General features: G+C 37.6%; 22 protein-coding genes across 32 annotated transcripts; 14 read left to right on the top strand and 8 right to left on the bottom strand.

The window, feature by feature from the left end:
- Nucleotides 1-30,495: 30,495 nt before the first annotated feature.
- LOC117564478 (NADH dehydrogenase [ubiquinone] iron-sulfur protein 6, mitochondrial) lies at nt 30,496-31,141 on the top strand. The gene is made up of 3 exons (XM_034243278.2): nt 30,496-30,693; nt 30,764-30,940; nt 31,000-31,141. Exons 1-3 carry the CDS (start codon nt 30,559-30,561, stop codon nt 31,066-31,068), a joined length of 381 nt encoding a protein of 126 aa, XP_034099169.1. The 5' UTR covers nt 30,496-30,558; the 3' UTR covers nt 31,069-31,141.
- An 857-nt stretch (nt 31,142-31,998) lies between these two features.
- On the bottom strand, nt 31,999-35,958 carry LOC117564477 (uncharacterized). The gene is made up of 5 exons (XM_034243277.2): nt 35,846-35,958; nt 35,278-35,660; nt 33,934-34,121; nt 33,752-33,869; nt 31,999-33,691 (listed from the first exon to the last, which is right to left on the bottom strand). The coding sequence occupies exons 2-5, from the start codon at nt 35,334-35,336 to the stop codon at nt 33,115-33,117; spliced, it is 942 nt and encodes a 313-aa protein (XP_034099168.2). The 5' UTR covers nt 35,337-35,660; nt 35,846-35,958; the 3' UTR covers nt 31,999-33,114.
- Nucleotides 35,959-36,197: 239 nt separating this feature from the next.
- LOC117565333 (protein insensitive) lies at nt 36,198-38,301 on the bottom strand. The gene is made up of 3 exons (XM_034244382.2): nt 37,983-38,301; nt 37,756-37,841; nt 36,198-37,684 (listed from the first exon to the last, which is right to left on the bottom strand). Exons 1-3 carry the CDS (start codon nt 37,984-37,986, stop codon nt 36,569-36,571), a joined length of 1,206 nt encoding a protein of 401 aa, XP_034100273.1. The 5' UTR covers nt 37,987-38,301; the 3' UTR covers nt 36,198-36,568.
- A 1,930-nt stretch (nt 38,302-40,231) lies between these two features.
- LOC117565019 (early boundary activity protein 2) lies at nt 40,232-41,743 on the top strand. The gene has a single exon (XM_052001935.1). It carries the CDS (start codon nt 40,452-40,454, stop codon nt 41,601-41,603), a length of 1,152 nt encoding a protein of 383 aa, XP_051857895.1. The 5' UTR covers nt 40,232-40,451; the 3' UTR covers nt 41,604-41,743.
- LOC117563652 (probable NADH dehydrogenase [ubiquinone] 1 alpha subcomplex subunit 12) lies at nt 41,731-42,926 on the bottom strand. The gene is made up of 5 exons (XM_034242062.2): nt 42,806-42,926; nt 42,649-42,744; nt 42,396-42,573; nt 41,966-42,050; nt 41,731-41,905 (listed from the first exon to the last, which is right to left on the bottom strand). The coding sequence occupies exons 2-5, from the start codon at nt 42,741-42,743 to the stop codon at nt 41,841-41,843; spliced, it is 423 nt and encodes a 140-aa protein (XP_034097953.1). The 5' UTR covers nt 42,744; nt 42,806-42,926; the 3' UTR covers nt 41,731-41,840.
- A 41-nt stretch (nt 42,927-42,967) lies between these two features.
- On the top strand, nt 42,968-43,860 carry LOC117563651 (actin-related protein 2/3 complex subunit 5-A). Its single transcript, XM_034242061.2, has 2 exons — nt 42,968-43,308; nt 43,377-43,860. The coding sequence occupies exons 1-2, from the start codon at nt 43,096-43,098 to the stop codon at nt 43,617-43,619; spliced, it is 456 nt and encodes a 151-aa protein (XP_034097952.1). The 5' UTR covers nt 42,968-43,095; the 3' UTR covers nt 43,620-43,860.
- A 439-nt stretch (nt 43,861-44,299) lies between these two features.
- LOC117563650 (dynamin-1-like protein) lies at nt 44,300-64,837 on the bottom strand. 2 transcript variants are annotated; one of them, XM_052001934.1, is made up of 9 exons: nt 64,769-64,837; nt 54,373-54,447; nt 48,454-48,598; nt 47,720-48,384; nt 47,209-47,660; nt 46,800-47,148; nt 45,280-45,502; nt 45,009-45,220; nt 44,300-44,949 (listed from the first exon to the last, which is right to left on the bottom strand). In XM_052001934.1, the coding sequence occupies exons 1-9, from the start codon at nt 64,799-64,801 to the stop codon at nt 44,893-44,895; spliced, it is 2,211 nt and encodes a 736-aa protein (XP_051857894.1). In that variant the 5' UTR covers nt 64,802-64,837; the 3' UTR covers nt 44,300-44,892. The 2 variants fall into 2 exon arrangements, with proteins under 2 accessions (XP_051857894.1, XP_034097951.1); XM_034242060.2 differs by lacking the exons at nt 54,373-54,447; nt 64,769-64,837 and adding an exon at nt 49,809-50,088 and having other exon boundaries at nt 44,403-44,949.
- Nucleotides 62,916-63,640, top strand: LOC117564407 (uncharacterized). 2 transcript variants are annotated; one of them, XM_034243138.2, is made up of 2 exons: nt 62,916-63,031; nt 63,147-63,635. In XM_034243138.2, exons 1-2 carry the CDS (start codon nt 62,965-62,967, stop codon nt 63,590-63,592), a joined length of 513 nt encoding a protein of 170 aa, XP_034099029.1. In that variant the 5' UTR covers nt 62,916-62,964; the 3' UTR covers nt 63,593-63,635. The 2 variants fall into 2 exon arrangements, with proteins under 2 accessions (XP_034099029.1, XP_034099028.1); XM_034243137.2 differs by having other exon boundaries at nt 62,917-63,031; nt 63,099-63,640.
- Nucleotides 64,838-99,294: 34,457 nt separating the features above from the next.
- On the top strand, nt 99,295-100,386 carry LOC117565221 (trichohyalin). Its single transcript, XM_034244229.2, has one exon. The coding sequence runs from the start codon at nt 99,338-99,340 to the stop codon at nt 100,256-100,258; it is 921 nt and encodes a 306-aa protein (XP_034100120.1). The 5' UTR covers nt 99,295-99,337; the 3' UTR covers nt 100,259-100,386.
- Nucleotides 100,387-100,477: 91 nt separating this feature from the next.
- LOC117565222 (microfibril-associated glycoprotein 4-like) lies at nt 100,478-106,014 on the top strand. 3 transcript variants are annotated; one of them, XM_034244230.2, is made up of 4 exons: nt 100,478-100,857; nt 104,932-105,001; nt 105,053-105,751; nt 105,812-106,014. In XM_034244230.2, exons 1-4 carry the CDS (start codon nt 100,797-100,799, stop codon nt 105,927-105,929), a joined length of 948 nt encoding a protein of 315 aa, XP_034100121.2. In that variant the 5' UTR covers nt 100,478-100,796; the 3' UTR covers nt 105,930-106,014. The 3 variants fall into 3 exon arrangements, with proteins under 3 accessions (XP_034100121.2, XP_051859291.1, XP_034100119.1); XM_052003331.1 differs by lacking the exons at nt 104,932-105,001; nt 105,053-105,751 and adding an exon at nt 101,123-101,706 and having other exon boundaries at nt 100,733-101,069; nt 105,812-105,944; XM_034244228.2 differs by lacking the exons at nt 104,932-105,001; nt 105,053-105,751; nt 105,812-106,014 and adding exons at nt 101,123-101,706; nt 101,767-102,043 and having other exon boundaries at nt 100,739-101,069.
- A 12,314-nt stretch (nt 106,015-118,328) lies between these two features.
- LOC117565017 (uncharacterized) lies at nt 118,329-119,018 on the bottom strand. Its single transcript, XM_034243962.1, has one exon. It carries the CDS (start codon nt 119,016-119,018, stop codon nt 118,329-118,331), a length of 690 nt encoding a protein of 229 aa, XP_034099853.1.
- Nucleotides 119,019-133,422: 14,404 nt separating this feature from the next.
- LOC117564360 (ficolin-1-like) lies at nt 133,423-134,158 on the top strand. The gene is made up of 2 exons (XM_034243075.2): nt 133,423-133,924; nt 133,982-134,158. The coding sequence occupies exons 1-2, from the start codon at nt 133,668-133,670 to the stop codon at nt 134,100-134,102; spliced, it is 378 nt and encodes a 125-aa protein (XP_034098966.2). The 5' UTR covers nt 133,423-133,667; the 3' UTR covers nt 134,103-134,158.
- An 11,657-nt stretch (nt 134,159-145,815) lies between these two features.
- On the top strand, nt 145,816-146,787 carry LOC117564559 (angiopoietin-related protein 2-like). Its single transcript, XM_034243392.2, has 3 exons — nt 145,816-145,917; nt 145,971-146,522; nt 146,580-146,787. Exons 1-3 carry the CDS (start codon nt 145,826-145,828, stop codon nt 146,695-146,697), a joined length of 762 nt encoding a protein of 253 aa, XP_034099283.1. The 5' UTR covers nt 145,816-145,825; the 3' UTR covers nt 146,698-146,787.
- Nucleotides 146,788-154,854: 8,067 nt separating this feature from the next.
- On the top strand, nt 154,855-156,260 carry LOC117564780 (uncharacterized). 2 transcript variants are annotated; one of them, XM_052003333.1, is made up of 3 exons: nt 154,855-154,981; nt 155,578-155,707; nt 155,767-156,258. In XM_052003333.1, exons 2-3 carry the CDS (start codon nt 155,605-155,607, stop codon nt 156,186-156,188), a joined length of 525 nt encoding a protein of 174 aa, XP_051859293.1. In that variant the 5' UTR covers nt 154,855-154,981; nt 155,578-155,604; the 3' UTR covers nt 156,189-156,258. The 2 variants fall into 2 exon arrangements, with proteins under 2 accessions (XP_051859293.1, XP_034099574.1); XM_034243683.2 differs by lacking the exon at nt 154,855-154,981 and having other exon boundaries at nt 155,767-156,260.
- Nucleotides 156,261-161,645: 5,385 nt separating this feature from the next.
- On the bottom strand, nt 161,646-162,943 carry LOC117565160 (casein kinase I). The gene has a single exon (XM_034244144.2). The coding sequence runs from the start codon at nt 162,941-162,943 to the stop codon at nt 161,972-161,974; it is 972 nt and encodes a 323-aa protein (XP_034100035.1). The 3' UTR covers nt 161,646-161,971.
- An 86-nt stretch (nt 162,944-163,029) lies between these two features.
- On the bottom strand, nt 163,030-166,034 carry LOC117565159 (uncharacterized). Of its 2 annotated transcripts, XM_034244143.2 has the most exons (3): nt 165,779-166,034; nt 164,305-165,716; nt 164,109-164,248 (listed from the first exon to the last, which is right to left on the bottom strand). In XM_034244143.2, exons 1-3 carry the CDS (start codon nt 165,942-165,944, stop codon nt 164,219-164,221), a joined length of 1,608 nt encoding a protein of 535 aa, XP_034100034.1. In that variant the 5' UTR covers nt 165,945-166,034; the 3' UTR covers nt 164,109-164,218. The 2 variants fall into 2 exon arrangements, with proteins under 2 accessions (XP_034100033.1, XP_034100034.1); XM_034244142.2 differs by having other exon boundaries at nt 163,030-165,716.
- Nucleotides 166,035-166,359: 325 nt separating this feature from the next.
- On the top strand, nt 166,360-170,016 carry LOC117564908 (probable proteasome subunit beta type-2). Of its 2 annotated transcripts, XM_034243862.2 has the most exons (4): nt 166,360-166,934; nt 167,009-168,430; nt 168,482-169,388; nt 169,443-169,587. In XM_034243862.2, the coding sequence occupies exons 2-3, from the start codon at nt 167,685-167,687 to the stop codon at nt 168,903-168,905; spliced, it is 1,170 nt and encodes a 389-aa protein (XP_034099753.1). In that variant the 5' UTR covers nt 166,360-166,934; nt 167,009-167,684; the 3' UTR covers nt 168,906-169,388; nt 169,443-169,587. The 2 variants fall into 2 exon arrangements, with proteins under 2 accessions (XP_034099753.1, XP_034099755.1); XM_034243864.2 differs by lacking the exons at nt 166,360-166,934; nt 167,009-168,430 and having other exon boundaries at nt 169,208-169,388; nt 169,438-170,016.
- Nucleotides 170,017-179,596: 9,580 nt separating this feature from the next.
- On the top strand, nt 179,597-180,966 carry LOC117564907 (TATA-box-binding protein). 2 transcript variants are annotated; one of them, XM_034243861.2, is made up of 2 exons: nt 179,597-179,686; nt 179,752-180,966. In XM_034243861.2, exons 1-2 carry the CDS (start codon nt 179,667-179,669, stop codon nt 180,947-180,949), a joined length of 1,218 nt encoding a protein of 405 aa, XP_034099752.1. In that variant the 5' UTR covers nt 179,597-179,666; the 3' UTR covers nt 180,950-180,966. The 2 variants fall into 2 exon arrangements, with proteins under 2 accessions (XP_034099752.1, XP_034099751.1); XM_034243860.2 differs by having other exon boundaries at nt 179,597-179,695.
- A 5,246-nt stretch (nt 180,967-186,212) lies between these two features.
- Nucleotides 186,213-188,587, top strand: LOC117564911 (gustatory receptor 23a). Of its 2 annotated transcripts, none has more exons than XM_052003330.1 (3): nt 186,213-187,116; nt 188,115-188,187; nt 188,336-188,587. In XM_052003330.1, exons 1-3 carry the CDS (start codon nt 186,244-186,246, stop codon nt 188,530-188,532), a joined length of 1,143 nt encoding a protein of 380 aa, XP_051859290.1. In that variant the 5' UTR covers nt 186,213-186,243; the 3' UTR covers nt 188,533-188,587. The 2 variants fall into 2 exon arrangements, with proteins under 2 accessions (XP_051859290.1, XP_034099757.1); XM_034243866.2 differs by having other exon boundaries at nt 188,115-188,273; nt 188,336-188,542.
- A 772-nt stretch (nt 188,588-189,359) lies between these two features.
- Nucleotides 189,360-190,392, top strand: LOC117564910 (uncharacterized). Its single transcript, XM_034243865.2, has 2 exons — nt 189,360-189,474; nt 189,977-190,392. The coding sequence occupies exons 1-2, from the start codon at nt 189,439-189,441 to the stop codon at nt 190,361-190,363; spliced, it is 423 nt and encodes a 140-aa protein (XP_034099756.1). The 5' UTR covers nt 189,360-189,438; the 3' UTR covers nt 190,364-190,392.
- A 5-nt stretch (nt 190,393-190,397) lies between these two features.
- On the bottom strand, nt 190,398-191,003 carry LOC117565016 (uncharacterized). The gene is made up of 2 exons (XM_034243961.2): nt 190,792-191,003; nt 190,398-190,732 (listed from the first exon to the last, which is right to left on the bottom strand). Exons 1-2 carry the CDS (start codon nt 190,925-190,927, stop codon nt 190,398-190,400), a joined length of 471 nt encoding a protein of 156 aa, XP_034099852.1. The 5' UTR covers nt 190,928-191,003.
- Nucleotides 191,004-195,918: 4,915 nt separating this feature from the next.
- Nucleotides 195,919-258,228, top strand: LOC117564896 (protein O-mannosyl-transferase TMTC1). Of its 2 annotated transcripts, XM_034243845.2 has the most exons (9): nt 195,919-196,433; nt 203,234-203,572; nt 234,171-234,278; nt 244,136-244,706; nt 245,778-246,597; nt 247,311-247,425; nt 255,756-256,227; nt 257,573-257,657; nt 257,722-258,228. In XM_034243845.2, the coding sequence occupies exons 2-9, from the start codon at nt 203,472-203,474 to the stop codon at nt 258,060-258,062; spliced, it is 2,613 nt and encodes an 870-aa protein (XP_034099736.1). In that variant the 5' UTR covers nt 195,919-196,433; nt 203,234-203,471; the 3' UTR covers nt 258,063-258,228. The 2 variants fall into 2 exon arrangements, with proteins under 2 accessions (XP_034099736.1, XP_034099737.1); XM_034243846.2 differs by lacking the exon at nt 203,234-203,572.
- Nucleotides 258,229-267,420: the final 9,192 nt, after the last annotated feature.

The raw sequence follows: 267,420 nt of genomic DNA, 5'->3' as shown, positions 1-267,420 counted from the left end.
AGCGGACCGAGATATTAAGATGAGCGGACCAAATGAATGGGCTTGTTTAGGCAGCAGAGCTTCACAAAGATTTCCCTACTTGCATTCATACATGTTTGTGCGTATGTGTGTTCTTCTAGTCAACTGCTACTCAACAGTTAAGCAGAACTAGAAGGAGTCCCTTAGTACTAATTGTAGGCAAAAAAATGGTATGCCAAAAATTTGAGTGTATGCGTGCCAAATGCATTTGTATGTGTTTGACTAGGCGGCGGACCGAGATAATAGTGAAGTCGAAGGTGCTAAGTGGGCGTGGTCAGTCAGAAGAGCTACACATAGATTGAACAGCTTGCTAAAGTGCAATTTCAATCAACTGTTGATGAACTGTTACTTAACAGTTTACCAGAAATCCAGAACAGTGCAGAGCATTAACAGAATATTAACAGAGCAAGCTGCTTGTAGTTGATTTAGGTCAGTCACGAAAAAAGTCAATGCCAAAAATTTTAGTTGATTTGAGAAATTTGTATGTGTGTGTGTTTGATTAGACGGCGGACCGAGAAATTAAGATGGGCGAAGTTGCTAAATGGGCGTGGTCAGCCATGCGAGCTTCACAAAGATTGCCCAGCTAATCTAATCAACTGCTACTCAACAGTTCAACTTTGACTTAACATTTAAACAACAGTTCTGCTTAATTTGAGAGACCTTTGTAGCCAAAAATTGACTTGCCAAAAATTTTAATCTATGTCTGCCATATTGTGTGTGTGTGGTTGGCTAGGCGGCGGACCAAGATATTAGTGTAAATGGAGGGGCTAAGTGGGCGTGGTCAAGGTGAAAAGGTCCACAAGGATTTGCTTGCATAAGATATAGTACATATAGCTATGAACTTTGAAATAGCAGTGCTTAGGAAATTGGAAAGTAATATTATAAACGCAACTTTAAGACAACATTTAGGTTTAACAGCTTAATGTATTTATTTTGAAATAATTTAAAAGTGTTTAATATTAATATTATTAAATTTTCATGTCTATAATATAATTCTATAATTCTTCCTTACTATTAATATTATTAAATTCTATAATTCTACAATTCTTCCTTACTTTTTCAACAATCCCGTGGAGAATTAATTCAATTGACTTCAATTGGATCACTTTCGTAAGATCTCCTAAGTTCTCGTACTTTGAAATATTAAAAATGTTAATTTATTTCCTTTTTAACTTGGTTACTTTGAACTAAATTCTAGGGATTAATGTAAAATTAGCATCTCTCAGACCTTTACCTAACATTAGTTTCATATTTAGGTTAACTATTTGAAAACTTTCATTACTATTCAAGCACTTTTTAAGGTATCTGCTAGTCTTATAACGTTAACTACTATCAGGGGTGTGTTTTTTTGTTGCACAGCCAGCAACTGTTGTCATTAGGCGTGAATAGATTCATAAAAAATGAATATATGAGTAGCATATGCATTCAAAATGAAAAAAATATGAAACTTATTTTCATTTTGCATAAAAAATGCATTTGTGAAGAGGCAGCCCGAGGCAAGAGAGGTTGTTGAGGGGTCAGTGAGGCGTAAGGGAGGCGTCGCCACCCTAGGACAACGTCAACAATGCCAAACAAATTTAATAGAACAGAACACAAAATCGAATCACATATTTTTTATGACTGAAGCTGATATAAATTTCTAGGCTTTTTTTACTCAATTTTTTATGATATTTTGTGACAGGAAAATTTTATGCATTTTCCGACTAATTTAGTGCGCTGTAAGCGAAGCGAGGCGAGTGTCCTTAATGATTTGGAAACCAGGACAGCAGGAGCAGCTGTTGAGCAAGTTCAACTAATTGCGTTTAATTAGAGCAAGTTGTAAAACTGCCAAAGACACACGCATAAAATCGCATTCATTCGTTTTGTTTGTGTCACAACAAGCAAAAGGAGTGAAGAGGAATTCATGTGACTCGGCTTCTTTTTTTTCGTTTTTGGGTCGCTCGGTCAATGATTTTTATGGTACGCATTTTACGAGCAATTATGCAACACAGGCACGGAAAAGAGGCCTCTTCCTGGCCGGATTGTGGCAGCTGCCACAGTTGCAACTGGAGGCGTATCCCTGACACGCTTCGACAACGGCAACATTGAAGCAAAGCAAAGCAAAGCGTGGCGAATGCCGCTGATGGATTACAACGCCTCTCTCTCTTTCTCTCTGTGTCTCTTCTTGTCTCTCTGAGGACACCCCTTTTGTGCCTTAGTTTTGATTTGTGACAAATCATTGTCGCTGACATGCGTGGCAACTCTGCTGTGACGCGGCAACTCTTCGTTGCACGTTGCACTTGAAAGTGTCGCTGCTGCTGGCACAACAACACATTCGTCATTCCACTAAAATGAGCAACAACAACAACACCAACAACATTAACGATAGAGAGAGACAATTTTCGAGGCGTGTGCCGCGATATGTCAAACGTCATTAGAGCTATCTCAGTGTGTAGCGAGTCTTGACAGGCGGACATGCATCACAAACACGACAGATCTAACGCTTCCCCTTCCCCTTCGCTCTTCTACCTCATCTCTGTCATTGCGACCTTCTCGATCGATTCAAAAACCTAACCCAAATGCATAGCTTAAGGCAAGTTGTGGGGGAAAGCAGCAAGCAATTGCCTCGCCCTCGCTGAAAACATCATTGAAACATCTTAGTTATTGGAGGTAGAGCCCATCACATAGCTTTAGCTATAGCTATAGCTATATTAGAAGTCGCTAGACAATGCGCCATAAACGCTCAATGCTCAAATGTGATAAAGCACTTGGCATGCCCATAAAACAAACTTGGGGAATCCACAAACACACACACACACACACAGATCTCTTAAGTGGACATCACAATCATATATTCATAATTCACATTCGTTTGCGTATTCATCATTCATTGGCAACTCAATCATCGTTGACTGCTACCTGGCTGCAAGTTGGTCAAAGTTGTGAATCGCGTCTCGCGACTCGTTAATCATAATTCCCCCTAAGACAAAACTAATTTCCTTACAAAAGACTTTTAATGGGTTTCTTTGCCATAAACGAAACTCCAATTCGAATATATATGCCATTTATAATCAATTGATATTTTAATAATCATATTTGACATTGAATTCGAGCCAAAAAACAAACACTAAAACACTGATAACAAAAGATGACCATACTGATATTGATCTTGGCAAGCGAGTCATTGGCATTTCTTTGACGCAAAAGGAATATTTTTATGAATATATTATACACATGCATAGATGGTAAGTTTATATAGAAAATGTTAGATTCGATCAAGTTGAATTTCATTTAGATTTACCAAAAATTTCATAGTTAAAATCTTTCATCTTTCATGGTAAGTTAAATATTATATATTCGGTCAAGTTCAATTTCATTTACATTTACCAAAAAGTATATTTTGAAGTCTCTTTCATCTTTTATGGTAAGTATATTAAGTATGATATATTCGACCAAAGATTTTATGGTTCAACAGTCTTTCATCTTTCATGGTAAGTAGGTCAATAAGTAAGTTAAATATTTTACATATTTGCGATCAAGTTCAATTTCATATAAATTTGCAAAAATATTTATGTTTTTAATCTTTCATGGTTAATATGTTAAGTGTGATGTGTGGATTCGATCAAGTTAAATTTCATTTAGGTTAACAACGATTTTAATGGTCAATTCTCTTTTATCATGATATACAATAATATATATTGAATCAAGTTCAATTTCATTTACATTAACTTTTTAAGTATATTTCGTGGTAAGTAAATCGAATATGTTGTATTTGATCATGTTATATTTCATAAAAATAAACCAAACATTTTACTGTTTCATCTTTTATGGTTAATATTGCTAAATATCAAGTTCAATTTCATGAAAGTAAATGTTGCTTTGTTCATATTTCTTTCATCTTTAGACTCGTTACAAGTACTATCTTTGACTCAACAAAAAAGCAAAACACGCACGCTGTCAATTATCTCTTAGCTGCTTTGCTCCCTCCCTTCCCTTTGCGTGCGGCGTTGTGTAAACGCCCAAAAGTAAAACAAATATCATTTCGCAAAATAAATATGAAATTATGATTGCCCATCATCCCAGACCTTCCCTTCCCTCTCTCATCCCTGCTGAAAAACTGAAACATTTTCAATAAGGCAAATAAATCAATCAGAGAAAATTAACCATGGCTTTCTTTTCACAGTTTCACAAATACTATCCCATCGATAACCCTTTTTTTGGCATCATAAAAACGTCAGCAACCAACACACCAAAAAAAAAAGGTAGCGAAAAAAGGGGTAAAAACTGATAAAATATATGAAACCCTGCACGATTTTGGTAATTTTTTTCTGGTATCGAAAAATTAATTAAAGACGCACTGCAAAAGAGTAAAAATAACAACAGAAAAGAGGAGAAAAAAAGTGAAAGTTCAATGGGATGCAGCGCAAATGAAGCAATTCCAATGAGTGTCAAATGGCTGAAGCGTGGAAAACTCACAACAAAAACAGAGTGTGGAAAATCCACGCAGCATTCGCTTCATTTGAGGCTTGCCTCCAGACAGACAGACAGCTGCCTGATATTTGCCACAAATTGTTGCGGTAGCAAACTAAAGCGATTACGATTACAATGAACCGCCGACGTCGATGCCGATGACGATTACATTCGATTGTGGCCTGCGTGGGTTTTCCGCTAATGCGAAATGAAACAATTTTGCATGACCAGAGAACAGAGCATTGAAATCCTCTTCTCTTCTCTCCTGTCCGCCTCGCCACACGCCCCGAACTCACTCACACAAAAGGGGCGTGCAATTAGAGAGGGCGAGGGTGAAGGCGAGGGTGAGTCGAGAGCTGAGAGGGCGAGGGAGGTCCACTAATTGTAGGCCCATTGTCCGTGTGTGGCTTCTCATTTTAATCCTGGGCATTGTTCTGCTCTGATTTGGTTGTTTGTACTCTGCAATCTATGCACTCATTTATTCATTTGAGTGCATTTATGAATCAATGTCCAAACGCTGCAATTGCAACCGCCTTCTGAGCTGTCAAATCGCCCCGAATTCGCCTTCGCAATGAAGTTGTCAGCACCGAATGCGATCGCAGGCGTTTTCATTGCATTTAAATATTTCACCGCCACCGCCATCGCCACCGCCAATCGCTGGCCAAGTGCCAAGTGCCGAGTGCGTAATTTAAGCCCAAATTGACCCAAAAACCAAAAAAAGATTGCTCCAAAAAAAGTGTGTTCGACCTAGAGACACCATAGAGTAGACTTGTAACAAAGGTGGAGACTAATCGATAGACACCTTACTATCGGTTGGACTTCATAAGTCCCCAAACACCTTATTATCGGTTTGCATTAATAATTCGATAGAAACCTTATATTCGGTTGGCAATAAGAAATCGATAGACACCTTACTATCGGTTGGCATTAACAAGTCGATATACACTTGACTATCGATTGGCATTAATAAGTCGATAGATGGCTTACTATCGGTTAGTGTTAATACGTCGATATTCAACTCACTATCGCTTGGTATTAATAAGTCGATAGACGCCTTACTATCGGTTAGCGCTAATAAGTCGATAGGAACTTTACTATCGACTGCCATTAAAGTGTCGATAGGTACCTTACTATCGGGTGACATTAAAGGGTCGATAGATACTTTACTATCGGGTGACATAAAAGGGTCGATAGATACCTTACTATCGGGTGACATTAATACATCTATAGTCACTAAGTCATCAGTCTTCAGAAGTAGTTTAGTAGCAGTAGCACCAGTCATTAGTAGTCAAAGTCAATCGTTAGTAGAAGGCAGCATTTAATAAGTTTAACCAAACCGAATGGTGTCCTATGATATATATTATCAATTGATTCCATATATTACATACTCAAAGGTAATCTCTAATGCCAACATTGCAGAAATTGAACAAATCTAGAGACACAATTGCTTTCAAAGTTAATTTTTCAAAGACAGATAGTTATTTGCATAAATTTGTACAGTTTTACTACAAATTCCTCCACTTAGCTTCGTACACTCATTAGCTAGCTACTACAGGGTATCACAAGTAAACCATGTGAACAGAATAGCTGCGTAGCCAAGAAAGCCCGGCCCAAGCCCAAGACAAACCATAATCGAAACCAAAGCCAACAACCGAAAGCAACTAAGTAAGCCAAAGCAATCCATTTCAAGACTCAGACTCAGACTCGGACTCAGACAGAGATTGAGACAAGCCGCAAAGTCGTAAGCTGTGCACTTTATCTATGGAAGTTTGCTTGGCAAGTTGCATAAATAATCCGTGCAGCACTTCAAATTGATAAAGACAATTTACAATTTAGCATGCACAATGCATGAGAAGCTGACTGCCTAAGCCTAAGACCGACACCAGCAGCAACAACAACAGCAAGCATCAATAAAAGAGAATTCGATTGCTTTCAGTGGAGGAACAAGAGAGGGAGGGAAGCAGAGGGAGGGGGCAACTTCCCCCAGCTCCCCTGGCAACGCGACAAGCCAAACAAATCAAATTGGAGTCATTTACCCGTCGACACTCGCATCAGATTCACATTCAACACACCAGATTGTGGGGCATGGAGCATGGGGCATGGGGCATGGGGCACGCGAGGGCAAGGCGCCTCATGTGGCACAATGACAGCGTGGCATCTGCTGCCGCCAAGCAATAAGATGTGCGCAATTCGCTACGCTGAATATTAAATACTCTAAATAGCAATAAATACGATATTCCCATGACAACAATTCAATTGCCGCAATAATAAGTGTCAAACACCCTTTGAAATCATTTAAAGCACATCGGATGAGCTTCTTTGCTATAGTAACTCTTCAATTCCCTTTACAGGTGTCGATTCTCTGAGTTTATTTTAACTATAATCTTCATTAGGAATTTCTATACTATCTTTCGAACTCTAATTTAAGTCTAAAGTTATTCATAAATCTAAAAACTATAAATTATTAATATTTCAATTCCTATTCCTTCTAATTTTATATTATGGAGTTAATATAATATAATCTCTTAACTTACTTTTCCGTTTTCTATTCTTGAATTTTGTTTTAAAATATAAAGAGGTTCATATTATCTCGATATTCTGCTACAATTTTTTGTTTCTGAATAGCAATAAATACTTCGCTCTAATGATATTAATTCAATTGCGGTAGTAATAAGTATCAAACCTTTTAAAAAGTTTTTAAAACACTTCGGATCAGCTTCGTTTATATACTAACCCTTAAATTCCCTTTACAGGTATCGCTTCTTAGCATTCATTTCAACTTTAAACTTTCATCTAGTGTGATTGTGGTTTCAAATCTTAACTTCCGAATCCCAATTACAGCTGACTACTCTACACTTTTCCAAACTTTTTCCAAATCTATTCTATCTATTCATTCCTTTCATTCTTTCCTCCAGCCTTTATACATTTTTCTGACTTCTGAGTCTGAAGTTGATAGTTTTCTAATCTGCAATTATAGGTATTCCAATCTTCATTTCATAATCTAATCAGAATTTATAGACTAACATATTTCATCTGACTTTTGCGCTTTGTAATCTTTTCTTTTGTAAACGAACTCAACTAATTTCCAGTCTCCATACTCCCTTCTTACTTTTCAGTCTGCATTTGGTGACAATTACTCTAGCTATGCATTAACTACAGAGTTGTATCTAAGATACAAATATTAGATAATATCTAGTATCACAAATATGTATTCCTAGTGCTTATACCCCAAGCTACTCTAACCGACAAGCATAAGAACTTTCAGTTTGATTATGCTGCATGCAAATTGTTTGAGCTGCTCAAATTTACACTCTGCGAATGTGATTCGCATTCGACCCACATATGAAGTCGATGATATGGTAGGAAGGGGTAAAAGGAAGGTGATATCGGGAGGCAACAACTGTGGAACTGTGGAGCTGCTCAAGTGGAAATTACTTGATATCAGACGCGACGGTCGCTGACTTCGGCGTTGAATCGACTTGGCAATCAATCAATTCAAGTGCCAGGCCTCCATTTCGAAAATTATGAAATTCTGTGAGGCGGACATCCTGGCGTTCAGTTCACTTTACTTGCAAGGCATCCATCTAAAGCTATAGCCAATTATGTCATGCAGGCAAGAGAGAGAGAAAGAGAAGAGTAGAGACAGAGAGAGAGAGTCGTGTTTGTAATCAAAACTGGTTACCTTGACATTGCCCCTACATCGAATGAGCGAACGAACGAAGCGAGCAAGTGACTTGAATCGACTCACTGACTGACTGACTGAATGACTGACTGACTGACTGAGTGACTGACTGATTGACTGACTGCCTCAGCGAGTGGTTTGCAAGCAGGCAAGAGTTGAGCGTTGGCCAGATAGCTTGTCTTGTAGCTTCAATTGGGTCAGTGGGACTGGCCCCATCGTCTAATGGTCATATATAAATTGGATTAACACATTGCTGAATGCACTGGGACGCCACCTAGCGGCCACCAGCCAAAACAACTAGCAATTTGCTGTAATTAAATCGTAGACTGAAACTGGCGAACTGGAACTGTAACTGGGACTGAGAGTCGTGCCTTGCACTTAAATGGCACTTTTAATGGTGTAATATCATTTGGCGCACTGCGCTTTTAATTTCTATTTATGTCTCTTTGGCAATTTCTCTCTTTTAATTTTAATTGCAACACGATCCAACTATGCAACAACACGAGTGTTGAACTCAATTGCAGACAACAGAAATAAAAACCAAAAAAAAACAAACCAAAGCAAATGTCGAGTGACAACTGTTTGATAAAGTGCATTCAAGTCGCCCCCAGTTGACGCCTTTATCAATTTTGTGTTGCCCACCAAAAGTGTCAAACGGTCTCATGATTAATGCGTTTAGAATTCTGATTTTCAAGCCGCAGACTACGCACCATAGAATTATTATTATTTCGAGTTCGAGAAGTTAACATATTCAATTTTCTACTTAATCAAAATGCATTCAAAACAACAACAACAACAACAACAGAAATATGAAAGGGAGCAGAGCATATCTGTCTATCCATCGAGCTAGCTGTCTCTCAGTTTGTTTGTCGGCTCGACGCTGTTTAAGTTTATTTTAAGTTCAAATAAACTAATTTATCATGTGTGTGAGTGTGTGCGTTAGCCTTGAAGTCACTCTCCAGCCATATATAAATAAATAATTGGCCAAAAGGGCCTTGACTTATGGCCACTTTAGAATTGATTACAGACTACAGACAGCAGAACTTTCAATCTAATTAAACACTCAAAGATTGATTTGAAAGTTTTGGTATGGAAAATGCATCAGATTAATAAGTGAGAGCTTTAATGGAATTTGGAAATTATTTGGATTGCAATTAAATGTAGAAATGAGTTCGCTTTCCAGGTGCTCTTATGCAACTGTTAGCTTGAAGTCACTCAAGCTCAGCTCTTGTTTTGAATGGTAAAAGCTGAGCTAATTGGATTGCTGTCAAACAGCGAGAAAGAAGAAAGAAGACAACACATAAAAATAAACAACATCATCGAGGCTATAAACAAAATGAAATGAAATTTCCCACTCAACTCAACTGAACACTTGACATTTTGGCATTAGCATTTACATAAATCATATTGGCTGTGGCAATTTAAGAGGCAGCGCTAAGACTAAAACCAAACACGACAACGCTCAGATGATCAGATGGAGATGTGGCAAAGGCAAAAGCAAAGGCGAAGGCGATGATGATGATGACCAAGATGATGCTGTTGCTTTTGATGATGATAATGACGGCATTTCCATCTGCTGCTGCTGCTGCAAAGTTATTCACAATACCCGCTCTCAGATTACTTGGCAAATTTGTTGTTGTTACTCCCCTGCCAAAAGGTCAGTTGCAGAAAAAGCAAGCGCAAAAAAAAAAAGGAAACATGCCACAAAGGAGGTGAAGTCTCGGTCTCAGAGCCAACTCAGAGCATCAGCAACAACAATAAACATAATAATAATAAGCACAACCTTAGAGACGAGGGAGACTGAAAAGGAAACCGGTTGCAGCTCCTTGCGAGGTGACTTCCTGGCGTTCGTTATTGACTTTAGAGTCGCCGTCGCCTCGTCTCTGGCTCTCTGCTCTCGGCTCATGTTTCGAATTTTTGTATTTCAATTCAATTCATGACATTTGAAAGGCAACCAACAACCGACAACCAACAACTGGCAACAGGCAAAAAGGCAGCGAAGGCAACAAGCTGCTGTCTGCCCCTTGGGCAGCAAGCGTCTCTCTTCTCGAAAATCAAAGTCAACACAATACGGCAAATTATGGCGCTTCCTCCTTGACCTTTCAACTGCCTTCTCCCTACTCTATTCCCTCCCTCTCTTCCTCTCCTTAGTCGCCTTTGTAGGAGCACAAGTTATGCAATTACGCGCCGCATTCACATTCTCAATCGTTGCGAATTTGTAGGCAATTAGGCGACGCGTTGCCGCAGCAGCTGAAGGAGACGCAACAAATAGAGGAGGCAACTCCTAGACTAGAGTTGGACACGTGACTAGCACGAGAAATTTATTCCAAGTCTGGTATACTGATTAAAAGTGATTTCAAATCTATTTTGATTATGTTTGTAGCTTAACAAAATTTCATTTTTAAGTTGAGTGGACGAAGAAGATTAATTATTCAAAAAATAGTTCAAATCGAAGACAACAATTCGACTAATAATTCGAAATCTAATCCATGGTCTACCTCAATAATAGATCATACAACAAAATGCAGTTCAATTCTATCTACAGCTAAACAAAGTTCCTTTTACCAGTCTGTACAAAAAATATTTTCAATGGACATTAGTAGTTGGAGTCAGTCCAATCCAATTTGAGATCAATGACAAGATCTACCTCAATAATTAATCAGGGGAACTTCATGCCAATGAAAGTATAGTAGAATTATATAATAATCGATAATGACTTACATTTATTGCCAGCTAAATTGATAATCCTTTCAAGTCAAACTGAAGAAATCTGCAAAGAGAAGAAAATACATTTATAATTATGTTCGATTTGTAGCGAAATCAATTGGATAATAATTAAACAAGCGATTTGCACTCCAAAATTATATAATCAAATAATTATAAAATATTCATATTTCACTTCAAATAATGAAATATGGACAAAAACACAAAAAGATTGACTTAGTATTTATTATTCGTTTTTACATATCGAGCTTAAGCTCAAAAGCACAACTATTCCCACAGGAACAAGAAGTATTAAGACATTGTGCCCAGGTAGGAATTTTTGTGATGTTGATTTCTGGTCACCGATTATTAACAATGATACATCGCTGACACTAGAGATATGTGTATCGTATCATGAAAATATCTCAGCTATCTTATAAAAAAAATACTGTAATTTGAAAAACAATATAATCAACAAGGAGAATACCCGCCAATGGGTTATGACAAGGGTTTTTCGGATGACATCGTGTCACGCTACAGAAACTAGAGACGAAGGCGACACGACACGTGTTCAACTCTTGTGCTGAGTCAGCGAATGGGCCGATAAGTTGCCTTCGAGAAGGCGTCGCACTCATAAGTGCGTGATAAGCATTTTGATTTATGCTAACGGGGAAGTCACACACACACACACACTTACAAACTCACGCACTGGGCAAGATAAATAGATAGAGAGACATGTGTGTGTGTGTTTGGTACAAGCAAATCCTTAATTGAACGTTGCAAGCAAACTAATTTTATGGCATATTAGCAGACCATTAATTATCATGGCGTTATAAATTTTAATGCCGATTAATTGCTGCCAAAACACAGCCAACAGGCAACTAGCAACTGGCAACATCGACAACGTCGTAACATGAAAGTCGTGTCTGTGCTGTGCTGTGCTTTGCTGCAGTTGCTCCACAGTCTCTCAAACACTGAATGACTTCGATCCGGGACAGAAACCAACGAACCACAGCAGCAACCACAGCAGAGCCAGAGCTGAGAGCTGAGCAGACGCGTGACGACGCTGCCAATGGCCAAAAAGGCTTCCTGTTGTGCGTGGGTCGAGACTTCATCATCCATGTCGCTGTTGAAGCTGCTGCTGATGTTGCTGCTGATGCTGTTGTCGATGTTGAAGCCGTTGGCTGTCGACAAACTGGCAACAGGCACAGCCACAGCAACATCAACGGCAACAGCAGCGTCATCAAATTGGTCGCACGCGTCATAAAAACCGAAACCAAAACCGAAACCGAAAATGAAAACGAAATCAAAGCAAAGCAGAAGTAAAGCGAAAAGCGATTTGAGGCCAGCCTGAAGCTCGGATTACCTATAAAACAATCAAATTGAATAAAGTGTTAAGCACTTGGCAACAAAATCCTCAAATGCGCATTAGACAACGCTCAAAGCTGTCTAATCTGCATAGATAAAACGCTTTTCTTTTATTACATCGCGTTTCCTGCTTGCTGTGAAGTTTTTCGCTAAAATCTGCGATATTAGCTAATATTTTGTTTAGTTGACTTTAATAATAATTAGAGAAATGAAACATAAGAGAAAGAACTGCAACTTTAAAAGAAGAATCAATTCATAATGCGGTACCTAATTATTATTCTGAAAAAAGACTGAAATATACCAAAATCTATACTCGGTATAACGAAATACTACTACTTTTAAAATTTTACCAAAAATACTGAAATATACCAATGTATACATTTGGTATACCGAAATACTATTACATTTAAAAATGTGTTATTATTCTTAAAATATACCGAATTAATATGCTAAAAAAAATACTGAAATATTCCAAAGTCTATATTTGGAAATATTATCACATTTAAAACTGTGGTATTATTCTTAAAATATTAATATGCTAAAAAATACTGAAATATACCAAAGTATATATTTGGAATACCGAAATACTATTACGTTTAAAAATGTGGTATTCGTAAATTATAACAAATTAATATGCTGACAAAAATATTGAAATATACCAAAGTATATATTTGGAATATCAAAATACTATTACATTTCAAATTATACCATTTAGTAAAATTAAATTAAATTTATTTTAGTTTCCTCCCAAAGCTTTGTGCCTCTTACAACGCATAAGATCAACTCAAAGCTTCCGAATTTGTCACATATTTTATCTACACAACAAAGCCATCGAAACTAGAGTATTTTATTTGTTGATTTGCTTAACAATTGTCAAACACAATGTCCCTAAAAGGCTTTACATTAATAAAGCGCTCGCATTCATTAGCTTACTCTTAAGTTAATTGATACAATAAATCATTTTGAAAATGGTAACAGACATCGAATGTTTTGCTACCAATTAACTGTTGAAAGCCAAAAGCCGCATTGAGACTCTTAAAGTAGTGAACATTGCTGAACAGCTTCTTTCTTTGATAAATCGAATGATTTATGAATGAAACAAGTTCAGCACCTAATTATGAGTTGTCGTCAAATTGACTATCGATGGCCATAGGCCGGATCATCGATGGTGGCAGGTAGCGTATTCTTAATTCCAAATTATAAACGCATAACTCTTTTACTTCACTTCTTCTTCACGCAGCTGCCACGCAGCTGAAGAGTTATTTATGGTATTTTGATTGCACTTAGTGAGTGTATTAATTTGATTATAATGGTTATATATGCGGCATAAATAAACATTTTCAGTTGGCTATTCGCTTTTGCATTTCGCTTTGAATATTTATGTGGGACGCAAAAGACAGTTAGAGAAAAGACTTGGGAGCAACCTGCGACATTTGTGGCCCATAAATGTCGCGTAAAAGTGTCTCCAATTTATTAAGCCCCCGGGTTAGGCCCCAGTTTAGGCAGCAGCAGGTAACTTCCGCCAACAACCCACACTCATCATCATTACCATCAAGAGAGCGTCATCATCATCATCAACATCAACAGAGCTTTGATGTGCAGCGAAATTAGTCGATAAACAAAACTAAACTAAAGTTGATGTGGGGAATCAAACTGGAACTGAGATGAGCTCTTAAAGCTGATTCGGTTTATGTAACGCGAAGAGCTGTAACAAATATTTAAGCGCCGTCTTTAGTTGGTTAATGAAGTGTTTTAAATTTGTTATTAGTCGCTTTTGCGGTCATCTGAAGCGCCGAAGATCCATTAAAATAAAGTGTGCCGAGAAATCAAAGAAGACAATGTCTATGTAACCCCATGACTCAAACACCTTGACAGCTGCATTTTAATATCAAGTCTAACTCTCTCTTTTCGTTATATACATCACTATACAATATATATAGATCCTTGCGGAGCTTGTCTAATTAGGCAACAGCTGCTCATTTACCCCCTGTCGAGGTCAGAGACACGCCCCATACTAAAATGCTGAAATTATGATTGCGAAAATTATGACAGCTCGCAGAAAAAGCATTTATTAGCTGTTCCAGCAACCAGCAAGAGCACAAACAACAAAACAAATCTATAATTTCGATTCAAGGAAAATCACCAGTCAGAACTCCGAGGAGGAAGGGAGGCGAGAAAATTTATAGAGCCTGCATTGTGTCATGCAAATTTATGACAAAACATTCAAAGCCGTGCAGAAAGGTAAACAATGGACATGTTCTAGAGCAACTGCAACTCGCTCCCTTCCCTTGAAAAAGGGGAACAGAGCGTGTGGAACGTGGCCTAATATAATTTAATTATAATTTCGAATGCGTGCAAAATTGTGAAAATTGCGAAAAGTGCAGACAAAACGGCAAAAGGGTTTTCCTACTCTCCATTCGAATACGCAAATTTCCCGCATGTAAAACGAAGAAGAGAACCCTCAAACCCAAGTTAGGGGTAGCAACCCCTCCACTCTCTAGGAACGTCTGTTAACCACGCTTGTGTGGAAATTAAAGGATCAGAGCTGTCTGTCGACCAACTGTCTCAATATACTCGTAACAACTGTCCGATCCATATCGCACCCACGCGATAATGTCAATCAAAAAACTGTTCAGCTCCGAATTATTCAATTAACATGGGCAACAATTACACGCAGATAGCCCCGAGAAGATCGGTAGATAAGGCAGTTTCAGACAGTCCCGCAACGGGATAGAAATATCACACTCTCGAGACGAAACGAACCGGTTCCCATTTTCAATGAGTGACGTGTGACCAGCGGTCAGCCTAAAAAGAACCCCCGCCGGGGAGAGAAAAGGGGCAACTGACCAGAGGAAATTGAATTAAAACAAAAGGTTACCTTTTCCTTTACCCGAAAATGGAAATTGTGAAGTGGCCAGTGACCAGTGACTGACTGAATGATGGACAGCGAACAGTTGCGTGTTTTAATAGGATTTACGTGCTAAGCGTAATTAGAGAACTAGTTCTGCGACTAGTCCGATATCGAGTACAGTTGCCCCGAACATGTTATCGTTATCGCTAGCTATCGAAATTCGAATGTTTACACATTCAAGTGGTTTTTGCATAATTTACATACTTAATGAGCAACGCACACATTAGTCTATTCCCACTTTTGTAATCAACTATGAAAACAAATAAAAATTAAGTGAAAAAATCTATAGAAAATTGTATCGTTTCCATAGCGAAACAAAAAAAAAAACGTGATAAGAGTAGGAGAAGCAAAGAGTGCTGTATTGATATTACAAAACGCAGGCAACAACCCTTCAATGGGACAGGGGAGGGATAAAAAAAAGGGGCGAAAGAGTTACAGCCAACAGCTGGACTCATCCATCATTTGCATATGCAGAGCTGAAGCTGAAGCTGCGAGGGGATAAGGATGAAGAGGAGAACTGGCAATTCAATTGCACACACAAGAGCACATAAATCAAATGCTTTGCCCAGTTACAGAAACAGTTACATTTATGGAGTGTGTTAGACGTTGTGAAGTAGGATTTGGGCTTGTAACATTCTCGCATCCCGATCCCGCATCTGTCATTCAAAACAAAATCCCAGACACCAAGGCGAAGCTTTTGATAATGGATAAGCCAGACAAGAAGATTAAAGTAGGCTAAAGACTTGCTCGATATCCTGGACTAGTTACTCCTAGACTAGCTGCTCCTTTGATTAAATATTTCTAAATAAAATATACCAATAATATATCTATACCTTGGGGTATTTATTTTTCATTATATCCGAGACTAGTTGCTTTAAGTATTTTAATGGACTGTAATCATTATTGATTAGGTATCTCTACATATAAGACCCGCTTATCCAATAATATATCTATACCTTAGGGTATTTATTTTCACAATTACTTCCAATTATCTTACAAACTGAGTATTCATGCGAATGCATCTACTCTTTTTGTATGCTCTAAATTTATTTTAGTACCCCAATATATTGTTCCCTTCAACGTCTCTCCCCAATCATAGACACCCCAATTAACCGTATAAATTTCTATTCCCATTGGATTGGCCTCAATCCCATTCAATGATGCCATATCCCCACCGTATCGATGTTTAATTATGCAACGATAACGCTTTGCAGCATTAAATTCATTTGTCTGGCAATTTGTTGGTCATCAGAGTCTCGCCCATTTGCCAATATGCAAAACACTAACCACTCACAAAAGCAAACATTGCAGCACTGCCTCCGTTTGTCCGCCTCATCGAAAGGACTCCACACAGCTGCCACAATATTTACCTGTATCTGCAACACAGTCCGGCAATCGATACTTGTTTGTTCGGGTTGCGAGTGAGAAAATGCAACAATCAGCAGAGACAAAAGCCGCAGCCATTAGAACATCCGATTGGATTCACTCGACAGCCAAAGAGGAAGGACATCCAGAGAGGAAGGAGTCTAAGGCAGACAAATTGTAGCCAAGATTTAGGTGAGCAAACAAAGCAATTTCAATAAGATGGGCAGTCTAATTATTGTTTGGATTTAGCCAAGTGCAAGAAGCGACTTAAAGGATAACCGAAGCAAGCAAAATTAATCAGAGCTAGAAATATGAGAAACACTTAAAACACAATTCCGAAATAAGTCCTCAGTTTACATAAGAATTTAAGAATTTCAACATAATAAGCAAGCTAGGAATCTAAATGGTGTTTGTACACATCGAAATTTAAGCAAAGTTTAAACAATAAAATGTACCAGAATGTACCGCAATAAATACTAAAAATATACCAAAGGATATATTATGCATATTGATATAATACTACGTGAAAAATATACCACAGAAAGCAAAATGAATTAAAAATATACTAAAGGTTATATTTGGTATATTGATATAGTACAATCAAAATATACCATATAGTAAAAAAATATACCAGATACTGAAAATATATCAAATGCTATACATGGTATATTTGTATAGTACTAAATTCAGAATATACCAAAAAGTACAAAATATACCAGATACTAAAAATATACCAAAGGTTATATTTGGTATATTGATATTGTATTGCATTAAAAATATACCATAGAGTGCAAAATATACCAGACAATGAAAATATACCAAAGGTTATACTTGGTATATTGATATAGTATTACATTCCAAATATACTATAGAGTGCAAAAAATACCAGATACTAAAATTATATCAAAGGTTATATTTGGTATATTGATATAGTATTACATTCAAAATATACCATAGAGGGCAAAATATACCAGATACTAAAAATATACTAAAGATTATATTTGGTATATTGATATACTGTTACATTCTACCTGTCATTTCCTGGAGGCTCAAAGTTATATTACACTTCTATCCTATGAGTAGCGGGTATAACAAAGCATGAAATGAAAACCCTTTCGTAGAAGTAGACTTTTAGCGAATTCTAACAGAATATTCTACTTTAAAGACCTTTAAGAACAGTAAGTAAATAAACTTGGCATTCTAGTCTGAGTTTATTTCTTGGAAAATATTGAATGGCTTGCATCGATTTGCTCATTAATCCACTTGGAGCAGAGTTGAACCCTTCGAGTGTGGTTGAGCACACCTCTAGAAGTGTCAGTTGGAATTCAATTTAGTTTTCAATCAGTAGACATTATATGTACTATATGTATGTAGTAATAGTTGTTGTTGTTATTGAGGTTCAAGCTTTTCTGCTGAGGTTTTAGCCGATAAGTAGCTGCACGCATAAAACTTCAAATTGAAAGCGTTGCGAAAACACACACATACAGAATGGGAATGAGAATTTACAATTGGAATGGAGGCAACTACCGTCGATGCAAGGGAAAACAACAGTTCAGTTAACCAGAAGGCAACACGCAAGAGCAGCGCTTGGATTGCCCCGAAGCAAGGACGAGGACGAAGAGCAGGAGCTGCATTCGCAGCCAGGACAGCGCACTGGGTAAATATAGAGAAATGTGGGCAAATATGATGATGATGGTTGGTTGCATCGAGTCGAGTTGAGTTGAGCTCAGTTGAGTTGCTTGTCGATTGTCGGTTGGGTGGCTTTGCCACACGACACTTGGGACTCTCTCTCTCTCTCTGTCTCTCTGTTGCCCCTTGCCACTTGCCACATGGCTCTTGCCTCGTGGCGGGTCGCGCTAGTTTGAATTTCTGATGCGTTTTCGATTTTCCACGCGCGCATTTTCCCTCTCTAGTTTTTCCTCTATTTTCTTTTGTATTTATTGTTGTCGCTGCTGCTGTAGCAAAAATTGCAACTTTGTTTATTTAAGCATTGGCATCGATGGATGTTGTTCATGTTGTTGTTGTTGTTGTTGTTGTTGCCGCGTGCTCATTTATACTTTGCAGCGTATTTATTTTTGATTACATTTCAATTGTTGTTTGTGTGTTTGTGCTTTGCATTGTTTTGTGGCATTTGTTGTTTTGTTTTGCTGCCGTTGCCGTTGTGAATGGCCCAAAGAATTAGCCAAAACATTTTTCCATGCACAAAACCGAAATAACAACAACAACTTGCTTGTAAAATGCAAAATGGGATATTGCCAAAGGGGCTGTGGCTAAGAGCACACCAAAAAGAGAGAGGAGAGAAGACACAAGGGGGAGACTTACAATAATAATTATAATTTTTTCTTTTTTTTTTGCATTTTCATTTCCCCACATTTTTTGTGTGGTGTGTGTATGTAATTTTTGTGCTGTTTAGTGTAATTGCTGTTGGCAGCTGAAAAGGACAGTCGACAGCCGTGAACTCTGCCCAGCGGCAAAGTGAAAATTAAAATGTGTCGGCTCTTTGAGCAGGCAACAACAACAACAGCAACAGCAGCACGAGGCAGCGCCAGGAGCAACAGCAACAAGAGAAGCAGCAGCAGCAACCAGGAGATGTGACAGTGGTCAGCCTACTGATAATACGCATATTCATTAAAATATTTGAGCAAACACTTTGTGTGAGAAATTCGGAATTATGCTAAGAATTTAAAAGAGAACTTGACATTTCTCATTTGCGTTCACTATTCTATTGAATTTAGGAATGTAAGGTTATTGAAGAATTTAAGATTAAATACTCTGACTAATAGAATGCTAAAACAGAAAATACTAAAACATATATTATACTAAAATATTATATGGAATACTAAAACATTTAAATATGCTAAGGATTTAAAGTGAACTTCACAACATTTGCATTTCCTATTAATTGGTCTTAGTAAGTCAAATTAAATTGCGAACCAAATATCAAACACTCTGTCTCATAGAATACTAAAACGGGTTATATACTAAAACATATATTTTATTAAAAAAGTATATAAAATACTAGTAAGACATTTAAATTAAGAAAAGCAGATTTAAGCCTTTTTCAACTTATTGGATTTATAACTATAACTGAATAGTATATTATAGATTAGTACAAAAATTCAACTCTAATTTCTTTTCATTTCAATATTGAATTTAGCACTTTAATTTAATTGTATTGACTTGTAAAAAATACTTGTGAATAAACGATTAAATTCATTTTATTTATTTCGCGATAAACAAACTGAGCTCTAATTACCTTTCAATTCTCTGTTGTATTGTATATGATACTTTTATATAGTATGTATAATATACTTTTATCCACAATATATACAATTTAAAATATATCAATTTGTTCTTATTCTTATGTTTAATTTAAGAGTTCGCTTCAATTATATAGAATGCCAAATAATATGAAGTACAGTTTTATTTTCTTTTCATTGTTTACTGTGGTTTAATTTTAAGAGTCTTGAATAAAGTAACAAGTATTATACACTCAAATTGAAGTAATTCAAGCTATAATTTCATTTCATTGTTATGTTGAATTTAAGACTGTCCTTTAATTGTTAATAGAATTTAAAATACTCTTGAATAGAAAACTAAAATTATTCAGTTGAATTTAACAAGAATTTCTTTCACATTTCAACTAAAATTTCACCTAATTTCTTTCTCTTCTATTACCAAAATTTCTTCACTAACTTGACTGTCACACCCACTGTAGTTTATGCCTGACGCATGACAGGCCAGCAGGCGCATAGAGAGACATGGAGACACACACATAGTTAGAGGCGGCAGTGGGGCAGCTTAAGAGCATGTGTGTGTGTTAGTGTGTGTGTGTGTGGCTCCCACCTGCAGCTCTGCATTGCTGTTTACTCGGCGTACATGCGACACTTGAATGTCCTCTGTCCTGGCTTCCCCATTCTCATTCCCGTTCACATTCCCTCTCCTTGATGTCAACCTCATCCTCTTTGTCCAGTGCAATCGCATTTAAGGACTTAAACGTCGAGAAGTTCGCGGTGCGACGCAACTGTCGCATTTCCGCATTGCAAATTACTTCGAGGCAACAACAGAACAGAGCAAAGAGAGAGGAGGAGCGGGAGTTTAGCGTTTTGTAATTAAGATAAAAGCGACAAAGACAGAGCAGAAGAAGTAAAAGAAATAAAGAAGGGGAACTGCTGCTGTCAACATTTCAAGTGCTTGCAACTGGCACAAACTGATCCACAACACAATTGATTTAGCCACCTAAATGAGAGGAGCTTAGGAGCGAGGACCTGCTGCGAAAAAGGATATGCCATAATTGAACCCTAGCAAAGAGTTGAACAACTCTGTTAAATTGTTAAATGTGGCATGCAAAATTGCATATAGTAAACGTCAGCTTAACGTGCCGCACAAAAAGTGAGCAATCCATGATGGACACGCCCCGCTGAGATCAGATAAAGAGAGAGAGACTATAGTGTAAACCTCAGACAGGCAAAACATGAAGTATAATAACAACAACTCAACTGATTGACAGTGGCCAGGGACAGCTGCAGAGCTGCAGAGATGAAAACACGCCCGCCGACAAACTCACCCAAGAATCGAGCGCATTACAAGCTCATCAACGATCCCTTTTTTCACATTTTGGGTTGGTGGATGGACCAGCCCTCGATTGTCATTCAAATTGAGATTCAAAACGCGAACCCGTTTTCGTTTTCGTTTTTAAATGTCGTCTATGGCTTGCCTGATATTTTGTGACATTTCCACATTAAAAACGTTTTAAAAACACAACAAACATGCAGATTGCGAGGGATCTCGGAGACCTCGAGGACAAAAAAAGGGACAGCTTCCATCATCCGACAGCGAGCGCGCTAAAATCTGCGCTCAAATTGAAACATTTTGACCCGAAGTCGAACCCGAACGCAAAGTCGGGTCTAGACTCTGAAGTGGTCCAAGCATTAGAGATTAAAAACCAACAAACACGACAATGTTGATGATCATGATGATGATGCCCTTGAGATTGCCTCGGGTTTTAGACGAAGGTCCGAGATATTTCCAGGGATTTCTTTCCCATTTTCGCTGTCATATTTTGACAGGCCAAAACAATGTGTGTGTTTAAGGCTCGCAAAGTGTGCAAATCTCAAGATAAGATCAACTGATAAGCAACGTATTTTGAAGGCTGTCAGAAGAAATGTGAGAAAAGGGAAGTAAGGGAGTGGGGGGAGGGGGGAACTTTTGCGCAGCCGTCAATTAACGGCAATTTATAGCCGCGAGGGGCACGCGTTCCAGGCAGCACTCTAAAACGAAACAATTAACAATTGTTGTCGCTCCAGCAACAGCAACAACAACAACAACAACAACGAAGCTTGCGAGTTGCGCCTGCGCAACAACAAATCAAACAACTTCAGCTCTGCAGTAAAATACAAAAATACGACACACAAAAAAAAATGAAAATAAATAAACGGAAATATTTCCAATGGCGCGAAATGGAGTGCGCTTTAATTTGCATAAATTACGTGGACATCTAACGAAAGGATGCAGGATGCAGCGCATGAAGAGCAGCGAGTAAAGGGTTGACAGGGTTGCCACCACCCAACCACCCAACAGCATCTGACAGCCCAAGAGCAACGCGGCAACCTTCATCCGCCCGCTCGACAGACGCAATGCGTTCAAGTGGCTGCCGCCTGCACTCAAAAAGTAGAGAGAATTGAAGCGACAACGAAGAATGAATACTCTATACATTCTGTATAATAGATTATTCTTTAAATTGATATGAAGCATGAATCATAATAATAATAATAAAATGAAGAACCAAAATACTCAACTCTAAAACATAAATATAATACTCGAAATAATGTAATAATAAATAATCAACTCTAAAAAATAAATACAATATACAATTTTAGACGATGGTGACTATAATAAGAAATTCTTGTTCCAAAAACACTCATTTATAGAATTTACAGAAGAGAAACTAATACAACTTTGAATGGGATTCAAATATTTTATGCTCAAAAGTAGAAACATTTATAGAAACTTTGTGTGATTAGTTTGCATACTCTATCAAACGACCAGTCGCAAACTACTTTTAAAAGCTGTAAGATTTTTGCTTAAAATTTTATAAAGAATGCATCAAATTAAAGAAAATAGTTAATCAAAATACTCATCTTCAAAATATAAATTTTATAATTTTAGTCGATGCTGATTAATCTACTACGTAAGAAATTCTTGCCACAAAAATATTCATTTATAGAATTTACAGAAGAGAAATTTATACAACTTAGAATGGGAATAAAATATTTGATGCTAACTAATAGAAACATTTATATTTATAGAAACTTTCTGTGATTAGTTTATTACATATTCTATGCAAATAAACAACTACAAAAGCCTTTTAAGAGCTGTCAGATATTTTGCTTGTTATGCAATTCTACAAAATTTTATGATGAATGCATCAAATGCATCAAACAGAAGAAAAATTTATACAACTTTGAATGGGAATAAAATATTTAATGCTAACGAATAGAAACATTTCTATTTATAGAAACTTTCTGTGATTAGTTTATTGCATATTCTATCCAAATGATCATCACAAAACGCCTTTTAATAGCTGTTAAATCTTTTGCTTGTTATACCATTCTTTAAAATTGTATGATGAATACATAAAATTAAATGATAACTTACGAACATAAAATAGTTAACCAAAAATGTCAACTTTAAAACATAAATATAATAATTTTATGACGATGCTGATTAACTTTCTTTATAAGAAATTCTTCCTACAAAAATACTCATTAGGAATTTACAAAAAAAGAAAATACAACTGCAAATATTTCAATATTTGGAAATTATTGAATTGAAAATATCTACGATTTAGGAGAAACATTTATCTTTATAGAAACTTTCTGTGATTTGATGATGACTAGCTTGTTATATTCTCTATATAAATGATCAGTCACAAGCCCCTTTTAATAGCTGATAAGCCCTTTGCCCTGCATTGCACTGTTGCAATTGCAATTGTACAGACACCCAGGCACACATATGAGAGAGAGAGAGAGCACTTCAGGTTTTGTTTCAAACGCACACAAAGCATGCATAAAAAACAACGGCTTTTTTTGCTCCAGTTGAGTTTGGTCGAGTGGTTGATTGCATTTACGGTAGCTTGGACCCGCGACCCGCGTCTGTCCACTCAGCAGCCTCCGCTGCTGTCTGAAGTTCGCCTCGAGGCGGAAGCTGAGGCTCAGAGAACACTACACAAATGCTACCGATGATGAAGAGGATGATGAAGAGGAGAAGCTGGCTTGTTGCTTGAGGTGTGGCCGCTTAGTTGATCCGTGAAAATGTAATGTAGCTGGCAATTCCGATTTAATATGCGAGAGCAGCGACATCCCAAAGAGTTACACAAATAGCCAAAGGGCAGACAGGACAAAGGCCGAGGGAGAAAGAGGAGGAGCTCGTTTTAAAACCCGCATAATTGTCAGGATTTGCACGCCACGTTCGCAAAAGGCCCGCGGCTGAAAGGGTTGAGGGGCGGCTGTTGAGGTTAAGGATAAAGCGCTGAAATCGTGCACTTCCCTTCTCCCTCCACTCTGTTCTATTTGCGGAATTCCCAAAAGTGAAAGCCACATTAAAGAGAACTGTACTTGTTGACAAAAGTTGTTCGTCGTGTCTTGAGAGCCAAGGCAATCCCTTGGACCACAATCAACAGACAATTATCAAGCGTTTAATTTCGCGATTGGAGTTTGAGTTCAGTGCGGTTCGCTTTTTATTCAAACACCCCGGGTGACAATGTCCCAGACACATCGCAGATGGGATGACAAAACCGCAAAAGCCAAGGGAGAGAGAAAGAGAGAGAAATTGTTGCGCAAGGCAAAAGAAATTTGAAAGCGAGTCGACAATCAATTCGCAAAGCAGGATGCCGTGTGCCAAATAAAAAACACGCGCAGGATTATCGCAAATAAAAATCGAAGATAATTCGGGGGGGTGAATGAAGAGCGCGGGGACTGAAGAGACCTATTCAGCTAGGCCTATCATAAAAAAACACAATTCGACAAAAAAAAGAGAAGTGAAATTAAACTAAAATTAATCGTTTGCACGTGCATTGCAATTGAATTGGAAATTAAAATCAAAACTCGAATTGACAAGCGAATTGGGAACAACAACAACAACAACAACAAGAAAAACGAGTGTAGAAAACTCTTCTCCTCACTCCTCACTCCTCGAACACTTTTTGGAGACCTGTCACCTGGTTCCATGTGTTCAGATCTATTCATCAAGTTGACATTGCAGATGATGATTAAAACTGACGCTGAAACTCAAATTGATGGTAAAAGTGCGCCAGTTAATGATCATCATACGTTGTGATAATGACGATGACGACGTTAGCTTGAGGACACTTGATATGTCTATCAGTAACTTATGGAGCTCGTTTCGAGTAATTTGTTCAATGTGTTTTCTGTTGTATTCCCATTTAACGAGCACAAAAGAAAGTTTTTTAACAAGCCCCAAAAAAAAAACAAAAAAAAATTGAAACGAAACGAAAATAAGACACGAAATTGAAGAAACAATTTCGACTTATAGACGACTTTGATTATGTCATAATGGAGCTTATTTGGGGTAGTCGTTAAATGCGATAAAACGCTGTGATGGATTGAGGAAAGACTTGCAGGAAAATGTGTTTCGAAATTGACAGTTGAAAAAACTTAATGTGCAGAAATATTATACGGACTAAGTTAAGAGTTGGACTGATTAAAGATTGGTACAAAGATAATATACATCTGAAGATATTTTGTTAGAATTTAGAAAATGTTTCAAAATTGACAGTTGAAAACAGTAATATGTAGATATATTATATTATTTGAATTAGGTTAAAAGTTGGACTGATGATTAAATATTATTGCGAAGAATTATTATATATCTGAAGATTCTGAATGAGTAAGAATTGGATAAAACAACTAAAAGGTAAAAGTATTAAAACTATTTAGGAGTTAAAAGAAGCACTACAAAGAAATTATGAAATATGTCTAAATAAAGGCCATTTTGGGATTGAAACTATAATCAACAACTAGAATAAAGAAAATAATATGAAGAATTGATAGAAAGCTATAGAACGAAAATATGATATCTTAGGAAACTATTCATTCTAAATTCTGGATAAAACAAAGATGTTGTAATGTAGTTCTGAATTAATATCATTTAGGTATCAGATCTATAACCGACAATATTAAAAAAAATAATAATAATAAATATCATTAAAATAAAAAAATAAGCTATATACCGAAAAGATATCTTACGATATCATTCTAACGACTGGATAATCTTCTGTCTAATGTTCAGTACAGTAAACCCTCGCGTCAGGCACAACAAACACTTCAGTTTATCCAAGCAAACATCATAAAATGTCATAAAAGCAGCAAAAAACAGGAAAAGTCGAGTGCTGGCAAATAATTCAAATATGCACCACCAACGAAAGATCGTCAGAGTGGTTGACTGGATAACTAAACCACCCCCCGCCCGTCCCCTGACCGTTGGGGGTCAACGGTGCCGAGTGCTGCCTGTACAGTGAACACACACAGAGGTCACTCGTAAAAAGGGCCGTAAAAAAATGATTGAAATTCGTGCGAAATCAGCGGAACGCACGGCGACATTTTCAACGAGAGTTATTCGAAGAATGAATTATGAGAGGACTTTATAGACAGCTGAATGGACAGGCGCTATCTGCTCTCTCACTCTTTGTCTCTCTCTCTGTCGCACACTTGAGCGTGCAGCGCAGACGCGTCACGTTGAGCACTTGAGGCTAATTTTGTCGACTGCCTGCGTAGAGAGGATTTTCAATGCCAGATTTTTTAATTAAACTTTTGTTGTTGTTGTTAATATCGAAGTAGAGGAAAATTGTCGCTTTAAAAAGCTTTTGTCAGCAATTTGTTGTGCATTGAATGCATAAGTGAGTGAATGAATGAATGAATAAATGACAATCCAACTGCTGCACGCGTATTGAATTTCCCAGAGAACATGTTTTTTTTTTCTTTTTCATGCGAGAATAATTTTGAATAGCGGAAAAAACGCTTGAAAAATGAAACGACAACAAGAAAAACATCAGCAACAACAACAACAACAAAGTTGTTGTTATTTCTTGCTGCTATCAAAATAGCCAATGGCCAGTGGACAGTTAACAAGCAATGGCATTGACCATGTGCCCTCTCCACTCAGCTCACAAAAAATAACACACACACACACTCACCTCCTGCCTTCCCCCTCTCTGTGCCACCAGGGACTTGCCACAGGTGAGCAGCAACAGCGACAGCTGCTGTTGCATTGCATTTTTTATATATTTAGTTGTTTATTTTGGAAAGGTTGTTCGAAATTGGTTAACTGATTGCCCCACAGCGCAACAACAGAAAACAGAAAACTGAAAACACAAAACTGCATTAAACTTGCAGCGACTAGCGATAGAAATAACTAGAATCTATACAGCTAAATATATTTTAAAAATATTCTCATGACATCTCATCTTTACTCCTCTATAAAAAAATCACTTAAGAAGCAATCATTATTACTAAAAATATAAAATAACATATAGTATAATAACTACTATCTATACAGCTAAATGTATTTTAAAAATATTCTCATCTATAAAAAAAAATCACTAAAGAAGCAATCATTATTACCAAAAATATAAAATAGAATAACTCGAATCTATATAACGAAATGTAATAATAATTTATAAATATTCTCATTACATCTCATCTACAAAAAAAAATTACTAATGAAGCAATCATTAGTAGCTAAAATGTATTTTAAAAATATTCTCATAACATCTCATATATTCTCATCATTACTAAAAAAGTAATCATTATTACCAAAAATATAAAATAGAATAACTAGAATCTATATTACGAAATGTATTTTGTAAATATTCTCTTTACTTCTACTCTTGTCTATAAAAAGTCAAATATCAAGCAGTAATCAGTGAGTAAAACGTTATCACACTTAAAGAAATAATTATAATAAATTGGTTCTTTTTTAAACTCATAGATCATATAAAAGGACTTGTGTTGTATTGGAAGAAGAAGAAGATATTGAAGATTGTTACAACTTTGCCAAAGAAATAAATGTTGTTTAGGCTTTAGATAAAAAGTCTGTCGTTAAATATTTTACAGCTAAATGTTACTTAAAAATGTTCTTTATGACTTCATATATTCTTGTCTATAAAAAATCACTAAAGAAACAATCTTTTTGACAAACGATATAAAATAGAATAAGTAGAAATGTATTTTGTACATATTTTTTGACTTCTCATCTATTCTATTCTCATCTATAAAAAAATACACTAAAATAATCAATCAAATTTAAAAACGATATGAGAAAGAATATTACTTTAACGTCATCACATTAAAAGCATTTATTATTGGAATAACTTGACTATTTTACAAACTCATAGAGCAAATATGGGAACTTGTGATGTATAAGAAGAGTACTTGAAGGTTGCAATATCCTTTATAAAGAAAAGAAGGTATTTCAGATTTAAGATATTAAAAATTCTAAGCTGAAATTTTTTAAATTGATCAATTATATGATTTTAATAAAAATTATAAATACATCTAATCTCCTCGCATTCCTTTCATTAAAATAATAATACTAATAATTTAATTTATTTCGCAAATATATCAAATCTTGTTAAAGAAAGTTTTTATGAAATTTCAAGATCAACTAAGAGTTTAAAACAAATGTTTAAGAAAAATATCTGATAAATCTATCTATGAATATGATATTACTTTAATAAAATAATAATAATATCATTATATAATATCAACTCTTGTTGAAGAATGTGTTAAATGAATACTTAAAAAATATCAGATATATTTGAATGTTATATAATAATAAAATCTACAGCAGCTGATAACTTGTCTTTCCCTATATGCAACCCATAGATCACATTAGAAAACTTGTGTGATGTGATGTATTGGAAAAACGCCCCTTCTCAGAGGTGAGGTGGAGTGGAGGGGTGGAGTGTGGTGTGGTGTCAACCCTTGTGTGCGTGCAACCACTCAACCACTTGAAAAGCGAAAGCAGCAAATGCGAATGTGGCAATAAATCTCAGACAAAGAGAGAAAAAAGACAACGGAGAATTTGTCACTTTCGCCGCAACAAAACAATTGACAAATGTCGAAAATTCTATACCAAAAAAATGCAACAAAAAAACCCAAAAATTTCTCCACAAAAACAACAAAAAAAAAACATTGCGGATGACGATGAGATATTATATGGGCGCTGAATTTTACGGTAAATTGCGCAAGGATAAAGGATTGCGGCAAGTCGCGAGTTAATCCTTTTAAGCAAAAATAACCCAACGAAATTGCCACTCAAAAGGTGAAAACTGTCGAAAAACATTCGTCCAGTGAGTCCTTTTAAGTCCTGCTGTGCGCACGCGCCTGACTTATTGGCAGCTGCTGCGCAGACGTCGACTGACCATCGACAGGACGAAAGGACGAAAAGGGGTCGGGTCGTGAAATGCGGTTGCCGGACAAATTGAAATAGCAAAATCATTTCTCGGCCATGGAAAATTGCATTTAATTACAGCGGCAAACAAATGCGATTAGATGCAGCAGGACAATTTTAAAGCAGGACTCGCCGTGTCCTTGGCCAACAACAAATTCACGCCTCGCTTCACAAAAGCACTGTAAATTATATTGTTAAACTGACCAGCGGCCGAATAGAGAGAGAGAGAGACAGAGAGAGTGCAATAGAAGGGGGAGGGGGAGGAACAAAGAGAGTTTCATAATTGCAGCGATCGGAAACAATCAAACACAATGGGACCCCGTTGCCCTATCTACCCCGTCTCCTTCTCTTTTCCTCTCCCGCTGCTGTACTACATTGTTTGCTTAGGATGCTGCTGCTGCTGCTGCAGTTGTAGTTGTAGTTGCAGTTAGTTACATGACAGGACATAATAATAAATATGCCAACTAAATTATGAAACAACCCCTCCCTGCTACTGCACCCCACCCCTGGTCACGCTTGCGCAACTCACAATGACAATTACACAAACAACGCACAGCATCAATGCTCAGTTAATATGAAGTCTCTCAGGTGCTGCACTGCAGTGCTAAGCAGTTCAATTTACACACACACACGCATACTAAATATGAAAGTGCAAAGCAGTGCAATTTACATTGTTTGCTTAGGATGCTGCTGTTGCAGTAGTAGTTGTAGTTGTAGTTGCAGATAGTTACATCACAGGACATAATAATAAATATGCCAACTAAATTATGAAACAACCGCTCCCTGCGACAGCACCCCACCCCTGGTCACGCTTGCGCAACTTACAATGACAATTACACAAACAAGGCACAGCATCAACGCTCAGTTAATATGAAGTCTCTCAGATGCTGTGCTGCAATGCTAGGCAGTGCATTTTACACACACACGCATACTAAATAAGAACTTGCAAAGCAGTGCACTTTAAATTGTTTGCATAGGCTACTGCTGTTGTTGCAGCCTACAGTTGTTGTCGTTGTAGTTACATGACAGGACATAATAATAAATATGCCAACTAAATTAGGAAACAACCCCTCCCTGTTACAGAACCACATTTCTGGTCACTCTCACAGCTCAGTTAATATGAAATCTCTCAGGTACTTTGTTGCAGTCCAAAGCAGTCCAATTGACACACAAAGCAGTGTAATTTACGAACGCACCTGATGGCGAGTTTTGCAAATTATGAAAAAGTCGCTTATTTTACATCTATAAATAGTATTCTAAGTGTTTAACAAAAGTGGCACTTACCCTCACTTTTTTTGCACTATTCTTCACTTTTTTAAACACTTTGCACTGAGTTTATTCACTATTTCAACTTTTTTAATATCCACACAGCACTTTGCAAGCTCACTTTTTTCATAATGTTGCCACACTGCCACAATAAGGTTAAGACCTGGCGCGCAGTCATCTGAGCAGCGTTGCCAATTGCGCAAATAAAACAGCTGTTGCGTGGCGATAGTTGTCAAGCAGTGTGGCCGTTTGTGTTGTACAAAATACTGCAGTCGGGCACATCTCTAAAACGAAACCGAATAATAATTTTTTAGCAATTAGCAAAATGATGGCCAGCAAGCAATTGGTAAACAATTTAAGCAAAGTGGCACGCTGCAGCGAGCAGCTGCTTAAACCATTGGCCGCAGTGCGCTGCTCCAGCACACGCAGCGACATTGAGAAAGTCACACACACTGGCCAGGTAAATACATTTGAAGAGCAGTTAACGCGAGGATGCGATTACGCAAACATTTGTTTTCAATTTAAAACAGGTGTTCGATAAGGATGATTATCGCAATGCACGCTTCGTCAATGCCAAACGCTATGTCAACGAGAACTGGGGCATCAAGCTGATCGACGAGGTGGCGCCCACAGTGACCACCGAACGTGTCGTCGCCTGCGACGGCGGCAACGGACCCTTGGGACACCCCAAAGTCTACATCAATCTGGTAAGTCGGAGAATCTATTAATCTTCAAAGTGATATACTAAAAGAGTATCTCTTTTTAGGACAAGCCTGGCAATCACACTTGCGGCTACTGCGGCCTGCGCTTCGTGAAGAAGGACGAGCATCATTAAATTGATATAGTTCAAGATTCGAAGATTGTTAGTTGGATGTACTATATAAATAAAAAACCTAATAGCTACTGAATGCCTAATGAGGAAACTTCTGATTTTTATTGACATTACTGGATAGTTTTAAGAAGTCAAATAGGTAGTGGAGAAGGCCGAAAGAATTAAGTTTACACACATTTTAAGGAGGCCAAGAGAATTTAGTTTAGAAACTTCTTCTGAGAACTTAATGAGAGAACATGTCAGGCTTTATATACTTTTCCTGTTTACATTAAATATTACACGAAGAATTCTTAAGACTAAAAAATCAATTTGGAAAAACATAATGTGCAATTTAATAATTCTTTCAAAAAGTATTTGATGAAAGTAAAAGAACAAACGTAATGTGCAATTTCTTAAAAACTATTTGATGGAAGTAAAAGCAAAAAATGATACAAACAAAATTATATATTTAAAAACATTTTCTTTTTTGGATTTTTAAATTAAAAATTAAGTTTTTGTTTGACATTTAAATCTACATTTATTTTTTAAATGAATCAAAAGTTAAATATGATTTTTTAAATAAATTTTGGATTTTTAAATTTAAAATTAGTTTTTGTTTGACATTTAAATATAAATTTATTTTTTAAATGAAGCATCAAAAGTTAAATATGATTTTTTAAATAAAAATAAGATTTTCGAGTAGAATTTTTAATACAAATGTAATATTTTGATTTTTAAATTATAAATATACTTTATCTTTAAAGTGAAAGTTAAATTAAAATTAAAGTAAAATGAAACCACATGATAAATTTTCCCATAAGATAAATAATTCTTAAGTTCAAAGAACATCATCTGCAGCTGTCTTTGCTTATTGCACAATTCATTTTTTTTATTGATTTTTCTTCTTGAGATGATATCTAATACAATGTTTCGAGTTTTATGTTTGTTTGTTTGTTGTTGTTGTTGTTGCTCGCGGTCTATTTGCAGTTGTTAGTAAAGTTAATAATTGAGAAAGTAATAATAATTATCAAGTGTAACTAAAGTTAATCGTGTTAGATGTTTAGCCATAACCGTAAATAATACGTGAGTATACCATATAGCGTAATTATATTTAAAGAAAAACGTAATAAATACGTACGTAATATACCGAGTATATACCGAATTTATATATCGCCTGTTTGTTGTTGTTGTTGTTCAGTGCAGAATCCTTTAACCGTGTATCATACTTTTTTTTGGTGGGGGGTCGAAATCATAAAGATGAGGAGGAGGACGAATCGTATTTAACGAATCGAATATATAAATAATGCCTTATAAGCTGGGTTTTCAGGTTTCTCATTTCCAATACTACGCGGGCACTTTTTTGTTTTTGGTTTTTTGTTTTTTAGATGCTGTTTTCTTATTCTCGTTCTTGTCGTCGAGCACGCTCCATTGAGACACAGATAGCACTACGAAGAATGCGTTTTAAAAACAAAACTAAAGAAAAGAATAACAGCTGTAGCTAGACTAGCTAGCTAATCTTTGCACACACTCAAAATAATAATGAAAGAAATCATGGTTCACAGACCAAACTCAATTTCTTAGCATTCAGCAGCAGAACTGTTCCGCCTCGTTTCTCTCGAGGGGATTCCGCAGAATGCTCACTCTTTCTCTCTTTCGCTGTCGCGCTGTGGGAACTGAAAGTGAATTCGACGCTCGGCTCGAAGCTTTTCACATTCACAATGCAGAAACAGCAGCAGATAAGACGACTCCGTCTCTCCAGTGGAGGAGGAGGGGAAGGAGAAGTCAACATGCTGCTCAAATAATTGTTCAATAATCGTCGTCATCTGTTGTCTCAATTGCGTCTCATCTAAAACAGCAAGAAACATTGAGGAGAATGTAAACTAAAATGTAATAATTTCTAATTTGGATAAAGTTGATGTAGATTTTGTTGTAGTAGTTGTTGTTGTTGTGTGGGACGAATCGCTCTTGATATTGTTGTTGTTGATGTTGTTGTGGCTGCTGCCTGGGTGGGAGCAACAGTGATCGCTTGTCTTGTTGGTCTTGATTGGGGCAATAGTTGTTCACCACTGGTCACCAGAGGTTACGTGGCATGGCGTAGCCTTCTTTTGTCACAAATAGATTGCGATTCGCATAAGCCTCGCCTCCTCCTCCTCCACCTCCAATCCTAGCCACCGTTCCGCCCGAGTTATCGTTGCCGTTGCCATGGGTCACCACAGTCTCCTGACGGCCATCGATCATGCGTGTCACAGTCGTCGTCTTCTGACCCGACGAATCCTGAGTGACCTTGGTGGTCTCGTAGCTGCCATCGGGCTTGCGCACCGTCTTCGTCATGACACTCTGGCTAAACATCTTGGGTCCTTGGTAGCTGCCATCGAAGATGCCGCCGCCGCCTCCAAACGGAGTCATGGGCGTCATAATGCTCGGTTTGCCATTCGACGGCGGACGCGGCGACGGACGCAATGCATTCGACTTGAGATGATCGCCATCCTTGCCGAGAGTGCCGTGAATACGACCCATGATCAACTCCTCATCGGACATCTTGGCGCGTGGCAAACTGCGGCGTTGATTCGAGCGCAGAATGTTGTTGTCGTTGCCCTCCTCGGGATTCATGCGCTGAATCAGCGAGTACAACTGATCCGCATAGATTCTAAGACAAGAGAAAAGGAATTAGTAATGATTGAAACTGTTTTTACTTCACTCCACTTACTCCCCATCCAGATCAGTGTCCAGCGGACCTTCCTTGCGGTTAAACTCCTTCAGAATCTTGCTCTCAAAGCCAGGCTTCAGAAACTCATCGCGCAGATTGCGCTCCACACCAGCATCAGCTACAGATTAATGGTAAAAATCAATTAAAAGTTTAGGATATTAAACAGTTAAAAGATTACTTACATTCATCTTCGTGGACCGCTTCGAGCAAACGCTGCAACTGACGCTCAAAGTGCTTCTGCATCTCGAGAGGACTCGTGAACACTTGGAACGCAAACTTGCGATCGTCATCGAAGAGCTCATCATCAGTCTCCGCCTCCTCGAACCATTGCGGCTTGCGGAACTCGTCCTTGTTGGAGGCCGATGAGGCGCTGGAAAGGATACAACATTTTTATTAATTTTTTATTTAGAATAGATTTATCTAAAGATAAGTAAATGCTATACGATGGGAAAGAATGAAGAATGAAAATGAATGTTTACTTTGCAAAACAAATCTTAATCTAATTCTTTGGACTGTAATTTAAAAATTTATGTTTACTTTGAAAAACAAATCCTAATCTAATACTTTGAATTGTAATTTCACATCCATATGAATACATTTCTTAGTTGAAAAGATACTACAACTAAACTTTGTCTATATGAAAGTAAATCTCGCCTTTTAATTTAAATTATTCTAATCATTTGTTTAGTATGCTGTTTTTAAATTCAAGTAGATAAGTTCTAAAGTTTTTCGTTACTATGATATTATTATTATTGTAGAAGATAAGTCAAGTTCTTTCTTTACTCTGATATTATTATTATTGTTTATTTCCGATAACGAGTTTTATGTATACTAAAATTAGTTTTAGTTTTTGGTGATTCTGAGATTAGGCAAGTTCAAGAGCCGGACGGACAGATAAGCGAATGAGCACTACAGAGTAGGAGGTCGATTATTTTCTTTTCACAATTCTTATCCAAAAATAATAAAGAAATTAAATAAAAAAGACACTTCCCTGAGCGAACCCTTTTTCACCCTATTTTGTTTATTTTAATCTTATTTCTACAATTATCAACAATATACCTCTATTAGACGGACACTTCCCTGGGCTAAGCCTTTTTCACACATTCCCGTTCTGTGCTTCCTCTTCCTCATTTTAGATAACCGAGTTGTGAAACCCTTTTACGCTATGCAAAGCGGGTATCAAAAAGCCAAAGGTGAATTTCGACTTCCATTTATGACAAGTGAAGTCTCCACTCCCCCACTCCCCCACTTTAGTCCCCTCCCTTTCACTCATTCAATCCTGTGCTGCAGCCCACAGGCAGTATACGCCAATACGCAGCCTCCGCAACACACACACACACACACATACATAGGCACAGAAATAGGCTTTTGCGCCTGTGTGCACGTGTGTGTGTGTGTGTGTATCTATCCCACACATACATATAACGCAGGTGCCTTTGCCTGGTGCGTCTTGCCTGCTTTATCGATCCGTGCCTTGCAAAAAGCCGCAGCCAAAATGAAAAATTGGGAGGAGGGGGAAAACTTACTCCTGCTGCTGCTGCTGCTGATCTAACTCCGATTGGAACATTTTCTTCAAGATATCCATAACGGCTTCTTCTGCTTCTTTTCCTTCTGGTTGTTGTTGTTGATATTGTTTAGTGCAAAATCCTTTTGCAACGCAAGCGTTTTTAATTCACGATAATACACTAGTATTAGTGTATGTGTGTGTGAGTGTGTTTAGTTTTAGTTGAGAGAAAGAGAAACTAAAAGAACCAAAATGACGCAAATATTCAACAATATTGTGAACAATATCTCGTTGAAAGTTTTTCGTTTATAATTGCTTCACTCGGTTTTTCCTTAATTTTTTCTCTGTTGCTGCTTCTCCTGTAAGTTCTGCTTTTTTGATGTGCACACACAATTTTCAAGTATCCTATAAACACCACCACGAAACACAACGAACAGGCGACGAAACAGAAATTGCTCGATTAATGCCAAACAGCTGATGCGGCGAACGCGTTTCGTTTCCCACTTTGTTCTCTGCGCCACTTTGACGTTACGTCACCCAGCACAGTGGAAAACGAAACGCACGCTACGTTACGCGACAGTGTTACGTACCGGCATTTAGCACGTGGCGCGCAATTTGAAATTCGCTATAAGCTTGAGATTACTTTTGTAATTTTGATACATTATAGATTTGAACGCTAATAATTTAAAGCACAGAGACTGACTTTAAATTCTAAGCTAAGATTCGATTTTGTAATAAATTGTAATTGCAATGTAAATAAAGGAACACTTGCGCTTTTGTGTTACGTCATAAAGTTGGTCACGTAACGCCAAGTATTGTATTGTATACGTAGACGCTAGTATTGAGCTTGGCGCGGAATTTAAATCTCACCCACATAATTCATGTTAGAATTAAAAGAATTTGACACATTTTTGATGCGCTACAAATTTATTCAAGAGTAAGCACAAAATCGAAAGATAATGTTCTGATTAGATATATATATATATGAATATATTGTCTACATACTAGATAAGTACTTGTTTTGGTCAATTGGAGGGATGGATGCCCTTGAGGGTTGCACACCCTGCAGGGATGGTTTAGCCCTAGCTTTAGTTTTCGTATTCGTATTAGTAATCGTAATCGAGTTACAGTCTTGATATTGTAACCGCGAGAGATCTTCAAGTTTGTACTGCATACAAAGTTGCTTCCGTATTTTGTTGCCTCCTGCTCTGGTTGGTTTCCTTTCCTTTCCTTTTTTGTTTTTGTTTTTGGGTGCTATAGCTACTACACATAAAACTAGTCTAATAAGTAATAATTGTTATCGCTAAGGCTCTCTATGGCATATTCTCCTTGTCGTTGCCCACGAGACTGCAACGTTTTCCCTTCTGGATCTTCATCATTTTGTTCTCATCGGCACACTTGGTGGTGATGGCATTGCGCACCTCCTTTTCGCTGGCATTCGACTTGTGGGTGACGGCAAAGATGATGTCCTGTATCTTGATCGGATCCAGCATTTGCTTCAACGGTTTCTGCTGATCCTTAAAAGCGGGCGATGGCTTCCCAGTCATCGAGTGTGTGGCGAGAGTTTCGCGATCGAAAATCGTAACCAGCAACTTGCGTGTGGCGAGCGAGGAGACGGACCAATTGATGTTCTCAAAGACGCTGGCTGGCACACAGGTGTTGTTGGGTCCAATGGATACCATGACTTCGCTGTTCAGCTGCTGTTGCTGTTGCTCCTTGACAACCACTTCCTCCTTGATCTTTAAGCTGTTGTTGTTGTTGCTGATGTTGTGATTGTTGTTATTGTTTTTGTTGTTGCTGCGTCGCGTGGGCAGTTTGTAAACATTGTTGTTCGACTGTTGCAGCGGCGCTGGCGTCGATGTCTTCGGTTGCTCCACCCTGCGTCGCTTGATCACCTGCTGCTCCTCTCCGCCCAGACAAATCTCCAAGCGATCCGAATCAGCCGAGGTGCTGAGGCTGTTCAAACTCTCGGCAGCCAGGCGGATTTCAATGGCATCCGCATCATCGGCTGCTGTCACAATCTTGTAGTCAATGACCTCGGCACGCTGAGGCTGTTGTTGCAATTGAATTGGAACTGGAGCTGGGGCTGCAATTGGAGCTGGAGCACAGATCACCGAGCTGGGCGGTGTCAGCAGCTGCTGCTGAGCTGTGGGCGGCGTTGACGGTGTCGTCTGCACCGTGGCAAGTTGCATGCGTGCCGAGGTGGCGTGAATTTGCGACAAGAGATCCGTGTGCTGTTGCAGCTTCGTCTCCAGATAGCGCAGCTTGTCGCGCAGCGCATGATTCTCGGCCTGCAGCGAGGGATCCTTTGGCTCCAGGCGACGCAGCAACTCAAAGTCCTCGCTCTCGGTTTGTGTCCAGGCATTCAACAGCATCGGCTGCTCACGTTCTGGACTCCATTTGAAGGTGCCGCCGTTTGCTTGCATAATCTGTATAGGGAGCCATAACGGTAAAGCATCGATACATTCGATTTGAGGGGGGGAAGAGGGGGCCTACTTACTCGTGCATCCATTGTTCCAATCCAAGCGGCGGTGCGGCGTCGACGTTGTTCACTTCCCGTGAGATGAGCGTCAACTGGACAAAACGCTGCGCAAATGCAATGCGAACCACAAATATTGGCGGCAAAAAAAACACACAGAGAAGAGAGCAAGAGCGAGAACAACAACGAGGGTAGTTTTACTATGCGTAGTTATTTTAGCAAGGCGACAATGCATTCCAATTACTTACACATGCTACCTGGCAGCCAAGAGTGACGACAACAACAATAACAGCGTTCTCTCTCTCCTTCTTTCCTTCGCTCACAGCAGGCAATCAGCACTGTATGTGTTTATGAGTGTGTGTGTTTGTGTGTGTGTTTCGTTCCGTTTCCCTTTGCCAGGTATGCGCACAGTTTGCGTATCCTTTACGAAATGGGACTTGCTTTGCCTTTTCTACGAGATCCCAACTGGCGTCTGACCAATTTTCATGTTGCCTTGCGTTTTCTATTCTCTCTCACTCTCCCTCTCCTTGTTTCGCTTCGCGCGGGAACTGGGAACGCAATTTTAAAGCGCAGCGTTGCCACCTGACACAGCAAACAGCTGAGTTGCCAGCAAGCAGCAAACAGCAATAGTTGAAATTTGCGTAGCAGATTTTTATCACTCGTAGTATATTTTATCACTTTTAGTAGATTTGCACTTTTAACGATTAAATTTAAATTTATGCAACGTTGTATTGTCACTTCATGTAAACTGGTTACGCAAAAGCAATGAGACCAGTATACACACACACACGAATGAGGTGGAAACTAGAGAGCATAATAAACGCCGTCTCTCTGATCGGAAAAATCATCCCTTAAAAATGCACAGAGCATTAGAGAGTATTTTACAAGAGAATATCTAAGCCAGGTAGTCCCATTGTTTGGCTGCAATTCGCAGAACAGCGCGCAAAATTTCAAGAATGCATTCGAAATTTTTGCTTTATAACATAAAGAAATGCATTCGAACATTTCAACATATTCAAAGCGAAAAAATCGTAATGAAAACGATGTATTTTGGTAGTATACCCAACTTTGTCATGTTTAAAAGTTCAAAGAAATGCATTGCACAAACAAAATAATTAGAAAACATTGACAACAGAAATGCATTGGAAAGCTAATATTATTATGCATCTGTTTCAGTATATGTCATTCATATGTCATATATATGTATGATTTAAAAGTGGCAATTTTGACTTGAAAGACACAGAACGTCCTGGACAGCCAAAAAAGTTTGAAGATGAGGAACTGAAAGCAATACTCGATGAAGATTGTTGCTGAACACAAGAAGAGCTCGCAGAATCTCTGGGAGTCATTGCAAAACGTTTGAAAGCAGACGAATACATTCGAAAGAAAGGAAATTGGAAAATTCATAGCTTCAGATGGGAAATACTTTGAATAATACTATTGTTCATGTTTTTCTTAAATAAACTTTCAAAGTTTGAATAAAATCGAACGAATTAAGTTATAAACCCATTTACTGAAACTAAATTAAAAAGTTTTAGCATAAAACAGACAACTGACTAGAAAGATAGTCCTGTACTTCCAAAACCAGTTATATTTTACTTTATATTATTTTTTTTATTCTATCAAAAGTTTAAATACATCCCGACTGTCTTTTCACTTACGTCGAATCTTAAATTGAATTTCCCATCCAGAATGCTAAAGTGTTTTTATAAAATAAAAGTAAATACTTTTACCCATTGTATTCAAAATCTATAGTTCAATCATCATGGTTATAATATAATAATAGAAATCTTATAAATTTCAATATATTGTTTAATAAATTGTGTATACTTGGTATAGATATATTTAATATTGTACAATGGGCTGTGATCTAATCCTTGATTATTATTTCAAGTATTCAAACATGTTTAATATTATTCCCAATTTCGCGATGGTAAATCAAATGGGAAAGGTATAAGACTGACACTAACTTCCCAACTATCCCAATTTTAATTGAATAAATTAGATATTTATATATTAACATTAAACTGGATCAATGTTAAAATAACGTTTCAAAGTGTATTAACTAAAAGGGTTAATTGTGTATACTTGGTTAACATTTTATATAAGCTGTAGTATAATCTGATCGGTATCATAGCAAGGATACAAATATATTAAATATTCTACAATGGGATGTGATCGAATCCTTGATTATTATTTCAAGTATTCAAACATGCCAGGTATCAAGGTATAAGACTGACACTAACTTCCATATATCCCAATTTTAAATGGAAAAATTAGAGTTTCATATATTAACATTGAACTTGATCTAATGTTAAAATAACGTTTCAAACTGTATTAACTAAAAGGATCAATTGTGACCTTGAAATATTCATACAGTTCTGCGAACGCAGCACTGCAACACTGTCATTAACTGCGCTTAGATGGCAACCCTAGCTGGCTGACCGCCATTTGCCATCTGTCAACGGTGAAAATATAACTGTTAATCCACGGTCATAAAACTGAAGCGGTCATAAAAGGACAGACTAGAATTTTGCAAGGTCAGCACAGCGCACGTCTTAAGAAAATTGCTGACGACATTTAACATTTAGAAGGAAAAACCCAAATCGCGACATCTGTCAAAAGAAGAGTACTTAAAATTCAAATTACTTACCTGCGTTTTCCGTGGGTGATCTCTACCTGATCCGAGGATTAAAGATCTTAAGTTTTCGACAAACATGGACGAGTATACAAATATCGATGTGCGCAGAACCTGCAAATCATTCCTTGACGATTCGTCGCAACAGAAACAACTCGCCCGCATCAATCGACATCCGGCGTTTTTCCAGCCGCAACACAGTTTCAGTGCACCACAGCTTTATCCAGAGTTCTTGAAACTATTTGCACCGCATTTTTCGCCCTACCATTACAACTCGGCTCAAATGGACCTTGAGCGCTTATTCAACAAGCCCGTCAGCCAGGAGCAGCAGCAGCCGCAACAGACGACGGCCAAGCAGCATCCTCCTCAGGGTGCTTTAGTACCATCTCGACCTGCTCTTGTGCCGCTCCAACAGGTGCCAATAGCACAAAGGATGCCATCGAATCAGCTGCCGCCGAAGAAGGCGATTCAACGTCATCCCATACTCAATGTGAAGGTGGTTAACAAGGTTGAGTTGCCTCCGTTGGAGCCACTGCCACCCATCGAGGACTCTTTCATGGAAGAAGTGAAGCGAATTGAGACAACGCAGGGGCAATATAAAATGTTCTTTGGCCGCATGATGGACATGATGGATACGCTCTGTCGGCGCTACGATGGTCTCGAGGAGGAACCCGAACCTATGGCCGATTCAGACGACGAAGAAACCGAGGAACCGCCGCCGCCGCCTTCGAAGCGTCAACGTCCCATTGATCGCTCGGCCACAAATTCTCCGGATTGCGATATGTCTGATGAGGAGGAGGAGGAAGAGGAGGAGGATTTGTCTAAATATCCTGAGCGGATTGAGTTGCCCGATGGTAGCTACAAATATGTGCTGGGTCCCAATGGCACCACGATCACCAGCAAGGAGTATGGTCAAGTAGCCTGGCCAAATGCTCCAGTTGCCACACGTGGTCTGCTCATGGTTGTATTCACAAGCGATGATCTGGCCACTCACACCCTGACTGGCAAGCCGTCGCCTGCCTTCTATGGACGCGAACGGCCTCCGAAAAAGATGCTGGATCCCGATCGCGTGGAGGATATCATTGTGACCGTGATGAATCGCACCGGGGGCAAGGAGCGTCACATTCGTGGCACCATCACCACCAAGTGCGCCGACACCGCCAAGAAGTACAAGCGTCGCGCCAAGAAGCTAGCCGAAAGTGAGGCCATCAACCAGGGACAGGGACAGTGATGAGTTTTGGAGATGAATTTAGTGATGATGATGGCTGGATATGATTTAGCTGATGTTTTAGTTATTTAAGCTCTATATGTATGTGACGATTTGTGACTATCGATTTCCTTTTGCAAATAAAAGTTGCTCCTTTAAAAGCAGGTTTATTCACGTTCTTCTTCTTTTTGGGTTGTTTCTCCTCTCGACTTTAATAATAGACTAACGATGTTGTGTTTTTTGTTTTAAATGGATCTTTATCTACTTCTTCTTGGGATCCCAGGCCTCAATCTTTTGCGGAGTCGTGCTGTATGGCGCATACGCTTCTGCAATTTTAAAGGGACTGTTTAGTTCAATGATAAATATGATGAAGCTACTCAATTTACCCTTGGTGCCCGAGAGGTTCTCGCTGTGGTCGGCGATCCATTTGTATTTGGGACGGCAACCATCACGAATGGGCGGCAAATCCGTCTGCAAAGAGATGTTTTTAAAGAGAAAGGATTTAAGGATTGATACATAAACTTAATACAGTAAACCAAGAACAGTAAATGAAATTTAGAATTCTCTGAAGCAAAGAGCTAAAAGCTCTGGAAACAATTTGAATGGTAACAAGGAGATTTTACTTAAAGAAGTTAGTAAATATCAGCTCTATTAGCTTGATAATATATTATAATAAATACATATGTATCTTGGATCTCAATTAAATATATTAATGAATGAAACAATTCAGGAAACAACTTTAAGCCATTTCATAAGACGGGTATAACTGCCTTCCCTACACATATGTGTAGGGTATCTGCAGTCTGGTCGACTCACCTTGTAGTGCATCCAGCCGAACCATTCGGCGGGTATCTGTGATCCGTCGTAATCCATGTTCACATGGGTAGCGAACTCGACCCAACGATTGCGGCCATAGAAGTAATAGGGATTCTCAAAGTATTTGTTGCCATACTTATCGATGCCAATCAGCGTGCCCGTCTTCAGATCATCGTTTCTGTTTATAGTACGAATGTAGTCCAGTATTAAGTATTTCTGCAGCTTATATAAGAGTGCTTTGCATTTTACTCACCTGTATAGCTTCAGATAGGCTTGCTTTAGGCCGCCGGCCTCGCGGATTGCCTGGAACAGTCGGCCCAGGCGATTGATACCCAAGAATTTTGTCATTCTGTGCGGCAAATGCGAGTTCAATAATAAATTTCTGTGCTTATTTGTTGTGAAAAACTTACGTGCTAAGCAAAACAGCGTTGCCACTCAGCTGTAAAGTGCTTGTCAAACAACCCTGCACAGACTTCGATTGAGTGTATGCTGTAGCCCTGCACAGCTGATTGCTGATAGCCAACAGCGTTACCACTCAGCTATAAAGTGTTTGCAGGGCTGCACAATACGCCTGCCCGCTGTTGACAAACAACCCTGGCTCTTCACATCTGTTCGCCGATAGCGACTTCTGTGTGTGAATCATATTGCTGGATAAAAGAAAAGAAACAGTAAATTAAAAAGGAGAAAAAAACATAAAACTATGGCTAAGAATACCTCGAGCAGTGCATTTCGTAAGATCGATGTCGATCAATACAATGAGGACAACTTCCGGGAAGACGATGGCGTCGATAGCGCTGCCGCCGGACCGGATGAGAACGAAATCACTTCGCTGCTGACCAAAGGCAAGAGTGTTGAGGCGCTGCTCAGTGCGCTGCAGAATGCCCCATTGCGTTGCAAGAACCAGCACGTCAAGGTGAGGCATGCGATAATGCGTCAGCTACTAAGAGAAATAAATATACCTGTATAACTCACTTTTTATAGGACAACGCCCTAAACATAACGCTGCGTGTGCTCTTATCAATCAAATCAACACAAATGGATCAAGCCATCGATAGCGTAGAGCAGAACGATCTGATCGATGTGCTCATGAAGTACATCTACCGAGGCTTCGAAATACCCTCGGAGGGATCCAGCGGACACCTGCTACAATGGCACGAGAAGGCATTTGCCAAAGGAGGCCTTGGTTGCATTGTTCGCGTTTTGTCCGACACGAATCGTGCTTAAGGAACGCATGCAGCAGGATAATACAAGGATAATATACAGTCAAGCATCTTAAATACACACATATAGTCATGGATGTTGTCTACCCCTGATGGAACACCTGAAGAACTGAATGAAACCGCAGCCCGTGTCGAAGCTTGAGCCCTAGTTTGATTTTTTTGCCCCCAATTACAAATGACAAGAAGTTTTCCAAATTAGATTTTAACTCGTATTCAAGTATTAAAGTTTTTATTACAAAAAACAATTGTATTGAGTATCTTCTAAATCTACAAATAGAACACAATCTTGTCTATATAGTGTATAGCTTTGTGCTAATAGGAAAGAAAACAGACATTTCCGATCCCATCCTAATGAGTTCTGAAAATTTGCTAGCGATCGGATAACAACTTTTAAATTGAGTCATCTGACTCTATTCACCATTATTTATCGCCGTACTTATAAGTAAATGCATTAATTGCATTATATTCCACTATGTTCGATTGATGCATTAAATATTTTATATTTTTTAGCTGTTCTCCCTTTTTTATTTTATTAATTAGAGAATGCAATAAGTACGTGAATTGTTCTTACAAAATCAGCCATTTGTTGGTGAATGATTTGTGAATTATGATTAATGTCGTGACGTACTTCATGTTTTTTGGAATTAAGCTTTTCATCAAACATTTTCTTTCTTTTTATTTGAATATTTAGAAAATGCACCGAATTCTTAATGAAAGATGAAATAATGTGTTAATTACCTGGTGAAACATGATGATGAGAGGATTCCTATTCCATGATGGCATTAAGTTTTGTAATCAACCGTTTTTCTCGTTTTTATTTTGACTATTCAGAAAATGTAATAAGTGCGTGGATTTAACTTAAAACAAAACCAATCATCACGATTAAGCAACTTTCTCTCTGCACATTTCGCATGCTGTAAATGCGTCCGATGAAATTGAAGTTTGAAGAAAATGCTGTCGAAATGCAGCTGCGATGGGGAAACGAACCAAGAAGAAGACGACAAAGTGTTCTTAAAGCTATTCCATAATGTAGTCTGAATCGTAGCCCGTTTGATGTTGAATTTTGTTGTTGGGTGGGTGCTTGGGGAAACACTTAACAAAGCGAAGGAAGAGGAGAGTTTTGTGAGTTGCATTCCCAAAGAGTTGTCTTCAATAAATAGTATTTGTTGTTGTTTTTGATATATGCTGGATGCTTGCTGCTAATTGCTTGTTAATGGTAATATTATTATGTATCGAAACAGGCTCCAATATCATATCTGGGGGGCAAGTCCTCAAGTCTACCACATGTGAGTCTCGCGTATCTCGCTGATGATGTGATTAGCACGTGTGAGAGCCTGCAAAAGAGATTCCAATTTTAATAAGAGATGTTTGTCGGGACAAATTGCAGTCGCACCTTTAACATATCCGCTGCCTCTTTTCGGCGCACGGCGATGTGATCGGACTCGTTCAGCAGTGTTTCGGCCTTCTCCGACTTGTAAAGATGTGTGACGAGTTCACTCTGCAAGTTGTCCTTAACGTAGTTGACCAAGAAATGCATAATTGCCTTTGGTACCGAGTCTTGTATCGATTTGCGCACAATGTAGAAATACGATTTGATCAGACGTTCTACAAAGAAAGAATACAGTTTTAATAAGGAGAATCTATCTCTCAACTTTTACACTCACCAATGACATCGCAATCCTTTTGCTCCTTGTCGGTGAGACGACGTGGATTGTGCAGAGCTGGCACATCGGGCAGCAGATTGACAGGCTTCAATGGACTGACCATAATATTATTGTGCACCGGAGTATTGCTGGCCGAGTTCTCAATGCTGTCGGGGCGATTAGGCGCAGGTGGCAGAATATTTGATAGCCACGACGAACCAGTCGAATTCTCGCCAACATGATTCTGTAAGGCAAGCAAAAAATAAATATATTTAACTGTTTAAAGGTTTAGGTAAGAATTGTTATGTTATGTCAACAGTTAAGATGGCTGATTGTTTGATTTGGAATGCAACTCGGACTGGGAAGAGCACAACGCAGCTTACCCTTGACAACAGAAGACCATAAATTGTAGAAGTTCGCTACGAAAACAAAAAGTGGGTTCAACAAAATGCTAAATAGAAAACTATAGTAATATAAATCGATTCTATGGCAGAATGACAATGCGAAATAAATGATGTATTTTAGCGATGTTTGCAGTCTCTAAGTCTAACTTTGATTACGTGCAATTTACAACCTGTGTTGTACACAATTGCATTCCTATTCATTCCACAATTAGATACATTTTAACTTGATTGAATCGCGGCTAATCGATTGAATCGTGACAGTTCTAAAATGTTGAAAATTACTTAATGGATTGCTAATTGACATGACAAGCTCTTAAAAACAGAGAATAACAGGTTAATCCTATTGAATATTAACACATTTAAACAATGTCGGCTTCAATATTAACATTTCTCATACTAGCTATTTCTGAAAATCATGCCTCGAAAGTTATTTTTGCTTAGTTAAGAGAAACGTTCACATTCATGTATAATGTGCCTAACTGATCGAGTTCTTTGATAAAATTATATTAACTAGTTCTTCCAAACATACAGAAAGTATATTTAAATTAAAGTTGAATTCCTTCACATAATCATGAATATGCATTTAAGAATTAAGTTACTCATGAATAGTATTTAAAATAGTATAAATACAAAATAAGCACAGTATTTAAAATAGTATAAATACTGTGCCTAAGCATCTCAATTCATAAATACATTTCTTAAATTGATTTGTTTAACTTATATTAAAGTTAAGTTTCTTATAATATGAAAGAATTTCAACTTTAATTTGATTAAGATTCAAGATTGACTTGTGTTTCTTTCATATAAAAATTAATTTGACTGGCAACCTATTCAAACTCTATTATTGTTTTTAAAACTCTTCAAAACGACAGCAATAATTTTGCTGTCAAAGCTAAATGAAATAAGTTTAGTAACACTTCCGTAATCATAAGTATTGCTGACTGCTGATTGTATCAAACGCAAATGATAATTTTGCTGTCAAATCTTAAGAAAATAAATATAGTAATACCTTCGGTAAACATAAGGATATCTGACTGCTAAAGTAAAGAATGATAGATTGATATTACTAACTGATAAGCTGTTGACTTGATATAAATTTTGTATCGTAAGCGGGTTTCTATGCTGTTTGTTCCTTACCTGATCATGGTTTTCATTCTGCTGTTGTTGCTGTGTCTGCAGCTGCGCCTGCGATTGCTGTTGCTGCTGCTGTTGTTGCTGATTCTGGTTAACAGCATTGTGTGCCGATACCTGAGGCGACATATTGTTCCGCGGCGTGTTCGTGCGACGTGGCTGCGAATACGGATCGTTGTCTGTTTTCAGTAGGCTGGGCACCAAAGCTGCTTCCTTGTGGAAATCTGGATGCTTGGTGTTGATGTAAGCCAGCTCAATGGCCACAATGTTCTCCACCATTACATTGGTGGCGGGCAGACGACAACGCAGCAGCTGCGTCACAACATCCACAATCTTTTCGTGCAACTTAGGAAAACTGCAATCCACAAAACGGAATATAAACTTCAACTTTGTATATATAAACTTGATGACCTACCGCAGCATTTCCTGTTGCACCTCGTTGCCGCAGTGTTGCACAATGCGCTGCATCTCCTCGTGAATAAGCTCCACGCAACGCAGCGATGGCTCCTCCAGGCGACGGATTTGCCGCTTCACCAACAGCTCAAAGGAAACCTCGGGCACAAACAGCGCTGGCCTTGGACCTGTGGCATTTCGAATAGCAGTGAGTATGTCCATCTTTGTCAAACCCGCCAGCGGGTGAATCGAGTCCAGAGTGCGGCCGAAGATCTCGTGGAAAATGTAGCAAAGACGTGCACCGCCGCAGAGCTCTGTGGTCTCAATGTTGCGGGCAGTGCCCTCAATGGTGGAACAATAGGCGCTCGAGAACTTTGTGATGATGTGCAGCAGCGTTTGGCTCTTGTCGGAGACATCTTCGCCATAAGAGTTGAGTAGCGATTGGAACTGCGTGGACATGATGTTGACGCGTGTCTGCAAAGAGTGTGAAATAAATTAGTAAAATAACTGAAAAGAGAAGACTTTGGACTTACCTTAAGATCGGGCAAACAGTCGCGAATGTGATGCATTAGCAGACGATTAAGCGTCTTGGCCAAGTAAGGCGTTCCGTTGCGTGTGGCAAGCGTTGGATATTTGCGTTGCAAGAACGCCGCCTCGTCCTTCATCTGCTCGTCAATGTCCTTCTTATCGATAATATCTTGTTGCGAGCGATTCATCACACCAATGATGCCTAGTTTGACGGGTATCACACGACCACACAATATATCAATGGCATCGGTGCCCGCATCCATCAGATCTAGTTTGGTGACAACAGCCAGTGTTCGCCTGCCATCGGGATCCACATCCTTGGCCAGTTTCAGGGCCTCACTGGTGGCCATATCCGTATTGGCCGCCGTCACAGCCAAGATGATTGAGTTGGGGTTCTCAATGTATTTGACAACCAAATCTTTGATCTGTGCTTCAATATCTTCGGGTTGATCGCCCACCGGCACTTTCGTGATGCCCGGCAAATCGACGAGCGTCAAATTGACGACGCGGGTCGAGAAGATCTTGAGATTGATGGGCTCTGGGCAAATGCCCTTGTTGCTGCCCGCCACACGCTCCGTTTCATTCTCGATCTCACGGCGTATTTCGTTAAAGTCCGTGAAGCATTTCTTCGTGTGCAGAAAGCGTCCCCATTCCTCAGCATTAACAGTGCCTGTCACAAGAGTTGGAAAGTACATTAAAGAGTTTGTTTAAGTTTGAGTTTTCCTTTTGCTTTGCTTACCATTCTCCGCTGAGCGATGCTCGCGATCGTCGAGGGGACAGTAAATCAGTTGCAAGACCAAAGGTCGTCGGGTGACAATTCCTGTGCCACGTGGCAGGAATGAACGTCCCACAACGCTCTCGATTACCGAACTTTTGCCCGAACTCTGCAATCAGATGGCAAATTTAAAGAATGAGTGCACCAGGAAATAAGAGAGACGCGATTAGCACTTGTTGTGATACAAATTCCTCTTATCTGCAATCTGCAAAAGGCAAATCACTTGAACGAAGCTCGAGCGGAGAGCGAAACGATAATAACGGATAATGGGGAAGGCGACTCAGCTAATTGTGATGCAATTCGAACCGCAAAGTGACACAGCAACTTGAGCTGAGAGTTCTCGAGAGAATAACTGAGAGTCAGCAACAAAATGTTGAGATTATAATGGAAGTGGTTCTGTTATTAAAATAAGCTTTGCCCCGGAACAGATTGTAAATAAACAAACATTAAAAAAAAGAGTACATTATCTATATTAAGATCATTTATGATGACTAGTGACTGTTTATAATAATATTTATATATTTCTTTACTATAAATAGCTAACGAAAGAGCCACAATGTAATCTAGATAACAAAAATAATATAAAGGAACTGAACAATCAGAAAAGAATCCGCAATACCCACAACTCTAATATTAAATGACATATTGTAATGGAAACTAAAGGAAGATGCATTATTTTACTGAGAAGAGTTGAAAAAAGGAAATATGGGCTAAAACAAATTTACAATACATATTATAATAACGTTATCCTAAATGCAATCAAACTTAAGAAAATGGAGTTCAACAACAATATCCGAAGTGCAATGCGTTGCTCTGGTCACACTGCACGCAATTGCATGCTGTAGAAAGGTTCTAAGTAGTGGGTATCACAGAGTCGAGCACATTTAACTGCATGTGTGTGTGTGTGTATGGGAATGTGTCACAACAGCAAACGCGAGAGCAGCTGTTATTTTTTGTGTGTTATGTGCCAAGCAAAAAGGGTATCGATTTTTCATAGTCGGAGCAGCTGCTGTTGCTGCTGCTGTGGTTGCACTTTAAATTATATAAACACAATCTGAGCTATATTCTGAACCAATTAAACTACAATTGTTCTATGTGTTGTTGTTGCTAACAATTACGTGCCGGCATTCGCGTAGGCCAAAAAGGGGGGAAAGAAACGAGAGAGAAAAGAGAAGCGGCCAAAACAAGCCGCAAGTTATATAATTGAACAATGTTCAATAATGTTCAACGCTGCTGATTTCTAATATTGATGACCCGGATTAACGATTCCCCTTTCTGGGGTTTAGCAATTTGCATTTATTTTGGGGCGTCTCGCTTACCTGACTGCCGAGAACAACAATTTGCGGCAATTGTATTGAGTCAGAGCCGACAGTGTTGAAGACATCTTGTAATTTGTTGATAACTGGAATTAGGGCTTCCATTGCTCAGGCAGCTCAGTACGCGTTAACTCGCTTTCTCTCTTTTACGCTTACGATTGTTTAATTTATTGGAAATCCTTACGAAATTGTCGCACACATTTAATAATACTTTTTGCTTTGTTGCGCGATTTACTGACGCGACGACGAGTGTGGTAAAACTTTTTGCAAATTTTGACAGGGCTGCAGAAAAAACAGTGCCACTGTAGAGGGTTGCCAGACAGACGAAATAAGAAGTGAAACGAAACATGGCAGCGCACGAAAAATTAAATGTTTTGCTATTATTTTATTATACTAAATTAAGTGCTTTTAATGGGATGCAATTTTGATTATTATATAATATAAAATTTATATAATATAATATATTATTTATAAATATCTAAATCTCTTCTTGCTATTGCTATCAATGAAGATAAGCGTTATCAATTTATCGATAGGTCGATAGCAATCAAGAGCGCGCATTGAGAAGTGATTTGAAATGATTGCAAACGTTTGTCAATTTTGTTAATAAGTGCCAATAAAATAGCAAGGTATTCACGTAAAATCAATTCACGTAATGAAAAGTGTTGCTATCAATATAGACAGTATTTAAATGCAATGCCATTAGCTCGTTAAGCCCTTTAAATGGGGGCAATAAACTTATTGGCTAGGCTGGTTGGATTGAATTTGAAATGGCCACAACCACAAAGAGATATCCGCTGAAGCCTCAATGTTCGATTGAAAAATTTAACAAAGTGGCAGGCAACAATAGATTGCCTCCCCTCCCCACCGGGATTCCCCACCCCACCCACTTTTTACGAGTATTCTCATCGCCTGGTACTTATACGTATTTCGCTTTTATGGATTTTATTTTGCTCTCTTTCCTTTCCTTTTTTCCTCTTCTTTTTTTTTGGCTTAGCTTCACAAACAAAATGTGTACATGAGTGTATGTGTGTGTGTGTGTTTCATTGTGCAAACTTAATGATATGGGCCCACTAGCATATCCTTGGCCATGTCCATGTCCACGTCCATGTCTGTGTCTGTGTCCGTGTCCGTGTCCATGTCCGATACTCTCGACTCTCGTCCACACACCACAATTCACAGTGCATTGTCGGGAGCATCTCAATATATTCCACTTTGGCTTTAGATAAAAACTGAGAAGAGCTGCAAAAGAGGGGGAGGGAGGTGGGAGGCAGCAGCCAAGTGGTCAGAGACATCGTACACACAAATAGCAAATAGCAAAATAGGAAAATAGAAAAGGGACAATCGAGCTTGCCTCAAGTGCCTCAGATTTGCATGTGTACAGTGGGCAGTGGGCGATGGGAGGTGGGCGTGGCCCCATTTAGTTTGTTACACGAATTTGCCTGTCATTGTGTGTGTGTCTGCCTCTGAGTATGTGTGCGTGTGTGTGTGTGTTGGCCATCTTGGCTCATCTGTCGATTTTATCGTTGTGTATATCAATGCTCAAGGATGCTTGTCGCTTTTCTTCTTCATCTTTTTTTTTGAGGGGGTTTCACAGTGCATTTAAAATTTGATAATGGCTCCCAAATCGACTAGAATATTCAATGAATGCGTCTTGACATTTATTTGCCATATTGCGTTAACAATAACAACAGTCGGAGTCAGTTACCTTTTAATGACGAAAGTCAAATTCGTTTTCAGATGACACATCTTTTGGGACACTTGGCAGACTTGGCAGAATAATAGCCAAATATTTGATAATACACATATATTTAAATGTTGCTCAATTTGTCTTTAAACTTTAAGCAATAAGCTTGCTAAAACTTGTCGTGGAATATTTGACTCCCTGTACACCACAAAGTAGTTACTTGTTATCAAGCAGATTATAAAGCAATTGCTTTAACAAGTAACTACTTTGTGGTGTACTGGGAGTCAAATATTCTTCAGTGCAAAAATACTATTTTGCTTTAACATTTTTTTTTTTGTACATTATTTTTTGGTACGCTAAGGTTTTTTCACTGCGTATAGCGAAATAATCTTCAGACTAAAAAAACGTTTTTCCTTTCTGTATAATAGTTAATATGTTCTTGAAAGCTGAAAGCTAAGTATTCTTAAAACCGAATTCAGATTGATTTTGAATAACCTTTAATTATTAAACGTAATGTGTTTATTATTACTTATATTTATAATAGGCTATATTTACTATAATATCTCAGTATATAAGTCATTATCTACTTTGAATGATTTCATAACTTGAAGCTTAAAGCTTCATGTCCTTTGCAAAGCTGCTTCAAGTGTAAGCTACTTGCAAAAGCAAACTACTCTAAGCTAGTCCTAAGATACTACTCCACATAAGCCATAACTTGTGGCCAGCTCAACTTTAAGCTGTCAATTAATAAACACACACACAGGCTCAGAATAACGCACACACACACACGCACACACACACCTCTGGTGTGTCAAATATTTAAATGTCTCATCAAATTGACTTTGTTGGAGCAAGTTTTGTATTTGCGTTGACAACTTGGCCCAAAATGTGCGCAACGTTGACAACAACTACAGCCGAAACTTGCGAGTCTTGTGACATTTATTGGCCAGGACAGAATGTCCTTGCTCCTTGTTCCCTGCTCGTTGGCTTATGGCATTGTCGAGGTGACTGAATATTAATTTGATAATTTTCCACTCGAATGCAAATTTGGCGTCGAGTCTTTTTCTCCGTCTCTAATTGACTGACGAATATTTAAAATATGAATTTCAAATGAAGTTCAGCCAGCTGCCCTTTGCCCCTCGTCCTTTTTTCCTCCACTTTAATTATGGTTAGGGTAATGGGCATGATGATGACGTAAACGATATTCAGGCTTCTGTTGGAGAGGAGCCTGGCATTAATCATTCGCAAGTAATTTTGCGGATTTGCATGCGTTGCAGAAAACGATAATTTTCATCCATCATTTTCAAGTGTTTCCGCAGGATTATAATAGTCAGACAGGCGAGCATCCTGTTGCCTCGCTTCTGAGTTTCATCCTTTTGCCTCATGTTGCTAGCTGCCTTCTATCTGTCTGTCTTTCTCTCTCTCTCTCTCTCTCTCTCTCTTTCTCTGTCTGTCTGTCTCTCTTTGTGTGTGTGCTCATTATCCTTCGTTGTCGTCAATTATTCTTGTAATACACACAGAGAGCACTTGTCGAGCAGCAGCCACAGCCGCAGCAGCTTTTGCATTTAGTTGATGAGCTTCCTCGTCTGCTTTTTGGCGACTTGCTGCCTCATGCTGCATGCTGCATGCTACGCGTGATTTATGCCTCATGCATTGCTCATTTTCTTGGCTCTTTTGTGTGAAGAGAAGAGCGAACCAGGCATCTTGATCAATCGTCTCAGTTTGCTGAAATTATATATTACGCATACGCATGGTCGACCAGTCCACCATTCAGCTTGATTGTGCTTGCCACAGGCTGCAGCAATAATGAACTTTGATTTCCGACTACACTAATGACTGTTGCTACGGCAACGGCTTGACTGTGGCAACATGACAACATTTGTGGTTGCCCAAATTGCAGTTTGGAAAACCTCGAGATGATTGACGCCTCAAGTTGAGTTCATGCGTTGCACGTACGTTGCGGTAAATGCAACATGCAACACACACTTCATTGACGAAAATATTAAATGTAATTACACTTGTCTCTGCTGTCTCCTCATCATGGCAATTCATTCATAATCTATTCAATCTTTCGCGACTTTGCCGTTTGATTCCTTCGACTTCTCAAGCAGCTCCCCTCGCTCTTCCCCCCTCAACAAAAATGGGGGGAGGCAAAAAGTAGCACAAACTATTTTCGCATCTTCTTGCGCTCTGATGAAACATGGAAAATGCAAACGAATTTTTTAGCACGCACCAAAACTTTTCCCTCTTCTCTCTTCTCTTCTTTCTTTTCCATTTTTTTTGGGTTTTTCTGAGATGGGAGGAAGGCGGGTGAGCGGGGGGGTTGCGGCGCAGTTCCAATTACATTTTTGAAGGAAGTAAATACTCTGCTGGAGGAAGCAGCACTCAGTCTAATGGATGGGGCAAGTAGACGAGGCAAGTTGGCAAGGTTTGGGGCAAGTTGCAAGTTTGTCATGCGAAAATCATACAAAACTTGGGTTTTTCGTGTGCTCACGAAAAGTAATTGAGGCGGAAATCCCTAATTGGCACCTTCAACTCAGCTTCAGCTCCTGCTTCAAGCACGAAGAAGGATGAATATTGGGAGACTGACAAAAAAAAAGAAGAAATCAGCGCAATAGAAGAAAGATGAAACCACACCCCAACCCTCTATGGGGAGAAGGCGTGGCACACGTAGTCGCATGCAAATGGGAAAACTTTGCTCATCAGCGCGCACAAATTGAGTGAAATTATCAGTTCAAGTGAAATTTACACTTGAATTTGTCGCCGCTCTCAACTTGTGGTTGTACTTTATGGGACTCCACAACAGTACACTGTTCAAAAAAAGGTGACAGCTATTCGACAATTTGTGTTTGCAAATAAAAATAAGAGTGCTTTACCTACCTTTTGATATACAAATTGTCCAATAGAATATATATTTCGCTCAATCTCAAGTGTCGAGTTGCTGTTTGTGTTTCTCTGAAAATAATAGAGCATATGTTATGAAATTTGCCGTATTTATAACTGAATATTTTATTAGTCAATACTGTGAATTTCAGTTGGATGGCACAACAAATACTTAACTTATAGAAAAAGTTCCTAAAACTCTGGATGTCTGATTTAAAAATATTGGCGCCATCTAACGTTCGTTGTTTATTATACCTTACGACAGCTATCATAATATTTTACTCCTAGTTTCTTCTCTCAGTGTAATCAATATTAGAGCATATGTTATGAAATTTGTAGTATTTATAACTGAATACTTTTATAATCAAGATTGTAAATTTCAGTTGGATGACACAACAAATACTTAAGTTATAAAAAAGGTTACTAAAGCTCTTGAAAATTGTGTAAATATATTGGCGCCATCTAACGTTCGTAGTTTGCAAGCTTATTATTATACCTTACAGCACCAATAATATTTTCTCCCAGTGTAATCAAGCATTTGGCAAAGATGGAAATGATTGCTTTGGAGGCAGCTGCTCGAGCTTAGCCCTAAATCCAATTAAACACAAGAAACGCGGCGGCAAACATGTGTGTCACATTCTGATTATTTCCCAGCTGGCAACTGGCGACTGCCAAAAGCCTTTTGGCCTAATTAATGGCCTAAGAGCCGAGCTCGTGACAAAAGCAAAGCAAAAGCAGCGACATCTGCAGTGCTCTCAGTTACTTTTTGCCACACAACACATCGAGTTCATATTCCAGATGTATATAGAAAAGATATATAGTGCTGCAGATGGAGATAACGATAAAGATAGAGAGAGAGAGAGAGAGAGAGAGAAAGAGAGCAAGCCATAAATTGAATTGTGCTGGACGTTTTAACGACTTGCCAAATGTGTGGCAATTTGGCCAATTACACATCGAGCATCTTGCCAAAAACCAGCAAATTATCACATTTAGTCGCAAAAGTAATATTCATATAACCAAAAATAATGCATTGCTTAATTTTTCTCTCATTTGTTTTCTCCACTTTCCCAATTATGTCACTTTACTTAGCATCTATTTGAATGGTAGTCAGCAAAATGCCAAATGATTTATCCAATATTTATTATAGTTTCTTTATGTAACCAAGTTATTCAAGAAATCATTTTATTTGGCTGTCACAATCTGGTATATTCTATTAACCAGAATCCTAGAATCTATTTGAATGGTAGTCAGCAATATGCCAAATGATTTATCCAATATTTATTATAGTTTATTTATGTAACCAAGTTACTTAAGAATTCATTTTATATGGCTACTACGGCTTACACAATCTGGTATATTCTGCACTTAATTTGAAACTTTTTTTTTGTCAGTTTTGAATGCCTGTTTTTATTCTATTATACAACACAATCTGGTATATTTTGTACATATTATAACAAATATAGCTTTCGGTATATTGCATTATATTTTGGTATATTTATTTGGCATTCTCTTCTGTCGTGTCCGCCTGCTTCTATTAACCAGAATCCTAGAATCTATTTGAATTATATTCAACAATATGCCAAACAATGTATTCAATATTTATTATAGTTTCGTTATGTAACCAAGTTATTCAAGTAATAATACTATATGGCAGAAGCGTTGGTTATACCAAATATAGCTTATGGTATTATTACATTATTTTTTGGTATATTTTAAAAGTATTTTTTTCAGTATTGAATTTCTGTCCTATTTTACTATAACAGACAAATGCCGAATGCCAATAAATAGTACAATCTAGGATGACTTTCTTGGACGTATCATCATAGTGGCTTTTTCAAGGGACATATAGGCACGAAATTCGGTCCAGAAAATGCCTTGGTCAAGTTTCCCGTTGTAAGTGCCAGCCAAGTTGCTATAACGAGTAAGATGTTAGCCTTCACAATAGAGCAATGAACATTTCTTCTTACGCTGAAGTACACGAGTTGTACCACCAGGCGCCTTGTTGTCCCGTGGCGCAGCTTCCAGCGGACCAAGCATCATTATCCCGATCATATGTGGAAAATTTCTGACGATAGTTCTCTCTGAGCGAATCGCCTGCAGTTCCGCTGGCTGTTCCAAGCGTGTGCAAGACGTAGTCTTCACTTTCGTCGCCAATCGCGAATTTCTCATACTTTTCATATACTTCTGTTCCCAGATTGTCTTCGAGTATCACAAGCAACTCTTGGCTGTACTCTGCAGTTAATGCGTGTATTTTGTCCAATCCCAAAAAGAATTCACCATCTAGATTCCCAAATCCGTTTTTGTAGTAAGTCCAATTGCGATAAAAGTCCACACTTCCATCGACTCTATTCAAAATTGTAGTCCAACCTCCATCCTGAGTCTCGGCATCACAGGCCACTTTAAATGGGGTTTGAATGTAGTTGGGAACATAAATGTCGTAGATTCCACTCGATTGCGAATTAGCTGTTGCCTCAGCACAACATAACAACATAATGCAAGCCGCTATTAGTCTGAAACAATCGCAGACGATCTTGTTCCGCTCTGGGGAATTTATTATAACTAACTTGAATGAATAAAGGAAGCTTCTAACTCACTTTAAGTCTGCTAACTGCGATTTAATTGCAAGAATTTCATTAGTTGCATTGAACTCTGCCTGCGAGGTAACATTGCAAAGAACCGCAGATATATTTATTAGAAATATAAAATATTTTAAACTTGGCAACATTTTTGTGATAGTAAATGAAATTGCTACAAGACTGAGCTAATTTCCATATACCTCACTCTTATATATGAAATGCGAAAGCTTCTTATCATTAAATCTGCTTTTTATCGCAACATAAAATTTATACTGAATGCGCTAAACTCATCAGTAAATAATAATAAAATCAGGCACTCAACATTCTCATAATACATGGCAACCAAATAATATTTAAATAAACATAGAACATATTTTTTAGTGACTAGCTGACTGACTTAACTATCAAAGCCAACAAAATCTAGGTGTATGAAATGGAAAGTGAAGGGAAAACTGGATTTGTTATTTTGAATTTTTGAGCAACTAAAACCACTTGCTATTTAAAATATAAAAGGGATTAAAAATTTGTGTACTGTATATGATATGATAACTATAGTTAATAAAAATAAATTAAAACTAGATCTACACTATTTAGTTAAATAAATTATAGCCCCTGCAGAACCACGTAGTGGAATGGAAGCAAATAAATAGTATAAGCTACAGACGAGCGTAGTCGAATGTTAAATACCCGCTACACAATATTAATAAGAGCAAATCAATAAAAAAGCGCTAAAATATACCCCATAAATATACCAAAAAGAGACGGTCAATAACATCAAATCAATGCGAAAGCGGTATTATCGGTAAAAATATACCTTAAAATATACCAAAAAATACTGTTATCTTTATGAACTATTTAGCTATCAGTATAATAAACAAAACATGTTAAAAAAATTACACCCGAGCATATCGGCTGTGACCACCACACATTCCTATAAAAGCAGAACAATGCAAAAGCGGTATTATCGTTAAAACATACCATTTAGATATACCGAAAAGTACTGTTAGTTATAAAAACTATTCAGTTATCAGTATAATATATAAAAAATGTTAGAAAGTTACACTCGAGCATACTTGAATGTTATATCCAAGATAGAAAATATTAATAGAAGCAAGTCAACGGTATTAATATACTGTTAAAATATACCACATAAATATACTGAAAACAATACTGTTACGTAAATGAGCTATACAGTTATCAGCAAACATAAGTGAAATCATTTTGAGCAACAGGAAATGTTGTGACTTCTTGGTTATCTCTCGGTCTCAGCCTCAGCTTCAATCTCTGTCTCTACTTCTGTCTTTGCGTCTGTCACTGCTGTTGTCACTGTCGACCTGGCCTACAGACGCTTTTGGGCCTTTTGTTCCGAGTCATGCTCGCTCTCTCTGGATGTTGAATGTCTGGGTAGCACTTAGCATTATTGCATTGCAACGAAATGGATCGAAGTGAATAGAATTGAATTATTTGACAGCAGCGAGTGATAGGGAAGAGTGAGGTGTGTGTATATTTGAGTGTGTGTGTGTGTGTGTGGTGGGTGGGGGATTGAGGGGTTGCCACCCATTCGCTTAAATGTAATTAAATTCGTCGCACTACGTCGAGCTCAACTCATCGTTGAGGTCGTCAAATGGATTGATTTATGATGATGTCGTTGCCTTTGGCTTCAGCTCAGTCAAAGTCTCCATCTCAGTGGAGTCTCTCCCCCCTCTCTCTCTCACTCTTTGCTGTGTCTCCCCTCGATGCCTGACGAGGCATGACATAATAAATTGTCCTCTTCTGCGTCCTTTCACACGATGACAGGCACAACTCGCACATACACATGAGCTTTTTCCACTTGCAGCAGATTTGAAAATTAATTTGGAAAACTTTTGACTTTTGGCTCTCGGTCGCATATCGCACTGTGTTATTTATATTTATATTTATTATTTAATTTTCTTTTTGTTATGTACTTTTGCCGTTTGCCTTTGCTTTGCTTTGCTTCGTCTTTTGCTTTCGCCACGCTTTTTACGCTCGACTGCGCTCAGCGCTTGCCTCGCTCTATATACTCTATAAACATCAACTAAGGGGTATCTAGAAATGCACAAACAACACAATAATATATCTGTGATACTAATGTACCAAATACTTGTCGAATGTAATTACACTTTGGAAATAGTTTCTCCCCAAACTCATTTGCTTAGAGGGCATCTTCTAGTCGCATTCTTGGCACAGTCTTTGTTTGGCTACGTTGACGGCAAAGTTTAATTTTTATTGTTGTTTGACTTTGTTAAATGATTTTTATTGCCTTTTTTTTCCTTCTTGCGAGGGGCAAAGTACGCGAAGCCTTTGTAAGAATTTAATAAAACTGCTGCTGTGGACCATATTGCGAGGCAAACAAATGCACAAAGCCAAACAATCTCGTCCCTTTTCCTGGTCCTCTGGCCATTTATTGAAACTTCTCCCCAGGTTCCTGTCTCATGTCTTGAGATATATGAGTGCCATTTGATGGTGTCCCCCTCCCCTCCCCCTAAGCCAAAAAAAAGGAAGAAAAGTGGTTTGCCAAATGCTGAAATGTTTGCCAAAATGTCAAATGCAAAAAACAACTTGAATTTGCTTCATAATTCATTCACCTGAATCTCTCTTCTCTTTCTCTTTTTCTTTCTCTCTCTGTGTGTGTGTAATCAAATTGAATCAGGGCAATAAGTAAAAAATAAAATCAGGCCCAGCCTGGCCAAAAGCCACAACAAAGTAAACCGAACCAATTTGTAACCACGCCGTGTGCACATTTTTCTTCCATCAACTTCCCCCTCATTCGTTCCTCTTCTGCCTCCACCGCCCACGCCATATAAAGTCACCACAATAAAGGCGCCTGCAAGGCACTTGAATCTCAAGTGCTTGACGCTGTTCAAACAACTTTGCGTTTTGCTTTGCGTTGCTTTGCGTTGCGAAAAAGAGGTGAAAATTAAATTTAATTTCGAGACGCCCAAACTTATTTAACTGCATACTTGGCAACTTTTTAGAATGCACAACTTTTATCATTTGAAGAGGCGTCTGCAGTTTTCACAGTTCTTCTCTCCTTGCCAGTTTTTCAGTAAATTATGAATAGCAGTTCATAAGCAAGAATGCAAGAGTGCTTTAAGCTTCAGAATAACGAGCTTTTGGTGAATGAAAGTTAAATAACGGATGACAGCTTTTTGAGCATTTGATGCATATTTTGAGCTTTTACTTTTAAAGTTAAAACAATTAAGTTCTGTTTAGTTTTTTAGAAAGATAAGAATAAATAAAAGTCTCATTATAGTCTTCAAATTACATTTCCAAGTAATGCTTCATAAGCAATTCATCAAAGCAATTCAGCAAAAGCTTTTAAACGAATACTTTTTAAAATAAGCAAGCAATGCTTTATAAAGCTTTATAAGCTCATTCTTAAGCAACTTTCTGATTAAGGCAAAGAATTCATCAAAGCTTTTCAAGCATACGCTAAAGCAAAAGCTGCAAATGTTGAGCTTTTACTTTTAAAGTTAAAACAATTAAGTTCTGTTTAGTTTTTGAAAAAGATAAAAATACAGAAAAGTCTCATTATAGTCTTCAAATTACATTTCCAAGTAATGCTATTTAAGCAATTCATCAAAGCAATTCAGCAAAAGCTTTTAAACAATAACTTTTTAAATTAAACAACCAATGCTTTATGAAGCTTTGGAAGCTCATTCTTAAGCAACTTTTTCACTAAAGCAAATATTTCATCAAAGCTTTTCAAGCATACGCTAAAGCAAAAGCTTTCAAGCAAACATGTATAGCTTTATAAAGCTTTATAAAGGGATTAAATTAATGTTTGTTGCTTTATATAAAAAAAACTTCAGTCACACGTTTGTGAGCTTAAAATAGGCACAAATTTGTTGTGGGGCTTTTGTCGCATTATTTATTGTCATGATTATTAATGACTGGGGCTCTTTAATTTGAATAATGTGACAGTTAACAAATTACGGTTATCCAATTTGGAGCCAATGTCAAATGGGATTTGTGCATTTCAACTGTCAATTACAGGACTGCAGATTCTGCATGTGAATGCAGCAACCCAGAAGGGGGATGAGATGAGAGAAAGAGTGAGTGATGGGGATTGTACGCATTTCCATTTCCATGCCATGATTTGTGGCCAACAAATTGAACTGGCTTCTACGAGTATGAATGGGCTGTCGAGCTCATCAAAGCTAGATTAGAGCGACAACAAATGCATCTACCTCTACCTCTTGGTCCTTCACTCTCTTTTTGGCATGCTGAGTGCTGTTTGTGTCAACTGTTTTGTTATGGATGCTTGCATCTCAGAGCTATGATAATATATCTCTTTCTATATGTACATAAGCACAATGCACAATTCTCTCTCTCTCTCTCTAGTTCATGCTGCATTGCAGAAGGAAAAGGAGGCTGACAAAGTAAAGGGTAAATTGTATACAATGTACGAGTACGCATTGCGTCATTAGGAGCAACGACAGAAGACGGACAGACGGACAGATACGCCCCATTGTTGGGAGCTGAAACAAAGCGATAGTTGCAGCAGCTACATTCAGAGCTGCTCTGCCTGCCTTTGCCACTGTCAGTTGAGCTCTCGCTTTGGTCATAGTTTTAATCTCACTAATGGCACCCGACTACTGCAGTAACAGGACAACAATTGTGCGCTCTGCTCAGCTTACAAAATCAAAAGACCTACGCGCTTCCCTCTGCACTCGTTTCACTCTCTCTCCCTCCAAAAATGGGAGCAACCTCATGTCAAAAGGTCGCCCACTGGAAACAACAACGACAATTCACCTTTTTGCCTTCAAAGAGATTCGTTGCACAAAGCCCAACCATATAAATCGAGGCAAGACTTAAAGCAAAGATTTCGCAAAGAATTCCCGGACTGAGAAGCATTTAGTCACATATCATTATCTGAGGCATTAATCCAATCCAAAGTAATATATTCTTGACAATTCTTGTACAATGAATAGCAGGTATTCCCGCATAGTCAAACACGGTCAAACAGCATTGAATTGCTTAGTAGGTGGATATCCTACTGTGAAATTTCTTGTTAAAATGACTCAACAAATTTGAGATTTGCAAATTCAATTGCAACAATTTGATTTCATTGCAATGTGCAAAATGTTTCTAGAGAATTCTGGTTACTCTTAAAATTTATTTTTCTATCTCCGTTTAACTGTCAATCAATCAATTTTAAGTGATAAGAAATTTTAAAATTTCCAGAGAATTTTGTACGGGAATATTCTGAAAATATTATTGAGATTATTTTTACCATTTGGGGATTATTGTATACATGTTATTCCCCTCAAAAATGAGGGGAATCTTGCATCATTTTGATAATCAAAATATATAAGTATTATTCAAAGTAGTTCAAGTCGATCAAAACAATGCCAAAAACGTGACGTTCACTTTGGAGCGATTAAGATACGTTTTGTTCAATTGTATGCGAAGCGCCGTGTGTTGACCGAATTCAGAACATATTTGTTTTGCTTTTTAGGCATGTGAATCACCTGAAAGTCAAGCAGCCCGCACTCAAATTCACACTTAACGTTTCGCGCGAATTCTGAATAACAACAGACGAAATTGGTTATCCCATTATTTATGATGAAGTATTATGTTTATCCCGGTCTAAATAACAAAGCGGGTATAATAAAGTATTGCAAAAGTGTGATAGCTTCTATAGAAATACATTTTTATTTACACTCATTATCATAACTGGAGCATTGTTCAGCGATGATCAATTCCAGTTTCTTAATCTTCGAAATGCGTCCGCTATGAATCACTTGTCGCTAGGAAAACCTAAAAATACCTGATATCGTGGGTGTCAAGCTCACTATTTATTTATACAATACATTCATTCATAAACCTTTTGTGTTTACTACGTTATCAACATACGTCACTAAGTGCTCAACGTTTCGAGAGAGAACGAGTAAATCGCTGCGGTGCGAAGTCGTCTATTTAAGGTGTGAGTTTACGACAGCGATCGACAGTCGTTGTTAAACATCTTGAGTACAAACAGGTTTTCAAAATGCACCAGAGAATATTAATTGCCAGTTCGCTGTTTGCGGTTTTTGCATTATGCAATTGCATTGTTCGTAAGTAGACAACACTAAGACACACCTCCCTGGGATTTTCTGGCTTAATTGCCTCCGTTTTTCTCAGATCCAAAACCAGCCCCCAAATACTCAAGAGACTTTACCTTTCCCACAGAAGCGACGCCAACTCGCCCCCAGTTGCCAGTGTGGCAATGGCCTTTCCTTGACGAGACGAATCATCGTGCAAAGCGTCAGGTGGAGATGACCAACGAAGACGAACAGTTGAACAGATGCGACGAATATTTGGGCCACGGGCCCTACACGCATCCACGTCTGCTATTCATCTGGTATAATAAGCCGGGAGGTCCAGTGGAATATCTGCGCAAGATTATAACAGACGATCTGGATTTGCCGCATCTGGCTAACAGCATAGAGAGAGTGAAAATAGAGCCTAACAAAATGCTGATTGAGTTGTCGAATCGTCTTCAGGCTTTCGAGGTGCTTCGCAGTTATTGCCAGCTCTTTAGCCGCAAAGCTGGATACCGTTCACAGGGATATGAGGAGAAACCTCTAAACTACGAAATACTGCTGACGGATCAAGACTTCAGTAATGCTAACTAAACACATACACACACACACACTCAAGTATTATTAGCAGTCAACTAGTCAAATATTTAGGACAACAAATGCAACTCATAACTCATGTACAGTTCAACAAATTTCATCTATTTATTGAAATAAATTAAGAGAACATCAATCTATTCATAAATAATGAATGTGGTTTTTTGTGTGAAAGAAGTTTACGACTAAAGTCTCCGAGATTCCATGCAATTTAAAGAAGGTAGCTGATATGCTTCGAAGGTGCCCTAAGCTAAAAAAAAAACCGGTTATCAATCGCAAGAGAATGCTCAGATAAGCAGATAAGCATTGTTAGGCAAAGCACAAATTTAACGCACTGCGTAAGTTTATGTTCTCTTTATACTCCTACTTAAGAGACATTACTAAACAAGTAAAAGTGAATTTAAGCGCATGCTTAAATTGTTTTGAGTCAATGAATGCGAATTGCGATCATAGATGCCGAACATGTCTGCGTCTATTAACTCGTGCAAACTTCGGCGACAGCATAAATAAAAACAATTTTGAATGCAATGCCATCTTGGCAAATACCAGGTTATAAATCGTAAGAGAATGCTCAGTTTTTCTCCTAGCATTGTTAGGCAGCGCACAATTTTAAGGCACTGCGTAAATTTAAGTTCTCTTAAAACTCGAACTTAAGAGACACAATTAAGCAAGCAAAAATAAATTTGAGTCGATGGCGAGGACGAAGCTAATGCGAATTGCCGAAGTTCGATCCTATCATAAGATGCCGAACATGTCTTCGTCTCTTCACTCGAGCAAGCTTAGCAAAAAGCAAAAACAACTTCGAACGCAAAGCCACCTTGGAAAATACCCGATTATCAATCGTAAGAGAATACGCATTTATCTGCAAGCATTGTAAGGTAACACACAAATTTAACGCACTGCGTAAGTTTAAGTTCTCTTTATACTAAAGAGGCATAATTAGACAAGAGAAAATCAATTTGAGCGCTTGCTTAAATTGCTTTGAGTCGATGACAAAGCAAATGCGAATTGCCGAAGTGCGATCCTACGAAGCCGAACATGTCTTCGTCTCTTCACTCGAGCAAGCTTAGTAAACAGCAAAGCAAAAACAATTATGAATGCATTGTAACCTTGAAATGCACTAACATATATATAAGTATGTAATATGTATGTTTGCAAGTACTTGAGGTCACTCACCTTCACATATTGACACAACAGCGCTGCATACATGTATTCATTATTAAGAACTTCACTAAATTAACTTGCACTCTTTCACTTTCACTTTCACTTTAACACTTATTATCACCCAAAAAAAAAACAAAAAAACACACACACACAAACTCACTTTTACAAATTTTGAAGACTGTAGCAGTCTCACTTAACATCACGGGAAAAAAAAGAAAAAAAGCACACACACACTCTCGGTTACATTTGCATTTCACTTCTATGCATGCACAGCAACACCAACTCACACACGAATTTGCAGGTGGAACAGAAACGCAAAATCACGCCACTTTTCGACGCACTTTTTTCAATTTACACAGCAAACGAATTACGCAAAAAAAACTTCACACACCTATTTTACATTATTCACTTGTCGATATTAAATACGATTATTAATTATTATATATAGATTTTGAAATGCAAATGCTTCGCGATCACAACTTTATATTTTCACTCTGCGCTAGTTTGTCACATACTGATATTTGTGGGACATTATTCTTCCCTTCCATGCCAAAGCTCGAAGGAACCTTCAAAAGTGAAATTTGGGGCATAAGGGAATAAATGCTGCAAGTCTGACAATTATGAGAGCAATGTCCCATAATGAAGTTTGGGTCCGAGTGCAAGCGAGTGCGCGCTACTCGAATGTCAAAACAAACGCATTCGCTGATCGTGTCTATCACACGCCCTCACCACAGTTGCAGGCATTTTGTTATTGTTATTGCAGTTTTGTTGCTGTGTTCATTTGGTGACATGACAAAAGCAAAGCTACGTACTAAACTGGACAATTTAGCTAAAGAGAGCAAAAGAGAGTGTCCAGGCATAGATCTATTCTGTAAAAGGCTTTTACTATTTAATAGAGTGTGCTTAAGAGCGCTTTTCACAAGTGTTTATAAATAAGTTGACCTTCACTACTTAAACGGTTTAGAGTAATTAAAGAAAATCAAAGTAAGAAACATAATATAATAGATTCACGAAGAGAAAAAGTATTTACAAAAAAACCCAAAAGCCTTAATTAACTCTTAATTCTGCTGTCAACTGAAATGATTCATCGCCGTTAAAGATTTCTTTGGTACTTAGACTGATAATAATTGTGCGCGAAATTTAAATTGAAAATAATAATAAATAATAATTACCTTGAGTCGAGCTTGTACTTATGAATTTTATTAAAATCTGCAATTAGAATAAATAAATAAATGCGTTTAATTAGAGTATTTGGTGTTTCGTGTTGTCGCATAAAACAATTTAAGCTTTTTGCCTAATAAATTGTTGTGCGCCAAATCGCTTTTGCTACCTGTTCCCCGCTCAGTTTCGATCTGATCGGCGAACTAAATGCAATTAAGCCTTGTGCAACGTCAAAACGCATTTTGGGTCCCAGCATGTGCCGGGTCATAGTCGTTTATTGATGTTGTTGTTGTTGTTTTTGTATTAACTAGGCTTGCTTGCCACCCTCGCCTCACCCTCTCTAGCTCGCTGCTCTTGTTGTCGAGCTGGTTGCCTGCGCTGTTGAACACGGCCACAAAGCAGGGAAACAGAAGGAAATGGGCGAGAGCGCAGCTTTACAATTTACACATTAATTATGAGCAGACATGTGTTGTTGGAGGCGGCTTCGAGCTGGGAGCTGGGAAGTGGGAACTGGTCGCGGTAACAGGTGCCTACTGTTGTTCGGCTGTTGCTGTGTTGCCGCCTGAAAGTATGCAAATGCAAGCAAGGCAAAATATGCCCCTGGCTGTTTTATGGCAGCGAATTAATGAACGTAGCAAACGAGCAACGACGACGACGACGACAATGCATGCAATTGCAGCGAGAGCGACAGAGAGAGAGAGAGAGGGAGGAAGCTAGCAGCACTAACCATACAATACATAGATGCGTCACTTCATACAACCAAAAGGCATCATTAAAAACAGTATTATTGCCGCCCCAGTCGGGCCGTGCGCTGCGTATCGAACACCGAGCCTCTTCGGCTCATTCGAAAATTCGAAGTTCTAACGCAGCGCGCAGCGCTGAGTTCAGTCGCAGATCAAATGCGGAGCGATGAGCACGGGCGCATTTCGTTGCGCTCTGCTTTCGTTTCTATGTATGCGTGTATGTATCTACATGCGCGCCTATGTCAGTATGTGTATGCATGTGAAGTTTTGCAACGTGCAGTTGCCTCACTGACAAGCAGCTAGCGCACGTCAATTTTGTTTTGCCGCGACGAAAGTCTCGAAGAAGAGGACAACAACAATAGCTCGCGTTCTATATGTTTGCAGTTAAATGGCACTTGCACAAGGACTGCGTTGGCTCTGCTGGTGGTATGCAAGCTCAACATGTTGTGGGTCCGGGTTCAACTCCCGATCGAGAACATATGCATATTTTGTTTTTTATTTTAATGCGATTTAACTTTTTTCATTCCCTTTCAAGTTTACTGATAGAAGTAAAATTTAATAACGCATTGATTTTTGATGATTTACAATTTTGTAATTTTAAATAATAAAATAAAGCCGTAATTCCTTTTTGCAAACACTTTTTAAAACTCTATTTAACAAAGTTTGAACTTTAAAATTTTATTTTTTACATTTTAAGATAACAATAACATTTCAGAAAATTAGAGAAAATATAAATAATACAATTACTATTATTAAAAGCTTAATCTTTTTTTAAAAGATAAAAACATTTTTGTAATTTATTTTTAAATTGAAAATTAAAATTAGAAAATTTTCTAATAAATTAAAATTAAAACTGGTAAAAAATTTAAATATAAGTATTAAAAACATAGTGTTACAAATATAATAAATATTTTATTGTAATTATGTTTTTAATATTTTTCTGTAATTGTATTGTATTGTATAAATTGTATTATTACCTGCTTTACAAAAAAGTATTTAATTAAAAAAAGATTGAACTTATTTTGTTTACTTCTCTTAGATGTTATTGTTATCTGAATAATGTAAAAAACAACATTTTAAAGTTCAAACTTTGTTAAATAGAGTTTTAAAAAGTGTTTGCAAAAAGGAATTACGGCTTTATTTTATTATTTAAAATTACAAAATTGTAAATCATCAAAAATCAATGCGTTATTAAATTTTACTTCTATCAGTAAACTTGAAAGGGAATGAAAAAAGTTAAATCGCATTAAAATAAAAAACAAAATATGCATATGTTCTCGATCGGGAGTTGAACCCGGACCCACAACATGTTGAGCTTGCATACCACCAGCAGAGCCAACGCAGTCCTTGTGCAAGTGCCATTTAACTGCAAACATATAGAACGCGAGCTATTGTTGTTGTCCTCTTCTTCGAGACTTTCGTCGCGGCAAAACAAAATTGACGTGCGCTAGCTGCTTGTCAGTGAGGCAACTGCACGTTGCAAAACTTCACATGCATACACATACTGACATAGGCGCGCATGTAGATACATACACGCATACATAGAAACGAAAGCAGAGCGCAACGAAATGCGCCCGTGCTCATCGCTCCGCATTTGATCTGCGACTGAACTCAGCGCTGCGCGCTGCGTTAGAACTTCGAATTTTCGAATGAGCCGAAGAGGCTCGGTGTTCGATACGCAGCGCACGGCCCGACTGGGGCGGCAATAATACTGTTTTTAATGATGCCTTTTGGTTGTATGAAGTGACGCATCTATGTATTGTATGGTTAGTGCTAGCAGCTAGCACAGAACACAACCGAGAGTGAGAAGCGCGGAGAGAGGCAGCAGCAACTGCAGCTGGCGTTAGCTAGGGTCATTATTGTGCTGCTTCTCTCGGTTCTGTTTCTTGTTTTGCTTGCCTCCTCGATGTGTATGTGTATGCGTGTGCGTGTGAGCGTTGTGTGTGTGCAATAACAGCAATAATTTATCACCCTCAGTCGAAAATTATGCATGAACTCAATTGTGCGTGAAATTAAATTTTAAGCGCAAACAAGACTTGTCCACTCACTCACTCTCTCTCTCTCTCTCTTTCTCGCCCTGTTTACTTCAATAATTTGGCTAATTTCACCACTGATGCATTGCCCTTCTCTTTGTCTCCCTCTCTCTCTATCTGGCCTCTTGACATGTTGCACATGATAATTGAAAATATTTCAAATTTACCAAGCCACCTTGATAGAGACCCACACAAGACAATTAATATGCGAATACGAAAGCAAATGCACTTTGTGGCCGCTTCGCTTGTCAACATAATTAAACCGAGTTGCCAAGACAATTTTCTAGCAAAATTTAAGCTCAGCTTTCAAATTTAAGTTTGCCAGAGAGAAATGCAAAGTTTTGTGAATTGGATTTTTGTCGCCCAAAAAAAAAAAAAATAAAAAAAAGTTGCATTGATTGCTTTAAAAATAATTTATTGTTTCTTATTCACTCTGCGCTCGTTTGTCACATACATGATATTTGTGGGACATTATTCTTCCCGTCCATGCCGAAGCTCCAAGGAATTTTCAAAAGTGCAATTTTGGGCATAAGGGAATAAATGCTCCAAATTTGACAATTATGAGAGCAATGTCCCATAATGAAGTTCGGGTCCGAGTGCAAGCGAATGCGCGCTACTCGATTGTCAAAGCAAACGCATTCGCTGATCGTGTCTATCACACGCCCTCACCTCAGTTGCAGGCATTTTGTTATTGTTATTGCAGTTTTGTTGCTGTGTTCTTTTGGTGACATGACAAAAGCAAAGCTGCTTACTTAACTGGACAATTTAGCTAAAGAGAGCAAAAGAGAGTGTGTAGGCATAGATCTATTCTGTAGAAGGCTTTTACTATTTAATAGAGTGTGCTTAGAGCACCCACACAAGACAATTAATATGCGAAAGCAAATGCACTTTGTGGCCGCTTCGCTTGTCAACATAATTAAACCGAGTTGCCAAGACAATTTTCTATGCAAAATTTAAGCTCAGCTCTTAAATGCGACAACTTTAAGTTTGCCAGAGAGAAATGCAAAGTTTTGCGAATTGGATTTTTGTCGCCCAAAAAAAAAAAAGTTGCATTGATTGCTTTAAAAATAATTTATTGAGTCAATTGACTCTTGCAGTGAGGTCTTTGCAAATAAACGCAATGCAATTCCAACTTACAATCGTGTATGTCTTTGTGTGTGTGTGTGTGTGTGTTGACTTTACTCTATAGAGAGCTAAAAGTATGTGTACGCTCCTTAGTTGAGTTCTATTTGAAATTTATTGCGGCCGGAGTTCGTTCACATGGCAAGTTAAAGCTTCGGTTACATGATTCATGCACATGGATAGACTCACACACACACATACACAAACACACACAGAGTTGACTCTTACACAAGTTTCGAGAGTCGAGCAGCCAAAATGCTCTTACTCTCTTGTCAATCCAATTTCATGATGACCGTCGTTGGAGACTCAACTTGAGCTTGGGGCTGAGGCCTACATAGAGTATTGTATTGATTGGTCATTCGGGATGGAAGAAGAGAAGAGAGGGGGAAGAGGTTGCATTTACTTGGGTTTGCCAAATCAAAATAACAAGTCTTATGCATATTGATTGCGACATCAAGTGCAAGACTGCACTGCACTCACTCTAATGTTTAGTTAGCTCTTCAAATTGCAGCATGAAATCTCTCTAATGAAATTCAGGCAATACTATTATATAATACAAATCAACTTGCAATTTAAACAGCATTCCCTATGCAAAGCGTTTTACAGTAACAGCTGCTGTTATTAACAGGCCTCTGTTAAAACTCTCCACAGACTCAACACGCGCAGCAGTTTCAATTCAAATCGCACAAATTCACCACCACAAAACTCACCACCCAAAGCGACAAAACTTGTGGCCGTGTGGAAGCCAAGTGTTCAGCTGAGTGCTGTTGAGGGGTGAGCCGCAAGCGGTGGTTGGTATAAGAGAGTGTTGAGTATTCAACAGAGAGGTGAGTGAGTGAGTGTGTGTGAGTGAGTGCGAATGTGTGTGAGCTGCAATTGAAACCGGAGACATGTCCCGCTGTTGCTCGCGTTTGGTAAGCAGCAAATATGCGCTAATGTTAACATCGGGATTTACATTCTCATTTCAAAGGGATTACCTGCTATATGGCAAAAGAGGATTGCATGGTAATCATTCGACACATTTCGAATAATGAATACGAATATGTATTTTATTTTATGACAATTTCAATTTATTTTAGATGGAGAATTATTTTATTGCATTAAAAGAAATATATATTTTAATTTAGGAAATTTTATTAATTTAGATTGAAAGTCATTTAATTGTATTAAAAGGAATATATATTTTATTTTAGGATTGAAAGTAATTTAATTGTATTAAAAGAAATATATATTTTATTTTAGGGAATTTAATTAATTTAGATTGAAAGTCATTTAATTGTATAAAAAGGAATATATATTTTATTTTAGGATTGAAAGTAATTTAATTGTATTAAAAGAAATATATATTTTATTTTAGGAAATTTAATTAATTTAGATTGAAAGTCATTTAATTTCATTAAAAGAAATATCTATATTATTTTATGTTATTTAAATTTAATTTAGATTGAGTATTTTTTTTCATTATATTCAAGATTAGGCATTTAATATTATATTTATTTATTACTGAACAATATATTTTTATGACACTTAAAGTTCTTTTTATATTTAATATTTATCACTGAAAGCTGTTCGATGGTATGCTGATTTTTATTATTATTGAAAATTTATTTCCAAATTTATTATTATGTGCTTTATTTTAAATCAGTTATTTTACGGGATAATCAAACAGAAAGTTATTCAAAGCATTTAATTTGATTGCAAATATATCTTAAATTTATTTCTTGTTTATTTTTGTGAACAGCAAATTAATAGCAAAAATACAATTGTGCAAATAAATAGCGAATTTCATTTGACTGATGGATGGAAAATGCAATAAAGAACATGCAATAAATCAAACGAAATACAAAATAAAAGTGTATTTAATTTGAATATTTCATATGTCATAAATAAAATTATTCAAAGCGATGAATTATTAGTGCTGATAGATAAACGATTTAATACACTTGTATAGCGAATGTTTCGATCTATTTATCGAGGGTATTTTTCCAGCTTTGCATTTATTTAGCATTTGTTTTGCACTCTCTAAAATGATAGTCATAAATTGTTGGTCTGCGGCTTTGGCAAAAATATAATAAATAATCGAGAAAAATATCATAAATAAGCAAGTCGAATACGTAAATCGAAATGCATTGCCAAAATTGAAATTGTGTGGGAAAGAAACATAACTGTATTGAGTTTATTGTAAGTTTTGTCAGGAGTTATCATTATCATGACATCCCCCAAGGGGGTAAATGAACTGTCGCAGAGTTGCGCGTCAAAGGACAAAGGTCGACGATGTCACTGTGCATTTAATTTGCACTTGAATGGCAAATGGTAAAATAAACTGCACAATTACTGCATACAATGCGATGCGACAACAACAACAAGTACGAAAGTTAAAGTGGAGTGTGCTCGACTATGAGATATCCGCTAAACATTTTCAATAAAAGCTAAACAGTATGGTTTTATTTGTAAAATATACTGAATTAATATACCACAAAAGTACTAAAATATACTGAATGACATTTGGTATATTCATATAGTGCTACAGGGAATACTAAAATATACCAAAGTTAAAAAACAGAGTAATATTATTCATAAAATATACCAAATTAATATACCGCAAAAAAGTGAAATATACTGAATGGTATATTTGGTATATTGATATATACAGGGAATACTAAAATATACCAAAGATAAAAAACAGAGTAATATTATTCATGAAAAATACCGATTTAATATACTGCAAAAATACTAAAAAATATTGAAGGCTATAAATTTTTGAAATAGTACTGCATTCAAAATATACCATTTTGTCAGAAAATATACCAGATAGCCATAAATATGTAAACTTAATATACCGGAAAAATACTAAAATATACTATAGGCATTATTTTGTATAATTGTATAGTCATACATTGAAATTATACTATGAATTACTAAATATACCAAAGCTTAAAACAATTCATAAAATATACCAAATAGTATAACTCGCAAAAAGGCTAAAATATACTGAAGGCTATATTTGGTATATTGATATAGAGCTATATTCAAAATATACTATAGAGTATTAAAATATACCAGACAGTACAACATTATTCATTAATTTTACGAAATTAATATACCTGTAAATATATTAAAAATATACCAAATGCTATATTTGGTATACATGTAAAATGTACCGCAGAGTGCAAAATATGCCAAGCTGATCAAGAATATATATACTTTATAGTGTCAGAGATGCCTTCTTCTGTCTGTTACAGAAATTTCCTGGAAACACAAACTTTTAATACCCTTCTACTCCAATGGTTACCGGGTATAACAACAGCGAAATGTAAAGAGCCAGCGATACAAATGGCCAACAATTTCAATTTGCTGCTTTGTTATTTCAGTTGTGGCCATTTTTGTTGCTGTTTGTTGGTTGTCAAGTGGCTCTGCCCCTCGACCCTTGAACTCCTCTCCCTTGCTATTGTCGCTTGTCTTTGGCAACGGCGCTGCTTAATTAATTTATTTAATTACGCACACACATTTGCATACATTTTTAATCAGTTTGTAATGCTGAACTTCTGTTGCACTTTCCGGGCTTTAATCATTGCTGGGGCAACACCGACCACTTCAATACTCTTTAAATATATAGATATTCCCTTAGCAATTGCCTAGCAAATATGCCTGCTCATTGGTAGTGTATGAAAACTGTTTATTTCTCGTCAATAAACAAACGAGGCAGCTTCAAAGCTTCACATATTCAATGCTTTTTTAATGTTGTGCATCAACTTGGGGTTGATTGACAATCGTTTGGATTGATAAGCAGCAGAAAATGCAATGCATAAATCAATTACGTGAATTAAATTGTGTGGAAATAATCATAAATTGAGTTTTAAACGTTGCCAAAGCTATGCAGAGGTCCGATTTAAAATCGAAATCAAATTGTTCTGCGAATTCTACACTCGAAATCCAGCTTGAAGAGATTTAACATGGATTTTTTGGTGGGTTCGCATAAAGCATTTATATATTTTAATTTTAATTTAAAATTTAATTACATCAATTATGCGTCTCATAACAACGAAAAGCTCTTAACCGACCGAATAAATGCCCTTAAAAAGCTTTAAACTCTGCCTCGACTTAATGTTATCTCCTTCTTCTTCTCCTTCTCCTTTGCTTTCTCCTTCATCTCGCACCCATTAAAGAAAAGGGTAAACAAAAAATAACAATAAAATGAAGACATAAAAACGTAAATGAAACGAGCTCAGCTCTCATCTCTCATCTCATCTTGCCTTTAGCTGTTCTACACTGCGAATACTTGATGGCATTACGTATTCGCAATAAAGTAAATTAAAACGAACGAAGCGAACGCAACAAACTAATCTTTTGTGTTAATACAAAACCGATTAATAATGCATATATGATTACCATAAATTTTCACGAATATTTCGCCATTGTTTTTGGCATTCGAATGCATTTAAAATTCCATTGTAGTTTTTACATTAGTTTAATTAAAAAAAAATCCACTTTAAAATTCTATTTTCTATGATCAACTAACAATGCTCGACTTGAAGATACCCTCTCTTGTGATTCATGCAATTTAGTTTAAGCCAATTTCATGGGAATTGGCCATAAAATATTGCAAGCTGTAATCTCAGCATTCTCTAGCAAAATGATTTGCTGTGGAATTTAAATGAAACCACAGACACAAAAATACATTCTAAGCGTGTGTGTGTGTGTTTGTATAAATATTCAAAAAGATTTTGCATGCGGCGCACATTTTGAATACATTTGACAATTTCTTCGCTTTTTATTGCAAGAGAAATGAGAAATATTTGCATTTACTTGAGTAGCAGCGACGCCAGAATGCAAAAATGTAATTTCCATGAAAACCCAGAGATGCCCCATACAACTCCTCTCTCCCTCTCTCTCTCTCTGTCTCTCTCTCTCTCTCTGAAACACCCTCAACTTCTCCTGAAGAGCCCCAGCAGACACAGCCGAGCAGTCTGAGTAGACCCAACAGACCCAAGGAGCAGGAGCAGAAGCAGCAGCAGAAGTTCCTTCACCATCTCCTTCCTCATCCTATTTCTCACTAGCCAAAAGTGGCTGCAAGTGCACAGGCATGCGAGTCAGCCACCGAGGATCTTCTACGCTTCCTGCTTCTCTATTATACCCTGTGCTTAGCTGCTAAAGGGTATTCCAATGCCAAATAGTTGTGGACTAGCTGAGGTTCCAACGCATTTTGATAAGCTGGCAAATAAAAAAATAAACCTTTCTGTGGCAACAACTATTGTAAGTTCAGTTCAAGAATAAACTAAGTCTAAGACTAAGTCGCTTAGTCTGTTATAAAAGGTTTAAAAATTTGTTTAAGATGTTTAGAGTATTACATTATTCTTATGAAGTTTGATTTGTAAAATTAGCTGGCTATTAAAGCTATCACAGCATAAAAAAAATAATTGTATTGTTTTGTTACATAGTGTCAACAAAATTGATGACAAATTCTGTAATTTTTATGCCAGGTACCCATATGGTAGAAGGGTGTTATATTTTTGTGTCTCCAGAAGGATGCATCTCCGGCCCTATAAATTATATAACATATACCTATAAAGTATATAAGTATATAACTGTACGTCTGTCTGTCTGTCCGTCTGTCACTATGAACACTTAAATCTTAAAACGTATAAGAGACAATATGGTATATTTTGGTATCTAGTACTATATCAACATACCAAATGTGGCCTTTGGTATTATTTGGCATATTTTAAGAATAATACCGCTCTGTTTTTGATATTTTACTTAAAATGGATAGCAGGTATTTCACAATCTCACAGTTATTTCTTTATGCTGACTCTAGTTCTGAAATTATTCTTATTATCATTATCTTTAAATTTGTAAATTTCAACTAGATTGCTTATTTAAATCCTTTACATATATTCGTAGTTTTTTTTAGTATTTTTGTGGTATATCATTTGGTATATTTAAGAATCTTTGGTATATTTTGGTATGTAGTATGTAGTAGCATAATATTATATAATATGGCCCTCTTTTTTTAGTAATTTTGTGGTATATCATTTGGTATATTTAAGAATCTTTGGTACATTTTGGTTAATAATATTCGAATAATAAATGGTTTTTATATTTTCAGCAATATGAAATGCTTTCTCAACCTACTTGCTTTTCAAAGCCTCTGCTCTCACAGGGTATTCTCTAGTCGTCTACTCATTCATTCTTAGTATCACTTGCTACTTGTTCAGATTGTCAAGCAGTAAAATTTGTAGGCGAGCAGAAGTCGTTGCCGTCGCAGTTGTTGTTCTTCTTGTTGTTGCTGTTGTTGGCGTCATCGTTGGCATCTATTGTGTGGGTTAGCTTCGGGGTTGCATTTGCATGCTGACAGCAGCTGCCTGCTGTTAAAGTAGTTTCACTTTAGCCCTGCCCCAATCTCGGTGCCACACATAACATAGTTGCAGCCAAACAGGCACGACGCTGCTTGTCGCATTGCATGAAATATTTGACTTTTGATTAAAGCGCCAACTCAAGTGTTCTGCAAGTCGCTTCTCTAGTCTCTAGTCTCCACTCTCCATTCTCTATTCGCTTCAGTTATAACTGTAGCTGTTGCTGGCCGTGCTTGCCACTGTGGCACTTGACAAGATTCACTTGTCTTTCAAATGCATTTCATATTGTGCTGCATAATTTTGTGGTTTTTCTAATGTGAAATGTGTGCGCGCAAAATTCTAAAGAGCTCACAACAACAACAACAACAACAGCAAGAGACTGTGAGCGAAAAAATATATAATACGAGTCATAATAATAAAAAAGGAAACCAACAGACGTTGAGGATACTTTCCCAAGAACTGGCGCAGAAATATGCATTGTCTGCTTGGTTGCAAGTGCGGATGTTCCACACAAGCTGCTTCATGTGTTTTTATTTTGATAAACACATAGTACCTAAGGCTTCTTCGCTCAATACAATTAATAACACGACAATTACAAGACTGAAACATTTCATTCAATCTTTAGACAAACTAATTCTGAGAAAAACAATCATTAATACTAGAATAAATAACTAATATAAAACGCAATAGCTAATTGAATTTACTAGTGTTGTCAAGCCTCAACATGTTAATTGAGCCAACCAGTGTTGTGTAGCGCAGAAATTAGTACCTAATAAATCTACAATGGAGCAGTTGATGAAATCCATAAAATAATAAATTACATTTACTAGTGTTGGACAATTTTGAAATGTTAAAGAAACTAAGTCAGAAAAGAAACAGCATGATGCGTGATTAACACTAAATAACATTTAATAGTGTTGAATAACAGCAAAATGTCAATCGAGAAAGCAAGTGTTGTGAAGCACTGAAACTAGTACTGCATAAGCTTGATTTAAACAGTAAAATCTAATTCATAGAATAAACAAATTATTTAATACACTACAGTGTTATCAAACCTCAACATGTTAATCAATCTACAAAAACACAGAAATGGAGCAATTGAACAAATCCATAAACCAATAAGTTACATTTACTGGTGTTGGACAACTTTGAAATGTTAAATGAGCAGCCAAGTGTTGGGCAGCACTAAAATTAGTGTTGCATAAGTTTGATTTAAAAAGTCAAATCAAGTTAATAACCTCTTTTATCTGAACGAAAATGGAGATACCTTCTTCTATACTCAATACAATTTAAAACACGACAAATACAACTACAGAAGTTTGATTCACATTCCAGTCAAACTTTAGAGAAACTAAGTCAGAAAAGAAACAATATAATTCGTGTTTAACACTAAATAACATTTGCTAGTGTTGAATAACAGCAAAATGTTAATCGAGTAAGCAAGTGTTGTGCAGCACTGAAACTAGTATTGCATAAACTTGATTTGTAGAGTTAAATCTAATTCTTAGAATAGTGTTGGAAAACGTTAAAATGGTAATTGATCAGCCACGTGTTGTGAAGCACTGAAACTAGTATTGCATAAGATAGATTTATAGAGTTAAAACTAATTCATAGAATAAAATACTTATATAATACACTAGCTTTACTAGTGTTGGAAAACGTTAAAATGCGTTGATCAGTCAAGTGTTGTGCAGCACTAAAATTAGTGTTGCATAAGTCAAATAAAGTGACATCATCATTTAAACTAGCATAAATAAATATAATGCGCTAAAGCTAATTGCTTTCACTAGTATTTGAAAACGTTAAAATTTAGCACTGAAATTAGTGTTGCATAAGTCAAATCAAGTTCATAAGTCATTATCGTGGTTATTACACATGCACACACACACTCGCATAACCTCTTCAGATGAACGGAAATGGCAAACGCGTGGAGGGGGGGAAAGAGGGGAAGGCGACGAAAAATTAATCATACGCTCTGATTGGCAGCACACTCGAAGGGGACTTGCATTGACTGCGCCGCGTGTGAAGCGAAGAGAGAGGGAGAATGGAGAATGGAGAGTGAGAGAGAGGAAACAAGTAAAATATTATTGCGGAACACAAAAAGCAAATTAATTTTTCATAAAAGGCAAACCGCGAGCCTGGTTTGGATGGATGGCTCCCTGGCTGCCCGTTGCCTGACTGCTGGCTGCCTCGCTGCTTGCCTCGCTGCCTGCCACCGACTGTGGCATGCTGTGTGGAATGGAGCGTCATCTGCAGCGCTTGAAGGGTGCCACCAAGCAAGCAAGCAGCAAAGGACGCGTAGCTTGATGTTGCTCAACCGATTGCGGCACACACTCACACACACACACACACACACACACGCAGTTACCTTTTGCATGCAGCTCTGGGATCTCCCGCAATTAATTTCCAATGTGCGCTTTATGCGCCTCGTCTTTGCGGTTCGATGCCATCCTCGACCATCGCAGGTTTGTCCTGGTTATCCAGCAGCATCGCAGCATTGAAGCATCGGAGGCAAGTGCACAGCAGCGTGTTAATTGCCACACCAAATAAGAAATGAACTGTGTGGCAAGCAGCAGCTGCCCATTGACTGGCTAATTTATGCTTTATTCCATTCGTTGCCCAAATAATTAGTCCCACTTACAAGTCACTTTCCGAATCGTTATCAACTGACTTAAGAGCATACTTTACGCATCGAAATGAATGCAAATTTAAGTCTTGGCTCAGTTGATTGTTGTTCTAAACATCAGCCATGTTTAGTCATAAGAAATGCAGCGTTGATTTGTCTTTCCCTTTTGCAGACCTTTTCTATTATCACAATTCTTCTTTGTGGAAGATTCCCTTTACACTCTCTCATCTATTCTGACAACTCTCTCGTGATGTTAGTTAAGCTCTCATTATTACTTTCTCATCTCTGTTACGACGCTGTACTTCCAAATATATAATTTTAAGTGACCCGCGTCAGTTAGTTATTGATCGAGAAGCTAAATAAAACGGACGATCATAAAACGAAGAGACATTTTATAATACATGTGATCCATCATTTACCTCCTACACATTCAGAATTTTGACCCGATTTTAGGTGCTCAACTTCATGTCATGATGGGTTTGCTACGAATCGACAGCAGAAATGAATAGAAATTCACCTTTTCCAAGCTGCTCCAGGTCGTCGTCAATGGTGAATTTCTTATGTGATTTCAATCTCTTGACTAGTTTCTATGATCGGTCCATGGGTTTTAACGAGTCCCACTCTGAGCTCGCTATCCAAATAGTACTTTAAGTGAATTTATATTCTATGCTTCTATAAGCCTACTTATTGCGGGTCTTAGTAGTTTTTGCTGATAATCTGGTATATTTTACACTCTGCGGTATATTTTGATTGTAGAATTTATATCAATATATCAAAATTGACCATTAGTATATTTTTAATATTTTTGCGGTATAATAATTGGTATATTTCATGCAGTATTACTGCACCTTTTTAAAGCTTTGTCTGGCAATCTGGTATATTTTGCAAACTATGGTATATTTTTAATGCAGTACTATATCAATATACCAAATATAGCTGTTGGTATATTTTTAGGGTTTACAATGTGGTATATTTTGCACTCTATGGTATATCTTGAAAGTAGTATTATATCAATATATCAAAATTGGTCATTAGTATATTTTTAATATTTTTGCGGTATATTAATTGGTATATTTCATGAATAATACTGCACCTTTTTAAAGCATTATCTGGCAATCAGTTATATTTTGCATACTATGGTATATTTTTAATGTAGTACTATATCAATATACCAAATATAACTGTTGGTATATTTTTAGGGCTGACAATTTGGTATATTTTGCACTCTAAGGGATGTATTATGTGGTATTTTGGCTGTATATAAATTTGGTATTTTTAAAAACAAATACCGCATTGTTTTGCTTTTATGGAGTAGCAGGTATATTACAGTCGAGCACACTCCACTGTAGCTTTCATTACTTGTTAGTTATGAAATTAACGATCTATGTGCTGTCCTCAACTGTACAACTAACCTCGACTGGAGCAACGTTAAACGCTTGTTAATCTCAACTGCTGTTCGGCTTAGTCTTTGCTGACGTCACAGTTGAAAACTCATTCGCAACGATTGTGTTTGCTGCCTGCCAAATTGAGCGCAAAAGCCTCGACAGCCAATTGAATGAAGCTGGCGACAATGCAAGGACGATGACAACAAGGGGAGAGGGGAGGGGACAAGTGTCAGGTAGGAGGCTGCATCAGATCAGGTGGAGGCATCAGTTCCGTCTCGTTTCAGCTTGAAGTTTATGCTGTTTGACAGCTTTCGGTTGTGTGTGTGTGTGTGTGGCAGCAGAAAAGTTCAAACTCGTCTGCCCAAAAAAACAAATGACAACAAATATTTTGAACGCGCGGCGACGCGATGCTAAGTGGGAGGGAGGGGGAGAGTTGAGTATAAATCGAAATATTATCAAGATGCCGTTGGGTCTGGCGTGTCTCATCGCAGCAGAACAGAACTGCTGTTAAATTGCTTGCAAAGCGCTTTCCACGCTCAGAGCGTGAGAGATATGAAAAGAATTTTGGTAAACAAGTTTTTACCTATAGCAAAAGCTACACATGTAAGCACACTCTGCATAAACTGAGAGAAACACTCGCAATATACAATTTAAGTCGCTTCAGCTCAGCTCCACACTGACGAAAAAGAACAGTTTCTAAAATCAAGAATATTTGTCTTAGGAATTAAGTCCCAAAGATAAGACAACTTAAGAACGAATTCTTGAAACTAAAAACATTCGTGTGAAAAATACCAAATTCTCAAAATAGGACAAAAATACTAAGTTTAGGTTTCAAAATTCTGTAATCTGACGAATTTCCTATAAAGTTTTTATCATTCACCAACAATTCATTCTTCATTGCAATCTAAGAGAGGAAATCCTGGGTTCAAATGCTGCCGGAATCGATGATAAGTATTTCGGAAGTAGAGTGATTAACATACAACTGGATGCGCAAATAAAAAAAGCAAACAAAATAAAGCTATAATATTTTTTTGTTCTTATAATAAGATTTTTGGTCTTAAAACCATACGATTTTTTCGTCTCGTGTATAAGAACTTGGGTCTTATATCAAATGCTTTCGATATCACAATTTTTTTTTTTATCATTAAGTTTTTCAAGTTCTTTACACCAAAGACTTTATATTATAACTTTTTTTCTGTGTAGCTAACGTTGTTTTTCGCTAGTTTAAAGTTTAAAGTTCTTCACGCACTTTTAGACCAATATCTAGATCTTATACCTTTTTTGTTCCAGTCCAGTTAAAGCTGTTTTTCGTAAGTGTTCATTAAGCTTTTCATGTACTTGACGAATTTTTGGGACAACAATTTGAAGTACTAAGTTTTAAACCTTTTTTTCCAGTGTAGTTAACGCTGTTTTTCGCTAGTATAAAGTTTAAACTTTTTGACGCACTTTTTTTAGATCAAAATCTAGATCTTAAAACTTTTTTCCAGTGTAGTTAACGCTGTTTTTCGTTAGTGTTCATTAAGCTTTTCATGTTCTTGACGAATTTTTAGATTACAATTTGAAGTACTAAGTTTTATAACTTCTTTTCCAGTGCAGTTAACGCTGTTTTTCGTTAGTGTATGCCAATATGAATATGTGTATCTGTAGCTCTATGTTTATGGGAAATTTATGGTCTCTGTCTTTGTAATATTTGGTTGGGCTTGAATTTCATTTGCTCTCAACACAAGCCTTGGGCTACCCCCAAACTTTACTCCTCTCTACTCTACTCCACTGCATGCTTCACACTCGTCGTCGATGGCGTAAGTATAAATAACATAAAAATGAAGCGTATTCAACCTCAAAGTTCAGTTGGAATAAGCACTCAATAGATCTTTCTAACCAGCCCAGAGAATGAGAGAGGCAAACTCAAACTCATACTCAAATTCAAAGGCAACTTTCGCATTTCATGTGCATACGAAATGGCCGCCGGCTGCCGTCAATAGACGATGAATTTAAATATGCCCCAAATTGAGTATTGGGCACGTAATAAAAAGCATAAAAAACCGAAGCGAGAGAAGGGGGAGGAGCTGAAAGCAGTTTGGGCCATGGCCAGTTGGAACGGCCTCGGCATCGGTGTTATGTATGGCATCGTAAATAAACCCTTTTTTTACTTAATCCAAATTCGTCCCCGGGGAACAATTTGTTACACAATTTAAAGAAAGCAGACGAGCAAAAAAAAAAAAGAGACGGAAAAGGAAGAGCAGAGAGAGAGAGCGAGAGATGCTCCAGAGTTTATACTTGAAGTGGCCGAAGCTGGACAGGCGCTTAGATTTAGCCCCAAGCTGAGCCTCAGCTGTCTGTGTACGAGTGTGTGTGTGTGTGTGTGTGTGTATACAAGTGTGTGTGTGTGTTTGCCCTTACCATTGGGGCCATGGGGTCAGTTTCAGCTAAATGTATCTGCATACATTGTCCCTTTTTCCGCTGCAATATTTTCGCCATAAAATATTTATGTATATATTTTTCGTTGTTCCGTCGTTCGTCGCTCCTTTGGAGTAATAAGGTTTTAAATTTCTATTTCGAAACACACATTTTTGATATGCTTACATAAAGAATATGCAGCAATAAAATGAGCAGATGAAACGAAAGGATAGCCGGCAGCCTTTATCCTTTTTCGTTTTCCTTTACACATTTTCCTTTTGGTTCCCGAAGCAAGAAGAAAAATCACAGAGAATTCTACTATTGAATCCAAATCGTATTTATAATCACATTAGTTCGCTAAGTACGAGTTTCAATATTTATACTTAACAGCAAAATAATAAACCACAAAGCGAATATTAAATAACTATGTGCATTTATTATGTGTAGCTTGGAAAGAGCAAAAACAAAATAATACACATCTATGATAGAACAATAAGTAATATACTAAATAATATACTAAATTCAATTGAAAGCACAACGAAGCTGATAAAGCAATGAGTGACATTTTTAAATTGCTCTTGAAGCATATTCAAAAGAAACTGTTTAAGATTTGAATAAAAGTCAAGGCAATACTAAGCAAAGAAGTAAAAGCTTTGAAGCATTGAACAAACAACTATATAAAAACTTAAAGCACAAACTTCAGAGATTAATCTAAAAGCTACTTGCAGCAACATTATTAAATTGCGTTTTAAGCACATTCAGAGGGAATAGTAGATGAAGCATTGAATAAAATTCTAAGCAAAATAAAGTTAAAGAAATCTACTTTATCAGCAGTAAAAGTTTGCAAGCGTATTAAATTGAGAGCATACTAATCTTCAGAGATTAATCCAAAAGTCCCTGCAGGAAAGTTATTAAATTGCGTTTATAAACTTACTTAGATCGAACTGATACATCTTTGCATAATAGTATAAGTTATTTAAAGCTCAAGAAATCTGATAAGTCAAGCAAAAAAAGCGTTCAAGCATACTCAAATTGCATGGCAAATATATAATAGTTTAAAATTCACATACTTCAGCGATTAATCTAAAAGTCACTTGAAGCAAAAGAACTAAATTGCGTCTTAAGCATATTCAGAGGGAACTGATGAAGTCTTGAATACAAGTGTTAACAATATGAAGCTCAAAAAATCTCAAGCTTACTATAAAAGCTTAAAGCTCAACGCACACACTTTAGAGATTAATCCAAAAGCCACTTGCAGCCTATAAGGACAATAACAATGGTCATCAGCAACTGTAATAAGCACACAGAAAACAAGTGATCAAGTCAAAAACAATGCCGTAAATCGATGCGGACTTTCAAAAATTAGCGGAAACGGAAGCCAATCAGCAGTCAACGGAAACCGCATTGTGCGCCGCAGTACTTCAATTTCGTGGCTTCGATTATGATGAGGCGGCTGGCTGGCTGGCTGCCTTTGACCTCTCACAGTTTGAGCTCCAGCTACAACTGCAGCACAGCCTTTGGATTTGAGTTTTGGGTTTTGTGGTCAGTGGCCAAAATAATGGCCAAGGGCCAAATTACGTTTCCGCCAGTCGACAGCGCAGCTTTCGCTTGGCCGGAAATTGTGAAAAATCAACTCGGTCAAAGGCCACACACACAGTAGATTGAAGACGGGAGGGTCAACAATTGAGTTTCGTAAGGAGAATTAATGCTTAACGAGCTGATTTCAATATATACTCGCTGAAGCAACTTGAAATGTTTCACTGCAAAATATTGAATTGAAAATGCCCAAAGTTCTGCTGAGCGAAATGTCTGTGAATTTCATTATGAAATTCCATAGCATTTAATTATGCCAGCGGCATTTTAACCTCCCCTCCCCCCCACTCACGCTTGGAAGTCGCCTTCACTTCGACAATGGAATTTGAAATTATACGAATACCCAAATACTCATAGTTCTACTCAAACTTGACTCGCTTTCCTCGCTTCGTCCAAGTATTGATCCCAATTGCAGTCGACTTTCGCTTTGCATAATTTATTCAAGAATTTCGAGTACAATCCTTTGAAATTGATTGATTTAATCGCACTCATTAGCTAATTTAGTCAATATTCTTGACAAACTTGAGTTTTCAATTCATTTCATTACATTTTGATTGATCTATTCGAATTAAGCAACTCAAATACTTATTGTACGCCATTAATTAATTGAACAATATTAAACATTATATCTAATTGAATGTATTCATAATTAACAAATATTCATAATTGCAGTATTCGTAATAGAAAACGATTAGCAGCGTATTAACAGCGAAAGTCTCATGAGAATAAATAAATAACATATTTATACTATTAGTCTCTGTAAGACTAATAATGTCGGCAATCCTATTTCATAGGGCTTAATTCTATTTGAAACACAAATTTGAAAATGTTCGACTATGAGATTATGTCACAATTTTACTAAAAATAAAACAATGTTAAAATATACCATATAAATATGCTAACAAAATACTGAAATTCATAAATTGATATACCAAAAGATGCTGAAGTATACCAGACTGTCGAGATATCCACTTCGAAATTATAATTTAATCAAACCCATTTTTATATATACCATATAAATACGCCAACAAAATACTAAACCATAAAATTAGCATACCAAACAATACTAAAATATACCAAACTTTAAGATAACTACTTCCCAATTTTAATTAAATCAAACTCATTTTTTTATATACCATATTAATACACCAAAAAATACTAAACTATAAAATTAATATACCAAACACTACTAAAATATACCAAACTTTGAGATATTCACTTCCCAATTTTAATTAAATCAAACCCATCGTTATATATACCATATAAATACATCAAAAAATACTAAACCATAAAATTAACATACCAAATAATACTAAAATATACCAAACTTTAAGATAATTTTAATTAAAACTGAACCATATTAAAATATTCCTTATAAATACACTGAAAATACTGAATATATTAAAATTGTTTTAATTAAAACTAAACCAAGTATAAATACACTGGAAATACTAAATATACTAAAAATATATACAAAATATTCTAGAATATACCAAAAATTATATTTCGTATATCAATTTATTGTATGTATACATTAAAGAGGCTGAAAAAGTTGCTTCTGCCTGTCACATACAGATCCTGTCGGCACAAAGTTTGAATACCTCTCATCCCTAAGGGTAGCGGTTATCTAACTTTTTTGACCACTAATTTTATAAGATTTGATTCTACTCCATTTAAAAAAGACCATTAACCAATTGCAGTTTTAAATCTGAATCACTTTCGTTGAACATTTTGAGCTACTTTTAGTGCAACTTGGTTATCTTTTATGGCGTGCATAAATTTGCATTTAACCGCAAAGGGCAAAAGAGAGACGGAGAGAGAGAGAGAGAGATGAGAGATCTCTCGATACCGATAACATGCATCTGCTTGGGAACTTGGAACTTGGAATTCTCGGCAACATTTGGTAGCTTATCGAGCATTACGTGATCGCACGTATGCGCATTCGTTAGCCTTAACAAAGGCTGCGTGCAAATCCCCCGAAAAACAGAGCATAAATTATCCCCACGCAAATGTTGTAAAATATAGAAAAGTGTCCAACAGACCTGCATGACCACGAGGAGGGTGAAGCAGGGGGAAGTGGGAGAGTAGGTTTGGGGTCATGTGGCACGTGAGAAGTTTGAGCAAATGTCGCAGCGAAAACTAAAAACTAAACTCAACTGAACTGAACTGGAAGCTGAGGGCAAACTGTTGCGCCAACATATTCGATAATTAAATAAGGCAACAAAATGTGGAGAGTTTTGGATTTGAATAAACACGCGAATGCTATTTAACTTACAGTTAGAGAGGAATAAAATCGAGGAGCGAGGAGGAGAAGGAGAGAAGCGACTCTTTGCCGTTGAAATTAAATAAGTTAGGGCAAACCGCTAACTAGAAAGGTGTCTGGCACTAGGAATTAATGTGGCGGTTATGTGAAGCCTCTGGCACTGGTGTTGCACAACCGCAGGGGGACGAGGACAGGGGAAATAGGAAACGGGATACGGGATGCGGATGCGGGCTTCGCAGCGACGGCGCGTAAAATTGCAGGCGGTGCACACACATGTGTTTCAGGAGTTTAATCTGTTTAGGCAACACGAACGACTGCCGACAACTTGGAAAACTTCTGCAGCCGCTGTTCGCTGCTCTGCTTCTTCTTCTACTTTGGTGGCAAACAAGGTAACACTAACTTTACCTGGCAGCTACCACAACAGCTGCAACTTGACGGTGAGAGGTGAGAGAGCACATTCACCATAATGTACTAAACGCAGCAACTGAAACAAAATGAAATACAAGGCACTTGCAGACGTCTGCACTGCCTGTCTATGTTTTCCCACCCTTCCCTTCCCTCCTTTTTTGGGTTTTGGCCTGGCTAAAATAAAGCAACTGACAGTGTTCAAGTTTTTGCCAGCGTTGTCAGAAAAAACACTTTGGTGCTGCTCGCAACTAATTGCCAAGGCAATTTATAGCTGCTGAAAACCAAAATAAAAGCTACTCAATTATCACAACTCTATTTCATCATTAATATAATATATTGTGAAAGTGATAGTATATCAATATACCAAATATAGCCTGCGGTATGTTTTAGTATAAGAACACTTTCGTCAACAGTTTGGACTACTTTAAATGAAAGTCACTTTCATCCATTCAAGCACTTAAGAGCATCAGTTAGAAGGCAAATGGAATGCATTTGTTATGTGTGCTATACATTTATATTTTATATTTAAAATGATAAGCACTAATTAAGTCTATAGTCTATTCATTTCAAAGCATATTGAATTCTATGTTCAAGTAATATAAAAAGGACGTCTTTCGCTACAATTCAGCAAAATATACAATTGCAACTTATAGATTTCAACAATTATCAAATTTCGAAAAGCATTTGCAACATTTCTGAGATATCATCTGTTAAAAAGTAAAAAAGCTACAGTCAAGTGTGCTCGACTGTGAGATAACCGCTACCCATTTTGAATAAAAGCAAAAAATACCAAATTAATATACCGTAAAAGTACTAAAAATATACTTTAGGCCACATTTGGTATACTGATACAGTACTTCATTCAAATAAGTAAGAAAGCTACTCACAAGTGTGTTCGACTGTGAGATACCCGCAACACAATATACCACAAAAATACTAAAAAAAATATACCGAAAGTTATTTTTAGGTATATTGATAAAGTATATATAATATACCATAATACGATTCATAGCCGTGACATATCTTGAATGAAGGCCAAATAGTACGGTATTCATTCTAAAATATAGCACAACAATATACCACAAAATTACTAAAAATATACCAAAAGTTATTTTAGGCATATCGATACAGTATATATAATATACCATAGTAAGATTTATAGTAAGTAGTTGTTTTTACCCATACAAAAGTATAAAGTTGTGTCAGTATAAAAATGATTAGTTAACAACTATTCACTGTTTGGGTTCTGATGATGCTAAGTCCACGAAAGAGATTAACAAAGAGTTTATTTTTTTTTTTTTTGCTTAACATTTGATAACGAGTATTCGAATATCTCGTTAGAGTGGGGAGTTGTAAATGGGCTCGTTGTTGGCGTTAATTAAAGTAAATTTTCAGCAAAAATTTGTAATTCCGACAAAAACAAATACGAGGCAATACAAAGGGCCAGAACAGAAGCCGCAGAGACAACATTTTTGACTGAATGAGTGTGTATGTGTGTGTGTGTGTGTGCTTGTGTTTGCCATCCAGCTGGCAAATGCAGAGAAAATGCTCGGAAAAACTGTGGAAAACTGTGGCAACGAGCACAGCAAATGCCATCAGCCATCAAGCAGCCAGGCAGTCAGTTGTGTTTGCGCAGCCGTGAGTAAAAAATTCAAAAACATAAACGGAAATTACCACAAAATAGAAACCACAGACCTTATACACCCCTCACACACACACACAGCAGTTGTTGTTGTTGTTGCTGTGGCGCAATCTAGCAGGACAATCTTTTGATTAACATTCTTGGCATTTTTGGGGGGAAATTAGTTTTTATGTTTATTACCTGAGCCATTACATCGCATGGAAAATGAACTTGTTGAGAGCAAAATTCGCTTATACATTTATATACCCTCTAATCATAACAAAGATTAAAGCGGGTCGCTTGACAAAGCATTAAGAGAAAGTATTGAATATTTCGCAGAAATATTTAATTGAAATAGAAATTCAATTTGATTAAAGTCTACACCGCAATTGCAACACCAGAAATAGAAAAAGTAAAGGAAGTAAGCAAACTACAGTCGAGTGTGAGATACTCATTTTGAATAATAGCAAAATATACCACAAAATTACCTGAATATACCGAAGGCCATATTTGGTAAAACCATAAACCATAAATAAATTATAAATATGTATACCATACAGGTGATTATTCCTAAAATATACCAAACAAAAGCTACTAAAAATATATTGAAGGTCATATTGGATATATCAATGGAGTACTATATTAGAAATAAACCATACTGGTGATTAAAATAAAATATAAATATAAAAAATATACCCCAAAAATACCAAAATTCACCAAATGTCATATTTGGTATATCCATGATTAGAAATAAACCATTCTGGTGATTAAAAGAAAATATAAATATAAAAAATATACCACAAAAATACCTAAATATACCGAATGTCATATTTGGTATATCGATGACTAGAAATAAACCATACAGGTGATTAAAATAAAATATAAATATAAAAAATATACCATAAATATACCAAAATATACCGAATGCCATATTTGATATATCGATAAAGTACTAATTATTATATTAGATTGTGAGCTAAAGAAGATCTGGCCCCATTGCAGTAGGCGTAAGAACCAAGTTCTCAAAAATAATAATAATAAATACTATAATTATCATTGTCTATACAAAAATTTGCTTCTTAAAATAACGCAACAATTGCAACAGCAGAAATATTTGAAGCAACTATTCCATAAGATTCCATAAGATTTATCAGAACATTCCGCTGACTCAGCCCATAAAGGGTAAACTGAAGTCGAAAAACATTTGCCCAGCTCGTAGATGATGCTTTAAACATTTTATTCAGCTCTTCAAATGATATAAGCAACTTCAATGGTCGCCGTTGGCCGGTGAGCCAAAAGAAATGATCGCAATCAATAAGTACTTTGTGGAAGCTGCTGTCGAGTCCAGACTCGGTTTAATTAATGCAAATGGTAGCAGCTCGGTGATTTTGATTTTAATTTAGATTAGAGACTCTTATTATGTAAATCGAAACGAAGCAGAAGCGATGAAGCGAACACAGCTCAAAGAAATCAGCTACAGCTTCGAGATGTTGTGCGTTCAATTAAGCAATTAAATGTTGTATGTCAAGTTCGGATTATAATAATAATAATAATAAGCAGAGAAGATGAAGGACATTGTCATTGCCACATGTTGTGCGAATGCGAATGCGAGTTCATTTCCAAATGTCAGCCGACAGTTTTAATTAACTAATCAAACAGTCCAAGCAAGCATTTCCCCCAAAACTCTCTCGCTCTCCAATTTTCTCGTTTATTTGCTCTCGGCCAAACACATAATTCAATTTTCATCTTTTCTGTAATCGCATTTAGAGTTCTGGGTGCACCTTTTAAGCCTGCTGCTTGCTCGTAAATCAGGTGGAATTATTTGTCACACACACAGACGAACGAATATTCATTTTACACCTGTTCCCTAAAATGTAACTAAGAGACTGTGGCCCAAGGCCATATTTTTGGTAATAACCAAAAGTACTTGTAACTAAAAATACACCATCTACATGGAGGAGACTCGATTATATCTTTGGCATTGATTAATTTACTGCATTTCGAATGCGGCAAAATTTCAAATTTACAAACTGCAGCTGCTAATTGAAAGCAAATATTTAAATTGCTTTCTATGCAGCTGCACTCGATTGAATGAATGTTTGTAATGAGGCATGAATCCTTTTTCAATTCATTTTACACAAAAGTTATTTAGAAATTTGCTGTGACAAGTTTGATATTGAATATGACAGCCAACAGATTAACGTAGTTCGATGATTTCGTTTAAGTTGCTGCCCCAAAAAGTATGCTATAAAAACAGCCAACAGATTAACGTAGTGCGAAACTTTTTCTACCCTAAAAAGTATGCTATAAATATTTGACATTGAACGATAATTAACAAGTGCGTAGACTTGTTTTTTTGTTCTGTGAAATATTTTCATACACTTTGCACACAAAAGATAATGTCAACTGAATCACTTACCCCATTTCAGTTGCTTACGTAGAATCAACAAATATTCATCGTTCAGTTATTTTTTTGTTGTTGCATGTTTTGTGAATTGTTTCAATTTGCATTTAATATGCAAAATGTTAAAAGCATTTCGCAATGATGATGATGATGATAAGCAGCCAGCCAGCCAGCCAGCCCATTTTGCATTTTGCACCTGCAATAAAAACAATATCATGAAATAATAAAAAAAAAAACAAGTTGCATTAAAAGTATTACACATTTGTTTTGTTCCCCTCATCCCTTTCCCCCCTCCGCTCCTATAAGCCGTGTGTACATACATAATAAAAGGAACAAAGCGGAAATGCTTTCAAGTGTAATGATAAATGAACGCAAACTCGGAACATAAATCAACGGGCGGGAGACGTCAGAAGAGGAACTGCCTAGGTGTTGGTTGTGATTGGGAGGTGTGGGGTGCGGGGAGCATGCACCTCAGATGCTGCTGTTGCTGCTGATGATGGTTTAAGCCCAACTTCAGCGCCAAACTAACTACAAACAGGCTTGCTCCTGTCCATGCTCCAACCTCACTCCACTTCGCCCCCCTCTGTGGATGATTTAAGCGCTGCTGCTCGACTCCAAATGTGTTGTGGGAAATATGCATAAAAGCAACACCGACAAAAACAACAACAACAGTGAAATAAAGAGCAGAAATATTATATATATATATATATATATATGCACATATACATATACATATACGATAGCTGCTGCTTCATACGCATATCGTACAATATTTTTAATTTTTCACATTTTTTGCAGCAAACCAAAAAAAAGTAAAGCGCATAAAAAAGCCGAGGCTAGTGGAGTGGTCGACTACTAAGATACCCAGCACATTGATAAAGTATTTTTGAAATGTCGATATTGTATATTAGAATTATGCTTTAATACTACTTCATTCTCTTTGTAATTACTGGACAACTGAATTAGAAATATGTGTGACTTAATCATTTTATAATCATATAAGAATAAACGTGTTTATTGTTCCTTTTCTCTAACTTCTCTGTATAATTTTAATATAATATTTATAATTTGACTTGTTAAATATGGCTGTTGACTTTTGATTTCAATTCTAAATTCTTCTTTTAAATTATATTGGTTTAAGGTTATACATTTAGATATTTGAATAAAGTATTTGTGTTGCTGAAATGGTTATTTCTTTGGTCAGAGAATTCTTTTATTATTATTATTATTTTGCTTTTATTATTTATTTTGTTATCTATTATATCTTTTATCTCTTACCTCAGAATTATACATACAGCTGTGAACTTTGAAATAGCAGTGCTAGTGACCAGTGCGTTTAAAATTGGAAAAAACTGTTATAAACACAACTTCCAGATAAAATTTAGTTAAAACAGCATAAAGTATTTAATTTTTGATAATTAAACACTTTTTTCCATTTGGCTAATTAAATATTTTAGCGAATATGGATAATAACAAATGAAATTGGGTCCTTTATGAATAACATTGAAATAGCAGTGCCAAAAGAAAAATTTAATAAATTTCAAAAAATCATATAAATAACTTAATCCTTCTAAATTTCGAGTTGAACACGACCTTATAATTTGTTGTGTAGCCTTTATTGGGTATTAGAGCCTCACAGCTACGTGGCATGGAGTCCACCACGTCCTCGCAACGCTTGCAGGGATTCTGGCCCTATACCTCCTGTACAACTTGTCAAAGGTGTGGCTTAGATGTCGGGGATTTCTTGGCAACATAATGCTTGAAGTCCTCCATCAGTTCCCAATCGGATTTAAATCCGGGAACTGTGCTGACCATGGCATTACATTAGTTTGTTCATGACCAAACCACTCCGTGACCAGTTGGCCGGTGTGTTTAGGTTTCGTTGCTCTGCTGAAAAATCCATATTGAAGGGGCATTTCATCCTGAGAATACTTCAGCATGATGTTTCTCAATGTATTTTCAAAGACTTTTTGGTCTATGATCCCATCGATCATATTTATAGGTCCCACACCACTGTATGAGACACATGCCCACATCATGATTTTAGGACCACCATGGTTAGCGGTCTTAAGGGTATGGTTTAGGTCGTTCTCGGTGTTTGGTGGTCAACGGACATATTGTCTTCAACCTTTTCACCAAATAACACCAGTTTAGACTCATTTGTCCAAAGGATATTACGCCATTTGGTCAGTGGCCAGTTCAAGTGGCACTTGGCAAACTCCCACCTCGCTTTTAGATGTCTGTTACCAAGTAATTGCACCTTTTCTGGACTTCGGGTATTCAAATTTGTATCCACCAGTCTTCGGCCAATAGCCACTTCACTGATTCCCCAACTCAGCCCTGCTTTAATATCCCTACAGGATGCAAAAGGATTGGTTTAGCTGAAGACCACTATGCATCGGTCCTCTAAAATTGTGGTTTTTTGTATCGCACCACGGTTTTCCAGCTTCGATTCATAATTTATGTCATTTAAAACCATCTTGGTAAAACATTTTAGACGAAACAGATCTTTTTTATAGAATTTTTTTCCCTCCCTAAGCTCAAGAAAGGACCTCCTCTCTCCCTTGGAGCAATACGGTCCTTTACACACTAAAATTGGATTTTTTTCATAGTTATAGTGTATTGTCGTATAAATTACAATAATAAACTAAATTAAACTCACTTTTCATAAAATTAAAAACAATTTCGGCTTTTTTCGTGGAAGAAAAGAAAAAACTGCTATTCCAATGTTCAGCCCAAAAGTGGTGCACTTGGGTAAAAATATCAAAATTTCAGAAAAACTGAACAAATTTAACGGGGTTTTTGGTAGTTTCTTATCTATATGTTTCATTTTACAAAAATAATGTGCCGGGGATCAACTAACAAAAAGGAATATATGAAAAATCCGTTATTTTGTTTTTTCTTGTGTCGCACTGCTATTTCAAAGTTCACAGCTGTATGTGTGACTTGATCTCTTTATAATCATATAATTCATCTGTATAATTTTAATATAATATTTATAATTAGACTTGTTAAATATGGCTGTTGACTTTAAATTTCAATTGTTAATTCTTCTATCAAATTATATTGGTTTAAGGTTATACATTTAGATATTTGAATAAAGTATTTGTGTTGCTAAAATAGTTATTTCTTTAGACAGAGAATTCTTTAATTATTATTATTTTTTTATCTTACTTCTCTCTCTTACTTACTTATCTTACTTACTCTCTTATCTTACTTATCTCTTATCTCTTAACCAACCAAGTTGCATTTTGTTTTATAATTACAGGGCATAAAAAACAAATAGTTAAACGCGCTGGCAGGCAACGACAAGCAAAAGGTGCAGCTGCCACACCCACCGAGCAGATCCCGCAGAGAGTTCGCCTACCACAAGAGCTGACCCGCTTGCCGCTTCCCCTTCCCGCTACCCACTTACATCCCCTACGGAACCCGCAGGCAATAGAGAGAGAGAGAGAGAGAGGCGGGCAGGAGGTGGGCACCCATGTGAGCCATTGCACACGTATTCCCATTCACATTCCCATTCACCATTCAGCATTCGCCATCGTAGTCTCTCGCATTCACATTCACATTCGCATTCACATTCAGATACTATGCGGAGTCGTTCGTTTCGGGTTGAAACATTTTTTTCGAAATTGCATTGTGAATAATGTAGTGTTAATTCTCGAGAGTGCCATGTTCCCAGTTTTTATGGGTTTAATGCTTTTGTTTATTGGTCCGCTGTTGCATGAGGCAAGGTCCGAGAGGTGCCACGATGGGCAGCGACTGTGCCACAACAACAACAGCAACAACAACAAATACAAGAGGAGTTTCTGCTTCTGACATTTGATAAGAAAATGCATTTGGCTTTCACTTTTGTCTCTCTTTCTCTGCCTTGTTCTTTTTGTGTCTGCAGATTGCTGCTGCGTTTCGACTTTGCATTTGACATTGCTAACAAATTAAATTTTCATTTACCTTGAATCCATATACTATTAATTGCTAAATAATAAAAGCAAAGCAATGTCATAAATATCGATGGCAAATGACAGCAAAATGCTCAAGTTTTTCCCCTAATGGCAGCTCAACACGAGACAAAAGCTGTAAATTTTACACCACATCCGACTAGTCTATACTCTATACAAAATGTAATATATAAATTTGCAATGAATATTATTCAAATTTCATTGAAAAAACTTTGCAATATTTTATTCAATTTGCCTTTTTTCTTTGTGAGTTGAGAGTGTATTCAAAATGGGATTTCAATCGTTTGTTTTATTCATTAAAAGTATTCACTTGTATCTTGTCCTGCATAAAAGAGAATTTATGAGACTGTCCGGCACTTAAATCGATTTTTTATCGCCTTTCAACACGACAAAACTCCATGTTATTGTTGTTGTTGTCGCTCTGAATAAATTACGAGCGAGCTACTAATGGACAATCAATAATTATGATTGACAATATTCCCATTCACATTCGATATTCGCAGTCGCATTCGCATTGGCACTCGAAATCGGATTCGCACATCAATTAATTGTTATTCGGACACATTTTGAAAAATATGCCACTCACTGAATCATTGAATATATGAGTGTATTCAACGAGCAACGAGTTGATTGATTATGCGAACATTATGCACTCTTAGTCTCTCATTGAAAAGCGATTGTTTCAATTTTGCAATTGCCATATTTAAAATATTTACAATTTCATTCATTGCCATTGAATGCAATGCGTCCCTTTGTCCGACTCATTAACCGAACTCCATTCAGCTTCAACTCTCCAATTGTATGCCAAAAGTATTTGCCACAAAATAGTTACAACACATATTTACGCACACACAGACGCACATCAGTGGAGCACTTTATGCAATGTCAACTATAAATTGCATTTCAATAAGAATTTTCAATTAAATATTTGCTATTTTGTGGCTGAATATTTGTGAAAGCCATAACTTGGAAAGCAGGCTAAGTCAGGCTATGGAAATACCCTAAAAAATACACTTTGAATCGAGTGTGCTCGACTGTAAGATACCCGCTATACCCGATATTACTCGTAAATTATACCAAAAGCTATATTTGGTATATTTATATACTATTATATTTAAAATACACCGAATCAATAGACTGAACGTACTAAAATATACCGAAAACATATTTGGTATATTATTATATTATTATATTTTAAATATACCAACTTACTGAATACTGAAAAAAACTAAAACATACCGTATGATTAACTTGGTGTGTAGATATAGTGTACTATTTAAAATATACCTAATCAATATACTAAAAATACTAAAATATGCCAAAGGCTATATTTGGTATATTTATATACTATTGCATTTAAAATATACCGAATCAATAAACTGAAAAATACTAAAATATACCGAATACTATATTTGGTATATCAATATTCTGTTATATTTAAAATATACCAAATCACTAAATACTGAAAAAATACTGAAACATACCGTATGATGTATTTGGTATATCGATGTAGTATAACATTTAAAATATACTAAATCTAAAATACTAAAAATACCAAATGCTGTATTTGATATATGAATGTACTATTAAACTATTATGTGAAAAATATGCCTGATTGACAAATAATTATTTCTTTAATAACTTCTATAATATTAGGCATCAATATGCCTCTACCTTAGCTATCCTCTTCACTCTTTACAGGGTATTGGCGACTCGCAATTAAGCTGCTTTTGTCTGTTCAAGTTGTATAAAGTTTTTGTATTTAAGAGCTCAATAATAAAGTCAGCGATTAAAACGTGTATTCTCTTTGAGTAACATTTCGAAATTTGTGGAATTTCCTCACACACACATATACATATGTATATAGTCTGTGTGTGTATGGCATATATATATGTATCTATATACTATAGGCAGCATATGGCACACAGTTGTTCAGGTCGTCGTCGTAGAAACAATTTTAATAATTTCGTTTTATGAAAATGGCGCTCGGGTTAAATGATACGAGAAGAATGCGAGGAAGCAAAACTCGTTGCGTTTTATGTTTTTGGCACATCCCTTCGCCCTTCCCCCTCTCTCTTCCCCTTCACTGTCATGTGTGTAATTTAGTTGGAGCGTTAAGAGGTCACAAGGAGTAGCGGCTTCTTTTGCAAAAGCTTTTCAATCATTTTGAAAGCTTTCAATGCCGAAAGTGCGGTGGAAATCCCTTTTGATTCCCAGCTGCCGCTCACAATCTAATCAGCAAAACTCATACTCGGCAAATCTCTTTTAAATGAGCCACTAATTGCAAACTCTAGGCTAATAATACAACCCACTCTCGGAACTCTCGGCGCCATCATGCCCGCACCACATTCGGAAACTAATCAAAAGGACGTATATGAAGGGAGATGGGAGAATGGAATGGAATTTCTTTGGCTAAGAAGCAATTATCGCAGATAAACCAAAAAAAAAAAAAAAAAAGAACAGAATGAAATAAGAGTAGAGAAAAAGAGTTTTTGCGGCAAGTTTCGGGAATAACTTTTGGCTCATCCCATCCCCCATCTTTATCAATGTTTGTGAAGCACGTTTATCAGTGGCCAAGTTAAGTTTTTACTTCTTTGCTTCTGCTTCTGAGTCTGGTTCTGCTACTGCTTCTGTCTTTGGCCTTTGCTGGCTCATTGTTAACTTTTCTGCCTTACTAATGGCTATCAGAGATAAGTCCGACTACAACCCAAAGTTTTATTTTGTAAGCAATGTTGTTAATCTGTCGAGTGTGTGTCGAGAGGGGAAAGAAACGTAACGTATCTATACCCAGAGGGAGTGCTTTTAAAAAGTTATCAACAAGCGCTCAGCCAGAGATTCAAGTATTCAGTTAAGACACACACACACACATGTAAAGCACACACTCACACACATTTGCATGGTGCTAATCAAGTGGAGTTGCATGTGTGTGTGTGTGTGCCTTGATTATCCCCGAGAACTTGAAGCCCAAGTCACCTGCTCTCTGTTTTTCTTCATCATTTCCTTCTACGCCTCCTTTTGCTGTTGATTAATCAGCAAATTTCTGAGATTACCTAATTCTCACATTATGCTGTCGAGATTAAAGCGAAGCTGAAGGCTTTCAATTAGCAACTGCTGTTGGCTCTTTTATTAATTCATTAGCGTAAACCATTCCTTAACTCAATTATTCGAAATAATTTTAGATAATTTATGTAAAAAACTTTAATATTTTTTATGAAATTATGATTGAATATTATTTTAGTTGCATTCAAATTTAAGTGAATAAAAAGTATAAAAAAGTAAGATAGAGTCGAATGTGCTCGACTATAAAATACCTGGTAACCATTTTGACTAAAAGCAATGCGGCAATAATTTCAAAATAGATCAAATTAATATACCAAAAAATACTGAAAACATGCAGAATGGTATATTTTATGTGTAAAATATACCAGATTGTCAGCCAAAACAAATTAAATTCATAGTAAGAAGGCGATTTTGCCCACAAAAAGTGTACCAAATTAGTATACCACAAAAATACTAAAAATAAACCAAAGGATATATTTGGTATATTAGTACATTCATAGTAAGAGAGTGATTTTGCCCATAAAAAGTGTCCCAAATTAGTATACCACAAAAATACTAAAAATATACCAATGGATATATTTGGTATATTAGTACATTCATAGTAAGTAGGCGATTTTGCCCATAAAAAGTGTACCAAATTAGAATACCACAAATATACTAAAAATAAACCGAAGGATGTATTTGGTATATTGATATCGTACATTCAAAATATACCATCGACTACAGAATATACCGAATAGTGCAAAATATACCAGATTTTAATGAAAAATATACACATGTATATACTTTATAGGATTGAAAATGCATTCTTTTGCCTGTTACATACATTTCATGAAGGCACAAAGGCTGTTATAAAAACTTGAGAAGTAATTATTGTAAAACGTAAAAAAACATTTTTGTGCCTAATAAATTTCTTTCCAATGTGAATAAATACATTAAATAGATTTTCACCCGTAATAATTCGGCATTTGCAACAGCTTAAAATACATTTTGCTGTACCGAAAGCAACTAAATCAGCAGCTGAACATTAAAGTAAATGCAATATTCATTTATTTTTGCCGTTCATTTCAACTTCGCTCACTCAGAGGCAGTCAAGAGCCGGAAATACAAGAATTCTCCTTGGATGTGATGTGTGTATATCAAATGGATGTGCGAAAGAGAACGACAGAGAGAGCGAAAGAGAGGGAACTGTATATGATGAGATTATTTGAATTACCTTTGCAATCAAATTGACACCACATAGACGTAACGTTCCGGACACTCAGCTCAGGAAAAGGCATGAGGAGAAGTCTGTCTGCTGTCAGTTTCTGACTGACATTTTACATAATATGTTTGTCGACTGAGTCTGGGTCTGGATTTAGCTCTATAATTCAAATGAGATATTTCCAAGGCATCAAGCAGGCTGTTAATTAGCAGGTGTGTCTGGCAGTCGTTATAAGATTTGAGTCGAGCAATGAGTGAATACACATTTAAAATGTCGCAGCTGAAATTTGAAGAGAATTGCAACTTGTTCGATTTGGCAGCCACCGAAAATCTCTTCTCCAAGTTAAGCTGCAGTGACAAGGTCAACAAACAGCGGCAGCAGCTCAATGAAGAATCTTTTTTGAGTGGCATCGAGAGATTCGGCAACGAAGACGACGAGAGGTCAACAAGATTATCGGGGCTGGAGCAAGTGCAGCGTCGCTCAAGCATCGTCTATGAGAGTGCGCAACTGAAGGCGGCAGCTTTACAGAATCTGCTCAAGACATTTGACTCCAGTTGGCTCAACCAGCAGCCGAAGCCAGTGGCAAGCACAGCCCAGCAGCGTCCTGCACCTCAGGCCTATGGCTTCAAGGAGATCTACGAACGCAAGAAGCAGCAATTACTGCATCAGTGTTTAGAACAGGAGCGAACCCAGCGTCAATTTCACAGTCGTCCGATGCCCAATTTTCGGCAGGTGCACGAGCAGCATGCAAACAAGCTCGTCGTGCATCGCATCACTCATCCCGTGAGTCCAAATGTGCTCAAAAAGTCGAGGCAAATGCTGCTGAAGCGCGATCAAAAAGTCGAGCAATTCATTCAGCAGCGAGAGTTGGATCAAAGACTAGAACAACAGTTACGTCCCAGAACCAAACCCGTGCCCAAGTCAAGGCCAGCTCCATTGAAGCCCCACAATCGGCCCACTATCGCACAGTCGATTATGAAACCCTTTCGCCTCTCCACAGAGCTGCGCGCTGAGCAGCGCAAACAGTTCAATGCTCAGTCTCAGCTGGCTCAAGAGAATCGTCGTCGAGAACTCGAGGCACAGCGAAAGCGAGCTGAGCACGAGGAATATCTCAAGCAGCGACAATTGGCTACGTTTCGAGCTCGTCCAAATCCATTTCGAAATCACTAAGCTTGGACCAAGCTACAGTTCACTTTAGATCTTTTGTTTCTTGTTTCGTTAAATTGTTGTTTCCGTTCAAACTATGATTAATCTGTATAAAAATGTATACTATATGCATAATATAGTAGAAAAAATGACGATAGTGAAGTTATTTGTTGAAATGTAGTTCTGCAGTTTAAAAAAGTAAGAAAGCTAGGTTCGACCAAGCTACAGTTCATTTTAGATCTTTTGTTTCTTGTTTCGTTTAATTGTTGTTTCCGTTCAAATTATGTTTAATCTGTATAAAAATGTACACTATATGCATAATATAGTCGAAATTATGCTGATAGTGAAGTTATTTGTTGAAATGTAGTTCTGCGGTTAAAGTATTTTGAGCAATAAGTACACAGAAATTAAAAATGTGCGAAGACCAAGAAAAAAATGTTGTGATTAATATATTATATTTATACTACAGATAGACAAAACATACTTTATATTAGTTTTGCTTATCTAACGCAGCGTTACAGTTCAGTCGAATTTTTCACTCGGAGTTGAAGCATTTGAAAAAATGCTGCTTAAAATAATTACCATAATTTTCGTTTTGAATTTATTCAGTTCGATAGCAAAAAGTGTTCAAAATACGCAGTTCAATGAAACTAAGGCAATTATAGTACTAAGGGAAAAGTTTGAGATATTAAGGAACAAGGTTGATGATCTCACTAAAAAACTTCATCAATCCGATGATGGAACATCATATGCACGCTGTGCTGAAGCAACTTCTGATCAAAATACGGAGATTAATAAAATTAATGGATTTATTGAGCTAAAGGCAAAATTTAAGGTATTTAAGTAATTATAATTATTATTTCGTTTGATAAAAGAGACTTCTTTCAGATTGGAGATTACAAAATAGTGATAGATGAGCACGAAAAAGAGAGAAAGGTGCTTGATGGTGGAAGATTATATCCACGCAGCTGTGCTGAGGCAACTGCTGTCTTTAAACACAGCGGAATCTTTGAGTTAATGGTCCCAGACAGACTTCCCTTTAAAGTAGCCTGCGATGCGGAGACTGAAGACGGCAATTGGACGATCATTTTACGGCGCATGGATGGAACTGTGAATTTCAATCGCAATTGGAAGGAATACAAGAAGGGTTTCGGAGATGTGAGCGGAGAGTTTTTTCTGGGTCTAGATAACATCCATGCCATGACTACAGATCAGAAGCAGGAGCTAATGGTAATCGTCGAGGACTTTAAGGGAGATGAACGCTATGAGTTATATTCAGAGTTTGCAATAGGCAGCGAATTGGATGCATATAACTTGCATACGCTGGGAGAAGCAACTGGAAATGCTGGAGATTCTCTTAGACATCATCACAATCACAAATTTAGTACTTTCGATCGGGATAATGATGATGACCCAAGGAATTGTGCCCAATTATATACAGGAGCTTGGTGGCACGTAGGATGTCATCATAGGTAATCTAAGGCTCAATTCTATTTGCAATTTGGTCTCTCAATAATGCGATTTTTTTGCAGTCAATTGACGGGTACATATAATAATGTAGAAAGTGGCATGGGCGTGAATTGGTTTCATTTCCGTGGTCATATATATTCGTTGAAACGTGCTCTGATGATGATAAGACCCAAAAAGTAATTCCCTGTATCGCGAAAGTCACTTTTTGTTTTAAATACTACGAAATATACTGAAAACTAAACATACATATATTTTATACTAATATAACCATATACTGACAACTTAACATATATTTTATACTAATATGTCGATATACTGACAACTAAACATATATTTTATACTTATGTGTAAATTGCATATTAAAAAAAAAAAATGTTAAAAGAAATTTAAAGATAAAAAAAAAACATAATCTGAGCTTTTAAGACCCAAAAAGTAATTCCCTGAATCGTGGAAATGGATGTGCGACAGTGAACGACAGAGAGAAAGCGAGATGGGGCTAGTGTATGATGAGATTATTTGAATTACCTTTGCAGTCAAATTCACACCACATAGACGTAACGTTCCGGACACTCAGCTCAGGAAAAGGCATGAGGAAAAGTCTGTCTGCTGTCAGTTTCTGACTGACATTTTACATAATATGTTTGTCGACTGAGTCTGAGTCTAAGGCATCAAGCAGGCTGTTAATTAGCAGGAATTTGTGTCTGGCAGTCGTTATAAGATTTGAGTCGAGCAATGAGTGAATACACATTTGAAATGTCGCAGCTGAAATTTGAGGAGAATTGCAACTTGTTCGATTTGGCAGCCACCGAAAATCTCTTCTCCAAGTTGAGGTGCAGCGTCAAAGCCAACAAACAGGGGCAGCAACTCAATGAAGAATCATTTTTGAGTGGCATCGAAAGATTCGCAACAATTATGACGAGAGTTCAACAAGATTGTCGGAGCTGGAGCAAGTGCAGCGTCGCTCGAGAATCGTTTATGAGAGTGCGCAGCTGAAGGCGGCAGCTTTGCAGAATCTGCTCAAGACTTTTGACTCCAGGTGGCTCAACCAGCAAGCTAAGTCAGTGGCAAGCACAGCAATTCATTCAGCAGCGAGAATTGGATCAAAGACTAAAACAGTTACGTCCCAGAATCAAACCCATGTCCAAGTCATGACCTCCACTGAAACCCCACAATCTAAATCAGCGACAATATGCCACATTTCGAGCTGTCCAAATCCCTAAGCTTGGACCAAGCTACAACTCACTTTAGATAATTTGTTTTTTTTTTGGTTAAATTGTTTCCGATCAAAATTAAAATGTATACTATATGCATAATATAGTCAAAATAATGCTTATAGTAAAGTCAATTGTCGAATTGTAGTTCTGCAGTTTAAAAAAGTAAGAAAGCTAGCTACAGCTCACTTTAGATCATTTGTTACTTGTTTGTTTAAATTGGCGTTTCCGTTCAAATTATGTTTAATCTGTATGAAAGTGTGTACTATATTCATAATAAAGTCGAAATAATGCCTATAGTAAAGTCAATTGTTGAATTGTAGTTCTGCAGTTCAAGAAATTTGAGCGATAAGTACACAGAGAGAAAAAACGTACTAAAATCAAGAATAATGTCTTGAATCAAAATTGAATGATATCAAAGTTTAACCAAGAATTAGAAAATCTAAATTCTACAACAAATTTAGATTGCGTAATCTTAAAGTTCAAGATTATAATCTTGCATCAAGAAAAGAAAAATTTTAAAATTGAACAAAGAAGCCAAAATCTATAATCTAGTTCTAGAATTTTTCTCTCTCCGTAGTGTTAATATTATAATATACAGTGATTCGTCGGGGTGGCTTCTCAAAATAAATAAACACTTTCACGTTTGAATTGGAATTCACTTTTACTTTTCTCAAATAGCAGAGACACTTGTCAATGACAGTGTTGCCAACTTAGCTATTTTCTAGTCCGTTTTGGCTATTTTGCATGACCTAAAACTGGAAACTACTCAATTTTGCAAAAGCTGTTGATTTAATTTGTAATATTTGATTATATTTTTTTGTAGCCCTTTGTAGCTTTTGGGTACTTGGTATTTTCTCAACATCGTTTACTGCTCACAATGCTATCACCTCTACATTCAAATTCACTGATTTTTGTGTTTGTACGGCTGTTTACGAAAAATTCTTACAATATATAAACAAAAATTTCGCGATGATTGGTTGGAGGATCCCCAATTTAAGGACATGTAATGAATGCAGTTACATACTAATTAATTAATTTTCTTTTTTAAATCAGACTATCAGATAATTTTGAAATCTTGGAAAAAATACATTTGTTTGGAGTAGAAAATGTTTTAAAACCAGTTAAGGCAGATATATTGAATATTTTGAAATTCTTTAACATGCCTACCGAAAAAATCGATCCTATACTGAATCAGTATGCTAATATTCATTTGATTAAGTGGGTAAATATTAGAGACAACTCATTATTTTGGACCGAAGTTAATTTGTACAAAGACGCTGGAGGAAACAATCCTTTTAATGATTTGGCTTCATTTGCTATCATGCTCCTAAGCTTACCATGGTCAAATGCAATGGTAGTACGAGGTGTTAGTCAGGTGAACCTGGTAAAGAAAATGATATTTTCAGTACGACGTCCCCATAAGTCTATTTCACAGATTGGTACAATGGGAAAGTATTTGAGTTCCGAGGAGGTTGAAATTGGGAAAATTTTAAGGCATTTGCTTAGAAGTATCATAAAATAATCAACACTCAATGTACAAAAAAAGAAGATTTTGTTATTTGAAACTAACGGCTATTTTATTTTACTATTTTTGAAGAAATCTAGCTATTTTTGGCTATTTTTGTGGGTCTTCACTGCTACAAATGACCACTAAGAGTTGGCAACACTGCTTGTCATGCACACAGAGAATGTAGAGCATATGTGAGATAGAAAAAGCACTAAAAGTAAGCAGGGTGACCAACACCAGAGGAAAAGCTAGATCAGTGTGACAAGGTCACACGCACATTATACTAACTTTGTCACTGCCGATAACAAACGATCGCGACCATACTGTCAGCTGGTTTGAGTGGTCACACCTGCCATCATCTGGCATCAACATACAGTATATTTTGCCTATATAAAGCGGCGTTCTAGTTCAGTTGTAATCAGTCGGAATTGAATCGTTTGCAAAAATGTTGCTTAAAATTATTACCATTATTTTCATTTTGAATGCATTTAGTTCGATAGCTAAAGGTGTTGAAAATACGCAGTTCAATGAAACTAAAACAATTGTAGAACTAAAAAAAAAGTTTGATATATTAAGGTACTGTATTGCAATGTATGAAAATTGTATAATAAAAATAACTTGTCTTAGATTGGAGAACACAAGTTTGTGGGACAAGATTGATGATCTTACTAAAAAGCTTTGTCAAGCTGGTTTTTCAAGCAGCTGTGTTAAGGAAACTACTAATCAAAATTCGGAGATCGGAAAAGCGCGAAAGATAGTTGATGATCTCACGATCAAGCTTCGTGAACGTGTTGATGGAAGATTATATGCACGCAACTGTGCTGAGGCAACTGCTGTCTTTAACCATAGCGGAATCTTTGAGTTAATGATTCCAACCTATGGCAGACTTCCCTTTAAGGCAGCCTGCGATGCGGAGACTAGAGACGGCAATTGGACGATCATTTTACGGCGCATGGATGGAACTGTTAATTTCAAACGCAATTGGATCGAATACAAGAAGGGTTTTGGAGATGTGAGCGGAGAGTTCTTTCTGGGTCTAGACAACATCCACGACATGACTACAGATCAGAAGCAGGAGCTAATGGTAATCCTCGAAGACTTCAAGGGAGAAGTCCGCTATGAGTTATATTCAGAGTTTGCAATAGGCAGCGAATTGGATGCATATAACTTGCATACGATGGGAGAAGCAACTGGAACTGCTGGAGATTCTCTTACACATCATCGCAATCACAAATTTAGTACTTTTGATCGGGATAATGATGACGACCCAAAGAATTGTGCCGAATTATATACTGGGGCTTGGTGGCACGTTGCTTGTCATCATTGGTAATATAAAGACGATTTCTATTTGCAATTTGGTCTCTCAAAAATGTGATTTTTTTGCAGTCAATTGACGGGTACATATAATAATACGTTAAGTGGCATGGGAATAAATTGGCTTCATTTCCATGGTCATCTCTATTCGTTAAAGAGCGCTCTGATGATGATAAGACCGACTATGTAATTCCTTGAATCTCGGAAGTCAGTAAACACTTTTTGTTTTAAGTACTACAAAATATACTAACAACTAAACATATATTTTATATTAAATATATCTTTTAAACGTATTTTCTAACAAGTTTGTATTCAATTTAAAGAAAATAAAATCAAATTCTGATCTGCTACAACGAAGTTAATGAATATTTTTTGTAATACTTTAAAATATACTCACAACTGAACACATATACATATATCCGAAAAAAGGTTTTTGTAAATTTAACTGAAATAATAACATATCCTGTCATGTTATCATAATGATAATCCTCAAAGAGTAAGGCCCTAAAATGTTCAAAAAAATTAAGTCTTTTCTTAAATAATACAAAATTTTCTGACAACCAAACACATATTTTATACTGTATATATTATATATAAATAGTCAGTGGTCATTTAAAAGATTAAAATAAAAACATAATCTAACTTTTAAAGAACCTTTAAGTAGTTTCCTGAAACGTAATCTGAGTTTCCCTCATAATATGTGTTGATAATGTTGTTCAATTTCGATGCTCATCATCATCCATGCTCACACTCACACTAGCATACGCACACCTCATGTGTGTGCACATTCAATTTGTTCATTTAAAATAGCTCAGGTCGAGGTTCCATCAATCAAAATGTTTCCTTCCATCTCCCTTTCTCTCTTTTTCGCTCTCGCTCTTCAGACAACAGACGCCTTTGGCAATGCCGCCCACGTGTTTCAGCGCAAACAATTTGTTGTAAGTGTATCAATTGATGCGCCCTCGCCTGCGGATGTGTGTGTACGAGTGTGCGAGTGTGTGTGTGTGTGCGAGTACGTCACATAATCAAAAGCACAAATACTAAAACAAGCACTCAAACTGTCAAAGCAATGATTGATAGTGTTGACATTCGCTTTTTGGCTTCAAAACGCCAAGCAGCAGCAGACTTTTTGTGCATTGAATTCTGTTAATGGGACGCGTTTGTCGATGGCACCCACAACTCGCTTTTCCCTTTCCACACACTCCTCCACACCTTTCCCACTACACACATATGTGCGTGTTTGTGTGTGTGAATGATGAATTGCATTGCATGTGTTTATAGTGCTCGAGTATCGAGGTCGAGCGAAAATTGTATTTATTGCAAATTTGCCAAGCGAGTTGAAAGGTCACTCTCAATTTAATCGCTGCGCTTAAGCTCAAACAAAGTTCTAATTAAAACATTGCACGCAAATTAATAGACGACGCAAATTACATTTCTATATTTTTTTTTAGCAAACTGTGTACATAATTATGTGATTTCACTCATCAATTAACAATCATCATAACAATTATTTATACACAGTATATTTTATGTACTATATATATTTAATCACTACATATATTTATGTCTTTATTAATTTTAAGTCTATCCTACGATTATAATATATATAATATATTATACAATATATATTATTTTATATATTATACATATTCAATCCCAATTATTCTTAGCAAATTGAATTTCAAATGTTTTTAAAATACTGCATTTTGAAAATTTTCACAACTCTCTGTGAACTCAACATTCTCGAGCTACTCCCTTAGAGGTTAGATACTCTATTTATTTAATTTATATACCTATTACATATATGTGTATCGTTATAAATTTTAATTGTATCTAGCAAAATACTTCAATTTCCATTTAACTTTGCAAGTTTTATTTTATAAGTTTACTTTATTTTGGAAAATTTCACAACGCTCTGTTAAGTTAACATTTTCGAGTTACCCCGTTAACGGTTAGCAGCGGGTCTGTGCTAACGGTTAACAGTATAACAGTTTGCTTGGCTCATGTTAGCACTAGACGGCAAACTGTTATGACCTTAACATTCTTCTGTTATGTTAAGACTATGTTAAGTAGCTGCAGTATTAACTTAACACTATTATTTGATAGACTTGAATGAAATTTCGGAAATAATAATATAGCCGAAATATATAAAATGCATAATTATGTAATTGGTGTTATGAAATGAAAACAATGTTGCTGCCACTCGCTGTTGCTAAGAAAGTAACAATTTTGTCGCTAACATTTCGAGATATGAAACCATAAAACAAGAGGCGACAACACAGCGGGGGACGCTAAAACTCAATGGGGAACAATATGCCAAATTTGATGGGTGGGATTATATGTGCAAGGGGTGAAGAAGAAGAAGTGCTGCGAGCAATGTGTGTGTTGGCTTTTATGTGTGTGTGTGTGGATGAAGCTTGCGGTTAAATGAGACGCTCGCAGGATGCGATGTCGGATGGGATGGCATGATGATGATGGTGGTGGGTGGAGGGTAGAGGGTAGAGGGTGGATGCGTTGACGACTCGCCTCGGCAATCTGCAGAGGAGTTTCATTTCGCTACGCTTTTTGTTTGCGGCTTGGCACAGTGCGGAATTTAATAACGCGCTGATGCATGCAAAATAACGCATAAAAACGTAAAAATGCACACGCAAAAAAAAAAGGGGCAAACAAATTACAACACCCCACAGATAAAATAACAACAACAACAACAACAAGAGAGAAACAACAACACAGTCAGAAACAGAATGCGGCGGCAACTGAGAAGGCAACTTCAGTAGCTGCAGTTAAACAATTTTCGCAGTCAATTTTCCTTTATGAGCGGAAAATATTTCACAGTGGAAAATATTACATGAATATTGGCAGCCATCCGCCATCAGGCATCAGCCATAGACCGCTTCAGCTCCCTCAACACAACATTCGTTGAGAGAAAACTTGCACAAAATATGCTGGAAAAACTGATGCGAGTATTAAATGTAAACTTACTTTAAAAATTCATATTTATATGCCATAAAATACATTATATAGTCCAAATATAGATAAACTATGTAATCCACTTCTAGTAGTTATTTGAAATTTTTGTATAATTAAAACTAGTCTTCTATCTAACTTAGAAAACTTCTAAATGTCTCAAATTTACATCGAAATATCGCCATATGATATCTTTATCTGTCTTCTTAACAAAAGCCAAATGCACAACATAAATGCGAATATGCACTTATTTTATAGCATGTTGCACTCCCTTAGCTTATTTCCCTTTTTAACGTACTTTCAATCGGTATTAAAAAGACAAAAGCTAAAGTCAAAAACAAAAACGAACACGAAAATGAAACTGAGACTGAGACTGAAGCAGAAGCTGAAGCTGAGGCGTCGAAGGTAGTCGAAGTAGTCGCATTTGCTGCATAAAGTCAAAGTCATTAAAAAGTAATGTCATCTCGTCAACGCACCCAAGCCACGCCCATCTACAATTGCCCCAAGGCGAGAAGGCAAGGGTAAAGGGTGTGCCAACTCCTTCAGTGCCAGGCGCTCCATTAATGATGGATGAATACTCGACTCGAGTCGAGTCGTGTTTGAGTCTCACTTAGAGATGGTCAAATGAAATTTAGAAACCAATGGAAAACACTTCAGTTGTCCTACGTGAGCAGTGTACATTGTTCTTTGCCGTGTCGTGTCGTGTCACGTTACGTGTCCATCTCTAGTGATGGATAAATACTCGCTTCATGTCGTGTCTGGATTCTCGCCTAGAGATGGTCAAGGTTGGTTCAAATAAAATTTAGAAACTAATAGAAAACACTTTAGTTCACCTCGTGAGCAATCTGTATTGTTCTTCGTCGTGTCGTGTCACGCCACAAGTTCATCTCTAGTGCAGGAAGGTCTCTCAGTCTAGACGACTGTCGGCTGTTGCGCACCGAAAAATGATTTGATGAAAACATTTGAAATTTTTATCGGGTGCAAATTTATGCAGAACTGTTGATGTCATCGCTGCTGCCACAGGAAAAATGATGACGATGCGAGTGACGTTGAAATATGAAGCAACATTACCTTCCCATCTACCCCTCCCCTCAACAGTCAAAGTCAAAGTCAGAGTCAGAGTCGGAAGGAGCTCCTTTCCAGCTGAAACTAGGGACTACAATGATTGGCTTTTTCTGTACTTCTGTTGTGGGTGGGACTTTAGCCAACGAAGCGCGTCTGTTAACTGTGCTTGGCAGTCGCCGATAAGAACTTTTTCTTGTGCGTTCATTTCTTTTGTTGTTGTTGCTGTTATTGTTGTTGTTTTTATGGCGAGCGCCTTAATTTTTATTAACATTAGAAGTGCACCTAAAAATTTGTAATAAATGACTTTGAAATTGATTGGAAGCTCACGATTTTTATATGCTCCATAAAGTCGCTTACACTCGAGTGGGCATAAACAGACGAACAGACGAACGATAAAGAACAGTCGACAATACTCTCTCATAACTATTTCACATACGCAAAAGAGAGATAATCAAAATGTTTATTGATGATTTGATTTAGTGCATTATTTGCTGTCAAAGTAATTGGTTATTTATGGCCCCATCAATGATTAAACATATTATTTAATAATAGTTTGTTTAACATTTTATTACGCTGCGCATTTTTAATCGCTTTCAGCTTTTGTAAAATTTGTTATGTGTTGTCCCTCGTCTAACATAACATTTTGTGCTCTGCTCCATAGATAAACCCAGAAGATGAACTCCACTTTTTATTGATCATTTCGCAGTGGCAGACCTTTTGCTTTTATGGCGCGTGTTATTTCATAAACTTTGAGCAAATTGCACGAAACTTTTTTTGTGGATTTAACATGACAGTTACACTCCCTCGCATAGAGCATTGCGTACCTCAAACCATGTACCATCTACCTTCTATGACTACTATGTATGGCTATTATAAAAGTTTGCTCTTTTTTTATGCGTCTCGTCTCCCCATGGGTGCTGCTCTGAATGTGGCTTCAAGTTTCTGCTTCTCTTTTTATACCTGCTACCCATTGGGGTAGAAGGGTGTTATAAAATTGTGCCTGCATGAAATGTATGTAACAGGCCGGAGGAGAAAATATATATATTCTAGATCAGTGTCAACTGACAAGAATATAGCCATGTCTGTCTGTCGGTTTGTCTGTCTGTTCGTCCGTCTGTATGAACGTCAAGACCTCAGAGGCTATAAGAGACAATCTGGTATATTTTCCACTTATGGTATATTTTAAATCTATATTGACATTTTTAGTATTTGTGAAGTATATAATTTGGTATATTTGGTAATATATCGCCTTTGTTATTTTTGAGTAGTGTTGTGGTACTTTAATTCGGTATATTTTGGTAATAATACCGAACTATTTTACCTCTTATAAATATACCAAAAAACATTGCATTTGATATCTTTCAGTATTTTTGCGGTATATTAATTATGTATATTTTTAGGTATAATACCGCAATGTTATACTTTTATTCAAAATGCATATCGCGTATCTAACAGTCGAACAAACTCGACTGCAGCTTTCTTACACGTTTTTTTTTATTGCCCAACGCTGTTTGACGTGGACGGACGTCCAGCTCGCAATGTGGTTGGGCGGTTCAGTGGTTCAATTTTCCGTTACCGCTGCCGTTGCCGTTGCTGCTGCTCCCACAGGTGACGATGGCCTCGTTTATGAACAAACAGCAAAATGTTGTCAACATTTCGAAATTTATTTGTTCAATATACTTATAAACGCACACAGACGATGAGCATATGTCGACTGTAACTCTCTTTTCCTCTGCCTTCCCTTCACACACACTCTCACTCTCTCTCTCTTAGTGTGTGTGCGTGTGTTATTAAATTAAACACAGAGCTGCCATCAGCGCTGAGCCAAAAGCATTCATTAGCCACGTTTACTGCACCCGTGGCGACCTCCATTTTGCCTGATGAGTTTTTCCTGTTGTTGCTGCTTTGTTTTTTTTTTTTTTTTTTGTCCTCCATGTTCAACGTTGTTCTGCAAGCAAAACTTTCTTGTTGTGTTTGTATTTGCTTTTTGTTCCATTCAACGTGTGTGTGTGTATTTGATTACCCAGCTGGATTTGCCTTTTTAAAATGATTGTCACCTTCCATCACATCTCAAAACTTTGTCAACATTTCAGCTGAACGGGGGATTTTTCTATAGGGCTGGCAGGTACTTTGACATGACTTTTATTCGGAGTAACATATAAGTTTAGTATTCATCTTTTTGTTTTTAATATTGAAATTAATTTCAATTTTTTATATTTCTTTTAAACACATCTATTTGCTTTTTAGGAAAATTTTCATTAACTTTAATTTTAGCTTGCTTCCTTTTCTGCTGCGATGAAGCACACATTTCAGGCATGACTTTTAGTAAGGTAGGAGTTTAGTAAACATTTTTCAATTTTTAATATATATATATACGAATATCAATTTTCAACAACTATTTGCTTAGTAAATTTCTCATATAATTTACTTTTAAGTTGCTTCCTTTTCCACTGCGAAGCACTACACATTTCAGGCACGCGTTGTCATCTACTCGGTTCCCACTGGGTGACTGAGAGCCGCATTTTTTGATTACTTTGTCTATTTGCTGTGGCGGCTGCTGTCATTTCGTGACTGTGGCACGTCATGTTAGTGTGTGTGAGAGAGTGTGCTGCATGTTGATGCCGCTGCTGATGCTATTTGATGCTGCTTTGGTGTTTTTGTGTTTTTTTTTTGGTGTGATGTTACATTTTGATACTCGTATTTGTTCTAAAGTGTCCCGAGTACGTGAGTTCCTAGTTCCTTGCGTCGCATATCGCATATAGAAATGATTATTGCGCGTCATTTCGGCAAATGGCCTAGGCCTGACTTTGGCCTCAGAAGCCATCAGCAGTTAGAAATGTTATACAGAAATATTAACGGTCTACAGAGTTCAGTTTTGTGCTGCAGTTAAATGCGATTTGACCTGCGTTTTTCGGGTGAGGGGGGTGGTCGACAGTTACACGCCCAACGCATTAATTCTAATTAACTTTTTGCGGTTCGTTCGCTCATCAACCCAAAAAAGGGACCACAACCTGAGCCTGGACCGCGAGTCAGAGTCAGAGCCAGAGTCGCAGTTGTTGCCATTTTGCCATTTGTCGGTTTATGAGCACTCGGCCCAGCCCCAAATGGGGCCCAAACAAATGAAGTGCAGGCAATAAAAAGCGACAAAGGCAAATGGCAAAACGTCGTCCTAGTCGTCCTTGTACGCATTCCTCTCCCTCTCTCTCTTCGTTCTCATCTCTCTGACTCTGACTGCGTTTCGTGCGTTTAGCAATGGAAATAGAAATGAAAATTTATGCGTGCCGGCTTGCCAGGCAAACGCGGCGTCGCGTTCGTGTGATTAAAACACCTGCGCCGACAGCTGCCAACCTCAAACCAATTCCTGAAGCTGAAGCTGGACCTGGTCCTTCGTTCAGGGCTCGCAATTGTCTGTCTGTCGTGGCTGCCAGGTGATCATAGCTTTTCATTTTACGCCGCCTAATGAAACGTCATGTTATTTATGGCCCAGTTGCGTCCTAATGCAAAGCCATTTCTTTCCATCTAACTCCGCAACTAGGCCAGGTCTCAACGACCGCAATATTACGCTACAGAATACGCTCCGCAAATTGCCAAGTTCAAATAGTTTCCAGAGGCTTTAGATTGGATTCTTATTTCCTAATAGCAAAACTCTATCTACAAGTAAGATCCCTTGAATCAATCTTTTATTTAGAAACAAGTCAGGAATAAAAGATTGGATTCCTATTTCTAAATGAAAGTTCCCTCTTATAATAAGCCTTTATCAACAATCAAGACTGATCTAATCAATCTTTTATTAGAAACAAGTCAGGAATAGTTGAAAAAATAAATTGTTTACTTGAGTAAAAGATTGAATTTCTATTTCTAAATGAAAGCTCCTTCTTTAGTAAGCCGCTATCAACAATCAAAATCCTACAAATCAATCTTTTATTCAGAAACAAGTCGGGAATAGTTGAAAATATAAATTGTTTACTTGAAATTTATTGAGTACATGATTGAAAATCTCGATACATAATGCAATTGAATTCAATTTGCACTAGCAAGACTATCAATTTGAAATTTGCAGCGGTTCAGTGGTTCAGCGGTGCATAAATAACCCAATTGGCATTGCTGCTAGCTGGGCACATAATTCATTCAGAGAAGAGCAGAGAAGAAAGAGCGGGGCACAAACTAAAACAGTCGATGGGAAATATCTAAAGCAATTGACAATTTGACATGCATTAAGCTGCTCAATTTGTCTCCACAATCGGGACTTTGCCCATGCCATCCTCCCTTAGGAGTTGTCCAGATATATTGCTCACTTGTCACTTCAATGGATGCGTTGTGCTTTCAAAGGTTTCCCAAGGTTTTCCTATACTCGTATTCTGTGTGCTTTATTTTTCTATGGACAAGCTTCAACCCTAAACGTGTTTGGCATTGATAATTTTAGAGGCGTGACGCGCTGTTTGACCGAGAGCCGGACTCGTTGGCTGAAATGACTTTCGGCGTGGAGAGTGTGGCCAGGGGAAGGGGAGAAGGGGGGGCTGCGGACCATTAAAAATGCTAATGTGTCTATTGAATGCGAATTTTATGCAAATGACAAGGTTAAAAGCAAAAATAAGAGCTACGTCGCTACGCGCTGGTAATGCGATAAAAAATTTGACACATCATCACTTTTCAATAAAATCAACAAATTTTATTTAAGTCACCCGACGGATGCGCCTCGCTTGCCCTCCCTACTACCCTTCCCCCTTCACCCCCTCTCGTCTAGTAAACTTTTTTCATCTGTGTGCGAGCCACACAAAAAGAGCGCTCGGAAGGACCTTGAATGGAGGCAACAGGACAGTCGAGAACAGACTAGCCCACGACCGGGCTGAAAGTAATGCCATTTTCTATGGGGGGTGGGCAAAAGCGACTCGATTACCCATGGGTGAAGGAAAAGCTTATCCATTTTGGCCATACGTTTTTGTCTTCTTCTCTGTGTGTGTGCTCGCTTTGTTTTTCTTTGTTTGGCTTTGCTTTTCATTCGGCTTTCCGCCTTTTGTCGAATGGCTTTTATTGTTGGTCCAACAAAAACGGAAGTCGCCAGCCGAGGCTTTTCACTTTTCCAATGAAAATACTTTGCATTTTGAAAATGCGAAATCCGGTTATGTTACTAATTTCTCCATCTCCCATCCTCTCCCCCTTCTCCCCTTCTAAGCTTCTCTCGCAGTAGTCGACATCAATTGCAGAAAATGTAGTTCTCAACTTGCAATGGTAACTCAAATGTCACTCGTCATTGATTGATGGCATTGACAATTGCGCCGCCGTCACCGCCCACGCAACAGCAACAGCAAAACCAACGAATCGAATCGAATCATTCGGCCTTCTGCAACTCTCCTCTCTCTTCCACTCTCCTCCCTTTTTCCAAGAGTAGTCAGTCAGTCGGCAGTAGCTTTTGCTCTGCCTACACTCGTATCATGTCAAGCGTTGCGTTTTCCGCTGTCAATCCGAGATACATTTGTCTGGCAGCGGCAGCTCAATTAGGCGGTTTGAAATCCTCATTGAAACGCTTGCAGCGCACCATCTGCTTGATTGCCTTTAAACATGAACATGCCTGCTACAAAATCCCTATTTTAATCAACTACCAAAAGCTAACTTGATTGTAACCAAAAGAATAAGAAAAGTGTTCAATTCAACAACCGATTAGAAAGTTGACATTTGATAAGTAATTTGCCTTAACAACAAAGATACTTAGTTCATCAAGATGAAGACAATGTCAGATGTTGGTAATTGAAAATGTAAAAGAAGTAAGAAAACTTCTGTTGAACTGAAATCATTCTCATCATCGTCATAATCTTAAAATATACCAAATTAATATACTGCAAAAAAACAACAAACATACCAAAGGTTATACTTGGTATATTGTCATAGTAATACATACTAAATATATTATAGAGAGAGAGACAAAGAAGGATGATATTATTCTTATATTATATTATACTAAATTATTATACCAAAAAATACTATATTTGGTATATATATAATCTTAAAATATACCATATTAATATACTGCAAAAATACTACAAACATACCAAAGGTTATATTTGGTATATTGTCATAGTACTACATACTAAATATACCATAGAGAGAGATATAGAAGGATGGTATTATTCTTATATTATATTATAATAAATTATTATACCAAAAAATACTATATTTGGTATATATTGATAAAGTACTACATTCAAAATATACCATTAACTACTAAAATATACCTTATAGCAAGTATATCTCTAAGACAAATGATATTCAATATTTATTAACAGACTAACATATCTGTCAAACCAAAAAAGAAAGTGTTTAAATATGATTAAGCTGCTATCTTGATTATCATGCAACATTGTAAATCTACTTGTCAAAGCTTATCAAAAGAACTGCAAGATAAGATTTGCGAAATCATAAACAAATTTGAAATTTAATCTGGAAATAAATAAACTGTCCCCTAAACTGTTTCTCTACTCAGAGGCACATTGATTGCTATCAGTCAAGAGGGACTTGTTCATGCCTTTGTGTTGCCATGATTACAAGAACTGCAAAGCAATTTCGTAGAACTATTAAAACGGACAGCTCTTGAATGGCAAATGACGAATGACGTATTGCAATTGATAAGCGGATCGTAAACGTAAAAGTTTCAATGAATGAATGAATGATTCAATGAGTTCTTTTTATAGTTTCAGTTTCATTCGCAGTGGGCACTCGTCAAATGGTTGTCATAACTGCTGTGTAAATACAATTAACGCCTCATTTGAATGACGGCAGACGAACGGAGGACGAAGAGGAGGAAGAGAGAGGAAAAGAGGAACTCTTGCTGGAAAATGACGACAAAAACAGTTACACGTTTATTTTCATTGCTGAAATGTTTCTGTTTTAATTGCCAAACACTCCGCTGCCGCCCTTCTCTGAAAGCTGAAGCTCTTTCTCGTCACCAGAGTTACCGTGAAGGGGGGAGAGCTCCAATTGAATGAAATTTGTTTTTACTTTTAGCATTTCGTGTAAACATCGCGTGCAATTACGAATATTTTCGTAGTTGCCATGTGCGAGTGTGAGTTTGAGTTTGAGCTCCGGTAAAGTCCACATATTCAAATTTTCCCATCCAAATTGAACAAAACGAACGCTTATCAAAACATTAACAACAACACCAAGAGCAACCGTAATAATAACAGCAAACAAGCACAACTAAAACAATTAAGATTACCAAACAAACCTCGAGACTTGAACTATAGTACTTCAACTCTGCTCACTCTCTTTCTCGTTCAGCAATTTGTGAGCTGTCAACATAAGCAATTGCTTTGACACTCACGCCAGCTCGATTCACCCGGATGCACCCTACAAGTTATATACTATAACTATAGTTGATATAAATTATTGTATTGAGTGAATCATAAATGCCACACAGAGATCATTAAAAATCGCATTAATTATCTCTTGTCATTGTGCAAATTAATTATAACTTTGCGGGAAGTAGATTAAATATATTAATACCCGCTACTCAAATGGTAGAAGGGTATTATAACTTTGTGCCTCCATGATGGGAAACACACTAACATACTAGAGGTTTGGCTGAAAATCGAATATACCAAATATAACCTCTGGTATATTTTTAATATTTTAGTGGTAGATTAATTTGGTTTATTTTAATATGGCCTAAATACTAAGGGTCTTAGTTGCTTTTGTATATTTTGAATGGAAATCAATATACCAAATGTAGCCTTTGGTATATTTTTAGTATTATGTGGTATATTAATTTGGTCTTAATTGTTTTTGTATATTTTGAATGGAAATCAATATACCAAATATAGCTTTTGGTATATTTTTAAGATTTTAGTGGTATATTAATTTGGTCTTAGTTGCTTTTGTATATTTTGAATGGAAATCAATATATCAAATATAGCCTTTGGTATATTTTTAGTATTATGTGGTATATTAATTTGGTCTTAATTGTTTTTGTATATTTTGAATGGAAATCAATATACCAAATATAGCTTTTGGTATATTTTTAAGATTTTAGTGGTATATTAATTTGGTCTTAGTTGCTTTTGTATATTTTGAATGGTAATCAATGTGCCAAATATAGCCTTTGGTATATTTTTAGTATTTTAGTGGTATATTAATTTGGGCTTAGTTGCTTTTGTATATTTTGAATGGAAATCAATATACCAAAAATAGCCTTTGGTATATTTTTAGTATTCTGTGGTATATGTGGAATATTTTGGTATATTTTAAAATTAATACCGCACTGTTTCTCTCTTACTGAAAATGGGTATCGAGTATACTCGACCATTTCCTCCTTACTTGTTTTGTATTGCTGATGATCCAGTCTTTATATCGTCTAAAATTACATGAAATTTACTACTTCATTGCTATAAATTCTTTATACCTAACATAGTTTAATAAGTTTTCAATGCACATAAAACCTTAACATCCCCTTAAAACTTCTTCTCGTAATCGCCTAAAATCACTTAAAATTTACAGCTCAAATTTCCATTCTACTTCTAGTTCAGTATTATAGTATCTTCCAAGTGATTTTCTTCACTTTTCTGGTCTAGTTCAGTATTATAGTATCTTCCATGTAATATTCTTCACTCTCGTCTGCATCTTCGATTAATTCTGGCAGAGCTATTTCATGCACTACCTTCATTTGCTGTTGCATTTCGTCCTCATTGAAGCTGCAACCAACTTTTGGTTTAAAAATCGGTTGCGAGATCAGCTTGAGACTCCTGCGTTGCAGCAGTTGCCTGCTGAGCAGCTCTAGAGGTGCCTCCAAGTTCCAGGCAGCACGTGCAGACAACTCGCAGTAATCAAAGCTAGGCTGTTGTCGATAGCACAACTGGCGAGGCATTCGCTTCAAATCGGCCTTGTTGCCACAGACTATCACTGGAAACTGCTTGCCACAAATCCGTTCGAACGAGCGCAGCCAACGTGCCACACTCAACGCTGTGCTCTCCACGCTCAGATCGAACATGATGATGGCGCATTTGGCAAAGAAGAAATAGCCATCGCAGAGTCCGCCATGACGCTCATCCCCAGCCACTTCCCAGAGCTCGAGAGCCAAGTCTTGATAGTTGGTCTGCAGCAGCAGCGTATGCACCTGAACACCCTTTGTGAGCTTATGCGTATCCTTGAAATGTCCTGTTGCATGACGTCGCAGGAAGGTCGTCTTACCCACGCCCGAGTCGCCAAGCAGCAGACACTTGTGCGTATCTTGAGAGGACAAACTGGCCTTGAGTTCCATGTGTCGGATTGTAATCGAAAGTACTTTAAAATTAAAATGGAAAACGAAGCCTGCTTCGTAGAGAGAATACGGCAAGTAAATTCAGAAATGAGAATGGTAGAAGCTCAAGATAGTTCCTTGGAAGCGAGTGTATATCTCTCTGTGTTGTAAGTGTGAATCACGCCGACAAATAAAAAACTCCATACACAAAAATACGAGAGAACGTTGAGGCGTCATCAAAAGCGACTTTTGTTTGAGCTCAGAAAAATATGTGACGGCAATTTAATTAAAAACTTATGAATGAGTGAACAAAAAAACTTTTCGCACATCCTTCGACTTGAAGATGTTTTTATCGTTGTTGTTTGCGCAAATGAATTATCCACACACACACCCGCACATACATATAAAGTTGATGTGTGTGTGTGTGTGTGTGATCAGCATACGAGAAGTTTGTGAGGGTTTTTATACTACACGCTATAAAAGTAAAAGCACAAAGTTTTTACAGCGTAAAAATATAATTGGAGAAATTTATAAAGTTTTCTTTTTACCCCATTCACAGGGTGTTTCGGTTTAGTTGCGGCTTGTGGAACCCCATGAAAATACTTTACTCCTTACTCTACGGCAGATTGTTTATCAAAAATATAAATAACATATTAACAAGTAAGAAAGCTTGAAAGTCAAGAGTACTCAACAAAACAGTACGATACTAATTTCAAAATATATCAAATTAATATACTACAAAAATACTCAAATATACCAGAGGCTGACAAAACAGTACGATAATATTCCCAATTTATACCGAAAAAATACTGAAACGTACCAAATGCTATGATATAAAAGCAAACCAGTACGTTATTAATCCCAAAGTATTCCGATTAATATACCGCAAAAAGAATGAAACATATCAAAGGCGATGTTTCTGGTAATATTGACATAAAAGCAAAACAGAATGGTATTATTCCCAAAATATACCATTTAATATACGACAAAAATACTGAAACATATCAAAGGCTATGTTTTTAGTATATTGATATAAAAGCAAAACAGCAAGGTATTATTCCCAAAATATACTAAAATATTATACCACAACAATACTGAAACATAGTCAGGGCTAACTTCCACATTTTTTATCTGATCGCAACACAATCAGGGATCAAAAAGTTGTTATTGTATGTAGAGAGACACCTGCTTCTGCCCGTTATAATACGCTCTTAATACAGATAGATATTTTCAACTAGCTCCCCACTCAATTTATATAGAAATTCAATAGAGTATACGCTCTTCCACACACTCTGTTTCATGTGTTTTTAGTTTGCTGCATTTTGCTAGCTTCAGTTTTTGAGCTTTGGCTGGAAGAAACATTCTTCTGCATGCCGCATGCCATCACGCTAAGATGATTTCGAAAAGAGATAATTAAATACATTACTTGCACAACAGCCAGAGAGCGAGGACTTTTAGAATAATATATTTATTACGTATACCACAAGTGGTGCCCACTCCCTGAACTTCGAGTTGTGACTGAATGGCACTTGGGACCATCTGAAGGACTCTTGATAGGAGCATTGAGTTTAGTTAATGCTTGGCGAATTCAATTGCCAAATCGATTTGAAAAGGTCAGCTACAACTTTTCAAGTAGTGTGTATGTTTTTTTTGTTGTGTTTGGCCAGAAGTCAGGAATGCGAATGCATTGTAAATGTATTTTACACACACAAATTTTTGTCTTTTGGTCGCCAGTTGAGTTGGCACATTTACCAGCATTTCTCATCGCTTCGAGGGTTTTTTTTTTGTGTGGAGCCCATTTTATTGTGTGCATTGGGTAAAAGTGAATAAGAAAATTTGTTTGCCAACTTTTGGTGTAATTTGTAAACATCAAAGAGAATGCCAGAGAAAACATGTCCACGAGTCAAAGGGATCAAGAGTTGCTTTGCGAATTCGTGCGGAAATCTTCTACGTGTGCGGCATGCCAAAATCTTCTCATCCGGCTCACTTTCTGCCTCCCTCTCTCACTCTCTCTATCTCCCTCTGACTGTAAGCATACGAGCTGTGCCACCAGTTGCCCTTACAAATCCTTTGAGGCTGTTGATATAACACGAGAAGGAACATTGCTTAACTTTGGCTTACGTAAATCAATGGATTTGTCTGCGAATGGAATCCAGCGTTCGATTGGATTGTCAGCTTACATCGCACTAATGAAGCGCCAAAAACTCAAACCACAAACCCAAATAAAAAAGAATCGTTAAAGCCTGACCACGTTGATGTTGCTGATGGGCTGCGGTGGACGCAGCTGCCCAAGCCAAAGTTATGATAACAAAGAACTAATTAAGAAACATGACGTCCTTATGACAGCCTTCGCTGTGGCCTCCACAACAGCAGCAGAAGCTGAAGCAACATCTCAGACTGAGTCTGAGGCAGCAGCTCTGATGATGTCCTGATGTACTAATTAAGTTTTGAACGTGACGAGAAATCGCAAGTAGCAATTTCGTTGTTTGATTTTTCGCTGCGCAAAAATTGCCTTTGCCATTCCGCACTTGCTCCTTGCGGCGGCTTCTTTCATCTGAATAATTAGCTGCAAAGTGTGCAAAGGAGTCAGTCACAGGAAGAGGCAACGAGTTGCCTCCGCCCCTCTCACTCCTACTCGCACATCAGTTTCGGCTAGTTTCCTTCTCGACTAACTACAAATTAGAATTAATTTTCTTGATGTTTTCGTGTATATATATATATTTAGAGACTCTGGCAGCTGGCTGTTTATGAGCTGAGGCTAATGAAGAAAGACAAAGGGGCCAACTTAAACAAGTTGCTCTGGACACTTTTCTCTATCTTGAGTACTTTAAATTGGTGTGAACATAAAAAACTCAGCTACAAGACAACAATTTGAAACAAGACCTATAATATTTATTCCCATTTAAAGTCAAAGATGTACTCACCCGCTTATCAGCTTAGCCGAGTATTTATCACCTGAAAAAATTAAATGAATTCATTAATTAGTTCACGAATAAACATAGTTGAATATAAACAATAATTCTACTTTTTAAATTGTAAGTAATTAATTGAGAAATTGTTTGAAAATTATTCACAAATATTTTCTTTGTTTTGCACTATTTGTTTTCGCATTCATAATTTGTTATTTAACTCCTTTGTTGTGTTTGTCACTGCATTCCTTCTTTGTAACTCATTCCCCAACATGTTTTTTTTATAGTCTCTTGTGTTTTTTTGCTTGTATTATTTTGTGCTATTTTCGGTTTCTCACATTATTATTACGAGTATTGCGAGAATTTCTCGTGTTTGGACGCAGCTTTTGTGTTTGCTTTGAGGTTTCATTAAAAAGAATTTAATTACAAGGAATTCATTTTCTCTCTGTCCACGAGGCAGTTATGCCACGCCCACTCTATTTCTGGTTATTATGCATTTTCACGTTTTGTGTGCGACGTTGTGTCTCCGTCATGAACAAGAAAGAGACACAGAGAGTGCGAAGGAGAAGGAGAAAGAGAGAGGTAGAAATGTGGAATATAAAAATTACCGTTGCGGGGATTAAGAAGTTTCGCTATTATCATTCAAATTATAATTACTTGCAATTGTTTTTATAATGTTCATTAACATTTAGCGCCTTCAGAAATTGCAGCCAAATGGGAGATGGGAAATGGGGAAAACGGCAAAAATGTGAATGTAAATGTAAATGTAAAATGCGAATGCGAATGATACTGAGAATGAGACGCAGTCGCAGACACGAAGCTTTAGCGAATTGCCTGCGAGCGAGAAAGCAAAAGCACAAGCAAAATTCACATTGCAGACATTCTCGTAATTATTTTTTAAATTGTAATTTGCGTAGCATAGACGCAGCCTCTGGGAAGGATTAGCTCCAGAAAGATGGCAGCATGTGTTAATTGGATTTTGGCTGCTCATAAAAACAACAAACTTTATGCCAAAAATTGTCCCCAACGAGACAATGCTGCGATGCTTAGAAATATGGAAAGAAAATAAGCCACAATAGTCAAATTTAGCAGAACGTCTTACTGTATGCTCAAAAAAGTAGGCAACACTTTTTTGCCCTCCCAGTCTGTATGCCCAAAAAAGTAGGCAACACTTTTTGCAAGTTTTCTTTCTATCACAATTTAAAGCACTGGAAAGTTAGCAAGCAATTTTGTAGTAATTTTTGGTGCATTTATAGATTGATTTTTGCATAGCCATAGAGCTGCCTTTAAACGTTGATCCCTCGGCCACATGCAATTTGTGTGCATCTCGGTAAATATAAATAAATAATTCATTAAAAACGCACACTCGAATAAAGCAAAAACAATTGTGGTTTTTGCTGAAATCAACAATTTCATAAATAAGTACATCGACAGGCGTACACACACGTGTTGTGTGACTCACTGTGCGCAAATGTTTACAAACATTTCTTTTGATTTATTTAAGTGGAACTAATTGTGGGCGTTGAACTGCAACAAAAGCAAAGGCACAAAAAAAACACAAACACACACACACACGCACAGTTTGAAGAGCAACAAAAAACAATATAAATATATGAGAGAAGCAACAAAAAATGTAATTTAAGTTGGAATATATTGAATATGAGTTCGTCCATAGACGAGTAATAGCACTCGTAATGCCAACTTGAATAAATTCACAAATTGTTTAATTAAACTCTCGTCTAAAGTGACAGAGAGAGAGAGAGAGAGAAAGAGAGAGAATGCAGTTTCGTGTCTATGAAAAATTAATTTCAGCACTTGGACAACACATGATATGGCAACGAAGGAAAAACTTCGCGTGCTTGCGTGCCATTTGTTATCGCAAAACAAAGAAAACGACATAAATTCAACACCTACGGAAAGTCAGGAAGCCATTCCAGTGGCAGCTAAGGGGCAGCCGAAAAGAGGAAACTTGCCAACAACTGCGAAGAGGAAAGGCTAAAACTGTATAAGCGTACACATATTGCAAGTAAATACGTTAAGCCTAATTGAAGAAGATATCTGTCAAAGAAACAAGTATCTTTGGCTCGCCGAAACTCGAATACACTAGGATTGTAATCGAGTGTGCTCGACTATGAGATACTCGCTATCCATTTTGAATAAAAGCAAAACAGTGAGGTATTATTTTTAAAATATACCAAATCAATATTCTGCGCGAAGACTAAGTAAAAGCAAAAAATTGGGGTATTACTCTTAAAATATACAAAATTAATATACCGAAACAATAGTGAATAAAAGCAAATCAGTGTGGTATTATTTTTAAAATATACTAAGTTACTATACCGCAAAAAATACTGAATAAACCCATAACACTGCAGAATTATGTTCAAAATATACCGAAAATATACCACAAAAATGCTACAAAATATTTTTCAAATATACTAACTTAATATACCGCAAAAATACTGAATAAATCCATAACACTGCAGAATTATGTTCAAAATAAAAATATATCACAACAAGTAAGAAAGCTTCAGTCGAGTGTGCTCGACTATGAGATACTCGCTATCCATTTTGAATAAAAGCAAAGCAGTTCAGCAAATTAATATACTGCATAACTACTGAGTAAAAACACAACAGAGCTTAAAATATACAAAATTAATATACCGAAACAATACAGAATAAAAGCAAAACAGTGAGGTATTATTTTTAAAATATACTAAGTTACTATACCGCAAAAAATACTGAATAAACTCATAACACTGGAGAATTGTATTTAAAATATACCGAAAATATATCACAAAAATGCTACAAAATATTTTTCAAATATACTAAGTTAATATACCGCAAAAATACTGAATAAACCCATAACACTGCAGAATTATGATCAAAATATACTGAAAACATATCACAAATATGCTACAAAATATACCAAATATACCTTTGGTAAATAGTAAAATATAAAATATACCAGATTGTCAGCCAAAGCTACTACATACAAAAGAATTTCTTAACTTCTACATCGCAATCAAATTTTCAGGCAACTTAATTACTACAGTTATTATTGTTTGTACCTTCTAGCCTATAAAAAGAAAAATGTAATTTCGATTCTAACCTAAAAGAGTTGGTCTCAAAAGGCTTTGCTTAGTGAAAATTACCAACAAAGCAAACAAATGCAATGCAGCTCAAATACGAGAATTTCTATTGCATCTCAAGTGCAACCAAATGCGCACAAGGCAAAGGACATTTCAAAGTAATTAAATGATCATGTATAAATACGAATGAATCCTTCTGTCCTTGTATACGTGTGTATGTGTGTGTGTGTGTAATTAAGTACAATAAAGCAAGATGCAAGGGAGGAGAGAAGATGGATGGACAGAGGACACTCGACTGCCATTAATTTGAGTTTACAAAAGCCTATTTGTGATTTGTCAAAATTGAATTTGCTCCTTATCGAGAATTTGATTGATGGCAACTGTCACGAACCATGCATGATTCCCTCTTACTCCCTCTCTCTCTATCTCTCCCTCTCTTAAGCAGACCTAGCACTTTTGCACACAGAGCCAAGCCTTGCCGCAAATGCAAATTGCGAGGCAGCTCCCACAAGACTAGAGAGAGATGGAGCAAGGCGACAGACAGCTCGAAGAGTCTCTACACGTGCTCATCGAATTGTCAGTTTGTCGGATTCTGGCAAGTGGTTTTAACCAGGCCAAATGTAGATACTTCTAACTCTTTGTTGCACTTTAAATGTGCAGCCATTATTTAACCCACACACACACACACACTCATACGCAATGTTGCAGGTATTTATCAAGTTTTTATTTCATTTTCTACGTTTTATTTCCCTTATTTTTTTTCTTGTTTTTTTTTGCCATTTGTTGATGGCCAAATCTCAAATGGAGTCACATTTTCAATGGGGCACTCCGCAGGCTGTGACGCGCACAACTTTTGTCAACAGCGGACATAAAAAAGTGCATAAATTTCGAGAGTGCACGCCCCATAGATACTCATTGCAAAATGGGGAATTGATCTGTTAAAATCATGTTATCTAAAGTGATGAAAAGAAAATGTCGGAAGAAAGATTATCTCAAGTTCATAAAATAAAATTGGAAGACAGTAGTTGAAGAGTAAAAAAGCATGAAATTTGACAGCACTAAATTTGGCAAATAATTTTGATATATATTTGCTTGGTAAAAATTGTATGAAATGTTGGAATATGCGTACTCGAAAAATATTAAATTGATCTGTGAAACTCTTTTTAGCTATATATATGTGTAGAAATATGTATTCACATAATAATTAATAATAGGTATATCGAAAGAAGAATAAGATGTTTTCAAGTTCATAATAAATGTTGGTAAAAAAGAAATCGAACGTCCGAAATTAAAAACGTGCTAAAGTCAAGAATTAAATCTTGAATAAAGATTGAATGATGTCAAAAATGAACCAAGAAGTTGTATTCTTAAAGCAAGATCGAAATTCTATAAAATATCTACATTGCCCAATCTTGTATTTCAAGATAATAAATTTGTTCCAAGAATGGAGAAATATTAAATTTGAATTGAAGCCTTAAATCTCGATTGGCAATTTACTTTTTAATCTAGTTGAAGAGTAAAAATCATAAAGTTTGACAGCATTAAATTCGGCGAGTAATATGAATATACCTTTGCTTTCCAGTAATTCAGAGAATATAGGCATAGACTTTGGGCACTTTTGTGTATTACAGGGTATACAAATGGCAGGGCCGGAAGTTGAAGTGCTGTTGGGAATTGCAAAATTTGTTGCCTGCCATTGTCATTTTTGTTTTCGTGGTGGATGCTGCTGCTGTTGCTGCTGTTGTTGCTGTTGTTGTTGCTGTTGCAACTGCAGCGCATTCGTGCGTTTTATTCCCAGCCAAACTGTAAATTCAAAGCCAACGGCGCAAAATCGAACAAACAACAACAATGAGAAGAAGCGTTAGTCCTTTTTGCAGCCATTGAAATTCGCTGCAATTGTCAGTTTTTTGCGTTGCATGCAAATCCCCTCGAGGGCCAAAAGTGAAACACACACAGCAACATAACATCAAAATTATGTTTTGGCCCATTTCTTAAATTGGTCGCAAGCATTTTTCTTCCTTTTTGTGTTTTTTTTTTTAATACCCTGCAAGGGCAGAGCTTAACTTAGTAAGCTTTGCATTTGTTCGAGCTGCTTAAAGGTAAAGAATTCTCAGTATTGCTGCCACGTTTGCTATGAAAAGCTCTTCTCCCGCATGTTGCACGTTGCACGAGTGCGTGTGCTGCGTACATGAGTGCATACCCTACAAATGCTAGGGTATATTAACTTGAGAGAGGGGGAAAAGGTAAACTAACTTGAATTGAATTGCCAAGTTGATTGCCTCGATTATAGGTCATAATGCAGTCAGTCATTGTGGCTAGTTGTTAATCCAAGACTCGTTCAATGGCCAGGATCAGAGCAAACATTGAAGCAAATGTGCTTAAAACTCACACAATGTCCACTTAATGCTGCCCATTAATGGACTTTTAAGTGCAGCCAACAATGTTCCCCAGCATGTTTGACTTTATTGTTGAAAATGCTCTTCTTCGATTGCCATTCAGTTCAGTTCAGTTTCAGCTGTGTCCAGTTTCTCCACTCTCCCCTCCTTCATCCACTCACAGCTTGAGCTCATAATCCCCTTTCTGAATGCGGCAACACGTGCCAAACTTTCGTCACTCAGCACTTCTAGTTTCTATTTGTGGCCAAAGGTAAATAAGCTCAACTGAAAAGTATTTATTAGTGATAAATGACAAAGTCCAGAGAGCTGCTTATCTTTAACATAAGCAACGACCAGTTGAAGTCAAACGGGGGCAAGGAATCGACTACGCTAAAATTAGAATATTAATATGCCACAAGTTTCTATTTCTGTCTCTCTCTCTCTTTCTCTCTCTCTGTCTCTCCCTGACGGACCTGCTTCGAACTATTTTCCTTTGGGGCCGTCGGCATTAGCATTAATATACTCGTTGGAAAATTGGAAAAAGCGTTGAGTAAATGCGTCTCAGCTGGCTCAAATTTCCTTGCCCCCTGATGGGGTGAATATACATATATTTTATGACCCGGCCTCGTCTGGCATATGGCATGTTTCCTAGCTTGGTTGCCTCAGTCAAAAGATATTTAAAATCAAATTTGTTTAATTTACATGCATAAACGCGTCAAATTTGTTTGGGAAATGTGCAACCGGCTGTAGCAATAACAAAACCAGAGACGAGGCTCTAGCTGCTCTATCGTGTGTTTGCTGTGCTGTGCTGTGCGCTCAAAGGCAACAACTGTTTCCGTTAATATAAAATGCAAATTTTGAGCATTTTTAGCAGCGCCCAAAATTGGTCAAAACCAACCTCAACCTCCATCTCCATCCCGTTGGAGGGCGGTTGTTGCCCTTGGCCTGCGGTCAGTTTGGTTGCTGCGGCGCAGCAACAACACAAGATATATGAGTTTGTAATAACCAAATCGTTTGGCTGGTTGTTGTTCGAAAGGGAAGGAGTTAGGAGGTAGGGGAAGACTGTCCTGTCAGAACTTGGCCAAATGCAATGAGTAGTAAAATGTTGTTAGAAATTATGGGCCAAAATGCCGGATGTTGTTCATATCCCTTTTGTAAACGCACGGAAATAGCCAGGGCAGCAAGCCAACATGAAAATGATGTTGGAAAAACAATTTCATGATGTTTTGATTTCGAAAACACAACATATGTGCATAAACACATACACAACCAGAACAGCAGCAACAGCAACAATAACAACGACAAGTGCTGGCCAGAAACAAAAACAAAACTGGTTAGCAACTAACTAACGCATTTGGGCCTTGTTGTTACCCTTTTCGATTCGATTGACGGTTGTAATTCAAAGCTGTTGGATGCCATCAGCAATTGATGCTGTTGCCATTTAATGAACCAGTTAAAGACTCAAAGTCGTCTGTCTTCTCAGCTTTATACAGGCATTTGGCTCTGTTTTGTGGTTTACAAACCACAGAGAAACCCAATGAAACTGATGTAAATATTATGGACATTTTCGCAGTGTTTGATATCAATAATTCAATTGAAGTGTTTGAAGAAAATAAAGAAACTTGTAAGCTTATATCTGCTTATCGAAATCTTGGAATATTAATAGGAAGGTTATGTGCAAAGAAACTATGCAAAACCAACATTTTCTCTTCTTCCAGGGTTTGATACTTTAAGTGTGACCAATTAGTACTTATTGAATTCCTTCTTCCAGGGTTTGGTACTTAAAGTGCGACCAGCAACAACTTTCATTTGATTTGAAAAGAATACACCTGAAAATTGTGTGTTCTTCTAAGGTCTGGTATATTAAGAGTGATCAATTATTATGCTATCATTAGATTTGAAAAGGACACATCAAAAATTGTGTCTTCTTCTTCCAGTACATTAGGTGTGACCAACTACAATGCTAAGTCTATTATTTGAAAAGAATACACATGAAAATAAATGTGGGTAGACGGTTCCTTCAATCTCTCTCGTAAAAAGGCCGAGCATAAAGTGCTTATCTTCGAGACGCATAAATGAATATTAAATCGAATCGCATCGCTTCGAATTTATTCGCATCGAGTGACGAACAACAACAACTAGAACTCGAAGTCTGTCCATTTCCAGGCGGTTGACGCTTGTTTACAGCCAACTGCGAGTCCTTTGCCCTTTCTTTGCCATGTGTCTCTGTTGTGCCTTCTCATTTTCAAATCCGATTAGCATCATTTAGTTGAGGCCACAGAGTTACTGTCGCACTGTGTCCATAATGTTTCAACTGATTGATTTCCCTTTAGCCAAAAGACTTTCATCTGTTTTCCTCTTTTAGACTTTTGAGACTTTATTCTACAATGACCGGCCGCCATTACTACTGACTTGGCGAATTAAATGATAAATTGCCAGCTGATCGATGTTGAATTTGATGTGAATACAATGCACAATATCTTGAACTTTCACTGACGGCAGCTTTTTTCTGCCAAAGATCGCAAAGCACATGTCGCGTGTGGCTTTCTTGTCGCATGTCCAATCAATGCCCAGATACTTCTTCCTCGAGAGTTGCGTGCCATTTGGTCCAATTACAATGTTGCCATTCCCCGCGGGCAAAGATTTACCTGCTTTTCGTTGCCCATTGATTTGCAGCAGTTGCTTCTCCAACTGCACTCTAAGTAAATGCAGCATTGAATCAGATGAGACTTCGTAGAATCTGCGCGGTGTCTGCGTCGCTTTATTCATTTCGACTCTCTACTTAAAACTGACTATCGTTGAATGTCAATGACGCCCACTATCGATACTTCTCCACTTCTTTTCTCTAGAACTTTTACTCGATAGCTTACAAAATCGATAATATTAGCTGATAACACCTATTTGTATTCGACTATCGAAGAAACCTTTGAATATTCAATTATGTCAAACTCATTAATTGTGATTTTAATTATTTCACTAAAATCTTTCTAAATCTTAATAATGTGAAGCATAATTTCTATTTCTTGATTTCCTTTAAGCGATGTTTTCAGATGAGCAACATTTTTGGCAATATTTTTCTCAAGTTCCATAAATTTTAGAGTGACCGTCTTTGGCAACTTGTTTGGCCCTAAATTTGGCACGGAAATGGTAAAAAACAAAAATGTATGGTCACACTACTGAAACATTTGCCTATTAACTATAGTTAATATAATAGTCAATAGTAAATATGTATATATATAATAGTAAATATATTTACTAAACACAAGCAGATGAAATTCATTGCCTTACTCTACAGCAACAACATCTCAATATTTTTGTATTATCAAGTATCAAAAGTAAAAGGAATTTAGTAATCTTATATTTCTTTAAAAGTTCCATCAAGACAATCGTGATAGTATCGATAAAGTCTTTAGCGATGGTTTCTTACACACAATTAGCGATGACACTATAGATGTTTTCTTGTTGTTAGTGCACATTAATCGACAGAAGCTAGTAATCAGCTAATTAAGGATAAACCTTTTGCCATTTGATAGCAGATACTTGGGTTCCATTTGGCTAAGCAAATGGCGCCTGACACACACAACAGAAGCAGTAGAAGCAGCTGCTGGCCAAATGATGAGTGCTTCTGCAGTCTGGGGAACAAGTTCCAGATTGCATCTTTATCTATCCGAGTCGAGCGATGCTCATCGTACATATTCTTAGAGGCAATAAAAGTTTCTGGGCAATAAATCTGCAAGTTTGCAGACCGAGACTCCACGAACCAGTAGCGAACATCTGCCGCCCGCACACACACAGAAACACACACACACACACACCCGCATCTGCATCTGGCAAAGAGTTGAGTAGAGAAAAACAGGTGGAGCATTTTATGTTCAGGTCCTGGACGGGTCACTGATTCACTTGGCTTTAAGCTGTTTCGTACTTCTCCTGCTCCTGCTGCCTATCAACACTATTTTGATATTTGCGTTGATAAAAATTAATGCAATCCCTGGCCCGGATCCCGTCCCCTCAGCCCTCCCACGCGCCGTTTGTCCGTCGGCTCTGGCGAAAGTGTTGACGCATACAAATTGTGCATTAGCGAAAAACTCGCAGCTTTCGGGGCATTTAGTTGCAAATGCGTCACCAGAAGCTGGGTGGCAGGATCCGGGTGCCCCGTTTGCCGGCATCCAGGCACCGGTTGCCTGCCGCCTGCTGCATGCCGCCTGGTGGCTGGTGCTAGTGACGCCTCCGTTTCGCGACAGCCATCGGCGAAAATCTGCAAGCATCCGCATGGCATTTGCATAAATGCAATTTAAAATCTGAATTATTCATGAGCGCCGCCATTTGGCCATTTGTCTGAATGACCACTTGTGGCATTCGCCTGCTTCATGCCCAGCCCCAAAACAAAACCAACACACACACACACACACACATACACAGAGAGAGAGAGAGACAAGCTCATATATTGGCCACAACATTTGAAATTGGACACAGCTCGCAGTCTGTGCTCATGCCTGCCTCCACCTCCTTCTGTCTGTGCGAGAGTTGGTCAGTCGCTCAATGCTGTTTCGATACCCTGTAAACAGGCGAGAGCATTTGAAGCGTAACCAGACTATTGTAGGAATAGGCAACATTGAAAAACAGCCAACTAAGTATTCTTAATATATATAGAGTACTGCTTTTTATAACACTTTTTTATTATTCTAGTAAGATGAATAATCGATGCCACAATCGATAGTAGCAGACACATTTGAGAGTGACTACCGAAATAGCCATCGATAGCTGCCTCTCACATTGTTCTGTCAGCAATTAAGCAAAAACATATACATATTTATGAATCGATAGTGTGTCGAAATTAAAATGAACGTCGAATGTCCTCCACAACAAGTGCGTTAAATACAAACAAACAAGACTGCAATTGCATCAGCTGTATCAAATACGCAGAGTAAAAGAGTAAGGAGTAAAATTTCACGTTTTGGATATATTTCCAAAAAAAACTTGCAAAATGCCTTGACTGCAACAAAGAATACTAGAAATACGTCAAAATTTATACGTCGGACAATGAGATCGGTTACTATCGACACTATCGCTGACTATCGATAACACACACTAACGATAGTTCTTCACCTTAATAGATTTCAAATAAATCTAAATATAAATAAATGTAAATAAGTAGTACAGGGTAGCTGCTAGTCAGTCACTTTAATGGTTGATTTTTTTTCGCATTATCGTGGAACTGCATGTGCATGTGACAACTTAATGGTTTCCGTTATTTGAAAGCAAAAGCATCGAAAATTGCTGATGTCAAATTGTCGATAAGGATTAACTCTTCCGTTTGTGTACATTTTATATTAGCAGTTCCACATTTGATTTGGCTTCCACCATGGCTCTTTGCCATGGTGAGTGACCAGCCAACGAACGATTCGCCCCTAGCCTTAACACTCGTCTGTTTACTTTGAATTTGGAAATTGCTCCCGAAGTCTATGTTTGTTTAATTTATAGAGCAAACACTTCCCTAATGTTGTCCGAAGTGCTGAATGTTCATGACTCTAGCAGCTTGTCAAAAACTATCTTATTTATTTTATGAGTAAACGCCTTATGAAAGAACCGCTTTTAGGGACCGATAAATGGAGTTTCTAATAAGAACTTAATTTCATGCATATGCATATATTATATTGCATTGATTGCATATGCATATATTACATTGCATTGATATTTAATCAGCTGCATCTGTGATAATAAAACGCGATTTTAAAGATAACGGTGCTTCGTATTTCATATAAATATGATATTATCATATGCAGCTCAGCTCAGTTTTCTACCAACATTATTTCAGTTGACATCATGAAAAACTTGAAACTCATCATGAAATTCTTGCTTACCACAATATGCATTATTTCTGCATTTTATTACACTGCTGCTGTTCAGAAAACCGGGCACAATATGACGGCTCAAATTCTATCTCTTAAATCGGAGATTCTCGACATAAAGTAAGCATGCAAAGTTCAATTTCTTTTTGAAATAAAAATTTATTAAAGTTATCCCAGAGATCAATTAGAGCGCCGTCGAAATTGTGCTAATATTACAACGAGTGGAATCCACAATGTGCTCATTCCTAGCTTCAGTGATAAACCCTTCAGAGTATATTGCGATGCGGAAACTCGAGGAGGTGGTTGGACCGTCATATTGCGTCGTTCTGATGGAACTGAGAACTTTCATCGAAAATGGAACATTTACAAGAAGGGCTTCGGGAATTTGGATGGCGAGTTCATTTTGGGATTAGATAAAATTCATGCGTTGACATCAGAGAATACTATGGAGCTCCTAGTGCAGGTTATGGATTTCGAAAACGATACACGTTTTGAAACGTACAAAAGATTTGGAATCGCAAGCGAGGAAGAAGATTACGCATTAAACACTCTGAGCAAGGGCGAAGGAACTGCTGGAGATTCACTCGAAAAACATTTTAGAATGAAATTTTCTACCATTGATCGTCAGAATGATCTTCAGCCAGAAAGGCCCTGTGTCGATGCCTATAAAGGTGGCTGGTGGTATCATGCTTGTCACGAAAGGTGTGAATAGAGTTTTCATTTTATGGTTACTTTGTCTCTAATTTCTGCTATTTGCAGCCTTCTAACTGGAACTTGGGGAGACCACAATCATGGTTATGGTATCAATTGGTTCACATTCCGCGGACACAAGCAATCGATGAAGACAGCAGTCATGATGATAAGGCCGCGAATAGTCTAAGCTGCTTTACTGGCAGTGCTGATAAAATGCGATTTAATTGTTTGAGTGTAATTACTTAATTTGGGGACGATTTTTCAAAGAGTCTAAATAAAATTATTTGCTCAATAAATTTCTCTATAACGAAATTCAATTTTTCAATGGAAAATCATGTAGAACTTTTAGTCAAAAATAATAATAACAAGTAAGAAAGCTCTAGTCAAGTGTGATCGACTGTGAGATAACCGGTACCCATTTTGAAAACCGTAAATACTCTGAAATATACCAACGGATGTGTTTTTGGCATATTGATATTTGGTATACTCAAAATATACCAAATATTGAAAATTATACCATATTGTCCGCCAATGCAACCAAGACTTAATATACCGAATATACTAAAAATATGTCAAAAAATATGTTGTTGGTATATTGAGTATATAAGTTGACAATATACTCGTATTTCGTTTCTCCCATAAATCAGTTTATACGGAAAATAAGACATTGAAGAATCGGTACTTACAACAAATTCATGAAATTTTGAATGTGTTGTCGGCTTGCTGAAGGCAAAAAAGCATTTATGAAGTATATGTTCATGCTTTTAACACGACTGCCGAATGTCCTTGGCACTTTCTTTGTTTCAGCCGCTTCGGCAATTGCAGTCTGTACCGAAATGAGTCCCATTCCCATATCCTCTCTCTTTCTTTTCTCCTTTCTGCCTCTTTTCATTTGGCCTTTCAGCTGCATGACATTGAAATATTACAGTACACATGCGTGTATGTGTGTGTACATAAGTGTGTATATATGTTAGTACAATACACATATCGATTTTCTACGGCGGATGCCAGGGGTAAAGTCAAATGTCTGTGAATGTTTTTGTCACAAATGACTTTGCCGTTTTAATTGATTGCTGGCAATAAACCGAACGGGCGCCCATTCTACATATGTGTGGGTGGGTGTCTATGCGTGTGTGTGTATGTGCGTATGTGTGTGGGTGAATGTGTCACAGCAGATCCCACAGCTGTCGCGGAAAGTTTAAATGGAAAAGCGTCAACGTCATACGCGTATCGTGTTAAAGGTTCTCCCAGAACTCGAAGGTGCGAGGGAAGCGTCTCAAATTTTTGACTGACGAGGGGCTGGTGTGTGTGTGTGTGTGTGGGGAGGGGGGCGTGTCGCGGCAAACGCCTTTTTCAGCTTTGCGCGCTTTGTGGAAAATTTCTTGTTTTATTCTTCGAATTTGCGACAATTTCAACTTTTATTTGCACAACATTCGCCGAGAAAGAGAGAGAGAGAATTGAGGATGGCAGCGGTGGAAGGGAAGGAAGGAATTTCCATTTTAGCACCCATTCCTGGTCTCCACTTCTCTTCCCCTGCCTCAAATGGTTGACGCATAAAATTCTTCAATTACATTTATGATTTCTTGCTGTTTCGCTTTATGCTGTTGTTGTTATTTCATTCTTTTTTTGTTTAGCTATGATTTGCCTGTTATGTTATTGAGTGTGTGTGTGTGTGTGTGTGTGTGTGTGTGAGTCCGTTTTCTTTTTTATGCCATTTTTATTGCATTATTTACTGATTGCGCAGTGCTAGCATACACTTCTTTATGAAGATCTTGACTCGTTCAGTATCAGATTTGGAGTTCCAACAACTTTATAATACGACATGATCAGAATTAAGAAACTACCATTTTGATTAAAAAGAAATCAAATTCTGGCATTTCCTTCTTTAAGAAATAACTGTTTTGATTATGCAATTATTTATTTGCTTCATCATTTATATTTTCTTCCAAACGATTTAGTTTTGCTCTTTACACCACTTTCTTTTCCAAGGGTATTCAATTCTCGTGGTGTTTTTGTGTTATTTGTACTTATTGCATGTGTTTATGCTTCGCATTTGGTTTGCTTTGGGCAGAACAGAGAGCGAGAATGGAGTTGAAGCCATTTGGCGAATTACTTGAAACGTGACTGAAACGCCATTTGGCGAGCTTAGTTTAATTTGCCTATGTTAAGCCTGCGACGAATGGCAGGACATGCGGTACAATTCGATTCTGCTGCTTCTATACATTTCAATATCGCTCATACGCAGCATTGGCCAAGTCGCAATCATTGCTATTTGATTTTTGTACCAGCTGAAGAGCAGGAGAAATAACAGGAGCAGGAGGTGAAGGACGGTCCTGGGTCATGTCGAGGAATTTGTTCGCCTATTTGGGCCCTGTGTTAATCCCTTTAATGGACTATTAAGCGTTTTTTAGTGCCAGCCCAGGCCTCAGTGCCTCAGCCTCAGCCTCTCGCATGGCATGGAGAGTCGCTCACTCGCTTTTGGTTTATGGCGGCTGCTCGAGTTTACGATAATCTCATCATTTGATGTTGCAGCACGTTTCACAGCGCACACTTTATGCTCTCTCGCATATTTGCATTGCAAAAGAGAGTGAGAGAGAGGGAACAAAGCTAAAGACAGAGACGGAGACGTATGCTAAATTCAAGCTGAGTTCGAATACAACTGTGTTTGGCATTTCGAAAATTTGTCAACTGAGGCTTGGATTGAATTGATTGTCACAGCGGGAGAGTCGCAAAATTTTCTCAGCAGTTTTTCCTTTTGAAATTGATATGCTCAAATGGGTGTGCGTGTGTATTGGTGGGTGTGTGTGTGCCGCTTTGATTGACATGTGAATAGGAAAAGCCGCAGCCACTTTCAGTTAGCCGGCCAATTAGTAGCGCTTTTTGCCTTTTGTGTCAGACTAACAAAGCCAAGCACAAAAGCCAACACCAGCCCCCAAAAATGTCCCGACCGTCCCTACCCTTCACTCCCTTCCCCAATGGGCAGCCAGACTTGGACTTGCGACATGAACGTGAACGTGAACATGGAAGTGAATGTGAATGTGAATGCGGAAATGGGAAGTGAACGAGGAGCGTGTCAGTCACGCAGTTTTTTAGACGGTCGTCGTTAATGCCAACGACCACAGCACAGACAACAGTCGGACATTTTGGCTCTGCTCTTCAGGCTCTGGCTCTGACTCCGGCTCTGGCTTCTGCCTCTTGGGGGCGGGGCATGCGGTGTGACTTTGTTGCGTGATTACCTTAATTGATGGGCATTTCCGTTGGAGCAAATGAAGCCACTCAATTAACACCTTTCACCTGGATAAAAGTCGCACGTCCGCTAAAAGCAACAACTACTCAACAGACACACACACACACACACACAAACACAGCAGGATTTAAATGTATTTAGTTACAATGACGTGTCTTTTGTGAGACTTAACAATTAAGCTCAGTTGTTGCATGCTATTTGCACCACAATATCTAGTGTGAAAACTATACTTAGTATTAATGTCAATGGAATAAACTCACCATCAAATATATATTTCTGAAAAGATAGAAAAACAAAAATTGTTCAATTAGAATTGCAAATATATTATATAAATTTGGTATATTTTAAAATGTTTTGCAGAACATGTTTAAGAAATAATAATAGTATAATAACAATATACCAAATATAGACTTCGATATAATGTTGTATTTTTGGTATATAAATTTGGCATATTTTAATATGTTTTGCAGAACTTGTTTAAGAACTAATAATAGTATAATAATAATATACCAAATATTTTTGATATATTAATTTGATATTTTCAAAATGTTTTGTAGAATTTATCCAAAAAATAATAATAGTATTATATCAAAATACCAAGTATAGACTTCAGTATATTTTCGAATTTTTGGTAATAAAAATATACCAAATATAGAATTCGGTATATTTTTGATATATTAATTTGGTATTTTTAAAATGTTTTGTACAACTTATCCAAAAAATTATACTAGTATTATAACAAAATACCAAGTATAGACTTAAGTATACCTTTGATTTTTTGGTATATTAATTTGGGATCTCTTAAAATGTTTTGCTTTGATTAAAACTAGATAGATGTATCTTTCTTACTTGTTGACTCTATCTATTGACTCTTTAGGCCTTTTTTCATAAATTCATTTCAATATTTTAAAGTTTTTTTTCGCCCTCTTATAGTCTTCTTCTTCGTTTCTCTCGCTTGCACGCACTATTTGCGCCTTTGTCGTAAACTTGAGCGCACTTTGGCAAATTGGTTAATAACAAAAAGAACAAAGAAAAACCGAAATACCTTTTAACGAGAAACCAAAACATGAAACAAAACTTTACACTTTTACAAAGCGTTTTTCTTGTTTTCTTTCGTTTTTTTTTCGCCCTTCTTATTTTTGCTGCTCTCATTTTGTTGTAGAACACGGGCAACAGGACGTGGGACGTAGGACAACGCGTTTGCCTTTTGCTGATGTTAACGAAATTATAAAACTTGGTCGATTTTCTACCCCGCCACTACTGCAGGTGTAAAAAGTTGTTGCAGCAAACTTTTCCTCTGTCGGTGTCGACAGCGGCAACGGCAACGGCGGCACTCAAGTGTTGCATTTAATTTTTCAATTAAAAAATTGGTTTTGCTTCGCACTGGTTGCAGCTATGCATGCTGAAAGCCCTGTAAATTGCAGCAAATTAGTCGACAATGAACTACCACAAAGCGGCCTACCCAAAATGCTAGTCCAAAAGGGAAGCCTACAGCAAAAGCAGCACCAGATTACGAAAAGCCAATAAAGACGAGCAAAAACAAACTGGCTCTTCTAGTTGTAGTTAGCTGTTGTCAGCGTGCCGACCAGACAAAAGTCGTAATCACAACACAGTGAAATTGTTTTGGATTGCAGCCAGCAGAATCATCAGGAAGGGGAAGGGGAGCAGGTGCTGTCATATAGGCGCCAGTCGAGCAGCAAGCCAATCTGCCAGCCGAGCTACCATATTCTTTCCTCTGAGATAATTTCCTGTCATTATTTTGTGGTCTTCCGCAGTCGAACGTAAAAATTGCGACTCAAAGGTTTATTTCCAGCCAAAGCCAAACAAACAGGCCAACAACAACAACAACAACAACAACAGCACAAGGGTCAGACAGACGGACAAATGAACAGAAATTCAGCTGGCAGAGATTGCAAGTTTGTGCAGCTTGAAAGAGGTGAAAGGGAATGAGATTCAGTCAGTTGGTCAGGCAGACGAAAAATTGACTGCATTGCCCACGGGTCAACAAATAAATTGGCTCTTCGCTCGACCAGAACGAGAAAAAGACAGATATATACATATGTAGATAGAGAGAGAGAGAGAGAGAGAGAGTCGGCCCAATGTTGATTTTTGAGGTCATCGCTGATATTGCGGATGTGAATCCTTTTTGATTGCATTGGCCCCGCACTGAAATTGCCAACTGCCAACTGCCGGCTGACAGTTGCTGCCAGTTGCCACTGCATCTCTCGTCGGACACGAGACAGATGACCAGCAACAGCAACAGCAGCGGCAGCAGCAACAAGATGTGTAATGACATCGACAACAACAGCAACAACATGGCGAAGAACTACGGCGTATTAATTGTGGTTTTGCCAGTCGAAAATTGGCATTTTAAGTGCGGCTTGGTGTCATTTCCACTGCAGTTAAACCATTAAAAAGTCTTTGCGTCAAATATTTATTACAAATGCCCACACACACACAGATACACTCATACACACACGTGACCTGATGCAGCGACCAAACAACTGCCAGGCAAACAGTCAGATCAACCAAACACAACCCAACAGGCAGCAAGTACTGCGGCTATTGACCATGCACACCTCTTGAATATCATATAACACTTTCTGAACAGCAAGCAGACGGACTGACAGCATAAAAGATACCCTGTAAACAATTATTTGCTATAAAGTATATATATTCTTGATCAGCATCAACAGCCGAGGCGATGTAGCCGAAATAACTACAGTATTTATGAAAAGTTTGGTTGCGACGGATAGAAATTGTATAACTTATTTAAGAAATCATAATAGTATAATAATAATATACCAAATAAAGCCTTCGGTATACTGTTATATTTTTGGTATATAAATTTGTTATATTTTAAAATGTTTTGTAGAACTTATTTAAGAAATAATAATCGTATGTATAATAATAATATACCAAATGTAGCCTTCGGTATATTTTAGTATTTTTGCTTTGGCTGGCAATCTGGTATATTTTGTACATTATAGTATATTTTGAATGTAGTAATATATCAATATACCAAATATAGCATTTGGTATACTTTAGTATTTTTGCAATATATTGTTGGTATATTTCTATAATACGGTTTTATTGAAAATGGGTTGCGGTAGCACACAATCGCACTCTAAATTTTAGTTTATCCTTTTTTTTTGTGGTATTCCATTATTGACTATTAACTTTAGCGAGCCACTTCAGATAGTTGTGTTGATTGCAAATCTCAGCCTCCTAGCTCTTACCGTTTGAACCTTTCATATAGTTCATCGCTGTAGTCGATCATAATGCATAGGCTGATATACCCCTTAAAATGACAGTTAAACTAAAAGCCACACATAGATACAGAGTAGGAGCAGTAGAGAGTGAGACAGTCAGGGAGAGTTAGAGAGCGAGCCACTCACGGGGGGATTCATTGTCGAATATTTCACGAATTGAGCTGTCATGCAAATGTGGCATTTTCTGTTTTTGAAGTTGACAGCATCGAAAATTGCTGCATACATCGCGCATTGCAAAGAAGTCGAGTGTTTGGTATGAGTATTATCGATAGAAGGGGATTTTTTGAAGATTGATTTGACGTAGCCGTTGCCGTTGTCGTTGCGCTTTGCCTGGCGCATTGTTTGGGGCGGATGTTGCCGCAATTGTCAGTTCGATCAATCATGAACGCCTGACAGTCACTTGAGCGCGCCACGTCACGGCCTCACGGCTTGTGTATCATCATGTGAGAGTCGAGAGTCGGTTTATTTGCTCAGTCGCATTGTTTACACTTAATACGCTAATAACTCAACTGGCCCCGCAAACAACTCAACAGCTGAAGGCAAATGGCAAAAGTTTTATTGAAAGTGCCACACAATTTGTTTGTATATTTAAATTATCATACAATTTTCAAAAAGTTTCGCTCGAAATGAGCTCTCGCTCTCGCTCTCTCTCTCTCTCTATCACCTTCTAACTACGGGTGGCCCTCCATTTGGCCTTCTGCCTGCTGTCGTCTGCCTTCTATTGCCAGCCAGCTGCCTGCTGCCTTCTGCCTGTTTTCCTTCTGCCTTCTGCCTCTTGTCTTGGCACTTTGACTTTTGGCTTTGGCTTTTGTTGGTGCGGGGCCATTTTGAATTACATTTGTGTAATTTTGCGGAAAAGAAACTTTTTTATTTGCTAATTTTGTTAAATTAGAGCACGAAATGAAAGAGAATCCCAAATGACTTTATAAAATGCGCCCAAAACATTCGTGATTGTGCCTTTTCGACCTCTCTTCCTACAGCTTCTTCTTGTCATAGCCTGCGGCAAAAATAATTACAAGGACACATGTAATTTGCAATTCTTTTTGGTTAGCAAAGAACAAAGTGCATGCAAAGTGCGACGACATAATGGAAATTGAGAAAAGCTTCGCCATCGTCAGCGTAATAGAAGCACTCTTGCCGCAGGTGTAATTCGCAATTTGTAGTGACTAAAGCACTCAATTGATTGCGTATACGTAATATTTAAGCAGCTTCAATTACTTGCAGCTCATTTATTCGAAAGTTTTTATATGAAAGTAGGTAAAAGTTCATTTAAATTTATTGTATTATTAATGTGCGTAATTCAAAATCTTAGATTACGAAACCAATGTATCTTTAAGTAATTGATTCGAGCTCGAGTATAATGCTTAGGCATTTGTCTAATTTGTGGAATCAACTGTCAGCTTTCAGAGCGAAACTCATCTGCTTAGAATGCGGTCAGGCCATAAGAGGATTTATATCGCAAAGAACAGCACACACTGAGCGCACTCTCCTTTATGAGGTTTTCTATCTGCGATACGCACATAAATTGGGGCATTTCCAGGGGGCATTTACCATTTACCCAAAGTCCAGTTTGGGGGCGCCGACTTTAATTGCAATTAACTAAATACGCACAAAGTGAGAGAAGTGTGGATGGTGGGGCCAAATGAATATGCATTCCATTAAATCAACATTAATTTATATAATGCATTGTGTCCTGACTATTGTTATTGGTTTTTTTCTCCTTCCTACGCATACTAAATAATGGCAACTTTGGTTTTAATACCCTGCACAAAAGAAAGCACTCCAGGCGGAGGCGACAGACAAAATGGATGTCGAGAGCATCTTCATTTGGCATGAATATCAAAGTTTACAGGGTATTTTTGTGTCGCCTACCAAACCTTCGTTTATTGCTAATTGTATTCTTTTTTTTTGTTGTTTTGTGTTCGTTTTGGGCGGCTTTTAGTTGTGCGTAAATTGTAATAAACACATGTAGGCCAACTAATACATTGGCATGTGGTGGGGCATTCGAATAATTGATATTGATGGTTGTAATCCCACTTAATCCCTAATTACAAACAAATGAATACATAGAAATGTGCGTGAGTTGTCTCTGAGTTTGGCGAATACCGCGCATCGGGATCCATTTATTCATTTGCTCATTTACTCATTTAGTTTATATATTAAGCGGAGAGCGTTCCATAAATCACACAGTAAAAGGAAAGTTCAACCCATAACCTATAGATCATAGTTTTTGTTCAAATTCGAGAATCATTCGAAAGTAATTTGCTAATTAGTCCGATTGCCAATCTCTCCCCCTCTCTCTCTCTCTCTTACATACACACATGTGAGTTAATCATGATGCTGTCTATCCATTAATTAGTCTCTGACATTGGTATTTGCTCTAATTGAACAAACATTCGCCTCTGCATAATTTAATATGGCTGCGCTGAGTGTTCAAATTAAAACGACACTTTGCATGGGGAAATCCCTGAGAAATTTCTGTGTGTGTGCTTCGCATACTAAATTCGTAATCTGTTTAATCATCTCATCTCTTCTCATAAGCAAGTTGCAAGGAATTTGGATAAAATAAAAAGACCAAGATATTTGTAGGTATCAAGTTCTCCATACATCTCTCTCTCTCTCTCTCTAGCTCTGTGTGTGTGTTTTGCTATTGGATCTATTTAATGCTGTTGTGTGTGGCCCATCAATAAAACAATCAATATGCTGACAGCGAGACAATCCCCTCGGAAATATGGACAGGCGACAAGCCAATGGGGCCCCATTCATAAATTGACACATTATCAAAATTTATGAGTGGCCGATACAAAGGCGTGACATGAGTTACATTCACGACGACTAAAAGCGGCTCTGGAATGATGAGCGATGGCTGCTGCTGTTGCTGCTGCTATGGGGAATGCTTGCAAGCAAATAACTGTACAAAATTAATGATGCGACAACAAAATGCAGCAGACACAAAAAAAAAAAGAAACAAAAGACCCACAGATACAGAAGCTGAGACAGAAGCAACAGTTGCACAACACAAACAAAAACTAAAGCCAAGACAAAAAAAAAAAAACGAAATAAAAGGCAATAAACGAAAGAGCAATGGGATGGGGATGTGGGGGTGGGTGGATGAACAACCCCCTGCCGTTGGCGACACATTGAGGGATGTCGTACGGTCAAACGTATGGCGTGGCAACAGCTTGAGGCCTGGACTAGGGGTAAGTGTCGTATCGAGGGGCGAAAACAGAAGAGAAAAAGAAGTGTACAAAAGCTCCCATGGATTTCCGTTATGCCATAACGCCAAGGGGGGTGGTTTCCAATGGGGTTCGAATTGTGCGTCAAGTGTTGTGATTTTTAAGCCTTGAAGTCGGATGCTTTTATACCCGCTACCCATGGGGTAGAAGGGTATTATAACTTTGTGCCTCCATGAAATGTATGTAACAGACAGAAGTCATAGTACTATATCAATATACCAAATATAGCCTTTGGAATATTTTTAGTATTTTGTGGTATATTCATTTGGAATATTTTGAAATGAATCGAATATATTTTGACCTCTATGACATATTTCGAATGAAGCATTATATTAATATACCAAATATAGCATTTGGTCTATTTTCAGTTCTCTTTACAACGGATCTTAAGTATAAACAATCTGGTATATTTTGCACTGTGTAGTATTTAGCATTTTAGTATTTTGGTGGTATATTATTTTGTTATATTTTAAAATGAATACCACTCTTTTTTGCTTTCAAAAAATATACCAAATATAGCCTTCGGTATATTTTAGTATTTTGTGGTATATTATTTTGGTATATTTTAAAATTAATACCGTTCTTTTTTGCTTTCAAAATGTAGTACTATAAAAATACCAAATATTGCCCTTGGTATATTTATAGTATTTTTGTGGTATATTAGTTTTGTAGAGCGAGTATCTCACAGTCGAGCACACTCGACTGTAGCTTTCTGACTTGTTATTCAATATTGCGAGACGGTTGCACAAATTTTTTTAATAAACTCACATCAAGTAATGAGCAACCCCAAAAATTCCGGGGTTGGCACTTTGTTTGTGTTTTACTTTCTTGTGGCAGTTTGATATATATATTTATTTAGAGCTGCAGATTAGAGAAATTGAGAGAGAGAGAAAATGTGCGTGTGCACTCGTATTGTGGAATAAAGTTTTGTGGCGTATAAATTTCAACTTGCTGCAAATAATTGCGACGTGTGCGGCACCAGAAGTCACTTTGGCCGACAGATGACATGACGCCCCGTGGGCTTGGGATGGAAGAAGCAAGTGACAAGGGGCAAGGAGCGGAGGGGGTAGATTGAATAGCTAAGCGGCGTCGGCATCGTGTGATACGTCACTTCAATTGCGAGTCTACAAATGTTGTTCACCTTTTTTACACGTAGCGAGCATCAACGTCAACAACTTTTTAACAATGAAGAGCAACGGACTTTGGTGTGCAGCGGCAGTAAGAACGAGGCTGAGGGCACCAGACAATGTATTTACTTATTCATGCTCCAAAGTTCTAGCCAGGAAGGGAGAACTGAGACAGAGATAGCTAGAGAGAGAGAGGAGGTTGGCAACAACTTCCGCAGAAATCATCCTTAGACGACGCTGTTTGACATTTCGGCCTGAATTATTTATTCGCTGCACTCTGAGAGCTTCACTCTCTCTCACTTTGGTTCTCTCTCACTCTGTCTCTCCATCTCTTTTACACGATGACTATTCGCTCTTTCACTAGTTGCTGCTCTGCACTAAAAAATGTCCTGGGAATCGATGTTCAAAGTAAACTTTTTTCTAGTTTAGTTTTCATTTTGCATTTTGCCTTTTGTTCAACTTTAGCTGCCGACTTTTTTCTTTTTTCTTTTTTTTTTGTGCTCATGCCTTTTTTTTTTTGTGATGATTCTACTTTTATTTAATCAACAACTGGCTCGTCTGACACTCTCTCTCCCTCTCTCTCTCTCTCTCTCGCTCTCTGCTGCCCCGCTTTCAGTGACAGCGACAGTTGCACAAACCGTTGAGCACATAATCCCCGTTGGCCGAATCGTAAAAGCTTCGCTGATTCCACATGCATATTACACCTAGATTTGTTGCATTTATATCGTATACGACTTTTTCAGCTGCCATTCGAAATCAGTGTGCACAGGTTTGCAAGTGATTTGGGAAATGGGAACGGAGACCTCAAAGCACAAAACTAAGAAAAAGAAGAACGAACAACTCTCCCATGTGATCAACTCTTATAAAACATTTTACGCTGTTGACAAAATGCAATCGCGATAATTAATTTACTATCTTTAACACTTGGAATCTTAAGTATTTAATTTAATGATAAGAAAAGCTAGCTTTCTATATAAAAGAAATGAAATTTACTGAAATTAGTTTAGTACAGTTTTACTATCCCAATAATGTTTCTCAGTACAATTTATATATTTTTTGGTACAATTCTTTGTTATGTTACTGCGCAGTACAATGAAACTAATCAAATATACAATTTCAAGTGAGTTAATAGCTTAATTAAAATTTATGAATTTAAACAAAACCTTTTCCCAGGGCGGAGAAAGATCAAGCGTTAGTTGATAATCATGAGAAATTATATTCGAACTGCGCCGAGGCAACAGCCTATTCACAGACTAGTGGAGTCTACCAAATTTATATTCCCCAATATATTGAACATCCTTTTCGAGTGGCCTGTGATGCAAAAACTCAAGGCGGAGGTTGGGCTATCATTTTGAATAGAATGGACGGAAGTGTAAACTTTTACCGAAAGTGGAATACTTATAAAAACGGATTCGGAGATTTAGATGGCGAGTTCTTCTTGGGATTGGATAAAATATACGCATTAACAGCTGATTACAGCCAAGAGTTGCTTGTAATTCTCGAAGACTTCCAGGGAAAAATAGTCTTTGAGAGATATGAGAAATTTGCAATTAGCGGTGAAGATGAAGAATATGCGTTAAATACGCTGGGCAAAGCCAGTGGAACTGCGGGTGATTCGCTCAGTTATAATTATTGCCAGAAATTTGCCACATTTGATCGGGATAATGCAAATAACTGCGCCAAGAATCGAAGCGGCGCTTGGTGGTACAACAACTGTTCTGCTGCGTAAGTAAATGTTGTAATCTTTTTAATGCTGATGCTAAAATCTCATTCCATTTTTAGCAACTTGGCTGGCACATATAATGGGACAGATAGAAATTGCATTTACTGGAATGATTTTCATAATGTAGTGTCCCTTAAAAGGGCCACTATGATGATACGTCCAAGGAAATCATCGTAAACTATGAAAACTTTAAGCAATTGACATTCAATATTTATCAGTTAATCTTTTTATTAATATACATACAATGATATACGTTCAAGGAAATCTTGGCAAGTTTAAAGTAATTGTCATTCAATATTTATCTTTTTAAATGATTAAAAGTGTTTTATATTTTATTAACAGTTTTTATCAATCTATTCGTGTTTTCATTGTTTGTGAGAGAAGCGTTTAAGAGGCACAGTTATCGAAAGTGCATAATACATTGATTGATTAAATGTGTGTGCTGTTGATCAACGGGTCAAGCATTCATCTGAAGCAACAAAGACTCAATAGTAACTAAAATGCTTAAGCAAATTTCCAAATCAGTCTATTGAATCAATTGAAACTTTCAACATTTCAACAGCTTTGCAACAGCTACGTTATGTATTCATTTCATGTGCTCAGGTTCATCACTGCAAATGAACTCAGGCAACTCAACTCAGCAGGAGTAGATGCAGTATGGATGGAGATTCCCCCTGGGGCGCCGTTGCCACCCCCCTTAGCTCAGCTCTCTATACGAAATGCTGCTGATCCCAAGCGTAATTAGTTAGCAAAATGTTAGAGTACTCGAAAATGTACGTAAATTGTTTAATTGTTGCGCAAAAGGAACTGAATAATCTGCTCAAATTTCATTCATTACTTGTCTACTACTTCCCTCTGTCTTGCTTTCTCTCTGTTTAGCTTCTTTTTCTTTGTTATTTTTTTTTTCTAGCTTCTCCATCGTACTCGTACTCTGTGGAGCTTGTTGCATAAATGAATTCTGCAAATTTTGAGTAGCACTTGACGCGTTCCCTGCTCCTCGCTCCACGCTCCAACCTATTGCTATTGAAAGTGCCTATCTCTCAATGCTCGCATCTGTGGTGCTTATCCATAAACCGCAATTCAATGCGTCTGCCAAACAAATTCTCCTTCAACTGTGAACAGAACTGAGCTGAACTCGACTCAACTCATCTTGACGCAACTTGAGTTTGTCGAGTGCCTTGCATCACGCATACGCAGTGTTGTGCGGCATCTGTTTGGGCTTTCTATTTAATTAACATGTGAACTCCTCGAGCGTCTGCATATTCAATGTTGCCATTCAAGTGTATGCTATCCCCGTTCCTCCTCCCCCCGTCTATATCCTTTATATTATGCTGTGCCCGTTTCTATTCACAAAAAGCGAGAAAAGGTAGCAGCAACCATTGAGATGTGAAATGCGAACCCCTTTCAATTAATCAATTTTACAGCAATAATCAAACGCAATTCACATTTGCATACACACATATTCGTGTGTGTGTGTGTGTGTGTTTAACCCTTTGCCCTCGGGCCAAAGAGTTGCGTTGCGGCAAACACCTTTCACATGGCCAACGGCACTGACAACTTTTATCATTATGATGCGCAAATGGCCCAAAACTTTCGAGCGTGTGCACTGTGTTTGCTGTGTTGAGTAAATTAGTTACATTTCCACTTTCTAAGCGATTTAGTTTGACGATTAAACTTTCTACATAAACGCCATGACCGCGCCCCCAGCTAAGCTCGCAACTTCCTCTTCTGTGATGTAGCATAATTTAAATATTGCACATACGACCCGTAAACAATTTTTGGAAAATACAATTAAATGTTGAGCATTAAAAATTTATCTACGATTTATTAATTAACGCATAATTGCAATTAGCAAACAGTTTTATGTGCTCGGCCCCAAAAATATATATTGTGCTCTCAAGTGCATTGTTGGCCTCCAGATAGTGGAAGACTTTTTAATAACACAACGCAACGGATGAGGAAAAATTACATAGTGTGCGTGTGTGTGTGTGTGGGGAAATGCAAGGCTAACCTCAAGCAAAGTTTCGCAGCAATTAAACATTAATTACGAAACCTCAAAGAGGCACATTAGTGGCCGCTGTTGCAGCGAGGCGGCAACGAGGCAGGCAACACCAAAGAAACCCGAAAAGCCAAGCCAACTGCTGCTGCCGAGGCGCCTCGAATTATGTTGCATAATATAAGTATGACTATGAGTGCTACTGCGAGTGCGAGTGCTGCAAGTACTACGAGTATAAGTACGAGCACAAGTGCTTGCAGCATGGAGAGCGTGGAGCGGCAAACTAATTACGCGCCTCTTTAAGAAATTAAATGCATTTGGGCCTTGTCAACAGCACGAAGAGGTGGAGGGGAGGGGGGGGGGGCTCCTTTAGCTTCTTCGAGTGCACACTCAATGGCCGGGTGAGGACATAATTGCCACTTGCCAGTGGCCCTTGAGGAATGTTTCTTTGCTCTGACTGTGCGTTGGAAAAATCAAAAGAGTTACCTCGCAATTAAAATATATTTGAGACATTAAATGAACTCCCCAACGTACTGTGAACGGAATGTCTTTCATTTATTTATTGTTTGCAGCTAAAGTGCTTAATTGCACGCAATGTGGCACAAGGACATTGAGGACAACAATGAGGGCCAAAACAAATTGCATCTCATGGCAGTCAAAGAAATCAATTTCTATAAATGTTTCGTAAATAATACATACACGAGGATTGTTTAGTAACTAGAACATATGACAACTCGGAACATATAAAAACCGTTGAGTCACATTCCATTCACTTATCGAGGAACCCTCGCAAAAAGTGTAAAGCATATTTGCGTTTTGTTTTCGAATTTGAAGCGTAAAAGTAAGTACAATTTGGAAAATTACATTTAAATAATTGAAACAACAAATGTTTTGCTGCTGCTGCAGACAATTTTGACATCGTTTTACAAGACTAACGAGGTGGGTCGCTCAAATTGATGATGAGACCGAAGGCTCACTGAATTATGCAAGCGCCACAACAACAAGAGGGAAACAAGAAAAAAAAACTACGGAGTGGGCTCGACTATGAGATACCCGCTAACCAGTGTGAATAAAAGCAAAACAGTGCGGTATTAATATTAATATATACTATATTCATATACCGCGAAGATACTGAAAATTTACTAAACAGTAAATTTGGCATATTGGATCGGTATATTTGGTATATTTAATTGGTAATACACTCAAAAAGACCATATCGTTTGAAATATATCGTAAACATAGCAAGTGTAAGTATATACCAAATTAATATACCGCAAAAAATACTGAAAATATATCAAAGAGTATATATTTGATATATTAAATTGGTTAATTGGTATATTCAATTGGTACTATATTCAAAATATACCATTGAGTGCGAAATATACCATATTTATGTACCTCAAAGATACTGAAAAATATACTAAACAGTATATTTGGCATATTGGATCGGTATATTTGATATATTTAATTGGTACTATACTAAAAAGACCACAGCGTTTGAAATATATCGTATACATTGTAAATGTAAGTTAGTATATACCAAAATAATATACCGCAAAAAATACTAAAAATATAGCAAAGTTTATATGTGGTAAATTGAATGGTAAATTTGGTATATTGGCATATTGAATTGCTGCTACATTCAAAATATACCATAGAGTGCGAAAATATACCATATTGTAAGCCAAAGCAACTAGTCGGCACAAAGTTATAATACCCCATTTATCCTATGGGTAGCAGGTATAAAAACTAACTGGCAGCAAGAAGGTGAATGGTATTCATTCACAAAACACTCATATGCAGCACTCACACTCATGAGTCGCAATCACACTGACAAATGTAAGTGTGCCACATGTTTGTACTTGTTTTGACAGCGGACAGCAGAGCGAGGAGATGATGTTGTGTCAGTTGGCTTTAAACATATGTACGTTTAATATAGCACCCCGAACACACACACACACACACACTAGAATATGCTTTAGCATTTGGCAGTGCCAGCTGTGGGTAATTTGTAAACGTCAAAAGGCAAACATCGTGTCCTGCCTGCTGCCTGCTGTCTTCTCTCCATCCTTAAGCTGAGAGATCAGAATGAATTCGCACGTGCCTGGAATTTGCAAGCACGTTAGTTGGAGCTAGCACCAGCTTCTTTCATTTTAAATACAATTTATTGTGCATGCCAGCCAAAAACAGCAACTAAACGAGCCTCTTTCACATTGCCACAGCAACAGCAACAGCAACAACTGTGCAGCTTCCACATAATCCACAATTTTGCCTTGTGGCTTTTAATATTTCATCTGTGGCTTCTTCCTCCAACAAAATTCATACGTTTATTAATAATAAGCAAATGGTAATAGAAAATAGAAACATGTGTCATACTAAGTGCCTAAAGCTTTGATCAAACTGCCAAGAAACTATTCCAATGCTTCATGTGTGCGCTGTCAGTTGCCTCACGTTCTCCACTCTACGTGTTCAATTTTAATATTACGACGCATTCGCATCGACATCGACATCAGCACCGACATCGGCATCGGCATCGACATCGGCATTTCTCAAAATTCATAAATTTACTGCTCAACATCATGTGCGCGCCGTCATGAGCCTCGCAAATTGACAGATGGAAGATATATTGGCATCCAACGAACGTTCAGTTCGTTTCTATCAAGAGCAAAGTGCTTTGAGTATTACAAAGTTATCAAGCTTGATAGCTTGAAGACCGACTAAACTATTTTAAAGTTATTTATAGATTTGTACACCCTACGATTAAAAGCAGGAAGAATAGTGTCACTCATCAGTCAATAAATAATAAGTAAGAAAGCTTTAGTTGAGCTCGACTATAAAATACTCGCTATCCATCTCCAATAAAACCGTATTCCACAAATACAATAAAAATATATCGGAAAAATACTAAATTATGTCAAGGCTATATTTGGAATATTAAAATAGTATTTCATTCAAAAGTTATGCAGTATTACATTGAAAATATACAATGAAGTACTAAAATACATCAGATTGTCAATCAAAGCAACTCAGACCTTTAATAAGTAGGCGTTTTTGCACGTTGAATCGTTTACAATGGTGATCAATTTAGTTTAATGAATACTCTACATTAAATATAATATATATGCTCATATCTTAAGTTGTTGGAATATTAACTGCAGACAGCTTGCAAAGCCCGAAGCGCTTGTGAGTGAAACACAGTCTAAACATAATCGCAGCAATGGCGTTGACATTTAGTTAATAGCAATTGCAAGCACATAAACAATGCATTACAGCAGCAGCACACACACACACACATTCACGTAGAATCAACATATGCAGCAGACATCATCTAAATGCATTTCCCCCAAAGGCGCTCTCTCTCTCTCTCTTTCCCTCTCTCTCTCTCTCTGGCTGTGGAGAAGGCCGCCATTGTTTGCCCAAGGTGCATTTTGGTGAAGTGTTTTTGGGGTGTTAGGATGAGGTCCTGCAGCTGACGCACTTGGCACGTTCGTCCCTTTGTGCGACGCTGGTCGACTGTGTGTTGTTTGGCAACAAATACTCCTTGTACTCGCACTCGGTGCCCACTTGAAGATAACTTTGTCACCTCCCCAAACATTGTCAGCCCTTAGGCAGCTCAGCAGTCTCAGCTTAGCTCTGCTCTCTAACGTCTGCCGTGTCTTTCGCTGTTAACAATGATGATGATGATGGCCTCTTGAACTGCGTAATCGCGCCTTTGTAGAGCGCCTCAAGTTGTGCTTGAAATTTGCATTTTTAATGAAATGACAACACACAAACACTCACACACACACACCCGCCGATGGCTCTATGAACTCGATAAATTTATGCATTCAATGTCCATGGCACTTTAAACCGAGTCCAAACAACTACACGTTAATTACATTTCCTTGTTGGCCCCCACGAAAATTAATTGTGATATTTTATGTGGCCCAGCCAACGAACAACAAATGAGTTCATAAAATTGCCTTAAACCAGAAGCTAAAAAGCAAATGATACGAAAGTCATTTGGTGTATTGTCATTCGTAACGCTACGCGGGACCGAAAGTGATTAAAACTAAGACGCAGTGCAGCAAAAATTAATAAAGTTAAGTGTCAGACGACATAAAAATACCAATCGATGACCAACCACATGGCCCACTCTCTCCTCTCTCTCCTCCGCTCTTGCCATGTTTGCCGGGTGTGGCAAATAAAGCTAGTAAACTCGGACTCGGGCGTCAATTTATTTATCACGTTTGGCAAACATAAATATTGAATTTATTAATTAAAGAAATGGCATCGCATCGAATTGAATTTAGTAAGAAAATTAATTCGTATTTTATAGATAAGATGACCTTTTTCATTTATCACATTTAACATGACTTGGCGTTGACAGACCAAAGTGAAACATGTTGATAATTTATGGTGTTAAGTATGTAAAATTGTTTTGCACTTAACTTTATAATCAACTAATATTGGGTATTATAAATTTATGCCTCCAGAGAAGGAAGTAAATTGCATAAAGAGTCATCTCCAACCCTATATATGTAGATTGGTTAGTATATTGATATACCAAATATAACCTACAGTCTATTTTAGTTTTTTGTTGGTTTGATTGACAGACTGATGTATTTTATACTTTATAATATATTTTTAATGTAATGGTATTTTCATATACCAAGTATAGCATTTAGTATATTTTAGAATTTTATTAGTTTGATTGACAATCTGGTATATTTTATACTTTATAATAATATTTTATTTATAATATAATGGTATATTGATATACTAAGTATAGCCTTCAGTATATTTTAGAATTTTATTGGTTTGATTGAAAAGCTGGTATATTTTATACTTTATAATAATATTTTATTTGTAATGTAATGGTATATTGATATACCAAGTAAAGCCTTCAGTATAATTTAGAATTTTATTGGTTTGATTGGCAATCTGGTATATTGTATACTCTATGACATATTGTCAATGTATAGCCATCGGAAAAGTGGTAGTGGATATCTCACTGACCAAACATTTTCGATTAAGAATTTAGACTCTACTTCTTTCTCTTAATAATAGTCACCTTCGCTTCAGTTCAATCCAATACGCTAACTCACTCAACACCTTTGCCACAGTTCAAAGAAAACCTAAGAGTTCACGCCCAAATAATAAAGCGAAAGTCAACTTGTAGCATGAGAATCAGTTGCGCAGCTTGCTTCGGGTTTCATTTGGGGAGTAGTTCCTATCTGTTGACTGCGGGCGGGACCTTGCAACGCGATGACTGACAACTTAATTGTGTTGTTTTGCTGGACAAACAAGTTTCTATTTTTGGGGTCCGTTAACGAGCAGGTTAAAGTCACGCGGCCAAGTCTCAAGCCAATGACAACACCATTAATAATTCAATTTGGTGCAGGAACTTGGCTTCTGGCAGCCACTCTCCGTGTATGTGTGTGTGTGTGTGTAGAGTGCTGAGTTGCTTCGTGGCTTGTTGTTGTCTCAATATTTGGCAATTACTTTCAGTTTTCGCTCACTTGGCGGCAGGTGAACAACCTTCTCTTTCTATGGTGGTAAGCGATATCCTTAATCTATTTAACCTGCATGTCAACCTTGGGGCGGCTCTGGGGTCCAAGTCAGTTAGCGGTAGTAGTAGTCACAATCTAAATTACCTAAGCTTGTGCGCCTCCGGATGTGTCGCATATCCTTCGCCCTTATCCTTGTATGTCGGTTGGGTTGGGGTTGGGGGGAATTTGAAGTATCGTTTTAATAAGCGTTTCGCATGTCTTGAACTTGTTCTCATTTTTTGGTTAATGGCCCACAAGTTGGCCATTGTAAAGTTGCCGTCAGTGCCGACAGACATTATTGTAACTGCTTCCCATTTTGGCCCATCAGTTGTTAACCCCGAACCTTTTTCATCCAGGAAATGACCGTTCGAACGAGCGTTCCTCAAGCTGACATGCTGTTTAAGTGCTTATGTGATGTGTATACTATATAAGTGTGTGTGTGTGTGCGTTTAATGTTTTTTGAGTAGGTGCTTAGCTTCTAGAGTGCAATATGTTTACCCTCATGCTGATGTGTTGTTCACAGTATTCATGAACTGCAAATGACTACATAAATGAATCCATAGTGAGTTATCAATTTCATTCTCTGAATCAACACACAAGACTATGACCATCATAAGAACTTTTAAAGGCCGTTGCAAAAATGTTATAAAAAAGGTCTAAGATGCAAAATAGCAACTCAGCACAATCCAAGAGTTAGGCACATTTTAAATGAAATGATAAAATATCATACGATTTTGTTTAACACCTGTCAATACTCAATATTAAATAATAGAAACATAGAAACTTGAAACGATTCGAGATGTTTGAATTGGGAGACATCTTCAAAAAACGGTTACCTTCTAGAAGTTTCTTAGAATTAAGAAGAAAAACGGGACTACAAGAAAACTAAATTCAAAAAACAACGGAGAAATAATGAAAATTATTATTGGTGCAGGTAAAGCTCCTTACATTTTGATTTTATTTTTTATTACAGTATAAAACTATTATTTAACCCACATATTTTTTTAGACTAAAGTAAACAAAAATGAGGAAACAATGAAAAATAACATATAAAATTATCTCATTATGTTTAGTAATTGATGTTCCTTTAATATTCTATATATATACATACATAAGTCTAAGTATATATTAATAGTGTTATATGTTAATTTGATTGGGTTTTATCTGGGGTTGCCCAATGTTTGCAGCAAATACTGGAAAATACTTGTACTTGTTATCTCCCATCACTATAAAGTTGCGTACTTAATAAAAATACACATACTGGACTTATCGATCTATCGATAAATCATTGTATGGACACACTGTTCATTTTTCCCTCTCTTATTAATTGATGTGTAAGTGACAGGTTGTGTGCGCAGCAAATATTAATTAAAAGCAAGTAAATAATAAATGAAATTTATACTACGACTTTTGAATTATATTAAAGGTGTTGCAAATTGGAGCGCATTATATTATAAAAATGCATCACATACTAGAAGTTAACTTGTGTCAGAATTAGAATATTTATTCCAACATTTCTTGTTATTCTAGACAGGCGTAAAAAACAAGTCCTCAGAAATGACTTCTAGCGATGACGAGAGTTCGGGAGGTGAATTATTTTCATTGCCGGAGCTCAGGTTGCAGCTCAATTTGCAGGGGATTCGTGAAGCGCTTCCCAACAGTGAGCAAACGAAAACAACAAAACTATTTCAATTCTTTCTACTAATGGTATTATTTTAGTTAATAAAATAATTATCAGGGCCAAACGCAAATGGAATGGCTTGAGGCGATCGGACGGAGGCTCATCAACGTCCAGAGTTGTCAACCGGGTAGCAATTTCCTACGATCCTTCGGATTCGTCGTTGGTGCGTGTCAAGCGACGTCGCCTAGTTGTTCAAGGTGAAGAAGATGCAGAGCTCATTGACTTGACACGATCGTCACCGAAACGTTCACGTAGCACGGTAATACACAATGCAAACACATCCGCTGTGAATTCATACGAATGTCCGCTTTGCTTGAACTCGGTGCATCAGCCGTGCGCAACACGCTGTGGACACATATTCTGTAAGAAATGCATCAAAACTGCTGCGCGTTTGGAACAAAAATGTCCATTATGTAAAAAAGAAATATATATCCCTGAGTTACTACGCATTTATTTGTAAATGTACCATGTGAAGTTTCATTGATCGTTTACATAAGACTTGAGCGATGTAGCATGAAACAAAATAATTGCTTGGACATGTAATGCGAATATAGTTTTGAAATGATCAAAAATCGTTGTTTTTCTTGTTCGAAAGAGAGCTTAGAAAAAAGTTAAACTATACGACAATGGATAGAAAAGTAATACCCAAATTCAACCTTGATGTTTCCCCTTAATCCAAAGTTTTGAAATGATCAAAAATCGTTGTTTTTCTTGTTCGAAAGAGAGCTTAGAAAAAAGTTAAACTATACTACAATGGATAGAAAAGTAATACCCAAATTCATCCTTGATGTTTCCCCTTAATCCAAACCATGTTTAAATGGCATAAAATAAGGCGTGTTTAATACTTAAAGAAATGACAATAAATGAAAATCACTGCCATGGAATGCTTACGTACTTTGAGATTCATATGCATCTACATTTCATTCCTGCGAATCAGTTCATTATCTGACATCACCTTGCATGTTAGCAGCTTCTTGCGCCAACAGCATTTGACATTTTCCATGCTGCACACCCAAGACTATGACCATCAGAAGACCTCTCAAAACCATATGAAGACCTCTCCTTTGGCCAAGTCGATATTTGTTTAGCATTTTTGGATTATTTCCTCAACTATGCGCAAATATGATGAGCTCTTTGCCCAAACTGCCAAATCAAGATGCTTTTCGCTCCAATCGAGTGATGTTTCTAGCTGTTTATGCGTTGCTAAGTGGCCAGCAATTTGGTGTTGATGTTGCTGTTGTTATTGCTGTGGCATTCACGTGTCAATCAAATGCTAAAAGCATCGACTTAACGGCATCACGTTGCATTGTATGAGAGCTAAGTGGCCATTTATTTATGTGTGGCAAGGGCAGAAGACGAAGGCGAAAAACTGCCAAGAAATGCGTTTCGAATGAGTGGCAACTGTGAGGGTGTGTGTATGTGGTATACAACTCAATTTTGTGCCACATCAATTCTAGGGAGAGGGGGTTAATGCGTTGGGCAATTTGTAAATGTAACTTGCAGATAGAAATCCGCTGAGAATGCGTTCATTTCCGACAGTCGGCTGCCACATAATCAAAATTAAAATAAGAAACTCATCGCTCAGTCGCAGACACCGCAGACTCAAATTGAAGAGCGACAGAGAAAGGGAGAGGGAAAGAGAGAGAGTAGTAGATACATTCCGGCAGATATGACACAAAGAACAAACGAGCCAAACAAATTACACTTTTTTCCCTACTTTATTGCTGGCAATTTATTCGCTGGCTAAATTGAAATACTCGTACACACAATTTACCTGGAGACAACTAAAACGACAGACGGGAGAAGAACAGCATTTGGCATTGTGTTGTTCTTGGCCACTAACTTTTGCGTGGCACCGCGGCGTATACTTAACGTCACTTCTTTGACTCAGCAGTGACATCATCATCATCATCATTGCCATCGTCTGTTGTGTGGCCCTTGACAAAAGTCATTTTGGGTCAAAGGTATTATAAGCTGTGGTCAGACTTCGATCAGCTCAACTAGACTTTCATTTACAGGGTATAACAGAGCGCCAAACAGGGGAGACTCGCTTGATTTTAATTTAGATAAAGTGCTCTATGGAAATCAGCAATTCGCATTTCACGTAACTCTGCTCGCTTTTATCAAGAGCGCAAATCGCGCTGGCACAGAACTAAACACTCCATAAACACAAAGTACACCACACTACACACACACACACACACATGCAGAGTTTGTTGATTGCCGCGAGTGGTGGAAGCTAAAGCTGTAAATAGCACGCTTTCATGTAGATAATTAATCACTGGGCACTGCTAACAATTTTCTGCGAGTTATTTTCGCAGCGCTTTTCTGCACTTTCCCAACCGTGCAAACTTTTGCCCCACTCGACTTTGGCTTTCGGATTTGTGTCTGGCTTTCTGTTTGAGTTTCGGTTTGGGGTTTCGGTTATTCGCCGACTTGTTTTGTGGCTAATCTAAATGCAGTTTTATGCAAATTTATTTGTGATCTTATCGTATCAGTTTCAGAGGTAGCTTTTGTGTAGCTGCTGAATTTATTGCTTGAGTTGTCGTGGCAGGCGCGGAAATGAAATCAATTATACGCCCAGTTGGCCATTCGCAAGCACGAAAAGGAAATCGAAATTATACGAATTAAACGTTTGCTATCCAACACTATAGCTCCAGATATCGCAATTTGAAATCAGCAATCGATTTCTAACTACTAAAAGATGAAAATTGCCAACCAAAAAAATGCATTCGAGCAGTGTGCACACATGCATAACTAAGCTGAGCTGAGCTCTACATAGGAGTGGACTCGCTGCAGCTGCCTTGGCAAAATATTTAAATGTAACTCAATTTGGGGCGCAATATTGCGTCGCTACAAAATTCGCCGCAATAAGCCAGAGAGGAAATAGCAAACAGGAAACAGCGAAGAGTGTGTCCTTCTGCCATAATAACAAGATATTTCTATTTGATTTATTTATAAGTGCAATTTGTGCACATTTCTCATACAATTCTCTCGTATTGGCAGTCCCCAATGCTTTATGAGCTGTGACACATACACACATATATACTACTACTACTACAATACTTTATACTATATTACTTTTTGCGCATAGAAGCAGGGCAGCTGCAGGTTGCGCAGCCATTCGCTAGGGAAATGCAATGTTTTATTGACAACAGGCAATTCAATTTGCAGACTCTGCAATGCATTTTGATGTCAATCTGCTTGGCAAAAGCTCAAATCAAATGCCAAGCGAGTGGAATGCAAATAAAATGCATAGAAAATACTTATGATAATTTGCTAGAAATTGCAAAAAGGTCCTTCAAACTGACCATGGCGGTGAACTCGACTCAACTAGCTCGAACAATATTGCTCTCTACACTAACAAGTAAGAAAACTTCAGGCGAGTGATTTCGACTGGGAGATACCTGCTACCCAATTTAAATAAATGCACAAATGTGCGGTATTAATTTTGAAATATAACAAGTTAGTATACCAAAAAAATAAATTAGGTATATTTATACAGTACCACATGCAAAACAAGTAAGAAAGCTACCCGCTTATAAAATATACCGAATTAATATACCACAAAAATACTAAAAATATGCCGGAGGTAATTTTCATATATTTCATTCAAAATATAGCAGACTGTAAAATATACCAAATACCCGTTTATAAAATATACCAAATTAATATACCACAAAAATACTAAAAATATGTCAGAGGCAATTTTACATATATTTTTACAGTACTTCATTCAAAATATACCAGACTGTAAAATATATCAAATACTCGCTTATAAAGTATACCACATTATTATACCACAAAAATACTGAAAATATACCAAAGGCTATATTGATGCATTACAACATTTAAAATATTCCAGATTGTCAGTCAATGCTACTAAGCTAATAAGACCCCTAATAAGTAGACATGCGTAGGGGTTTAACAAGAATCGACACTCGCAATCAATGCGCCAATCCCAAAAACCTGCAACCCAATGATTTATGCCTTATCTGTATGCACACACCTTTTTAGGGGGTTCGTTGAAAACGGTGTGAATAAACGCAAGGGAAATATTAATGCGGACACCTTATCAAAAATGGCAGCAATCAGCACGCTCAGTTAGCACCTCATTACAGGCCCAAAGCGATAGGGGTGGCAAGTGAAACCCCTCACACACACACTCACACACACACATGTTAATCGTGGTAGAGTGTGAAAAAAAGAAACATAAAGAGCAACATTTCTTTAGCCAAAGTGGGCGCACGTCAAAGCCAAGTGGCGTGTCAATTGGCCATTAACATGGGGAAGGGCCGACAGTCTGACCGATAAATACAAACACCCCCAGACGAAAGCACCTCTTCAGACCTCACTCTGATTGATGCTGAAAGTGATGGACAAACTCACCACACCTCTTCTGAAGACCTCCCTTTCTCTGTTTCTCTTGTTCTTGTCGTGGCATTTGGTGGTCAGTTTGAGGTTCGAAACCCTTGCTAAATAAATTTCTAGGCATCAGCTTCAGTGGTCAGTTGAAGAAATTTTTTTAATTGGAAGGGTTCTTGCTTGACGGGCCGTCATTCCCCACACCGCAGCTGCCACTTTTCACTCCCTTTGCCACGGAAATTTTAATTAAAAAATTAAATGCGGCAACACTTGGAAAATTTGTAAGAAAATTGCTCATTAAAAGTTTTCACCTGGTGAGAAGCGCTCAAAAGCGCAAATCTCGACACTAATTTTCTTCTTTTTCTCTCATGTAATTATGTGCAGAGCAACGAAGCAGCAACAACGACAACAACAACAAAACAATGAGCGACTAGTAAATATCCTATGAAATTATAATTGCTTTTAGCTTTATTTTTGTGGAATGCAAAACATTGAAGTAAATTAAAAGTAAAGGTAGAATTCAGCGTTGAAATTGTTTCGTGCGTTTCTACTACCCACTTGCCGCAGTTGACTGCTACAGGGTATAACAATTTTAGCTGCAACGCTTGCCTGCAATTGTTTTTCGTGCAATTTTCACACACACTTTTCCTTTTTGCACACTTGTTGTCGACAAGTTGGCCTTTGCTTCGCCAGCAAACAGAGACGTGTTTTGTTTTTGTAGACTGGCAAACGAAATTAAATGAAAATTATTACAAATCACAATGGCGGACTATACAAATATATTTCGATGCCGTCGCATGGTGATTGTGCTAGAGACAACAGCTCCAGCCTGTAGAGTGAATGGATGCCACCAACTGCTGGATGAGAACTCAAAAGTGTTGCACACATACTAGTATTAATAAATCTTCGAAGAGCAATTGACGTTTTCTGTGGGACAGGGCTTAATCCGGAGCGTTATATGTCATGTCATGTTCCCTTGAGCGGCGGGGAGAGGGGGTCGGTAACGAAAGTCAGAAATGTGCAAGCTAAATCAAAAGTGTCTGTTCGGTGTCAGTTTAATTGCAAACGTAAATTGGATGCTGCCATTTACAACGTTTTCATTTAGTTCGAATGCTGCAACGTTGCAACTGCAGCTCCTCTGCAGCTGCCACTTGGCCCTAACGGACATTTCTGGCAGCTGCTCGGGTCCAGGACACCCGCACGCACACACACACACTCGCATACACAGACGTTCACATCAACATGCCCCATCGACAAGAACGACGACGACGACACACAGAGAGAAAATGCAAACGTTGCACAAATCTGAGTTGTGTTAATTGGACTCATTTTAGAAAACTTGCAATTGTGTATTCCAAATTGGCAGCTCTGACAGCCTTGGACACACTGTAAAATAAATGGCATCCAGAGGAAACTGCAAATATCTGTTGGCCTGGCTTTTACCTAACTACCGATTGCCGGAAATCAAATACCCTGGCCAACAGCTGACAACTATATATGCAATTTGTATATTTATATGCATTATTTAGCACCAAAGAGTTTCCACCTTTGCATTTCAAGCTTCTCAGACGTTGATCTCTCTTAATCTCCTGATTTTTAAGAGTACTCTAACTTTATTCTTCAGCAAGATGTGCGTTTAAATGGCATTATTAGGTTCATTCTGATTATCCTTGTCGTCCTCCTCACAACATGTTTATTTATCTGCATTATTTAGCAGCTGTCGCCCTTATCATTAACCCAATAAGATTTCATCTTTACATTCGAAACTGTTGAGCTTCTCAGACGTTCATCGCTCTTTATTAATCACTTTATTCTTTACTTTTACAAGCACTCTTCGATAACTTTATTCTTTAGCAAGATGCTTTACAAAATGTGCATTCAATTGGCATTGTTCTGTGCTTTCTGGTTCTCCTTGTCGTCCTCCTCGCTGCTCGTCTTGTCCTTGGACCAGTCGAAGACGCCATCGTTGATATATTTGAGGCTAGTGAACAAATCGCTGAAGCTGCATCGGATGCTCAAATAGTTGGGCTCCTCATCGTAGGCCAACGACTGGCAATTGATCAAATAGTTGGCAAATACGTCAGGAAATCCCTTGCAGAATTCATCTATTTTCAGCGATCGCTTCAACTCGACGATCCGCTCCAGACGCTGTCTCCTGGGACCAATCATACCTTGCCAGGGCAAACTGCCTCGCAGAAAATACATCCAGACATAGCCCAGGGATATCATGTCATCACGACGCGACACCTCAAATCCCTGCTGAGCATTCAGCGAAGCGTAGCGCAACGTGCCCGTGATCTGGTCCTTCTTCCACCCGAATGGTATATGCTCCCTCTTTGCCACATCCATGTATCGGTTGGCCAGACCAAAGTCAATGAGGTAAAGCAAATTTTTGTCCCTCTGAGCGCTCATCGCAAAGTTATCCGGCTTGATGTCGCGATGCACATAACCCTTCCTGTGCACATACTCCAGGCGATCGATCATCTGCATGGCCAGCATCAGCACCGTCTTCAGCGAGAAGCGGCACGAACAGTACCCGAACAAATCTTCCAGCGACGGACCAAGCAGCTCCATGGCCATCACTTTACCGTTGGCTGCCCACCCGAATTCGTAGACACGAGCTATTCCAAGGCCAGGCGACAAGAAACTATAAACTTCATACTCCAAATGCAGTTGCTGATATCCGACATCCTTTGATTCGAATTTTAAAGCAAACTGCTGTCCATTATCCTTGCGCACGACCTTAAAGATGTCCCCAAAGGACCCGCTGCCAATTTTCTCGACTATGCGATATTTCTGCATCATTTGCATGTTGCTGCACGCCTTATATACTTTGTAAGCTCGATACATTTGTAGCGTGGCTTCGACGATGCTACCGATAATCGCAGAAATGCAGCTCTATTGTATCGATATTTATGATTCGATAAGTAAACAAATTTAAATTTTCGCACATCTCTTATTCAGTTAAATATTTCGAATTTACAATTTGACTTATTTATTTTCGGTACCTAAACATCTTGTTGGGTAAACTGTCAATTTGGTTGCGCTTAGAGCGGTGTCCAACATGGAATTGTTGCGACTGGGAATGCGGGGCAAGGGCAAGTGCTATTTGGTGGAATACATGGATATAGTGAGATAGGTGCCGACTGAGGGGGGCATTGGCATAGCAACTTCTGTTCGTTTTTTAGCGTGTCCATCAGTTCCTGCTTCAGTTCCTCCATTAAAGAAGATGGTCGTAAAGGGTCGCTCATCTTCGGGCTTTCTGTCGGATAAGAGATCTCTGCAGCAGGGAATTCTGCTTTGGGATTGGACTGCGAGGTGTTGGCAAATTCCACCTTGGAAATTGATCTACGTATCTCACGCTCATCTCTGCGTGTGTCCAGACAAGATGCTTTTTCTTTCACATTGTACTGCGAAATACTTTTCTTAGCTGTTGATATTATAGGCTTGGGTTGCAGACTATGACGACGAGAAGATCGTACATTTGCAAAGTTATTTTCACTGGCATTTGGTTTGAGCCTTGATTCCAACGTAGTGCTGCTCCTATTGTAATCTAATTGGTTTTGATTGGGCTCAACTGTGGCTATAACCTGAGGTGGTTCCACTAAGTTACCATCAGCTGTACTAATCTTCAGACAAACATTAATAGTGCTCTGCTTCATTTGGCTTACAGAGCGCCTCTTGCCGAACTCCATTTGTGTTTCAGTCTCGCCATTGCCAGGGATTTGTTTGCAGCTTGCGTTGCGATTGGGAGACAAAGCAACGCAACTCTTCTTCTTTGGCGGAGAGGCTGATGGTCTAACTGAGCCATCCATGGAATAGGAAGATCGCGAGCAATTGTCCCTTAGACAATCTGTATTATCATTATCTAGGAAACAAGTGCAAGCGGACTTCCTACGCTGAGGCTTTCTCTCGATTGAAGTTGCGGAACAAGAGTCTGCCTTCTCGTCGTACTTAATTTGACTGGCTCCACAACTGGCCTTTCGTTCGGGATCCTTTCTTGTGGCACTGCAAGAACTACGGCGGGCTGTCCTAGAGGCAGCAAGGTCATCCATGGAAGCCGGCCTGCAGCAAGTTCTCGTTGCAACATCCCTTTTGGGGCCATATGTTCTGGCATTTTGGCATTCAACATTCACTTGCGATGCTTCGCATTGTCTAGAAGATTCACGGTAGGCTTTAGAAGTTCCAGTTTCAAACTGTTTGGAATTTACCTTCGGACAAGTAGATGGTTGGGACACAATATCGCTTTCCCCGTCAACTGCCATTTGAGCGTAACTTTTGTCTCTGTAAACCGTTGGATAGGGTATGCATTTAGTCGTTTTCTTTGTTGTTGATCTGCAGTGCGGTGTTTTCCTTTGGACAACAATGCAGGAGAAGCTGCTGAGAGATTTGGAATTATCCAAACAGTATTGACTACCCCTCCGCTTAGAATTGCATCCTCGACGAGATTTGCTTTTGGATCTTTTGAAGAAACCAGATATCTTTTCCTTTAGAGATTTCCGACATTTCTGACATGATCCACGCTCTAGCCTATGATCGGGCCGCGTGAAAGTATTAAAATTGCGGGACGATCTTTGGTAGGTTCTTGGCAAACTATTGTCTATGCATCTAGACCAGCATACATCAGTGCCCGACTCTCTGCGTTTGGGCGGTTCCGGTTGTGGTTCCATCTCCATCTCCATCTCCTCCTCGGAATCGAATCTACGATCTGTGAGTGGCGTGGGATATTTTCTCTTGTGGGGAATTTCCTCCGTTGACAGCGTGTGTTGCTCTGGATATATGCTCTTGCGTTCAATCTTCCCCGTCCGTTTCAGTGCATTGTATGGTATCTCATAGCTTTGATCCAACAAAGTCACCGATTTTCTTTTCCTAGGTACCGCCATATTATACATCTGATCGTTATTATAGTAGCTGGTATCGTATTGCCTCAATGTTGGCCTATTAAGGTAATTACTTTGGTAGTTTGCCTCCATGTCTGAATCATCGTATTCATAATTCCTATCGTTGTGTGGTTCATAATCCCTACCGGACTTTCGTCGATGCGGATTCCGTGAAGTATCACTGAATGCAGTTAGTCCAAAACCATTGTGTTTAGGGAACTTTGATTTGTGCGGTCTGTCTCTATACTTCCTCGCACTATCCCAATTATAATAGTCTAAGTTATCGTCGAAATAGTTATTTTGTGGTGCTCTTTCTTTTTTGTACATAACTTTACGCCTTGCATTGCCAAATATGTCGTCATCATACGACTCTCTGCGCTGAAAATGATGTTTATGGGGTTTGTTATATGTTATTTCTTGTTCCTCATATCGTGGATCGTAATAGTTCTTTTGGCTACGGTGGAATTTGAAGGGCTTTGGATAAGCGTAATTCCCTATAACGTTTTGCCAACGTGGATTTGAAGAGTAGCGATCATTATGATGATAAGCTGACTCGTAGTTCGCAGTTGTTGGCCTATAGTTATAGGTATCGTAAGCTGTGACGTTCCTTTTGCGATATTCATTTGATATTTTTTTGTAGGATTTATCGAATTGCTTGGAATATTGATGACTGTCGGCATAAAATTTGTTTGGCACTGTCAAAGACAAGCTATTTCTGAAAAGGCCTCCGCCTGGAGTGCGAGCTAAAATTCACATGGAATACGTAAGATATTTTTGAAGGAACACATGCGATATTCGTACTCACAATGACGCTCTGAGGCAGCTGTCTGGTTTAAACTGTGGAATCGATTTTGCTTTTTTAAACTATCCAATATGTCAATGCTAAAAGACATTGATATTCTCTTCAAATGATCTTCATTGTCCTCCTCCTCATCTGAATGCAAAAGGCACAAACTCCGCTCATATTCCATACTCCTAATTCCTATTTAGCTCCCACACTCCTAACGAGCAACATTTTCTATGTATAAATTAGCCCCTACAAGCATTTGGAATTTATCGATATATCGATTGAAATGTAAATTCACGCAAGTTGACGGCACTTATCGCAAATCGATGTTTACAAAACGTATTAATGAAGAAAAGTGTGTACCCAACAAAAAAACCAGTTAGGAGAGAAATTCAAGTGCAGTTTGGCAATCGATTAATTAGTAAAATACATCGAAAATGGCATCGATATAAGTAAAATGCAACGCTGCATCAAAATGTACACACTTTCAATTATTTCAACGTATTAATGAAGAAAAGTGTGTACCCAACAAAAAAAACCAGTTAGAAGAGAAATTCAAGTGTAGTTTGGCAATCGATTACTTAGTAAAATATATCGAAAATGGCATCGATACAAGTAAAATGCAACGCTGCATTAAAATGTACAAACTTTCAATTTATTATCGCTGAATATTTAAAAACTTTTAACCATGTCGAGCATTGAGATGGCTACACAGACAAATGCGGAGCACCTTGTGCTGGCATTGCAATTGCATATAGATGAATTAAAGGCAATTCTCCAAGAGAACAACGAAGAAGAAATCTCAATTCCTGTACAGCAAGCAGAGATAAATGACAATCAGAAAGCGACGCCAATATTCATTGGTCATACTGTAACATTTGGAGCAAACAATACAAAGGCCGATCGGAGTAAATTCGACAACATAGACTGGGAGTGCTATTCGTTGGCAACTCGGGCTCTTCTTGACGCAGTCTTTGACAAAAGAACATTGGCCACATGCACAATATCGGGCAAACAGCGAGGCGAAATAAAGTTATTTGGAAAACTCGATCCGCTTAAGATTAAAGACATTTTGCAACTTGTGCAGGAGAAGTGTCAAGTGAGTGAGTTTCACGTAAGGAATATAATTGTCAAAAAATGCCAGGATACGAGGAGACGATTCAATCGAAAACAGGTATTAAAGGATTCCGTCTTTATAGTTTGATGCTTAATTTATTTATGCGATTCTCTCAATTGCTTTAATTGCAGCGTAAATAATTTTATAATGATTGAAAGGCGAAAAACAATGGGTCGTCATTATTTTTAAGTGTACTAGAGAAATATGCTTTTAATTGCGGAAATATATATTCTCCATTTCAAAAAATAGGATGTGATAATTATTCAGAATTGCGCACACTTCCATCACATTAAAATTGCAAACAATAGAAGAGAGACAGGAAGAGGGTGAGAGAGACAGTTAAATGCAGCAGCGCTGTTGGACTGTGTTGGGATAATGAATAAACCCAAAGTTGGGATGCCTGAAAGCGTGTTCAAGTGCGGAAAAGCTGCAAAATTATTGTCATACAAAAGTGCTTTTGAAGCACGGACCGACCATCATCATCATCATCATCAACACTGCATTTGCATTACGCAATGAGCCACTAGTAAACGTTGCAAACGATTGTGCGACATACTCCAAACACAGTTACAGTCAAAAAAGAATTTAAATCACAGTTTCGGCTTTTAAATTTATAGCGAATCAATAGTTGATTGTGCGACGATAGCATCTGGCAAAAATTTCACAATTATAAAATGATTTTTCGAACTTCCCGCAATTATTCCTTGGCTTTGATGGCGATAATTGTCGAGCAAAATTAGTTGCCACTGCTGACCCAGGTATAAAAGTCAAAATTCAGATTCAAACTGTCAGACAGACATCGGAGCCATGACCAGCCAGAGTGTTAGGACAATCAAGAGTGTCTACTTCCCACTCAATTGGCGGGTGTGGCAACTATTGGGAGCCGTCGCCTTGAATGACAGAGCATACGAAAGCCATCAGTTCTGGTTTGCTGTAGTGCTTAATCTGCTGGCCACCGTTGTGTATCCAATGACACTGCTGATGGCCATGTTCAGCTTTGAGCTGCCACTGGACAATCTGATGAACTTTAACATATCCATCACATCGGTTGCCACTGTGGTCAAGTTTCTGATGTACACCCGACGCATGCAGAAGCTAAACGAATTTGAGCAAGTGCTCGTTGAGCTGGACAAGCGAGTGGACCACGACATCGAGGCGCAACACATGATGCACAAATCCATGTGCAAAGAGCTGAGCTTGATCACGAAAATGTATATTGCCACATTCTGTTGTGTGGCCATCACAACGGAGTTGCCTTGTTTGTTTATTGCTGAACGGACGCTGCCTTTTCCCACATGGTTTCCGCTGGATTGGAAGAGTTCGTTGAGCAACTATGTGATTGCTTTGACCTATCAATTTCTCTCCATCACAACGCAAATACTGCAGAACTTTGTCGACGATCTCTTTCCGCCGTTGACACTCTGTCTCGTCGCAAGGAATTGTGAGCTGCTCATCAATCGCATTGGCCTCATTGGCTACGATAATCAAAGTGATGAACGAACCAACGAACAGCTTCTTTTCAACTGCATACGAGATCAACAGCAATTATATAGGTAAACTATCCTACTCGTAAGTATCACAAATAATTGATTTATCGCTTGCAGACTTCTTGATCTGGCCATGGACATGATTTCGGGGCCCATGCTGGTGCAGTTCATAGTAATTGCCATCATTTTAGGCACAGCGATGTGTGGTCTGGTATTCTACGTGGAAACCCAACAGGATCGTTTCTACTACATATTCTTTATCTATGGCTTGTTTATGCAAATATTTCCCATCTGCTACTACGGCACTTTGGTAGAAGATGTTTTCGAACGCTTGCACTACGCGGTCTTCAACAGCAATTGGGTTGAGCAGAGCATCGTTTATCGCCGGACTGCCATCATCTTTGCACAGCGAACTCAGAAATTCCCTAAGCTATTGGCTGGCAATGTTATTCCCATTGCGTTGACCACTTTTCTAGGCAACTGCAAGGGAGCCTATTCGTTCTTTACCTTGATAGCAGACTCAAGGAAAACACCGCAATAAGTGCATATATAAAGAAGCTATGAATATCTTAAGGTTCACCTTTTTTTTTACCCAAAGTTCCGCCTCAAAAACTAGTGAAAATGAAATTCTTTGGAGACTGTAATCATCTTTACCCATGGAATTGGAAAATTTCCTAAGCTACATTTCGTTCTTTACATTGATCGCTTACTCGCGAAAGGAAACGCAAGCTATCTGCACCTCTTTTTGTCTATTTTTTTAACCGAAGTAATAAAAACTAATCGCACCTTAAAAACTAGTAAATATGTAATACTTTCGAGACTTACCGTGATCAAGTTAGCGTGACATTGTCATTCACATTGGGCATTTAAAATTTGATGTTTACACTTTAAATTGTTGAAGGAACTTTATCAAAATTGAGCCTTACGATGGCGATGGAGACGATTTTGGGCGTAAAGGGCGCTGATTGTGTGATGCTGGCTTGCGATACGATGCAAGCCAAGTCTGTTATGTTCATAAGAGACGGTAAGTGCATAAAATCTCTTCGCTATGCTTGTTAAAATGTTATTCACAGATCAGTCGAAAATTCATCGTCTGTCTGACTTTGCAATGCTGGCTGCGATTGGCGACGGCGGCGACACGCTGCAGTTTACCGACTACATTTCGAAGCATTTGCAACAATATAAAATAGTTAATGGCTATCATTTGAGTCCGAGTTCCGCAGCGCATTTTACGCGAAAGAATCTGGCTGATTATATACGCACTAATACCAGATATCAGGTGTCGATGTTGCTGGCCGGTTATGATGTACGCGAAGGACCCGCTCTGCATTACATAGACTCATTGGGCGCCTCACAGGCCATCAATCATGCTGGCCATGGCCTGGGAAGCATGTTCTGTGGTAGCATCTTTCAGCGTTACTGGAAGCCCGATCTCAACCCGAAAGAGACCTACGATATACTGAAAATGTGCGTGACCGAGGTGCAGAAGCGTTTGGTCATCAATTTGCGCAACTTTGATGTGTTTGTTGTCGACAAAAATGGATCACGGCAACTGGAGTCGATTAATCCGGCATGTCTCAATGCCGATGCTTTATGTATCTCCGTCTCAGTTACTGGCAACACATAATATATAGAATACATACTGGCATTTATTTATATCCGATAAAAAGTGTGATGAGGCGTTGAAGTTAGAGATTGTTATTGATAGTTGATAGTTGCAGAGAAGTCGAATAGTTTGATATCATTAGTTAAGATGAGGTGTTTGAAGAGCGTTAATATAGATGTTAGATGTTAGAGAGTTATGATTCAATACATCGAATATTTGCAAATAGTTTAAAGCATCTTCCAAATCCCAGAGTAGTATATCGTATGCTTTCCTTCCAGACAGCTAGTTAAATGTCCATAGATACTTTATGATGTCGCATTTAAGGCTGCTTAACTTTTATCGATGCAACTTTTGTGGATTGAAGCAAAAGTTTCTGGGATTAGTTGAAAGCTGAAGTGGGCGGCAGGCGGATGCATCAGATTGGAGATGGAAACATCCTTTGGTTGGCTGCGTTCATGTATTAGCATATGTGGCAGCCCCTCCGTCTCTCCAGCTCTCTCTTCACATGTATGTGCGGGTTTGTTTGTGCAACAATGGCTGCACATACACACACACACACTCGGCAAACACATGCATGTTGTGGCAGATGGTAACATCAACTATTGCGAATCGGAAGCAGAAAAGCCAACATGTCTCTATTTCCACATTTGAACACACAGCAGCAACAGCAGCAGCAGTCAGTCATGCAGTCGACAGCAGAACTCATAAAAATCTGCACAGCTTGCAACAAAATGCACTCGACGAACGTCTGTGTGGCATTATGTGGGTTGCTTCAACTCTTGTTGTTCTGCTCTGCTCTGGTTTTGGGTGGCTGATTCTCTGACTCTGCTGGATAGCTGGCTGGTTGGCTGGCTGGCTGACTGGTGCCGGCAATTGGCCGTCAGCGTTTTCTATTTGTTTGCAACCATCGGTTGGCATCGCTAATTGGCCGCACATGCCAAAGTGTCACTCTTGGCGAGGTGGTTGCCTCCTCGATGTGTGTCTGAAGTGCCCGGTGCATGCAACTGAACACATGAAACTGATGCCTGAAATTAGAAAAAACAGCAATATGCGGGTTAGTTATTTAAATGCAACTAAAAGATTCCTATGGCTTTTTAAATCGTACGTTAAAGCCAAGTGATGAATGTAAACAGAATGTAAATTTGTGGCAAGTAAATTAGTAAGTAAATCAATTTGATAAATGTAAATAGATAAATAAATAAATTTGTGCAATAGAGTGCAGTAGTAATTTTTAAATATATCAAATTAATATACCATAAAATACTAAAAAAAAAATATACTTAAAATATATCATAGCGTACACAATATACCAAAATTAAATACATTTATACTAAAATTCTGTATATATACTAGAAATATACCAAAGATAGTCAAAATATACTGAAATTTAATATGCTTATATACTTGGTATATTGAAAATATACTATATAGTGCAAAATATACCATATAGCCAGCCAATATGTTGTTCTTAAATAACTTATACTATTATTATATTTCTGTATATTTTGAATGAAGTGCTATATCAATATACCAAATAAAGCCGTCGGTATATTTTGATGTTTTGTGGTATATTAATTTGGTATTTTTCAAGAACAATACTGCACGGATTTGCTTCGACTTTGTCAAACAATTTTCAACTATATTTCATATCTATCGTTTAACCTGCTTAATATATAAATCTCAGCTAAATCTCTGTTCATTTTGCCAACAAAAAGGGATTAAGCAGAGAGCTAGCTAAAAGGCACATAGAGATAAATAAGTATCCACTTTTAATGTAAACAAATTTCAGCTAAAGTCACTCAAGGTACTTCAGTAAAATGAATGCGTTTCTCACACCTTATGCATGGTACAGCAAAAACTTTGGCTTCGCTTAGATAATGTGCTCGTAAGTTCTCTAAACCCCTCTCGCTCCCTCTCACTGTATTTCTCTCTCTTCGTCTGCCCCTTTTCCTGGGGTGTTGGGTCTGCCCTCTGTTAGACGCGATATGCGAGCAATTTGTGACGTTTAAGGGCGCAACGAGGCAGCGACTTCTTGACAGGACATTAACTTGCACATGGATAAGTTGAGAAGTGGAAGGAGGGGGAAGTGGGGAAGACTGTCTAACTGTTTTGTGTGTGTCGCTCTCTCTCATCTGTGTGTCTGCGTGTGTCATACGACACTGTTCTCTGATGATGATTCATGATGATGATCTTTGCCTTTGCCATTCCTTGCAGTTTTCTTACATTCTTTTCCTTATTTTTTTGCTGTGTTTTTCCCAGAACCATTTGCGTTGTCATTTTTCACTGGCAAATGGCGTGTGTGGGCGAAGAATGGAAAAGAGAAGGATGGAAGCTACTACTTACAACTGATACTGCCTACATTCAGTCAGTCAGAGTCGTCTCTGCCCGCGGGTCGCCCTTTTTCGACAGCCTATTAGTTTTTATTATTTGTTGCAATTAGTTTTCGGCCTCGACTCCCACTCAGGCCTCATTCTCAGTCATCTGTTCATCTGTTGTGTCTCCGTGTTTGTTGTGCTCGGCTTTTATGACACTTTTGTGCGCATTTTTCAACGGAATGAGCGTCATCTGTTGCCGCCGCCGGCCAGCAACAACAACAACAACAGCAACGACAACAACAATAGATGCTTGGCGGCCTGGTATCTATGATAAATTATGGCCAAAAGTCAAAGTCATCAATCAGCAGCGTGCCATGTTTTATTTGCCGCTCGTGGCCATTTGCCATTTTGTATAGCGCAAAGCGCTTGACTTGCCCCCCACCAACCAACGCCTACAATTGATGCAATACGAACAAGTTGCAGAGAGAGGAGAGGAGGGGAAGAGTGAAACGGTGTGCAGCTGCTAGCTGAAAGGATTAAATATAAATCACAAGTGCGTTGAGTACACTCAGGTGTCGCACATTTCGATTTAATTTTCATTAAAATTCAAGCATAAAATATGCAAAAGGTAAACTGCGGCAGCCCCTCCTTTCCCCTCCTTTCCACCTCAACCGTTTGCCCATTAAAATTCCTTAAAGACCTGACCTGGGCCTGTCCTGTACTGTACTGTCCTGCTCTGTTCTGTGCTGGCCTCGAGTCGAGTCGAGTCGACGCCTTTTCATTTTCGAGTGCTTATTAATATTGCAAAGGACCAGAGCCAGAGATTTGCGGACATTACGAGTATGATGCGGTGAATGTGAATTTATGCGACTCGCTTTTCCCCTGAATTTCTCTCTTTTTCATTTTTACACTTTTAGCTTGGCTCTGGCTTCGTGCCTCTCTCTTGCCTCTTTAATTATGCGTTTTTATCGAAGTTTTTGGCCAAGCAAAGCGATTTTGCTAGCCAATTTTAGCCACTTTTGCCTCTGTACATCTAGGCGTATGAGCAATGCATGCAGCTCTTCTCAATTGAGCGAGCTGTCTATGCCTGTCTCATTCTGTATTCTACCTCACCAGAATTTCCCTATAAATGTGGTTGATGGCAAATCTGTTAAACGAGGTTCGCAATTCAACACTAGTTTTGCCTTTAGCCTTGTCACACTTTAGATTGTAATGGAAACATCTTCCACGCACACACCTACGCAATTTTCTTTCCATTTTTTCCGCCTTTGTCGCCTCTGTGGGGACCGAAAAAGTTTTAGATATGCAACGGAATGCCTTTGGGAAATTAACGTTACATTTTAACGGCAACGTCAACGGTTACATTCCAAACAGCTTTCATTGTGGTTAAACTTTAAGGAGCGTTTCCTAAGCACACTTTTAAGGTGTGTGCTAAACTGCGAAAATACGTGAACCCATCGAAAGTGAGGAACACACAATGATTGCATTCGATTTAGAAATGTTTCACAGAATTACATGTTTAATGTTTTACCCAATTTACGTGACTCTGTTTCTGGTTTGCTTTAATCCAATTAAATGATACGCACAAATTGTGTTAAATGTCGAGGCTGCACTTGAATCTGTCATGTAAATGTGCCGTTAAAAATTACATCATGTTGCGAGACACAATCCCAGCAGAGCTCGAGAGCCGCCGATAAATAGCCAATAAATCACTCAATTTGATCGCGTCGATATTTCTGCCTTTTGTAACAAATTTTATTTCGTTGCATTTTGGCGTGCATAAATCAAGTGGGGTGGGGGGCAGGCAACTTGCAACAATGCCAAGCCTTAAATGCCACACAGCGAACAAGGGAGACGCAGCATAATTTATGATAGTGCTCTGCAGATCCCCACAGTTTCAAAATGGACCGGAGACAGATGTGACATCACCAATGACCAGTTCCCCCCACCTCACCCAGCTTGGGATTGTGCAGAAAATTATGCTACAAAAATGGGCACAACTCGAAATACTTTTTAATATCTATCTAACACTTTGTTCTTTGTTTTATATGCCCTCTACTCAGAGGGGGAGGGTACTATAACTTACATATAACAGGCAGAAGAAGTTTGCGACCACAAAAGTATATACATATGTACATACTTTTTTTTTGTTTGAAGATACAAAAGTATCTCAAAGATACAAAAGTATCTTAAAAAAGCAGTTGGAAGATACAAAAGTAACTTAAAGATACAAAAGTATCTTAAAAAAACAGTTGGAAGATACAAAAGTATCTCAAAGATACAAAAGTATCTGCAGGATGCTATTGCAGTTAAAAAAGCAGTTGGAAGATACAAAAGTATCTCAAAGATACAAAAGTATGTATTTCAGTTAAAAAAACTGCTTTTTTAAGATACTTTTTGTATCTTTGAGATACTTTTTTATCTTCCAACTGATTTTTTAAGATACTTTTGTATGTTTAAGATACTTTTGTACTGAAAATGCATCTTTGAGATACTTTTGAATCTTTTGCATGACAAAGTGACTTTTTAACTGCAATTGCATCTTGCAGATACTCTTGTATCTTTGAGATACTTCTTCCAACTGCTTTTGTATCTTTGAGAAACTTTTGTATCTTTGAGATACTTTCGCATCTTCCACTTGCTTTTTTAACTGCAATAGCATCTTGCAGATACTTTTGTATCTTGGAGATACTTTTGTATCTATGAAATACTTTCGTATCTTTGAGATACTTTTGTATCTTCCAACTGCTTTTTTAACTGAAATACATACTTTTGTATCTTTGAGATACTTTTGTATCTTTGAGATACTTTTGTATCTTTGAGATACTTTTTTTTTGTTGGAAGATACAAAAGTATCTCAAAGATACAAAAGTATCTTAAAAAAACAGTTGGAAGATACAAAAGTATCTCAAAGATACAAAAGTATCTGCAAGATGCTATTGCAGTTAAAAAAGCAGTTGGAAGATACAAAAGTATCTCAAAGATACAAAAGTATCTCAAAGATACAAAAGTATGTATTTCAGTTAAAAAAGCTGCTTTTTTAAGATACTTTTGTATCTTTGAGATACTTTTTTATCTTCCAACTGATTTTTTAAGATACTTTCGTATCTTTGAGATACTTTTGTACTGAAAATGCATCTTTGAGATACTTTTGAATCTTTTGCATGACAAAGTGACTTTTTAACTGCAATTGCATCTTGCAGATACTTTTGTATCTTTGAGATACTTCTTCCAACTGCTTTTGTATCTTTGAGAAACTTTTGTATCTTTGAGATACTTTCGCATCTTCATCTTGCTTTTTTAACTGCAATAGCATCTTGCAGATACTTTTGTATCTTTGAGATACTTTTGTATCTATGAAATACTTTTTTTTTGTTGGAAGATACAAAAGTATCTCAAAGATACAAAAGTATCTCAAAGATACAAAAGTATCTTAAAAAAGCAGTTGGAAGATACAAAAGTATCTCAAAGATACAAAAGTATCTGCAAGATGCTATTGCAGTTAAAAAAGCAGTTGAAAGATACAAAAGTATCTCAAAGATACAAAAGTATCTTAAAAAAGCAGCTTTTTTAACTGAAATACATACTTTTGTATCTTTGAGATACTTTTGTATCTTTGAGATACTTTTGTATCTTTGAGATACTTTTGTATCTTTAATCAGCGTCAAGAGTCCAGACGATATCGTCATGTATATTTTAGTATTTTCAGTATATTAATTTATATATAATAGTATATAAATATACCGAATATAGCATTCGGTGTACTTTAGTATACCAATCTGGCAAATTCTATATTTTATGACATATATTTAGTGCCTTAGTATATCGACATACCAAATTTAGAATTCGGTATTTTTTGGTATTTACAGTATATAAAATTGACGATCTTGCATATTTTCTACTCTATAGAATTCGGTATATTTTATTAGTTACAGTATATGAATTTGAATTTGAAATTTGATCTGGCATATTTTCTACTCTGTGGTATATTGTGAATAGTGTATCGGTATTCCAAATATAGTACATATTTGATATACTTTAGTAATTTTTAGTATATGAATTTGAACCGCTATTGAAAATGGGTAGCGGGTATTTTTCTTACTCGGTTTTTTTGGCTTGCTCTCAACACTGTTAATCTCGTAAATTTCAAATTATTTCGAGGCGTTTCAATTGCTTCTTGTCAGTTGGCAGTGCCCAGAGAATATACGTCCATGTATTAGACGCATCTATGTATATATAGAATATTCTATGTACTTAAGTTCCGACTGTGAATTGCGAGCGAACCATGTGTGTGTGTGTGTGTATAAAAAAGTTGCAGTTCAACTTTTCAGCATTTGTCAGAGAGTCGAGAGGATTTGTTTGCCTTTGGGGAGTTGGCCGTCCAACAACAAAGCCAACAGTTTGGATCTCCTTGGTCCGTAGTAGTTTTTGTTTTTGTTTGTGTTTGTTTATTTTTTTTTCCTTTCTTTTTTTTATGCTGTACGCCCCACTATTTGTTTTCTTTCCAATTTTGTAATTTCAAACTTTTTCTATTGATTTCTTGGCACGCATGAACACCTTCAGCAACAGCGCCGATGACGACAGCAATTGCTATTACGACCACTGTGGCTATGGACGGATGCGGATGCGGATGTCGAAGTCGACGTCGATGCTGGATATTGGGTTGTGGGCGAATCCAAGACAGCAAGCCATAGAAGCAGCAGCAAAGTTACAAACTTCTGCCACGCAGGGAGCATGGGACGAACACTCAATTTAAGTTGTTGGCCAACGGGTTTGACTTGCAGCTGCTACACAGTTGCAATAACATCGTGCTGACCATGCGTGGAAATGCACCAAATATTCGATAGAACGGAACGCAACGCAAAGCGCAAAAAAAAAAAAACAAAAACACAAGAACTATAAAAGATATCAAGAGAAACTTTCTAATGCACTTAACACTCTATTTTACAGTTTCCCAAAAAACTGTCACTGGCATTTTGTAACATTTATTAATGTGTCAATCGGATTACAGATTCTTCTAGTTTCTAGATTGTACTCTAGATTAAATTTATATATAACTTATTCTTTTTAATGCTCAACTAACAAGCCAACTACTTTTCACCACTCTCTCAATTCATGCACTTTCCCAGTTGGGTGCTCACCGCATGAATATTCAAATGCTTTGCTCGACAAGCGAGTGAGTGTTCATCAAATTTTCCAACAAATTATAAAAGCAAAAGTCGGAGCACACAAAACGATTACATGACTCTCGTACCCCCCATGGAAATCAAGTAACGTTGTTGTCGACTCGTTTCTCTCTCTTGCTCGCGTAATTCCTTCAAATGCTCGTCCCCATGCTTAATGGCGATTAGGTAAATGAAAACATTGCGTGCTGGCGACATTTTATACTACTCTATACTCTATATAGGGTGGTGGGTGGTAGGGCGATACGATGCTTTATTTGCTATATTTCATGGCTGCCTGCACTTATCTCCAATTGTTCATCACACCCAACTGGGGATTGGGTCGAGGGCTGTGGGCTGGACAAATGGAACCGAGGGGCTGGACAAATGTCATTTAAGTTGGGCAGCGTGCTTCGATTCGACTTTACGTCCTAATTACTGGCACACAACACACAACAAAAACACCACTTCAATTTGAATTAAAATGAGTGCCGCAGCACAGAGCTGAGCACAGCACAGAGCACCGCAAAGCAACGCAACAATTCGGAATTTTGTTCATGACCATGGACAATGCCATGGGTCACAGTTGGCGCCACAGTTTTTAATTACCGCCTACACAAAATTGCCGATTCCAATGCTGATGCCCAACCACGAAAAAATCTATTAATTGCCAACTGTGCTGCACGGGCGTCGCCTGTAATGGTTTATAATCGATTTAAGCAGCGCCATTATGGAGCCCATTCTAAATTGTATTTGCGACTGTGACAAATGGGTTTTGATTATACAACTCAACTTGAGCTGGATTTGTTTAGGAATTCTCTAGTGCAGTAACAGCTTAATAATAACCTGGCATATAAAGCATTTAAAGTATTTCTCCTCTATGAAAAGTATTCATTTAAAGTTCTGCTTTTATCAATTATACGTTTTTGTGTTTTTTATCAAAGCTCTGCTTCCATGTGAAATGGCTTCTTTTGCTTCGTTTCCCTCAAGAGTTGGCCAAACACGTAGGTAAATGTTTTTGCTGCGTTTTCTACAACTTTTCCATTTCCCATTTCGCATTTCGCATTTCCTTATCAGTTTTCTCAATTTCTTTTGAGTCAGTTGTTGTTTTTACGCTGTGGATATTGGAATAATTTACTTGTGTTCATTGCTTACAGAGCAGCAAAAATCAATCGATATCTCTTGCAAGGGAGCTGCTCTTCTCCCTTCCAATTTTTTTTCTTGTTGGTTGCATTGCGGTTCGTTTCCTTTCAAAGTGAACTTCCAATTAGAAGCTGTTGCGTGTGTTGCAATTGACCATCAAAATCAGTCCATAAGAGACATTTCTCACTCTCTCTCTCTATCTCTATCTCTTGCTCTATCTCTCTTACTATCTCTATCTCCATCTCTTTCGATTTCTTGCCCTGTGCGGCTGACTCTGAGGTTAGCTCGTTATTGTTGCCACTGGCTTCGCCGTCAATTGCAGCTGACTGCACCACAAAATTCAACGCAATTTGTAAAATGAAATCGATTCAATTGATTGTTGACTTCGCCAAGCACACACACAAGTGTAAGTGTGTGTGTGTGTGCATTGTGTGTGTGTTTCCCTTATGAAGCAGTGGATGGCATCCTGCAGGAAGCAAAACGCCAACTACGGTGACAGGTGTCTGAGGGGTGAATGTGTTCAATGTTGTTATCCTTTGTGTGTATGTGAGTGTGTGTGAGTGTGTGCGTGTTTTGCACTTTGCTTGATTAAATTTCAATATTTACTAAAATGTCGCTGAACTCTTTTTGACAGCTCTGTAAATTTCATAACCAGAATGGACATAAAATATGGTCAACAGTGTGTAAATTTGAACATGACAAGGACATAAAAGGACATAAGCACACGCACATCGAGAACCAGACACCGAGCTGAAAGCATTCGATTCTGTTTCGTTTTTTTGTTATTGTCGTTGTTTGTCATGTCGTTTGTCCACAACAGTTCCATTACTGCGCAGTTGCCGAGATCAAAGATAATACGCTTATCAAACGATAGAACAATTAATCAGAATTGCATAAAAAGGATTGCTTTTCGACAAAGTATGACCCCAAAATAACCATCAGACAATGAAGGGAAATCAAATTAAATGTATGCATGAATCACGCACTTTATTCCTCAATTTTACGGCTTAAATTGATTCAGCATATACTCTGCTTTCACTGTCACCAAAAACAAAACTATTTAAATTTTAGTCGATATGGAAAATCTAGAGAATAGGTTTGTTGAGTAAGTTGTGGCATCATACAAACTAAATGTCAAAGATCCAATTAATCGCTTTATAGTTTGCATCTTGATTGTGATGCTGAAGAGAAGAAGAAGGAGACTTCTGCGGATGTGATTGGATTATGTGATATCTTAAAGGATATTCTTAGCGAGGAGAGAGAAGAAAAGATTGGCAAGTTCATTGAGATCGAAGATGAGCCAGAATCAAAGACTGACACTCCTTGGTACGATGAAGAGGATTTGAATCTGGATCAAATGTATAAAGTAAAAGATGTAAAGCAAATCGAATTGGATGTCAAGCATATGGGATTGGACATTCCTAGAAAGGAAATCATTGGAGACTATGTCAAAATTGATAAAACTGCGACCAAAGATATCAACATTGCCACAAATATTGAACTGGCAAGGTGCGAGAGACTTTTTGCTTCTCTAGAGATAACTGAAATGCAAAAGAATCTCAAGTTGAATCCAGTTGAAAGTGCAAATAATCAACCTGAATTGGAGTTTACATGCCACAAAGATGATGAACCAGAGACGCCCATAATTCCCGATTTTGAAATCGATTACGATAACATTTACGAGGACATGGCCAAGGCAAGTGAGATCGAGAAGCAACTGCAGCTGCTCTATAGACCCTTCACCTGTGCCGTCGATGTCAACTGTCGCTTTAGCCTCTTCGAGTTGGCCATTCTATTGGACAACACTCGCTACGATCCGGCCAATCATCCGGCATTAATGATGCGTCTTCGCAATCCCAGCGCTGAGATAAAAATCTATTCGGGTGGCAAGATAACATCGATGGCTCTGACAGCCGAATCGGCAAGAAATGCGCTGTTGAAGGTGATCCAAATGATCGAGGAATTGGACTACAAACCGGACATTACGAACTTCAGCAAGAATATTGTGCATGCCTCGTTCTGTTTGCCCTTCAAGATTGATCTCGAGTTGCTCAGCGAAATGCACAGCGAACAGGTTTCGGGAAATCGCGAAGTGCGTCCGTTTGTTACGTACAAAATTGAGGCAACTGCCATGAGATTCGCCGTCTTCCCCAATGGCTATGTTCTGCTGCTCCACTCGAGGCAGCACAGCGAGACACGGGCTGCGATTGCTGCTTTTCTGCCCATCCTGGCGCAGTTCAAGAATGGTTATCTAACGCCCACCGAGAAGTACGGCTCATTGTGTGGCGATGTCACCTTTAAGCTGCTGTGGGAGCACAAGCTGGAGGAAGACAAGGAGGGCATTCTCTTGTATTCTTAATGTGATATAATAATATATTACAAGGTATATATTTAGTATTTCTTGTTTCTTATTTCGGTTTATGAAGAAAGCAGAAGGAGGCATCTCTGACCCTTTAAAGTATATGTTTGAAGCTAGAGTATCGAGTTTGGCTGCCCATCTGATATATGTTGTTCTCAATATACCAAATACAGCCTTTGGTATGACTTTAGTATTTATGGTGCATACAATTCGGTATATTTTAAAATTAACACTGCTGAAAATCTGGTATATTTGGCATGCAATTTAGCCGTAAGTATGATTTTTAGCATTTTCTCGGTACATTAATTTGGTATATTTTAAAACTAATACCGCACTCTTTTGATTTTATTCAAAATAGCGGGTATCTTGGTATATTAATTCGGTATATTTTAAAAATAACACCGCTGACAAAGCTAGAGTATTAAGTTTGTCTGCCCATCTGATATATTTTGCACTCTATGGTATATTTCATAATTATCAATATATTAATATACCAAATATGCTGCATATAATTCGGTATATTTTAAAATTAATACTGCTGACAATCTGGTATATTTGGTATGAAATGTAGCCGTTGGTATGATTTTTAGCATTTTCTCGGTACATTAATTTGGTATATTTTAAAACTAATACCGCACTCTTTTGATTTTATTCAAAATAGCGGGTATCTTGCAATCAAGCACACTCGACAGTAGCTTTCTTACTCGCTTCTTTTTTTGGGTATTTGAAAATGCTGTGAACATTTGTCATAAACCAAACTCGTCGTGTACGTGCAGTGTTTACACTCTGAAGTTTGGGGCCGCACTCGGCAACTTGTTTAAATACGTGATTTATTTACCATCCAACTGCTGCAGCGGGATCTGCGTCTGCGATTCTAGCTAGGGCTATGCACAACTTGAAAGCCACGCCAAAGTTGCCAAACACACAGCAAAAAAACTGAAAAACAAGCAGTCGCAGCTACAAACAAATTGCAACACAGAAATTGCAACAAACTGAAGCTGCAACAGGCGCATACATAAATAACGAAACATTCTGCACAACAAGTTGAAGAAGATGTCACATTATGCGGCCTGCAAAAGTTGCAGCAAATACTATGTTTTCGACGTGCTAAAAGCACCTCCTACAACACAAGTTCTTTAAATCCATTTTGCGAAAGAGAGAGATCAGAAAATATAGAGATACTAAAATGCACCTATTGAACAAATAGAATAAATATGATAGTCAAACATTTATTAGTGTTGTTATTGCTGGCTAAAACTAATGCGACATAATGCGCTTTAGTTGCAACAAATAAATAAACCTAAATAAATGCGAGATAAGTTTCAATTTGAAAATGTCAAACAATTGTATTGTAATGCGAAGCGTTTCTGCTATTAGTTTTTGGTCATTAAATGTTGGCAAATTGCCAACTTGCCAACAGAGAGAGAGACAGAGTGAGAGGACAACACAATTCAACAGTTCTCGACCATTTTAGCCGCATCATTTGGCGCCAAGCGTTCAAATAGAAATTGCAAATAACACAAACAACAACAAAAAAAAGGAATAAAATTATTCTAGCATATCGGTTAAGCATTGCTGAACACGTACGATGATATTACGAGTGTGTGGAGCGAGAGAGAGCACAGAAAAATAATTCCAACAATTACAAGCCATGTGCATTGTCCCATGTGTTGTTTCTGTTTCAAATGGGGCTTTTCATAGACGGGGCTAAAATAATGTTCAATGATAACAATTAGAAAGCAAGCAAGTCAATTCGATGGACAGATACCCTTCAAAATGCTATTGTAATCGTCTTAAATGCAATCATGTTCGATAATAACTTGATTCAACTCACAGAGGAAGAGCACAATGGGAAGCCGACTGACAATTAGTTCAATTTACTGTTTGCACAATACTTGGCGACTGCTGAATGCCATATGAATACTTGTATTATTTGGCAATGGTGTCACGTTTCAGATGAATGAGCGATTCTTGGTAACAAGTGTGTAATATGAAAGGCACATGTTATGATAGCCGAGTATGTTCTATATACGTATATATAACAATATCTAATGGATATGCGAGACAGCTGCAAAGACTAGAGAGATGATGGTCCAAAAGTTGTTTCAATTTAATTTGACTTTGATCGCCAGCTGGCGCAGATGTTGTCATCGCCATGTCATGTCCTCGTTCTCTCTCTCTCTCATTCTCGTTCTCAGCATATGGAAATCGGCAATATTAGAGAGAAGGGAAAAAGCACATCTCATTTTGTTTATGGATTTTGCTCGTACATCAGCACAAGCTGTGCGAAAAATACTTGACAACGAGAACGAGTTTTATTTGTAATTTAAATCGATGAAATTTATGAAAATTGTATTAACAGTTCAAGAGTTTTTATCACAAAAATATTTTTTATGTATCTCAAGTTGTTGTTGTTGTTATACCCGCTACCCACATAGGGTCGAAGGGAATTATAACTTTGTACGTGCAGGAAATGTATTTAATAAGCAGAAGGACTCATCTCCGTAGCCATAAATCTTGTACGCTTAGATATGTTAGGTATATCAATATACTAAATAGAGCTTTCAGTATTTTTTAGTATTTTTGCGGTATACTAATTTCGGAAATACTTCTGTATGACAAACGATGCTTACTACAATTGGGTTTCACCTGCTGTGGCTGATAGTCTAGTATATTTTTACATCTATGGCATATATTGAATATAGTATTATAAATATACATATAACTTTCAATATTTTTAGTATTTTTGTATATTTTAGTATATTTTTACATCTATGACATATATTGAATATAGTATTATAAATATACTAAATATAGCTTTCGGTATTTTTAGTATTTTTTTGTATATTTTAGTATATTTTTACATCTATGACATATATTGAATATAGTAATTTAAATATGCCAAATATAGCTTTCGGTATTTTTAGTATTTTTGTATATTTTAGTATAGTACTGTAAAATATAGCTACAACAGCCTTTAGTATATATTTTTTTTTGTATAATACCGCACTGTTTAACTCCTAATCAAAATGGGTAGCGGGTATCTTTAAGTCCACCACACTGAACTGCAGCTTAGTTGTTTCTTTTTTTCGTGCCTCCATCTGGCATTCTACATTTTGGCGCTTGTTTATGGAAAATTTCATTTTTATTGCATTTCATTTTGTCGCATAAAGATATTGTTGTTCTTCGACTCCGCCCACCTCTCACTTCTTCTTCTTCTGCGTTGGGTCGGGAGTCTTTAAAATGTGAAATGTGAATACATAAAGAGGGAGAGAAAGTTGTTGTATATCGCATGTCGAATGTGTTTGGTTTGTGTTTTATTGCCAAAGGAGCTACGAAGTAGCTGAAAACTTCATAAATCACAAAAGTTTGTTTGGCCATGAAAAGGCTTAAGGGTTTATCAAAATGAAAATTTATTGGTGCTCAAATACTTGGGAAATTTTAGATTTATGTCTTTCGTTTCCCACTCTCTCTGTTCACTCGCCAAGGAATACACATTAAGTATCAACATATCGACATCTTGGACCATAAAAATAAACGACAACGGCGTATGCAATCTCAATCTGTGTTTTGCACAGTTTTGCTTCATTAGATTAACACATTCCTTGGATACTTATCGCGCAGAGCAAAATTGCTGTTAATTTCGAAATTACGAGACAATCTCCAGCTGCTAAACGTTGCCAATTAGTTGTGTTCATTGCAATTCATGCCAATTGCGGTTCAGTTGAGCTGCAGAAATACAAAGTTAACGTTTTTCACCATTTTCACCAGCAGTTGGCATTAATTTTCATTTAAATTCCGCTTGTTAAATATGCAAAACTCACTTTCTCTGTCTCTCTCTCTCTCTCAATCTCTCTGACTGCATTGTGGTCGAGTAGTTTACCTTCCTGCCACTCGGCACTTGCAGCATTGTGTTGCAAGAGAGTTAACGGGAACAGTTGCCATTTGAAGTTGTTATTAAAATTGCAATATTCCATTTTCGACACCTTGTAAAATGCTTGGAAAATCTTTGCGGCTTACCAGCTCACACACACTCGACCTCCTACAAATGCTGCAGAGCACTTATTGTCTGTCGCATCTGTGATGCGGCATCATTTGTGGTCATAAACTGTTTATCTATTTATGAATTTCCAATTGGAAATCGTTATGCAGTGCTTGGCTTTCCTTTATGCGTTTTTTTTAAAACTAAATTGTCTTTATTTATATTTAGATACTTTACTGAATTGTTTCAGAAATTCTTAAAGACATTTAAAAATGTATTTTAAATAAATTTTTAAAATACAAACATATAGAGTAAATAAACTCTTGATCACATAAAGTAATGCTATAAACATATACAGCATATTTGAAAGTCGATCAGTTGAGTCAGCATAACTTCCATTTAGTTATAAATTATACATAAATAGTTATTTGCAATTCCCGACAGTTATATATTTGTGAATTATGCATTTCGTGCGCACTTATAAATGCAAAGGGGGAGGCGGAGTTGAGAAAAGTCGAAGAACTGGGACGTTGTGGCATCCAAAGGGGAGGAAGCCACAGCCACAGCAGCCATACTAAGCAACCGACGAGCTGGCAACCAAACCAACCAGTTCAGCCTAATCTTCAAAGTAACCACAACCCTTTTTAGTTGCCAGTCAAGTTGAGCAAAAAAAAAGAGCGGATAATTTTTAGCTTTGAACGCAAAGTTCCCCTCCGGCTAGAATGCATAATTCATAAACCGGCAGCCATTTGAACTGCGCCCACATCGAGATAGAGAGAGAGAGAAAGAGAGAGAAAAAGAGGTGGGGAGTAAAGTTTGATGGTTCAACTTTTTAATCGGATTCCAGAGCTCGATTGCCACCACATCAGCCAACGCATCGCATCGCATCATTCTCTCTCTCGCTCTGCGGTTTCGCTAAGAAATTTCGAGAAAAATCGCCTTGGGCTTATCCACAACTTGAAATGGATAAATTCTGTACTATTTAGCCGAGCTCCAACTAAAATTAACTATTAATAGGCAAGTAGTTAGTTCGAAAGAAGAATACGCTTAAGACGCTCACTTGACATTTTCCTTCAATACTTTGGATACAACTTTCTCACATGTTCACAGCATAAGTTCTCTGCATAATAAATATAGTTGTAGTTGATAATTTATTGCCCTTAACCTTTTTATCTATCACCCAACTGATGAATCATTCCTTGCCTCATTTAGCCTGTCATTTTGTGATGTATCGCTTCCTCTATCGTATATTATAAGTAGTTTTAGTTTTTCCTACCTTATTCTGTTGGCACAGTTCCATTCCGGAATCGGCATGAAGTCCTTCGAGTGTCTCACCGCGCGCTGTCTCCAAGTCGTCTACTGGCTGATGGGATTGTTGCCTCTGCCGCCTGGCTCGCAGTTTATTCGTTTGCTTTTCGCTTTATTGCTGCGCTGCATTTGGTCACTTTACTTTTATATAATGATCTACTCGGGCATTAAATTCTTGTGGAAGGAGCAAGGTTTGACCATCAGCTACATAACTGGCTCAGCTTTGTTCCTCGGCTACTCTATGTTGGGTGTTTTGCTTCAAATCGAGAGCATATTTAAACAGCGTTCCCAGGAACGTCTCCAAGATTTGCGCTTTCAATCCCAACTGCAGATGCAACGCTTAGCCATGTCCCGAGGTTGTCCGCGTCGTGCGCTGCGTCTCTTCGTGCTCATTGTCACACAACTCGTCTCGGATGCAGCCAAGTTTTGGGCCAATTCGAGAGCGAAAGTTTCCCCAGTGCTGGCGATAACCATGCCACAAATGTGGCTGCTGCGCATACGCTATGTGCAGCTGTTGGAGCAGGTCATCGAGATGAATCAAAGGGCTCTGCAGCTGCGTCACTCGCTGCTCTGTTTGGCGGACAGCAACGATATTTGGCAACCCTTTGGCCAGCAGGATCGACATTTGCAGACGCTGCGTCTCACCTACGACTGCATCTTCGAGTGCTACTTAACGTTCAGCGATTGCTATGGCTGGGGCATGTTGGGATTGCAGGTGATGTGCGGCTTTGAGTTCGTTTCCAATGCATACTGGATCATCACCGAAGCCTATCAGGATCAACAGCTCTATATGTTGGTCTACAACAGTGCCACTTGCTTTGCCATGGGCTCGTTGATCACCTCGCTTTTCTGGTACGGCGATGCAAGCACTCAGAACGTAAGTAAATGCTGTCAACTTGATGTATCACTCTGCTGACGCTGCACTTTTTTGACTGAGTTTGCTTTGGTTGAGTCGAAACTTTGTCCGTGTTTAGTCATCATGAAGCTGTTGAGTGTAGCGCGTTTGTTTTTCCAAATTTGCGTGTGTTTCTTTGGCGTTTGCTGGCACACGAGTCTCCACCGTTTGCAGCTGCTGCTTCTGGGCTTTTGGATGTGCTGGTATCCCGTGATCTGGACACGCACAGCAACTAGATCCTCTGACTTTGACGAGTGCACACTCGACTGTCTCATCTCTCATACGCTCTTTCTGCTGCTCACAGTCGGACACGTTGTTGTTCTCTTCGATACTTTTGTGCAGCGTCGTCGACTTCATGCACTCCGGCTGCAGCAATGCAATTACTTTGATCATCAGCGTGCTGTGACTGTCTCCAGTTGCTTTCTGATCATTCCCATCATTGCGACGCAAATCGTTGTCTACGTCTCGCGCCTTTTGCTTCACGGCGACGAAGGACCCTTGGCACTCTTTTGGATTGTCACACCCAGCTCCGTAGCTTTACAGTTCAAACTCTTTGCCTTCTTCTTCGACGTGCTGGCGGCCAATGTGCAGGTGGCCAGTGTTCGCGAGAGTCTCGTGCTACTTGCCAGGCAGCAATCGATTCGCCAGCGACAGCGTCCAGAGGTTGAGCCACTGATCCAGTTAAAGAAACGCTACAGCGAACTGAATCAATTGTTTGCCCAACTTAACTTGGGCTATGGCATCAGTCTGTTGACCATATTCATAGTGTTCTTTGTCAGCTTCGTTTTCAACTCGTATTGGGTGGTGAAGAACCTCATGCAGAGGCCCACGTCGCCGGTAATGCTGCTCATTCACTTTGCGCTCACTGTCAACATGGTGCTGCTCTTCTCGGCCATCTGCTGGCACTGTCAGCAGAGTTACAATCATGTGAGAAAATCGTAGAAGTAGGAATATGTGTAATTTACATTTCCCTCTTGCAGAGTCGACAGATCGGTTGCCTTATCTCCAAGCTGGTGAAACCGTTGGGTAGCAAGCGTTATAACGATTTGGTCTGTGAGTTTCTATTGCAGACTCTGCATCAGCGCTTCGTGTTGACGGCCAAGGACTTCTTTAGCCTCAATCTGCATTTGCTGAGCAGTGTCAGTTGCATGAGTTGCACTGTAAAGGAAGAATGAAATATTAAACTCTTGAACTCTTGCAGATGTGTGCAGCGGTCGTCACTTACCTGGTCATCCTCATACAGTTCATGTTTGCCGAGAAGAGCTCACAGGTTGTCTCGCAAAAACCCGAAACCGAAACCGAAACTTCGACCGAATTGAACAAACTGGAATGAGAAGAAGAGAGGAGGGCGCATTTATAATAAATGGAGAGTTACAGCAAATAAATTGTAATTCTTAAATAGTTTCAACAAAGCGCAAAGTAAACATTCGACTTGGGCAATATGTCTTTAGCAGATTCCAACATTTGCCTTTTAATTATTTATGCCGCCCACGAACTGTTTCAGGTTGGGGTTGAGACTGAGATGGAGACTGTGGAAAGTTTAGTTTTTCTTAAGCGCATTTTACAAGCAGACAAAACTACTTCACGCATATTAAACTGACATTTCACAAGCACAAAACTTTTTCTAATATGCAAATTCATACCAAATACTCTTTCTCTCTCGTCGCAAACACACATCTCTCTCTTATGCAGAAAAGGATAAAGTAGCGCCAGCAGCACATCCTTGAATTAACACGTGCGAGTTCGCATTAATTTGTAAACTGCTGCAGGGTCTCTTAGACGAAGGGTTAGACCTGCTCTAAAAGGAGGAAGAATGAGGTTCTCATGGGTGGCTTAGTTTTATACCAACCACAGAGATACACAGAGTAGGGTACAGTTTTTGTCGTTAGCTATGCAAATGCCGAGATATGTAAATATTATTTACCACATGGCCAGATGCTCAAGATGAAACTCTCCTCTTAATTAACATAGAACAACTAAAACACTCGATGCGCAAATACATGCATATGTATTTAGTTCTTAGCGCTCAATTCTTACCACACTGTTTATGTAATGGAATACTTAATGGAATAACACAAAAATAAAAAAAGGATTCAGAACAACTCTAAGAGAAATATCACCATCATAATCCATGACAATTTTATTAGCCTACAAATTTATTTTCATTCTTACCATGCTTTGATTTGGCTGTCATCGAATTTATGATGCAGTTCGTAAGTTAACTCTAGTTCTAGTCACTTTCAGCTAGACAGCGCTTCATCAAAGATTAAAAAATTTAACAATTTTCCAATTTTGGTGCTTAAAATGAATTTTGAAGAATTGTGGAATACACCTTTAATAGTAAGTTAATAATTATACCTGCTACACATTATATAATAAGAATAGAAGGGTATTATAACTTTGTGCCGGTAGAAGTGTAGAATGAGGCATCTCCGAGCCTATAAAGTATATATATTCTTGATCAGCATCAAATGCCGAGACGATTTGGCCATGTCTGTCTGTCCGTCCGTACAACCCGCCTGCTTACTACGGGTCATAGTTGCTAGGGCTAACTATCTAGTATATTTATACTATATCAATATACTAAATATAGCAGATGGTATATTTTGAGAGCTGACAATTTGGTATATTATACACACATTATATATACAGTAGTATATTTTGGTATTTAGTTATGGCATTTGGTATATTTTTAGTAATTTTCGGTATATTAATTTGGAGTATTTTAAAATGAATACCCCACTGGTTTGCTTTTAGCTGGTATCTCACAGTCGAGCATTCTCAACTGTAGTCTTCTGGCTTTAACACATCTTCAAATCTCATCATCATGCTTATAACTTAGGAGGGCGCAGATCGAGTTGATCCTGCAATTTTTGCATCGATGCAGCCACGTCGTGTGCCCTTTGAGGTGGCGTCTCTCAGTGATGCCAGAATGGTGGAAGCCTACAAGAAGGCACATTCATGGAACACCAGCGAGGCAGCCAACGATCTAGAGATGATCAAGACTAAGGAAATTTGCCGCAAGTGCCTGTTGCATGTGAAAGTGTGTCGTGAATTTGGGAAAAGTCTGAAGCAATACGAGATTGAGCAATACAAGGCAGAAAAGCAGAAACTCGAAGAGAAGAAAAAGGAGGAGAAAGCTGAGCAGTATAAAGCGGAAAAGCCAAAACGCAAGGCGAACAAAAAAGAGGAGGAAAAGCAAAAATCTTCGGAGAAGAAGACTGAATAGTCAAATGCAATAAAAAATACTATTAGTATTTATTTTATTTTTCCCTGGGGGTGTTCTTTGGGCCCAAGCGTGGCACCTTATCCGTGTCCATTGATTCACTGCGTTCCATTGCTTCAAGTTCAAACTGCTTCAGCTGCGCATTGACGCCCACCTGACAGTTGCGCCAAGGTGGCAGCAACAATCCCATTGCTGGAGTTGATGCTGACAAATGTTGCCCTGGCGGCTTCGTCTGTGGCAGCAAAGTCGGCACAAATTTCAACTCATCCGTTGTATCCAAGCTGGCCATTCGTATATCTTCGTCTTCAATGCTGGATTTATTGGCGAATCGGGCAAAGCAACGAGCTGCAAGCAGCTGATCCCGGGCCAAAGCTACGATGTGAAAATCTAGCATTGTATTAGTCAGGAAAAAAGAACTTGCAGCAGCTTACTGTATGCATGATCCACTAGATAAGCTCGTACATCTGGCGCAATATTTACATTGCAATACTCAAGTACACTGTCAATAAATTCGAGATCAGTTTTGCGTCCGAATTTCGACTTATTTTGCTGAATATCACTGTCCATGATCGAGCAAAGAGAAAAGTTAAATAATTTCACTGGATGACAGTCAATAAATTGTGTCAAATTGTTTAAACGGCGACATTCGACTTGTCAAAGTGACACAACTAGACAACAACAACAAAACAGTGTTGTATTATTCTTAAAAAAAATTACTATAATATGCCCAAGCCTATATTTAGTATATTGATATAATATTACCATATTCTTGCATTCAGATAAACCAATTCCACTACTTGACAGCCAACGAATTGTATAAAATTATCGATAAGTTTGCATTTGCTGTTGACGCTTGTCAAAACTACTTCAACTGTAATAACTTTTCCATTTTCCAGCCCTAAGCTATGCAAGTTCTAGTGGCATTAAGAGTTAGGGCTAATTGCTTTTTTTAAAAGAGAGAAAGAGTAGAGATAGTGTGGCAGAGTTAGAGAGAATGCGAGATTATAAGCCAATTCAACTTTTTTATACTAATAAAAAGTTGCGTGCATGTATGAATATTTGATTCACTTTACAAACCATTCAACTTTTTTGATGAATTTTCAATTTTTGAAGAGGCTTTTGTCTTGCAACGGAATGAAGTGAAGACCCCCCAGTTCAGCCCCATTCCAATCCCATCAACAACAACTGAACGATGAGGCGAATCATTTGGCTAAACTTTTTAAATATTCATAAAATTTCAGCAGACAACTTTGCCCAAAATTTAATTAGTCAAATGAACGAAAAGTTCAGTTCACTTCAGCTCAGTTGAGGCCATCAACCCCATCCCCATCCCCATCCCCTCCTCTCTTCACCAAGTCGAGTTCAGATTTCAGTCTTTCACTTTTCGACAGACAATAGAGTTGAGTCCTTAGGCTCATAGATTTAGTATTTAGCATTGGAGTTTTGGAGCTCAATTGAAAAGTTGAAATAGATTTCTAATTAATGCAAAAGTAACCAACTATTTTACAAGTGTGAAGCCAATGCAAAAGTCTGATTGCGATGCCCTGTAAATTTATGAGAGGATTAAAGTGTGTGTAGAACCATCTTATAGATAAAATTCAAAGGTTTATGCACTTCTTTTTATTCAGAAATGTTTGTCACACTTTATATGAATACATTCCCTTCCTCTACTTTATTCTAGGGTATGTTTTCGTCGATTGCAGATTGTTGTTGGTGGGTTTTACGTGCTGCTCGCTTTCGTACTTTTATATATGCCATATAAGTCCGCTTGGCTTTATGGTTTGCAATCTATTGCCATTCGTAGGCTGGCAAATTCATGGACCATTTTGCCAGTTTGCAGTTGCCATTGCCATTGCCATTTGCGATGGCCGCCGCAATGTGCGCAAGCGAAATCGAAGTTTTATGCTAATTTCACTGGGAGCACACACTCACACCCAGTGTTATCTCTTTCTCTTGGCATCATCAGTCAGCTCCCGCTCTCTGTTTCTGTCTCGCTTTTTGTTGGATCTTATCTGTTTGTCGGACGCCTGTCAACACAAGGCATTACATGGCAATTACGAATTTGTTTATGGCACACATACACACACACTGAAATCTGTTCGCTGAGTTGGCTCAAAAGATATTTCTTTTGTTAAACTAGCGCAACCAGCAACAGCACAAATTAAAGATGCTGGAAGCAAGAACTAAAGCTAATCAATAGCTCAATTTGTAATGCAATCAAAACTCAGACGCAAGCCTAATAAATAGTACTCATACGCCCCGTAATCCCTCTGATAGCAAAAGCAGGCAAAAAGACTGAAAGACTGAGCAAGAGAGCGAGAGAAAAGTGCGTCACTTAAAAGTTTGGCACTCACTTGACCAGAAACTTTTATTTTCTGTTAGCAAATTTCCCACGGGGTCCCAGCCAAAAGCCAGTAACAATCTATATACACATACATATATAGACACAGAGAAAGAAAAAGAGAGAGCGGGAAGAGGGGAGTGAAAGTTTTCGTGTCCACAAATTGAAAATATTTCACAGTCATATTTAATTTTAGTACAAGTTGTGGACAAATCTCCGAGGTAATCAAACATTGTGAGTGCCGCATTTTGCTCCGATTTCATTTCCATTGTCAACTCCTGGCTGCTGACTTATACACAGAACGAACAAATACTATATATAATAAACAGAGATGCTATATAGAGTATATCTTTAATTAGATTTGTAACTGATCGCCCCAGTCGTGGGTGGGTGACTCTTGTTTCAACCTTGTTGACTTTGTCGTCTGCGCATTTAAAGGAGCACAATAAAAATGTTAAAGAACGTGAACTGAATGCGTTTGTCCGCTATTGCACGACTAGCAGATACCACGTAAAATAAAATATACGAAATTAATATACTGCAAAATTCCGACATTATTCTTAAAATATACCGAAATAATATACCGCAAAAATAATAAAATGTGGATATATTTGATAAATTGATACATTTAAAATATACCATAGACTAAAAAATATACCACAATAAAATACACTAATGGCTATACTTTGTATATTGATATAGTACTTCATTTAAAATACCATAGACTACAAAATATATAGACTAAAATATACCTATGGCTATATTTGGTATATTGATATGGTACTTCATTTAAAATATACCATAGACTACAAAATATACCATATTGTCAGTCAAAGTAACTAAGACTAAGGTGTAACATTTATTTATTGCTAGTCTAGCATACCCTATGACCAAACATGTCTGCCTACAGGGTGTGGCAAGAAAAAGGAAGTAATGAGCACATAGAGAAAGCAAAACTAAATAAATAATTCAGTATAAAATGTCAGGAGCGTTGGCCATGGCAACTAACACAACTAGAATGAGAATTGAGGGCGAGTGGAGAGAGGGATGGACGGTAGAATGTCTCACAATTTGAGCGGAAGTGAGAAACGACAGCGACAAGGACACCGGAGCGGAGACCGAGAAGACAGCAGATGCATTCAAGGAAGCAATTGTATTGTCTGACTGCTGTTTTCCACTTTACTTCTTGCCACGCCTTAACCAGAAAACGCAACTCCCAACTTCAAACCGCTCTTTTCCTCTCCTTCTCCATCACATTGTCGCTGTGTGTGTGTGTGTGTGTGTGTGTGTAACTTGTTGACGTTGATAGTCGTACGTGCCGAAGGTGAATGGCATCTGTGGACGCGAAATTGAATTCGTGCCTGGCAAGTTTCACACAACTGAATTGAGTCACAGCAACAGCAACAGCAATAGCGACAGCGACAGCAACGATCCCAGGCTTTGGGTCCAGCCCAGGTGGAACAGCTTCAGCTCTCGACGCTGGCTTTAGCTGCTGACTTCGATATTTTGTCGCATTACATTGACAATTTAGATGTTTGTCTCGCGCATTCTCGCTGGATTCAATTTGGAAAATGCAGCCATGAAAATTTGCACATTTTCTGCAACGTGCTGTCTCCACTTCCCCTTCCCTTCGCTTGCCTTCCATAAAGATGCAGACAAAAATCATTCGCAGGCACCACCGACTGCGCCTCATTCATTAGTTTACCTTAATATGGGCATGCTTGGCAAATACACACAAGTAGTAAAAATTGCAATACTTATTTTTTAGTCACATGCTAGAAGAAGAGTGGTTTTCCGCCCCCACCCCCGAAAACCCTTAAAAAATGTAATGTAACTGTCGCTGGCAGCGGCAACTGGCAACCCAACTGACATTTTCATTGTTGTGCTTTTCTTTCGCATTCCATTTTATATAATGTCTCTCGAATGACTCGCTCTCTTGGTGTGTGTGTGTGTGTGTGTGTTAGAGGGTGTGTTGTGGTGTTCTATCAAAGCGCAGGAAACACGTGCGGGTAAAACATTTTTCAAGCTTTTAGCGCTGCATACAAATCAACCCTCCCCAAAAACAACAGCAGCAACAACAACGAACGAATGAAGAAAAATCCCATTCACAATAATTTGTTGAACTTCATAAGAGAAGAAGAGTGTTGGCGAGAAGAAGTTTCCGTACTCAACAATCTGTTGCATTATGATTACGCTAAGCTCGTTCAACTGTGAGTGCTCCGTCAATGTGATAATAGTAATCGCTATAGCAATCGCAATCGCAATCACAGCAGGTGAAGAGTTATCTCAGTCTTAAGACGCCCTCCGAAGGCACAACATAATGATTTACTGGTCTGGCCAGACCATGATTCAATTAATCCAATTGAAACCAATTTAGCAATGCCATTATCTTTGGCTCCCCTTTTGAAAGTCACAAGTCATATTAGCATAACAAATGACAATTTCCAGTTTGTCGACCCCATGTGGCATTCTAAATTATTGCCTCAAAATGAATTTTCTCTGTACTCGTATTTGCAGCATACAATTTATTAAGGTCTCATTTCTTATTAATTTGCTGTGGATTAAATCGTATGTTACATGACAGTCGAGCTGTCAAGCTGTCAAGGGGTAGCAAAAAACTGCCAACATGCTGTTAAATTACAGAATTATAGCAAGCGGGGTAGAAAGCTAACAGTGCGCTGTTATTTAACAGCGGATAAAACTTAACAGCGCCCCTTTGACCGCATACACTTAACATTTTGAGCACATTTCTGGTGTTTGCTTACAAAATGTAAATGAGCAATTAAATTGTGTATAATTGCAAAGATTTTCTGCACTTTTGGTGTCAAAACAATGCCAAACTGTTGCTCCTTTTTAACAGAGTCATTTCACCAACATTTGGCTATTCACCACGATAACAGAACGAGAGAGAGAGACGCCTGCGCAACAGTTGGAGCCACGAAGTTACAGCGAGTAGCTGAGCGCAGCTCTCTCACTTCTCTCTCTCTCGTTTCGTTCGCTCTCCGCTTTGCTCATTGGCCCATTGTGGGTGTTGAGCTGTTGAGGCCGAATGCTGCTGCTGACTGTCGGCTGTCTACTCGTTGCTGTCGCTGCTAAATAGTACTGTTGATGCTCTCGTTGGAGATGTCGTCGTCGTCGTCGTCGTCGTTGCGTCGTCCACCGCTGCCGCTGCCGCTGCTGGGCCGCTGCAGAGCCGCGTCGCACTCAGTCTGCTTGTTACATTTGAGTCGCATGGTGGGACTCGGTCGGCTTCGTGTCTCTCGTGTGCGTGTGCCGGCAACACAAACCGGGAGATATTCGAAAATACGAGTTTACGTTGCACGTGTGCATGTGTCACTTCCACTCCCCCTTTGTAGGCAACCACCCCCAACCCAACTCACTCATCAGCGCAACAATCTCTGTTTATGTCCAAGTCAAAATGTCGTGTTGAAAGCGTTCAATGCAAATATACATAAAATGCATTCAACAATTACAAAAACGATGCAAAACTAACAGTCGAAATAAAACAATAACACACACTATAATAGTTAGTGCCATATTGTATGGTGGCGACATCTGTTGGCCGGCAGCAGCAGCGTGTGTGTGAATTTCAATTTCCGCTTGAATCGCAGACTTTAAGCAACGTTCATCCGGGGTTTTTATTTTGTTTCGGGTCAAATTTAATTAAATTGTTGCTTTGCAGCATATGTACAAAAATTTCGTGTTTGCAACTTTGTGTAAAAACAATTCAAGGTAAGTTGAAATAGCCACATTTGATATTTATATATATGGAGAGTAGAGAGTAGCAAATCGATTTGCAATATTTAAAAGTTATTTATGCGCTTCACCGTTATTTATATCTCCTGTTATTTATCACAAGCAAAATTTCAATTTCCTTTTGCAATACTTGATATTTATAGAAATGGAAATGTTGAAATTGAAACTACTTTTTTTTGTTTGAGATCATAAACTACTACAACAAACAGAGATACAATATTAAAATGGCAACTTTAACCTTGCCGGGGCGAATAAAATATAGTCTGGCTATCGAGGGAGATGCATAAACCGCATCAAGGCCACACTCCGTCAATGTATAAACAGTCACCACCCACCAAGCGACCACCCACCGACCACCCACCGACCACTCCCCCATTTATGGCTTGTAGTGGTCCGCCCCAGTGTTTGTTATTTGTTATTTTTACTGTACACATGACAATAACGCCGCCGGCTGCAGCTTCTCAGGCAAAAGGCGTCACAGCATACGCAACAGCAACAGCAACACAGTCAGGAGATGTCAGGAGGAGTCGAGGCCATGGCCAGACTCAAATATTGTATGTGCAGCAGCAACAGCAGCAGCAACACAAACAACACAGCTCTGTGTTGGTTTGCGGCAAGTGCAATAGTTTTCGAGTGGACCCGGGCAACTTTTTCCATTATGAATGGTGCGGTTGCGCTTTTTACCCATTCATTATTTACGAGTTTTGAGTGCAAACTTGTTTCGCTGGCAAACAAGTGGCGGCCAGAGAATTAGAAGCGACCGCTCGACCGCTTTAAAAGAACCCAAATGCAGCCATGAGACGACTCCCATCGACCCCTCCCCCTCCACAATCCACAGTTCACAGTTCTCAATCCCCAGTTCACAATCCGCAGTGCTCAGTGCAGCTAAGTGCTAAAGTTTCGCTCTCGCATAAACTAAGACAAAAGCTACGCCCACACAGCTCAAAAAAAGAATGGAGAACAAAACTCCAACACAACACAAAACTAATCCAACAAATCCACAATCGTTGTGCGTGCCGCTTTGAATCTTTTGCCTTAAGTTGTACCCTTTAAAAAGCGAGCTTAATGCTTTCATAAATGAAGTTGAAACCGATTTTGTGCCTTAAAAAACCTTTGCAGCTAAAATTGTCATACAATTTCTTGTCTTATGGGCAAACTTTAATTAATATTTCCCAAAAAAAAAAATAGCAGAGAATCCTTTGCGACTTTGCGACTAAAACTGTTCCACATCTAGCAGTTTTTTTTTTTGCTGTTTGTCCTGAATTATGTATTGATAAAATGCTAGGGAAAAGTTTTTAGACTTGGGGAATGAACGACGGCAACCCATTTATGCGTGTGTGCATAATTTTGAAAATCACTTGTGAAACAAAGTCACAAGTTTCGGGTAACTTGTTTCAGCCCACACACACACACACACACGTCAGAAAGTGTCTTCATGGCAGAGAAAGAGAGAGAGAAGAGAACTTCTCGTGCATGCAGCACATTCTCTGACATTGATAAATGATTTTCCCTGCCTCACTCTTCGCTCCCTCTCTTATTCGTTCCTCATAAAGTTTAGCACAAGAAAACCGAAACAGTCCAAGCAAAAGCTACGCTGCATTCTGCACTTTGAAGGAGTGGGAAAGGAAGCTTACGGATTCCGGATGCATTCATGGCTACAAAATTGTTGTTGTTCACTAAACCGTGAACTCTGAAATTTGCCTGGCGCGTCTGAAATTATCAGCAGCAACAGTAACTGCAACTGCAACTACTCGAGAGGAGAGGGACAGTTGGTGACAGGAGGCGTAAGGAAAAAGAAGAAGAAAAAGCCCCCGAGGAAAATCATAAATAAAATATAGATATAGATACGACGACTACGAAAAGGAATATCTTGCTTCCTCTGTCGTACAACAGACTGTGTGCTACTTGTAGCCAAAAATGTAATTATGCTCTCACTGCAATACTTCAACACACATACACACACTGAGGCAGCCACAGAGAGTCACACAGTGAGCTGAAAATTCCATTCACTTAAAACTCGTCGAAAACTAAGTTCTTCCAAGCGAATGCAAATGAAAAACCGCAACGCATGCTCAAGCCGAGGAGATTCCCCTCCTCTTTCCTCTTCTCCCCTCACTCTCCTTCTCTTCTAGGCCAACATGTAATTAGAGAGAGCCAAAAGCAATGCGCGCAGCACTTGCCAAAAATGTTGTGGGCGCAACGCTTTGATATATACAGCAATGTGTGTACCGTACGAATACAGCTGTGGCAGACTGTGCAACAGTCACCAACGAAAGAACCATCCCAACAGACAGACGGACAGACAGACAGACAAGTCAGCCAGTTGGCCAGCCGTAAAAGTTCAAGTTTGCTCAACTCCCGAGGACGCTGCTTGTCTGGCGCTGAAGTCCTTGGAGTGGCTCTTGCTCTTGCCACAGAACGAACTTGTGTGTAAATTGGACGAATGTGCCGTTATTCCGTCGATGTGTTGACATCCAAGTGCATGAAGCACATAAAAAACATCTAAAAAAAAAAACCAACCAACCAACAGACAGACAATCTGAGCTGCGTTAGAAAGAGAAACAACTTTGCTCAACTTTATTTGATGTCGCTGCTGGTGCGGAGAGCTCAACGCTCAAGTGCGGTCACAACAGACCGTAAGAAAGTTATGCAATTGGTTTCTTCGCTTTCTTTCCTTTTTTGTTGCTATTTTTCTTGCTTACTTTCCTTAGATATTTTTGAGTGAGCATAAAAAGGAAGTTGCAAACAATTTTTTGGAACGAAATGCGAACGTGATATCAAAATTTGGTTGCGATCACATAAGAATTATGGATGTTATTTAAAAAATACTTTTGTACGGCTGACAATATGGTATATTTTACAGTTTGTGGTATATTTTGAATAATACTATATCAATATACCAAATATAGCCTTTGTTATGTTTCAGTATATCATCTGGTATATTGTGCACTCTATGGTATATTTTGAATGATACTATATCAATATACCAAATATAGCTTTTTGTATATTTTTAGTATTTTTGTGCTATATTAAATTGGTTGCCATCAGATAAGAATTATAGAAGTTATATAAAAAATTCTTTTGTATGGCTGACAATATGGTATATTTTACTGTTTGTGGTATATTTTAAATCAATAATCCAAAAACATAGCCTTCGGAATGTTTCAGTATATCATCTGATATAAAGTGCACTCTATGGTATATATTAAATTGTACTATATCAATATACCAAATAGAGCCTTTTGTGTATTTTTAGTATTTTTGTGGTATATTAAATTTGTTATAGTTAAAATAGAATACTGAACTCTTTTGCTTTTATTCAAAATAGGTAGCTCGTATTTCACAGGTATTTTTCCTAAGGTATTTTTAAATGAGCATAAAAAAGAAGTTGATATCAAACTTAAGTAGACGTAACCAAGAATATTCCTCCAATGCAATTAATATATAAACCATTTAAAGCTCAGTATTTAATTGCATTATTTAAATCATAACAAGTATCTTTAAGATACTCGCGAGTTAATGTTTCATCAATTTCGGAACAATTAAAATGCAATTTAACGTTGCACCTGGACCGTATGGAGGGTAGAAAAGTCAATTTCGGCCACGATTCGGCGAGTAAAGTCCATTAAGTGGCATTTGCAATATGAAAATGTTTCTTAAATTGAAAATTATAATTATTTATGAACGGCGAAAAGTGGAGGGGAGGAAGGGGCGGGCGAATGCTTTATAGAAAATGGTTATGTGAGACGAGCGGATGGATGGACTGATGGACGGACAGCTTCGTCGGTCGATGGGTCGGTCAGTCAGTCAGTCAGGCATGTTGTTTGGTGAGCTCTTAAATATAAAACATTTAACGCACGCCTTTGTTGATGCCTCCAACTCAACGCAGAGCAACTCAACTCGACTCGACTCGATTCATTCGCTTCATTTGTGGAATGAATAAAGCCGCCGCTTGCCGCCTGCCGCTTACCGCTTGGCGCATGCCGCAGTTGCCATTCATGGGGTTCCATAGTGAGTTTTTCCATCATTTTTGTGTGTGTTTTTGTTTTCATTTTCCTCTCTTTTTGTTGCTGTTGTTTTTGTGTTCGTTTTATTTTTCCATTCAAATAAGTAATGAAGTTCTCTTTTCAGAGATCGCTGCGCTGCTGATGCTGATGCTGATGCTTTGTTGTTGGCGCTTTTATTGGGTTTTATATTTTTATCGATGCACGTTAAATTTTATTGCAATTGTTATGCGCACATCTTTGCTGCATCGCGGTTTTTATATTTAATAAATTTAAATCACTTTATATGCGAGTTTTATGTGCGTTAATAATGCGACAGGCAGAAGGAGATAGATAGCAAAGACAGATGGACGCAAAAGAGAGAGACAGAGAGAGAGAGAACAAAGTCAACTACAAACCATACTTTAGATTATTGGGATACACAGTCTGTAATTTCCAAGAATTTGCTAGTAAGTCATTTTATTTTTAAACATCAAAAGCCCAAGATAGAACCCCACAAAGTATGCAACAAAAAAGGAATGGAAATCTGATGCCGGATATTTTAAGGAAGCACAGACTGTAATCATAGAAATATTCGTGATAAAATCGTCTGTCAACCGAACGAAACTCTCGACAATTAATTGCAAGACAGCAAATGTAATACCTTTGATTTTTCATCTCTGTGCAGAAATATTTCTAAACAGTGTTGATGGCTTTTGCTGAATTTTCTGCCATATTTCATTCTCTACAAATAATGATGCTGAAAATGAAAATAATAGGTACATATTGATGAAATTTAATATGTTGAGTAAAGCGCCCGCTCTCGAACGAATGGAAAGAGCGAAATGAAAAATAATAAAACAGCAAACAACAACAACAAAACAGCAGCAGCAGCAACAATAGCCCACAAAAATAACAATAACAATAACAATAACAATAACGAGAAAAAGTGAAAACATTTTTGTTGTTTCGCATCAAATTTCCAATTAAACAAAAATTCTAATTTATTTTCCATGCCGGTTTCATGTTTGTTATCCCCACTCCCCCCCTTTCCCCTTCCCCACGAACTCTCCCTTGCATAGAGTAAATTATTTTCGAGGTTATTATTCTGTTGTCAGAGAGACTGAAATGGAATGAGGACATCATTTCTCTTGTTACAGAGACGGTTTTGATCCAATCAAAACAAGAGATAGAATAAAATAGAACTTGTCTAAGGTTGTCGAATAAATTTAATTAATATTGTGAAATTCATATATGTATTGTATATTTATGTGTATTGCACTTTCGAGTGTGTGTGTGTGTGATAATTGCAGCTTCGCCTAATTAGTGAAATGGCTTTCAGCTCATTTGCCAAACAAATCCCGCAACAACACGCTATAGCATCTATGTTTGCCAATTTCTCTGCATCTATTGGCTCTCAATTGTCTTCTTGTTGCTGCTGTTTTTGTCAGAATGTCAACCGCCGAAATGCGTGTGTGTCTGACATTTGTTAGGCCAAATGGCATCGCATTTGTATCTGTATTTGTATCTGTATCTCTATTCGATGTATCTATCTCTTTCCCTCACCCACTTCTCTGTCTCTGTCTCAGTCTCTATTTGTGTGTCTATTATGTGAAAATGCGCATGTGGCCTGCGGCGGCATATAAATGTCGCATTCAATAATACAAAAGACCCAAAAACGCACACATTTTAAAATCGACTTTCATGTACACAACAGCCTGAAAGCCCAAGAGTTGAGCGAGTGTCACGCACAATTCTTCCCCTCTCTCCCCTCTATTTTTTTCTATGCGTATTTTTCTATTATTTATCATTTTATCGGAGTTCGAAACGCGTTGACAGCTGCCATTGAAAATTAGCCACGTTTTCGCATTTCTATTGACATGCAGCACATAAAAATTATACTCCCATGTGCTTTCATCTATTATTATTAATAAATAATACAGTTGCGATCATATTGCGTATACGATGCGTGTGTCACATCAATCTGCAGTTGTAATAAATTATTTCTTAGAAAAGTAAATCAATACGTAAATCAATCTCAGCTACGACAAAAGCGATTTTCTAATATCTGAAAATCTTTTATCGCATTGAGAGAATGAACTTTGAATTATTCGTGCAATCCTATTAATTGCGCATACGACGCATGTTTCATATCAGTCTGCAGTTGTTATAGAATATTTAAAACAACAAATCACATCAATTTTATTTAAGGTTATTTAAAATGTGATTTTTTAATACTTTTCTGAGATAACTTTTAAAACATCAGAAATCCTTGGGACAGAATGGGCTTTTTTCTATTACTATTAATAAATAATACTATTGCGTATACGACGCGAGTGACACATCGTCCTTAGAACAACAGTCGAAGAACAAAAAGTAAATCACATCAATCTCAGCTTCGAAGAATTTCTATTTAAGTGGATTTCAAATGAGATTTTCTAATACTTTTCTGAGCTGAAATTTCGAAAAAATCTGAAAATCTACTGAAAGGATTTGTGAGCTCAATTTGTGATAAATTTCTTGATTCATAAAATGCAATTTGATCAACGTTAATTAAGTAATTCAGAAATTGATGAACGCTTAAACAAGCTTGAATGCATTTAAGTCCCATTACGTTCATTTAAAGCACATATTGTGAGCTTTATTATTATGATTATTAATAATGCGAAAATCAATAATATAAAATGCATTTGCTTTACATTTAATAACATTTTGTTTGTACGATTGCTTAACAATAAGTGCCAAAGACAAAGTAATAATATAAATTGCAACATATTTAATTCCTCTTTTCAGTTTTCAGTTCGTCGGCTCGTCACGTATTATATTTTTTGTGTTTTTTCGATGATGGAAATTTAATTAAAGCCTGAAAAGAATTCACTTGATTGAAATTGTTGCCACACTAAGTGGCATGGCATATTGCAGTGAAATCACAGAGTGAAAGAAGAAACGAGACAGAGAAAGAGCTGCTCATAAAACTTGCATAACTAGTTGTAACTATAGGAAAATGCATTAATAAAATAATAATAAAATCATGTGTGTAAATATGCCAATAAATTGGATGAAACTGAAAAGTGTGCAACTCTCAAGGGCCAAGGAGAGAAGCGGAGGGAGCGAAGCGGCAACAACAAGTAGGTAAGTTAGCTATAAAAACACTTAAGAATATACATAAGAGTATTACATTTTGGGAATACGCAAGAGTCTCGTCTCATATTTTGTACAATATTTTGATACAATTAAATTGTAAATTCTGAGGCGCTCTGGAAAAATTTAATAAGAGCAAAAAGCTTTTCTACACATTCAAAATATTTGGACAAGTTTTTCAATAATGCAATAAAGTTGCCAATGGCCGCAAGGATAACGCAAGCAACAACGAGACCAGGCAAGGACACACTCTCTTGATGAAACAAAAATATTGCCCACAATTTGTTAGAAAACTCTCTGCACCGACTTTACGTTTCCCCTCCTCCCCCCCCTCTTCGGTCACCCGACGACTTGTTTATCTTCTGGGCAACGCAACGAGAGAAAAAAAAATACCCCAAATGATAATAGGAAGAGGGCGAGGGCGAGGCAAAAGCAGCGGCAGCGCCATGGAAATTTTTCAATAGACCAAAGCAAGCCACAGTCAACGCATAAACAAATAATAAAAGTGGAAAGTGCGGCCTGCAAAGAACTCGCGACGACCCTGGCAACGACCTTTGTAGCGGCTCATTTATCAATGCGCAGCACGATGGAAGCCAAACGCCCACGGCACGCTGACCAGGCCCCAAAAAACAAAAAAGAATAAAAAAGCGGGGAAAAAAACAAAACACAACAGCCCGGAACATATGGCCTAAAGACAGAAACAGAGACTGACAAAAATCTGAGCAACAAAACAAATTAAAGTTGTACCAAATTGTACTTTAAGACGCCCAACAACAAATCGCACTCAATCAACACAAAATGACAGAGACCAAAAGAAAGAGAGAGAGAGAGAGAGTGTGGAAAATCTGCTCAAAACAGACAGGGACAATTTTTACAAGATTTACCTGACCGGCATAAGTAATCAGGAGAGAGATATCTCCTCCTTCTCCTCTCAACCCAAATGGCGCTTCAATCGAATTCTAAACTGTCGTCCGAAAGCGATTTGGACACAATGCCTCAAAGTGAAGCAACAAGAAAAAAAGAAAGTTCGACACACAAAAGCCATGCAAAAAGTCATCAATCGGCACAGATCAGATGATGTTCCAATAAGCAATTTCTCTGCTCTTACAACTAATTGCATTCCATCTAGTTAAAAGTTTGCTTAGCTCTGCATCTTGAAGTAATTTAATTTCAATCATGCTTTTATCAATTTCTGTTTAATGACAATTTAAACGCAATTTTAGAACATGAAATTTAAGGAAATCAAATGTGAATTGAAATAAATGAACTCGCAAGTCGATAAGTGAACTTTAGACTCATACTGCCTCCTAAAAGTATGCCAACACACATAAGAGGGGCGAGAAAAAAACACATGCGAAAATCTGTCGTCAATGAAATCGATTAAGTTTCGCATGTCGTCGCCCATCCATCGTATTTCACAGAGCCAGAGGAGGAGTTGGAGTAGAAAGTGTAGGAGAAGCAACTCATTAAAAAGCATTAAACGGCAGGAGCGGAAGTCATTGGACTATCAGACGGAGACATGCTTCCGTTTTGCGCTTCAGTTGCCTTGTCGCAGATTTACGGGCGAAAGTGCGTAAAACGTACCCGAAAAGCAACAACAGTGTCCTTGAGTTTGCTTTTCTCCTTTCTTTTTTCGTTGCTGTTGTTGTTGTTGTATTTTGGCAAAGATTGCGATTGGGTGAAGAGAGGAGGTTGGGGCACAAAGATTGTCACCGGGCCAATTGCAGGGAACGACAACTTCAAATGATTTATCGCCAGATAGTTGAGTTCAAAAGCGAAACGCAAAGGGAAGCGAGAAGGGAGAAGGAAGAAGCGCGGCGGCAACTTTGCTGGGCGCACAAATATTTATTTATAAAATTGTTATCCTTGCCTGCTACAACACAACCCAAAGAGAGAGACTCTACTTCCCGCTCGCTCTCCCCTTCGCCCCTTTAGCTTTTGTTTTGCTTCAGGTTTTTGCCACCATTCGATGGGTCTGCCCCGCGCCCCGCCTCGTCTCGCCCTGACTTCGCTTTGCTCATTGCCAGGCATTCGCTCATTTTCAAATCGGATTTTATCAACTGAATGCCATTCTTGTGCAAATATCTTATCTCTCTCTCTCTCTGGATAATGGCAACTTTTTCTTAGACCCCCCAACTCCACTTTCTCCACTTCTCCCTCTCTTCTCGTCCATCTCTTGTTCAGCTGCTGAGCGGCGCTGAGCTGAGTTCAGCCTCATCTTGACTCGGTTCATGCAGCTTTGTATGGCTTTGGAATTATTTTGAAAGCGGAAATTGATTTTCCTTTCTTATTGTGCACGACTTTCCGTGTTGCTTTGGTGATTTCTTTCTTTTCATTTGCCACCCCTCACCCCTCACCCAATCTCTTTTCATTTTACATACATATAAGCAACTATATACATAATTTGAAGCAGATTTATGGGTCGCCTTCATATCATTAGTTTGCAAAGTCAAAGTTCAACAAGTTCTACAATATTCCCATTCTAACCTTTATAAATAGGCGCAAATTCCTTTGGTGTTTGTCTTAAATTCTGGGCGTTTAAAGTAACAACGCTCGCTTGATCTGACCCAGTTTATTCACATTCATTTTCACTTTCCTGTCGCCTGAGCCTAGACCTATGCCTTATCAGGGTCGTGGGTGCTTCTCTATGCTATGCACTCCTCTTTCTCTCTCGCGTCTGACATTATGAATGATCAGCATAAATTTCGCGAACTCTTACGAGTTGCAGCTGCTGCTACGTGGAAGAACAAAAAAAAAAATGAAACCAGAGAATATAAGACTAGAAAGACAAACGGAGAGCTATGAAGATAACCAGGAGAACAAACTGAAGGACGGCTCAGAAATTCATTTCATTTCATTTCCTTTGTACGTGAGTGAAATTTTTTATGCCATTCCCTCGGAGTATGCACAATAATAATTCGGACAGTTTAGCTAGCTCATGCAAACTGACTTGCTACCTAAACATTTGCCAGCTGCTGAGAGAGTTCAAAAAAGAGTACTACAAAGTCATTGCGCAAAAGTAAATTATTTAAGCAAATAATTGGATATGCAACATTGTAATGTGTGAAAGTTTATAAGCACAAATTGCATGACCTTTATTTATTGTTGAGCTTGTGCACATAACTTTTACAAATTTAAAGGCGAGTGCATAATGCGAAATAAATTAAGCATATGCTAAAATACCCTGTGATAAGTTTATCGCCAGATTTAAGCAAAAAATTAATGAAATATGAAATATATAAGTAAGGGAATAAGTTAAAGAAAATAAGGAATAAATCAGTATATAAATAAAAGTAAAGTAGTAAGCGGATTTGATAGACAATTAATTTCACTTCAGATAAGGACTTCAAAGAAGCCCTTGAATCATTAATTCTGTTTATTTACTCCAACACATCACACCCTCTCAGACATTGCGTGCAGGGTATACAATTTAGATACCGTAAAACCCGAAAACACAGAGCACAGCAAATTCTTTTGCCACTTGAATGCCTTGTCGAATAATTCGGCAACAAACTGGCAATGAAGAAAGGGAGCAAATGCCAAAAACTAAATTCAGTTTACATAATATAGCTCATAAAATATTTTTCGCCCCACCCCGAGTGGCGGAGTGGAGTGGGTGGAAAAACTAGGACACACTTGAGTGCGCCTTGAAACACAATTTAAGCATAAACAATAAAGAAAAGCGACGAACTTGAACGAAATAAAACTTGAAACTCGAATATGTATTTACATATGAAACGAAACCGCCCACTCGACACGACAACGACGAACCAGAGACAGTCTGAAGAATTGCGGTTGTGGAAAGCGGTTGCGAGAGGCACTCGTAAGTGGTGATAGAAAGAAGGAGGGAGAAGCAGAGAGGCAGAGAGACAGCAGACTAAACAGCACTAAATTAATTCTGCACAATTTGCATTAAAATATGCAAATAAAAAAGTGAAAGAGGCAACGCAAGGCGAGGCAAGTTAAAGGAAAGGAAATGAGAGGAAAAAAAACTCTCCCCTACTTTCAACGTTTAAGCCAAAAACTAAACCCCCGAGTCAGAGTAGAGACATATTCCCAGCAGTAAGCGTTAAGCATATGTGTGCTTGAGTGCCTGCCAGACAATGGATTGGGCCAGAAAATGCTTTAGGGGTAGGGAAGACGGTGCATGATTGAGGGGTTTTTGGGAGCCTTTTAAATTTCAAGTGTGCTCCGTTATGGCTTTAATGTGCAAAGCAAGAGGCAAGCAGCAAGGACAAGACAAGCCAAGGCAAAGGGAAGGAAAAACCCACAAGTGGGCTTTGCTACAGTTCGACTCTATTGGGTCTGGTTAGCTGGCATTTCGATTATGAAAGTGCTGCCTCAATTCAAGCTAAGCCATTGCATGTGCTGGAGGAGTTGGAATAACAAAAAAATTCAGCTGCCTGCAAATTTGATTGTTCTTCTTCCGCGACTTCTTCACCACGCACCAAGAAAACGAAGCAAGCTGGAGAGGGAAGAGGAACGAATTCGGTATCCAATGAAGCATGAAACTTTAGCGCACTTGCAACACTTTGCTCGCTACATATTTATACCCGCTACCCATAGGGTGGAAGGGTATTATAATTTTGTGACTGCAGGAAATGTATGTCAGAGGAAGGCGTCGTCTCCGACCCGGGACTTAGTTCCTTGGGCTGATAATATGGTATATTTTGCACTGGATGGTATATCATGCATTTTTGCGGTATATTAATTTGATATATTTTAGAATTAATGTCGCAATGTTTTGCTTTCATTATATACTATATCAATATACCAAATATACCTTTCGGTATTTTTAGTATGTTTGCGGTATATTAATTTGGTATATCTTAGAATTAATGCCGCAATGTTTTGCTTTCATTATATACTATACCAATATACCAAATATACTTTTCGTTATTGTTTAGTATTTTTGCGGTATATTAATTTGGTATATCTCAGAATTAACACCGCAAGGTTTTGCTTTCATTATATACTATATCAATATACCAAATATACCTTTCGGTATTGTTTAGTATTTTTGCGGTATATTAATTTGGTATATCTTAGAATTAACGCCGCAATGTTTTACTTTTATTATATACTATATCAATATACCAAATACAGTTTTCGGTATATTTTTTTGTATTTTTTGAGCTTTCATTAAGAAAATGTAGTATGTATCTCATGGTCGAGTACACTCAAATGTAATTATTCTAATTGTTTTGATACACTTCTAGTTGTTGAATATGCGACCGAGAAGTAACTACCATCAAAAATTATTAAATATGTTATACAGCGAATATATTTGAATAACTATTAATTAATAATACTATCACAATAATGTCACTTGCATTAACACTGCATAGTGTAGTCAATATTCAGTGTCAATTTTGTATTTACTTTCCTTATATATAGATAGAATTTCTCCACTTTCTCATTCACTTTTTTCTAGCGCGCACAGTGCAAAAATATGTTAGCTGCGACTTTAGTAATCTGCTTTGACTGTGATAGTGTGTATGTGTGTGTGTAAAGCTGGGTGCATTTTTACAAACACACACACACACAAGCGGACAAGATGCAGAAAAATGCGTGTACATTGCACAGTGAAGTGGCACAATGCGAGGGAGCGAGAGAGAGAGACAAAAGCGAATAGAGAAAATAAAAACTTGGGAGTATTTGGTAAATGTGAATTCTCAGTTACTTTTTGGGGGAATAGCGTGTTACTAAGATATGAGTTTTGCCCAAAACTAGCCAACTAAACTTTGCAATTTATGAAAACAATGGCGAAAAAATGCTTTCAACTTTCTATTTGGGTTGGCAGAACTAAATGAAACCCGCTTGAAGCGTGCTTTAATTTAAGCTAAAAAGCGAAAGATCTTTTATATCTACACTTTTACTATACACTGTCTGATGATAGAAATAAGAGAGTAATAATAGTAGATCAGCTATCCGTAAGTCGCACGAATCAACTCACTCTCTTATGCCACACCAAGCAATGGGCCATAAAACAGGCAAAGCTTGTGCACTTTATTGGCCCTTTTGGCTAAAATATTCGTGGCAATGCACCCATTAGGCCAACCGGTAAATGAGCATTGAAACAATTCATAAAAACTACCCAAAAAGGGCGAATTTTATTCGCACAAACCACGCGTAAGTGTGGACGCAACATACTATGCTATATAGCCCATCAGAAGCCCATATAGACCCTCTTAGAGAGACAGAGAAAGAGAGAGTGGGGAAAATGGCAGCGGCGCCATTGTAATGGGCGCGTCGGTTGGCCAATGGTGAAAACGTGTTTACGCTTTTATTATGTAAAAGAAGTCGGACAGAAGCCGCCATAAAAGCCAGGGCAAAACTCCAGTTCTCCAACTCCACTCTCTCCACAACTCGCAGTAGTAAGTCGCTTCCAACTCCAACTGCAGACCACACAAATCTGTGTTCAACACTCACACGAGCCATAATGTATGCAAAGTAATTGTAAGCATTAAATGCTCTGTTCCGCATAGTTCTACTATTCTCTTTGCGGCTTTCACTTACAGTTTCTCGACTGTGAAATACCCTTTCCATCACCTTCAAGCTCTGCCTATTTAACTTGTATTTTAATATTGCATATCACAAAGTGTTCCATTTATACTACCCTAACTTTGATAACACTCATATCCAAGATCAAACAATAAAAATCATACAACCGAATATCATTAGAAGTCATTACTATATATTAAATTATATATATCATATATTTCTTTTCATACTGCCAAAATGCGTACTGATAAGATTTGTGTTCTATTCGACTGCGCAAATTTAGATCCCAATTACTTTATCTGCAGATGCCTTCAATATAATGAGGGCAAATGCTTATCGATGTTCAAATGCTTACACTGGATAGATACAAACGAAAATTCTAAAACTTTATATGGTAACATCTCAGATAAATAAACTAACAAAAAGTACTACGGATTTAATTCTGCAAATTCATAAAAAAGAAATATTCAAGTTCAATATAAAAATAAACTAACCATTAAACATAGAATTAATGGAATATAAAAATAAACTAACCATTAAACATAGAATTAATGGACACATTTTCCAGTAAATGAAATAATAAACAAAACGGATTTTCTGAAATCGGAAAGAACGTAATATCAAATCAGTGCAACGTGCATCAGCAATCGAATTTCATTCTATATTGAGTTCGTTCATTTTGACGTTTATCGATATCTAAACACGCTAGTTTACTGTCTGAAAATTGCACTAGCATTTCACATAGGAATTTTTTTCGAGCTTTAAATCATTCATTGGCTAATAAATTGTTTCGAATGTTTCGAGGTATAAAATATGGTTTGCCAGAACTACGTATAAATTGGCTTGACTCTTAACCGAGCTGAGTCAGTTGAGAATGCAAACTCTGTGGAATAGAAGTATGTCCTACATCATTTACCTAGCTTCGCTGCTACTGTTAACACTAGCGATTCAACAAAATGGCATTGAAAGCGTTTGCTGCGGTCCCAAATTAGTAAGATTCGTCATAAGATATGGACAACAGTGTCAGGATCATGATGCCAGACAGGTTGGCAGACACCATTATCATAAAATTTGTTCACGTTTCGGCTGTGGAAATTTGAATCCAAAGGAACATCACTGTTGCGCCGCCAAAGGGGGAAAATGTGATCATAAGTGTTGCAATTGCAACACTGGTTGTATTCCGTTAGATATAAAGGCTCCTTGGTGGCTTCAAAAGGCTGCAAACTATTCACTTAGATTATAATCTAATATGTCTGTTCAAATAAATAAATACTAAAACAACTCTATTCTTCAGATTAATTGAAATAAGTCTTTTAAATATTCGACGATCAAATTAATCAACATTTTTAACTTTAAAAGTCTGCAAACTATTCACTTAGAACATAATAATTTACATTTTTTTCTCTTAAGGAATCTACTCAAAAAAATAACTGAAAGAAGTTTTTAAAAGATTTTAATTACACAAAATATTCAAGTTATTCACTTAGAACATAAAAATGTATATACACATTTTTTTAAAGATTTTAATTACACAAAATATTCAACTGTATGCAGTAGACAATTGATTGCTGTGAACTTTTTCTTGTGATAAACTGATAAATTGATAAACATTTTCAACTTCAAAAGTCTGCGAACTATTCACTTAGAACATAATAATATTCATTTTTCCCTCTTTACTTATCTACTCAAAAAAATAACTGAAAGAAGTTTTTAAAGATTTTAATTACACAAAATATTGACCTCTATGCAGTAGAAAATTGATTGCTGTGAACTTTGTCTTGTGTATATCATAAACCACAAGTTTAAGCAGCCACAAAATGATAAGAGAATACTAATCAAGTTTAGCTAAACAATATTAGATAACTTAGTATAAGCGTGAAGCGAACAATTGACATCGTACATTAGCAATCGATTTTCATTCGTTCATTTCGAAGTTTAGTGATATCTAAACCAGTCAATTTATTGCCTGACAATTTGCAATAGTAATAATTTTGAGTTTAACTCACATAACTCGCATAAATAATTAGGCAATAAATTGCCTACTCTATGAATGGAGCGAATTCAACTTCTGCTACAAATAGCTTGAGCATCATCGAGCTGCGTCACTTGAGAAGACAAACTCTTCCGAGAATGTCTCAAATAATCTTTAAAGCTTGGTTGCCTCTACTTTTAGTACTCGCAATGCAAATGAAGAGCGTTCGGAGTCTGTGCTGTGGTCCCAAACACATCACCTTCTACATAAAACGTGGAGAGTGCAGGAATTTCGGAGCCAGAGAACTCACGGAGCGCAGTAAAAAGATTTGTACCAGATTCGGTTGTAGCGATTTAACAGATCCAAGACGCTGTTGTTCGAAGAAACAATGCGATTTCTTTTGCTGCAATTGTGAATGCCTGAAGTTCAGTGATAATACTTTTTCATGGCTACAAGATGTAAAGTCTAAATTTTAAGTGAATAACCAAAAAAAAAAACAATCAATTATAAATTTAAAAAAATGTATAAAATACTTGGGTATAATTAAGAGAGAAGCAAAAAAAAAGCAGAAAGCGGTGCGTATCATAAAAATGAAAATTATGCAAATGCTGAACAACAAAGAACAATACGCTAAACAATGCGAAAGCTTATGAATTTCAGAATGTGAAACAGTTGCGCTAACTACAAAGAGGATAGCTTAGTTTCGTAAGCGGCTTTGCCAGCAATTATATCTGCAACTCCAAAGAGAGAGTTCACTTACATTCGAAGCATAAAAGTAGCTAAAAGTAGCGAAAGGGTCTTTGGTGTTCGTTAAGAATTATAGAGGGTTCGGTTCTCGTTGCTGCTTTTGTTTGCACTTATTTTCCTATTCAGAGTATGCAAATCCCATAAAAACTCATTTTGAGCCAATTGAGCGCATTGTTGTTGTTTGTTGTTGTGCTCCAGCTACAGCTTGTTGCTTGCAACCGAACCGAGCTGAAAATCAACAATGAAACATTTGCCAGACGTTAGCCCTTCATCACTTCACTTCACTCCACTCACTCTCGCTCTCACTCTCGACGCTGTAATTAACTAAAAAATTGTTTTTTTCTTTGTTTTTGTTAGCAGTTAAGAGGGGAAATGAAAATGAAAATGAAAACGAATACAACACGAATGCATTCATTTGTAAAAATTGTTTGGCGTTGCACAATCTACAAACCAAATGAAAGCACAGCAACAGCAACAGCAACTGTAAGAGCTACTAGAAAATGCACACAATGTTAATACGACTCACTCGGCAGTGCAATGGATGATGCCACAGATCCACAATCCAAATATACCAAACTCACTCATTCAGTCTTCCTCTTCTCTGCTTATTGCCTTTCTCTCTCTCTCTATATCCGAGTTTTGTGTGTACACACGATGATGTTGGTTTTTAATTTTATAGCCAAACAACAAAATGCTTACAGATTTCGTAGTAAGCTCTCAATTTTTATTAAAAATCGATTCTACAAGTATAGTACAGAGTCTGCACTTGAACTTCGCTTCCTTCTACGTCGTATACGTAACATTGCGTATACGCAACGGGGTACAGATGGGTTAAGGGGCAAAATAACATAGTATATGGCATAATCCCGTTTAGTTTGTGGCTTTGCAATTTAAGAAAAACACATACACATATTTGAAATGCGGATAGAATGAAAGGCCATAAAACCGTTGAACTATTGCAATTTTAATCCCCAAGAATGGTTATGCTTGAAATCAAGCTTTGCCCAGCTAGCCAAAAAGCCAGCATCTAGCATCACAAACCATTTGGATTAAAGAGAGAGACCCTTAAATGAAACCGATGAATTTCATATTTTCGTATTTGCATGCCACAAATTTATTGATATTCGAAAGGACAAATAATCTTGCCTCAAAGTAATGGGAATTGGAAATTATTTACAGTAAAATATGTCTATATTCAAGACGACTTTTCTCAGTTTGTTAATTTGATACCCTGCTTGCGTGTGTGTAACATCTTGACTAAAGGCAAGAATATAAACTCTGACTAGCTTTTCAAGTGCTGCAAATAATGCGATATTTTTGGAACTGCACAAAAGCCAAGCCATCGGATTTTGGGGCCAACAAAGCACCAGATTCAGGTTGCTGTTTGCGCACACGAATCCCACACAATGCAAACGAGGGGTGGACGGGAGAGGGGAGAGGAAAGGGATGGCAACTATTTTTCGAAGAAATACCCGTACAAATTTTCACAATTAATATGCACTTCCTGTGCAGACGACTTGCAACCATTTTGCGAGTGCAGCCAGGCAACAAGACTTCCCAGCAACAACAAGAACAACAATGCAACTTATGCGAGTGTATGTGTGTTTACTTCCCCCCTCCCCCTTGGGGCATTCTTTGAAGCTGAAACTCACACACTCATTCCCTATTCACATGTGAGTTCATTGCTGCTATTAATGAATACGTGTGCAGCAATAAACCCATTTTTTATGTGCAAAAGTCACGTGAGAAACTATTTAGTACAGTTAAGTCAGCTGGCTAAGGGAAAACTCCAAGACGTCGACGACGACGTAGACGAAACCTGTGCAACTTTGTGCCAGGCACAGTCAAAAGAAATTCTACTTTATTCCAACATAAATATCACATGTGTGTGTGTGCAACAAAAACACACACAAATCAGGGCTAAAAAGTGAAAATATTTCTACCATACAGATAAAAAAAAAAGCAGAAAAAACACACACTGAGGCAGTTTTGTGAGCTGGTTGAATTAATTTTTTGGCGTTTATCAACTAGGCAAATTGAAATCGTGTTGTTTCCACTACACACACATGTGTGTGTGCATGTGTGGCATCCCTAACCCAGTTTTTGTTCAAATTGATGTGAGCACTCGAACAACTTTACTCGAAATGTTTTTAGGGGGCGAGCTCCGGTGTTAAATAAAATGCATAGAATTGCTTGAGGAAAGTTTTGTGTTAGTGCCAAAGCAGCCAGCGGCGAATTTCTGACAGTCAGCTAACTTTTTGTGCTCCTTCTTCTTCTTCGCTTTTCCCCCATTTTAATTTGGCATATCAACTAATTGATTTGCAAGTGGAACGGCAACTTTTCGGTACTTTTCTTTTGCAACTTTTCAAGAATTTGTATTTAAAAAAAAAACTAAATTCCTCAATAGCAGACACTTGCGATGCTAATTAGTTAATAAATTGTTTAATTATAAAACTTTCAAATTGACTTTTATTTCTTCTAAAGTTACGATTAGAATGCACAGAACTGCAGTTAAAGTCTCTTATTTATATGAAATGTAAAAACATTTATCTTTGATCGAATTCATTTTGCAAGAAAATTGAAATATAGGCAATTCTTTAATAAAAATACCGCAAGGTACTTATGGAATTCTATGATCTCTTATAAAAGAAAACTTCATTGGTCTCTTGAAATGCATTTATAGTATATTGTTTGGATGCTCATGAATATTTTCTTTTGTTTGCCATGAATTTCATATTGTTTGGACAGCGGAAGACGGCAGTGTGTGTGATTCCAATTATTCGTATATTTGCCTCAATAATATAATGAAAAGTAAATGCAACTGAGAACGCGGTCTGTGTCATTCCACTTGTAATTGCGTAATAAGGCTGGAATGTTTTAAAGCCGCTTCCCGTTAACAGAGCACAGCATGTGAGCGAGAGAGAGATATATGGGTGAGAGACATGGGACAACAAGGAGATGAAGAAATGAAAAGGAAACGAGACGAGGCGAGGCGAAATGTGCACGTTGATAAAACATGAAATGAAATAACATGTTATTGCACTTTGCCTTAAATGAATGCAATGTTCCGTCTCCCTCATTCCGCTGCACACAGAGAGAGACTGAGAGAGAAAGATGACAATTGCCAGGCGCTGATAAAGTCGACGCATTTTGTGGTCGCCTTTCTCACGCGGACATCGCGTTCGTCCTGAATCACAAGAAATGCAATTTAAAACCACAAAAATAATTAAAAAACTTTATGCGTTGCCCAGGGCTGCACATTATACACACATACACACGCAGACGCACACACACATACGCAGCTTCCAGTAGGCGATAAAATCAAAGACTGCGCTGATGAACTTATCGTGCCATCTCGCTCTCGCTCTCTCTCTTTCTCTTTTAAGCTCTATCTGCACTGCCGTTAAACGCCGTAACGGTTAATGAAATTGTCTCGTATCCCACTCCCTTTCCTCTCTCACACTCTCTTCTTCATCACAACTGCGGTTGCCCACTGACGTATCAGTTGATTAAGCGACTTTATGGCATCAAATGCAAACTGCACTGACATCGCCGCTGTCTTTGTTGTTGCCCCGTTGTCATTCTTCATTTCTTTTTTGCACTGTTCTGCGCCTCGTCTGCAGCTACCTTGCTCTAAAGCTTTCGCTGTGTCATGTCCCGTTTTGTGCTGTGTGCAAAGCTCAAAAGCTAAAAAGTTTACGCAACATTGCACGCGACTAAGCAAAGCCAAAAGCGTCAAGTTCCTTTATCAACTCGCTCGCTCTATCTCGCTCACTCACCCGCTGTCTTTGTCACCACTTAAAGTGTGACTTTGGCCTTCTTTAATGCACAACTGTGCACCGCAAAAAAACTAAAGGGAAGGGAAGGAGCAAGGGACGTAATGGTGACGCTTGTAAAAAACATTTGCGCAATGTCAACAAATTTGCGCGCTTATTAGATTTTCGTGGTTGCACACAATTTCGCCAACTAAGACCGCCGCAGAGAGATAAAGTGCAGCAGCAGCGGCAGCGGCCGGCAAAAATATGAATAAAATAGCGCAAAAGTTTCGAGAAAACGGGAAGTGCACGCTGCGTTTTTGGCTTCGGTTGACCAGCAGCGCCCTCTGGCGGCGAACAACCGCCCACAATTCTAGCAGCGCTGCCGACGTCTCGGTCACGGTCGCCGCTTCTGCTAATGAGTTTTGTTGTCCAGAGTTCTCTTTGCTGGCCAATGCACAAATTGGTCAGCGGCTGCTGCTGCTGCTCTGACCTTTCTCACTTGCCATCTCGCTCATTCCTTGGTCTGAGAAATTTTACTCACAATTCATCTGCATCTGCATGAGTTTGTGTATATATGTATGTGTGTGTGTGTGTGGTAAGTTAATATTTGCTGCATAAATTCCAGTGCTTTGGAATTTGCTGCCCTGCGTTTCGTTTAGTTCCTTTTGCGCTTTTGTCGTCGTCCTCTTTGCTTTTTTGTTGTGTGCAAATTATGAAAATGCACACATAACCTCACTTCGCCCTTGCCCAATAACAATAATCAGCATAGCCCGACCACACGGTCCCACTCAACACAATGCAGTATGGCCACTCTAGGTCAGGGGAGCACCCCCACACACTTACACAAGCATATGGTCTGCACAAACGCACACGCAACCAAACTGAAATTAATTACTTGCTGCATTTTTCAGCTTTGCGCGTGGAATTTAAATGAGCAGATTTTAGTTGATTTGTTTTCCCTGCAAATATTTTGCAATATAAGCGCCTAAAACCCTAATATTCATGTGCGTGGGCATGTGAAAGAAAAAAAAATGGCGCCCCCGCCACAAAAGGACGCCAGAAAAAAACTGCGCAGTTGCTTGAAAAAAATGTGCATGTCCAATAAGAATAATTTAATATCTACATAAATCAAAATGAGTGCACTTACCGAATACGCGCACAGGCTTTTTAACTTTTAGCACTTATTAAATAAACACTCACTCACTGAACACAAGAAAAAAAAGCAAAAAAAAAAAACACTGCACTTTTCACTTCACATAAAAAAAAACACAAGCGCACACTTTACCTAAACTAATAAGAATAGGCAATATATATTATTAAATAAACACTCACACACTAAACACAAGAAACAAAAAACAAAAAAACACTGCACTTTACATAAATAAAATTAAGAAGAAAAAAAACACACGCGAGCACTCCACTTCACTTCACTTTCACTAAACTAATAAGAATGGGAAATATCGAAGGTCGTGATGAGTTATCGAGAGCATTTAGCACGACACGACGATATCGATACTGCCCGAATCCTTTGGGTCTGACCATTTTCGTGGATGCTGTTATCGAGAGCGTGCACGACAGAGGGATATCGATATTGCCTGGGAATTTTAAAAGGATTTTTTAACACAAAAAGTACCAATAAGATATGCAAAATACCCTAATGAGTAATCCCAATAGCCCACAAGCTACTCAAACAAAGCGAAAACACGTGAAAAGCCGTTAATGGCCCCAAAAATGTTTAACAACAACAAAGACAATAAAAGCAGCAAACGAAACAATTGCAAACAAAAATGTTGAAAATTATCCGCACATATCGTAACCGCTGCACTCGGCCAGTCGCGTCGAGGCCACAACACAGCAGCCAATTCGCTGTTGGAATGTATGTGGGTGTGTGTGTGTGTGTGCGCTTTTGCAAAACAAACACAAATGCGACAAGCACACAAATATGACACTGAATTGTTTTCCACGGCGGCACAAAAACAATTCAAATGCAATAGCTTTGAAATGGACAGCGACAGCTGAGTGCAAGAGAGACAGAAATATAGCGTCAGCAGACAGTTTCAAATTTCATTTCACACATTTTCGATACGATACGGCGGTTTGTCATTCTCCCCCATACCACTTACACACACACACATAGTGAGTAGTGAGTAGTGAGTTTGACTGCTGAAAGAGCGAGACGAAGTAGGAGGGAAAGCAAACATGCAATTCGATGAGCTGCAGTTTGAATTTACATTGTAAATTTGTGAGTGATTTTTAGTGTTTTTGCGCTGTGACCTCTTAAATTGCTTGACATTTTTGTGTGTCTGTGTGTGAGCATGCAAATGCAGCTAATGACTTGTGCAAAAAATTGACATAAAAGATGAACAAGTACAAAAGCTATGGCCAGCAATGCTCGACTGCAAAATACGTGATAATGATAATGGCATACAAATGAAGTGTAGTACATAAATACTAGCTGATATTGCTGACTCAGTGTGGCCGTAGCTGTTGACTCTAGAATTCTCGGTATTATTGGCGAAAGTAAAATATTAGTAAATTTATGTTTATACTGATATTGCAGAGTATGCAGTGTGGCCTTACTTATTTTCAATGTTCTGATAAAGCTGATAAAAAATTAAAATGTATATACGAAAAATTGCTAAAACTTTGTTTGCATATAAATTGTGATATTTAGTTGAATAATACTTATTAGCCAACGGCATTTTTCACATTGTTTTCGCTTGGCATTAGCCACGTGTGTGTATGTGTGTGTATTTATAACGGCTCTTGTCATTTAAATAACCGACAAAAGTTTGCTGCACTTGGGGCGTTGCATTTCGACATTTATGAGCATAGAGAGCAAAAGTTGCATGTGTTCTCTTCCGACAACACAAAAATTTAAAGTTTCAATCGTTGCTGGCCGGGAATATGCTGGAATGCGCTTTGAAATTCCTTCTCCCACAGCAATGTGAAATTAATGTCGCCAAAACTGAGCAGCAACTCCCTTTCATCGTCCTTGACCAATTCCTCGACACGATGGCGATAGAGCAGCGGCAGAATTTGACTTATGGCATCTTGAGTAAGACGTGGCGAGCATGCCAATAGCACAAACACGAATCCTTGGGGAAATATGGTCAATTTGACTATCGAATCTGGCATTTCATACGTAAGATATGGATTTGTTTGTGGATCGTAGCGGCAAAGCTTCAAATTCTGCTGATAGAAACCGTTTAGATCAATCGCAAATGGCATTGAGAACGTTGCATTAACCACGTTGAACGTTAGCTTGCTTAACACAGGACGATAGCCAAATTCTTCGACGTAATCCATCATGCGGTGTATGCCCAAAGCAGCGCTTTCGTAGCTATATCCTTGGCTAATTACCATCCCATTAGCGTAGACCTTCAGATTGCACGCGGGTCGCGGGATGCGCACGAAGAGAGCCGAATGTTTGTTCGGCTCGTAGCATGTCATTGATAGAAAAGATGCCATTTCGCTTAGTTTGTAACCGCATTTCGTATTCACCTGGCAGGTGAATGGGCTGCAAGACCAAAATGAATACAATTGATTAAGAAACAAAAAAAATTAATCGTATTACTTACCGATACAGAAGATTCAAGTAGCGCTCCACTGCCTGAAGCTTTGGAACGTGACTGTAAATTGTCAACACATCGGAAATCGTGACATCTTCCACTCTATAACAAGGCGCAGTCTTTGCAGATGCAGACTGTTCTTTATTTTTCCTCTTTTTTGCAGGACGCTTTTTAACTTCCACCCTGTTGAGATATTAAATAGTTAATTAGAAATAATAAGAAAAATAAACTTATACCAACATTTTTCACTGGTGTTGATCTGGTTGTGATGAGGCCTGTTAATTAGTATTTTATTTATCGATAAGTTATCGAGCATAAGGAAGAGCCCAGAATATCAAATTGCAGTCCTGTAATTCAGTATTTTGCTATCATTGCGCAATCGATAAGAATATCGTTGCGTAGCAATAAGGAGATTAGCCTACAAATCAAATGCATATATTTCAGCCATCGCTTTTGTTTGTGTTATGCACAATTTAAAGTATTTCATTGCGCATTGGGCAAACTAATCGTCCACTCAGCAAAAATTTGGCTAAAAGCTAAAAACCGCAGCAGAGGCAACACGGCTGGCTGCCGCCAAAGCAAACAATCAAAATATCATTCAATTTCAAATCGCAGAAATTGCATAATTGAAACCCCATTGAAGTCCATTAATAACTTTATTATGCAGCCAGCGAAATGTAAACAAAGAGAGCGGGCGACAACGAGTGCGAGCGAGATGGCGCAATGTAAACTCACTCATATTGCCAGGGTCGTGGTGGAGGTGAAATAGAAGAAGCAGCAGCCTGTGGAGGTGGAGTTGGAAGTTGGAAGCTGGAGGCTGGGCTGAGCTCTGACTGACGTTAGCTCATCAAACCCGAAAAACCACTTTGCTCAACTCTTTTCAAAGTGCATACATCATCAACGCTAAGCCAAAACAAAAAAAAAAGAAGAGCTTTGCTGTGCAAAGGGAAGCGGTGGGCGGTGAGCCGTGGGTAGGCGGCTAGGCGGGGCAGAGGCGCTGAAAAGTTTTGTGCAATGTTGATTTTTCCGCAAGACTCGGTTTTTTAGCCAGAGCATCGCTGGACGTCGAGACGCTGCTGCTGCGAGCTGTGGGAAGCAACAAGAGAGAGTGAGTGAAGTGAGGTGAGATGAGTGGGTGGTGAAAAGAGTGAGTGAGGTGAATTGGATGGAGCAGCAGCTGTGCCGCAAGCACTTTATGAAAAAGCCGCAGCTCAGGCAAAAATTCTTTCAATAATAAAAAAAATATTGAGCCAGCAGCAACAAAGCGAAAGTGAAGCTTATAAAAAGTGAGGTTAGATCAATGTGGCAAGTGTTTCAAGTTTTGATGCACAGACTTGACTTTAAAGCCGAATGATGATAATGATAATGATGATGATCATTGCCCTGTTGGCTTTTCTCCTTGCTGCTGTTGGTGTTGTTGTTACTGATGACAAACAAAACAATAGAATCAAAGCGTTTTAATGGCTTTTGTGTGTAAAATGAATGAATGCGAATGCGGCGGCGGCCACGTTTCCTGCTTTCATTTGCAGCGTCATTTGCTGCCTCCCCCCTTCGCCCTGCCTTTGGTTGATTGGCTTATAGTATGTGTGTAAACTCACACACACACACACGTACGCATCTCTAGGTAGTTACAGTTACATGCGCTAATCGATAAAAGGGGCGTACTTGCCACACCCCCTCTCTCTCTATCTCTCTCTCCCTCTGCCACCCAAGGATGCTGCATGTGGCTACAACAAGTACAACTCCAGTTGCCATTATTGGTTTTTTGTTACAACTGGCATAGCAAGTTAGCAACTTGCCACAACCACGTTGCTGCCACCAGCACAATGTCTACCCCCCGTTCCCCCTCTTGCTGCCCATCTCCATGTGTCTGTGTGTGTGTGGATGAGCTTGTAAGAGTGACAATTAAAGGAACATGAATGTGCAGAGAGTGTTCTCGAGTCGAGAGTCTGATATGCATTGAAAGTCCTACATTTCGGCTGCTGTCAGTTTCAGTTTTCTTAACCCTCCCTTCTTCCCCTTCCCACCCCTCTCTTCTTAGCTACTTCACCTCCATCAAAATTCCCCGTCTGAACTTGCGTCGAACCCTAAAAATAAATTCTGGTATAAAGTTACATTTGGATGAGGCACAAAATAGAAGAAGAAGCATCTTTCATTAAAATGGAATTTTGTGCTTATAATTTTAATCCTCTCTTTTATTTCGAGAGCGACACAATCAAAAAAAAAACTTTGTGAGGTTGACAAATAAATACCCTGGAAGTCGGATATTATAAATATTAAATAAAAGTAAATAATTTCTCAAGAAAGTAAGTAAGAATAATAAAAAGAAATCAGTACCAAATTAAATACTAAAAATATGCCTATGTCTATATTTGGTATTTTGATATAGTAAGAATAATGAAAGCAGAACAGAGCGGAATCAATTTTAAAATATACCAAATTAAATACTTAAAATATACCACCGGTATACATAGTATAATAATAAAAGCAAAACAGTGGGATATGAATTTTAAAATATGCTTTACTAAAAATATACCAACCGCTGTATTTGATATATTGATATAGTACCATTCAAAATATACCATCCAGTGCAAAAATACCAGATTGTCAACTTCAACATAACTTCAACTTTTTTAATTTTTCGTTATTTGCTTTAAATTTGCAAGCTTCTACTGTGTAAATGTTTTGATTAGATAAAAAACTGAATCTCCCCCGCATTTTTTATAGGGTATTTGACTACGTTTGAGTTGTATTTGTACTCACAGAGAATTCATTCATTCATTTGAAAACACACACAGCTTGTGAATCGGTTTATTTTTTATGCAACTCTCACATAAACAATTTATTGTTCTATTTATTTATTTATTTACTTATTTACTCGAAATATTGCCAACGTGTTGTTTTGTTTTTGTTAGTGCAACGCAAAGGCAACGTTTGAGTTGAAGCTAAGCTGTTCTCCAAATGAATTCGAAATCCCAAATACTGCTCCAATTGTTGGGTACTAAACTCTCTGCCCTTTTCAATTAACACCGAATAACTTATTCACTACAATTTAATTGCTAAAGGCAGATTGATTTATTTTTAATTTTCCACTTATGTTTCAGTACTAACTGATTCAGTATTTTAGCTTTTGAAAACAACACTTTATAGTATATTAGTACTAGTATAGTATTTAGTACTATATCAACATACCAAATATAGTATATTGTATATTTTTAGTATTTTAGTATATTTTTTTGTATATTTGTAGAACCTATCACTCAGTATCTTAGCTATTGCAAACTGCACTTTATGGTATATTTTTAATGTAGTAGTATATCGATATACCAAATATAGTATATTGTATATTTTTAGTATTTGAAGTATACTAAATAATCTATCACTCAGTATCTTAGCAATTGAAAACTGCACTTTATGGTATATTTTTAATGCAGTACTATATCAATATACTAAATATAGTATATTGTATATTTTTAGTACTTAAAGTATATTTTTGGTATATTTGTATAATCTATCACTCAGTATCTTAGCTATTGAAAACTGCACTTTATGGTATATTTGAATGTAGTACTATATAAATATACCAAATATAGTATATTGCATATTTTTAGTATTTTAAGAATATTTTTGGTATATTTGTAGAATCTATCACTCAGTATCTTAGCTATTGAAAACTGCTCTTTATGGTATATTTTTAATTTAGTACAATATCAATATACTAAATATAGTATATTGAATATTTTTAGTATTTGAAGTATATTTTTGGTATATTTGTAGAATCTATCACTCAGTATCTTAGCTATTGAAAACTGTCCTTTATGGTATATTTTTAATGTAGCACTATAACAATATACCAAATATAGTATATTGTATATTTTTAGTATTTTACGTATATTATATGGTATATTTGTAAAATCTATCACTCAGTAAATTAGCTATTGCAAACTGCACTTTATGGTATATTTTTAATGTAGTTGTAAATTTTTAGTATTTAAAGTATATTTTTGGTATATTTGTAGAATATGGTTTTATTGAAAATGGGTAGCTTTCTTACTTGTTTATTATTTAAGTAAAACAAATGAAGTTTAGCATATTGCATATGTTTTAAAATAAATTTTTGTGGTAATTAAAAAAAATATAATTAGCTTGCGGTTAACCAAGTTATTTTAACTCTTTCTCTCATGTGAATCATGTTTAAGCAACGTTTGTTTATTTGATTCTCTGAGATTCATTTGTGCCAACGCATTAGATTGCTTTCTTCTTGAGGAAGGCAAGGCGAAAGGGGGCGGGGCAATCAAATCGCAGGCAATGGGCAAAGAGACGGCTAATTAGACGATCAAGGGTCGTGCCCATGTCAATGTACGCCCCCGAAACTCATTAGGGAGCCAAGAGCATGGCATTTTGTGGGGCGAGGGGGAGATAGAGAGGGAGGGAATTGGGTTTTGTGATTGTGAAAATCAATAGCTCTATTATTATGGTAGGCAGCGCGGCGACGCGTTGATTGACAGCCTAATTGAGGTTTCTGACTTCTTTAAGTTGCCAAGAGGCCAACGACCAACGTTTTGCTGTGGATGGAGACGAAGACAGACTTCATTCATGTTGTGTTGTGTTGTGTTTGTGATTGTGATTGTGCTAATAATAATATTGTAATAATGGAACAACACACACAAACACACACACACCTATACAGACACCCCCTTTAACACATTAAATATTTGCCGAAACTCACACTTGCCACACCGAATGTGGCACGTTTGGCTTCCGTTTGAATTTTTTATTGATTGGAACTGTTTAATGTCAATTGCTGTGCAAATACTAATCAAATGCTTGGTTTACGCAATTAAGAAGCAAACATACACACTCATAGATAGAGAGAGGGGGAGAGGGAGGACTGAGAGGAGGACTGAGAGGAGACTGAGAATGCCAAGTCATGCCACGCCCAGCTAGTGGCATGTGGAGGCTCTTAATTAGCATTTACACATTGCGTGCAACACACTGCAAGACATAAAATTAACGCCGACACGAATGTGACCCCTTAACCCCTTCTCTTAACCCTCTCCTTACCCAAAAAAAGCAAGTAAGAAAGCTGCAGTCGAGTGTGCTCGACTCTGAGATACTCGATATCCATTTAAAATGAAAGCTAAACAGTGCAGTATTCATTTTAAAATATACCAAATTATTATATCGCAAAAATATACAATAGTGTTTAAAAATATGCCAAAACAATACACCACAAACATACTATAAATATACCACAAGCTGTATATGGTATATTGATATAGTAATGTATTAAAAATATACCAAATTAATATACCACAAAACACTAAAATTATACCAGCGACTATTTTTGGTATATTCGGTATATTTATATTGAAAATATACCATACAGTTCAAAATATACCGAGATACTCGATATCCATTTTAAATGAAAGCTAAATAGTGCAGTATTTATTTTAAAATATACCAAATTAATATACCGCAAAAATATACAATAGTGTTTAAAAATACCCCAAAATAATACACATGAAACATACTAAAAATATACCACAAGCTTTATATGGTATATTGATATAGTAATATGTTAAAAATATACTAAATTAATATACCACAAAACTACTATTTTTGGTACGTATATTGATGTCAAAGGCTATATTCGGTATATTAATATTGAAAATATACCATACAGTGCAAAATATACCAGATTGTCATGCGTTTTCCCCTTACAAAAATATTTTTTAAATAACTTCTATAATTTTTATCTGATTGCAACCAAATTTTCATGAATCATATTATAGTTATTATTGTATTTACCAAAATTAAAGACTTGAGGCACAAAGTTATAATACCCATCCACCCCAATGGGTAGCGGGTATAAAAAGACGAAATTGAGGGCCGGCAATCGGCAATCGTCATGGCTAAAATCCATGAAAACATCGGTCAAAAACCTCGAACAACAATGGGGCAAAAGTCTGAAGTGCTGCCCATTAAAAAGTCTCGTCTGCAGCTCTCTCACACTCCCCTTCCCCTTTCCCTTCGCTCCACCTGGCAACTTTTTTTGCGCCCCCACGTTTGTTATTATTGAACTTTGAAAGGGTTGAACTCCGTTTTGACAGCGCACAACAAAAGTCTGGTGCGAAAAGTTAACAAATTTCATTTCATTTCCATTTTGTTTATTTCGCTATTTGTTTGTTTGTTTGTTGCGATGGTTCAATGTCCCAACGATGGTTTATTAAAAGTTGCCATGCACTCTGCCGTCATAATAGAGATTTTGTGATTCAATTAGCAAATTCAAATGCTGAAAGCTCAAGTTGATTGAAATTTGCATAATTTCTATTAAAAATTGTGCAATTCATTTGATTTTTTTGCTCGGTGTTTTGCAATTATTAATACATATTAAAAAATTGCAGAGATTTATGCGGAAATTTACGATAATGCATTTGCATAAATTGAATTTCATTATTTAGTTTACAGGGTATTTGTTAGTGCTTCTATAAGTTTAATTTACAATTTCAGTGCACATAAAGTTGAATTAATCACTTAATTTATGTTGCGGAAATGTGATACAAACAAAGACAGTCGTAATGAAATGAGTGACTCAACATAGTCTGTCCAATTAGATAGTTCATAATATAAAGTATTCTTCGCTTCGTTTGAGCGCTGACAAAATGCCAGACTGTGGCGCCAAGAAAAACGTCTGTTCTAATAATCTTTATAAAAAGCAAGCTGAATTGCCTTGGAGTGTTTTAAAATGATTTCTATTGCACTTATATGCTACTTTAGGCAACAATATACTACAGACAAAAGCGAAATGCAAAGGGAGAAGAAAAGAAGAGAAAAGGCGAAGCGACATGATATCCGTTTGTGCTCATTCAAATCGCATGTAAAAACTATGTAGCATACTTTGCTGGCACAGCCACAGCTACAGCCAAAAGGACTCGCTAGGCACTTGGACCTGTTCCAGAAGCAGCAGCAGCAGCAACAACAACAGCAACAACAACAGCAGTAACAGCGACAGCAACAACAATGGCAAATGGCAAGCGGCAATATAAAACGTAGCATACTTTTTTGGGCACAGGAAATGGCGGAAGCACATAGCGCTGAAATAAAGTGTTGCATACTGTTTGGCGCAACAATAATAAAATATTGCATATTTTGCGGCTAACACAAAAATTTCGCTGCGAACACTTCTTCCTTTTTATGACCTCTCTCGAGGCTCTCGCTGGCTTAACTTTCTCACTCTCTCCCTCGACTTTTTAAAGTCCTTCTGCAGCTTCTCTACTCGGATTTGCAGTATCTGCATGTGCAGCTAATCCTGCCATATAATCCTGCAGAAATGTTGGAATATTGAGATAACTGAGCATGAAATTTCTGCTGTTCTACAGTTAAGGTTAATGCTGAAAACTTTTTTGAATTTGCAGTAAATTAATTTCTTTCAAATTACAAAATTGGGCTTTCAAAATATTCATGAGAATTTCAAGTTGCTAAAAATAAAAATAGCTTTGAATTTCAGCTAGCTAAATTTGTATTTCATTTCTAAGTATTTCTAGTTATTTGTATACTCATTTAAGTAAAATGAAATATAAATAGAAAGTTGATTGAACATTAAATCAAATCTACATTGCCATTTCTTTTCTCTATTGAACCATCAATGTTACAGTTTTTAATTTTCATAAAATTTTTATTCATTCAAATATACCATAAATATTATTAATAAGTATTTCTAGCTATTCAAATCTTCTTTTCAAGTTCCTCTTTTTAAATTAGAAAATTAGGCTTTATGTTAATTTCGGCCACATTTCAAAATATTCATGAGAATTTCAAGTTGCTAAAAATAAAAAAATAGCTTAGAATTTCACCTAGCTAAATTTGTATTTCATTTCTAAGTATTTCAAGTTGTTTGTATACTCAGAATAGTAAAATGACATATAAATAGAAAGTTAAATGAATAATAAATCTTATTAAATCCACATTTCTATTTCTTTTCGCTAGTAAACCGGAAATGTTTCAGAGTTTTAAAATTTTTACAAATTTTATCTATTCCAATCTACATTTAAAATTCCTCTTTCGAATACATCACAAACATGACAAGAGCGCTTTAAATAATTTCATTAATTTGTGGTTTCTATTTCTAGGGTATTGCAACTTTCACTTTGCCTTGCTATCGCTATTGCTGGCCTCTGTTTTTCCCTCTGTTTCCAATTTCAAAGCAGCAAACTTTAATGGCAACAAATGCTCTCCCGCCAGCTCCATTTTATATTTGATATTTTATTACATTACATTTCCCTGGCTTATTACATTTTGGCTTTTAAGCTGTTGACACAACTTGATTTCCGCAATCGTTGCCGACGTTGTCCCCATTCCCCTTTCTCCCCCTTTCTCTTGTTTCCCTTCCTTTAGCAACCGTGACTGGTCAGTTGAGTTGCAGTCTGCGAAGCGGGGGAGAGAAGCTTCTCCAGTTGAGTTCAGTTCAGTTGACTCGACTCAACTCGACTCGACTCGAGTCGAGTCCATTCGCTGTTTTGTGTCACCATTGAGGGGCCACCCACTAGGTTTTTGTTTTAGATTCCTTTCCTTCCCTTCCTTCCTTCTCTGTTTTTTGTGTGTTTTCACTTTTGGGAACTAGAGATGGCGATGGTGATGGTGATGGCGATGACTGTGCCCAGCTTTTTGTGCTGACGCCTGACCCAGAAAACAAAATTGTGTCTAATGGGTTTTTGTTATGTTGCTGTGCTTTTTACTTGACATTTTGGGAATAATGTTTCCGGTTTCCGGTTTAAGGTGTGCTAGCGCACTCTCTATACTGTATACTGTATGCGACAATTTCCGCTTTGTGTGTGTGCTACGAATAAGGTCAACTCAACGCTCAACGCTCTTTAGCTGATTTCATAAAACAAAAAAAAAGTCAAAAAGTTTGCCCCTTGATGTATGTATATTAATAGCAGGTCGCACTGTGCTGTACAGGCTGCACTCGCTATCAACATCAAAAGATGCTTACGTTCAGATACTTTCAGCTAATTTCAGTGCCGCCGTAAACATGACAACGTAATTATTTTTTCTGTCATCCGTTTGCTGCTGAGGGATGTTCTTTAGATAAGATAAAGCTGCGCGTCCCGTGGGAGGAGACTGTGATTAATGGGCACAGCGCCCTGGCGACATTTGCATACGAAATTGAAAGCAAATATTTGCACTGATACAAGGCAAAAATTTGAGAGGCACAACACAGAGAGAGAGACAGAGAGAGGGGAAGAGAGTTGCGCTAATTGCACTTTGACTTTTGAACCGTAGTGAACGAGAAAAACCCGCTCCCAAGGACACATATGCCAAGTCTGTCTGTCTGTCCGTCTGTCTGTCCGTCAGTTCTCATCCCGTCTCAGTCTGAGTCACAAAATTAGCAAAGTAATTCAAGGCGCCAGCTGAGAGCAACCTCTTCAGACGCCTCAAATTAAGTCCTTTGGCGCCATTTGATTAATACCCAACGCACGACGCTTTTTATACGCTTTTTATATATTTGCTCTCAGTCTCAGTCTCGGTCTCAGTCTCGGTCTATTTTCGACAATGGAATTAATTGCCCGGCTCAAGGCCAAAAAGGTGCCAAACTTTCGCAACAAACACCTGCTAATTTCATCTGCACTTGCTCGTTTTGCCTTTTTCTCTCCGAAAGCACAAACAACAATTTTTACGTTCTCAAAGTGTGGCTTAAAATCGTCTGCCTAAAAAAGGATTCGACTGAAAATTGTACCCTCGAGAGTGTAAGACTTTAATGTTGAATGCTTCGGGAAAATACTTAAAATTTATGGGATTTGCATAAAGCAACTAAAATACGATTATTTATAGACTCAATTTCAATGAATATTATTCCCAATTAAGTCGCAAAATATGATCAAAATTTTCTATGGCATACTTTTGAGCGCAAATTGAAGTATTTAAAATCTAATGGCAGCTGAGTTTCGAGCTGACTCCCAACGCTTCGGCACAATAGCAGACTAAATTGTAAAGATTATTCGGCATTAGTAATTGCTGCTAAGCGAGGGTTGCACAACAAAGAGGCTAACAATCTGATATATATATGTATATATAGTATATTTTGAATGTAGTACTTCATCGATATACCAAATATAGCATTCGGTATATTTCGAATGAAGTACTTCATCGATATAACAAACAATCTGGTATATTTTTACATGTATGGTATATTTAGAATGCAGTATTGCATAAATACACTAAACAATGTGGTATATTTTGAATTTTCTGGTATATTTCGAAAGAAGTACTTCATTGATATACCAAATATGGCCTTAGGTATATTTTAAATGTAGTACTTCATCGATATACTAAACAAGCTGGTATATTTTTACTTCTATGGTATATTTCGAATGCAGTATTTTAGTGATATACTAAACAATCTGATATATTTTGAGCTTTATGGTATACTTCGAAAGAAGTACTTCATTGATATACTAAATATTGGATTCGGTATATTTTGAATGCAGTACTTTATCGATATACCAAAAACTCTGGTATATTTTTACCTCTTTGGTATATTTCGAATGCAGTATTTCATTGGTATACTAAACAATATGGTATATTTTGACTTTTATGGTATGTTTCGAGGGAAGTGGTTCATTGATATACCAAACATAGTATTCGATATAATTTGAATTTATCGATATACCAATCAATCTGGTATATTTTTACCTCTATAGTATATTTCGAATACATTGTTTCATTAATATACTAAACAATGTGATATATTTGGACTTTTCTGGTATATTTCGAATGAAGTACTTAGTTGATATACATTTTTAATATTTTATGGTATATAATTTGGTATAATTACTTTGCTTATATTAATATGGGTAGCGAGCAAGAATGAGCAAATAAATAGTCTTAGAACTTTGCTTATTTCTTCAACAAGTAGTCAAAAGTCAACATTAAATTGCATAAATATTGTTTATAAAACCAGCTTTGCCTCTACAAATTGTGCTCAATAGTTAAAGGCTTCGGTGCAATTAAGAAGAGATGATAAATGAGGCTCGTTTTCGGCATCGATAAGCTACATTTAGGAACCGCCCTCGATGGCTGGCAAAAGGAGCAGGACACGAAACCTATCAAGGAATATTGCAAATCAGGCTCAGCTATCCCAGCGGACAGCTATTTATACAGCCAACACACTCACATTTGGTATATTTATAGTTATGGTAGCGCAATATTATCGTTATTAGAGCTCATTAGCAGCGTCATTTGAGGCGTAGATAGCAAGAGACACAGAGTAAGAGAAAGGGAGAAGTAAAAATCAATGTGGACAAAGTCTAGTACTCATATGTGTGTGTGTGGGAGTTAATTTGAGTGAATGCTCGAGGCGTGAAATGATGTTATGATGTTTGCTCAGAGATGTACTCGATACTCGACGTCTTTTTGGATCAAAGCAAATTCATTTAATTAGCGTAAAATCATAAAACAACACAAAAGTTTCACCTGGCAGAGTCCGCAAAAGGAAAAAGACAAACAAGACGGGACAAAGCAGGGGAAAAGTGAGAGGTGAAAAGCGAGAGGCGAAAAATGAGGCTCATTGTCATTTGCAAACGGTGCGACTTAATTTCTGTGTTGTCTGTGGAGGAGGACAGAGAGAGAGAGAGAGAGAGAGGGAGAGGTGTGGACAGGACGAACATGCGAGGAAAATGCCTGCCGGAAATCGTCTGCATTGTGCGAGATAACAATTTTCATGCAATGACCGTGACGACCCCCAACCCCAACCCTCGCCCTCGCCTCCTTTCCCTGTGTCCTGCTGCCACACTCATTACTTGTAATGGCGCTTGATGGTGATGATGACAACTACAACTACAATAACAACAACAACAACAAGAGAGGGTAGGGTGAATGTATGAAAAACAAGAGAGACTACAGCGGAACTGGGACAGCGGATTGCATTTCAAGTGGCATTTCAGGGATTCAGGCATTCAGTTGTCCAACAGCATCCCAGAGTCGTTGAATGTGCATGTTACATGTGCCACACACACATTCGCATTCAAAATGCGCTCGTAACGTTTAATTTCCGTCAACACACACACACAGAGAGAGGGACAGAGAGAGGACAACCTACACACAACATGTCTGCGGCTAATATAAAACGAAGAATGCCATGAAATACGATGAGCATCGTCGCATTATGTGAAACAACAACAACAACAACGAAACAACGGAATTGTGCGAAGCAACCACAGTCAGAACTTCAGCTTCAGGTCCATAACACACTCGTGCCATAATCATAATGAACGTGCGCGTTACGGTTTGTTTGCATTGCCCACAAATGTTCATTCCATTGCAAACTCTCTTCCCCCCTCTCCCCAATTACGATTTGCCAGCATAATTTGGCGACTACTCGTTGTTGATCGACACATCGGTGAAAATAATGCACAAATTTGTAAGGCAAAAATGGACACTGCAAATGCAGCCATAAAATTCATTAAACATTTCAGCGGCTACACGGAAATGAGTTTTCTCTACACTCTACACATCAAATGTAAATGAAATAATAATGCTATGAAATAGCGCTTCTTTTTCTATGAATATCCAATGCTGACACTTTTAATGTAAATGTTTTCAGTTGGTATAACAAAAATAAAAGAAAAGTAATAAACGAATTTAAAATAAATTTAATAAAGATTTATAAAGTCTAGTGAAACTACATAGTAATATAAATAAATCAAACTACACATATTTTACATATACTATAAATCCTTAAACATATACATTAAAATGTGAAAATGTGTTAAAAATATATTTTCTTTTTCTATGAATATCCAATGTTGACACTTTTAATACAAATGTTTTCATTTGATTTCACAAAAATGAAAGAAAGGCAAAAAACAAATTTAAAATAAATTTACACAAAACTTATCTTAGAGTAGTAAATAATGAATAAAGATTTAGATAGTATAGTGAAAATACAAGTATGCAACTTTTTATATCCTTAAAGATTTACATTAAACTGTGAAAATGTGGTAAAAAATAAATAAATGTATATTTAGATCGAATAATGAAACTACTATAGTAAATAAATTAAAACAAATATTTCATATACACATTATGACAATGTGGTAAATAAAACATATAAATAATTTAGATACTATAATTAAAATTGTATAATATACTGATAGTTTAAGGTGGTAAATATGGTATATTAGTATGATTTGGTATATTGGAATGTAAAGTTCGATTCCATTTTCTATAAAAAATAGAAGTGCAGAATAATAAAATGAATACTAACTTAGCATAACGAAGAAAGTAAATAGTTTAAAATAAAGTTATATATTCTTTATCTTTATACTTTAATATAGTATAAAATTTGAATAAATAATATTATATAAATTACCTATTTTATACTAGGTTTAAGGTAATGTAAGATAATGTAGTAAATTATAATAGAATATATGTTTAAATATGAAGTTCCTTTCTACTCTTAAGTTATGTTAACATATATTGTATAATAAATATACCAAAGTAGATTTACTCTATAACATTTTATTATTAATGACATAATTTTTTGACTGCTATGTTGTTATAATGTAATGTGTTAATATTCATTAATGCACTCTCTTTCTCTGTGCCGCCAAAATATTTTGCACAATAATTCTAATTTATTTACACAAATGAAATCTTTAGAAAATTTGATCCCTTTTGAAAATGAAAAGTCGCTTCGAGGGCAACATTAAAGCGAAAGTGAAGTCGCTTTTACCTTTAAGCATTGTGGTAAAAAGAAAAGTGGAAAAAAATGTAAATGTCAAAATGTGAATGGAAATGGGCAAAAGAGAACTTCGCATTTTGCCTTGGCCTTTGCCTTTGCCTTGTATCTTCTTGCGGGTAGAAGAAGGGGGCGGGGGCGAGCAGACGGTTGGAGGATTAGGCGCTTTGTTGCGGAGCCTACGAGAATTAATTTGAGCATATATTTTATGACACTCCACTTTAATATTTGTGGACATTTTTGTGTACATTTGTCTCAATGTCGTCTCTCTCTCTTGCTCTGTGTTTTGTTGCAGGTGCCGCAGGACGAAGGACAAGGACTACGCAGGACTCGTCGGCTGCACGTCGCTTGCCTTTGTTCTATACTTAAACACATTAAACGCTGGATTTGTCTACGATGACAGGTGAGACAGACAGACTAAAGAAAGGGAGTGAGGGAAATTTGAGCGAATTAAAAATTCCATATGTCAGCAAGTTGACGAAGGTAAATGGGTCTCCCCCCCTCCATCTCCCTCTCCCTCGCACCTGTCCTGACCTCTGGGGTCGAGCTTTGGGTCCTCGTCTGCTTTTTTTTTGTGGCGGTTTTTCTTCTTTTTGCTTTTGTGACACAAAAGTTTATTATTAATTGTGCCGCCAAGTGGCGTCATTCATTTGATTAAAATCACTATAATAAATTTTCGAGTTTGCCTAATTGTAAAACTGGCAACGAACTGCCAACTCCAATTTCGCAGACAGAGTCACAGCTTATCGCTCGCTTGTGTATTGTATTGTATATATAGTAGTATATAGTATGTATTCAGTACTTTTGGTCTATTGTCAAAATCAGACGTTGCCTGCGAGCACAGCAAATTAAAAACAAAATGTTGATTTATGTTTCGCAGCCACTGTTCAAATTGCTGCTCTGGAAGTTGGAACTTGGTTCTTCTTAGGCTTTACTACCTTCGCTTCGCTTCGTTTTGCTTCTCTCCTCAAAAGCAAAAGCAAACGCAAACGCAAACGAAATTACCCATAAATATCAAAAGTCATGTACAATGGACAGGAATTTCCCCCGAGCACTTGCGACTTGGACTTGGAAGCTTCACACAGTTCCCCACAGTCTGCACTATGCCGGACATGGAACCATCCAACAACTGCTTCCCCCTCTCTACCTTAGTCCCCCTTGGCCATTACCATTGCTTTGGCCATAGACGAAGTCAACCGCTGCACTTCTGGACGCCAAGTGACGCCGCAACTACAAAAACCAGCAAACAATTGTACTGTGTATATTGGCGAAGAGTGCTGTGTACTCTGAGGTGGAAGGGAAGGGAAAGAGTGGAGCAGAGAGGGGAGCGGGGAGCGAACAGGGACACCAGCATAAATGGAAAGTTATGCACAAAGTGCTCAGCCAAAAGCTTCAGTTGTAGCTCGTTATTTTGTGCAGCTCTTCCTATTACGATACCCTATAAACCAAGCATTTTCATGGGGTATGCACAAGCAACTGAGGTCAGCTAGGTTAAGGGAAATAAATCAGAAATGAAAGCACATTTTAAGTATTTAGAAGTTAAAGAGTAGATTTATGCAAGTCCCTGAAAAATGTTTTTTTGGTGTGCACTTTAAGAATTTAATAAAACAACTATATAGAAAAAGTATTAAATTCAATGAAAATTTAAATCTTCTATATGTAAAGTTGTTCGTGCTGTTTGACTGACTAGTTCACTGAACTAGCAACGCTTACCCAAATCGGTAAGATTTAGAAGGCTGTAATTTTAACAGAGCATAGGCAACGAAATAAATACCAAATAAATACCGAAAAAATACTACACACTTTTTGTAAGTAAAACAAAAAACGTTGAGTTAGAGATAGAAGGTTGTCAGTTAAACATGCCATAGACAACGAAATAAATACCGAAAAATACTGAGAAAATACTAGACACCCTTTTGAAATAACACAAAAATCGCTGGGTTAGAGATAGAAGACTGTCAGTTAAGCAGACCAAAGACAACGAAATAAATACCCAAAAAATACTGAGAAAATACTAGACACATTTTGTAAATAACACAAAAATCGCTGGGTTAGAGATAGAAGGCTGTCAGTTAAGCAGACCATAGAAAACAAAAAATACCGAAAAAATACTAAGAAAATACTAGACACTTTTTGTAAATCAAGCAAAAATGGGTTAGCCCAAATCGACAAGACCTTAAAGGCTGCATTTTTTAACAGAGCGTAGGCAACGAAATAAATACCATATACTTATATACATGAATTATAGGAATGCAAAAAAATATAAAAATAAATATTTTCACAAATATTATTCAAACAAAACTTACTCAGTTTGTGTCCAAATAATCCAAATGAAGTTTGCTTGCGAACCTGAAAGATTTAATGATACAAATATTATTTATAAATACAAGGAAGCAATACAACGTAGTTTATTAAACTGAATATGGTTGAATGAAAGGAAATTAATACAACTTTAAATGAGCTACAATGAGCAGAAACTCAAAGAGAAATTTGATCATTTTTATTTCTGAAAATATAAATGTATCTGCTAGGCTATCAGTTTCCATAAAGTTGTTTACGTTTTTTGTTGTTGGTGTGCTGCTTGTTGGCAGAAAACAAGCATAAAACTTACAGACACACAAAAATAATAAACGCAACTTATGTAACTGAGTTGCCAGCGACTGAGCTGCCCGCTTCCCCACTACTGCTCTCCCTCTTCCCCCTCCGCTTGCACTTCAACAAGGCGCTGTCGCTTATTCCTGTTTTTTTTTGGGTTTGGGTTTGAGGAGGCGACAACAAAAAGTTCTTGGCTGTTTTTTCGGGCTGAGAGCGGATGCTTCTGTGGTCACTTTCACGCAACTGCCAACACCGTCAGCTAGAGCTGCCTACCTTGCCTTCTATTGTGTTGTGGTTGTTGTATGTTGTTGTGGTCCCTCACACATAACCACACACACACATACACGTGGCACACACATGAACACAAGTTATTATTGTCAAGCCAAGCCAAACAAAACATGATTTATTAAATGGCAGCATTCCCTTCAATTTGTTTCCTATCAACTGGAAAAAGAGCAATGGCCAATGGCCCAACACGAGGGGCAGAGAAGAGATGAGGAGAGAGGGTAGCAACAACATTTTTCACGTGTGTTGTGAATTGTTTTATGCTTCACCGTATCCCCATTCTTCTCCCTCCTCAAATAGCTGCTGAGATATGAGCTTTTAAAAAGTTTCGCATGAAATATTTCGAATACAAATCACAATCGTAATACGAGTAATGCTTAAACTTATGCTCATTTATCCTGACCACGTTGTGCAATTGTGCACCTTGTTTAATTAAGTGCCTTGTGTGGGTTTTTTTGTTTAAGAGTGTGTGCACAAAATACAGGATTAGAGCGCATCTTAAAATTATTCGATTAGAGTTGAATAGTAAATGGCAATCAATGGCATAAATTTATAACTTGAAATATTCATTAGGCTTTGCATTGCAAATATGCATTTAAATGAAATATAAATTATTTAAAATGCATTATCGGAAACTAAGCTTTAAAGAGCTTTTCTGCTTAATCTTAATCACTTAAACGATGAGCTATTTGTTAAAAAGCATTTAGCTTCAATATGATTAAAAAATTTAAAGGTTAATAAATACATTCAATAAGTATTGCTTTCTATTTTAAAATCGTTTATTACTTTCCAAAGCTTGCAAGTGCTTAAAAGCTTCTTCAAAGTCTGTTTTAAAGCTTTAATTTGGTTTGTACATATTGAAGCATCTATTTAATTGTACATCAAAACAATCTTAATGAAGTTTAAGCTTTATTAATTGTTGTTGCTGCTTTGACTAAGTATAGCCTTCTCTTTAAGATTCAAGCTTTCCGACGCTTTCAAGCACTTTAAAGCTTCTTTGAAGTCTGCTTTAAAGCATTAATTTGCTTCGTCTTTGCAGCATTTATTCTAGCACTTTTTTTATTGCAAATCAGAACATTCATAATGAGCTTTAAGCTTGATTAATTGTTGTTAAAGCGTTTGAGAGCGCTTTAAAGCTTCTTCAAAGTCAGCTTTAAAGCTTTAACTTGCTTTGCTCATATAGAAGCATATATTAAACTGCAAATCAGAACATTCTTAATGAAGTTTAAGCTTTATTTATTGTTGTTGCTACTTTCACTAAATATAGATTTCTCTTTTTAATTCGATTAAAGCTTTCCAACGCTTTCAAGCACTTTAAAGCTCCTTTGAAGTCTGCTTTAAAGCTTTAATATGCTTCCTTCTTGCAGCATTTATTCTAGCACTTATTTCATTGCAAATCAGAACATTCGTAATGAGCTTTAAGCTTGATTAATTGTTGTATGTTTTGCACATCGTTTACCCAGAATCGTTTGCTGCCCAACAGGTAGACTCTATATATCATTTAACCGCAGCTGTGACAGTCGGTTTTAAAGAGCTTCCTTCTATGGCAGATTTTAAATAGCGAGAGTAGCTTTGCCTACGGTCAAATGTTTCACACCTCAGCACTTGATATATTTGCCTTTTGCCAAACAGGAAAAATGGTGGCAACAAAGCACTGAGGAAGCAACAACAAGCCGGGCTACAAAATGTTGCCAAAGAGCCAATCTGCAGTCTTACAATAATTTATGTGCCGTATTAAAAGGACAGCGACAACAAACGCCCCATAACAAAAAACCCAACGTTACGTATACGTAATTTTTTGATGGCCACACGCCCGTAAGGCCCACCGGTGACAAGCAGTGGGTAGAGGGGGGAATGGAGGGGCATGGAGAGGCAGTAGCAACGGCATTTTTCGCTCTCTTCAACAGTTTTTTTTTTTCGTTTTCTTTTTATAGAAAATCGAAAATTTTCACTTTACATAAGCAGAAGCAGCTCCACACAAAATGTACAAGTGTTTGTGGGTAGCCATAACGCCATAGCGATGTACGTAAAGAGGAGTGGAGAGTGAGGAAGGGGGACTGTCAGGTGAGGGGTGGAGCAGGAAGAGGTACATTTACGTTGCGACGTTGGGTGTCCTCCGTTGCCTCTGATGCTATGATATATTGTCTTCAACAAAAGCCAACCACAGTACTGTGCTCAGCTCTGCTCTGCTGGGTGTGAGTGCGTGTGTGTGTGCGAGTGTGTGTGTGTGCCTGTTGGTGTGTATAGATGACTCGAGTGACAATGCACAGTGGAGCAAATGGTTGTAACTGCGGCAAGCAAAGTGTGCTCAAATGGGACTTCAAAATCAAAGTTCTTTTGAAGTTGTATTCCATTATTAATATACAACTTTCAATTGACGTAATGTAGAAACAAATAAAAAATCTACAGTAAGAACAACAATTGTGCGGTATATCAAAATATACCGAACTAAGGTATTAAAAAATACTAAAAATATACCGAATTATATATTTGGTATATTAACATAGAAAATATTGAATGCCATATTTGGTACATCAATATACTAATAATTCAAAATACTGAATGGTATATTTGGTATATCAATATTCGACTACATTAAAAATACCGAATGCTATATTTGTTATGTCAATATACTAATACATTCAAAATACTGAATGTTATATTTGATATATCAATATACTATTTCATTAAAAATACCGAATGCTATATTTGGTATATCAAGATACTACTATATTCAAAATACTGAATGTTATATTTGGTATATCAATATACTATTACATTCAATATACTGAATGCTATATTTGGTATATCGATATACTAATACTTTCAAAATACCGAATGCTATGTTGGTATATCGATATATAATTACATTTAAAAAAATTAAATTTCATATTTGGTATATCAATATACTATTACATTCAAAGTACTGAATTCTATATTTGGTATATCAATATACTACCACATTCAAAATACTGAATGCTATATTTGGTATATCAATATACTACCACATTCAAAATACTGAATGCTATATTTGGTATATCAATATACTACCACATTCAAAATACTGAATGCTTTATTTGGTATATCAATATACTATTACATTCAAAGTACTGAATGCTATATTTGGTATATCAATATTATATTACATTCAATATACTGATTGCTATATTTGGTATATCAATATACTACCACATTCAAAATACTGAATGCTATATTTAGTACATCAATATAATGTTACATTCAAAATACTGAATGCTATATTTGGTATATCAATATACTATTACATTCAAAGTACTGAATGCTATATTTGGTTTATCAATATACTATTACATTCAATATACTAAATGCTATATTTGGTATATCAAGTGGTAGATTTTAGTAGTAGTAGATTTTAAAAACCAATTCTTTTGAGTTTCGAATATAAAGAATAACTAAGCTGAGCTATTGCTAATGAAATGCGCTTAAGAAGTGCATAATTCTTTATCATCCCAAAGATAAATATCAGTTTACTTTAGTGTTTGCTTCACTGTGGCTTCTTGCCACTGCTGAACTGATTCCGACTGACTCAGCCTTATGCCTGGCTGTGCCTCTGGCTACGGCTCTCCATACATATATACGTAGATGTGGCAGCATCTACAGGCGACTGTCTCGTGTCTCCCATTCTCTATCTGGTTCTGGCTGTGGCTGCCTCTCCAGCAATGTCTCCATCTCCGTCTCTGATACTGTGGCTGTGGCTCTCGACTGCGAGTGAAAAGCGAACGATAACGGCAGCTACTACATGCCACACTTGTAAGCTGCTTGAGTCTTGGCATTGTTGTTGCTGCTGTTGCTGTTGCTGCTGCTGTTGCTGACAAAGTGCCCCACCAGTGTTGCCTGTTGGTGGTGTTGATGTTTTCGTTGTTGTGCAACCAATGCCCTCCCCGCGTTCCCCTCCTCCCTCTTGCTTCAGATTCAGCTGTCCCTTCAGCCAGCGAGGAGTATTGCTATTCATTCACTAGTTACGATGATAAAGCACAAAAATGGCACTGCGGAAATTCTGCTGATGAGACGATAATGTTGACGCTGTCGTTGCTGTTCCCCGCTCTCTTCCCCTCTCTCTTTCCCTCACAGAAATTAAGACGAAAAGCAACACGCAGCCCCTCCATATCCTCCTTCGTCCTCATGCCCCTCTAGGTATGCTACGAAAAATGCTTTTCAATATTTGCCAGCCTTTTCGACTTCAGCCTCAGCCTCAGCTCCAACTCGAACTTCATCTCGAACTTCAGCTCCCAGCTTCAGCTGCCGCTTGAAGTCCTTGCAAATGAGGCGTACCATGATTTTTGTTGTGCACACACACACATACACCCACACATGCACCCACACATGCAACTACAGCTGCTTGGTTCCATGCTCACTTTTTTGTATACCCTGCAACTATTATATTTTAAATGGACTGCGAAGGTATAACGAAAAGGTAGCAAAAGCTTAAGCTCTATATAATTTATAATTCTAGATTTCATTTCAATTATTAAATTAACACAAGTTTGATAGCTTAGCATTACTTACACAGAGAGAAACAAATGTAGATTTGAAAAAAATCAAGTATTAACTTAGATTTAAGATTTTGCCTTCTTAGTTCAATTTTAAGATTTTTCCATTCTTGAAACAAGATTATAATCTTCAATTAGGATTGTTTCATCTTTGCACTTGAGTCAAATTCAATCTTATGTCAAGCCTAATCTAGAATTTATCTAAAACGTTTGATCTGGATTTAAGATTTTACAATCTTAATTTAGAATTTTTCCATTCTTGAATTTTAAGATTGGGCTATTCTGATTTTTTTTTGAAGATTTTCGATTTTGATTTAATAATAAACCTTCTTGGTTGTATTTTTTTTTTGTTGCATGATAAACAATCTTGTTTCAAGATTTTATTCTTTATTCCTGAAATATTCTATAATAAAAACTCAAAAAATATAAACAAAAAAATAGTAAATGAATTTCTCTAACATTTTTCTATTCGAACATTTCAATAATGACTTTCGAAAGTACTACAAAATGTTATATAGCAAATACAACTTTCATTTTTCTGAATGGTCTCGATTAATCGTTCGATATATTTTTTAATTATTTATAGTGCCACCCAAAATATTTCGTATGCTATTGTTGTAATCAAGTTTTCTACATGAAGTTTCTCTATTATACGCTATACATTTCCTTTTCTTTTTTTCTTAAAACATTTAGAGCCAAATTTATACTCGTAGGATATTATCGTAGTCACCCATATTTTCAGCTGGCTCTTCAGCTTTTGTGCGCTTCCGATAAGAATTTGTTTGCACTCGTTTACATTTTTGTGGCTGCCACACGTTGCAAGGCCAAAAAAAAGTGGAAGAAAATGCCAATTGAAATTGAAGTGCAGATGAGTGGCTCAAGTAATGGTTGCTGCTGCTTCTGCTGCTTCTGTTGCTGTTGCCCCACCAATAACTTGTGCACCCAATTTTAGCCACACACACACATACACATATACAACGAACACTCACACACATGTCCCATTCATGCATATAAAGAGGTGCAGAAAATGGAAAAAAGAAAAAAGCAACAGAAAAGAAAAGAAAAGCAAAATTGACGCCATAAAAGCTGCCACAATAGCATGCTTCGGTATTCTATGTGAAAATAACGAAATATGAGTATTTCCGGCCAGCTGCTAAATAAAATATTCGTATTAAAATTGAAAAATGATTTTTTATGCAAACCCCGAACAACCAACCAAAAAAAATAAGAGAAGCATGAGAAACCTTTCGAATCGAAATTATGAGAAATATTTCGCAGTTATTGCTGTACATGAAGTTTCTCGATTATACGCTATACATATCTTATTTATTTATTTTTAATTCTTTCTGCACACACACATATACATATATATTGAAAACAATTTGGTCCCTTTTGTTGCCTGCAGCAGAAAGCACAAAGAAAGGAAATAAAAGCGAACGAGAACGGAATTTTTGGTTGTGTTAACTTTTGAAGTTGTTTGCCACAAACCTAAAACTACAGCCCGCGGGTCTGTTAAGACCAAAGTAAACATTAAACACAAGTAATTCGGCCTCAGATGTCTGTTCATGCTCGACGAGTAAACGAGCTAAGGGGTCAGACTTATCATCAAACACTGCGATTGACAAATTTCCATTTCTTTATAACAAGCATGTGAAACTTATCAACTACTGAAGAAGTCAATGAGTAAATGCAGATTATCTTTTTGTGAGATGATCATCGAAAACAGATGCTTCAAAAAGTTAAAGATTCCATATTTATAACTAGGTTTTGCAGTTCTAGAATTGTCTTCAAAATATTGAACATGTTTGGCTCTATAGTTTGACGAACTTTATAAGAATTTGGATGTTTATAAAGTTTGCATTTTTCTAATGCCTTGCTTTGCTTTTCTTATTTGGAACTCCATCAGCTTCAAATAAATTAGATAAAATACTTGGAGGTATTTTATTTGCTATGAAAACTTTTCAGTCAGAAGAAAACTCTCTTCTTTTTTTAAACCCAGTCTGAAATTCCATAAAGCATCGCTATTTTTGTATAGAGCAACATCAGTTAAAGTAATAAACGCTGTAAGGGTTTGGCTTGAAGTGAAGTGAAGCTGGGTGGACAGCGTAGAAAGTGGGCTAAAGTTAATTAATGGCATTTACTGTGCAACGTTGAAAACTAATTATGCATAAAATGGCTTAGGTATTATTGCAAACCTACTATAAATTTCAAACTGTGCAACAATACGAACGAACAATGGCAACAACACCGAGAACACCCGGAGAACAACAGCAGCAGCAATGGGCTGGAACTGGCCTCACTCAAAGATTCGAAGAAGAGGAAGGGGAAGTGTCGAGGGGAGGAGGAGGACAGAGTGTAGCTAGAAATCGATTAGAACAACAAGCAAAGGTACAACGGTGAGGCAATTACCAGCAAGAGCCGTTGACTTTCCTAGTGACAATGCAGAGAGTGTGTGTGTGTGTGTGTGTTGCACAACAACAACATTAACAAGAGAAACGACACCAAGTGCGCCAACAAATCGGCAATTAATCAAGGCACACAGAGAAAAAAAAGGAAGGAAGAAGTGAAACAGAAAGAGAAGGAGAATGAGAGTTTGAATGTAGCTAGAAGGCAGACTATCGTCAGAGCTCTTGGCACTGCTCGGCAGCCCTTTTCAGCAGCTCAAGTTGCATGTGGCAGCAGAGAGGCAAGACAATCCGAGGCCAAAATCCCTGGGCTAGCTTCGTTTGCTGCAATTAATCATTTTAATTAATAGGACAGGTGTGCCACAGGTTGTTGTCGCTGCTGCTGTTGCTGCTGTTGTTTCGTAATGCGAGCTCATCTCTTATCCTTTCCCTTCTCTGCCTTGCAGACGCGCCATCTTGGGCAATGCGGATGTAACGGAAGCCAATAGGCCATCGCTGCTTCTACAGCATGATTATTGGGGCACATCGCTGCTGGATGACGGTTCCCATGGCTCCTGGCGTCCATTGTGCGTGCTGAGCTTTCGTCTCGATTACCAGCTGGGACACGGCAATGCCTTCGTCTTCCATCTGACCAACCTGCTGCTGCATTGCCTTGCCACCGCACTCGTTTTGCTTGTGGCACACACGTTGCTGCCCCCGTCCCACGCCACACGTGTCGCCGCTCGTGTCGCCGCCGCCCTCTTTGCCACACATCCCATTCACACCGAAGCCGTTGCCGGTCTTGTGGGTCGTGCCGACCTCGGCGCCTGCATCTGCTGCCTACTCTCGTTCTTGGTCTATCATCGTCACATGCAGCTCAGACCACATGCCAGCTCCTTGATCCTTGCCATCGTCTTGGCCTTGGCAGCTCTGCTCTCCAAGGAAACGGGCATTGCAACTCTGTTGATCTGTGGCCTCTGCGATGTTTTGCGTGCCAAGCAGCAAGGAAGGCAACAGAAGCCCAGCGAAGCGGACAAGGTGAGCAAGTTCTTCTAATTTAATGATTTTTCTATTCTTTTGCTGGGTATATTTATCTTTTCTTTTGGATTCACTTTTTCGTTTTATACTTGTTTAAGGAATCAAACTTTATGGTGTATTATAACTCTATGACGCCAGCCAATTTATGTAGCAGACAGAAGAAGCCATCTCCATTCCTTTTTATATACCAAATATATCATTCGGTATATTTTAGTATTTCTGCGCAATATTACTTTAGTATATTTTAAGAATAATACTGCATTATTTTGTTTTAGACTCGACACAAGAAGGCATCTCCAACCTATTGATATACCAAATATAGCCTTCGGTATATTTTAGTATTTTTTTTGGAATATTTTAAGAATAATACGGCATTATTTTGTTTTTAGACTCGACACAAAAAGGCATCTCCAACCTATTGATATACCAAATATAGCCTTCGGTATATTTTAGTATTTTTGGTATATTTTAAGAATAATACTACATTTTGTTTTTAGACTCAACACAAGAAGGTATCTCCAACCTATTGATATACCAAATATAGCCTTCGGTATATTTTAGTATTTTTTGATATATTAATTTGGTATATTTTAATAATACCGCATTATTTTGTATTCACAACAGACAGAATGTGACATTTCCAGCCTATTAATATGTTAAGTACAGTATTTTTCGGTATATTTTTGCATATTTAGTATTTTTTGGTATATTTGTTGTATATTGGTATATTTTAAGGAAAATATCGTATTATTTTGTTTTTAAAATCGACAGAAGAAGGCATCACTAACATATTGATGTACCAAATATATCATTTGGTATATTTTAGTATTTTTTGGTATAGTTTAATAATACCGCATTATTTTGTATTTACAACAGATAGAATAAGACATTTCCAGCCTATTAATATGCCAAGTATAGTATTTTTCGGTATATTTTAGCATTTTTAGTATATTAATTTTGGTATATTTTAAGGACAGTGTCTTATTATTTTGTTTTTAACTTTCTTCTTCTCATCGTTTCTAACTTTCTTCTTTAATTTTTCATCCTTTGTTTATCTCTTCCATCTTACAGCATCGCTTTCGCTCTTTAAGCATACTTGGAATCGCGCTGCTCGCCGCCTTTTATTGTCGCCTTTGTCTTGTGCCGCGACCCACTGCAAACTTCTCAGCCGCCGACAATCCGACAGCTCATGAGAGTTGCTGGTGGACACGCACGTTCACATTTCTCCACCTGCCGGTGCTGAACTTGCAGCTGTTACTTTGGCCACAAAATCTGAGCTTTGATTGGGGCATGGAAGCGATACCTCGCATAAGAACTTTCTGGGATTGGCACAATGCGTTCAGTGCGGCTTTCTATGGCACACTTTTAACTCTAACTTGTAAAGGAATGCGATTGCTGCTGCCCAGCATGAACTATGTGGCTTACAATGTGGCAAGCATTGTCTTGTTGCTGCTGCAACGTTTGGGAGGCAGCAGCTGCCGCGCGTGGCAAGGACTCATCTGTGCCTGCAATCATCAGTTGATCTTTGGCAGCCAAATTAATATCAAACGGAACTCAAAGAGCTCTACAGTAAACGTTAACTCGACGCTTCTCATTTGCATTGCTTTTCTAACGCTGCCTTTTCTGCCCGCCTGCAATTTGTTCTTCTACGTGGGCTTCGTGATTGCCGAGCGTTTGCTCTATCTGCCCAGCGTTGGCTACTGTCTGCTCCTTGGCCTTGGCTTCGGCCAGCTTCGGCAGCGCTATCGAAGTCCTAGCCAACGGCGACTGCTTCTATTTTGCCTTGGCTTGATACTGAGCGCTTTTAGTATGCGCACAGTTCAACGCAATCACGACTGGCTTAATGAGGAACAGCTCTTTCGCAGCGCAGTGGCTATTAATCCACCAAAAGGTAAGATCTACTTAAAGCTTAAAAGCTTTTCGAAACTCTTCAAAATTATACTCAAGCTCAGTCCATTATAAGTGAGCTTTGTAAGCAACTTTACGATTTGGTTGAGTTTATATGATTACATTCAAAATGGTTGAATAGGGCAATAACATTAGAAGAGAAGATACTTGAATAAGGTTAAAGTTATTTAATTTGAGAACTGATCCCAAGTCTAGGCTAGCTGAACTCGAAGAAAAAACTTTGAGCTTTGACCTCAAAACTTTTTAAGCATTGTAAGATAATAACAATATATGTCACTCAACTTTTAAGCTATATTTCAACATTTCTGGGGACAGTTTTTAAATTCTATCTTTCAGTTGCATTAACAGCAAGATCAAAATGTATTGTTTTTTCTTTAGAAAGCTATTGAAGCAAGCAGGCAATTGAGCAAGCTTAATAGATCAATTATAAGCAAATCAATTAACTGTTATAAGGAAGTGTTATGTAAAGAAGCTTTGTAAGCTATACAAGGCTTAACTGAGTCTATATCGAGCTCTTACAAGCTTATAATGATCTTTATCACTAAACTTAATTAACTTTTATGAAGAGTCTTTATGTGAAGAAGCTTTGTAAGCTCAACAAAGCTTAGCTTGGTCTACGTCTGTAAGCTTCGGATTGCGATCTCTCTCACTGAACTCTCAAGCTGAACCTAAGCCATATGTTTCTTCTGCTTGCAGCACTGGGCAATCTGGGCAGTGTGCTGAGCTCCCAGGGACGCTACGAGGAGGCGAAGCTGGCGCTTCAAGCGGCCATCTGGCAACGGCCAACTATGGCGGATGCTCACTATAATCTGTAAGTAAACGAATCTTTGGCACGTTCCACTCATCATACGGCATGCAAATTGAAGCAAAATTCGCGCCTGCATCGCAATTTGTGCAGAGCAAGAGACAGAGCCTGAGAGAGAGTTTTCTTTCGTTTTGACTGGGCAAAACCTGAATCCTCAAAAATGATGTCAGTTTTTGCTCGATGCCTTTTCAAAATTCAAAAGCTCAAAGTGAATGCTCGGACGTTGGGCGCGACCTTGGGGGCAGTTAGTAGTAGCAGTTTTGTGTGGTCTGTGCAAACTCGCGCGCCTTTAATGCCAAAAAATGGCAGCTGCTTCTGTCCTCACTCACTCTCGCTCTTTCGATGGGCCACTTGGCAAAAACGTTTGGACAACATCTGAGATGTTGCACACCCCGAACGGCCACCGAAAAAAAAAAGAAAGCTCTGCCCCCAGACCGCTGCGCGCATACAAATCAACTCAATGCGGATGCGGGCAGAGTTGGACAGCGCCAGGGGGCAACAGCGGGAGGAGGAGGAGCAGGAGGAGGGAGAAGGTTTCGAATGCGCAACGGACACACGGGCACATGTTCTGCATCTTTTCGATGGCAATTTGCATGCACTCGACAGCCATCAACAGCAAACAGTTGCCTGCTGGCTCTGCTTCTGCTGTGACTACAAGAACCGAGTAGTATTCAGGTTACTTTTTTTTCCGTTCTGAGCACTCGCGCTCTTACCAGCTTTCCTTTCACTCCATCCATCCATCCATCCATCCATCTATCCATTGGCAGTAGCAGCACCCTAAACGATACAAGTACAACCTTTGAATGCGTGTTCTATTGCGCTCTAATCCCCTGCAGTAACGTATGTGAATGTGAATGCCATTAATTAGGTCATGCTGAATGCATCCTCCGCCATCCGCCATCCTTTACCTTTCCCTTTGGTATTTATGCAACCAACGCGCTATCTAATCAGTGCTCCTTTGCCCTGCTCAAACATTAAAGTTGCTAGGAATGCGCTGCGATGGTAGCTAAACGATTCACATTTCATCTACGGCAACTCTCAACGGTTTGAAGAGTGCTTAAAGCAAAAAAAAAAAAAAAGGGAACTCAAGTGCAAGCTGTGATCTATTGACAAGCAGAGAGGGAAAATATTCCAATTGAATGACAAAGCTCAAATAGAATATTACGAGTGTGTCAAATGACTTTTGATCAGATATAAAACAACATAAAAAGAGAAGCGTCAGAAGTTAAGATAAAAACATAGATTGTAGATTAGAAGATTATACAAAGTTATAAATAGATTATAGAAAAGAAACCTTCATTTTTATAAGCCATATTAATGGTATGGATGTTGTTCAAAACTGTCTGAAGTATTTACTATAATATACCAAATAATAAAGAAAATAGCCAGTTTAACTATTAAGAAAGCTGCGACTAACCATTTCGAATAAAAGCAAAACAATGCGGTATAATTCCTAAAATATACAAAAAAAAATACCGCAACAATACCAAAATATACCGAAGGCTAACTATGATACATTGGTTGAAGTACCACATTCGAAATATACCACAGTACAGTATTATTATTTAAATATATACCAAATAATATACCAAAATAGCACTAAAATATACCAAGGAATATATTTCGTATTTGATTGAAGTACTGCTTTGGTTAAAATATACCAGACTGTTTCGTATATCAATGAAGTTCTACATTCGAAATATACCTTATAGGTAAAAATATACCAGAAACTCGAATTCTTTAATAACTTCTACAATTTTTATCCCATCACAATCAAATTCTCAGAAATCATAATCATTTTTACGTATTTTCAACATTTATAAACATATAGAAATTCTGTTATATCACATATATGTATTTAACTTTAATGAAGAAATCTTTTTTCTACTTGACCTAAATCGAACTCGACTAATTGCCACTGAACTTAACCAATTTAAATACAATTGACACTAGTTATTGCCATTTTGTGCAAACGAAATGTCAGACAAGAATTTAGCTTATGGAAATACTTAGAAGCTTAAATTTATTACAACATCAATTGGCATTTGCAGCAGTTGATACAAAGAGCTGGACACTCGCAGCGACAACTGCTGACGCTGCTTGACTCTTTTGGGGTCAATGACATTGATGCTTATCCCACCGCAGTCCGAGAATAGCGCTGGCAACGCAGGACCGCCCGCTAGTTCCCCAATGGATAAGCATGCCTGCACATTATACACCCAGCAAGAACTCTGCGCCCTTTGCCTCTTCCCACATTCCATTCCCATTCCCCTTTAGCCAGTTGCTCAACGAGCTTGACATATGAGCGCAAGAGCGAGAGTCCTTTTGAATATGCAGCTCGACGTCATTTTCAGTGAGTCCTTGCCCTGCCAAACCAAGCCAAACCAAGCCTTGCCTGTGCAATGCTCATACGCCCCGTTGTCATTGTCATCATTGTTGACATTCTCAGTTGTTGTTGTTGTAGTCGTTGTTGTCGCCCCCTCTTATTGTTGATTATTGTGTTTGACATAATAGGCTTTACGCTCAAAAAAAAAAGAGTCGAGAAAGACGAAATAAAAAGCGTAGAAGAATCATCAACAGAGGAAAGCAAGAAATCCTTTCGCTTTGCTTCTTTGGCAAATTGTAGGAAAATCCCTTTTCGTTTGCTTGCCAACTTTGTGTCTCTACAACAACAACAACGACCACTGCCAGAAGACGAGAAGTGAAATGCAAACTGAGCTCGGCGACAGCTGTGCGCCCAATACAAATAATTGCAGACGACTCCCGGGCGGGCAACCGCAGCAAACAGCAGCAGAAGCAGCAGCAGTAGAAGCGGCAGCTTGGCCAACTACCTTTGGTCGTAACACATAAAGACTGTAATCACATCGAGCATATAATACCCCACTCGCCCCCTCTCTCTCTCTCATGTAGTTACCGCCTGCTGTGGCTCAATTGCCTTCGTTTAGAAACAGAGCGTAAAAGATGCATGGGGAAAAGTCAAGAGAGACAGCATTCAAAACAAAAGAAACAAAAAGCAAACTCAACTTTGAATCGACGATGCGTAATTACACTGCACCAAATAATGACTGCCTAACTGACGAAGACGTCTAGAGTTACTAAGCAGACTTGCATAAGTCAAACCAAACGCTTTAAGTAGTTCAGATTATTGAATATGCTTTAAACAACTTTGAAAGTTTCTTCACGCATTGATTATGCTTGTTTTAGATTGCTTGTTAACTAAATGAAGAGCTTTGGAAACTTTATTGTTATAATAATATTTATACCGAAAGATCTAACAAATGTTATCGATAGTCAAAGCCTTAATCAACTTTGAAAGCTTATTCGCACTTTGATTATGCTTGTTGTAAATGGTTGTAGGATTGGAAAACATTTGTATTTAAGACCTACACATCGTACATTATTTCTGCTTGCTGCTTGAAATTCGATTCGCCGCTTAACTAAGAGCTTTATGAATCGATTTTGATGGCAAAATTTCAACAACTTTGAAAGCTTCTTCGAATATTGATAATACTTGTTGTTGGATTTATTTATAACATAGCTAAACTAAGAGCCTTGAGCTTTAGTTAAACTTCAATATAAATTGCTTAAAGCTGAGGACAATATAATCTAATTATCTTCGTGAGTAAAAGCTTAAATCAAGTTAGAAAGCTTTTGTGATTCAGACCTATCAATCGTACAATAACTTCAATATTGGAAATGGTTCGATCCATAGCTTAAGTAAGGGCTTAGTGCATCACCTTTGAAAGCTATAAGAGCTTAAAAAACTTTCTTCCGCTATTAATAATTCTTTCTACCTTTTTGTTAGACACAAAAGCTTTAATCAGCTTTAAAATAAGCTGTATTTCGTACTTTGATTATACTTGTTTTAAGTTACTTGGTTTATAATTATTATACTGAGTTGTTAACAATTTGCTGTATAAAGACATTATTTCTTCTAAATGCAATGAGTTTATTTGCTTATTATATTCTAAGTCAAAGTAAAATAAAGCTTTAATATCGCCCAAAAGCCACATCTACATAAACAGTTTAAGACATGCGAATGTCAATTTAGAATAATATATAAATCTATTTAAAGCTTGCCAACAAACACTTATTATAGAAATGTGTTGGGAGTCTTTAAATTTCAAATAATGTCAACCACATAAAAGAGAGAAGCGCGAACTTCATAACTGCTAAGGCTTCAAGTTATTAAGTTGGCTCAAAGCGATACCCGATCCGCCCCACAAGGCTGTCACAGCAAAGCACAGAGCACGGAGCTAAGTAAAATAAAAGTTGCAGAGGCAAGTTGAAGCCAGATCCTAAAAAGGCGCAGAATTCATTTCAGCGTTTTGCTGCTGAAAAGTTTAAGACGCTTTTCTCTACGCTTTACTCAATGCCGGGGCTGGGCACTTGAACGTCGTGATGTTGGCTGTTGCCTTTGCAGCTTATCGAAAAGTTGCCCTGATTGAATTCAGTCACCAGTCGCCGCCTTCTGACCAGTTGCATAATGCAACAGCGTCGCTCTCTCTTTCGCTCTCTCTCTCTCTCTTTCGTTGTTGTCGACTAATCTGAAGAGTCAAGTTGGGTCGCATTTCCATAAACGCGACGGCACTTTAAAGCTGCCAAGTAATAAAAAGCAAGCTCCTCAGAATGTCACATTTCCGGCGTCTAATCGAAAATCAATGTCAATATTGCCACCCCACGTCGACGTCATCACAAAGTTGCCGCTGTTGGTGGCATGCAACGCGGATAAGCAGCTGTTTGTACATTATTTACTCGTAAAGCCATCAATAGTCTCGCACACCTTTAAGCGCTCTACCACAACCCCTCCGCTTCCCCTCATCCCTCATACAGTGAGCTGAGCAGCTTGCCAGTCAACTGTCATGGATTTATTGTGTTGCCGCTGTGTGTGTGTGTGTGTGTTGGGATGCTGTGATTTTTAGCTGTAGCATGCCACATCAAAGCGGCAGAGAGTACACGTCCTACAAGTAACAGCGCAACCAAACACCAAAACCCCAAAAATCACTGAGCTGTATAATTCGATTTCTGTTTTTCACTCTTTTCTCTCTCTCCGCCTTTTTTTTCCTCTTTTTCCTCTTTCACCTGCCAAAAGGGAGAAACAGACAAATATAGAAGAGGGGCAGAAGGGGTCTTGCGTTGTGAAACAACATTTTTGGTTCTCTATATTGTCGAATAGAATCGAATAGAATAGAACGTGCACTAGTCGTATACTCAATATTCAGTTGAGCAAATCCATCCGTTGTTCGACTGCAATTCGCATGCATTCACTTGGCTCGCTTCGTTTCGCTTCTGCTTCTCTTTCTCTACCTCTCTCTCTCTCTCTCTCTGCATTCGCTATTGGCATTCCTATAGTTGTGGACCAAGTGGGGCAAATGGAAGGGGGCAGCGGCTACATTTTACATGGAATCTCAATGGGTTGTTGCTCGACGATAAACAAATTTTAAACAAATGAAAAAAATGCAATTGTAACTGCTGCACAGCGAGGGCAAATCGTAAAGTTTACTGTTTAGCTATCGATAAGCAAACAAATTTGTGATCAACAGTAAAATTAAAGATAAATATCAGCAAATGGAAATTGTACAATAAATTGATTGACTTTATTTACAATTATCATTTGCTGAAACTTATCACACATTTTACTGATGAACAAATGAACTTTACACCGATTGATGTGTATAAATGAATTAATTATTTAATATATTGAATATTTATGAGATTTCTTTAATTGAACAAAAATTTTCCGGCAACAAAATAACATAAGGGAAACAACTTAGTCCTCACACAATTTAATAATAAGTGAAAATATATTTCAAAAAGAATTTTCAGGTGAAATTTTTTAAAAATTCATCGTTGACTTCAGAATATTAATTAATACTATTTGAATGAAATAACACAAAGTTTGTTCAAGAAAATGAGACTCTTCTGATTGGAAAATAAATTCTCCGACAACAAAAATATGTAAGAATACTTTTAGAGAAATGTGACGACTAACTACTAAAGGTCGCGGAGAATGTATTTAATTATCGTATCTTCTAATTAAAATATGTGAAAAAGTAATTTTGAAAAAAATTCCAGACTGTGTAGAAATATTTTAAATATTCATCGTTGACTTCAGAATATTAATTAATACTTTTTTGAATGAAAAAAAAACACAAATAAATTGAAGCACCAGAGAAAAGAATCTCTTTTGATTGTTCAAAGAATTTCGTTGCAACAAAAGAGCAATGCAAATGGAAAATAAAAATCTGCTGTCAGTTTGATATTTATACTTAGAATAATATTGCGAATCACATGTGTGTGTGTGTGAGAGTGTGTGTGACAAAACTATTTGAATTGTCCCTCTTGTTGATTTTATGGACTTCTTGTCGCAACTCAACACGAATTTTAGAACGCGTCGTTTGTTTGAATAACTTGCTGTTGTTGTTGTTTTCGTTGGTATTGTTGTTTATATTTTTGGTGTTGTTGTTATGGTTGGGTGTTGTGCAATCTGTGCTCGGGTTTGTTTTGTACTGTTTTGTTACGTTTTAGCTGCAAATAAAATGCATCCTTTATTTAAAAGCACTTATTCATGCATATACGAACTTGTTGTTTATATTAAAAACCCAGACCAGACCAGAGAGATTCGTATGAATACGTCGAGTGTGTCTCCCTTCCCCTTCCCTTCCCTTTCCTCGTTCATTCCTACATTGATTCAGGTAGTATTTGTTTAGCCCACCCGATAGACTTGGCAAATTTCGTACATCTATGTGCACTTTAGAGCTGTCTCTTCTGTTCCCCCCCCCCCCCCCCCATTTTCATCTCGACCATCGTCAGCTCCCTGGAGCGTATTCTGTTAATTAAATGAAGCCAACGATAGAGTGCGGTTTTGCGGGGGAGGAAGAGGAAGTGGGAGCGGCAAAAGCCAAGTGAAAGCCCAGTGAAAATACTTGAAGGTCAACACATTTTCAAGTATTTTCAGCGAACATTGCAATTAGAGCAGCGAAAGCCCCAGCGAAACCGCAGCAAAACACAGCCAAAGTTAATTTACTCTGCGACTCAACTCAACTCGACTCGACTCAACAACACGCCTTTCCTCGCCTCGCCTGGGCACACTGTTATGCTTAGTGCCCAACGAAAGGGTCCAATCTCGGCGATAAGTAACTGTTTGCTGCTTTTTTCACTCCTCCACTTTTGCATTTCTAACAAGTTTCACTTCTTTCTACTTAACTGCAAACGCACAACTATGGCAGCGCTTTAAAAAATACATTTTCCCTTGGTTGTTCTCATAATGAAATTCGCGCGAATATGGAAAGTTAGCGCTTTGGTGAAATTGTGTTTCATATGCATATAAATATCACATAGCAGAAGATTTCTACTTATTATTTGAGTTGTTTGAAATTCATAAAAGCAGCATACAATAGAAGGGAATAAATGTAATTTAAAATAGTATTTGTAATACTCACTCAGCAGATAAAGTTGTTTTATATAAATTGAATTAAAGTTGTTCATATTAATAGTCATTTAATTATGAAAAATTATCACTGTTCTGAAAAAAAGTATTAAATGTAGTCTTAATAATATGAATATTTTGGAATAAAAGTTAAATAAGCAATATTCTTAATCGATAACAGCAAAACAGCGTGATATTAACTTTGAAATATACCAAATTAATATACCACAAAATTCTAAAAGTATACCAAAGGCTATATTTGGTATATTGATATAGTTAAACATTCAAAATATGCCCGCTACATACATTTTCTGACACAAATTAATATACCGCAAAATACTAAAAATATACCAAAGGCTATATTTGGTAAATTGATATACTACAACATTAAAAATATGCCCGGTACATACATTTCCTGACACAAATTAATATACCACAAAATACTAAAAATATACCAAAGGCTATATTTGGTATATTGATGTACTACATTACATTTAAAAAATGCTCGCTACATACATTTCCTGACACAAATTAATATACCACAAAATACTAAAAATATAATCTAGGCTATATTTGGTATATTGATATACTAAATCATTTAAAATATGCCTGCTTCATAAATTTTCTGGAGGCACAAAGTTATGATATCCTTCTACCCTATAGGGTATAAAAATTTCAAGTGTTATAATTATCTTTAATATGCATATTGTTTTCTCTTTTTAATTTTACAATGTATAAAGCATTGTATATTAATTGGAAATTCTCATTTTATAAATAAAGATTTCATACCTTTATTTTCATCACATTATTTTGCTTCCGTGATCCCCCAATTCATTTCTCTTAACTCTACTGCGAAATTTCCCCCTCGCAACATTTCTCAGTGAAAATATTTGCTGCATACTTTCAGGGGCTGGGTGCATCAACAGCAGCAGAACTACAGCAGCGCAGTGAACTGTTATCGACGAGCCATTCAACTGCATCCACAGCTGGCAGTGGCATATCTCAATCTTGCCACATCGCTGCTGGCTGGCAACTCTAGTGAGGAAGCTGCCGCAGTGTTGCTGATGGGCGCCAGGTTGCAAGGACGCGGCGTGCGTGATCGCAAGGCGCACTTGGAGGTGCGGCTAAAGGCTTACCTGCAGTTGGCTTCACTTCAACGTTCGCTGGACAAACGAGACCGAGCAGTTGAACTGCTGAATGAGGCGCTCACTCTGCCACAAAGCGTGGCTCAACGCGCTGAGCTGCATCAGCGTTTGGCTGTGTTGCATGCCGAGTTGCAACAATGGCCAGCAGCCGAGGAGCAACAACAGCAGGCATTGAAGCTGCAACCCACTGAAAGTGGCATCTTTGTTCAATATGGACAATTGTTGGCCAGGAATGTGAGTAAAATAAAGAGAGTCATTGAGAGACGACTTTTCAATGTTGAAATTATATATTTTGATTAAATCATTCCATTAGCAATTTACATTCTTGCATCGATACACTTTGATTGAAATTCCTTCTTTTAAATAAACAAAAAAAAGATTGAAAAATCCAACACTGCAATTGTGAATGTTTTGTACAAAACTTTTGGAATTCAATGCCTAATATATAAATTAAATGTATCTTTAAACAATCAAAAGAAACAACTAAGAAAGCTACAATTGAGTGTCCTCGGCTGTGGGATACCTGCTACTCATTTTGTATAAAACTATAATCCAAAAATATACCACAAAGACACTAAAATATACCAAAATTATTGGAGGATACCCATTTTAAATAAAACTTCATTATAAAAATATACCGCAAAAATACCAAAATATACCGAAATCTATATTTGGTATATCGGTATAATACTACATTCTAAATAAAACCATATATTACAAATATACTGCAAAAATACTGAAATATACCGAAGTCAATATTTGGCATATTGTGTTTATTTATATATAGTTCTACATTCTAAAGAATATCCGCTACCCACTTTTAATAAAAATTTTTTCTAAAAATATACCACAAAAATACAAAAATATACCGAAATCTATATATTATGTATATCGGTATAGTACTACAAATATACTGCAAAAATACTAAAATATGCCGAAGTCGATATTTGGTATATCGATAAAGTTCTATATTCTAACAGAAATAAAAAGTGTTTCCTTTGAACATATATTTCTTTAACATCATATGAAATTGTCTTTGTTAAACTTCAACATTTTTTTCCACAAAATTCTTTTTTTTTATGTTTTCTATTTTTGTTTGTTTGCTGTTTTTGTTTCAATGATTTGTATCCTCCAATTAAAATTTGCCAGTCTATCGAAAGTTGTTTAAGACATTTAAAAATCGACCACTAAGTTTGCTAAACACTTGTTTCAACCTTCTTTAATAATGCAGCGCAGCCGCAATAAAACCATATTCTAAAATATACCGCAAAGATACTCAAATATACCTAAATCTATATTTGGTATATCGATATAGTACTACAATGTAAATGACGAGTGTTTCCATTGTACATGACTTAATTTCACATCCCAAAAATATGTCTTTGCTATACTTCAAACTCTTTTGCCACAATATTTCCTTTTTTATGTTTGTTTTTTTGCTTTTTCTTTCTTTTGTTTCAATGATTTGTATCTTGCGTTTTTTATAAAATATGCCAATTTATCGAAAGTTGTTTGAGACATTAAAAAATCGCCCACTAAGTTTGCTAAACACTTGTTTCAACCTTCTTTAATCATGCAGCGCAGCCGCAGCGCAGAGGCAGAAATGTGGTTCAAACGCTCGCTGATGGTGTCGCCTCTGGAGGCCAGCGTGCATCATCATTATGGTAAGCAGAGCAACATCATTTTGGCCAGCTAACACACACATTGAGTCACTCCATCGCTTTACAGCTGAATTCCTGGAGCAACAGCTGCGGCCAGAGGAAGCACTCGTCTATCGGCTGCGTGCCACCTCGCTGGCACCGCATAATTATGCACTACAAGCGGCTGTGGCAGATGCACTGCGTCTGCTGCATCGTCTGGATGAGGCGGAGCTGTGGTATCGTCATGCGGCCGCGTTGCATCCGCAGGCAGCGCATGCACACGCCAATCTCGGCGCCATGCTGCAGATGCGTGGCCTGCGGCAACAGGCGGTTGCATGCTATCGCAAGGCCTTGCAACTGCAGCCGGGCCATGCCACAAGTCGCATCAATCTGGCTAAAATGAATGTCAACATTGATGCCAAAACATAACAAGCAACCAACCAACCAAAGAGGCCTTTGCAAAGCGATTCAAAACAAAGCAACAAAGCTAGCTAGATTTTACGAAAGTAATTAACAAAAGTTCAAAGCGAAGAAGAAAAGTCTGTTGCATTTACAATTCATTTTCAATAAATATATTTATACATATTTTCTGATACTTGAATGTAGTTTTTCTAATCACACAATTTATGCATAGGAAATCATAAAACAATTAAGAAGCTCAACCATTGAAAGGCAACAGGTAAGTTTTCAGTTGTTCTCCCTTAGGCTTTAAGGTAATAAGCCTAAGTTCAAAGTGAAATCCAAAAAGATACTTACACAAAGTCTATACAATTTATAGTTGGTATAGAAATATGATTTAACATTATTAGAAAAGGGTTCAAGCATGTGAAGTTTCCTAGCGAATTTCGCAGCAATTAAGAATAAAGAAAACATAAAAGGTTAACATTTATTCATTAGGCTCCAATCTCTCTCATTCTCTTATGTTATCAACGAAAGTTTAAATTGAAGCAGGCAAATTTATTGCATGCAACTTTGTAGCAAACTATTTACTTTTGTGCATCTTTTATTAAGTCAAAAGAATCAATTGCAATGAAGCAACATAACACTTATAAGGTAAATGGTTAGATGACATTTCTCCTAACATTTTTATGATATAAGCAAAAGTTCAAAGTGACAAGTCAATACAATTTATAGTTTGAATAAAAATATGAATTAACATTTTTAGAATAGCTCTAGCTCTAGCTCTATAGTCTATGTACAAAGTTTCCTGAGGACTCAAGCAGCACATAAGAATAAAGAAAAGACAAAAGCTTGTCACATTTATTCATATAACAATTCTAAAAGATATATTTCTTCTTTAGGTTTTAATACTATAAGCGAAAGTTCAAAGGGAAATCTGGTAAGGAAACATACAAAGTCTATAGCTATTTACATTTAAATAAATCTATTTAGACTTGTAAAGGAATAAAAAATGTAAACAAGAAATTAAGGAACAATAAATGAAGAAAATGCGTAATAAAAGAAAAAGTTTTCACTATATTCATTCTTTAGGTTTTAAGTTATATTCTCGAATGTTACCCAAGATAAAAAAAAAGTACAATAAATATAATTCATAATAGGCAAAAGGTAAGTCAACATTTCTTCCTGAGCTTGTAATAATCAACCTTCAATCGATTGAATTTTGTGATGACAGTTTTATGAAAACAATTTACAGATGTCAATTGTAAGTGGCTTAATAAAAGTATTTAAAGTTTTCAATGGTTAGTTGTCAACATTAAACCAAAAAAGCTCTTCTGGTGCTTGATAGACATCAAGCATATTCGGAATGCATTTGTTTAAACTATATTTATTGAAGATCAATAATAATTGATAGATCGCTCAGCTGATTGACAGCGAAATTGATAAACAAATTTTAAGTTTCCGTTTGAATTTCGTTCACTTACTTCTGAACAGCTTTTGGGACTGTCAATTAAGTGTAATCTTAATGCGACAAACGCTTGAATCTCGCATTAAATTTGTAGTTGTTGCTAAGCATTTAAGAAGGCCATAAATAGTTAAGTAAATTGCCAGCGACCCGCCTTCGAAAAATTTGATGTGAAAATGTCAATCTGTTGCCGAGTCATTCAAAGGTAAGAGCAGACACACTCCAACACACACTCCAACACACACTCCAACACACACTCCAACACACACACACACACAATGTGAAACCCGCACAACAAATTACGAGAATATCCCATATTATGATGTTCTTTGCATTTCATCTCACAAACCAGGTGACAACCGAAGGCTCAGACAAAAGCCATGCACAAAACAAGAGCGCGGGACAAATGACAGACAGTTAGATAGACAGACAGACAAAGAGACAGACAGACGTTGGGCGATGTGATAATATCAAGTGGCATTGCCAAAAATACAAAGAACTAAACACAGACCCAAAAACCGCAATGCCAAAGAGGTGGAGAGGGAAGAAGAGTGTTGGCTTGGGTTCCATTCTAGGAATAGTTTGTGTGTGTGTGTGTGTGCTCACTAAGCATTAAAAATGATAATTAAATTTTCAACAATGAAAGCGAGCTGAGAACAAGGACGCGCTCCACTACATATCGCACATAAAGCTCTTAATCATAAACATGCGCCGGTACTTCACCTCCTCCTCCCCCTTCTCATGCTCCTCCTTCACTTTAGCTGGCGGACTGCTAAGCATATGCGCATATAAATTAACATAGACACCCGAGTATTTAATTAAAATTCCATCAGCCCACAAACAAACAGAGAGAGTGAAGAGAGGAGCGGAGAGAGAGGAGAGGAGGTGGATGATAGGTAGATAGGTAGGCAGAACATTTCAGCGCTAAGCCGAGTTGCCGAGTTTGGCTGCAGGGCAAAGCCACCAAAAACCACACGGACACACAGAGATGGAGAGAGAGACAACGCTTTGGAATCTGTGAAGTGCGCCTCGGGCTGGCGACATCGGACCGCGTGCAAACAAAGCAACTCTCCTCTCTCTCTCTCTCTCTCTCTGTCTCTGCATCCCTTTTTGGAGATGTCCCCTGGATGAAGTTGCAGATGGCAACTGGAACAGAGGCAGCAAAACTCGACTTGTAGCTGGCCTGATGATGGGCACAGGTGGCAACAGCAACAGCAGGCGCGGACAACAGCCAACGGCAGCCAGCATCGATGGTGACTGATGAAGTGGCACTTTCATGATTCAACATGATTATCATGTTGCACGGACACGATGATGGGGATGATGATGTTGGTTTTGCTGTGTGATCGTGATAAGCGTCGCAACGTAATTAAGTTGACGCAGCAGTTGGGCTACCCAAAGTCAAAAGGACTTCTCTCTCTCCCTCTCCCTCCCTCACCATAATTAAATATGGATTTGTGCGGCCAAAAGGGATGAGCTCTATTCGCAATGCCCCAAAAGGTGGCACTACTGAGTGTGCTAACCCTAGACAAGCCTTCCATTTGGCCCTGTTGTTAGTTAGCAGATTTGTGAGTAGGCTCTTGAGATTTTACCAAGACGTAATATGGACTAACAGATGCTCTATATTTTAATGAAAGTGTAAATAGAATTTTAGTTGACTTCCAGTAGTCAGCAGAATAAAAGCATTAAATATATATATATATATATATATATATATATAGCACAATAAATTAGTAAATTGAATTCAAAGGAATCATTTTAAGCATTCTAATTCTTTCAGATAAAGTATTGAATAAGAAATTTATTAAATTGATAAATTTAAACAAAAATTTTGAATACTCTGATTCTTTTAAGTAAGTTATTGAATAAGAAATTGAATTTAAGCAAAGCAAATTGTTTATAATACAAATAATTTGTGATTACAATTCCAATAATATATAATTAGAATTCTTATACATTTCATATAATATAAAAGATTTATCGTCACTACATTTCTAATTATATTTGATTCTCATTCTTATACACTTCATTAGAAACACTTTCATTCCCTTAACCCGAAAATTACCTAATTAAAACGAAGACAACTTTTGAATAAAAGAGCGAGTTACAAATATAATTCAATGATAATCTTTCTCAAATTGAATTACCCAAATTCTTCGCTATCAATTTTACTGACAAATCAAAAAATCTTCTTATTCGTTATATATTTTGATGTAATGCTTAATCTAAAATTCTTTAGATGTCAGCTGACAGAGTATCATCAGAACGATGAGCGCCTCAATGAGTATTTAATGCGTCAAACTGTTTAAATTTCTATTGGCCTTTTTATTTCGTTACAGTTTTGACTTTTGTTTTGGCCACAGATGTTGTTCTTGTTGATGTTGTTGTTGTTCGTGTTGTTCTCAGTTTCAGTTGTTGCTCTTGTTCTTCAGATTGCACAAAAAGTGTAGCTTGGTTTTCAACTTTTTGACCGTATGCCGTATATAGACCAACACACACACACGCAAATGGTCATCCTGTGGAATCATTTATTTTCCACTTTGGCCAACAGAAAACTCACACACACATACATACATCCTTACACACACACACACACTGAGAGGGAAATAAAAAGAAAAGTTTTAGTTAGCTTTTGATGAGGGTCAACTCAACGCTGGGCGCACTTTTCAAGTGCTAACCCCTCCCACCCACTCTCTCCTTCTCTCTCTCTCCCTATCTATTTGACTGAGCATTTTGCAACTCTCAAGCAAAAAAAAAAATAAATAAAAAACATTTAAAAAATATAACAAAAAATTGAAGAAGCAGCAGCAAAAAATGAGGAAGAGACAGAGAGAACGTATGACAATAGTTGGGCCATTGTTTTTGACATGACTTTCTATCAAAAACAAATTTGCTCTTCTTTGTTGTGTTACTTTGTGTGCCCCTCTTCCTCCTCCTTTCTCCACCCCTTACACCATTTACCCCAGTTCTTTTTTTCACTGTTCACTTTGGCTGCAAATCGAATGAAACATGTGGCAAATGAAAACCCCAGATGGCAATACGAAGGGAGCAGACAGACAGACGGACAGACAGACAGACAACGTTCGAGACTCCTCTTGCAATTGACAACTTTATGAGGCATTCGGCATTTTGCATTCGACATTGCCTCGAGTTCAGTTTTAGGCAATACGCAAAAAAAGAGCAAATAGATATTCGCAAATAATTGCAAACAATGTGGACTAAGCGATGCTCTATAACTATTCTTTTGTATAGAAACTAATTTTGTTCCATGCTAAGAAATCTTGGACGATCATTTTGTTCCATTCCATATTTAATATTATCTCGAAATTATAGAAATTATGGAACGAATGATTATATACTGAATAATACTAAAAATATGCCGAATGCTATGTGATATATGATATAATTGGTATTATTTTAAAAATATACCGAATTAATATACTGAAAATACTAATATACCGAATGCTATATTTGGTATTACTTAATATATATTGAAAAATACTAAAATTATACCGAAAGCTATATTCGATACCATATACCATATTTTCAAAATATATTGAATTAATATATACTGAAAATACTAATAATATACTGAATGCTACATTCGGTAGGCGCTATATTTGGTATTATTTTTAAAATATACCGAATGAATATATATAGAAAAATACTAAAATTATACCGAATACTATATTTGGTATTATTATTAAAATAAACCAAATTAATATATATAGAAAAATACTAAAATTATACCGAATAATGTATTCGGTACCATATACCATATTTTGAAAATATACCGAATTGAAATATACTGAAAATAATAAAAAGATACCAAAATATACTAATAATATATTTTAAAATAAAAGATCAATATAAAATATGTTGCTTTAGTTCTAAGTGTAAAGTAGAGTATCTGATAGTTAATCAACTGACTTTCTACTATGAAAACTTTATCAAAACTGTAACTATATTGATGCAAAATATTATTTTGAGGAAGATTTCACGTTTATAAAGATATAACCAATAGAAACTTGTGACAATTCAGATAAATTTAATGCAAATAACTTAGACATTAAATGAAATTCAGCATTCAGTAAGTTTTGCCATCTTAAAGCGCACATAATTTAATGTTGCTTGCATTCCATAGATCGTGTTATTGAGTGCCTTATTCCACCTCGCACCACTTAGGTGGACAGAATGAAATCTGTGGCATTGTGGCGAACCGCAGGCAGACATGCAACAAAATTATTATTGCAGCCGCCGTCGAGCGGCAAATAAAAACTGATAAAATGTGTGTAAGCGCATAAAATCAATGCAGTGCACTGAAAGATGGCAAGAGAATGGAGGAGAGAGAGAGAAAGAGACAGAGAACAGTATGGATAGAAAAGAGATAACTGCGGGGCACACACACACAATCATACACACACACACATGCTGAGAGGAAGCCGCTGCTGTCAGCTGCACCAATTGCTGTTGCAATTGGGGCAACGTCAACGGCAGACGACGACAACAACAACAACAACAACAACGACAACGAGGACGTCGCGCAAAACCAAAACCATTCTGGCAGTTGGACCGCGGTTTGCAACGTGCCACGCACACACACAGCACACACACACACGCACACACAATCTCATGTGTCGCCGTTTGCTGTCAGTGCAACGCTCAACGTTCAACGTTGCACGAACGCCTTCGAAATGGCTGCGTTAGCGTTTGGCTTTCGTTTCGTACTTAACTTGAAAACAATTAGTCACAAATTTAATTTCTATTTCAATGCACTATACTTATGCAGTATGCAGTACAGTACTGAATGTAGGCAGACGTTGCATGCAACATGCCAAGCAACCAACTAACTTTCTTCTAACTAATTGCTGGCAAAAGTGTAGCAACCTACGAGTATTGTGCCTCCCCTTTTCTGGGGTTAGCCAACATGTCAGCATCAGTTTACAGCAACAACTCATTAAGTGAGTTGCCCCAACCTCCATCACTATCACCATCACGTTTATAACTCGTTTCAAAAGCTGCAAATCGCATTGACTGCACATGCAATTAATTCCAGCTCAATCAACTAGACAGCAACATCAACTTTATTTGCCACTAAAGCAATATTTCAATTATCCTCCAAGCTTACAAAGCTATTCTTACAAAGGCAGCAAGCACATTAATTGGTTTAGAAGCTTTCAAGAGCATTTATATCATATGAAATACTTTTTGGAATATATTGAAGCTTTAAACCTCATTTATCAAATAGATTTTTGATTCGTTAATTGCACAATTTTCAACTTTACTTTCCACTAAAGCAATATTTCAATTATCCTCCAAGCTTACAAAGCTATTCTTACAAAGGCAGCAAGCACATTATTTGATTTAGAAGCTTTAAAGCGCATGTACAGTATATCAAATAGATGTTGATTGCATTAATAGCTCAATTCTCAACTTTACTTTCCACTAAAGCAATATTTCAATTATCCTCCAAGCTTAGAAAGCTATTATTACAAAGGCAGCAAGCACATTAATTGGTTTAGAAGCTTTAAAGCTCATGTACAATATATCAAATAAATTCTTTTGCATTAATTGCTTAATTCTCAACTGTATAAGACACCAAAGGAATACTTAATTGATGGTTAAAGCTTAGGAAGCTATTCTTACAAAACCAGGAAGCACATTAATTGATAAAGAAGCTTTATAGATCATGCACAGCATATAAATACTTTTTAATTACATTTATAACTCCATTTTCTAGATTATTTTTCACCAAAGAAATTGTAAAATTATGCTTCAAGCCTGAAAAGCTATTCTTAGGAATTCATTAAAGCACATGAATTCAAGCATAAGCTTAAAAGCTCTTTTACAGTATATCAAATATATTTTGCTTTGAATACTTTAATTTTGACTTTACTATAGAAAACTGTTTCTATATGCAGGTAGTTCATTAATTTGTGAGCTTTAAAGCTCATTTGCTACTTTATTTACTAAGCACATTACTAAAAATGTTTTGCTGACTTTAAGTTTAATTTGCTTATCTACAAATCTCAATTAACTTAAACCTGAAGATTCAACTCTATAGCAAATAATACTATGGAAATCGTCAAACAAATTTGATATATTCTTTTATACTTGAGCATGAAATTCCTCCTAAGCCTTTGCTTAGCTATTAAAGAGCATTATAATTACAACAAGCCTGGCATAAATAATGTACACGGATAATCTATTAAATATGTATTTAATAGTTTGCTGTCTCCGTCCAGATTAATCAACTATCTAAGTGTCAACAGCAGCTAGTGTCGTTTGGGTGGTAAACACTTAATGGACCTGGCCCCAAAGCATTTTGGGTATAGCATGATGTATTTTTGATTGCAGCTGTTTGAAACAACAAAAAAGAAGATGAGTAGAGTCGAAGAAGAGAAAAAAACAGCTAAAAATATGTACAACAATCACAATCAGCAAAATTGTGAGGGCGACACGAAAACAAAACGCAGATGAAATGCCAAAATACACTTACAAGCAGACATAAAGACAGACAGACAGACAGACGAACGAAGTATCATAACCTGTAGCTTCAGGGGCAACACACACACACACACACAGAGCAGAACGTTTTGTGCTGAACCCAACGAACCCCAAGCGAGTCCCCAACTCCAACTCCAGCTGCAGATAAAATGCTAACGGTCTTGTGCCCGCAACGCAACACAGCAAAAACAACAACAACAACAACGATGTCGACAACGAAAAAAAAAGGAAGGGAAAGCGAAAGTTCACACCGAAATTGAAACCCAACAAACTGAAGCCCCCCATCGCATCGCGCATCCCGGCGAGAAATCTGTGTAGCATAATCTGAGGCGCAAAATGAAGATGACAATAAATTCGATTCGATTTCGCTTTGATTTAGTTTTGGGGAATATCATCATCCATGGATTACCGAGCGAGCACTGTTCCCTCTAATGCTGCTCCCGATGATGATGATGATGATGATGGCAACGATTGTCGCCTTATGGCCAAAATGAAAGCAAAGCAAACACAAATAGATAACAGACAACAAATAAAAGCCAAAAGCAAAATGAAATGAAAATAAGACAAAGCAAATTCACGCACATGGCGTGAAGAAGTTGGTGACCCCCAAAGGGAAAGAAGCATGGAAGCAGAGAAACAGGGCAAAGGTCTCGCGGGGTCCGCGTTCCCAGTATCCATTGCCAGGATACACAATCACATTCACATTCACAATTCCCACTAAATCCCGACCAGCTTATGCTGGCTTTCAAATTTTGATTGAAAAAATCACACAGAACATTTTAGTGTGCCAAAACTAAGACGAACACACATTTCCCTTCATTCACCATGCCACAAAAAGAAGAAAAAACCAATAACAAGCATTCCTCCCCCCTATTCGAAGTGGGCGACAAATAGCGAAATGTTGCCACAGATTGCCATAATGACAGACGTACGGACAGACGTCACGACCACCACGACAATTCCTATTTAATAATTCAGTCTGTTTGTCGATATTTTGATTTCGGCTCAATCACTTGGCCAACGCAAACGAAAACGCCAACGCCAAGAGCAAGCGTAATAGCTTTTGAAATTCCTTCATTTCTTCATCCTTGAGAATGTTTTGATTTGGATTCTAAGGCGATAAGCAGCTTTTGGAAACTCTATTAATATCTCGAGGCGAGGAAGCAACAATATTGTGAATTCTTATTCAAGTCAAACTTCAAATTGATTGACTGGCTGTCTAAGTGATGGGCTATTAATAAAATGTCAAAATAATATATAAAGCAGCAAAATATCAAAATATATTGTATTCAAAACTCAAATAGATCTCATAGTATTAAACTCGCATCTTTTAGATACGTATCTCATGCGTTAAGTAAACCAAGCTATCCATTAAATTCTCGCTGCTACAAAACTGAAGCATAGGCTCGAGAGCTC

Source organism: Drosophila albomicans, chromosome 2L, assembly GCF_009650485.2.
Source record: "Drosophila albomicans strain 15112-1751.03 chromosome 2L, ASM965048v2, whole genome shotgun sequence".
In the NCBI taxonomy this organism is placed as follows: Eukaryota; Metazoa; Arthropoda; class Insecta; order Diptera; family Drosophilidae; genus Drosophila; species Drosophila albomicans.
The sequence above is the reverse complement of the archived record's forward strand: the minus strand, read 5'-3'. Positions and strand labels throughout refer to the sequence as shown.

What these genes read in the sequence shown, in the direction of transcription:
- LOC117565016 (XM_034243961.2), bottom strand. Translation starts at nt 190,927, where the DNA reads ATGGACAGTGATATTCAGCAAAATAAGTCGAAATTCGGACGCAAAACT. An exon ending in TCTAGTGGATCATGCATACA is followed by an intron (nt 190,733 to 190,791) that starts GTAAGCTGCTGC and finishes TTCACATCGTAG; the next exon opens with CTTTGGCCCGGGATCAGCTG.
- LOC117564477 (XM_034243277.2), bottom strand. Translation starts at nt 35,336, where the DNA reads ATGGATATCTTGAAGAAAATGTTCCAATCGGAGTTAGATCAGCAGCAG. An exon ending in CAGCAGCAGCAGCAGCAGGA is followed by an intron (nt 34,122 to 35,277) that starts GTAAGTTTTCCC and finishes TATCCTTTCCAG; the next exon opens with CGCCTCATCGGCCTCCAACA. An exon ending in AGCGGTCCACGAAGATGAAT is followed by an intron (nt 33,870 to 33,933) that starts GTAAGTAATCTT and finishes ATTAATCTGTAG; the next exon opens with CTGATGCTGGTGTGGAGCGC.
- LOC117564896 (XM_034243845.2), top strand. Translation starts at nt 203,472, where the DNA reads ATGTGTGTAAATATGCCAATAAATTGGATGAAACTGAAAAGTGTGCAA. An exon ending in GGCTATTAATCCACCAAAAG is followed by an intron (nt 246,598 to 247,310) that starts GTAAGATCTACT and finishes TTCTGCTTGCAG; the next exon opens with CACTGGGCAATCTGGGCAGT. An exon ending in GACAATTGTTGGCCAGGAAT is followed by an intron (nt 256,228 to 257,572) that starts GTGAGTAAAATA and finishes TTAATCATGCAG; the next exon opens with CGCAGCCGCAGCGCAGAGGC.
- LOC117563652 (XM_034242062.2), bottom strand. Translation starts at nt 42,743, where the DNA reads ATGACAAAATTCTTGGGTATCAATCGCCTGGGCCGACTGTTCCAGGCA. An exon ending in TCGGCTGGATGCACTACAAG is followed by an intron (nt 42,051 to 42,395) that starts GTGAGTCGACCA and finishes ATCTCTTTGCAG; the next exon opens with ACGGATTTGCCGCCCATTCG. An exon ending in GAACCTCTCGGGCACCAAGG is followed by an intron (nt 41,906 to 41,965) that starts GTAAATTGAGTA and finishes TTAAAATTGCAG; the next exon opens with AAGCGTATGCGCCATACAGC.
- LOC117564910 (XM_034243865.2), top strand. Translation starts at nt 189,439, where the DNA reads ATGAATTTTGAAGAATTGTGGAATACACCTTTAATA. An exon ending in TGTGGAATACACCTTTAATA is followed by an intron (nt 189,475 to 189,976) that starts GTAAGTTAATAA and finishes CTTATAACTTAG; the next exon opens with GAGGGCGCAGATCGAGTTGA.
- LOC117564908 (XM_034243862.2), top strand. Translation starts at nt 167,685, where the DNA reads ATGACCAGCCAGAGTGTTAGGACAATCAAGAGTGTCTACTTCCCACTC. An exon ending in GATCAACAGCAATTATATAG is followed by an intron (nt 168,431 to 168,481) that starts GTAAACTATCCT and finishes TATCGCTTGCAG; the next exon opens with ACTTCTTGATCTGGCCATGG.
- LOC117565160 (XM_034244144.2), bottom strand. Translation starts at nt 162,943, where the DNA reads ATGTATCGAGCTTACAAAGTATATAAGGCGTGCAGCAACATGCAAATG.
- LOC117565017 (XM_034243962.1), bottom strand. Translation starts at nt 119,018, where the DNA reads ATGGAACTCAAGGCCAGTTTGTCCTCTCAAGATACGCACAAGTGTCTG.
- LOC117563651 (XM_034242061.2), top strand. Translation starts at nt 43,096, where the DNA reads ATGGCTAAGAATACCTCGAGCAGTGCATTTCGTAAGATCGATGTCGAT. An exon ending in GCAAGAACCAGCACGTCAAG is followed by an intron (nt 43,309 to 43,376) that starts GTGAGGCATGCG and finishes CACTTTTTATAG; the next exon opens with GACAACGCCCTAAACATAAC.
- LOC117564478 (XM_034243278.2), top strand. Translation starts at nt 30,559, where the DNA reads ATGATGGCCAGCAAGCAATTGGTAAACAATTTAAGCAAAGTGGCACGC. An exon ending in AAGTCACACACACTGGCCAG is followed by an intron (nt 30,694 to 30,763) that starts GTAAATACATTT and finishes AATTTAAAACAG; the next exon opens with GTGTTCGATAAGGATGATTA. An exon ending in CCAAAGTCTACATCAATCTG is followed by an intron (nt 30,941 to 30,999) that starts GTAAGTCGGAGA and finishes ATCTCTTTTTAG; the next exon opens with GACAAGCCTGGCAATCACAC.
- LOC117563650 (XM_052001934.1), bottom strand. Translation starts at nt 64,801, where the DNA reads ATGTATGCAGCGCTGTTGTGTCAATATGTGAAG. An exon ending in TGTTGTGTCAATATGTGAAG is followed by an intron (nt 54,448 to 64,768) that starts GTGAGTGACCTC and finishes TATTATTTTCAG; the next exon opens with AGAAACACAAACAGCAACTC. An exon ending in AGAATGAAAACCATGATCAG is followed by an intron (nt 45,503 to 46,799) that starts GTAAGGAACAAA and finishes CTTGCCTTACAG; the next exon opens with AATCATGTTGGCGAGAATTC.
- LOC117565222 (XM_052003331.1), top strand. Translation starts at nt 100,797, where the DNA reads ATGCTGCTTAAAATAATTACCATAATTTTCGTTTTGAATTTATTCAGT. An exon ending in AGCTAAAGGCAAAATTTAAG is followed by an intron (nt 101,070 to 101,122) that starts GTATTTAAGTAA and finishes GACTTCTTTCAG; the next exon opens with ATTGGAGATTACAAAATAGT. An exon ending in CACGTAGGATGTCATCATAG is followed by an intron (nt 101,707 to 105,811) that starts GTAATCTAAGGC and finishes ATTTTTTTGCAG; the next exon opens with TCAATTGACGGGTACATATA.
- LOC117564911 (XM_034243866.2), top strand. Translation starts at nt 186,244, where the DNA reads ATGAAGTCCTTCGAGTGTCTCACCGCGCGCTGTCTCCAAGTCGTCTAC. An exon ending in GCGATGCAAGCACTCAGAAC is followed by an intron (nt 187,117 to 188,114) that starts GTAAGTAAATGC and finishes TCCCTCTTGCAG; the next exon opens with AGTCGACAGATCGGTTGCCT. An exon ending in ATCTGCATTTGCTGAGCAGT is followed by an intron (nt 188,274 to 188,335) that starts GTCAGTTGCATG and finishes GAACTCTTGCAG; the next exon opens with ATGTGTGCAGCGGTCGTCAC.
- LOC117565333 (XM_034244382.2), bottom strand. An exon ending in TTGGAACAATGGATGCACGA is followed by an intron (nt 37,685 to 37,755) that starts GTAAGTAGGCCC and finishes CTCCCTATACAG; the next exon opens with ATTATGCAAGCAAACGGCGG.
- LOC117565159 (XM_034244142.2), bottom strand. Translation starts at nt 165,944, where the DNA reads ATGGAATATGAGCGGAGTTTGTGCCTTTTGCATTCAGATGAGGAGGAG. An exon ending in AGCTGCCTCAGAGCGTCATT is followed by an intron (nt 165,717 to 165,778) that starts GTGAGTACGAAT and finishes TGTGAATTTTAG; the next exon opens with CTCGCACTCCAGGCGGAGGC.
- LOC117565019 (XM_052001935.1), top strand. Translation starts at nt 40,452, where the DNA reads ATGGACGAGTATACAAATATCGATGTGCGCAGAACCTGCAAATCATTC.
- LOC117564559 (XM_034243392.2), top strand. Translation starts at nt 145,826, where the DNA reads ATGTTTCTCAGTACAATTTATATATTTTTTGGTACAATTCTTTGTTAT. An exon ending in AATCAAATATACAATTTCAA is followed by an intron (nt 145,918 to 145,970) that starts GTGAGTTAATAG and finishes ACCTTTTCCCAG; the next exon opens with GGCGGAGAAAGATCAAGCGT. An exon ending in TACAACAACTGTTCTGCTGC is followed by an intron (nt 146,523 to 146,579) that starts GTAAGTAAATGT and finishes TTCCATTTTTAG; the next exon opens with CAACTTGGCTGGCACATATA.
- LOC117564780 (XM_034243683.2), top strand. Translation starts at nt 155,605, where the DNA reads ATGACTTCTAGCGATGACGAGAGTTCGGGAGGTGAATTATTTTCATTG. An exon ending in TCGTGAAGCGCTTCCCAACA is followed by an intron (nt 155,708 to 155,766) that starts GTGAGCAAACGA and finishes GTATTATTTTAG; the next exon opens with TTAATAAAATAATTATCAGG.
- LOC117564907 (XM_034243860.2), top strand. Translation starts at nt 179,667, where the DNA reads ATGGAAAATCTAGAGAATAGGTTTGTTGA. An exon ending in CTAGAGAATAGGTTTGTTGA is followed by an intron (nt 179,696 to 179,751) that starts GTAAGTTGTGGC and finishes ATCGCTTTATAG; the next exon opens with TTTGCATCTTGATTGTGATG.
- LOC117564407 (XM_034243137.2), top strand. Translation starts at nt 62,965, where the DNA reads ATGCACCAGAGAATATTAATTGCCAGTTCGCTGTTTGCGGTTTTTGCA. An exon ending in ATTATGCAATTGCATTGTTC is followed by an intron (nt 63,032 to 63,098) that starts GTAAGTAGACAA and finishes CGTTTTTCTCAG; the next exon opens with ATCCAAAACCAGCCCCCAAA.
- LOC117564360 (XM_034243075.2), top strand. Translation starts at nt 133,668, where the DNA reads ATGGAGCTCCTAGTGCAGGTTATGGATTTCGAAAACGATACACGTTTT. An exon ending in TATCATGCTTGTCACGAAAG is followed by an intron (nt 133,925 to 133,981) that starts GTGTGAATAGAG and finishes TGCTATTTGCAG; the next exon opens with CCTTCTAACTGGAACTTGGG.
- LOC117565221 (XM_034244229.2), top strand. Translation starts at nt 99,338, where the DNA reads ATGAGTGAATACACATTTAAAATGTCGCAGCTGAAATTTGAAGAGAAT.